A 240,847-nucleotide genomic window follows, 5' to 3' on the forward strand; every position below is an offset into this window, starting at 1 on the left:
CTGTTAACGTAACAACCGTTAACAGTTGTTAACAGTAGACATGGTTAGGTTATGTTATTGTTAATGGCCCGGGGACACGAACCCTCGCGACGCAAACTGCAACTAATCTACAACCAATTACTGGAGTTGCCCCAAAGCAATCCGTTTTAATGGTAGATTTATATCGCTGGGGTTAAAATGTTCAAAGCTTGAAACATTTTGAGGTCTGACTCAAAAAGAGTCTAAGGCCGTCGTCCCACGGGTCGGTTAAGGCGAAGCTTAATGCCAAATCACTATTTTGATTAATCTTTATGACAAATTGGTGTACATTATGAATACCAAAAAACATGATTTAGATAAATTGAAGATTTGAAGAAAATAAAAAATATAAATGCGCACTACTAAAAAAAAATTTTTTCAGTAGAAATGTATGAACGCAAAAAGGAAACAACTTTTTAAAAATACAGTATTATAGCTAAGATTATCTGTGACAGTTTCACTTGATTAACTTTTTTGCTTTCTTATAAAATTATTTACAAAATAAACAAAAACCAGTTTTTTGCTTGAAATCGAATGTTTTTAGACTCAGTTTGTCAAGCAATTTTAATGCCTATTACCTACGATATAAGGTATACCAAGAATGTACACATTTTTGGCTTGTAGCTTCCTCTTAAGGCTCCGTAATAAGTTATATGTAAATACGAAGATTAGGGGGTGCGAGCTAATATTAAAAAAACGATAATAATAAAATTATTAAAAAGACGTTTTGTTCTGTTATTTAAAATGCTACAGGCATGAAAAATTCGTAGCGTATCTTTAAATGCAACTAAAGCATTGTAGAGAGATTTTTACTCTATTAAAAACGCGTAGTGTTATATATTATATTTTCACCATTTTCTCCTAATTATTGTCGTTTTTTTTTATATTAGCACGCTCCCTCTAATATATACCTCTCTTTCAAACCATCTTTGAACTCTTACTTACAGGCCTTTAGAAACGAGATAAACAGAGTGCTGTAAGGATGCGGGAAAAGTTGCGCAACAAATGCTGCACGGTCTCTGCACACGGCAGATATCAAATTATAATTTTGTAGCGGGTAGCCCAGTAAACTGTCGGTATAGCAGATTTCTGTTCACCACATTTACGATGAATGTCATTATCTTATCATCGTCAAATTGATCTGACACACGGGTACTATTATAAGGGTACTATTGTAAGACGTAAGTTAATATATTAATATAGAATGTAATTAGACAACAGACTGAGAAGACGACCAAATGGCGCGTAAACATGTAAATAATAACTCTTAAGGCGATGCACTACGTCGTGTGATATTTTGAATCGATCCGCAATCAATAACACCCCTTACGTAGATGGCGATAAGGCTTAAATTCCCGCTTAACACCATCCAGCTGTTTTGATTTAGGCAAGAAAAAAACATGGCCAAAAAGTGCCTTTTATTTTATTTTGTGGATGTTCAGGCATAAATATTTCAATGTTTTCCGACCATTTTATACATAACTTAATTTTCCACATCATACAATAAAACCATATCCGAAAATGGGTTCGTAAATAGGAAATTTAGAAATTTAAAGGAGTTATCATAGGCCTTATAAATAATTTTTTTCTGGGCTTATAAAAAGACTTTAGCGCAGTATTTATTTAAAGCATCTGAAACATTTCTAGGCGACCAAATTTTCAAACCAAAAACACATAATTTTGCATTACTACGTAGTGCATCGCCTTTATCAAGTCAGTCACCAAGTGACGAAGAGATTGTGGGGTTCATTAGAAGTTCGTTATGTTCATTATTAACCACTGGGTACCGCTAGCTGTATTAGTATTACATCTCTTCCACAGACATAATGATCTCTTCGCTCTCTGTAGCGTCCCGTCCCGTTTGCACTATTAGCAGGCCCCAATACAAATATTTGAAACAGTGGGCTCTCGGCATACCGATTTCGATTTTTGTCGATTATTTACTGACCGTGGGAAGACAGCCTAAACGTCAATGAGTGTTTTTTTTTGTTTTCCCAGAATCCTAACTGCTCCCAACCGTCTGAATAATAATAATAATAATAACATGGCATTTATATAGCGCAGTTTAGTGTCATTTCACTTCAAGTGCGCTTTACTATAGTGATACTACGACATACCAAATTAGGTTTTGTTGTGATGTTGAAGGTAGTGCGGAGGGGAAGGAGATGTCTAAGATGAAGATGAAGGAACCAAAGCGCACACCAGATACTAAGTTCGGTGAGCGTGCTTTCGCCGTGTCAGGACCTAAAGCCTGGAATGGACTGTCACATGATTTGAGAATGATCGCAGACTCGACAAAATTTAGGTCTAAACTTAAAACGCACCTTTTCAGACAGTCGTATCCATAATTTCAGAAACCTCCACTTTCACGGTCGACGGCAATTTAAATTAACAAAATGTAAAAAATACTAAAAATAAAATAAAAATAATTATTATAAATAAAAATGATAGCAACTAACAATTTGTAGGCTTTTTAAGACAGTTAAAATACAGTTAAATTAAAATAAAAACTATAGCAGACTTAAGGTCATGCGATGACCAGTGTTTTTTGATACAGTGTCCTCTGCGTGCAGTTTTATCTTTTATAAGCATAAACATTTTAATATAAGTGTGTTTGTCGGAAGTGACTTGCCAGGTAAGTATGTTTTGGTATCTTTTCTAAATAACAAATGTAGATCCTAGGAAATAACTTGTACAGCGCCCTTGAGGTGATTTTTCACAAAAACGGCGCTCTACAAATTATCCAATTATTATTATTATGAAGAAGTACCTGACTGTTCAGATCTGGTCACCAAACATGGCTAAATCCATTTCAAGCCGCGTTTCAATTCTCAATGTTGGTCTTTCATCAGGGCCACACTGATAATCGTTCCACTCTGGACTCCAGGTCTGCATCTTTGAAAATTGAGAATTACAAAGCTGACATAAGTTTAGACTTATAGTATTTGGGACTCTGTTTGTTATGTTTGGTGACTATATCTGAATAGCCAATCCCCTACACTTTCACACTTCCTTTAACCTCATAACATACATCAATAATTAAGAATGACATAGTTCCACTGGCTTTGTGCAGTTGGAACTCAAATGCAACTTACACATAAAAAAGAAAATTGCCATCAAAAATACTAATTTCAGTGCGTGCGTGCGTTATTATTATTTTTGTATTATCGCGAATTTGCTTTGAATATTTTTTTTTTATAGTTAATACCTCACAAGAGTCCCAACTGCTCCCGTCTGGAGCCAGTGAGACTATGGCATCCCCAATTGGGGGATGTTGTGAGGCTGAAGGTAAGTGGGGAAGTACCTGGCTATTCAGATCTAGTCACTAAACACGGCTAAAGCCATTTGGAGCAACGTTTCAATTCTGAATGGTGGTCTTACACCAGGGCGATACTGGTAGTATCTTCCACTCTGTAATATAAGTGTCATTTCCAAAATTTGAACTGAAGAAAAATTCAAACAAGCCATATACATGGTACCTACCTATAAAAAGAAAATTATTTGAAATGTGTATTTATTTTGTTTAAATTTTTGTCAGATTCGTGATTCGAAATGTAAATTTTTGAACGTCTCTCTAATTTGTCTACAAGAATATTAGTTATAATTTATTTTTGAAAAACAAAAATTTTCTAAAAAGTCATATTATAAACATTGTAATATCTCGTGATTTTTCACGGGTACTGAATAAAAAAACATAACAACAAACTAATAATCATTTATCGTTTAAAAATTTGATAAAAATGTAAGACAAAAAAAGCCTAATAAATCACTGCTCCATCACAGCAATAATATTAATAAAGAAAATTAACTATCAGTCTGTCTGTTGGTTGGGGCGTGTCCCATCTCCTTCCCCTCCCCACGCACCCCAAGCCACGTGACTTACCTGAGGGCGTGGCCACGTGGTCCCCTCCTAGTGGGAGGGGTTTCACCTCACCTGCTGTCATTCCCATTGCTCATGACACAGGATGGACGCAGGTAACCGATAAGTCAATGCATCTTGCAAAGAAGGTGTGCTAAAACAGAGTTTTGTGGAAGTTCAATCTTTCTGTCTACACCTGAGTTGGCAATGCAATCGTGCGTAAACGCCTTTGTTTCTGTCTACACAACAAACGTATAATTTTCATTGTGAATAGCGTAGCAGATTTGATAAACCTTGCAACCAAATACGTACATTTTTAATTTTATTTTTAAAATAAACAACTGGATAGACATAAAGTTCAACTAAAAAATAGACTATACTTATCCAAAAATAAAACATTGGATCTATGTAAACTGAATGCTGTAGAAATGAAATCCCTGAGGCGAATGCGTGACGAAAAAACATGTATGATTATTTTAGAAATGTGGAGATTGGCAAAGAATGCAGGGCTGATGTAGGTATTAATATTGAGATACAAAATGGGACACTTAGATGGTTTGTGCAAGTAGAGGGTACGAGAACGGTAGAAGAATTCGAGGACACACGAGGAAAACATGGCACGATTAAGTGAACCAGATAACAAGAGTCAAAATAACATAAGGGTATGTATAAGACGATATATGAATCTGAATGAGGCAAGGAGAGTGTGACAAGAGTGTTTGGCGGTTCGTATTCCTTTCCTACCCCTGCGGAAACGGCGTGATGGTTAGTTAGTTTTATAAAACAACATCAAAAACTTAGAGACAATAAATTTTTGGTCAAGTGAAGTCGAGCAAAGATTCAAGAAATTTTATAAACATCTGGGGGCAATCATTAAATATGTCCGGAAGCTTGCCACTACAGTGGATGTTATATAGATATACAAGACAAATTCACAACTAAATATGTCCGGAAACTTTCCACTACAGTGGATAATATATAGATAGACATACAAGACAAATTCACAACTTAATATGTCCGGAATCTTGCCACTACATTGAAAAATATATATAGATATACAAGACAAATTCACAACTAAATATGTCCGGAAACTTGCCACTACAGTGAATAATATATAGATATACAAGACAAATTCACAACTAAATATGTCCGGAAAATTGCCACGGACGGCCGGCATAGTCCAGTGGTAACGCATTGGACTGCCATTCCGAAGGTCGCGGGTTCGAACCCGGCGTGCGCAAATAAATTTTATTTGATTGATTTGTGTTATTTCACTATTAATTAATTAAAATAATATATAGTATATTTGCGGCACGTTCCAGAGTGGAAGATACTACCAGTATCGCCCTGGTGTAAGACCACCATTCAGAATTGAAACGTTGCTCCAAATAGCTTTAGCCGTGTTTAGTGACTAGATCTGAATAGCCAGGTACTTCCCCACCTTCCTCTTTCCCTTCCCCACTTACCTTCAGCCTCACAACATCCCCCAATTGGGGATGCCATAGTCTCACTGGCTCCAGACGGGAGCAGTTGGGACTCTTGTGAGGTAATCACTATAAAAAAAAATTTAAAAAAAACTACAGTGGATAATATATAGATAGACATACAAGACAAATTCACAACTTAATATGCCCGGAATCTTGCCACTACAGTGAATAATATATAGATATACAAGACAAATTCGCAACTAAATATGTCCAGAAGCTTGCCACTACAGTGGATATTATAACATAGATATACAAGACAAATTCGCAACTAAATATGTCCGGAAACTTGCCACTAGAGTGGATATTATAATAAAGATATACAAGACAAATTCGCAATTAAATATTTCCAGAAGCTTGCCACTACAGTGGATATTGTATATATGTGCATGACAAATTCGCACAAGACGTTAGGAGAAGGGTAACTTGGTCTTTGTAAAGGAATATGGAAAGTTTAGTGGCTCCTTAGAAGACAGTGGTTGATATTGATTTTGATTGTGGCCAAGAGGGAAGATTCTACAAGGTTATTTATTATTATTATTATTTCGAAAATGAAAAATGTTTCTTCTGTTTCAACTAGCACCCCGCGTTGCTGTGGTTTATGCTTGGGAGACAAACATATTGGCCTTCATAAGATATATAATTCAGAAGTACATCATTTGTATGTATGTCATAAGGTTTAGCCAGCGTTAGCAATGTAAGCGCGCAAAAATATTTTCAACGACTGATTACAAAACATCGACTTTTCTCTATTTTCTATAATTACAATATGCATGTATTTTATATATAAACCTTCCGGAAGAAATTCTCTAAAAGATAGTGAAAACGCTATAAAAATCCGTTGCGTAGTTTAGAAGAACTAAGCGCACAAACAGACAGACGCGGATCAAAGATAATCTATGCATACAATGTACTGTATTATTACACTACGATTAGAGATTATGGATGTACACAACGGGGGTTGACGCTAGAACTGTCTGTCAGTTTTTGGTAATTTGATCCAAGTGCGTACTCTAAAACTTCCCTTATTTGAATGCCATGAATACCTACGTCAGTGGGCCTAGCACAATGAAATCGATAACTTAACAATATATCAATAGGCGTAACTACTTCCCGAGAATGGTCGCGCTGTTTACAGCCAGATAAATCATAAATTGACATACTCTTGCAACACTGGAGGTATTATTATCTATGAATTTACATTCCGAAACGTACTAACCTAAAAATTCATTAGCAAACTGCATTTACTGTTTGACACTGAAAGGGGACTTGATTAGTTGAGGTCATTATTTTAAGTTTTACGCCCAGCTGGGTTTTCGCATGGATTATGAGAACAGAACGTAACTAGTGAGCTATCGAAAATTAAACTGGTAAAATATCTAACAGTAACATAACATAAAATAGAAACGATAACAATACTACATATAAGACAAATAAGTAAAACTACATTACCAACTCTTCCATAATTTGTAGGATTCAACAATAGATTTCACAATTCTATAAATGGTGTCAGTAAATACATCAATAGTACCCCCAAACTTGTTGCCTTGATTATGCATCCTATTAGTTAGTGAGTGTGTCTGATAGTTGATTGTGTATGTATTGCAGAAGAATGTTGCTAGTCGGATACATAATTTGCACAACTTGCTAGTGAATATTTTTAACAATCGTTGATAATCACTAACTTACATACACGACGAATGTAGTCAATATCATATTGATATCGTATCGTATCATATTGATAGCTTTATCGATCTTAGATCCTCGACTACCAGGTGTTCTAGATTGATGATATATTGCCTTATAATAATAATAATTGGATGACTTGTATAGCGCCGTTTTTGTGCAAAATCGACTCAAGGGCGCTGTACAAATTTATAATACATTTCTACAGTGATCTATGTTATAACTAACTATTTATGAAGATAATATACAGTACAATACTTACCTGGTAGGTCACTTGAGATTAACACTTAATTAACATTATCTAATTGTTTATTAGCGAAATTTAGATACAGGATTTAGGACATAATTGGAAAATTGAATACCTATAACTGGACTTTCTCTTAGGAAAGGTATATTTAATTTAAGGGTACGACAGCTTAAAAAGGAAAGTTTTTAGTTTAGACCTGACTTCTGTTGGACTTGTTATGGATCTTAGTTCCGGAGGGAGTTTATTCCAAGCCTTCGGCCCAGATACTCCCAAAGCGCGATCACCAAACTTAGTATTTGGCTTGCACTTAGGTTCCATCAGTCTGCATACAGCTGATCTAAGAGTTGACTGCCTCAGACCAGAGTTTTCCGGGACGCATAGTTCAGAGATGTAGGGTGGGGCCATTTCACTGATGGATGTAAACACCATCCAGCACAGTTTGTACTGGATTCTTTCAGGGCACTTGAGCCAGTGAAGGTTACGAAGGTGTTCTGAAAGGTGCAAATATTTTGAAACCCCGGTTATGAGCCGTGCCGCTGCATTAAACACTGATTGAAGTTTGTCAATTTGACATTTTGGAAGGGTGGCATAAATGCCATTGCAGTAATCGAGACGTGAGAGTATCTAATGTAGAAGTCAAAATATTGTTTCAGCTTTTTTACGCTGAGAAATCGATATACAATCTTAATTCTTGAGTAATTTATTCAAATTTGACGTAGGCTTCGAAGACTTATCCAACAGAAACAGAAATAGCTCGAGCTCTTCTCGTCTGACGGAGGTGAAGGTATACTGTCTTGTTATAATATCGCTGATGGCTCCGTCGTAAGCTCTCCCTCTTCGTCATGGTAGTCGCTTGTAATAGAGAGAGATGGTTGCAAACGGGCTTTGAGCGGCAGGACCATGCTTGCTGAAAAGTTGGCTGGACCATACTTATGCCGACAATGTTACGCGGATGGTAAATGTTGGGATTTATGTGGAAAGGGGCAAAGTTGAAGAATTTATATTTTTGATGTTTTTATTGGATAATTTTTACATTTAGTGGTTTTAGTAAAAAAGCGCGTAGTGAGTATAAATAAGTATCCTCAATAAATTTGGGGTAGGTATTTTATTTATTATTTTAAATATAAATACATATACCCCATTTGCGAATGAGCGAATGAGCGAAGAAAGGAGTGTAAGGAGAATATACGATGCAAATGTGAATGGTAGCAGAAGTCGGGGGCGCCCGAGGAAGACATGGCACGACCAAGTGAATCAGATACTTGAGTCGGGCCATGTCAAGAGTCAGAACAATAGAAGAGTATGTATGAGACGATGTATGAATGTGAATGAGGCAAGGAGTGTGTGCCAAGACAGAGTTGTTTGGCGGTCCGTCCTCTCTGCCTACCCCTGCGGGGAAACGGCGTGATGGTTAGTTAGTTAGTTAGTTAGTTTATACCCCAATTTGAGATGCGGTTATGGGTAGCGCTTTATTAGCAGCAGACACATACCTGGACGGATGACGAACCTCGTGTTGGCACTGTTGGTGGACGCAGTAGTCTCTCTCACTGCAGCAGCTGGTTCAGTTTCTTCACCACCTAGGATTCTTGCTGCAGGACTCTGCATGATCGAGACTTCCATCTTCTATCTTTGTTAATAATGATTGGATTATTTATAAAGCGCCGTTTTCGTGAGAAAATCACCTCAAGGGCGCTACTTTGTTGAACGTCATAGCGGTGCTGCCAAGGTCTGGACGAACCTCGAGTTGGTACTGTTGGTGGACTCTCTCGCTGGATATTTGCTACAGAGTCTCCATTTTCTATCTTCATGTCACCTGTTCCTGTTCTTCATTTTACTTAACTTAACTTCACTTTATGTTTGTAATATTTATATTTTTGTAATACCTGCAACGACTGTAAAGCGCCCCTGAGGTGATATCTCACAAAAGCGGCGCTATACAAATTGTCCAATATTATTATTATAACGCCGCCCCAGGAACCATTAATTGAATAACCAACACCTCTGCCATGGGTGATCCCAAGTGGCTTACTACTTTTGGTGACTTAGAAGGGGTTTCACAGGGTTAAAGTTGTATAAGTCTTGGCAGCGGATGCGTCTACCCACCTGATTTGGAGAGACTGGTTGAGGGATATCTTTTTACCTCTGAATGAGATTAATTAACTCCTGGACACAGTGACCCAGAATCCTCCCCATCTCTCGTACATTTGTCCTTCCCAGATCTTCCTCTCCTACCTTTTCTTAAAAAAAAACCGCAACACAGCATCCGGAAAGATGTCTTTATGGAAAATATTTTCTTTGGGGCCTCCTGTATACATATTTTAGATGTTATGGTTGCATATTTAAGTACACCTCATTTATATCCCGTTCTTTTCACTAAATTGTACTTTGACTGCTACTCACCTAATTTGTATACAATACTGCCGCCCCAGTAATACTCCTAATATCATCATAGCGCTTTGGCCTCGGCCACCGTCCCTGGCCAGCGCTACACCGGATCATAGCGCCCTGGTTCCAGCGCTTCATCCGTGCACTTAGACCACGCAACATTCCTCCCTGGTCTACGCACCTTCCGTACAACCGCCTACAAGGTCCACCGCACCTTCGGCTTTCCTGTCAGCACTGGAGTACCTGAAGACCCACGTTCTTCGGCAGTTCCTGACCGTCAACGAGTCCGGTCACCAGCAGCGGCGTCGACTCACTGACCCGCGCTTCACCAGCACATCACCGCCTGCATCCGGAGTGTCCAACATCGGTCCTAAGTCATCTCTCATCACGTCCAACTGACTCAATAAAACACTGCGACCTTCACGACCTCTTTTATTTCGTGCCATCTCACTAGATCCCCAAAAACATATTTTGTTATATGAAAATGTTAGAAAAGTCACGTCACTTCATATAAAAATATTTATTCTAAAATCGGACATTTAAAAAAAAAATACAAAATGTTGCTTCATAGAATAATTTGAATTTTTTCTTGATTATTTTTTTATGGTAATTTTTTTAATGCAAACTTAAATCCCGGTATTATCTCTATCTAGCACTGTTTAAATCAAATTTCTCACAGTTATACAAAATGAGATAGCATAAATTTTATTAGACCGTGTCAGGCTGTGAGATAATCATCCAAAATACGACGGTTTTTTGTGAAGAACTAACCAACTAACTAACTATCACACCGTATCGCCGCAGGGGTAGGCAGAGAGGACGGACTGCCAAACAATGGACGGACTGTCAGACAAACCTCGGTCTTGGCACACACTTCTTGCCTCATTCATACCTCGTCTAATAAATACTCTTCTATTATTCTGACTCTTGAAATGGCTCGACTCGAGTATCTGATTCACTTGATCGTGCCATGTCTTTCTTGGGCGTCCCCGACTTTGTCTTTGCTACCATTCGCATTTGCACCATATATCCTCCTTACACTCCTTTCTTCGTTCATTTGCTCTACACGCCCAAATCATCTAAGCGTCCCTTTCATAATCTTACTCATTACGCTTACGTCAGCCTTGCACTCTCCACATTTCTCACACGATCATACATGGTTTTACCACACTTACGCCTCAGGGATCTCATTTCAACAGCATTCAATCTACTTTCATCCTTTCTCTGCTAGTTCCATGGCTCACTTCCATACTTCATTGTAGGTACCAGCACTCCATTGTGGACTGCTAACTTCGCTTCTTTGGACAATTTTTTGTTGAAGAATATCTCCCAAAATTTCCCAACCTGTTAACTTAATGTAATTATCATCCTTTTTATAAAGATTCGTCTAATATGTATACGGCAACGAATATATTTGTTATTTTATATTGACCATAACACTTATTCAATTCGGAATAGAAACTGACAATTTATAACTTTTAAGCCATTTATAATACATAATACAAATATGAAATTAACACTATTCCAGCAATTAAATTTAAATACTCGGTTCATATTTATTTCCATGGACATCTTTAATTTATTGCAACTAAATAAAAATAATTAATTAGAGTTGATTATTATTTTTCTGGCAACTCCCCTTTTATATAGTGCCTCCTTCCCCCCACCTTTTCTTTCTTCTTTTCTTCTTCAAACAGTTCCATGGCGGCGCGCGCGCAGTACGGTCGTTCGAAGTTTGAAATCTAAAGTTCTAATAACAGTGTTGTCCTGTGTTGAAATTAGCCGTCGCTTTACGAAGTTTTGTAGACTATAAAAATTGTGTAAAGTATAAAAAAATCAAAGTGGGTAAATTATATCGTAATAGTACTTAAAAAACCGTGAATTCTTAAAAAAAAATGATGAAAAACAGTGTTTTTTGTATGTTTCAAAGTGTTTTTAACTAAAATCTTTATGATAGGTACTTACCTAGATATTAAAAAGTTTGTGGTTTTTTTTGTAACTAAAGGAACTGATATTTTTCAGTATTTAAAAATGGCGTGGGATCCAAAATGCTCCTAATTTTGAGACAAAGAAGCAATAGTACAAAAAGTTATTCATTATAGATAGAGTTTAGGTATTACGCTAGCAGTCCACAATGGAATTCTTATACCATTTCTGATGAATGGCAGATAAGCTTTGATCGTAATGTGCACTTGGGTAATTAATTAGCAGCCTGATATAAATTCCCTTAAGTCGGGAATTATTATTTTTTTATTAGGGAAGTTATTTTGAATTATGTTATCTATTTTGTGCATGTAAATAGTTGTTTATTGAGTAATTGTTTAAATAAAGTTTAATTACCATAATTTGTGTCTAATGATGCGGCGGTTAGGGGAATAATTACCCACAATTCAGGGTAATTAAAATATCAACATTTTGACGTTTTCGATAATTTCCAAAAAATTTTAAAGTCTCATCAAAATACTCTTATTAATATGATATATTTGTAAAAAACATGAAATTTATGTCGGAAACAATCTCGTGGAGATTTAGATCTGCTATTCAGATGAAAATTCATGCAATATTCCCCATTTCGGGAATATTCCCATCACTTAGAACTAGAAATGGGATTCCTTAGGCGTAATGAACAGTTTTGGATGTTAGAGCAAATGGTCACATAAAGGAGTGTATCTACAACCGTATATTATGTATGCTTATGAATGAAGCTAGGATATTTCTCCAAAACAATGTATGTCGTTCCAACGTCTCTGCTTCTCCCTTTGGAGAAATTACTTCATGTTAAGATAGTTAGGTTAGGTTAGGTACCTACCTTCTACCTCTAGGTTTAAATAAAGATCTTAATTTCATTAATTACCTTCGTTAACTCTCTGAAATCTCAACCAGTGCAGAAAAATCAGGAAACCTGACTTTACTTGTCAAGATTAACCCTAAGAAATTTAAACAAAAGAATTATACGTTTCGAATATAGAATTAAAATAATTTTCTGTCAAAATGTTATATTATAAGCAATAGGTACTTAATCGCTTGTCGGAATTCTTGTTAATCAGTTCCAATTTTGAAATGAACAATTCAAATAATTTTCTGTTAAAATATTATATTATAGGTAGGTATTTTTCGCTTGTCTGAATTCTTGACTTATCAGTTAGTTCCAATTTTGTAAATGGCAATTAAATTTAAACTAAATCCGAGTTCATTGAACCAGAGTTACAATTTACAATCACAGACACACAACCGAAATTAGTATTTTTGTTTACATATAACAATAATACCTAATAACATACAACAGTTATATTAAAATTAATTAAATATTATTATTTATGATTGTGCTTAGACTTCAAGCGGTTTAGCGACAAGATCTGAATAGTTAGGTACTTCCAAACCTTCGTCCTCCAACTTCCTACCCCCTCCTTACTTCCTTCAATTTTACAAAATGAAAAAACACCTCACCGATGTTTTATAATTATTATTTACATGCACTAAAAATGCACACAACTAAGAACTCTGGGAATAGTTTGATTTTTGGTAGGTATTTTCATAAAAATATCCAAGAATTGCCAATCATTACAGAATTTTATTATTATCATTAGCATTTTGGTGTTTGCAGTATCACCCCGGGCTGCACATAGATTTTGGCAGCGGGGGTAGGGAGTCATAAACGTTCACAAATGAGTCTACCATTAGAAATTGCACTCGGAACGCGAGAATTGTTTCCCTCGAATTGCGTTTATAGATGAGTCTGCAAATGGGATATTAAGTTGCGTTCAAAACACAAGACTGGTTTAAACATAGAAGCAATTCTGCATAAGGTCCACTCGGAACATGCGAACGGTTTCCTTCTAAATGCGTCTGCAAATAAATCCACAACTGTAATTTTATCTGTAAGCCAGTCCCCAGTTTAATTAGCATTACACTCATAATTTATTATTACACATTTAATTCCTTATTAGCAAAATAATAAGAAATTAAAAAGGTTGTTGGATCGCTTACATATTTCATTCTAGTAACGTAGGTGCATACGTAAATACCTTTCAGTTATGTTAGACTTTTCTCTGGGTTTTTTAATAATGTCTTAAAAATGAATCTGAAAAACCGTGAAAGAAAACCGTTCTCGCGTTCTGAAAGTAATTTTTTAATACTGTTTTTGATAGTGCTCGCGGGTTGCATCAAAAAGCATCGCGGGTTGCAGGTTCCTACATTAATAATAATAATAATTGGATAATTTGTATTGCGCCATTTTTGTGGAAAATCACCTCAAGGGCGCTGTACAATTTATTACCTATTCGTAGTGTCTATCTAATTTTATTATTTACGTACAGATTCAGAAAAACATACTTACCTGGCTTGTCGTTATCCTATGAAACACCAATATCGCCGACAAACCGATCGTCCACTGGTGCCATTGAAATTTCGCCCTAGTTTGAATTTTTGAGATGCGATTTAAACGTGTATGCCATGAAAAAGTGCATAAAAAATATACAAGAATCGCTTGCTCTTGAAACACTTAAGAGGAAGCTACAAGCCAAAAATGTTTATATTCTTGGTATACCTTATATCGAAGGTAATAGGCATTAAAATCGCTTGACAAACGGAGTCTAGAAACGTTCGATTTCAAGCAAGAAACTGGTTTTTATTTATTTTGTAAATAATTTCATAAGAAAGCAAAAAAGTTAATCAAGTGAAACAGTCACAGATAATCTTAGCTATAATACAGTATTTTTTTAAGTTGTTTCCTTTACGCGTTCATACATTTCTATTGAAAAAAATATTTTTTGTAGTAGTTTGCATTTATATTTTTTATTTAGTAATTTATTTTTTTATTTGTATTTTACTCAAGCGAAGCGATAGGAAAACCTTCAATTTATCTAAAGCATATTTTTTGGTATTCATAATGTACACCAATTCGTTATAAAGATTAATCAAAATAGTGATTTGGCATTAAGCTTCGCCTTGGTTTGTATGATAAGGCACACTTCATTGAATTCGTTCAAGTAATTCAGGGCAATTTATCACAGATGTGGCTATTTTTTGTAAAAATAGTACGTCTGCAGAATGTGTTTGACTCCTTGACGTAATTTGATTATGACTTATGTTCGTAAGCACTTTGACAATTTACATTTATCGTATACAGGGCCCTTTACTCTTGGCGACTAGAATGCAGCAATCTGTTCGCAGTTATAATATGAGTTGTTATTGTAAGTTAATGGCAGTTTATTTTAAAACAGCGGACGTTTGTGTTAGTTTAGGATCTTGTTCTTGTGAAGCGGTCACTGAGTTATTTTCTTTAAAACTTTATAAACATTCACAAGGCTTAACATAACAACGAGAATGCTTTGCATTTCGTTGCAATGACTTCATACCACGACAGAACCTATAGATATTAGACGTTAGTTTTATAGTGCTGGTTAGTTAGAAGTTAACTAACTAAATAATAATAATTGGATGACTTGTATAGCGCCGTTTTTGTGCAAAATCACCTCAAGGGCGCTGTACAAATTTATAATACATTTCTACAGTGATCTATGTTATTACTAACTATTTATGGAGATAATATACAGTACAATACTTACCTGGTAGGTCATTTGAGATTAATACTTAATTAACATTATCTAATTGTTTATTTGCGAAATTTAGAAACAGGATCTAGGACATAATTAAAAAATTGGATATAACTGGACTTTCTCGCAGGAATGGTATATTTTATTTAAGGGTATGACAGCTTTTAAAAGCGTAAGTTTTTAGTTTAGACCTGAATTCTGTTGGACTTGTTATGGATCTTGTTCTTCGTTGCGGACGTGTTTTAACCGCTCCGGTTTGTTTGATCCTTTCAGAAGGTTTCCCTTGCTAAGAGATCGCTGAAAATTGTTCAGCATCCGTGTTTTATATAGTGCTTACCTTCTTATTTCACGAAATGTGCGTAACTTCTACCGTTTAGCCGGAATTTGCAATTATTATAGCATTTTAAACCGATTAATTTTTAAAAGTGAAGCTAGAACGAAGATTTCTCAATGCAGTCGAAGATTTTATACCTGACTCAAGTGTCAAGTGGTGTTGGGATTTACGGGACCGTTTCAACCGAGGATGTCTGCATGGAGGACAGATAAGCCATATTTTGTTTAAAGTTTTTGTCTTTGTTTTTATTTTCTGTTTTTGTTTATGTATTTTGTTACAGATGACACTCATAAACTTCACTTTGACTTTGGTTTAAGATTTTGCTTATGATAGCCTGCGATAAGCGAGCCCTAAGGGTCTGAGACAGAGGTGTGAAATCGTCGGATCACGACAATAGAAAGAATGTATTGGAGCCAGAAAGGAGTCTGAAAGGGTCGAGAAGATGCACTAGGTGGCATGAAAGGCTGGGAGGTGACTGGAGAGACTAAGGTAAACTAGGATGAGGTGATTTTGCACAGCGGTGCTGCCAAGGTCTGTTATCTATGTGAGGATATTGTGTCGGCGCTCTTTATTGGCAGCAGACACATGTCAGCGCTATATTAGCGGCGGACACATGCCTGAACGGATGACGAGCCTCGTGCTGGCACAGTTGGTGGACGGGGTAGTCTCTCTCCCTGCAGCAGCTGGTACAGTTCCTTCGCTACCTAGGACTCTTGCAGCAGAGTCTCCATCTTCTGTCTTCGTCGAGCGTCACAGCGGTGCTGCCAAGGTTTGTTGTCTATGTGAGGATGTTGTGTCAGCGCTCTTTATTGGCAGCAGATACATGTCAGCGCTATATTGGCGGCAGACACATGCCTGAACGGATGACGAACCTCGTGCTGGCACAGTTGGTCTAAATAACAAATGTAGATCCTAGGAAATAAATTGTACAGCGCCCTTGAGGTGATTTTTCACAAAAACGGCGCTATACAAATTATCCAATTATTATTATTATTATTATTATTATTATTAGTTCCGGAGGGAGTTTATTCCAAGCCTTCGGCCCAGATACTCCGAAAGCGCGATCACCAAACTTAGTATTCGGCTTGCGCTTAGGTTCTATCAGTCTGCCTACAGCTGATGATGTTGCTGATCTAAGAGTTGACTGCCTCAGACCAGTGTTTTCCGGGACGCGCAGTTCAGAGATGTAGGGTGGGGCCATTTCATTGATGGTTAACACCATCCAGCACAGTTTGTACTGGATTCTTTAAGGGCACTTGAGCCAGTGAAGGTTACGAAGGTGTTCTAAAATGTGTGAATATTTAGAAACCCCGTTTATGAGCCGTGCTGCTGCATTAAACACTGATTGAAGTTTGTCAATTTGATATTTTGGAAGGCTGGCATAAATGCCGTTGCAGTAATCGAGACGTGAGACTACATAAGAGTTGATATGTAGATTTGTTGCTTCTGTAGGAAGGTTAAAAACTAACTCAATCACCATCACGCCGTTTTCCCGGAGTAGGCAGAGAGCACTTGGCACATGCTGTTTCCTTAATGAGTTTTCATTTTGAGTTGGAGGGAACTATTCATTGGATTCTACAGTCGGTGACTTATCAGGGATGCACAGATTCACGGGGTGAGGTTTGTCCAGGTCTTGGATGCGTCTGCACATCAGCTGCGTGGCGGGCCGGATCTGGAGAGGCAGGTTGAAGGAGACGCTTTGATCTCTCCTCCCGGACTCTCGACTTAACGCCTTACACCGCAGTGGGATCAATTCATATGTTACTCCTGGACATTCTAGATTCCTACCAACCCCTCAAACATTTTGCTCTCCTTCTATCCGTTAAAAGACCCTCCACACAGCATCACCAAAGATGACAAAGGCCCTGAGAGAAATTATTTTCCTCGTGGCCTCCAGTGTGGAATGTAAAAAAAATCGTACAGGACGTCATAGATACACCCTATTCTGTTATTCTGACTCTTGACATGACGCGATTCAAATATTTGATTCGCTTGATCGTGCCATGTCTCCTGACTTCATCCACCATTCACCTGCGCGTATTCATATTTCATGACGCATCGCTAGTCATATTATTATCCCCACTCTCCTTTATTTGTTCTTTGGCTCCACATGCCCAACCCATCTAATCGTTCCTTTCTTAATCTTACTCATTATTCATTCTCATCAGTCTTGCAATCTTTCCGGATCTCCACGTTTGTAACACGTATCATTCATGGTTTTAACACACATACGCCTCAGGAATCTCATTTCTACTTTCAATCCTTCCTCTGCCAGATCCAGGCCTCATATATCAGGTAATTCAGGGTTGGTATCAGAACTCAGCTGTGGACTGCTAGTCTAGCTTCTTCGAACAACTTTTTTTATTAGCTGTCCACTACTAGTTATTAGTTACTAACTAACATTATTTTGGAAATATAAGATCACACGCGGTTCCAACAAGCACTCCAAAATAGCTGAAGTTTACCCGCGCGTTGTTAGACTTTTCTCTACTTTATAATATCCATGTAGGTATTATATATGTACACCTTCCAGAAGAAATTCTCTAAATGATAGTGAAAACCCTATCAAACTCCGTTGCATAGTTTAAAAGAACATACAGACGCGTATAGTTACTTTGTTTTATACTATTTAGAGATTTCAATGTATTGTCACGATTACGAATTTACTAAATGTTTATCAGGAAACGGCCTGTAATCCCGTTTTTAGTTAATTATGATCTGGGATGTTCCCGAACGTTCCAGACTATACACGAATATTCCAAGATGTTCTAAAATGTTGTGGAATGCTCTCGAATACTCTCGAATGTTCAAGTAATTTCTAGAGGGCGAATCTTCCAGCCCTTATATCTTCAAAACCACGCCTTTCCGGTAAAAACGGGAACCTTCTTCATGGATGAGGGATAGAGGGCTTCCACACCATATAACTCCCTTGATAATACCAGGACTCGTTTCTTACTTTTAGCGGCATGATTGTACACTTACTTTTATAATATATATTGATTAACGGCACAAGTGCCATTTTCGTACGTATTGTTATTGACAGTCATAGTAGAAAATATAAATAAAAATAATACTATTTAAGTAAACAAGACAAAATGAAAGAAAAAGGTAAACATTAGTACAAAGTTAATGACAGAAATGAAGAAGAAACAAAAACAAAAAATGCAGGGTCCTCGTTAAAATATGCACTGCAAAAAGGCTTCCTTAGTAGAGCTTTATACTACAGGGTTTTCCAATAAGAGGTGTTATTTTGAATAGCCCCCTATTTCGGTAGATGTTAATTTTGAAGCTGTCATTTTTTGACATTTGACAAGTAGAAGTTACGCCATTAATAAAAACAGAACGATACACGCTTCAACAACGCATTGAAATTATTAAAATTCACTTGAGTGAATCATATGCAAATCATCTTGAGTGATGAGGCCCATTTCCACCTCGGTGACTTCGTCAACAAGCAAAATTGCCGCATCTGGGGCTCGGAAAACCCAACAGTTATTGTTGAAAAGCCTCTCTATCCTCAATGTGTGACTGTTTGGTGCGGTTTATGGTCCAGCGGAGTCATTGGACCTTACTTTTTCGAAAATGAGGCTGGAGCAACAGTTACGGTGAATGGATTGCGCTATCGAGAGATGATTATTGAATTTTTATTGCCGGAATTGGATGGTATTGATCTCGACAACGTTTACTTTCAACAAGACGGCGCTACGTGCCACACAAGCAACGAATCCATTGATCTTTTACGATTGAATATCAATATAAATCATCTTATTGGAAAACCCTGTACAATAGAGGAGTGTTAAAAACATCAGCTAATATAGCATAAAAGTTACCAATGGTGTGTAATCTTTTTATAACAGAATTTTAGCCTGAAACCGTAGTATGATTATCACAATAATACACACTGGGGAACCTTGAATTAATGTTGAAACATGATAGTGAATTAAAATTAATAAATCAGGGTTATGTGACAGTGTATCCATGTAAATATATAACTCAACCATTTGGCATTTCATCTATCTGTATATATATTTTATTACGTTCTGGTTCCGGTTCAAGATGGTGGCCGTTAACGGTTCAGTGTAGACTGTTTTTGAAGTGTGAATTCGCATTTTTTCAATATTATTGTACCCACCCATCCGTATGAAGAAATTTTGAAAAAAGAATTGTTATTGAGATAGTGACGTTTCTTTGAATAAATTGCCTATTTTAAACATAAACAAAATAATGTTAATAATTAACTAGGTAGGTATTTAAGTACCTACATACAAATCTGCTGATTTCAGAGGAAATTTTGTTTTTGATTTATTAAATAAAAGAAAATGAAGAAAATTCCTTTTTGGATGGAATAATTTTAAACACAAAAAAATTCTGATTTATCCATAAATTCTTTGTAATTGCGATATTTTTTTTGCTTTGAAACTGGTTAATTAATCTTATATGTTTACTACTGCAGAAAAAAAAACATGAATGTTATTCATTATTTTCAAAAGAAAACTAATTTTACTTGACCCAAAAAAATGGCAGAGTGCAATATTTCGGAGTTATCGAGTTGAACCCGTGCAGAACGTTTTGCTATAATCGTAATATTGGAATTGTCATGTCATCACAAACATTGTTCAGAAACAATGAACTTAGTTCATTCGCTATTCTGCGTATCGTTATTCATTTAATACTGTTACCGTTACAAAATTGTGACGTATAATTCCCTCGAATACTTTAATTTTTTAAACCATTCGTATGCTTGGTTTAACTCTAATTGACTAACTAGCTCAGGCACGGTGTAATGACTAAGCCAGTCAAGTTTGCACATCAGAAGCTGGGTGTACTGTACAGGGACCGCAGATACTGCATATAGTGACCCTGTACAAATCTTAATTGCGCCCCACTGTTAAATCTGACAGCCACCTTTGTTCTGGAGCCCTAAAATACCTGAAAATAACCCTTGACCCTTGTTTGATAGATGCAATCAGAGCACAGGTGTAAGGTAGGTATACTGTCGTTTTACTACCGGTATTAGACTGGCGTAATTGATCCCTTCGGCATCGCTGTTTAGACGGGAAACATTTAAAACGCGCGCCCAACATATGCACACGGTTGACATGTGTCACATGAGAACGAGTCCTTCTACGACTCGTTCTTGAGTTCAACATCTTGGCTGTTGAAAGATTTTCCGGCCTCTGTGTTTCCTCCCTCCTACAACATAGGTATCTTCAAGACCCATGTTCACTCCTTCCTCTCCTAATAAAGACCATCCACACAGCACCCCCCAAGATTACAAGGCCTCCTGTGTGGAGTTAGTGTAAAAAAATGTTATTTCTTTTTGGTACTTACTAATTTTAAGCAATCATTTAACTGGATGGATTTTTTAACTGATTAATTTTTTGGGATGTTATGCCGTGCTGTGCTAACTTCTTCTTTAGCCAACGTTCCTGATAGCCTTACAGTGTTCATTAGACTTAAAAATAGTCGGTAATCTTTTGTTTATTATTTTTTTGTCAAAATCTCCAGTTTGATAATGCATTCAGAAGGCGAAATAGCTGTCAGGCCTTATAATAATTACGCGGTAGAACTTGTTTATAAATAAACTGGTTTTGTTGTAAATTGAATATTATTAATATTATTGGATATATAAAAAAAATATATCTTCTATAAAATAGAATGTTTGTTTGTTTGTCCCTAATAGACTCAAAAAGTATTGGGCGGATTACGCTGAAAATTTCAAATTTAAAATTTTGTTCTTTTTTTTTGCATTTAGGCATTTCACCCTGAAAAGAGTGCTTTGTAAATTTTGTTCTTATTGGTGGCATTAGTGTTTAGAGAGTGGTTTAAATGGTGGACAAAGTCGGGGACGCCCGAGGAAAAATTAACGCATAATCTGTGCTCTGGAATGATTTTAACTAACTTAACCATCACGCCGTTTTCCCTAGGGGTAGGCAGAGAGGTCGGTCCGCCAAACAACTCGGTCTTGGCACACACTCCTTGTCTCATTCACATTCATACATCATCTCATACATACTCTTATATTGTTCTGACTCTTGACATTGCCCGACTCAAGTATCTGATTCACTTGGTCGTGCCATGTCTTCCTCGGGCGTCCCCGACTTGTGCTACCATTCGCATTTGCATCATATATCCTCCTTACACTCCTATATTCGCTCATTCGCTCTACATGCCCAAACCATCTAAGCGTCCCTTTCTTGATCTTACTCATTAGGTACGCTTACATCAGCCTTGCATTCTTTGCGGATCTCCACATTCCTCACACGATCATACATGGTTTTACCACACATACGCCTCGGGAATTTAATTTCAACAGCATTCAATCTACTTTCCTCCTCTCTTTGCCAGTTCCATGCCTCACTTCCATACATCAGGGTAGGTACCAGCACTCCGTTATGGACTGCTAACTTCGCTTCTTTGGACAATTTTTTGTTAGCGCCAACTGCGTTCAGTCCTCCATTAATGGAGTTACCTGCATTTCTCCTTCTTTCAATATCTCTGTCAGCCTTCCCATCTCTCTAGAACAAGGCTGCCCAACCCCAGGCCCGCGGGCCACAATATGGCCCGCGAACGAATTATAAGTGGCCCGCGTGAACCATTTTCAAAAAACCCGCCAATTCGAAAAAGTGTCGCGGGCCCGCGGTAAAACAAACAATGCAGCTTGCCCATCTTGTAGCCACCCCCCCCCCCCATGGAATTCGAAAAATTGTTGTGGGGAATCACATATGATGTTTTTGCGTGCGCGGAATTTTTTCTCAGCGAAGTTCCGTAACAACCCCCCCCCATGGATTTCAAATGTTTTGTGGATTTTGAATTTTTTTTGTGGGGAATTATGTTTTATAGAAATTCTCTAACAACCCCCCCCCCCCCCATGGAAATAGGAACCGTCAGGTATGCAGTGGCCCGCCAGTGATTCAAAATCGTCAATTTCGCCCAACTGTTAAAAAGGTTGGGCAGCCTTGCTCTAGAACAGGGGTCTCCAAACTTTTCAGCCGGAGGGCCACATTGACTACTCCAGTGAGTTCGGAGGGCCAAAACCGTTTTAATTTCTAGACACCCATATTTTCTGTCCTAGGGAGGGGGGGGGGGTAGACAATAGAATTTTCAGGGATGAATATATAGCTTTAGATAACGTAGCTTTGAAGATATTTTTTGATTCTCGTTTCTCAGACCTTGATATCATTGCGAATCAAATAAAGATTTTTCAAAAAAAACCTCTTGATATATTCGCGCGATACTTGTGGACGCAATGTATTGGTGCCAAGTACCTCGCCAACGAGCATATTTATTTATTCGCACGAAGAAATTCGCCATTAGCTGTCGCGGGTCCTTGATGACACTGGTCATAAGATGTCGCGGGCCGGATGGAAGACACTGGCGGGCCGGATACGGCCCGCGGGCCGTACTTTGGAGACCCCTGCTCTAGAACATACTTCCTAAATACACAAACTCATCCACCTGCTCCAAGTATTCCTCATTCACAGCTATATTGCACACTGTTTTCGTACTCTCTCTTTCAAACACCATTAATTAAGACTTACTTACATTCATCATTAACCGGTCAGCAACGTAAGCAGATATACACGATAAAATAACGATAGCAGTCAAGTACAATAAGCGTGTTTACACGTCAACGCGTGTGTTTCCACAAAAATCGTCATAACTCCGTTATTCTTCTAGTGACATCCCTAAAACAAGAAGTAGAATATTCGTATTGAATGAAGCTTCACATCTCTATTCAAAGTTATCCATAGAAACCCGTAAAAAGACCTACTCAGTGGAAGCAAATTTTACCCGCCAAATCGTAAAACGACGCCAAGAAAGCCGTTTGACGTGCCGACCCGCCTCGCAAGTTTAATTATTTTTTTAAAAATATATTTTGTATGAAATGGTCAAAAAGTGAAGTGACAGAATTGTTTATTGTACATTTGTACGATGAAATAAGTGTTTTTTTTTACATTATCCGTGATTTTAGTATCGTTTTTACATAAAACATTACAGGTGAGTCATTTTTACAATTTTTTCATGTTTCCATTCTAAATTTAAATATTTACAAATGTTAATATTTATTTATGATACAACAATTTGAAAGCCTATTTTGTAACCTTTCTAAAACAGTTTTTACTATTCGGCTCCGTTCAGTAATGTTTCATTTATAGAGCTTTGATTGTGAGGCGGTAATAACACAACGTTTTCGTGAAATTGACATTTCAATAAAGACATCTTAGCTTCAAGTTCGCGAAAAGTCGGAGGGGTTAACTCATTCTGCATGCATACTTCGTTCATCCTAGACACGAGAGACTGCAGATCATCTATACTATTAGCATATACACTATACATTAGAGGCGACAAGTGTGTGCCAAGATCGAGTTGTTTGGCGGTCCGTCCTCTCTGCCTACCCCTGCGGGGAAACGGCGTGATGGTTAGTTAGTTATATAAAGTAAACCATTTCAATTGTTACGATAAGATTATTTGTCACCTTAAAAATGCACCCAGTTTTCAAGTGACTGGAATTTAACCTCAAAACATCCATGACACCTAGTAACGCCAGGTACACGTCAACTAGTTCAATATATTAATTTCTAATTAAAATGGAGTTCTAAAAATTAATCTTGAAAACAAACAAATACTCGGTAATCAATAATGATTTGTCTAGACTCAAGTCAGCATTTATTGATATAATAGTATTAAACCAATTGGCAGATAATGACTTTATATGTAGTACTTAGAATACAAAATTAATTCATTTTTTTATTCCGCCAATTAGACAAAAATTCTATAAAAATGACAAATTCCTGGTATGTTTTTCGTGTCGATGCGCCCCGCTGAGTTGGACGTTGTAAACTATTTGAGTTATTGTTTGTAATTTATTATTAATAATAATAGGGAATTTAATTGATATTCTGTATGCTGATTACATAATAAAAATGCCAATAGAATTTCTTGGAAACGAGGCAGATAGTTAAATCCTCAGATAAGTGTTGAGTGATAAATTGATTATGGACTATTCGTTGCTCGGAGACTTTTCTCTACTTTCTATATATACAATATGCATGTATTATATATGTTAACCTTCCGGAAGAAATTATCTAAATGATACTGAAAATCCTTTCAAAATCCGTTGCGTAGTTTAGAAGAACTAAGCGCACAAACAAACAAACGCGGATAGCGACTTTATTTTATACTATTTAGAGATAATAGAGAAGAGATAGTAAATTGTTGGTTATCTAGAAGGAATTGGTAAATAATATATCGACTCTCAGTTGCTCCCTGGTGATATACAATAATAATTCGCAAGCGAAAGAGTTATTCTAATTCATAGGAAAAAAATCAATGTTATTTAATTCTGAACAATTTACGAATCAGATTTTTTAAATGTGAATCACAATTACTCCCAGCAATCTGGAGCCAGTGAGACTATGGTATCCCCAATTGGAATATGTTGTGATGCTGAAGGTAGTGGAGAGGGGAAGAAGATGGGGAAAGGGTAGTTGGGGAAGTGCCTGGCAATTCAGATCTGGTCACCAAACACGGCCAAAGCTATTTCAAGCGACGTTTCATTTGTGAATGTTGGTCTTACACCAGGGCGATACTGAGAGTATTTTCCACTCTAGGACGTGCCGTAAATATACTATATATTATTTTAAATGAGTAAATTGTGAATAACACAAAATTGATCAATAAAATTTACTTATGCTCGTCGGGATTGAACCCGCGACTTTCGGTTTACTCGGACGTCGTGAGTTCAAATCAAGTCCATTTTATTACTATTAATTTGTCTTATTTATTATGTGGTAGGTACCTCTATTCGCGGCACGTTCTAAAGTGGAAGATAATTTCAGTATCGCCCTGCTTAAATACCACAATTGAGGATCGTAACGTTGCTTGAAATGGCATTTAATTGAATAGCCAGGTACTTCCCCACCTTCCTCTTTCTCATCGTCTTCCCCTGCCTCTACCATCAGCCTCACAATACATCCCAATAGGGCAGGGGTTCCCAACCCCGCGCCCGCGGAACGATTCGTATGTGCCCGCCACTATTCGAAAGTGATTTTTTTTTTGAGTGCCTAGGTTTATTAAATATGTTTGCGATATTGTATGTATGGGTGGTTCCTTTGCTGACAGTACTTGTCGCAACCTGTCTAGCGGTGAGCCAGACTGCACTCTTCACGCTAGCCTGGAACGGAGAGTTCTATTTGCACATCACTCCTTGTACACGCAGAAAATCCGAAGTGAACGAATGCCACGAACTGAGCCGATGAACGCCGAAGGCGCCAAAACACATGGCACGTGACTCTGACAGCTCTGTCTGTCAGTTAAAGCAATAAGCCTGGCCCCGACAGCCAAACTGACAGTAGTCACGTGCTCGTACCGTCCCGATCGGTTCGGCGATCATCGGCTCACTTCGGGTTTTCGGCGTGTACAAGGAGTGATGTGCAAATAGCATTCTCCACCTGGAACCGTGTTGTTGTCATTTTGATTGCGATTTCTGCCCGAGTTTGTCGATTAAAAATAGGTGGTGCCCGCCACCCTACCGATATTTTAGAATGTGCTCTAGAGTACAAAAAGGTTGGGAACCCCTGCAATAGGGGATGCTATAGTCTCACTGGCTCCAGATGGTTGTGAGCAGTTGGGACTCTTGAATGGTACTAACATAGAAAATAAATCGTTTTTCTGATGATCAACTTATTTCTATTACGTCTAGTTCCAATGTTAAAGTGTTAAACTTGTTTTGAACGATAAATATTATAATTTTCAGAGAAATGATGAAAACCTAGCACCGTTATAAATACAAGCATGCTAGTAAAACACTGCTAAATATCATGTTACTCGAAATAACTTACGTTGAAGTGCAATTATTCAACAAAACTGTTAAATAAAAAGTTGATAATAAAGTACTTTGATAGTGATTAAAGTTCTCAAGTTACAAGTTTGACTATTGTGGAACACAAAGGATCTAAAATTGTGCTAAACCTAAAAGCTAATGCTAGTGAAAAGCATGCATCATTAAACAGTGTATAATAGGCTACTTCTGTATTGATTTTATTAAGTATTGTAAAATATCCAAAATAACAAACCGTCTCAGAGGTCACCAAACAATATAGTATGTGCGTCATTTAGCATGCAAGTGAAAATCTAATTTACGCAGCGCTCCAGTCAAATCATTTGATAAAAGGCGTGCGCTAATAGCATACAAGTGAAATCCATCAAATCAAGTGACACAAGACATCGTCTTCGCGTGATTGTGAAATCTATCTAGTGAAGAAAAAACTGTTTTGCGCAGTGTTCCTTTTAAACCAAGTTACATAAGGCACGCTATACTAGCATGCCCGTGAAAATCTAATTGAGTTGCGCAGATTCCCATTAAATCGGGTGACACAAAGCAGTGTCTTCGCATGCGTTACTAGCATGTCCGCGTAGCATGCGCGTGCTGTGACGCGCCCAGGCGGCAGCATGCTCCAACACCAGCCGCTGGGCGAGTACGGGGCCATGTCGGGCCCGCAGGGGGGCAATGTTGGAGGGGCAGGGCAGGCTGCAAGAGACGCAGCCTTATTGCCCTCGTTCGGGTTCACGCAGGAGCAAGTGGCATGCGTTTGTGAGGTGAGTCTTAATTTTATTAATAAACTAACTAATTAAACATCACGCCGTTTCCAGAGACCGTCAAACAACCCGGTCTCGGCGTACACTCCCTGCTTTATTTATTATTTATGATTCTGTTATTCTGACTCTTGATACACAAGTATAGGTTCATTTCGTGCCTTTCCTTCTATATGCCCAAGGCCCAACTCAATCTTCCCTTGTTTAAGGCGAAGCTTAATGCCAAATCACTATTTTGTTTCATCTTTATAACGAATTGGTGTACATTATGAATACCAAAAAATATGATTTAAATAAATTGAATGTTTACCTATCATTTCGCTTGAGTAGAATACAAATAGAAAAATAAATTACTCAATAAAAAATATAAATGTAAACTACTAAAAAAATATTGTTTTCAATAGAAATGTGAACGCGTAAAGGAAACAACTTTTAAAAAAATACAGTATTGTAGCTAAGATTATCTGTGACAGTTTCACTTGATTAACTTTTTTGCTTTCTTATAAAATTATTTACAAAATAAATAAAAACCAGTTTTTTGCTTGAAATCGAACGTTTCTAGACTCCTTTTATCATACCCACCATACCAGAACCACCCTCCACCTTCCCACCCTTTCTTTCTTTAAAAAGACCCCCAAAGTTGATATACTCAGGTATATTAACTATAATTTACATATTCCTGTACAAAATATTGATTACAATATCTCTATTGAAATAATAATAATAATTGGATGATTTGTATAGTGCCGTTTTTGTGCAAAATCACCTCAAGGGCGCTGTACAAATATACAGGGTTTTCCAATAAGAGTTGTTATTTTACTATTCAATCGTAGAAGATCAATGGTTTCGTTGCTTGTGTGGCACGTAGCGCCGTCTTGTTGAAAGTAAACGTTGTCCAGATCAATACCATCCTATTCCGGTCATAAAAAATCATTTATCATCTCTCGATAGCGCAATCCATTCACCGTAACTGTTGCTCCAGCCTCATTTTCGAAAAAGTAAGGTCCAATGACTCCGCGCAACCATAAACCGCACCAAATAGTCACACGTTGAGAATAGAGAGGCTTTTCAACAATAACTCTTGGGTTTTCCGAGCCCCAGATGCGACAATTTTGCTTGTTGACGAAGCCACCGAGGTGGAAATGGGCCTCATCACTCAAGATGATTTGCAATTGATTCACTCAAGTGAATTTTAATAATTTCAATGCGTTGTCGAAGCGTGGATCGTTCCATTTTTATTAATGGCGTAGTTTCTACTTGTCAAATGTCAAAAAATGACAGTTTCAAAAGTATCATCCACCGAAATAGCGGGCTATTCAAAATAACACCTCTTATTGAAAAACCCTGTATAATACATTTCTACAGTGATCTATGTTATTACTTAACTATTTATGGAGATAATATACAGTACAATACTTACCTGGTAGGTCACTTGAGATTAACACTTAATTAACATTAACTAATTGTTTATTAGCGAAATATAGATACAGGATTTAGGACATAATTGGAAAATTAGATATAATTGGACTTTCTCTCAGGAATGGTATATTTAATTTAAGGGTATGACAGCTTTAAAAGGTAAGTTAGAGTGCAAGTAGAAACTAAGGCGGGAAGTCGCTGTCGCGGTGCAATACTAATAATGATTCATCCCCCATCTCCCTTGCTTGTATTATCTATGGTTAACTTTACCATTATCTCAAGAGAGCCCTTACCGTAAAATACTCTTCAAGAATCAAGCCTTTTAGGTCGCCAAGTCCTGTCCTCAGTTCCTCGAGGGTGCTTCAGGTTTCGCGATGGGTCCTTTATTATTTATCTAGGGGTACCCGAATTGAATATTATTCTTTTAGAATCAATTCCTTTTCAGTCTTCAAAAGCCAGATACTTCAAAGATATTGACTCAACAATCTCACTTAGATCTGTGGTTTACTTCTAAATGGGCCAATGTCAGCTTTTCAATATATTAACAAAACTTGAATAGAACATTCGCAAAACTTTGAATTGTTGAAAATTTTTTAAACAACTTGCCTGTATTGTTTGTTTGCTATGCAAATAAAATAAACATTTCTTATTTTTTATTCAGGGAGGAAGACACTCTTTGTATCGCTATGGCTTTAGCCATGTTTGGTGAAGAGATCTGAACAGCCAGGTACTTCAGCACCTTTCTTTTCCAGCCTCACAAAATACTCCAAATTGGGTATGACATAATCTCACTTTCTCCAGACGGTTAATATTACACTCCTTTTATTCTAAATTCACTCCTCATGGCTATAGATCAGCAACATCATCAGCTGTAGACAGACTGATGGAAGCTAAGCGCAAGCCAAATACTAAGTTTGGTGATCGCGCTTTCGGAGTATCTGGGCCGAAGGCTTGGAATAAACTCCCTCCGGAACTAAGATCCATAACAAGTCCAACAGAATTCAGGTCTAAACTAAAAACTTACCTTTTTAAGCTGTCATACCCTTAAATTAAATATATCATTCCTGAGAGAAAGTCCAGTTATATCCAACTTTCTAATTATGTCATAAATCCTGTACTTATCTAAATTTCGCTAATAAACAATTGGTTAATGTCAATTAAGTGTTAATCTCAAGTGACCTACCAGGTAAGTATTGTACTGTATATTATCTCCATATATAGTTAGTAATAACATAGATCATTGTAGAAAATGTATTATATATTTCTACAGCGCCCTTGAGGTTATTTTGCACAAAAACGGCGCTATTCAAATCATCCAAATATTATTAAATTTTATTATATGGCCCGATTCAAGTTGACTTGATATTTGATCGTGCCATGCCTTCCCCGAGCGTCCCCGACTTCTCCTACCATTCCCATTCGCGTCGTAATATAGATAACTATTATTTGGAAAACTCTTCTTTGTCCGGAAAAACAAGAAATGAATATAATACATTTTGACGCATTTACGTAACAGAAGCACAAAATTCTAGAACTCTTCTCAAACTTGGCAACATTTGCCTTGTTCCAAATTTAAACGTGACAGAAATAAACCCGCGAAACTTTATCGTCATTCGAAACGGGTACAGTTACATACACCCGTCTCTCTTACACATATCCCCTGCAATGCGTTTAAATTTAGCTTTATCTCGTTCACTCTCACAGCAAAACCAATACCTTCAATTTAAAGACGAACTCGATACGTTGTATTCGGTTACTATGGACGTCTCAACTTTCTGATCTGTGTTCTGCGTCATTTTATAGCTCTGTCTCTTTTTCTCTCATTTAAAATGAATACTTTGTTGTTTTATGGAATATATATGGCATCTCTTTTCCTCGTATCGTGTTACATTTCTATTCTGGAAAATGTACCTACATCTTGACACGGTTAACTTTGTAGGCGGCTAAATAAGGAACTAACGAACGAGCTAACTAAATAAATTATCTCGCCGTTTCCCCGCAGCGGTAGACACCTTCGTCATGGACACACGTTCCTTGCTTCTTTCACATTTATACACTTCTGTTATTCCGACTCTCGATATATTTGTTTCACTGTCTATCCATCAAATCTAAATCAACCCCCAGTGTATGATAACCCCAAGAAATCCACCGTGAATTTGGTAGTGGTTTACAGTATTACAGCGCTTGCCTTGATTTTATGGTATTTTGAACCATGATAAATGCTCATATCGTACTAAAATATATTTTATTCGCTTGGCAAGGAAATAATGTATCTTAATATTACTCTAGCTTGTCGTTACGTCACTTGCAAATATGTTTATTTTATCTGTGAAAAAGCGCGTAGCAAAATTCCATCTCAAATGTACCTATACTGTATTTATTTTTATTGTGAATAGCGCTTATTTAGCTGGAAAACATGATAAAACTCAAAAATATTTTTGTATCTTTGCATTATAGTATAATATTTTTTTTAAAACATTAGAGAGGACACATTTTTTGTCTCTAAATATAAGTAGCTATCCTGTGGAAACTATATACCTTATAGAGTATTTAGTATTTAGTTCATTTGATCTTTCCATGTCTTCCTCGGGCGTTCCAGACTGTTTCTACCATTAACATTCGCGTCATATATATTTATTTATTGATTTACTAACAGACCATGTCCAATTACAACACATTACATATTATAACACAAGGAGAAATGTTACAATACAGGCTAATTAAGAAATTAGAGCTGTGACAAAATTAAGGCACAAAAACAATAAGGTTTTGATTGAGTCACGACTTCTGCCACAAAGATTAATTGCGTAATGACTGACAAAAATCAAAGACTTGCGCCAAAAAATTCAAGGTCCTGACTTGAGTTGACAAGTCTTGCCATTCTGGACATTGGTGAATAGTATCCATCATTTGTGGAGTGTTGATTAAGGCGACACAATACCCTGATAACGGGGATTTGCCCCGACGCTCACATTTTAATTATTTCTGATGAGCTTATTACTAAATTCTTAAATGTTTCTAGAGGGATTCGAAGGGATGCAAGTTATTTATATTTAAGATTAATAAAAACAGGACCTTACAATTAAATATATTATGTAAAACGATAAGTACATTTTATTAAATGTAAAATGTTGTAAGATAAGCGGCAAGTACCAGATTTTATTTTTCTAGACGATGAATTAGTAACTTCCCGACGACTCCCTCACAAAAGATTAGAGATTTTATTAATGTATTCATAAGAATTAATTAAAATAAAAACACTCGCGAAAATCCAATTTCTGGCCAGATACACGAAAAACGACCGCCAGTACTTCAAAACTCTCTATTGTGCGTAGTATATTTGTGTGCGGGTTGACAAGGAGTTACTACGTATTGATTCAGACGCCGCGAAAGTTCCGGCCTGTAAGGTCGTGTCACCCGGCCGGTCGCTCCGGTCATTTCTTTTACGTATTTTTTTATTTAATCAAACAATTACTTTGCAATCTATTAGTGAAATTTTCTGTTTTTTATAATTTAACTTCTTCCTCAAGTGAGTAAAGGTTTTTTATATAAATAATAAATATAAATATAAATAATAACCAATACAAAAGAATACATTGTTAAATGCGTAAATGTGTAGGCACTTGAGAAAAAAGATGACACTAAAGTATTGACGTTATGTTATTATGTATCATTTCTAGCCCAAGTAGACTTTTTTACTATTAATCTTTTTTTTCACGCGACGCGGCTGTCTGTCCGGTTGTCACAACCAGCGGCACAGAATGTTATAGAGTGCCCCTTCACTAGAATCGTTTTCCTAGTTTTATTTATTTACGCCCTACTGGGCTTTTACATTAATTTCTAATTATACAGTCATGTTAGTTGTAACAATGGAATATCTAATAAATTATGGTAAAATAAAAGGAGTTTTTTTACTAAGGAGTGGTATTCTCTTATATTTCAATAAAGTGTTTGTGAATAGTTCGTTTCATTACTAATACTCCAGGGCAATTACCGAATCGCGATCGTAATTATTCCGGTAGTCCCAATTTTTTTATATGTTTTATAAACTGGTCCCCTGATGTAAAATCTGAGTTTCCGACCTTGGCACACCTGTGCTCGCGCCGCCATTTTGAAAAAAACCGGCCGAAATCGCTCCAAAATCTAGTTTTTCCAAAATATCTCATTCCCAATGCAAATTTCGGCTAAATTAGCTAAACAATTAAAGTAGAACATAAAATTACTTACTACTTTTGTGTAAACAATTTTCTTCAATCTCTAATAGGTACCGAGGTAGAAAGTCGTAAAGGTGCGTATATTTTTGAAAAAAACAAGTTTTTTGCGCGACTAGCTTTTGTTTTTTGTAAATATCTCGTTTCCAGTACAATTTTGTGAAAAAATTATTGATACTAATTTTGTAGAAAATAAAATTTCATAAAATAAATAGGTATTTAATTTATGTGTTTTAACTCTAATATGTATCCAAGCTCTTATCCACCAAAACCAGTTAAATTACACAACAACAAATTTTTGAAATTCGAAAGTTTTTTTTCCATAAAACAAAAACTCTACATCGAAAGTTTTTCTCCATACAGACAATTAGACATATGTCACCTATAAAGTACCTAAAGTCATTCGAATATTAAAAAGAGTCATTAATCTTTTAAGTTTAGATTGTTAGATCATTTTTTGTAGATAGAATTGTGCAATTATCTCCCCAAGTTACTGCACTTTGTAACTGCACTGTGTTACTGCACGTTGAAATGATTTTCAAAGTTAAGGTAAAATTGAACCAATTTATAATAAATCTCTTGGCTAATATATACTTACGTTTCAGTTAAATATGGGAAAACAGAAGACAAAAGAAGTTTTATCCCGAACAAAATTACGGCACCAAGGAAAATGTTTAACGGAATGGAGAAGGTACTACTTAAATACACACATAAAAATAGATCTTTGGGATACGTTTTTTACAGAACATAATTGTACAATGTCAGCTTAAATAATTTTATATATGTAGATATATACATATATACGCAGTCGATAAACTTCTGAGCATATTGAATTTGGAATATAAGAAGTAAATTAATTTTGATTTCCGGTGACATATTTTTATTTTTACCGAAATGCATTTTTTACACCAAATAAGCTCAGGAATTGTTAGTGAAAGTTTGTCGGGCATGTCTTAATACATCTCTAAATAATTAGGGAATAGAGACAGTATAAATAATTAACAATATTTCTCATTTTAGGAAAAATTCCGCAAGACTTCATCCAGATAATATTGCAAATAATAAAGAAAATACGAGTATTGTGTTAAACACTATACCGACACTCAACATGGTAATTTTTTCACAATTTCTGTAAATATAAAGTAAATAATATTAATTTTATATGATTAAATAAGCGCTCTAAAAAAATTAACAAAAACTGACATTATTTTTCAGTACGGACCAGATATGAATGAACCTGAAAAGTTTTCACTATTTGCTGGCTCTAGTTCTTATGACACTAACGTGCATGCCGTTTCCAGCCCCTTATAGCTAGGTCTGACGCAGGCATGACGATTGTTGTCAACTGATATGTTCTCACAACAATAATTGTTGAAGAAAAATAAAATTAAGGAATGAAATTTAAAACACTTTACCTCTGTTTCAATTTTTGGCCTGGTTTTGGTGGATTAGAGCTTGGATACGTATTAGAATTAAAACACATAAATTATATACCTATTTATTTTATAAAATTTTATTTTCTACAAAATTAGTATCAATAATTTTTACACAAAATTGTACTGGAAACGAGATATTTACAAAAAATCAAAGCTAGTCGCGCAAAAAACTTGTTTTTTTCAAAAATATACGCACCTTTACGACTTTCTACCTCGGTACCTATTAGAGATTGAAGAAAATTGTTTTCACAAAAGTTGTAGGTAATTTTATGTTTTACTTTAATTATGTAGCTAATTTAGCCAAAATTTGCATTGAGAATGAGATATTTTGGAAAAACTAGATTTTGGCGCGATTACAGCCGGTTTTTTTTAAATGGTGGCGCGAGCACAGGTGCGCCATGGTCGGAAATTCAGATTATACATCATGGGATCAGTTTATAAAACATATAAAAAAATTGGGACTACCGGAATAATTACGATCGCAACCCCCTTTTTGGCGCTATGTGTACTGGCCTATAATGGCCTATACTTAATATATCAATAATCCGATGCCGAAAGGACCGATTTCACCGGAGAAAAATTCTGAGCAAGTAATAACTGATTTAAACATATAATTTTATTATGAACGTATTGAAGTCGTAAAAAATTTTCAAATACATATTTCCCATACATATTGTTTTCAATTATATATCCGTAATAGAAATTTTAAACCGTTAAATATTTATGTTATAAACAGAAAGCCTACCTCAAACATTAACGAATTCTTAATGTATCATGAATCTATTTTAAATAACTGTACAGATGATACCCTTATCTTTGGTGATTTCAACATTGACATTCTTCAAAAAAATAATACATCTCTTAAATACATCAACACGCTAGACTCATACAACTGTTTCATATGTAACACATCCTATCCTACACGAGTAACAGATACCTCTACTTCTCTAATAGACCATATCATCTCAAACAGACAAAATATTTCCTCAACTACTGCAAATATAGATGCCTACCTAAGTGATCATAACATTTTGATATTAGATTACCAAAACAGCTTGAAACATCACACTAATAATAGAATACATTCTTTTTCAAACAACACCAAAACCGATAAAAACATGTTAAAAACATATGTAGAATCCCACAACTTTCCACACGAAACCACCAGTAATGCCAATGAAATCTGTAATAATTTTAATGAATACATCAAAACAGCAATAAAATCATCCCAACATAAATCTGAGTTACGCATAGGAGACCAACGGAGGGGTAATACTCCATGGTTTGATGCAAAATTAAATGCACTTATCAAACAGCGCAACAATGCGTTTAAAATCTGGAAAAAAAATCAGTAAAGTGATATATTCACAGCACTGAGAAATAAAACAAGAAATCAAGTTACCAACTATAGAAGATATGCTAAAACCAAATACTACACGACTATATTTAAAGAAAACCTGCGTAATCCGCGACAGACATGGAAAATAATAAATGCAATTCTAACAAATAGCTCGACACCCCAGAAAGATGAAATTGAATGTCTTCTCATTAAGAATGAAGAAATAACATGCCCAACACAGATAGCTTCAACTTTTAACAACTTCTTTATATCAGTTGGGGAAAACTTAGCAGCTACAATTGCATCATATCCAGATGATTCTATCACTATAAACACGGATCAAAAAGCAATCCAGTCCTTATACATGGCCAAAACAAATAAAACAGAAGTTCTCAGTATCATCTCTCAACTAAAGTCTAATGCATCTCCAGGTTTAGATGGAATTACACCAGTGTACCTGAACTTTTGCAAAGATATATTAGCTGACCACCTTGTTTTTCTTATTAATCAATCCCTGAATAGTGGAATCTTCCCAGATCAACTAAAGATAGCAAAAATAATTCCGATTTACAAAGATGATTGCAAAAAAATCCTTCTAATTACCGTCCTATATCCATCCTCTTTGTCGTCTCTAAAGTTTTTGAAAAGGTTATTAAGCTTAGGCTCACTAAATATCTCCTATCAAACAATTTACTCGCATCCCAACAGTATGGATTCAGAAACCAATCTAACACAAAATGTGCTGCCTTCGATTTTGTATACGCCCTCCAAAAGCATATAGACCAGGGTAAGCATGCTGCAGGCTTATTTATAGATTTAAAAAAGGCTTTCGATACGGTTGACCATGGGATACTACTAAAGAAGCTAGAACACCTAGGCATAGTAGGCACTCCCCTGAAATTACTGTGTAGCTACCTCTCTAACCGACACTGTCAGACCTTTGTTGGAAAGGGGACAAGCAGCATGGGAACGATAAAATGTGGCGTGCCTCAGGGCTCCGTACTTGGACCATTACTATTTTTAATATATATATAAATGATATTGCTAAATGGGGACTTAAGGGTACAATACAACTCTATGCAGATGATACAGTGATTCTTTATCACAATAATGATTTAAACGAACTTGAAAAGGAAATGGAAAGTGATGTAGCTTGCCTGGCAAACTGGCTGCGATTAAACAAACTTAGCCTAAAGATAAAAAAAACACATTACATACTGTTTGCAAATAAAAAAATGTATGTCTTAATATAAGTCTTGATAATAACCGCCTTGAAAGGGCTGATGTTACAAAATATCTTGGCCTTTTCATTGATTCACAACTCACATGGAATCACCAATTTAAACATGTTCTATCCAAAATTACTCATATAACTGGTGTTTTATATAGACTTCGCGGGTTACTTCCTCCCTCTCTATTAAAATCGATTTACCATGCTATGATTCACTCACATCTAATATATCTCGCCGGAATCTGGGGATTTGCTACAAAAAAAAATGATTTCAGAAGTCCAAGTCGTCCAAAATAGAGCCCTGCGAAATATTTTCAGTTTACCTTGGGACACACATGTCAAAGACATCTACAGAAACACCCAAATACTTCATTTTAATACCATTCCCACTTTTGAAATAACGAAAACTATATTAAAAGTAATTCAACACTCGGCACATTCCAACACTACACTCTATTACAATTACGACGTACACCAACACAACACAAGAAATCACAACAAACTACATATACCAAAAATCAAATCAACAAAATATGGACTAAGATCCCTGGAATACATAGCTCACACAAAATATAATCAACTACCCAACGAGATCAAATGTGCAAGTCAATGTAAAAAGACCCAAACTAACATGCTCAAACTTCATCTTATTAATGACTATCTGAAATAATAATGTTGTGTATGTCCCATCATATGTCCATTTAATACATACAGCTATATGTTTCATGTAATGCGTATCATTCCCGCAATGAGTTTATTAACTCCTGGGAGTACAATGCTTTATATAATATACTATATTCTGTATTGTATACTTTTAATAAAAAAAATTTAAAAAAAAAAAAAAAATTGACGTAAATAAAGTAAAAGTTTTGTTTACACAGGAAGAGAAGAAACCCGTTATTCTGGAAGGAAGGAAAATAGAAGACATATTTTTTCTTTAACTGTATTAAATAGAATTTCGCAGCACGACTCTTTTTATGATTGTAATTATCTAACTTAGAGATAGTTGAGCGTATACTTCGAGATGACAAGTTCTGGGAAGAAAAAATGCTTATTAAATTAACTAATTTTTAAATGGATTGCATTCTTGTCGAGCTTATCGATCCTGGAGTCACAAGGTCTATGAATGTTCGTGATCCTCCACATATCTTAGATATTGTATGTAAAGAACTTCAATTTGGAAATCGTCGTTTAGATTTCGACGAAATGCTATTTATTGAATAATTATTTTAGTTTTTTATATAAAATTATTTTTACTATTTCTAACTTATATTATAATAAATGATGGCCTTTATACAAAAAAAGTTGCATCTTATGCTTTTTACATTACATAATTATTTGTTTTATGTAACTTTTTGTAAACGATAATAATAAATATTGAAAATGACTGATATTTTATTTATCTTGTCAATATATTCAGATATAATTATGATCAGATATTATGAAAATGATTCGTGATTGAATACCGTATTGCTTTGACATCTGTCAATGAAGAACACGTCGGTTACGAGTCATAAGTTACTGCCTACCGTCTAGCAGTATGGTTACAGAAATCTGATAAGAATCATAAAATCATGAGCTCCTTCTGCAATAGGTAACGTTTCTATCGAAATTTGCCTAAAACATGCACATTCAACTTAATATTACTATTCACATAGTTTGAAAGACGCCCATTATTAAGCATTTCATGTTCAAACCTTACTCATGGGTACCATCTAGTGGATTTCATCGCTGCTCTGACTTCGAACAGTTCGTGGTGTCGGGTCTTCCCCATTGCAACGTACTTCATTCCTCTGAACCCCGAAATATTATAATATTTAATTCGAGCGGAGCGCGTGTGAAACTAATTTGCTCCGCCCACTTAAATCGCGTTCACGCCCATAACTGATATTTTTTTAGGATCTTATTTCGTCTTAAGGAAAAGCAATCTACGGGAAGATATATTGAAATATATTCTCTTTTCACTCCTTTCTTCCTTCATTCGCTCTATGTGGCAAAACCATCCAAGCGTTTCTTTCATAAATGTACTTAATACGCGTTCACACACCACTATGCCACTGGTCTACAACCTGGACGAGAGTTTTCTCGAATTTCCGGTATATCTTATATGTAAATATCGACTGTTTTTTAGTAAAACCTTTCATCACATTTTTGGGAATGTTACTTTTAAATGGTTTCATATATAATGTATAGATATTTTTGCTGATTAATCAATCTTAAGATTAGTATTTAAAAAAAGAATTTGAGTTTTAGTGCTTTATTTTTGGGGTATTATGCCGTGTTACGCTACCTCCTTCTTTGGCCAACGTTTCGGACCACATTACAGTGTCCATAATCATGTAGACGTGTTTACACATCTTACAAATGCTGTCCGTTGGCTGAAACGTTGGCTAAAGAGTGAAAATCGGCAAGTCGGCACGATCGGCTAGGTCCGGAATTGATCGGAACCATTCGGATTCTCATGTGCGCGCGCATCTCTTGTGTTGCCAGAGGTAGATAACTAATAAAGTACTTTCTTAACTATATATATTTTTTTTAATTTCCAGGTTCTCCAGCAAGCGGGAAACGTAGAACGCCTTGGCAGGTTTCTATGGTCGCTGCCCGCCTGCGAAAAGCTGCACGGTAACGAGTCCGTCCTCAAGGCCAAAGCGACCGTGGCCTTCCACCGAGGTAACTACAAGGAGCTCTACCGGTTGCTAGAGACTCACTCCTTCAGTCCGCACAACCACGCCAAGCTGCAGGCGCTCTGGCTCAAAGGTAGGTTATGATAAAACCATCATTTTTCATAACCATTACTTTTTAGTATACCGTTACCTCAAGTCATAACCACCACTTTTTTGTTTACCGTTACCTCAAGCCATAACCACCACTTTTTAGTACCATAAGTAATAACCACCACTTTTTAGTACCATAAGTAATAACCACCACTTTTAAGTACATTGTTACCATAAGTCATAATCACCACTTGTTAGCGCATTGATACCATAAGTTATAACCACCACTTTTTAGTACATTGTTACCATAAGTCATAATCACCACATTTTAGTACATTGTTACCATAAGTCGTTACCACTGAAACAGAATACATCCTAGAAATGGAATTTATTACTATTTTAGACAGTACTTACCGCTGTGAAGCACCGACTAAATATTAGTCACAAACCGCCTTCCTGGCGACTAGAATTGAACATGTTCTAATCTAGTCGCCGCTACTTTTAGTAGCTGCTAGAAGCAGCGACTTTCTTATCACACGAGGCTAATATTCACGTAGCAGCGAAAAAATCGCTCCCTGTGACATAGGATTTATTATTTCTTGTTCACTCTAATTGCATCCTTCGTTACAAATTAATCTCCATTAAAAAAATTACTTTTGAATTCCATTATTTCTTACCACATTTCTTTTTCCACAATAATTACTTACGCACGTAATAAAAACATTTATAATTCCTATTAAAAATGATTTCTTAATTTCTCTCAAATCTTTTTTATTTACTGAGCACGAAATGGCCGCATATTTCTTTTTGTTAACATTATTACAAAAGAACTGGGAAAAGCACAATCCTGGGCGGTGGGGAAGGGTAACCCAGTGGCGTAACCACATTTAGTATAATTCAGCAAAAATATTAAATATTTTTTAAGTTTCTTGTATGGCTGTCGGGCTAATAGGTGGTACGTATAACGTCCTTGAGGTGATTTTTCACGAAAATGATTTTTTTATTACCTTTTTTATTATTATTAATGTATAAATTTTTTCTTTTTTTTTAAAGAATGTCGGTTAATGTACAGAAAAGTGGGACACAGTCAATGGGCACATTTCATTTTAAAAACACTCTATCAGTTAGATAAAAAATATAAAGATACAGTTGTTTCAAAACCAAATTAAGAACCCACTTTAGGTTCTTAGGTTCATATTTTAGTTTAAATAAGAGAATAAAAAAACAAACCTTGAAGCTTACGCTACAATGATAATGGTCGCAAAATCGATTAATTTAAACGAAATAACTTTTAAAATGCGTTATTTTATTTTCTATATATTCCGGAAACTGAAATGATCTCAAGCGCAACCTCCCCCTTTAGTGGGGGTGGTAATACATTGATACCCCGTCCTTGCATTTTCAGTTGACTTGTATTCTAAATATGCTTTTTTCTCTCTTTTTCCTGCTTTTATAAAATTATCACGGACTATGCTAGTGTATGTTATAATAATTGAATTTTTATTTTCTTTTTACCTTTGTGGTTTTAATATTAAATAATTAGTTTTTTATGTATTTTACATCACGATCTTCTATAAAATATTTAAAAAACCATTATTCTACAAGTATTATTGTTGAATTACAACACTATTTTAAGTGAAATTAAAATGCTTAAATTGTTTGATAGAAGGATTTTCACTGACTTGGTATTTCTATATAAACTTATAATTGATACATTTAAAAGTCCAGATTTGCTTGCATTGATAAGCTTTCGGATTCCACTACGTAATACTAGAAGTCGGGATTTATTTCAGTGCAGAAATTCTGGTACTAACTACCATATGTATTCCTCATTGCCTAGAATACTTATAGAGGGAAATAATTATAATGAGTCAGTAGACATCTTTCATTTATCAAATAACAAAAACAAAAGATAGTCACTGAGACAGTTTAGTTATGTATAATAAATATGATCTGTGTGAAAATACAATTTTTACTATTCATATGTGATAGCCCCTAAAAAGTGCATTAATAAAGTTAATAATAAGTTGTTCATAACTCTGTTGTGCAGAGGGACACTAAGGACGGGTTTTTTTTGGAGAATTTGAACAATCCTTTGAATTTCAAAGTTAATTTTCAAGTTCTGTGAAAGATTTTTTCAAGTTCTGATATTATTTCAGTTCTGTAAAGCAACTAGCCTATAATGATACAATAACAAAACTTGAATAGGACTTTCACAGAACCAGAAAATGCACGTTGAAATTTGATGAATTGTTCAAATTCTCCGAAATAACCCGTCAAAAAGATTCCTTCAGCATCAATGTAGCTTCGTTTGTTAAAAAAAAAGTGGGTGTGTCAAGCCTACGCAAGACAGAAGTGAAACTTCTAGTATTCCTCTCTCTCTATTTTCAAATTTAATTTATTCCTCTCTCTCTATTTTCAAATTAACCGTATGAACCACAATCAATTACGTATTTCACTCGTATTACACTCACGACGCAGTATACTAACCAAGCAGCTGATGCTTGGCGTGGCGCAGTTCGCTGGTGTCTGAGAGAGAGGAAAGAAGAGAAGAGAGAGAACGTTCGTGAGCGGCTCCCCCACCTCAACAAGCGCATATGGTGAGAGAGGGACAGTGAACGGTGAGCGGTGGTGGGGGTACCCGCATTTTCGTGTCGATTCTGACTCGGTTTTACTCCGTCCCCGAAAATCCATTACGCGCCTAAAGAAGTTTCACTTCAAAAACCCTCAAACCGATTTTCTTGTATATACATACTTTAAAATATTATAGGTATATCAAAAAGCATATCTATAAATTAATGGTTCAGCCTCGGGTCCCGGGATTTTCTCGCGACGCCACTGCGTCCTTTCATATTTTGTTTTATCCCAGAATAATAATATTATAATGGGTAACTAGATCCTACGGGAGGGAGTACCGTCCCTCCTCCCCGCGCCCTTCCCCTCCCCATCTCTCTCGCCTGCAACTTGTGGGGCTATATTTACTACCGGGAATCAGGGGGAAAAGAACTGTAGAAGATGCGTTACATTCCGTGAAAAACTCTTTAGACAAGTAATTTATTTTTTAAATTGTAATAGTTAGAAAAAGAGTTTTACAAACAAACCACGCAATCGGGCCGCTAACAATAACACTCCTTATGTAGATGGCTATAAGGTTTAAATTCCAGCTTAAGACGAAGCTACAAGCCAAAAATGTGTATATTCTTGGTATACCTTATATTGAAGTCGGGGACGCCCGAGGAAGACATGGCACGACCAAGTGAATCAGATACTTGAGTCGGGCCATGTCAAGAGTCAGAATAATAGAAGAGTATGTATGAGACGATGTATGAATGTGAATGAGGCAAGGAGTGTGTGCCAAGACCGAGTTGTTTGGCGTTCCGTCCTCTCTGCCTACCCCTGCGGAAAAACGGCGTGATGGTTAGTCAGTTAGTTTACCTTATATTGTAGGTAATAGGCATTAAAATCGCTTGACAAACGGAGTCTAGAAACGTTCGATTTCAAGCACAAAACTGTTTTTTATTAATTTTGTAAATAATTTTATAAGAAAGCTAAAAAGTTGATCAAGTGAAATTGTCACAGATAATCTTAGCTATAATAGTGTATTTTTTAAAAGTTGTTTCCTTTACGCGTTCATACATTTCTATTGTAAAATATTTTTTTTAGTAGTTTACATTTATATTTTTTATTGAGTAATTTATTATTTTATTTGTATTCTACTCAAGCGAAACGATAGAAAAACCTTCTATTTATCTAACGCATTTTTTTTGGTGTTCATAATATACACCAATTCGTCATAAAGATTAATCAAAATAGTGATTTAGCACTAGCCGCCTGTTACGATTTGTGCGAGAAAAGCATAGCCAAAAAATGGTTTAATTTTATTTTGCCAAGTTTAGACACAAATATATAAATGTTTTACGATCGTGTTCCAAAGAACTTAATTTGCCTCATTATATAACTTTAAAGCATTTTTAAAGACTTGATACTTAATTTTTTCGAAAAGATTTTGCATGTGAGTGGTTAGCGTGCCAGCTACTAGCCAAAAGCATGCTTTTCAACTGGCAAGTGTATCCGCAGCTTTATTCTATGGTAAGGTAGGATGGATCATCTACTGTGTATTAGCAAAACCTCCTAGATCACAAGGCCGGGATACTCGTTCCAAACAACCTCCTAAATTGTATGGGATTTTACAAAAACATTCCTTTTAATTTTTTTTTCAATTTTTTTTATTATTTATCAAAACATCTTAAAATGTTTTAGTTAATTAACCCTAGATAACTAAACCGTTTTCATTGTTTCATTGTAACTACACTTTCGTGGAGTGGACTACGCAATAAAACACTAGAAATAAATCAAAAATATTTAATTAAGATAGGAACTTGTTACATGGTACAAAAGTAAGGTTTATAATGAACAAATAAATACCAGTCTACACAGTGACCACATATGTCAACATTATGTGGAGCACAAATAGCCTTTCTACATCTGGTGCAACGGTGTTTGGTCATCCTACGGGCCTTGGATGGACACAGGTAGCAAATTTTAGGCACGTTTGACGTAGATGGAACCGAAGCTTCTATTGTAGAAGATTCGCCAAAATCAACAATAAATATAAGAATATATGAATGTACGTACCTTCAAAATAAAAATTGTTGTTATAACTAAACATTCGTCCAGCGGACGACGAGATGGTCATAGGGCACGTCCTAGTATGCGTGTGGCCGCAATCGCGTCACGTGCTGCACTGTTTACTCAAATTGGGAAGGTAATGAAAGAGTCAAGGTCGGGGAGCGGGGGGAAGTAGGTGATTTCGAATTTCGCCGAGTAGCGCGTCGTCGCCTCGACGAGCTAGGATTAAAATTTTTTTTTTTTTTTTTAGGTTCCCATACAAGTTAGGAGGCTGATTTGATTCAGTGTCCCGACCTTGTTATCTAGGAGGTTTTGGTATTAGTCACTGAGAAATTATAAATATTAAAGCGTGATTGCGCTGTTGTTTTTTGAAAAGTTGTAACTGCGTCCTGCCACCGATTAGAACTAAAAACGATGTCGATTGTAAGAGAGAGGAGTAAAAGGGTAAGGAATATATATATTAACATTAACCTCACACCGCCTATGTCATCTTTTGGGATGTGTACTGGACACCTACGCCAGTGACATTGACAGTAAAATGCCGTTTTCCTCTCGGGGGTACCTTGAGTAAGGATTTGCAATGAAACACAACTTGCGAATGTCGTCGGACAACTGACTGGTTGGGCCAGTTGTTTGCGTATTTATTGGGTTCGAATTCAACAATTTCTACAAGTGTTAATGTGGAGCAATTATTCTTATATCTAAACAGAAATATTACAAGGCGTCATAGCGCCGAGAATTAATTACTAAGGTCCCACAGTTTTGTCGTGCGAGTAATTCATCCTTGAACTGGCGATATGACACGTGTGCGGTGATTAAAAAATCTTATCATCGTCTGAGATAAGCCTCAAAGATCACATTACATCCATCTGATGTCCGATACAGGATGCTTGGGGATCTTTTTTAAGGAAAGGAAGGAGAGGATGTTCTGGGAAGGTAAAGGGTATGAGGGTTGGGTAAGAATCTAGGGATCCAGGAGTGACAAACATATGAATATATCCCTCCCACTGCGACACAAAGTGAATTGTCGAGAGACCATTCAAGTACAAATAATTACCAATTTTTAAAACCAAAAACACCAAACCTTTATTTGGCGCATTTTTTCTCATTTCTGCATCTTCTACAACTCTACAACCCAACTCTGATCTAAATCTATCTATATCTCCCATCTAAAACACACTGTAAAGAGGGTGCCATCTACCGAACAACGACCGTAGTGTTGAAAAGACAGCGTAAATTCATTATTATCCATACCATAAGGGACTATTACATATTTGACGAATAAAGAGCAAAATGAAGGGATTTCCGGAAGGTGAATGTTACATTGTTGTAGAGTTATCAATGTTATCATCCTCATTACTGTTTTTGATCTATAATATTAACGGATAAGGGCCGTTCGAGATTGTAATCTCTTCTTTAGAATTTTGGCTATAATTCGATGGTTGCGTTTTAGTAATTTGACAATTCGTAATTTTATTTTTATTTTTAGGGTTAGAATTTTGTTTGTGTGATTAAGCTCTAATATCTCTCAAACGGTGAGCTCTGGCGTCATGAAATTTACACAAATGGTTCTGTTTGGAATTTCTATATTAATGCAACTATTTTCAGCTCGCTAATTAATTTATGTCACGAGTTGTGGAGCTTTCAAATATGTATTTTAAAACCGGGTTGAGCGATTATAGAAAATAATTAGGTAGGGTAAATTCATGTGTACAGGGTAAATGCACGAAATTGGAAACTACAGGAATGAACACGACTGTTTCTAATAAAAAATTGTCCAATGAAGCGAGGCTAGCAGTTCACAATAGTTTTCTGATACCAACCCTGATGTAAGGCAGCGAGGCATGAAACTGACCAAGGAAGATTGAAAGTACACTGTGAGGTTCCTGAGTGTAAAACCATGTTTAAAATTGGGGTATTATTTAGTAATGGTATTTATAAGATTATTGAAAACAATATTAACAACTCTGAAACAGAAAATGTGGAACCGAAAAACAGAAAACTTAGAATTAAATTTTTCATTAGATGTAACTTTGGCAATTATTTGTGGGTTAGTGATAATTGTTTTAAAAAACAATTTTGATCTATTTACTATGCAAATATGACGAAATAAAATAAAAATTTAAATTTACGCACATTTTGACTGGCGTAAATTCGAATTACAAACGATCGACTTACGTTAGAACTTAAATAATTTATCGCATATTAAATTAATCAGTTTACTCATTAAATTAATCAGTTTACTCTGTCCTGATGATGGAGACTGCAATGCTGCCCGAAACGTTGGTTAAAGAAGGAGGTAGCGCAACACGGCATAATACCCCCAAAACAAATCACTATAATTAAATGAATGTGTTTTTTTTTAATATATACATTATCTCGTAAAAGAATTTCAGAGTTGCCCCTAAAATCAATTTGTTGAACAAATTTTAATGCCCTATATATTATCATTTAATACACAAATAAATAAATTAGCACATACACGTACTAGATATTTGCTGTATCATTTGATTAAAAAATATATTTTGTTATTTGGATACGTATTTTGGCTTCAAATCTAAATTTAAGTCTTGTATGAAAAGATAATAATTAATTACATTAATTGTGCTGTGAAGTTGATACACAATATAGCTTGCATTCAAGTTGTAGTTATGGTTAGTTTGGTTGCTTTGAGATAAATAAAAAAAGCAAAACAAAATTATGCACGAGTTATTTGCTTTACAGAGCTAATCACGAATCGAACGATTATAATAATTAATATTGACTAATTGTCGGGCTGCACGACACGTGTTATACAGGGTTTTCCAATAAGAGGTGTTATTTTGAATAGCCCGCTATTTCGGTAGATGTTACTTTTAAAGCTGTCATTTTTTGACATTTGACAAGTAAAAACTACGCCATTAGTAAAAATGGAACGATACACGCTTCAACAACGCATTGAAATTATTAAAATTCACCTGAGTGAATCAAATGCAAATCATCTTGAGTGATGAGGCCCATTACCACCTCGGTGGCTTCGTCAACAAGCAAAATTGTCTCATCTGGGGCTCGGAAAACCCGAGAGTTACTGTTGAAAAGCCTCTCTATCCTCAACGTGTGACTGTTTGGTGCGGTTCATGGTCCGGCGGAGTCATTGGACCTTACTTTTTCGAAAATGAGGCTGGAGCAACAGTTACGGTGAATGAATTGCGCTATCGAGAGATGATTAATGATTTTTATGGCTGGAATTGGATGGTATTGATTTGGACAACGTTTACTTTCAACAAGACGGCGCTACGTGCCACACAAGCAATGAAACCATTGATCTTTTACGATTGAATATCAAAATAACAGCTCTTATTGGAAAACCCTGTGGTAGATAAAATTTCTGTTCGTGTGTTAACAATCGAAGATGGTAATAATACTCGGCTTCACAAGAGTTTCAACGTTATTTTTTTTATTAGATCCACAGGCCTATGTTATCTTTTGGGATGCTGTGTGGAGGGTCTTTACCGACCCACCCGCAACGAATTGTAGGTGGGCAGACGTATCCGCAGCCAATACCCCGACAAACATCATCCCACGAACCCGGCACCCCTGCTAAGTCATTAAACGTAGAGAACCACTTGAGTTGACATATATGGCAGAGGTGTTGGTTATCCAATAAATGGTTCCCGGTGCGTTCTTCTTTATGATGACTTTAATCCATGTTGCAAGTGTCACGTTCCGTCCTACAAAAACAGATTAAATTAATATGCAACAATATTAATTCATATTTCTTATCTACTGTGCCCCCTGCCGATTCATTGTTCTCCGTGTGGTGTGTTGGTCGTTGGTAGTTGTCGATAAGGTTTATGTTGAATGTTTAGAATACCAGACTCCTTCTGTTATAATAATAAGATACATTCTGAAAGATACCACAGAAGTTTTGGTACTGACAGTCTTCCACAAGGCTCGGAGATGGGTCCTATATTAATATTAAAAATGATATTTTTAATTTATTTATCTCAGTTTTATGTTATTTAACCGCAAGTACGGTTTTTTATGAATATCGCACAGGAATCACAACTGCTGCCAACTTTACGGAGACAGGGGGACTATGGCATCCCAATTGGGATATGTTGTGAGACTGAAGGAAACGGGGAAGGGAAGGGGGAAGATTGGGGAAGAGCCTGAGTATTCAGATCTGAAGCTATTTAAAGCAAAGTTTCGATTGCGAATGATGGTCCTTTCACTAGAACGACAGTGAGAGTATCCACCACTCTTTGTAATAATAATAATAATAATAATAATAATTTTGAACTGGAGATCAGTTCCAATATGACGGTTAACGGTTAATAGCTGAGAGGACAAATGCTTGGGGTTCCCGCCTAGGCGTCGTGGATTCAATCTTCTGCACGGAGAAAACTTCCTGGTAAAAAATACCAATTTTTTGTCACGATGTCCAAACACGTGCTCATAAAAATCCTCACAATTTTGCATTTTGCCATGATATATGACACATTACAAACCCAGGTGCATGAATATTTCGATATTATTATTATCTTTAACACTTTATCGGGAAGCGGCTTGAAGTTCCGTTTTTAACAGTTTTATCATTAATTTGAAGAGATTTTTAATAAATCAGCATTACACTTTTTTTTTCGTGTGCTAGCTTAGTCGTCCTTAATTGCACAAGCAGCATTTTAACATTACATTGTGTTAGCTTAGTCATCCTTCATTGCACAAGCAGCAATTTAACATTACATTGTGCTAGCTTAGTCGTCCTTCATTGCACAAGTAGCAATTTAACATTACATTGTGCTAGCTTAGTCGTCCTTCATTGCACAAGTAGCATTTTAACATTACATTGTGTTAGCTTAGTCATCCTTCATTGCACAAGCAGCAATTTAACATTACATTGTGCTAGCTTAGTCGTCTTTCATTGCACAAGCAGCATTTTAACATTACATTGTGCTAGCTTAGTCGTCTTTCATTGCACAAGCAGCATTATAACATTACAAGTGCTAGCTTAGTCGTCTTTCATTGCACAAGCAGCATTATAACATTACAAGTGCTAGCTTAGTCGTACTTCATTGCACAAGCAGCATTTTAACATAACATTGTGCTAGCTTAGTCGTCTTTCATTGCGCAAGCAGCATTTTTACATTCCATTGTGCATTACACAAGCAGCATTTTAACATTACATTGTACTAGCTTAGTCGTACTTCATTGCACAAGCAGCATTTTAACATTACATTAATGGAAGTACTAGGAAATTCGTAACACGGGAATGTTTGCCTATCTTAAAAATATATTGGTGTTATGTATGCAGTATGTAATCAACTCTCGTCCTGGCTATTTATAGGTTATGACTGAATTCCAACAACCTGATTAGTTTCAGTAAACAATCATTACTCACGTAGCAGATTAGCAAGTTTTAAATACCAATTGTCAGAGCAAGTTATTAAGGCTACATCTTAGTACCTATTGTTCTTGGTAACGCATTTCTTGTTTTGTTTACACATTACTTATTATATAACCAATTTGTTTTTGGTCACTGAAGTACGTTTTTAATTTACATCGAAACCAAAATTACACAATCAAAATTATATATTTATTTATTTGTAAGAAACAAACAGCTTTTACATAATATACAATGATAAATATACAAGTGAACTGAAGTCAAGCCACAAAAGTTTCTTATGCTAAAGTTCATTGGAATAAAGTTTTAATATTTTAAAATTAATTTTGAGTTAAAGGAAGGGGAGAGGAAGAGGAAAATAGGAAGAGGATAGGATATTGTTGGTGCATGATGATCTCTTTATTTCTTAATTTTCAAAAGTGTCAAATCATTCGTTTTCGTAAAAGGCAAAGTCATGTAATTTATGAATACTTTCTAAATAAAGAAAAATTAAAAAAATTAAAAAACACTCATGATTTTACAGGTGATTTGCAGTTAATGATTGATACAAAAATTACCCTATTTATAATATAAATGTGATGAAATATAAAATAAAACAATAAAAATGACAAAAAAGTGTTTTGATGGGCGGCAATTTATGTTACAAATGACCGATTTACGTTGGAACACAAATTTTGGCGTACCTACCTACATAAATTAAAATTTCAATTTAACACGTTTTTGTCATGATGTTTTATTTTATTTTTCTCGACTTTTCTCTACTTTCAATAAATATAATATCCATGTATTATATATATAAACTTTCCGGAAGAAATTCCCTAAATGATAGTGAAAACCCTATCAAACTCCGTTGCATAGTTTAAAGGAACTAAGCGCACAAACAGACAAACGCGGATAGTTACTTTGTTTTATACTATTTAGAGTTTTCAATGTATTGTCACGATTACGAATTTACTAAAAGTTTATCATGAAACGGTCTGTAATCCCGTTTTTAGTTCATTATGAACTGGGATGTTCCCGAACATTCCACAACATTTCAGAATGATCTGGAATGTTGTGAAATTTTCTTGAATGTTCTAAACTGTTCTAGAAATTTATTCAGGTAAAAACGGGAACCTTCTTCATGGATGGGTGATAGAGGGCTACCACACCATGTTTTATACTATTTAGAGATTTGGAGATACCAATGTATTGTCACGATTACTAATTTACTAAAATTTTATCAGGATATGTCTTGTTATCCCGTTTTTAGTTCATTATGATCTGGCATGTTCCCGAACGTTCCAGACTATACACGAATATTCCAAGATGTTCTAGAATGTTGTACAATGCTCTGGAGTACTGATGTAGAAATTTCTAGAGGGCGAAACTTCCAGTCCTTATATCTTCAAAAGCACGACCTTCAGGTAAAAACGGGAAACTTCTTCAAGGATGAGGGATAGAGGGCTACCACATCACATAACTCCCTTGATCGTACATGGAATCGTTTCTGACTTTTAGCGGGACGCACATTGTTTATATTATCACAGTGGATGGGTCAAGATTATTTTTTTAATAATTACAATCAACTCATAAATATGCCAAAGTTTCTTCTAAAACCTGCAAAATTAACGGATTAATCAAAATATAAATTTTTAAAAATAGTTGATTTCTCGTGGTTAAGAATTTTGGTCTATGTATTACCTATGTATATATTTTATAATAAATAAAAGTTTGTGTTTTTGTTTGTCCACAGCTCATTACGTGGAAGCGGAGAAGCTAAGAGGAAGGCCACTGGGCGCTGTAGGCAAATACCGAGTCCGGCGCAAGTTCCCTTTGCCCAGGACTATCTGGGATGGAGAGGAAACGTCCTACTGCTTTAAGGTTAGTCGAATTATTACCAATAATTGATGGCTTCACCAAAACTAAACGCCGAAAACCATATTAATTTTCACAAATTATACTATAATACCGCTTCTAGGAGGATTAGCACACTTCACTTATCTGCCCTGATGATGAACACTTTAACGCTATTCGAAACGTTGATTAAAGAAGGAGGAAACGTAACACGGCATAATACCCCAAAAATAAATCACAAAGACAAAGCAATTTCATCATCTCTGTTTGTTTGTTCCAGGAGAAGTCTAGGTCCGTGCTTAGGGATTGGTACACGCAGAATCCATACCCATCTCCCAGAGAGAAGAGAGAGCTGGCTGAGTCCACTGGCCTTACCACTGTGCAGGTAGGAACTATATATTACTATCGTTTTTATTAGGTCTTGAATTGTTTGATATACTATCGCGCCCTACACGAAGAACTGTACAGAACTCAAGAATATTAATATTTGAATGATTTCTATAGCGCCGTTTTTGTGCAAAATCACCTCAAGGGCGCTGTACAAATATATAATACATTTCTACAATGATCTATGTTATTACTAACTATACAGGGTGTATCGGCACGTGCCCGACAAACTTTATACAGCTATTCCTTAGCACATTTGGAGTAAAAAATGTTACGGGCACTTTACTGTGGGGTAACATTTTTTTTCAATTAAAAACAAAAAATATATTAAAAATCCACACTCCATAACTGACATTGGCATTGTTTCTCGTGTTCAACAGCTGTTATTAGCAAGTGTGTCAAAAAGCGTCCTCGCTCTTTCATACACACTAAATAATGATAGTTAAAAATGAGACGAATTGTGCCATCCCATTTCGTTGTGATTGTAAAAGCGCGCCAATGTAGGTACGTTCGTACATTATTCAACGAAACTCGAATAAAATATGGCCAGATGGGTTTTCAAACTGTGACAAAGGATAAAACATTGGTAACGTGTGGTGAAAATATGAATAAGATTTTTTTATTTAAAAAAATGTTACCGGACAGCAAAGTGCCCATAACATTTTTTAGTCCAAATGTGCTAAGGAATAGCTGGTTAAAGTTTGTCGGGTACGTGCCGATACACCCTGTATATGGAGATAATATACAGTACCATACTCACCTGGTAGGTCACTTAAGATTAACACTTAACTAACATTAACTAATTGTTTATTAGCGAAATTTAGATACATGGTTTAGGATGTTATTGGAAAATTGGATATAATTGGACTTTCTCTCAGGAATGGTATATTTAATTTAAGGGTATGACAGCTTAAAAAAGGTAAGTTTTGACCTGAATTCTGTTGGACTTGTTATGGATCTTAGTTCCGGAGGGAGTTTATTCCAAGCCTTCGGCCCAGATACTCCGAAAGCGCGATCACCAAACTTAGTATTTGGCTTGCGCTTAGGTTCCATCAGTCTGCCTACAGCTGATGATGTTCTAAGAGATCTAAGAGTTGACTGCCTCAGACCAGAGTTTTCCGGGACGCATAGTTCAGAGGTGTGAATGTTCACCAATAATCTACTTTAAAGAATTCACTAGGTTGAAGATCGACCAACGCGACGGCTGCCTATCATACGGATGGGGGAATTCGACTAAGAGTAAGATTAGAGATCAACCGAGGGCGACAGACTTTGTCTAGATTCTATGACACAATATCATTTAGTTATTCTCATTTCTACAGCATTCAGTGTACTTACATCCTTCCAGTTCAGTTCAATACCCCTCTGCTGTAGGTACAGCAGGGCTGGTATCAGCACTGCATTGTGAACTGCTAACTTCGATATTATAAATTATCAAAAACTACCGATAATCACATTTTGTAACAGCTTTTATACACGAGGTTAAGCGAGGTTGGTCAATGCCATCGCAAATGTCATTTGAAGAAACATGGAAGTTAGCAACTAAACGCGAAATGCAAAAATTACCGTATTTTTGAGGATTGGAACAAATTGGTTCCAGTCTAAAAAAATCTTGCTTGAATGTTATTATTAGTAAATATTTTAACCCTTAACGGACCTTCTCACCGTATTGCTACACCAGCGCTGCAGTGGCGTATTACGGAATCTTTATAAGTAAGACTGACAAAGTTTTAGCCATAGACATAAGCAGACAGGGGAACAAAACCAAGTTGCGAGGAACGGGGAGGTGGCGTGATAAATTAAACTGGCAATATACAGGTAACTCGGCATTGCAATTTTACTATTAAAATCTGCTAAGAATTGCTAGTTCTTTTAACAATGCTTCGTGAAAACCATATCTGCGAATCCCAAATCACGTAAACAAAAGTTTGGACTTGTTTCCAATGTTTTATAGTTTATCCACCTCACTCATTTTTGCGTTAATACAATACTCAATTTGTAAACGGTGCGGTTAAAAACGAACATTCAGACCCTGCGCAGATAACTCCCAGAATGGACTTAACGATCTTTACTTTTCTGCGCAGCTTCTGGTTAGTTCAATGTGCGCTCTTGGCCGGTCGACTTACGACTGATGTCGTCGTTAATTCAAAGCATTTTTGAACCCTCCTGGTGCCAAAATATATTCACACGTGGTTTGTCACCAGTTCGTCGAAATGATCCCCAAATTTAACGTTAGGACAAGTCTGTATTTTTTGACTTAAGGCGATGCACTACGTCGTGTAATATTTTAAATTGAGCCGCTATCAATAACAACCCTTACGTAGATAGCGATAAGGTTTAAATTCCCGCTTAACACCATCCGCCTGTTTTGATTTATGCAAGAAAAAAACATGGCCAAAAAGCGCCTTTTATTTTATTTTGTGGATGTTCAGGCATAAATATTAAATTTTTCTCCGATCATTTTATAAATAACTTATTTTGCCACATTATACAATAAAATTATAACCGAAAATGGGTTCGTAAGTAGGAGATTTTGAACTTTAAAGCAGTTTTCATAGGCCTTATACATTATTTTTTTCTGGGCTTATAAAAAGACTTATCTAAAAAATACTCGATTATTTTAAAGGTCAAGACGTATTCTACTCGCAGTATTTAATTAAAGCATCTGAAACATTTCTAGGCGACCAAATCTTCAAACCAAAAACACATGATTTTGCATTACTATGTATGGCATCGCGTTAAGTGGTTTTAGCACATGTTGTGTGTAGCATTCGTTCTAATCCCTTATTTCCTTTACCTCATGCCTCAGTTGCACACATCAGGGTTGGTTTCAACACTCCTTTGTGCACTCTTACCTCGCTTCTTTATGAATATTAACAAAGTACAAACGGACAAATGTTGGTATAGTGAACTACAAACTAACATGGCTTCTGGCGGAGTGTACAGTGCGAGGCCATCATCGAGCAGTGTGTAGGTATAGTGGCGAAGTAACCTGACACCCACCGCATGGGGGGCGGAGGTCTCTGGGTCTACCTACTGTACTGTGTTGTGTATTATAGCTGATAGCACGCTGTAACGCATAGATGAGTTATTCATTTGACAGATTTAAAAAATCTATTAATTTAAGTAAGAGCCTTCCAAAATATCAAATTGACAAACTTCAATCAGTGTTTAATGCAGCAGCACGGCTCATAACCGGGGTTTCAAAATATTCACACATTTCAGAACACCTTCGTAACCTTCACTGGCTCAAGTGCCCTGAAAGAATCCAGTACAAACTGTGCTGGATGGTGTTTAAATCCATCAATGAAATGGCCCCACCCTACATCTCTGAACTATGCGTACCAGAAAACACTGGTCTGAGGCAGTCAACTCTTAGATCAGCAACATCATCAGCTGTAGGCAGACTGATGGAACCTAAACACAAGCCTAATACTAAGTTTGGTGATCGCGATTTCGGAGTATCTGGGCCGAAGGCTTGGAATAAACTCCCTCCGGAACTAAGATCCATAACAAGTCCAACAGAATTCAGGTCGAAACTAAAAACTTACCTTTTTAAGCTGTCATACCCTTAAATTAAATATACCATTCCTAAGAGAAAGTCCAGTTATATTCAATTTTCTAATTAAGTCCTAAATCCTGTATCTAAATTTCGCTAATAAACAATTAGATAATGTTAATTAAAGGCATATATGTAATAGGCAAGGCAGATTTCCGAAACTGCCAAAATATGTTTATTATTAAATCGCTAGGTGGCAGTAAGGGTTCCTTCACCAATGTAAAATATTCAACATTATACGTGAGTTATGAAGAGACATATAGATATTCAAGTAAAAAAAACAAACCAATAACAAAATGTGGCTTGTTTATGGAACTTACTATTTTGGTAGAGTATTTAGTATGATCTTTTTTACAAATGTTTCATCATTTGCTTGTTATTGTAAATCATGTTAGGTTTGAAAAGCTGACAATAGGTTTTTAAGTTCGCGATATTATGTGAAAGGAGAAAAGCAACCGTAAGCGGCGTTTTGCACCGTTAGCGGTTGCTTGGTTCCTTTCGTGGTCGCGTTTCGTTAGGGACCGAAGTGTAGGTAGTTAGGTATGTAGGTGTTAGCGCTATTCCATTATAAACGGTGTTTGGTATCTCATGGTTCAAGTAATCCATAAAATTATTATCAATATATTTTACATGTTATTTAATGTTATCATGTTATACATTTTATTGTTACTGTATTTGTAATGTTAAAGTGTTGCTTTGCTTGATTCTCCGTAATGGCAGAGAGTTAAAAAATATTTAAAATTAAAAAATCTTGTATTATTCTTCTTATATATTGACCTCGAGAAATAAAATAAAGTTTTTTTCATTTTTTATTTTTTTTTATTTGTTAATTTTTTCTGTGTTATTTAGTACAACTAAACAACAATATTTTTTAACCATGGCAGTAGCTGTCGTAGCGGCCGCAGAAAACCATGTCAAAACTGCAGCGACACTCACTCTTTATTTTAATAAAACAAATATAATAATGATAGTTTATTCCAGAATGTACAAAAGTAGTACAAATATTGAGAAAATAACAATGCATTCATACATAGAATGGAACAGAAAAGAAACAAAAAATATAGTATATGATAATAAATGTTCATGGGGGATATTTGACAGGCTCCCGTTTCGTTTGAAGGCCATCGGGGGGGACTCCATCCAGGCAACCATGGCAGTGATGATGGTATTCTTCGACTGGCGTAGTCTGCGCCATAAGCTTCCCCTGCGGTGGAACAAAGGTTTATTTTAATATACACAGGATGTTAAGGGACGTACTTGACTTACTTTAACCAGTGATTCCTGACATTATTTAGAGAAAAATGTTAATAAAATGTTGTTCTCTGTGACTTTTTCAAAATGTCGCCGGAAATGTCACATCGAACATCTAAAATGTCACCGGTGTCCGAAAATTCATTTACAGTTTTTACTGCAAATAATATCAGGATTTACTGGTTAAAGTAACTCAAGTACGTCCCTCAACAGCCTGTGTATATGTTTAATACATTAAATAAAAGGAACTTCAAGGAAGGGTTAAGTTAGAAATAATTCCACTGTGCCCGCTGATAGATGAGCTCTTCAGGAAGTTATCTAAAATCGTATCAGAATCTAAAATTTGAACAATATTTACATTAGTTTCAATAACACGTAACAGATTTTTCTTGCATTTTTTAAGTTTTTCTGTTCGAATTTGTGTCGCTGCTTTTCGTTTTTTCTCCAACGCGGATATAATATACTGTGGGTCACGAATGGGCATTGATCTTTTAAATCTAGGATCTATGATTTCTGGTAATAAACAATACATAAAGAAAGGACGTTTTAAGTTTAAAATGTTTACCACATAACACACATTTTAAATTAGAAGTAGAGTTCAAACCATTTCTATTTTCTGAGGTAAATCGTAAATGCTTTAAATTGCAGTTAAAAAGGGAATCATGTCGACTAATACATTGGAGTTGTTCAAAAAAATAATCAAATTGTATTACTCTCCGCCCTTCTATGCAAATATCATCGCTTTCTTCTATCGCCTTTTCAATAACAAGCTCTTGCTCTGATTCTTCACAGCTCCATCCTTGGTCATTGGTCACAGGTAATTTCCCCAAAAAATTGCTGTCTTTTTGGTCCTGAAAATGAAATAAAATTTTAGTAAAATACAAACCTATTATCACGATGTTGGGAACACGCGTCACAGAAATCATAAAAATTCTCGCCTTTCGACAATATACTTCATGAGGGCTAAAGCAGGTGCATGTAACAAGTGTTCCGATATATCAGGAATATAGGTAAATAGGCTATAAGAAATCGTCTTTTCAAACTTTGACACCTCATATCTCAGAACAAGTTAAGCGAAGTTAGAACCCTATCCAAATGTGGTGACGAATAGTAAATGCGAGATAATTGAAGTCAATAAGTATAAAAGTACCTTTTCGACAGTAGTGGCTGATGAACCAATAAGAATATCCTCGTGGTCTAAATCTTCCAAGTTTGGTCCTTTGTGTGCAATATTTACAGTAGACTCATTTGGTTCTATCGTATATTGGTGTTTTTGCTGTATTTTTTCCTAAATAAAAAAAGCAAAAAAAAAATAATATTATGATGAAAAAGTCCAGAACCCCCCCCACCCCCGTGACTCCAACGCAGTCAAATTCATTTGTTGCTCGAAGCATACCTTGTTTGGAGTATTTTTTCCGGCTGCTATGGATAAATCATGTATTGATCTACAAAGAGAAAAATAATATAATTATTTGAAACTTTACAACACACACATAGATAGAATATCTTTGATTTGACAATGTGTGAATGGTTACGTGTTTATACGCGGAAAGGCGATATTATTGTTAATTTCCTTAAAAAGTTTATTTTGCCTGTTTAATCTAAAGATAAAAATAAAAAACGGTAATAAACTTGTTTACTCCTTATATTAATACTCCTTACCATGTAAGGTCGGAACAGTGAAAAACTTGAAAAACTGTCACTTAAAAAGGCTGATTTTACCAAACTAAAAATGATCCGGCGTGAGATGGTAATTTTTGGTTTAATTACCAAACGTGGCCATATGACAAAACGTTACTCTCACAATTTAGTCAGAGTGTAAAGACAACGAATTCTCACACACACCTGCATAGGTCAGCGCGCCAGAACATCATGAAGTTCGTGCTAACGGTTAGGAATAGAAACGCATATTGAATGTCGGATTTTACACGTTTCAAAGAATTTGACACTTGAAAATATAAAATGCGACAAATTTATATGAAAAAAGAGAATTTGTGAGTACTTACTGTTTTTGTAGCTTCCTTAGATTATTGCAATGCTTCAAGTGAGTCGGTATTCTACTTTTAGACCCATTAATGAAACATTTTGATGGCATTTTCGAAATATATACGCCGTAAAACAGGGAGCATATAGTTTCACCGCCATCACCGGGGGCTTCCATCCCGGAATAAGTAAAAAACTGTGAAATGTGTTGAAAATTTGGTGCAAGATGAAGTATTTATTTAATTTTTAATATCCACAGATAGCATAACGATAATAAGAAGCCGTACTTCTACAGATGTGTGTATTATATACATATTTTAAATTAAAAATATTGTGTAAAACCGTTATTAATGCGATTATCATGGATCGAAGTTTTAAAAGTGGGTTGTATGGTGTATCAATGTTTTTATTTTTTATAGTCGAATGCCTACAACAACTACAAAAAAATATGCAGACTGAAAAATAATAGTCCATTAATTGGTATCAAAAAATATGAAGTCTGAGAATGACATACGAAAGGTAGTATTAAGCCGTTTTAGAGAGCCGTTTTCCAGCAAATCACCATTCTGCCCTATAACCCACTCTTAAGTGTTAATCTCAAGTGACCTACCAGGTAAGTATTGTACTGTATATTTTCTCCATAAATAGTTAAGTAATAACATAGATCACTGTAGAAATGTATTATAAGTTTGTACAGCGCCCTTGAGGTGATTTTGCACAAAAACGGCGCTATACAAGTCATCCAATTATTATTATTATTAAGAGTGTCTGTGGCTGGCGGACGGGCGGGCAGCGTGGATTTGATCTTTGTACAAATCTTTATTTTCATTCCGAGATTGATGAAATTTTGCACACTTGACTTTCAAAACAAGAAGAAGGGCACTGTCTGCATATGATCGAAAAACTCACTGTATCAAAAATGGTAATACGTGTCATTAACAAGCGACCTACAAGATACCCCTCCACTTGACTCCTCATAGAGTATAAGGTCTTAAACATACGACAACTCCACCTAAAATTTTCGCTAATACATTTCCTGTTCAAATATAAAAACAAAACTCTCTTACAACACAACTACACCACCTGAACAATAACCAACTGTCACTACAAAGTATCTTCCTAGCTCCTAAAATCTTTAAACTTATCCCTGAAAACCTAAAAACCGTGAGTCAACCCCATTCCTTTAAAAACAAATTACGAAATGGATCCTTACACACGGAATACATTACAACTACAATACCCATTCATTCTACACTCTATCAATTTAATCACCTTTCAGACAAAACATAATATATCCTTATTTCCTAACTTAGCGGTATAGTATGTACATAATTAATTAGTGCGATCTATTTACTAATAATTTCATCTTCTTATAATTCTCTAACTTCTCCATCCTCTTCTTGCAATCCAAACTAGCTATACATCATTTGTTATTTTTTATATTATAGTAATGTATAGATTCTATGTCCGCAAACTGTAAAACTCACCCGCCATAACACAGGGTCATCCCTAGCATGGAGGGTGAAATATCACAAAAAACCACATGTACTCTCTAAATCATGCATCAATAAAATAAATAAATAAAAGCCCGGGAAACGCCGGGGACTTCGGCAAGTAAGTAACTAACTAACCATCATACCGTTTCCCCGCATATACATTCCCCCGGTATACAGAGAGGACGGACCGTCAAACAACCCCGTCTTGGCAAACACTGTTAGTCTCATTCTCTTATGTTATTCTGACTCTAGACATGGTCCGATTCAAATATGTGGTTCACTTGATCGTGCCACGTCTTCCTCGGGCTTCCCCGACTTCTTCTGCTATTCACATTGGCGTCATATATTAATAAGCGTCCCTTTGATGAGGCCCATTTCCACCTCGGTGGCTTCGTCAAAATTGTCGCATCTGGGGCTCGGAAAACCCAAGAGTTATTGTTGAAAAGCCTCTCTATCCTCAACGTGTGACTGTTTGGTGCGGTTTATGGTCCGGCGGAGTCATTGGACCTTACTTTTTCGAAAATGAGGCTGGAGCAACAGTTACGGTGAATGGATTGCGCTATCGAGAGATGATTAATGATTTTTTATGGCCGCAATTGGATGGTATTGATCTGGACACCGTTTACTTTCAACAAGACGGCGCTACGTGCCACACAAGCAACGAAACCATTGATCTTTTATGATTGAATATCAAAATAACACCTCTTATTGGAAAACCCTGTATATTCTCAGTATCATCACGTTCATTGATCAATATGTTAACATAGTTTTGTATTAGTGAACGACAAGCTGCGATAAGTCGATAATAGTAGTGACTAATCTATAGTTAGTAATAATATGTATAGATCATTGAAGAATTTTATTATATTTTTGTACAGCGCCCTTGAGGTGGTTTTTCACAAAAATGACGCTATACAAGTTATCCAATTATTATTATTAGGTTAGGTTAAGTTGCATCACGTGTCGCTAGTCCCGACACCACCCAGGCACTGTGCAGGATGGCAGGAAGTGAAGGAGTCAGGTTACATTGACCATCTGACCACATGTCACGGTCGCCATCCCTTTACCACTACGCACTTGACAATACCTATACACAAATATAGTATAAAAACGTGTAGTCGACAGTGTTGCCAACTCAACTACTTCAAAATATGCTAGAGTGATGTGAAAAATATGCCAGAAATATGCTAAATTACTTTAAAAAATGCCAAAAAAAAGGCAACATAAATTTATCTTAGTATTTATTGAGAAATAGAGTGATGGGAAAAATATGCCAGAAAAATGCTAAATTACTTTAAAAAATGCCAAAAAAAAGCTAACATAAATTTAACTTAGAAATAAAATCAGTGAAATAAAATATCAATATCTTCATCTTCTTCTTCTTCTTCTTCATTAACAGCAGCTGATGTGGAAGGCGGAGAGACGGAGTCGTAACTTTCTTTGGTCCCAATGCAGCGTAGTACTTCGTCAGGAACAGTGTAAGAATAACAGCACTTTCCTGCTCTCTTTAGGCCAAATCTCACGTACAAAATGGCATTCAGGGTTCTCACCGCCAAACGATTTCGGAGTTTTGTTTTGACCAGACTCATTTGGCTAAATACACGTTCAATGTCCGCATTTGAATGCGGCAATGTTAAAATAGACATTGCAAACTGACATAAATCACCGAAGGGGTTATTATTAGCTGCAACTTTATATTTCATGACTTCATTCCAAAACTCTACAGTGGAAGTCAAGGATTCCCATTTAATGTGAACTTTTTTCTCCATTGAGACACCAGTTTTTCAATCGATGTCATTTTTGTTAGTTAAAAAAATAGTTTTTATTATTTTCATGTTTCTGTAAAAATAAGCCAAATAAATATGCTATATGCTAAAAGCATAATAGTTATGCTAAACATGGAGTAATTATGCCAAATTTAGCATATAATATGCTAACTTGGCAACACTGGTAGTCGATATTTCAATATTATAGTTTGTTGAAACATCAATGGACATCGCTTCTACGGTCCTACCTCTAAGACCTTACTAAAGCCGCGTTTACACCAAAGTTGACAACTAAAAGATGACAAAACATTGTTTTCAACTTTTAGTTGAAAACTAAAAGTTGCTCTTCATCTCTGCTCTGCATCTTTATAACGAATTAGTGTACATTATAAATACCAAAAAATATGCTTTAGATAAATTGAAGGTTTGCCTATCGTTTCGCTTGAGTAGAATACAAATAAAAAAAAGAATACTCAATAAAAAATATAAATGTAAACTACTGAAAAAAAATTATTTTCAATATAAATGTATGAACGCGTAAAGGAAACAACTTTTTAAAAATACAGTATTATAGCTAAGATTATCTGTGACAGTTTCACTTGATTAACTTTTTTGCTTTCTTTTAAAATTATTTACAAAATAAATAAAAACCAGTTTTGTGCTTGAAATCGAACGTTTCTAGACTCCGTTTTTCAAGCGATTTTAATGCATATTACCTACAATATAAGGTATACCAAGAATATACACATTTTTGGCTTGTAGCTTCCTCGGGCGTCTCTACTTCGTCTAACGTTCACTATTGTGTACCACATTGTTACCATTTAAAAAAGTACATTACTCGTATATGGACTTTTTATTCGATTCAATCCAGTGCAAAGATAATGCGGATCTTCCTAGGGCGTCCCCGATTTATACCATTCAAACCATTCTATAAGCACTCCTGACACTAATAAGAACAAACTATGAAGTTTTCGGCGAAATCGGTCCATTATCGGACAAACAAAGACACATTAATTTTTATATATAGATTTATTTGTCCATAATCTGTGTTGCCAATTCGTGGGGAATTCAATTTAAAAGATTTTTCAAGTATTGGGTATTTTGCGGGGAGAATTTTTTTGTGGGAAAAATGCGGGGATTCTGGGAATTGCTTGATTCCAACCATATTAAAAAATAACAACGGGTTTTACAATAAGAGGTGTTATTTTGATATTTCGTTGCTTGTGTGGCTTGTCTTGTTGAAAGTAAACGTTGTCCAGATCAATACCATCCAATTCCGGCCATAAAAAATCATTAAACATCTCTCGGTAGCGATCCATTCACCGTAACTGTTGCTCCAGCCTCATTTTCGAAAAAGTAAGGTCCAATGACTCCGCCAGACCATAAACCGCAACAAACAGTAAAACGTTGAGGATAGAGAGACTTTTCAACAATAACTCTTGGGTTTTCCGAGCCCCAGATGCGACAATTTTGCTTGTTGACGAAGCCACCGAGGTGGAAATGAGCCTCATCACTCAAGATGATTTGCATTTGATTCACTCAAGTGAATTTTAATAATTTCAATGCGTTGTTGAAGCGTGTATCGTTCCATTTTTATTAATAGCGCAGTTTCTATTTGTCAAATGTCAAAAAAATGACAGCTTCAAAAGTAACATCTACCGAAATAGCGGGCTATTCAAAATAACACTTCTTATTGGACAACCTGTATATACAATATTTGTGAGAATGTAGGTAATATAATTTCGTTTTCTTCGTAGTAAATTTTCAAAAATAAATCTATTTTTAAATCCTGAACGAAAGAGAAAACCCGAAAATAACCAGATGTTACAAAATAAATGCTAATTTCAATGGAATTTGGGTCATTTTGTAGATAAAGGAACTTGTGGGCACCCATTGACAACCCTGTTTATGAGTTGAGGGAATCTATATCCCATCTGGGCCGAAACCGTTTACTATCAAAATTCAATACTAACACAGCTGCATCACATGACGTATTAGTCCTAAAGGATGACCCAAAATTCATTTTCTCTCCCATATGAAAATAATATTTTTTTGGATAATTTGCATAGCGCCGTTTTTGTGAGAAATAATCTTGTTGAATACACTAGAATTTCAAGATAGACGCCGATATTTAGCATTTTGACTTCATGTTCGAATTTATCTCACATGTGACATTTAATGTGTAACCTGAAAAATTATCGCTTTTTCTTGGAAAGTTTGCGTTTTATTTTGGGAAATTCGCGTTATTTTTTTGTCGAAATTCGCGAATTTTCGCGAAATTTGCGAAAAGCGCTGTTCCTGTGGAACAAAAGTTTTGCTATATTTAATGTTTAATTTATATAACTTTTCGGTATATAGCTCCGATTTTTTTTTAAATCATCTTTTGTTTTGTTATTTAATATGTTATAGACATGAAAAAATAACAATATTCTCAAATGGGTCATGTTTTATTAAATATTTATACATATAGGTATGCCTTATATTGTAGGTAATAGGTATCAAATCGCTTGACAAACGGAGTCTAGAAACGTTCGATTTCTAGCACAAAACTGGTTTTTATTTATTTTGTAAATAATTTTATAAGAAAGCAAAAAAGTTTATGAAGTGAAACTGTCACAGACAATTTTAGCTATAATACTGTATTTTTTAAAAGTTGTTTCCTTTACGCGTTCATACATTTAGTAGTTTACATTTATATTTTTTATTGAGTAATTTATTATTTTATTTGTATTCTACTCAAGCTAAACTATAGGAAAACCTTCAATTAATCTAAAGCATATTTTTTGGTATTCATAATGTACACCAATTCGCTATAAAGATGAATCAAAATAGTGATTTAGCGTTAAGCTTCGCCTTAAGCCAGTAGTTAATAATTAAGTCTTAGATTTAATTATATTAATTTTATTTGTACATTTTTCACACAAAAACGGCGCTATATAAATCAGCCAAATATTATTATTATTTGAGAATCTCTAAATATCTCATACGATCATAGTTTTACCACACAAACGCCTCAGTAATCTCGTTTATATTGAATTCAGTCTTTTCAGTCAATTATTTAAAAATGCGCATGAAAATTCGCGTCATTCTATGATCTGCGTAATTATTTGAGTTTTTTGGGACAGTCGTCACTCGTCATATACACGTGGTTCCAGGCACTACAGGCATATTGGAATATAGGCTGCTACAGGGACAGGCAGTGTGTGTTTGGGTAGAGAAAACGAGGTATCGGGTTACCATCGGGGTCTCTTGGCAACCGCGATAACTCGCTCAGAACAGACGGTCATGTCGGGTCTAAATACACCACCATATATTTATAATATACACTCTACCGAACGTAAGTAGAATTTTATTTTATACTGTAGAGCAATGTAGTTGGTAGAACTAGTACTAGTAGTACTCTAAGTGTAGCAATGACGATACAATATAATGTACTAGCACTGTTATTGTTATTCTTTGTTTTGTCTTCGCTTTGTATAAACTGTAAGTACATTAGCATATTTATATGAAAATGATGATATTTAAATAATGAATAACCAAAAATACTTTTCAAACAAAATTATATATTATTATTTTTTTTAAACATTGTACTTCATAATGTTTTCCCCACTGCGATTTCCCGTGCTGGGAAGACATTTAACATATTTAGTAATTTTATTTTATTAAATTTGAATATAATGTAAAACTAACTAACCATCACGCCGTTTCCCCGCAGGGGTAGGCAGAGAGGACGGACCGCCAAACAACTCGGTCTTGGCACACACTCCTTGCCTCATTCACATTCATACATCGTCTCATACATACTCTTCTATTATTCTGACTCTTGACATGGCCCGACTCAAGTATCTGATTCACTTGATCGTGCCATGTCTTCCTCGGGCGTCCCCGACTTCTGCTACCATTCGCATTTGCATCATATATCCTCCTTACACTCCTATCTTTGCTCATTCGTTCTACATGCCCAAACCATCTAAGCGTCCCCTTCTTAATCTTACTCATTACGCTTACATCAGTCTTGCACTCTTTGCGGATCTCCACATTCCTCACACGATCAAAAATGGTTTTACCACACATACGCCTCAGGGATCTCATTTCAACAGCATTTAATCTACTTTCATCCTTTCTTTGCCAGTTCCATGCCTCACTTCCATACATCAGGGTAGGTACCAGCACTCCGTTGTGGACTGCTAACTTCGCTTCTTTGGACAATTTTTTGTTAGCGCCAACTGCGTTCAGTCCTCCATTAACGGAATTACCTGCATTTACCCTTCTTTCAATATCTCTGTCAGCCTTCCCATCTCTCTAGAACATACTTCCTAAATAGACAATCTCATCCACCTGCTCCAAGTATTCCTCATGCACAACTATATTGCACACTGTTTTCGTACTCTCTCTTTCAAACACCATTACTTTAGACTTACTTACATTCATCATTAACTCATTCTTCATGCATACTTTGTTCATCAATAGATCAAATGTAATCTATTTATTTATCTCCCTTCAATCAGTCAGTGTTTGGTTGCAATGTTCTATCATTTAAATGTCTCCCTTGTCCCAGATCCATTTTACAAGGACATTCAAAAAGGACATTTACGAACATAGGCACAAGAATTTGCAATGGTATTAGGTTACCAAAAAAAAGAACAAAGACAATAGACAAGATGTCTGAGTCACTGAACTAATTAAACTTAGAGTGTGATCTACACCGAAAGAAAACAGAAGTTGTAACTTTATTTATTTTATTTTTTTAAGTGTGTATAACGCACAAGAGTCCCAACTACTCCCAACCATCTGGAGTCAATGAGATTATGGCAGGAAAACTGTCACAGCTGATAATCTTAGCCTATGCGTTCACACATTTTTAATAATAAAAAAACATTTTTTAGCACTTTACGCTTATATTTTTTGTTAAGTAATTAAAAATATTTATATTTTAATTCTATTCGAGCGAAAGCATGTTTTTGTTTTCATAATGTAAATCAATTCGTAGTAAAGATTAATGAACTACCTTTAGTTCGTAGACCCATGAAAAATTGAGAAATCTGTCTTTACTTGTCCAAGATTAACACAAAGAAATTGAAATAAAGAAATAATAACGCATTTTAAATATAGAATGAAAATAATTTTCTTGTAAAAAAATATTATATTATAGACAGGTGCTTGATGGCTTCCCTGAATTCTTAACACATCAGTTCCAATTTTCTCGTAAATATTATACTATAGGTTGGTACTTTATCGCTAGACTGAATTCCGAACACAATCAGTTCCAATTTTGAAAAATTACACTCCTCACTTCAAAATAAATATGAATTCATTGAACTAGAGATCACTCACTGAAAGACCCATAACCGAAATCAGTGTGTTTTATTTTTTATGTAAAACCGAGCAAGAGTCCCAACGGCTCACGACCGTCTGGCATCCCCAATTGAGTATGTTATGAGTCTGAAGGTACAGGGGAGGGACCTGACCATTCAGAACTGGTCACTAAACACAGCCAAAGCCATTTCAAGCAACCTTTCAATTCTGAATGGTGGTCTTACATCAGCGCGATACCGCAAATATACTATATTGTATATTATTTTAAATGTGTAAATGTGAAGTAACACAAATTAATCTTTTGCGCACGCTGGTATATCCCGCGACCCCCGGTTTGCTAGTAGAGCCGACCGAGGATTTTGATTATAATAATTACGTACTAGGCTATATTATACCCTAGTACGCATTTTTATATATAAATTCTTTGACAGATCTAATACGCCTAAATTTTGAATGAGAGAGCTAGGTATAATGCCAGTAGCCGAAATAACAAATGGTAATATTTTTATACTCTGAGAATGCCAAATTCTTTTAATCTCATTTCCTAAATCTGTGTATTTTCTTATTTTTTCAGAAACAGATTTTTGAATATTTCAGGAATTTGGAATAGCGACATCAATGAAATAAGTTATTTACAAACATTATTATTATTATACTTATCTATTTTTAATTATACTGACAAAGAAGCCACAGGATTTGAAACATGTAGATTATTATGAATTAAAAGTGGTTTAAACAAAGGGTTTGAGAGCCTCTGCCTCGGGTCGGCCGATATGTTCATCCCGTCCTGTTAATAAATAAATTGTCAGCGAAGTTGTAACCCGATGCGGCCTTCCCAACTTCCAGGAATTCCGGGCGATGGACCATCCACGATGTAAATACACTGTTACAAGCATATAATATTCACATCACTCACTGTTCCTTACACATCTGTTACGGTCATGGCCTCTTACGTCTGACACTTGACTGTCTATCCTCTGTTTCCTTAATTATAATAATTTTGTGCGATATTCGCGTAGACTATCGACACATGGGTTAGATTATAATGATTATAATCTAGGCAGGTATGTGCCTATGTAAATTAACGCTCTGTTCGCCTAACCAAAAAGATAGGTATGAATGTGACTTACGGAAGAGTTGGTTGTGATGTTCGATGATATGGTTCTTTTGGTAGCGCTCGTATGGTGGAGGAATTCACAGGCACTCGTATAAGATTGAGCTAATACTCCGGCTAAAATTCGAATTGACACATCGGTTGTTTTATCGGTACGGTGTTTTTGTCAACTGTCATTAGATGACATTTTCGCTACGGCGCCGGCGCGGGTGGCTAGATTCAACTCAAAGCAACACTGCGCAGATTTAAACCAGTAAAATTTGAATCCTAGCCTCCTTATTGGTTGGAGCGGAAAAAGCGTTAAAATAATTCAGCATCACGAAACAACTTGCGAATTCTTTGTGAAAAATCACCACAAGGACGCTGTACAACGCTGTAGTAAGCATTAAAAAAGAAGAAGAAGAGGGTTTGAAAGGGAAATATGTAAATACGAATGTTATAGGGAGCGCGCTAATATTAAAAATCGATTATAATTAAAAGAAAATTTTATTATATGTTTTCAAAAAATCAGCTTGTCTATGTTTGCGCTCGTAAAGTAATGGACTGATATCGCTGAAAATTTCAATGTTTGTTCTTATTAGTACCATAAGTGTTTAGAAAAAGGTTTGAATGTTAGAAGAAGTCGGGGATGCTTGAGGAAAATTACTAAGGAAAAGCTTAGTGCCGAATCACTATTTTGATTAATAATAATAATAATAATAATAATAATAATATTTTTTATTCCAGGATGTGGGGAGGTTTGTGCAATCCCACACGTCCCATATAGATATACATTTTTTTTGTACAATAGATATAATAAATTATCAAATAAGGAAAACTATGCAGGGTGTGGTCTTGAGTGCGCTTGGGCCCAGCGCTCACTCAGGAGTGGCGCTTGGTGCTGGTAGGCTGCGGTCACCAACGTGTTGGCAGAGGCCATTAGCCGCATCCTGGCTCCAGTGACCCGGTGTCTCATCAGGCCGGCAAATCCATTCAGTCCTAGTTCCGTGAACATTGTCGATGCGCTGCTGTATCTTCGGTATCCAAATATTATTCTACAGGCGTCATTATATTGAATTCGGAGTCGTTCCATCGAGCAAGTTCGGTAGTGACACCATGTCTCACAAGTATACAGGCCAGTACAGAATGCGTTGAACAGTATTTTTTTAACGGTATTGCTGCATTTGCAAAATCTGCGGGCAATCATGTTAGAAACTATGCTAAGGCTTCTCCTTTGTCGTTCGATATCGCCATCGTCCGATAGGTTTTCATTAATAATGTGCCCCAAGTATTTCACGTTCGAACATGTATTTATTTTTGCCTCGTTAAGGTATACGGGGAGCATATTACTTGTATCTTGACTTTTTCCGTGGTGGAACGCAATCAATTCCGTCTTCTTCGGGTTGTATATCATATTATGCTGTTTTCCATATTCTTCACAAATGTTTAGGAGTAATCTTAATCCCTTGATCGACGGAGCTAGGAGGATCATGTCGTCCGCGTAGCTTATATGATTCATACATATACTGTTAACACGACAGCCCGTTCTGATGTCCAGGCGACTTGACAACTCGTCCATGTATACATTAAATAGAATGGGGGACATACACCCTCCTTGCCTTACTCCTGACCGCAAATATATCGGCTGGGAGTATGTACTTGCCCACCGTACAACATTTTCTTGCTGGGAGTGCCATCGGGATAGTATGTTTATAAATGAGGTAGGTATATTCCTAGCTTTCAATTTATCCCATAATGTTTTATGACAGACCCTGTCGAAGGCTTTACTTAGATCTAAGAAGCACCCGTATACGGTAGTTTTTCGTTTCTTGTAGAATTCTATTATTTGCTTTGCAGTATATATTGCCATATTAGTGGATAGTCTACATTTAAATCCCATCTGGTTATCTTTAGACATTAGTTTATCATTTATCTCATTTAATATTACCCTTTCAAATAATCTTGCAGTTATAGTTGCTAAAGATATTGGCCGGTAATTGCTGGAGTTAGTCATGTCAGGCTGTCCCGATTTCAGGATTGGAGTTATAATCGTTTTCGTCATTGCACCCGGTATATGGTTGTGTTTAAGTATTGCGTTGAACAGTATGTGTAGTAGTTTGGGTATGTATCTACCTCCGTATTTTATGTGTTCAATACTTAAGTTATCATGTCCCGGAGACTTACCAGCCTTAGTGCCTGTTATGGCCTTCATTATACTGCTTTCAGAGAGGTAAACGTTTTGTCCATCAAATTCCATAATATCAGGGACAGACGGTATTTCATTTCCAGAAATATCTGCAAAGGTTCTTCTAAAAGTATTAGCAATTTCCTCCGTGTTTGTAGATCCATCAATTTGGCTGGCGATTCGATTTTTTGGTTTGATCAGGTTATTGCTTTTCTTCCAGAACTGGGCAAACTGCTTCGTGTCAAGTGATTTTACGATATCATCCATTTTTGTTTGTTCAGAGGAGCTTTGGCAGTGTTTAAGAGCTATTTTGAACTCCTTTCTTTTTCGTTTTCTTTCATCCGCAATGGGACCATGTAATGGTCTCCCATTTTTAATCCACTCCATCAACGCCGATCTGGAATTTTTGTAGTGTTCCTTAACTTGTTGATTCCACCCAGCAATGTCACGATGTGTTTTTGGTTTGTTTTGATCGTTCTTCCGATGAAATACGGTATTGGCAGCCTTACTTAGAGCTTCAACGATGTCTGTGTATATATTTTCCATGCTTTTTATATGGTCACATCTGTCACATATAGAATCCGAATTACAAATGGATTTGGAGTGTCTTTGATAGATTACACTAAGTAATGCTTCTGCTACAGACGTATATTCACTGATTTTCTTATTATTATTCCTTCTCCATATTATGTTATTAGGCTGTTGTGGAATATTAAAAATAGTTGCAGGTAATTTTTCAGCGGCGATTACGCAAGATGTCGGCCTGTGATCGGACCAGTCGGTATCATAATGTATTTTTAGACTATCTATTTTGTTCTTAAGATTATTGGTGCATATACAGTGATCGAGCCAGGAAGTGGTATTGTGTGCATCGCTTATATATGTATATGTGTCATTCGGTAGTCTTTCAATATCGATACAATTGTAGTTATTTTCGGTGTAGAAATGAGAGAGTTCTTTCCCGAATATGGAGGATGGGTGAGCGTTGAAATCTCCCATAACAATGGTTTCAGAGTGTTCGTTGTCTTGAATGATCGTATGTATTTTGGAAAGGTAGTTGGTGAAGTCGGTAAGGTTGTCCGCGTGACATACCGGCATGTAGACAGTCAGTATGCTTATCGTCCCCCCGTTGGTGGTTATCTGAATACCAGCGATGCGGTCATCTCCACACGGTATTATTGAAGCTTGCAGCTCGTTCCTCCAAAGTACTGCGACTCCTCCGTAGGGTCGGCCTCGTAGCGGTCCGTTTGATAAATCTACAGCAGAGGTACCCCATCCCTGGAAGTTCGGATGAATTTTGGATAGATTCGATGTTTCGTTTTGTAATAACCACGTTTCTTGCAAAAGTATTACATCGTAGATATCGCACATATCTATAACGAAGTTGACGTTTCGTTTAAAACTTTTGCAGTTTATTGAGATTATCTTAATTTTGTTCTTTTCCATTGTATTTTTTTTCAATAAATTTTCGGAAAACAGTACCAGTCGGCCAAAATTCTTTGTTCATGTAGGTTTTGAAATCCGTATTCGGTATAGTCAACTTGAAAGATCCAAACTGCGTGGGATTTCGTTGTATTATTTTTTCTATTTGGATATTACTTCCTTTTATTTTACAATTGATAAAGTTTCGAATATTGTCTTCAGTTACACTATTGTCGAACCTCGACACATAGAGCGTTGTTTTTAACTCGGCTATTTTTAGGGAGTTCTCCATCGCTATTCCAGTTGCAATAATATTTCTCGACCTCCTTAGTTTTCTTGTAACGGTTTTATAACCATCCGTATTAAAATTAGTTGTCTCTGGTATAAATGTATTTTTGTGAGATAGTGTGCGTGCAACTTTGGCTGATTCATCCATACCCGGTTGATGTACCTGTGATGTCTGAATTATGACTTGTTGCTGTTGTGTGAGAGAGCTAGACGCCGCTACTTTATTCCATGATTGAGGAGAGTGCATGACAGGTGGGGCAGCTAATGTGAGGGGCGCGGGCGGGGTTATCACATTACTGCAGTGCGCATTGTTGTCCAAACGTATTTCATTAGTTGGCGACCGTGAGTTTGAGCGGTTCTTATCTATGGCTACCGGTATGGTGACCTTCAATGTGTTCAAGGACGGCGATGTGTTTTCGTTTTGATTTGGAATACGGTTATGTTTATTTATTTTCAGTTCATTCCTTAGGAGAGCCATTTCAGAGCGTAATACTTCCAGATCGCTTCGTTTGGACATTTGTGACTGAATTGTGGTTAATTCACCCTTTAATGCCGTGATATCTTTTAGGAGACAAGTGACATCTACGTGATCGAAATTGACAGGCGGTAGTTTGTGTAGATTCTGAGCGACAAATGTCGGTAGAGCTTCATTCTCTGTTTCCTTCAGTATTTTAATGATATCATATAAATTCTTAGACTTCCTACCTTCGCCTTTCCTCATAATCCTGCGTTCAACTGTTTCACTGCACAGAATGTCTTTCGCAGCCTCCACTTCGTCTTCTGAGAAATGATTGGAGCATATTTGAACCGCGGTTAGTTCGTCTAAGACATCGATTTTGTTTTGAAGAAACGTTAGAAGTTCATTAATAATTAATTTATCACTTTTTTTCGTAATATTCATATTGTTTTCGTAAGCGGCGGCAGCGTATGCAATTCGATCCTGCGCACGAGCAGTTCCGATCCTGCGCACGAGCAGACTCATCAGACTCATCGATTAATCTTGATAACGAATTGGTGTACATTATGAATACCAAAAAATATGCTTTAGATAAATTTAAGGTTTTCCCATCGCTTCGCTTGAGTAGAATACAAATAAAATAATAAATTACTCAATAAAAAATATAAATGTAAACTACTAAAAAAAAATTTTTTCAATAGAAATGTATGAACGGAGTAGTTTCCATTTATATTTTTTATTGAGTGATTTATTTTTTTATTGGTATTCTACTCAAGTGAAACGATAGGAAAACCTTCAATTTAACTAAAGCATATTATAAGCATATCTCACAAATTATCCTACTCTATTTATCCTCCATAATATATATTTTTCTTCCTTCCAAATACAATAATTTGTATGGATTTTAATTTTGTAATTTTTTTTACTTTGTAACCTAGTTATTTTATTTTTCGCAAATGTACACTCCTCTTCCATCCACAAGCAAATGCTTTTAATGGAATTGTAGTATAAATTAAAACAGTATGACTTGTATATTTATTGTAAAAACCACAAATAATAAACAAATAAACAATAAACCAAAATGAACAATATTTTTTGGTTTTCATAATGTACACCAATTCGTTATAAAGATTAATCAAAATAGTGATTGGGCATTACGCTTCGCCTTAAACTCGTTTCTTCGCTCATTCGCTCTACATGCCCAAACCATCTAAGCGTCCCTTTCTTAATCTTACTCATTACGCTTACATCAGCCTTGCACTCCTTGCGGATCCCCACATATCTCACACGATCTTGCCAATACGCCTTACCCAATGCAGATCTAATACTATATTAGACCCAAGAAGAATAGACATATTTTTGGCTTGTGATCACGTGATTTTTCTGCGCTGGCTTAGTACAAATTTTATAAAAATTCTCACTCACACGTACCTACAGATTTTAATCAAAGCTATGTAAAACAACCAAAATGTTTGTAAGACAAGTTTATGCATAGAACAAATAATAGGAATTACTTGTACATATTGAATTGTCAATTAAAGTACTTGCACATATTGAATTGTCAATTAAAGTACTTGCACATATTGAATTATTTTCCATTTGAAGTACTTGTACTATTGAATTATTTGGCGGGTTGGGAATAAGCCGACGTAGCTCAGTGGTTCAGAGCACCTGACCGGACATCAGGAGGTGCGGGTTCAATTCCCGCCGGCGGCATTTATTTTTACTCGGGAGATATTTTCAATTTGTATGGATATTTCAGGCGAGTAATTAATGCTTATAATAATTTGTTAACCAAAAGTTTGTACAAATTTACATATATTTTTAATTTTTCATGCTGTGAAAATGTGAAGATTTCTAAGATAACCGTGTATCTATTATAGGTAGCTAAATTAAAAAATTTAATTTATTATTTTTTAATAAATTAAATTAGTGAATTAAACAGTTAGTTGTTATTCACCATTCTGCCTTTCTGGGTGGCAGTGACCATTTAGCCACGCATACCTCCTTGTCTCTACAACTTTACACCGTACGATAATTATCAGATTCAACTGGTGTCACTGATAGGATCTCACCATATCTTATACTGTCAGGGCCGTATTGGTAAGTGAAAAGTGGGCTGGGCACACGGGCGGCCGATTTTAGTGGTAGTATTTTTTTTCAATTTAATTATTACTTTTAAAAATCAATTATTTATTTTTGTTATATAGACCTCACTAGGTATCATACAAAGGTCATACAATTATCATGGTATTACAATATCACCTGATCACATTTTTATATGTTTATTTGAACCTATAATGATAATATGATAATAATAATGATTGTATTACTTGTATAGTGCCGTTTTTTTTGTGAAAAATCATCTCAATGGCGCTCTAATATACAAATACACAACACTAACTAACACAACCACCAGGATCAAGATTACATGGAGATGAATGATGGACTCTCCGAACGTCACAGCGGTGCTGCCAAGGTCTGTTGCCTATGTGAGGATATTGTGTCAGCGCTTTATTAGCATCAGACACATACCTGGACGGATGACGAACCTCGTGATGGCACTGTTGGTGGACGCGGTGGACTCTCTCGGTGCAGCAGCTGGTCCAGTTTCTTCACCACCTATATTTCTTGTTCCATCTTCTATCTTCGTTTCACCTGTTCCTATACTTCATTTTATTTAACTTTATTTTTGTAATATTCATATTTTTGTAATATCTGCGTCAACTGTAAATCGCCCCTGAGGTGATATCTCACAAAAGCGGCGCTATAAAAATTTTCTAATAAATAAATAAGTACAGAGTAGTATGGTTAGTGTATATGTTATTTTAATTATATTCCAGTTTTTTTTTATTTAAAAAAAAAAACTCTTTGCTGACTTGATCCTTATTGTTCAATTACTTTACATATATATTTTTTTATAAGCGTTGTAAATTGTTTTAAATAAATTCATATTTGACAGTGTTAGGTAGGTTATATCATTGACCATTAAGTTAACTATATTAAAAATAAAATATCAAAATTTAAAAAAGTACACTTACAATATAATGTAAAACAGTTCTAATAAAATAACTACAATTTACCGCACAAGAATCAATGGGATTATGGTTACTAGGATTGAAAATAATGTTTACATATTTTTATTAAAATATGTAAACACATATTTTTTTAGTTTGACTGAGGATCCAGGAATTGGAGCCAACACCTAAGCAAGATCCTAAATGGATATTCCCGACACTTATTTCGTAAATTAACTGCTGTTAATTTATAAATATATTGTCATCAGTAGGAGAACTCAGCAATATTGTCAGGTTATTTGTAACCCGAGAATGTTTATCTTTCTTTAAAAAATATTTATATATTTTCCTCAGTGCGGCCCTGTCTTTATGCCTGGTGTCACTTTTATTGTCAGTGCCGGTGATAAAAATGCTCGATCTACGATTATTTTCTGTGTCTTGACAAATCTGTGTTGTTTATTAAACGGCCACAAATTCCTCGATAGTTTCCCTAGAACAACCCAACAAATTAACAACCTCATGTTATGGTCATTTTTATTATTGTACCAAAAACCAACACCTATTATAGCCCTGCCACTGGAAGCTTATCTGTAACCGTTATTTCTGACACAATAACAATCAATTTGGGAGGCAGAGATGGTTACCGCCGCCCCGGGAACCATTTATTGAAACCAGCATCCCTGCCATAGGTCACCCCAACTGGCTCGCTACATTTGGTTACTTAGCAGGGATGCCCGTGTTAGTGCGGTGAGGTTTGTCTAGGACTTTTTTTACATTAGCTCCACACAGGAAGCCCTGAGGAAAAAAAATCCATCAGGGCGTATGTCATCTTTGGGGATGCTGTGTGGAGGTTCTTTTTATGGAAAGGAAGGAGGTAGTTTTGGGAATGAAAATAATATGCGAGTGACGGACTCGCACTGCCGTGCAAGGCGATGGGTCGAGAAAGAGTCCGGCTGGAGAGGTCAATAGGTCTCCCTTAACCAGTCTTTCCCGATCCGACCCGCCACGCAATAGGTGGAAAAACGCATCCGCCGCCAAGACTTTGACAAACCTCACCTCATGAACCCGGGCACCCCTGCTAAGTCAGCAGACGTAGCGAACCGCTTTGGATGACCTATGGCAGGGGTGTTGATTTCAATAAATCGTTATCAGGGTGGCGGTACCAATACCCGCCTCCCAAATTGAAGAAGAAACAACACACCCCAAAAATGAATAGTCGTAAAATATTCAATTATATCTGAGAAGGTTAATTCACAATAAATTGTTCATAAATATTTATGATTTTTTTGTTTGTTTCAGGTCTCCAATTGGTTTAAGAACAGAAGACAAAGAGACAGAGCTGCTGAACACAAAGACAGGTCAGTCTATCCTCTGCACTTACTTGTTACTATTTAAATCTTTGCATTTTCTTCAGTTGGTTCCAATGTGATGCGCATTTATAATGTAATAGTATCCTCTAATAATAAATAGTAAAAAACAAAGTCGCTATCCGCTTCTGTCTGTTTGTGCGCTTAGTCCTTCTAAACTATGTAACGGATTTTGATAGGGTTTTCACTATAATTTAGAGAATTTCTACCAGTAGGTTTATATCTATAATACATGCTTATTATATTTAAAGATAGTAGAGAAAAGTTGATGTTTTGTAATCAAGTCGTAAAAAGAATATTTTCGGGTGCTTACATTGCTAACGCTGGCTAAACCTTATGAGATACATCAAAATAATGTATAACATAATTGTGCATCTTGAAAAGGCCTACATAAAAGTCTAAAGTGGTATACGTCTATCTCTTAAGGATAACCCCTAGTAACGCCGGTTACACGTCAGCTAATTTATTTAAAAGTCCAAGTTGACGTATTCGAACCTATGAATAATGGCTGCGCTATCGGAAAAGTTGCACACTTGACCTTCCAAACAAAAGGAAGCTAAGGTTTAGACAGGGTTAGCAATGTAGCGCCTGTAAACATATTTTTACGACTTTATCATAAAACATCGACTTTTCTCTGCTTTCTATTAATATAATAAAGTTTGAAAAACTTATCCTCGATAAAATCTCCATACATATTAACAACATCATTGTAACTAATCAACATGGATTTATGCCAGGCAGATCCACACTAACAAATCTCTCCTTATGTGAAAATTTTATAGCATGTTCACTCGAAAACAAAACCCAAGTCGACTCAATATATACAGACTTTGTAAAAGCGTTTGACAAAGTTAACCATAAAATTCTTCTCAATAAACTTAGTCAAATCGGAATTGAGGGTAAACTATTGGAATGGATAAAAAGCTACTTAACAAATAGAAATCTACAAGTAAAAAATAATTCTAACCTTTCACACAAATTCATAGCTACTAGCGGTGTACCCCAAGGGTCACATTTAGGCCCAATACTGTTTCTCCTTTTCATAAACGATATTGTTACTGTATTTGATAAAAATGTTGAAGTGCTACTTTTTGCCGATGACCTTAAACTATTTAAAATTATAAAAACAATAAATGACTGTATTCAAATTCAATTAAATTTAAATAAACTTCAAGATTGGTGCAAAACTAACAAACTTTATCTCAATATTAGTAAATGCCACATTATAAGATTTTTTAGAACAACACAACCCCTTAACTATCAATACAAAATTAATAATGTTTCTCTCGCCTCTGTAAGTGAAATTAACGATCTCGGCATTATTTTCGATTCAAAATTTAACTTTCTTTCACATGTAGAAACAGTCACCAACAAAGGATTAAAAATGCTCGGCTTCATTCTCCGAAATGGCAGAGACTTTAAAAATATTTCAACACTAAAAATCTTATATTCCTCACTTGTTCGAAGTCAAATCGAATATAATTCTCCTATTTGGTGTCCTTACTTTAAAATCCACTCCGACTCTATTGAAAAAATTCAGCATAAATTCCTAAGATACATTAACTATAAACTCGGTCTACCTATAGAATCAATAAATTACAATCACTTGATGAAAGAATTAAACTTACTTAAACTCTCAGATAGAAGACTTATTTCCGATTTGACTTTTATTTTTAAAATTGTCAATGGTATTATAGACAGCCCTGATATATTAAGCCTAATTACCTTCCATATACCCACTAGAACCACTCGATCCAAAATTCTTTTTAATTTCAATAACAATATCAGGACTGAGTCATTTAGAAACTCGCTTATACCTAGATTGCATGCAGTTGGCAATGCTTTCTCAGAAGTAGTAGATGTGTTCAACTGCACGGAATATAGTTATAAGAATAATAATAATAATAATTGGATAATTTGTATAGCGCCGTTTTTGTGAAAAATCACCTCAAGGGCGCTGTACAATTTATTTCCTAGGATCTACATTTGTTATTTAGACCAACTGTGCCAGCACGAGGTTCGTCATCCGTTCAGGCATGTGTCTGCCGCCAATATAGCGCTGACATGTATCTGCTGCCAATAAAGAGCGCTGACACAACATCCTCACATAGACAACAAACCTTGGCAGCACCGCTGTGACGCTCGACGAAGACAGAAGATGGAGACTCTGCTGCAAGAGTCCTAGGTAGCGAAGGAACTGTACCAGCTGCTGCAGGGAGAGAGACTACCCCGTCCACCAACTGTGCCAGCACGAGGCTCGTCATCCGTTCAGGCATGTGTCCGCCGCTAATATAGCGCTGACATGTGTCTGCTGCCAATAAAGAGCGCCGACACAATATCCTCACATAGATAACAGACCTTGGCAGCACCGCTGTGCAAAATCACCTCATCCTAGTTTACCTTAGTCTCTCCAGTCACCTCCCAGCCTTTCATGCCACCTAGTGCATCCTCTCGACCCTTTCAGACTCCTTCCTGGCTCCAATACATTCTTTCTATTGTCGTGATCCGACGATTTCACACCTCTGTCTCAGACCCTTAGGGCTCGCTTATCGCAGGCTATCATAAGCAAAATCTTGAACCAAAGTCAAAGTGAAGTTTATGAGTGTCATCTGTAACAAAATACATAAACAAAAACAGAAAATAAAAACAAAGACAAAAACTTTAAACAAAATATGGCTTATCTGTCCTCCATGCAGACATCCTCGGTTGAAAAGGTCCCGTAATTCCCAACACCACTTGACACTTGAGTCAGGTATAAAATCTTCGACTGCATTGAGAAATCTTCGTTCTAGCTTCACTTTTAAAAATTAATCGGTTTAAAATGCTATAATAATTGCAAATTCCGGCTAAACGGTAGAAGTTACGCACATTTCGTGAAATAAGAAGGTAAGCACTATATAAAACACGGATGCTGAACAATTTTCAGCGATCTCTTAGCAAGGGAAACCTTCTGAAAGGATCAAACAAACCGGAGCGGTTAAAACACGTCCGCAACGAAGAACGGAAAAGAAGGCTATAATAACATACCTCTGTCGTAATTATCAATGTTATTAGGCATAATACCATTCTATTCATAAGTTATCACAGAACCTAAACTATGCACTCACATCAGATATCAGACAGAAGAGTGTTATCTAATAATTTTATATACTTAATCAAAACTATAATTTTTCCCAAAATTGTTATGAGATGTCTTACTGACAGCCCTGTTTCAATAGAGCTAACTCTTAGTTCTCAGCAAATTCAACCAAATTCAATATTGAAGGTAACAATAACCTCAATACTAAACTACTGTACGGATTGAAAATAAAAATGCTATTGTACCTATGTATACCAGATGTTATTCTTGTTTAATTTTCAACATAATTTCTCAGTAATTATTCTGTTTAACATAATACTGTTTCGCTCCTGTGAACCACTGTAAACATAAATCATGTATATTGTAAAAGCCTTTTACGGCGTCTAAACAAATAAATAAATAATATGCACGTATTATACATGTAAATCTTCCGGAAGAAATTCTCTAAATGAAAGTGAAAACCCTATCAAAATTCTTTGCACAGTTTAAAAGAACTAAGCGCACAAACAGACAGATGCGTATAGCTACTATATTTTATACTATTTAGAGATAAATCTTAAATCGAAAATATACGTTATCCTTTAGATAAGTGATGAAGAGGGTGATAAAATAACCTCTAAATCTAGATAACTACAAGGATGAAGCTAGAAAGAGACGTACATACTATCCGCGCCGCCCTAGCAGAGAGTAGATTCACTAGATAGGTCCCGCCCTTCAATTAGCATTCTGCCATTCTGCGCATGTCCATTGTGCCCACTCTACCTTTAACATCCCTTTCCTTTGTAACCCCCTCTCTTTCCCAACTCTTATCTCTCTCCAACACTTCGTTATTGTACCAAAACATAAATAAGGATACTGCGCTAATTTGTACAGCGCTCTTCGTGAATTATCACCTCTAGTAAGCTAGAAACTAGATATCGGAAAACTATAGCTAAAATTTCCCATATTATGTATTTTAAGTTTGAGCAATATGTGCTTAAAATAGGTCGTATTTCGCTCGTTGAATTCAAAATTCAAAAATTTCGTACAATTATTATGGCCCCACCATACATCTCTGAACTATGCGTCGCGGACAGTCAGTCAACTCTTAGATCAGCAACATCATCAGCTGTAGGCAGACTGATAGAACCTAAGCGCAAGCCAAATACTAAGCTTGGTGATCGCGCTTCCGGAGTATCTGGACCGAAGGCTTGGAATAAACTACCTCCGGAACTAAGATCCATAACAAGTCCAACAGAATTCATATCTAAACTAAAAACTTACATTTTTAAGCTGATGATGTTGCCTCAGAGCAGTGTTTTCCGGGACGCATAGTTCAGAGATGTAGGGTGTGGTCATTTCATTGATGGATTTAAACACCACCCAGCACAATTTGTACTAGATTTTTTCAGGTCACTTGAGCCAGTAAAGGTTATGTTAAAGTTTAAGGTGTTCTGAAATGTGTGAATATTTAGAAATCCCGGTTATGAGCCGTGCTGCTGCATTAAACACTGATTGAAGTTTGTCAAATTGATATTTTGAGAGGGTAGCATAAATGCCGTTGCAGTAATCGAGACGTGAGACTACGTAAGAGTGTTGGAGTTTTGTCGCTTCTGTAGGAAGGTTTCTTCGAACAGACTTGAGTTGTCTTAGGTGAAAAAACCAGTGCTAACAGTCCTATTTATTTGACTTTTAAAAGAAAAGTCCGGATCTAAATTGACATCGAGAAGTTTATATGTGGTTTTTGGGATGATATCGCTGCCGGGAATAGAAATATGTGAATCGTCTATGAAATGTTGACGTTTGTTTGTGGCCGCCCAGAGAAACTCAGTCTTAGATGGATTCAGCTTCAACTTGTTTGAAGACATCCAACGAGTTATTGCTTATAGGTATTCAGCTGTACGGATCTTGAGACTATTGATTTCGTTTAGAGCGCAGTAAAAATATGTGCATAAAACAGTTAATATTATGTCCGTTGAATTCAAAATTCAAAAATTTAGTACAATTCGGTTCAGTTTATTATTTTATATTTATTTATCTACGCCTATTAAGGCTTTTACATACATATATACCAATATTTAAGAAATTATACTCATAAATAGTGCAGGAAATGACTGTTAAAACACATATATAAAAAAAATATTATTGAATTTTTTCCACACAGTATGTAGGTACAAAATACAAATATAAAAAATCCAAAATAATTATTTTCTTTCAGCCGACAAAATACTGTTAACCTGCAAAATACTGTACTACTGTCAATTTAAATAGCTTTATTAAAATATTCCCCTACTTGATGCAAAAAACTTCAATAAGGTATCCTTATATAATGAAATTGATGTACTAAATATATCAACAACATCGGAGTATTTGTTTCCTATGTAGCTGTTGAATCCGTCGCATAGGAGTGTGATATTGGGACGTTGATATAGAATTGCTACAATAATATGGTAGGTACTGTCTTGTAACCGACCTGCTTGGAGTATGAAAAGAGAAAACAAGAAAATTGTTCATTTTTTAATTATTGAAGACAATATTTGAATATTCAAATATAAAATATTCTCAAACGAAAATTTGAAACAGAAAAATTAGAAAAAAATACGGGCGCATCTGGGACTTGAACTTGAACCCAGGCCTGCGATTCTGGAGTTAAACGATCAATCGTTTTCGTATGCGCCGTCTTCGAGTGAAAAACTACTAGTCGTCGCGACTAACTTTTTCGAATGTTTCAATTTTACGTATTCTTGAGCGTCGAACGGTCGAAGTTGGTAGAAGAGATGATTATATTGGCACCCCTGTGAATATTGTCTATGTTCCTGATGTTTTTGGGATTTCTATGGTGTGACTGTCAAACAGACAACAGTTATTCGCTATTCAAAACAGAAATGGCTGCGGGACATATTACAAATTGCCAAAAGCAACTCTTAATTAAGCTTGTAAGCTCCTATAAAGACTTAGTAAGTGGGAAATTTTCACCCACTTTTACATTTGCGGAATCCGCGCGGTAAAACAAAAATTGACAGCTAGACTAGATTTTGACAGCCAATTCCATAGAAACGCCAACAACCTACCACTCGCTGCCCTGTTTCTACTGGTTGCACCCAGTAGATGTTGTGTGGAATGACTTTTGACGTTTGGCGTCAAAGTATGTACCTTCGACCAATTTCGGGAATAGCAACGACGACCAACGTACGTACTTTCGACGGCGATTACGAGCGCCCTCGATTCAGGAATAGAGCCCCAGTACCCTCGCTTTGCCGGGGAACTGCTCTCACCAAAGCACCAATGCGTCCCTATTTCCTTCGGTCATATTCGAATGAGAACTACCGATATAATCTTCATTTTCTTAACGCACATTTTTATTGGCTGCTACCTTTATTGTATAATATACTTCTATGTCTGAAGTTCGTGTAGCAAAATACTGTCAAAAAATTACATTTATGAATAGGATGAAATTGTGTATTTAGGGAATATGTTTATGTGAGATGGGAAGGCTGACAGAGATATTGAATGAAGTGTAATTGATGGAGGACTGAACGCAGTTGGCGCTAACTAAAAATTGTCCAAAGAAGCGAAACTAGCAGTCCACAATGGAGTGCTGGTACCTACCCTGATGTATGGAAGTGAGGCATGGAATTGTCAGAGAAAGGATGAGAGTAGACTGAATGCTGCAGAAATGAGAGCCCTCAGGCGTATGTGTGCTAAAACCATCTATGATCGTGTGAGAAATGTTGAGATCCGCAAAGAGTGCAAGGTTGACGTAAGCGTAATGAGTAAGATCAAGAAAGGGATGCTTAGATGGTTTGGTCATGTAGAGAAAATGTGAATGGTAGAAGTTGGTCGCCCGAGGAAGCATGGCACGACCAAGTGAATCAGATACTTGAGTCGGGCCATGTCAAGAGTCAGAATAATAGAAGAGATGTATGAAACGACGTATGAATGTAAATGAGGCAAGGAGTGTGTGCCAAGACCGAGTTGTTTGGCTGTCCGTCCTCTCTGCTTACCTCTGCGGGGAAACGGTGAAATGGTTAGTAAGTTAGTTAGTTTGAACATTATTACTATGTAGAAATTAAATATCTCTATAAAACTGTTTTTCGCAAATAACTACGTATCAAAAAGACAAAAAAGTTTTAAGTCGAAAAAAATAGAATTGGTCACTCCTTCGAGCCTTGCGGGACACCGCGTCCCAAAGCTAAATCATATACCCGAGTCATTAATATTCTTAACAAGGTATAAACAGGGTCTGACAGATATGTCCGCATGGTAGGATAATCCCAAAATCCTTGAGATGAGGGTCCTTTCATCTTCTGTGCTCCCGATCGATACCAGAGGCGTGCCGTGGTAGATGCAGTATCACCCTGGTGAAGGACCATCGTTCACAATCGAAATATTTCTTGAAGATTATAATAGCCCGATAATAACCCACCGTCTTTTCCATTCCCCCCCCCCCCCCCCCCCACTGCCTTCAGACTCATAACATACACCGATAGGGTGTTTTCACTTTTATTTTACTCTCGCAAATATTTAATGAATAATTCATTAGTTATAATTCATTTATAATAGTTGTTACACTGTAGCTAGCAACTTAAATCATTCTTATCGAAAACTTGCACGAACGATGTAATTTTTTAATATCGATTAATTCGCTGTTTTTCCTACTATCTACCCCTTCCAAAAACTCTTTGCACGCCACTGCCCGATACATTCAAGACGTAATCCATTGTGCGGGATCTTTCATCTCTCTACTTGACTAAACACCAACTATTCTATAGTTGTTGGTCCATTGTTCTCTTTGTCCAAAGACTACCGAACCATTGTGTAAAGGAATTGGGCCAAATGAATTCAAAATCCCTTATTATTACTTTGTATGCGTTTTTAAATGTTGTATACATAGATTTTGTTTTGTAGTTAAATGAAATTACAGCATTAAGATGTTGTTTTTTTCTGATAATTGTTGGACCTTTATGTAATTTAATATCTTTATAAGAAATGTACGAATCTACGATGTACTTGCTTAGCTATTTTTTGTTTTCGGCGGTCAGTTTCTTTTAGGGACGTTAGCGATACGAATTCAAGCAAGAACATAAATTGATTGACAGTGATCACAGCTTTGTTTATATGCTTGGTGGACATAGGCTCAACGTACAGAATGGCATATTTACTTCGCTCTCTTGCAACAATAATCAAGTTTACATCTCACTACTATCGACAAAAATATTTTTGTGAAAATTATCACCAGGTTAAGGTTTTTAAATACGTCTATTTTAATTTTAATTGTGTTTTCGGTAATGAATGAATGCAAATCTTGGAAGCGGAAATTAACCTAGTTCTCGATATCCGAACGAGCTGAAACTCAGCATATAGACTCGTTATCGATGACAATGCATCCTATCAATTTTGGTGGCAATCACGTAAACACACGCTGACATTTTGCACATTTCTCTAAAATCGGATGACTTACAGCAGTTCATATACGATATCAATGTCGGTCTAACCCGATCGATATTTGGCGAAGTTGGTAGCGTCGTTGACTCCAGTCCCTGGGTAGGAAGGTGCAAACCTCAATCAAACCATTTTTTTAAATGTTTTAAATGCACTTTAAAAATAGATATTATATTAAAAAAACTTTGTTTTTTTACGGTTTATTTATGTCTAAGGACGGATTTTTTTCAGAATTTGAACAAGTCATCAAATCATTCATTCAAGTTATGTTAAGTTTATATTCAAGTTCTGTTATTATATCAAAGGTGTTTTCACAAAACTGAAAAAAATTACAGAACTTGAATAGAACCTTCACAGAAATTGAAAATCAACGTTGAAATTTAATGAATTGTTCAAATTCTATGAAAACACCCCTAACAGATTGCATCCACATGTTCGTCAATCATTAATACAAAGCTATATGTACAATGCATTTGGTTGATGAACGTGATGCCAGAATATACATATGTTACAATTCTATTTATCTATATTTTGTACAGGAAGATAATATACAGTACCATACTTATCTGGTAGGCCATATGAGATTAATACTGTTTATTGTTTTTAGAGAAATTTACATAATAGGAAAATTTGACATAATTGGACTTTCCGCTATTTATTTTAATAATATATGTTTTGGAAAGGAAAGGCAAAATTGAATGCTGCGCGGTACTACAGTACAAGGTTTTGATCAGAATTCACTTTCCTAAATTCGATTGTCTGTAGTTCACATTGCGACATTTTATGGTAAGGATACTGATTCAGCATGTTTGCAATTGGTAAAAATGTAATGTGGTTGCTATTCTTCCCCACAGTCTTCCAAAGGGTTAACTAGTTAAATTTTTATTTAATTTTAAATTATAGAAACGAACAGTAAATGATTTACAGTGATGAAACAATATACAGGAATAAGATAATTCATGTTGGGTACCTATGAAATATTACCTTGTAATGTCTGCTAAGTGGTATGTTTATTCCTTAATTACCATGTGACTTGTGTAGTATATAAGTGTGTGTGTGTAATGTATGTGTGAGTGTGTGTATTTATGCGCATTGAACAGTTTATATTATTGACATGATGCCACGTTTGAATTTGGGCAGTGAATCCTAAAAAAAAATGAATGTTTGAGTTTAGACAAATATCATTTAGAGTATGAAGAGCTCCGTTAATTACTTCACAATTGAGACATCTTCCTCGAGTATCTACAACTTGCAAAAGTGCCACAACCTCAAACCCCCCAGTAAAGTAAAATAATTCAATAATCACACCACAAGTAGCACCGTAATACTGTCATAAATTTGAAAATTATTACAAGTGGCAACGTGGGGTTACCTGTAGTACCCAGTACCTATTACCATCCCTTGGGTACTATAATGGCACCATGGGATATGTGATATGGGGGTGGAAGGGATAAAGTCCTCCTTGGATAATGGGATGTACACGAGGGTTGGGAGCAGTGGCAGTTCTCTTTGAAGTGCTTTTGTGCATTGAAAATATTAACAAAATACGGAAAAAAGACAAACAAATTTTACCATACTATAAACTCTTTAAATTTTTAAGTTACAAAAAATATATATGTTATTTTTTAAGATAATATCTATACATTTCTTATGCCGAAACGTTAATTATATGAAATACCCTCGATAGAAAAAATCAGCAAGATAAGCTCCGAAAATTATTTAAAACACCATTTGTTCTATTATTTAATATGTTATGAGTTATAGGCATGAAAAAATTCACATTTGTCTTTAAATTCAACTAAAGCATTTGTCGAGAGATTTTTGCTCTAATTAAAATGAGTCGTATTTTATTAAATATTTTCACCTCGCTTAATTATTATCGTTTTTTTTTAATTAGCGCGCTCCCTCTAACATTCGTATTTACATATCTCCCTTTCAAACCATCTTTGAACGCTTACTACGCGGCCTTAAGAGCGAGTACGAAATGAATTTCAAATCCCATAGGTGCGTTATGAATATCGCACATTGAAACTTTCCGTCATATTTCTTAGGTTCATACAAAATATACTAGTGGCGCCAGAGCGGTAGACCTGCAAACCTTGGGAATCTATTAGCTGCCCGAGTGCACTGCACCCACGAGAAATTTGTACGGAAGAGTATGTTGCAAGAATCAACACACTTTTTGCTGTGATTCTCGTGTTTTACGTTTTTATTAAAATACTAGTTACCCGGCATTGCTCGGAGATTTATGAATGGTTAGGAGTTAAGTTTTGCACTATGTCGTTTTTGAATTGAGCCGCCATCAATAACAATCCTTACGTAGATGGCGATAAGGCTTAAATTCCCGCTTAACACCATCCAGCTGTTTTGATTTATGCAAGAAAAAAAACAGGGCCAAAAAGTGCCTTTTATTTTATTTTATGGATGTTCTGGCATAAATATTTAAATGTTTTCCGATCATTTTATAAATAAGTTAATTTGCCACATTATATGATAAAACCATAAAAATGGGTTTGTAAGTAGGAAATTTTGAACTTTATAGTTGTTTTTATAGGCCTTATAAATTATTGTTTTCTGGGCTTATAAAAAGACTTATGTAAAAAATACTCGATTATTTCAAAGGCCATGTATTATACTCGCGGTATTTATTTAAAGTATCTGAAACATTTCTAGGCGACCAAATTTACAAACCTAAAACACATGATTTTGCATTACTACGTAGTGCATCGCCTTAATTAACAGTATTTTATATCAGTAAGTTTTCTCCGTGTAGGACAATCAGAATACTAATATCCGTTCTCTTATACTCTCAAAATCTCTCTGTTAGTAGTTACCTAACTGCTACATACCTCGTTTCTGAACTGGAGGGGCGAACCTATAATAATAATAATAATACTTGGATGACTTGTATAGCGCCGTTTTTGTGCAAAAACACCTCAAGGGCGCTGTACAAACTTATAATACATTTCTACAGTGATCTATGTTATTACTTATTACTATTTATGGAGAAAATATACAGTACAATACTTACCTGGTAGGTCACTTGAGATTAACACTTAATTAACATTATCTAATTGTTTATTGGTGAAATTTAGATACAGGATTTGGGACTTAATTGAAAAATTGAATATAACTGGACTTTCTCTTAGGATTGGTATATTTAATTTAAGGGTACGACAGCTTAAAAAGGTAAGTTTTTAGTTTAGACCTATTATAGAGACATCTCTTGGGTAACTTTATAATCTACCAGCACTAGTGCCATCTATGCTACGTAGCTTAAACTATCGCATATAATATGGAAAATAACAACAAAGATTTTTTTCATATATTTGAATCTGGATTTTTTTCCTTACTTTTAAATCTCCGATTGAACTCAAAATGAGATCGGCCACGAAACGCTACTGATTGGGAGGGATAAAGTCCTCTGTCTCCACCCACAGTAATCTGCATTGACACCCCCCGTGGTTAGAGCCACGTGTGATGTCGATGCAGGGGAGGATTGTTGAACCAATTAGCTAAATAATTTAAGAGTATGTTTGAATCAATTGAATTAGGAAGGAGTGTCAGATGGAATACTGTGGAAATGAGATCTTTGAGGTAAAACCATGTATGAACGTGTGAGAAATGATGTAAGCATACACGGAGAATAGTATTTCTAATTTATTGTGAATCTTTTCAAATTATTCGTAAATCGGTTAAAAACGGGATTGCAGGCCCTTAACGAATGAATTGACAGGTTGCCGGAGAAACGTTTTAGTAAAACACGAATGTATTAGAATATCGGCAACATATATTAGCAAGGCAAAGACAACACGTGTTCCGATTTATTAGGAATTTATTCAAAGATTATCAGGGAACGGCCTGCAATCCCGTTTTTAACCGACTATCAATAATTTTAAGAGTTTTTTTTATAAATTAGTAATACTCATTTTTCTCCGTACAAATGAGTAAGATTAAGAGGAAGCTACAAGTCAAAAATGTGTATTATTCTTGGTATACCTTATATTGTATACCAAGTTGGAGTCTAGAAACGTTAGATTTTAAGCACAAAACTGGTTTTTATTTATTTTGTAAATAATTTTATAAGAAAGCACAATAGTTAATCAAGTGAAACTGTCACAGATAATCTTAGCTATAAAACTGTATTTTTTTTAAGTTGTTTGCTTTACGCGTTCATACATTTCTATTGAAAAAAATTTTTTTTTTGTAGTTTTGATTTATATGTTTTATTGAGTAATTTATTTTTTTAATTGTATTCTACTCAAGTGAAACGATAGGAAAACCTTCAATTTATCTAAAGCATATTTTTTGGTATTCATAATGTACACCAATTCGTTATAAAGATTAATCAAAATAGTGATTTAGCATTAAGCTTCGCCTTAAGATGAGATGCTTAGATAATAATAATATTTGGATTATTTGTATAGCGCAATTTTTATGCAAAATCACCATAAGTGCGCTGTAGTGGTAGATGTTTTGTGCATGTAAAGCGATAAAAGGAAGCCCAAGGAATACATGAAACGATCAAGTGAACCAAATATGCACTTGAGTTGGGCCACGTCTTGGGTCAAGTGTCAGAGTGTAGGACACACGGAGAAAAAAGAATAGAGGTTATTTTAATCAATATACTGTTAAAAATAGAATGCATGACCATTTCCTAATAAATTCAGAATATAATGAACACGTGTTCACTCGGGTGGCCTTGTCAGAATAAATATAATGGTCGAGATGCAACAATATTATTATTTTTAAGAATACGTGTTCCGAATTACTTCCTCATAACATATTCGTGCTTTACTGATAGTTTGTTATGAACTTTGTCGAATCATTCGTTATAGGCCTCCAGTCCCATTTTTAACAGGAAAACGAATAATTTGAACAGATTTTTAATATTTTTTTTCATATCAGTGAGTTTGCTCCGTGCATGAGAGTACTACATTTTTTACATCAGCAACGGTAAATGCTTTCTTTGGTGAAACTGTTATCAAGAAGGTAGGTTCTAACTGAAGGTAACTCCTTCCGGTACCTTTCTCAAAAAGGGACAACTCTTTCTTCAATATCGATTCTAGGTTTTTGACGTTTTCTGAGCTTGAAATGTTGCTCTATCCCCTCTTCCTAACCTCATCTTTCGTTGTCAAAGATTACCGCTTAATACATAAACGGCATGTTTTTGTAATATTTTTTTTCAATTATGCACCGAAAATCCCGTAAACCCGTGATATCCCGCGGGATGTGGATTGCAGGCCTTTAACGATTTTTTTGCATAAATATTGTCTCTTTTTCAATCCCACGAATCCCACAACGAAAATCCTCCAAATCCGCGGGATATAATATTTCTGATATAGATTGCAGGCCCTAAATGATTTTTTGATTAAATTTTATCTCTTTTTGAATCCCGCGAATCCCACATCGAAAATCCCGCAAATCCGCGGTACAAAATGCGGGATAGCAAACTCTAATCCTAACTCAAAGTTAAGACCCCACATTCCAAATTTCTACTGATTTATAACGCGTTTTCTTATAACACTTTCATTCTGATATTCATTAATCGGAATATTTTAAATGGAAATATCGATTTACCAAAGCAAATACGCAACGTATAATCGAATTGGACATTTTTAGAAGCAATTCAAAACAGACCGGGTCAATGATATCGCAAATGTCATCTGAGGAAACGTGAAGTTAGCAACTAAACGCGAAATGTGAAAATTACAGTGTTTTTGAGGTTTGGAACAAAATGGTGCTAGCCTAAATAAATCTTGCATGAATATTACTATACAGACTCAGTACCGCCATTATCGACAGCTATGTCCATCTATGGGTAACCCTTTTAACTACTATCTTGTGCCATCTATGAGTATCATCTCAAACCTCCATCTACAGGATGTCCCAATAACTATAACGAATTTAGTTACCTTTCTAAAAATAAGGGAGTGAAAAAGACCCCCATTATCCATTACATAACATCATAGCTTGGGGCGAGTTTATCCACTGTTATAATATTGTATTGGGGTAAGTTTATACATTGTTATATTGTGTTATTGAGGGGTAGGATTGCATTATAGGAAACGTGGCGATAATTGAAAGTATCCTCAGTTTCTACCCTTAAACTAACCTAACCTAACCAGTGATTAGTGGGGCATGAATCCCTCGGAAAACTAACCCCAAAATTACTTTTTTTTATACGTAAACATATTGGCTCGCGCCTCTTAAAATTTTGAACTAACTAACCATTACGGCGATTCATTTCACTGTAGAGAGGATGTACCACGAAACTATTCTATACTGACTATACACTCATTAATAATAATAATTGGACATTTTTTATAGCTCCGCTTTTGTGAGATATCACCTCAGGGGCGCTTTACAGTTGATGCAGGTATTACAAAAAATATAAATATTACCAAAATAAAGTGAAGTTAAGTAAAGTAAAATGAAGAGCAGGAACAGGTGAAACGAAGATAGAAGTTGGAGACTCTGCAGCAAGAATCCTAGGTGGTGAATAAACTGGACCAGCTGCTGCAGCGAGAGAGTCCACCGCGTCCACCAACAGTGCCAGTACGAGGTTCTTCATCCGTCCAGGTATGTGTCTGCTGCTGATAAAGCGCTGACAGAATATCCTCTCACAGATACCAGACCTTGGCAGCACCGCTGTGACGTTCGACGAAGATAGAAGATGGAGACTCTGCAGCAAGAATCCTAGGTGGTGAAGAAACTGGACCAGCTGCTGCAGCGAGAGAGACTACTGCGTCCACCAACAGTGCCAACACGAGGTTCGTCATCCGTCCAGGTATTTGTCTGCTGCTGATAAAGCGCTGACACAATATCCTCACATAGATAACAGACCTTGGCAGCACCGCGACGTTCGACGAAGATAGAAGATGGAGACTGCAGTAAGAATCCTAGGTGGTGAAGAAACTGGACCAGCTGCTGCAGCGAGAGAGACTACTGCGTCCACCAACAGTGCCAACACGAGGTTCGTCATCCGTCCAGGTATTTGTCTGCTGCTGATAAAGCGCTTACAGAATATCCTCTCACAGATACCAGACCTTGGCAGCACCGCTGTGACGTTCGACGAAGATAGAAGATGGAGACCCTGCAGCAAGAATCCTAGGTGGTGAAGAAACTGGACCAGCTGCTGCAGCGAGAGAGACTACTGCGTCCACCAACAGTAACATAATCGTACTGCGTATACCGGCCGTAATAACGCATTATTAGTGGCTGACAGATTTTTAAACTGCCCGGCCCCCAGGATTAGGGACGTATATTCAAATCACGGAAATCACGGACATGAAAATGTAAAAAAAGCAGTAATACCCGTTGGCAGCACTATCAGATGAATATTTTAAATCCAAATTTCGAACAAATTCAAAGCATACAGGGTCAATGACATCGCAAATGTCATCTGAAGAAATGTGAAGGTAGCAACTAAACGCGAAATGCAAAAATGACCGTGTTTTTGAGGATTGGAACAAAGTGGTGGCAGTCTAAAAAAATCTTGCATGAATATTATTATGAGTAAATATTTTAACCCGAGCAGTATACAGCCCTCTTCACCGTATTGCTATACCAGCGCTGTAGCGGCGAAATAGGGAATCTTCATAATTAAGACTGAACATTTTTTGCATATATAACATGTAACAGTAACATAAAATAATGTAGACTAATACTACATATAAGACCCGTCAGTGGCTAAGTTGGCATCGCGTTTGGGTCCCACCCAGACATTGTACGTTCAATTCCTCGACTGGCTAAGTCTTCCATCACGACACAAGCAACATTTTCCGCTTACTGTAGTGGTTGTAGGAGATTTTGAAATACCCATTTCAAAAATTGAATTAAAGTAATTTTCTGGTAAAAAATATTATATTATTGGTAGATACTTTGACGCTAGTGATTTTTTTAACACAGTCAGTTACAATTTTTAAAATCACACTTAATTCCAAAGCAAATTCGAGTTCATTGAATTAGAGTTACGCATTTCGCACAGACAACCAAAATTAGTATTTTGTAACACATTTTCTTTCTTTTTGCCACATCACTCTCAGACGTCCCCGACTTTTTTTTACCATTGTCTTTCACGTTATATATTCTCATCATCGTTATGCTCCTTTCTTCGTTTATCCCCTCTACACTTAAAAAAATCCTTCAATTATAATATCCCGTGATATTCCACGTGTCCTCGTTAGTACCTACATAAATAATAACGTGTGAACTCTTAAATTCCGAAACACATTTGAATGCATAATAAATTACTATTATTAATTCTTTGTTACACAAAAACATTAAAAAACTCACAAGTGTCTGACAATGTTTATCGCTTCGATAGGGCATCTCGTGTCAACTAGGCTCATAAACAAGTCCTGGCGTTGTGCCGGGCCACTGGGCACAAAATTCCTAGAAAACTTCAAACAATGGTTGATAAATTTCACCATTTTTAAAAATTACTTGCACACGCCTACAAAATACATACTTATATTGTGTAAATGCTTTAACTTTGCTTAACTCTTGACAGGCCAAGATGCAAAACAAAACTTCTGTAACCAAGTGGGTCTTCTGACGACCCCATGCATTTTTCTATAGGCTTTAAAACTATAGAAATCTCAATTATTCAGTCAATTATTTTTTTGTTTTTTTGTTTTTTTGTTTTAGGCAATTCACCCTAAAGAGAGTGCTATGTGCAGTCAATTATTAATGGTAACTTCTGTATTTGCGCAGGAATACGTTAAATACTAAAATGGTATGTCAAGTATTTAAGCTAATACAGGATTTTCCAATAAGAGGTGTTATTTTGATATTCAAAGAAACTTTTCCCGTAAAATATCAATGGTTTCGTTGCTTGTGTGGCACGTAGAGCCGTCTTGTTGAAATTAAACGTTGTCCAGTTCAATACCATCCAATTCCGGCCATAAAAAATCATTAATCATCTCTCGATAGTGCAATCCATTCACCGTAACTGTTGCTCCAGCCTCATTTTCAAAAAAATAAGGTCCAATGACTCCGCCGGACCATAAACTGCACCAAACAGTCACACGTTGAGGATAGAGAGGCTTTTTAACAATAAATCTTGGGTTTTCCGAGCCCCAGGTGCAACAATTTTGCTTGTTGACGAAGCCACCGAGGTGGAAATGGGCCTCATCACTCAAGATGATTTGCATTTGATTCACTAAAGTGAATTTTAATCATTTCAATGCGTTGTTGAAGCGTGTATCGTTCCATTTTTATTATTGGCGTAGTTACTACTTGTCAAATGTCAAAAAATAACAGCTTCAAAAGTAACATCTACCGAAATAGCGGGCTATTCAAAATAACACCTCTTATTGGAAAACCCTATATAAGAAGGATAATAATTTTGGGTACTACCTACTCCCCCACTTGGATGCGGGATAGTTAAGAAAATTACCACCCTCAAATTCCAGATCGTAATTAAAATGACTGACCGATTGAGAAGAAATAATAATTATAAAAAATATTCAATACTCCTCACACACTAACACTAAACCAGCATTTAATTCCGACATACACCAGCACTAATATAAATAAATAATAATTCTTTCCAGTTTGCCTCTAATATTCATACTGGAAATCCGTTAATAAAATATTTAAAATAATCACAATTAATAATTCATATTTTGCGCCGCTATGGTAACAATCGGTTAAAGTATAAAAATTATATGAATGAGATAAAAGTGAAGGTACAGTTTTTTTACAAATTCCCCAAACAAAGCGAATGTGTTTTTCGAAATATCGAATTCTCACAAATTTTCTGTGTTGGAATAAAAAATTAAGTAAAAATGTGTTTAGGGTTTTTGAAAACATTTTTCATGTTTGATATTATTTTTTAATTATTTAGAAACAGTAATGTTTATTTTAAATGTATACACCGGGAAGATAATTTTATCTAGTTTCTAAAACAGTATTTGTTTTTACGGAAAATTAAAAAATAAGATGTATATAGAGCATTTAAAATACACAGAAAACATTGCAAACAAAAGTGATGAAAGTACTAAAGGGTTGAGAAATTATTTATTAGCTTCCTTTACCGTATTCAAACTCAATTCTGCAATATTGGATTGATACAAAAAAAAACTATTTATTCGTATTACATTTACGGGCGAAAAAAAAAAATCTTAAGGCGATGCACTACGTCGTGTAATATTTTAAATTGAGCCGCTATCAATAACAACCCTTACGTAGATGGCGATAAGGCTTAAATTCCCGCTTAACACCATCCGCCTGTTTTGATTTATGCAAGAAAAAAACATGGCCAAAAAGTTCTTTTTATTTTATTCTGTGGATGTTCAGGCATAAATATTTAATTTTTTTCCGATCATTTTATAAATAACTTAATTTGCCACATTATGCAATAAAATCATAACCGAAAATGGGTTCGTAAGTAGGAGATTTTGAACTTTAAAGCAGTTTTCATAGGCCTTTACATCATTTTTTTCTGGGCTTATAAAAAGACTTATCTAAAAAATACTCGATTATTTCAAAGGCCAAGATGTATTCTACTCGCAGTATTTAATTAAAGCATCTGAAACATTTCTAGGCGACCAAATTTTCAAACCAAAAACACATGATTTTGCATTACTACGTATGGCATCGCCTTTGTCTATTACCTACAATATAAGGTATACCAAGAATATACACATTTTTGGCGTGTGGGAAGCTACACGCCAAAAATGTGTTTATTCTTGGTATACCTTATATTGTAGGTAATAGACATTAAAATCGCTTGACAAAGAGTCTAGAAACGTTCGATTTCAAGCAAAAAACTAGTTTTTATTTATTTTGTAAATAATTTTATAAGAAAGCAAAAAAGTTAATCGAGTGAAACTGTCACAGATAATCTTGGCTATAAAACTGTATTTTTTTAAGTTGTTTTCTTTATGCGTTCATACATTTCTATTGTAAAAAAATTTTTTTTGTAGTTTACATTTATATTTTTTATTGAGTAATTCATTTTTTTATTTGTATTCTACTCAAGCGAAACGATAGAAAAACCTTCAATTTATCTAAAGCATATTTTTTGATATTCATAATGTACACCAATTCGTTATAAAGATTAATCAAAATAGTGATTTGGCATTAAGCTTCGCCTTAATATTGTAAAGCATAACTTGCAAAAAGTGTATTTTAGTTTAATTATTTTACTAAGCTAAAGGAGAAGGTAGCGCAACACGGCATAATACCCCAAAAATAAATCACTATAATGCTAACATGAATTTTCTTTCTTAGGTCAAACGTCTTGGTATAATCTGTCCAGTGGGTACAGACAATATGATACACTTCTGCAGGTTTATTTGTTCAGTGTGTCGGAGCTAGGTCTGGCCAGGTAGGTGCCCTCGCCCGACCGTTTTGTCCCAGCTGACGTTAACTGCATGCCCCGTCGGGAAGTGACCGCTTTATGTGTGTCCTGGATTGTATTAATAACACAACGAGGCGTTATGTTCGAACTTTTGTTCAAAGTAATATAATACACTAATCCTTAATGCCATGCGCCGGCTGTCACTATTTTCTCAATAACTTACTTATTTTTTACAAAATTATATTTTTGTATATTGTACCGTCTTACCAGAAAATGTGTTTATATATTTATTAAAAAAAATGTTTATATTTATCATATGTAGTTTCCAAAGGATCGTTGCATAGTTTCAGAAAGATTCTTTTTTTTTCTTTTGAGTCACACTTTTTTCAAAGATAAAAAATCAATGTCTGCAAGTGACAAAGCGACAAACTAGAATAATAGTACGATAAATTATTATCTTGCCAAGCGACCAAAATGTATTTTACTATACGAGGAGCATTTTTTAAGGTTCAAAATACCATAAAATGGAGTCAAGTTCGGCGATCTACTAGTAAATTCACGATGGATTTCTTGGCACACTATAGGTTTTGTCTCAATAAAATTATATTTGTCAATTATTCAATAATAACTTTTTAAAATTAAAATTATTGTGCGGTAGATTAATCATCAATTTACAATACAAATTTTCGTATTTTTACAATCTAAACATTTGGGAAGATAGGTATTAATTTTTTTAAAGGTTATTTAATGTGTAATTAAATGTAACTTTATTTTAGAAATTTCTTTTAGTAGCACTATTCCTCTTGTTATGCTATGCTGTACTAGAACATATGCGCTGCCATGTGGTATCTTGAACAATCGTGGCGACAACTACTCCAGATGTTTTTGAAGCATATTGCAAGCAGAGGCGGTTCCTTGGTACGTGCATTTGTGCATTGCACTGCTTGTCTTCAATCTCCACATAGCAAATAACTTCGACATCTGTGCCCCAGTGATCGATGTAAGAAATTCGTAATTCCCGTCAGGTCATTATTTGAGCTATCTTCTAGTAAAAAAATCCCGCACAAGAGCAAGCGGTCGTGCATACCCCGATATGCACAGAACCAACTTTTACCATACTACTAAAACAGCGTCGGGCGGTATCGAGACAGCCCGAAGTAGTCGAAACGGTGACATGAGCGAGACAGATTACACTCTTGACGTCAAATTACGTGTTAGAGCAGTGCAGATACATAACCCATCCGTGCATTATCGAAGTGCTTTGACGGCGAGTGAATTTTGCATCACTTTGATCATGCGTAATCCAATGCGTTTGGAATGGATTCGCTTAGAAATACTAATGTTCAATGTTAACGCAACAACATTAACACATTGGAACTCGTTCGCGGTGAAATCAAACGGTTTCGCTATATTTTCAACGATGAATTGAGTGTCCTTTACTTTCGAGATAATTTTGTATTTTTGTATTATTTAATCAGTTATTTTACAAATATAACTTAGCACATAGAATGAATTGCAGTAGGTGTTCCCATTCATTAATTTGCTCCACCTAAATTACAGACTAGGTACATTTTAAAAGTGAAATGCACTGCTGGTAATTACAGTCACGGGCCGCCTCTGATTGCAAGATTAGCTAAATCTTGTAATATGCTTTGGTTTATCGAATTTTATCAATACGTTTTAAGTCAATACGGTCTATCGTCGGTAGGACTATAATCACAGGGAACCAAGTAATTAATGTTCACGTCAGTATTGGCGCTATTGTCACTAACTCTTCGCGGTGGCGAACAAGGCTGAGGATACTAAGGGAACAAGTCATATATTTTTATTATTTCACACTCTTCTTTAAGCTAGGTGGAAGGTTTTTTTGAGAAAATGAAGGAGTGAGCCTGAACACATGTTGTAGAGCATTCAAATCATTCCACATACGAGCTGTTAAACATAAGAACGAGTCGTAGAAGCGACCCGTTCTCATGTGATAATAATGTCGGTATTGTCTCGCGTAACTCGGGTTCAAGGAACTCTAGAACTAGGATTTGCTTTGATTTAAAAAATTGGGATTGATTGTGGGAACGATTCAGAGAAACGATAAAGTATGTACCAACATAATTTTTTAATAATAGTTATGTCATTTTTGGGGATGTTGTGTGGAGGGTTTTTTTAAGGAAAGGAAGGAAAAGGAAAGGAAGATATAGAAGATAACGTATCAAACCGCTTGGGGTAATATAACGGAATTGGGGTAATATAAGAGGTTTTGGTTATCCAATGAATGGTTCCCAGGGCGGCGGTACCCACACACGCATCCCAAATTGGAAATGCTCATCTCTTTAGTTAATTTTTTACAGATGTCGCTAATTTGATAGCGCGTTTAAAATTTCGCATACTGAGGTAACCATATACCGATAGTTTAAATGTTTGTAAAATATTTATTGAAAAATAAATGTTTAACTTAATCCATTATAATCATCAGCCACAACTTAAAAAAGCGTTGTATTACGATTGTGTAGATACGGTCATAACAATAAAGACTGTAATTTTATCACACCGTTCCCCAGACACCGTGGAACGATGAGTTGTTGCCAGTCACTCCCAGACACCTTGGGTGGCAACAAACCGGCCACTTGTCATAATAGGGAAATTGTTTTTTGTTATTATTTATTGTATTCATTATTAATAAATACTAAAGTAATGACCCCGGCTTTGCCCGGGTTGTACTACGAATTATATATACGTGTAATTGTATGTATTACGAATTGTATACACGTGTAATTGTATGTACTACGAATTGTATATATGTGTAATTGTATGTACTACGGATTGTATATATGTGTAATTGTATGTATTACGAATTGTATATACGTGTAATTGTATGTACTACGAATTGTATACATGTGTAATTGTATGTACTACGTATTTTATATATGTGTAATTGTATGTACTACGAATTGTATATACGTGTAATTGTATGTACTACGGATTGTATATACGTGTAATTGTATGTACTACTAATTGTATATATGTGTAATTGTATGTACTACGAATTGTATATACGTGTAATTTTATGTATTACGAATTGTATACATGTGTAATTGTATGTACTACTAATTGTATATACGTGTAATTGTATGTACTACGATTTGTATATATGTGTAATTGTATGTACTACGATTTGTATATATGTGTAGTTGTATGTACTACGAATTGTAAATAATAATATTGTGGGATTGGAAAGACGCTAAGTTGATTTGCACCTAAATTATATTGGCGCAGCCGGTATATATACTATATTTTTTATGTGAACACTGTACAAGAGTCCCAACTGCACGGATACAGTGGATCTATGGCATCCTCAATTTGGGTATTTTTTGGAGAAAAATAAAAGGTTACGAAGTGTATTAGAAGACGGTCATTAAGGACCGAAATTTTGCTTGAAATGGCTTTAGCCGTGTTTAGTGACCAGATCTGAATGGCCAGGTAGTTACCACCTTCCAATTTTTCTATTTATTTACTTGTAGACCCCGCTATACTTCGCTATTGATAATTTCTCGGGCGCCTCTGAATTCTTTCACCATTCACTACTATATTATGTTAATTCGACTCCGTGTCTCATTCCGTTGCAGAGATATTGCGTTAAGTATTCATCGGGCGTCCCCGACTTATTCTACCATTCAAACCACTATTTAAATACTCCTGGCGTTAATAAGAATACGCGTTGAAATTTTCATTGATATCAGTCGACTACTTTTCGAGTTTTGCGAGCGCAAACATACGCACTGCCTCAGTAACAATCATTTGTATCTGTTTAGTCATAAGTTCTAGTTTCTGCACTGGAATAAATCCCGACTTCTAGTATTGCGTAGTGGAAATACGAAAATAGAATTATTTCATATAGTCAGTGAATGTAGATCAGCAACATCATCAGCTGTAGGCAGACTGATGGAACCTAAGCGCAAGCCAAATACTAAGTTTGGTGATCGCGCTTTCGGAGCATCTGGGACGAAGGCTTGGAATAAACTTCCTCAGGAACTAAGTTCCATAACAAGTCCAACAGAATTCAGGTCTAAACTAAAAACTTACCTTTTTAAGCTGTCATACCCTTAAATTAAATATACCATTCCCAAAAGAAAGTCCAATTACATCCTAAATCCTGTATCTAAATTTAGCTAATAAACAATTAGTTAATGTTAATCTCAAGTGACCTACCAGGTAAGTATGGTACTGTATATTATCTCCATATATAGTTAGTAATAACATAGATCATTGTAGAAATGTTTTATATATTTGTAAAGCGCCCTTGAGGTGATTTTGCACTAAAACGGCGCTGTACAATCATCCAAATATGATTATTAATGCTGCCAACAATATTTCTGTTTCCTCATAAATTATAACATTATTTTACTGAGGCCTCCCTGTTAACTTACAACAAAACAACTCGCTTTGAGAGTTGTTAGTTACTCTGGGCTTGAGCGGTGCGGTTGGAGGTAAGGGAGAGGGGGGTTATACTCCCTTCTTCTTCCCCTCCCCACCGCCCCGCTGTAGATATCGGGTTACTCGTTTCCCCCCTCACTCCTCCCCCCAACCTCGTCCCGCCAGTACAAACAACCGCTGCTAAAGAGCAGCCTTTACCAACAAACAACAAGTGCTTCTCAAACTTTTGCCATTATTACGCTTTAATAATTATTTGATTTTATTTACACGTCAATAGAAATAGTGCACGAAGTTTTGAAATGTTTTATGAATAACGTTGCGGGGCGAATATTATTGCACCGACCTAAATATTATTACAATTTAATAGTTTATTGACATTTATTATCTACAAAGCTTGAAATGTTTTATGAATGACGTTGCGGGGAATATAGTTGCACTGACCTAAATATTATTACAATTTAATAGTTTATTGACATTTATAATCTACAAAGCTTGAAATGTTTTATGAATGACGTTGCGGGGAATATAGTTGCACCGACCTAAATATTATTACAATTTAATAGTTTATTGGCATTTATAATCTACAAAGCTTGAAATTTTTATGAATGACGTTGCGGGCGAATATAGTTGCACCTACCTAAATATTATTACATAATATTACAATTTAATAGTTTATTGACATCTTAATGTTACAAACCTCATGATGAAAACTATAATGCCAGCTGGAAATACTTGATCTGATCTAAGAATACCTGTAAATAGTTTCGTTGGCTTAAAAATATTTGCATTGACCTAAAAATATCTTAAAAAATAGTTACGTCGACCTAGAAATTTCTGAAAATAGTTGCGTTGGCTTAAAAATACGAGAAAACATTCGCGTTGACTTAAATTTACCCTAAAAATAGTTGCATAGGCCTAAAAATATTTAAAAAAAATAGTTGCGTTGACATAGAAATTTCTGAAAATAGTTGCGTTGGCTTAAAAATACGAGAAAACATTCGCGTTGACTTAAATTTACCCTAAAAATAGTTGCATAGGCCTAAAAATATTTAAAAAAAATAGTTGCGTTGACATAGAAATTTCTGAAAATAGTTGCGTTGGCTTAAAAATACGAGATAACATTCGCGTTGACTTAAATTTACCCTAAAAATAGTTGCATAGACCTAAAAATATTTAAAAAAAATAGTTGCGTTGACATAGAAATTTCTGAAAATAGTTGCATTGACATAATTACCTAAAAATCGTTGCGTTGATCTACAAATACCGAAAATAAATTACATTGACCTAAAATATTCTCACTTTGTGTGTAACTGAACATTCGTCCATTACTCCATACCAGGTGCAAGACAACAATTTAGAATCGAATGACCAGATCTTAATAGTCAGATTCTTCTTCACCTTCCCTTTTCTCTTATTCTTCCTCTCCCCACTACCTTGATCCTCACACCAAACTCCAGTTGGTGATGTTAATTGTCCCATTGTCTCATTGTCCCACTGTCTCCAGACGGTTTTAAACAGTCGGGGTTCGAGACCTAGACCATCTGACTCTGTACAATATATTTTTTAGGAGAGTGGCTTTGTTTTTTATACAAATCTGCAGTTTTATTCCGAGACTGATGAAATTTTGCACACTTGACCTTCAAACCAAGAGGAAGATGACTGTTAATGTGAAAAATTTAAAAACCAACCCATCCCCTTTTCCCGCCCCTTAAAGCAGATTTTGATATTTTGACACTCTTTGATGAAATTTTTCACACTAGACGTTCAAAATAAGAAAAAAATTACTACGGTCTACATCTAATTTCGAAAAACATTGCGCAAAGCCCGGGCAACGCCGGAGATTTCAGCTAGTTGACGATTAAAAGAATAACACGAAATAGAAAATATTTTTAAAATAACAATAATTCGTATTAATGAAGGGTGTGGGATGCGTTTCTCTTCTGTTTACCTTCAGTTGGGGGTTGGGGATGATATTCGATACCTGTTGGGGGGATGTTGATGGGGGCAGGGGGGGTGTTAATGAGGGGGACTGTGCGGGCACTCGGGAAGAAAGGAATATATCTCATAAACAGGATGGAATTGATGGGAATCTATTGTGTTTTGAATTAAGGCGATGCACTACGTTGTGTAATATTTTAAATTGAGCCGCTATCTATAAAAACCCTTACGTAGATGGCGATAAGGTTTAAATTCTCGCTTAACACCATCCGCCTGTTTTGAGTTATGCAAGAAAAAAACATGGCCAAAAAGTGCTTTTTATTTTATTTTGTGGATGTTCAGGCATAAATATTTAATTTTTTATAAATAATTTAATTTGCCACATTATACAATAAAATCATAACCGAAAATGGGTTCGTAAGTATGATATTTTGAACTTTAAAGCAGTTTTCATAGGCCTTTACATTATTTTTTTCTGGGCTTATAAAAAGACTTATCTCAAAAAATACTCTATTATTTCAAAGGCCAAGATGTATTCTACTCGCAGTATTTAATTAAAGCATCTGAAACATTTCTAGGCGACCAAATTTTCAAACCCAAAACACATGATTTTGCATCACTACGTATGGCATCGTCTAATGGTAGCCATACACGTTAGGGTTTGCATGATGGTTATGCATGTACATGCATAACCATCATGCAAACCCTAGTGTGTATGTAAAAAACTGTACAGTTATCGATGCATGTACATTGTACATGCAACCTAACAAATACCAAAATAGATATTTTTTGCCGCTCGGTTATGTTTGCGCGCATGCATAACCGAGCGTGTGTGGCGGCCGCTCATGCTTGCATGCACAGTTCTCAGTCATTCTCAGTTCTTAGTGTCCAATATTCTGTGGTAGTGGATGTAAATCTCAGTTCATTCATCAAATTTATATGAGAGAACTGTTTTCTTTTCAAAAGCCAGTGTTTACACCACTCAGTGCGATCTCTTTTTCTTGTCCTTTTCTTTGTTACAAGTACTAAGCCAAGTACAGCTATCACATCGTCGTCGTCCATTGTTGGCGATACAGTGCACATCAGATTAGGAAAATGTCCTACAAAACACCGTCACTTAGCTGCAACTACCTTTAACTGAGAGTTTATAGGAAATTGTACATGCAAACCCTAACGTGTATGTGTTTTATTAAACTCGGTTGTGCATGATGGTTATGCATGTACATGCATAACCATCATGCAAACCCTAACGTGTATGGCTACCATTAACGTGGACTTTAGGAATAACGTGTGTGCTCCGATATTTTTTCTATGTGAATAACTCATCAGAGTTCCAATTTCTAGGTGCCATTGGGACTATAGCATCCTTGACTAGGGCATCTCATGAGGTTGAAGGTAGCTTTTAGTATCATCATATTTATAAATGGTAGAAATGCAATTGAACACCCAAATTGCATAGCTGGCGTGACGTACTAGATAGATATACGCCAATTATACGTTATAACACTACTAAACTACATTTTTGACCCCAAAAACAAATTTCAACATACACAAAATATCACTAATAGACCAGTTAGACAAGCGTACAAAGAAAACGTAAAAACTCCGACGGTAAATACAAGCTTTGGACAAAGACACTATCAATACCATGCAATAAAAGCATTCAATAGTCTAACACTTGAAAATAAAATTAAGGAAAACAAAAATAAATTCAAACACAAAATTACAAAATGGATTAAAGAACAAAAGAGACAATATTACCAAAATTTCATAACATAAAATAATAAAACCTACACGTAACACACAAAACAAATATAAAACAACCATCACTCACAAACACACTACATATGATGTAAATATACCGATTTTAACTTTCTTTCATTTTATTTTAAATCTATATTTTTAGTTTAAATTTATCTTAATCTTAGTTTTTTTTTCTTCATCAACATTATACATATTTTCGTTCAATATATTATGTTGCCTAGGCCTCAGCACGAGTAAGCCACCCAGTGAGGCCACCATTACTGGATTGTACTACAAAATTTAAAAGATTGTATCAAATAAATAAATAGAACACCGTAAAGTTATATATTTTTAACGTTAGAATTTATATTTACTTTATTAGGGACGGGTTGTTTCATAGATTTTGAACAATTCATCAAATTTCAATGTTGTTTTTCAAGTTCTGTGAAGGTTCTATTCAAATTCTGTTATTATATCACTATTAGCCATTTGTTTCACAAAACTGAAATAATAGCAGAACTTGAATAGACCCTATTGAAATTTGATGTCGATCTAAATAATTAATTTTCTAGTGCTAATTATACATACAGTGTTTGTAATAAGCGATATTGCAATGAATAAATGCGTAATTGTGTGCGAGACAATACCCTATAATAAAGCCAGAATCTGAACGACGTAAGTGATGAAGTCGTGTAAAACAATATTCGACGCGCGGCCCGGAGTAATGAACGGACCTACGGTCGATTTTCCCCTAGCAGGTCTAGAAAGTCGATCTTTCCGTGGGGTTTATTTTTATTATTTCTGATAAACGTATTACTAAAATCTCAAAAGTTTCTAGAAGGATCCCTCGAGAAGTTACTAATTCATCGTCTAAAAAAATAAAATATGCTAATTTTATATTGTGTTTTATAAAACTTTCAAACCGTTTACATTGTTTTAACGGCAAGGTCAAATTTTTATTAATCTTAAATATAAATAACTTACATCCGTTGGGATCCCTCTAGAAACGTTTGAGATTTTAGTAATACGTTCATCAAAAATAATTAAAATGTGAGCGTCGAGCAAACCCCCTTTATTATGTCGTTTTAATACAGGGTTTTCCAATAAGAGGTGTTATTTTGAATAGCCCGCTATTTCGGTAGCTGTTACTTTCGAAGCTGTCATTTTTTGACATTTGACAAGTAGAAACTACGCCATTAATAAAAATGGAACGATACACGCTTCAACAACGGATTGAAATTATTAAAAATCACTTGAATGAATCAAATGCAAATCATCTTGAGTGATGAGGCCCATTTCCACCTCGGTGGCTTCGTCAACAAGCAAAATTGTCGCATCTGGGGCTCGGAAAACCCAAGAGTTATTGTTGAAAAGCTTCTTTATCCTCAACGTGTGACTGTTTGGTGCGGTTAATGGTCCGGCGGAGTCATTGGACCTTACTTTTTCGAAAATGAGGCTGGAGCAACAGTTACGGTGAATGGATTGCGCTATCGAGAGATGATTAATGATTTTTTATGGCCGGAATTGGATGGTATTGATCTGGACAACGTTTACTTTCAACAAGACGGCGCTACGTGCCACACAAGCAACGAAACCATTGATCTTTTACGAATGAATATCAAAATAACACCTCTTATTGGAAAACCCTGTATAATAAAAAATATAATCTATAATTTTCAACAGATTTCATGATGTTTCGTTTTCTACCACTGTTACAACTTACAAATCCGTGAAAATATGTACCTAAAAGGGTTCCTTGTTGAAATTATCGCGTAATTATCTTGTACATATTATCGCGTAGGGGTTGCTTGAAGACCACCAAGGGAATTGAGGGTTCCCTTACGCCGCAAGCTGCCGACTTTAGGGGTCGGTATAATCAAACCTAATGAAATACACCGCAGTTTAATGCACGTTTAATTATTATGTTGATTAACAGCGATACAGTTTAAATATGAATTGGTTTTTAGCAGGCACGATGAGGTACGAAAATTGATGTAATTTCACGCTCTGTTAGATAAGCTTATATTTTTGTTTGTTTGTGTTTAAAAGGAAGCCATAAAAGACTCATGCGTTCATATGATCTAAATAAATATTAACAAAAAAACAACCCGTAAAAACTGACGGAGGATTAAAACTTTCTCTCCAGGGATTGGTTCTTAACTGCTGTGAACTTTTGAAATGTAGGTATACTTTAAGATTTCACACCAAAAGTATTATAGTGATTTGTTTTTGGGATATTATGCCGTGTTACGCTACCTCCTTCTTTAGCCAACGTTTCGGACAGCATTGCAGTGTCCATCATCAGGGCAGAAATGTAATCTAAGGTTGACATCTAAGGTCGTAAGGTTGTAATCTAAGGTTGTCACCAAATACAGACTGAAACTAAAACTACTTAACTGAACAAAAAACACCATCTACTATATTTATAATTCCTTTATACTATTCATAAAACTACATTTTAATAACATGTAAATGAAATCCTTAGCACGGGAGATCCCAGTGAGGATATCATTATATCATTTACAGATGTGATAAAGTAGTTTTGAAATTCTATTTCTAAACTTATCGATTAATTTTAATAATAATAATAATAGTTAATATATATAGCGCAGTTTTGTGAAATCTCAAATTACCTTCAACCATACGCCAGGACTTTTTACACCCATTGAGAAAAGGACATCTGGTAATTTGTCACTTGTACAATAGTGTTATAACCAGTAACTGGTGATGTAAATTATGACGCTAAATAGCAGATGGGCGGATGACCCAATTATGAATCATGACCCAAACAATTAACTCACACCAACATATTACAAACAAACACGTTGTATTATACTCAAGTATGATGTAATCTATGTCAATCGATCGCAAAAAAATCGCTAAGTTTTCTCCTAAATTTATAAAAAAAACACATTTGGTTCGGTTATTTAACATGTTATACGTATAAAAAAATTCAGCGTTTCTTTAAATGCTACTTTAGACATTTAGCTCTATTTTAAATGAGTTAAGCTTCTCTAAATAGTATAAAACAAAGTCTCTATGAGCGTCTGTCTGTTTGTGCGCTTGGTTCTTCTAAACTATGCAAGCTAAGCTTCCCTTTCTTAATCTTACTCATTACGCCTACATCAGCCTTGCACTCTTTGCGGATCTCCACATTTCTCACACGATCATGCATGGTTTTACACAAATACGACTCAGGGATTTCATTTCTACAGCATTCAGTCTATTTTCATCCTTTCTCTACCAGTTCCATGCCTCACTACCATACATCAGGGTAGGTACCAGCACTTCATTGTGGACTGCTAGCTTCGCTTCTTTGGACATTTTTTTGCTAGCGCCAACTGCGTTCAGTCCTTCATTAATGGAGTTACCTGCATTTACCCTTCTTTCAATATCTCTGTCAGCCTTCCCATCTCTCTAGAACATACTTCCTAAATACACAAACTCATCCACCTGCTCCAAGTATTCCTCATTCACAACTATATTGCACACTGTTTTTCGTACTCTCTTTCAAACACCATTACTTTAAGGCGATGCACTACGTCATGTAATAATTTAAATCGAGCCGATATCAATAACACCCCTACGTAGATGGCGATAAGGTTTAAATTCCCGCTTAACACCATCCGCCTGTTTTGATTTATGCTAGAAAAAAACATGGCCAAAAAGTGCCTCTTATTTTATTTTGTGGATATTCAGGCATAAATATTAATTTTTTTCCGATCATTTTATAAATAACTTAATTTGCCACATTATACAATAAAATAAAAACCGAAAATAAGTTCGTAAGTAGGAGATTTTGAACTTTAAAACAGTTTTCATAGGCCTTATACATTATTTTTTTCTGGCCTTATAAAAAGACTTATCTAAAAATACTCGATTATTTCAAAGGTCAGGATGTATTCTACTCGCAGTATTTAATTAAAGAATCTGAAACATTTCTAGGCGACCAAATTTTCAAACCAAAAACACATGATTTTGCATTACTACGTATGGCATCGCCTTAAACTTACTTATTAAGAGCATTAAAATAAAAAATTAAAATTATATATAAATTCAATCGAGTCAAAATGAAAATAATATATTCAATGTGGCAGTGTTGCCATCGTATTGTGTTTTTTATCCCGGCAACGATTGATGATTGCTAATTTATTAATATGAACGTACTAGTCACACACGTTCAGTTTTTCTTACAAAGCTTTCCTCAAGCAAGAACCCAAATGCTACTTATTTATAGTTTATATAATGCAAGCCGGCATGTACAATTGTACAAATACACATTGAATATATTATTATGATTGAACTGAACATAAAATTGTGTTATTTACATACAAATACGTATAGTGTGCAGTGTTGTACATATCATGTTACTTCGACAGCTATTACTGTTGTATGTGTTTTGTTATTGACACTAAAACACGCGTTACTTTACACTACCTACTATGTATTATACTATATATATATTGACAGGTCAATGGCTAAGTTGGCATTGCGCTTGGGTCCCACCCAGGCGTCGCTCAGTGGACTGAAAATCGCCTTTCATAGACATAGAGACTTGAATTTTCAAGGGTATTTTTTTTTAGCTAGAAATAGATTCTGCTGATCATTACTATGCTATAAAATTATATCCTTACACACAGATATACTACTATTTATTTGTATTTTTTTGACATACTTCGTATTGTGGCGCAACTTATGTAAAGCATTTGAGCTTTGTCTAGAAATTGTATGCTTTGTCTAGTTTACAATATTTTATTTACACTGCAAGCCAACCTTATGTCAGTGCCATACAAATTTTTCTTAAAAAATTGATAACTCCTTCATTTGTACACGCAATTGCTTCGTACGAAATTTTATAGCATAGTAGAAATTGTATGCTTTGTCTAGTTTACAATATTTTTTTATAGTTTACATTATAACAATCAAATGATGGTCTTAAATATATCGCACTGATTAATTTAAGAAATGAATTACTGTTTGCAAATAAATTTACAGACAGTCGAACTAATGCAAATCGGCTGAGGTACAAATTGCTTTTATTTAATTTATAATGAGGAAAGAAAGGAAAATAGACATTATTGACGCAACAGAATAAATGTGTGTTATTTATAAGTGTAATTGATACTGTACAGAAATGGATACATTTTATAATCAATGTTTTTTCATGGTTATTTTGACCTCCCAAAGTAGTCACTAATTTGACAGTTAGCGGAGGCTACGCTTTGACGTAATAGCAAGTAATTATCGCATTGTATATATTCTATAAATTTAACAATAGCAGTAGAATAATATCAGAATCAAATAAAAGGAAGCTACTAGCCAAAAATATGTATTATTCTTGGTATACCTTATATTGTAGGTAATAGGCATTAAAATCGCTTGACAAACGGAGTCTAGAAACGTTCGATTTCAAGCACAAACAGTTTTTTATTTATTTTGTAAATAATTTTAAAAGAAAGAAAAAAAGTTAATAATGTGAAACTGTCACAGATAATCATAGCTATAATACTGTATTTTTTAAAAGTTGTTTCCTTTACGCGTTCATACATTTCTATTGAAAAAAAAATTGTAGTTTACATTTACATTTTTTATTGTGTATTTTTTTTTTGTATTCTACAAAACGATAGGAAAACCTTCAATTTATCTATAGCATATTATTTGGTATTAATAATGTACACCAATTCGTTATTAATGTTATTATAAAGGTCAATCAAAAAAGTGATTTAGCATTAAGCTTTGCCCCCCGCATACCCAATTTATACCGATTTATAACAAGTTTCTCGTAAACTCTTTAAGTTTTTATGTTCCAAAAAATATATGTTATTTTTTTTAAGAAAGTATCTGTACATTTGTAATGCTAAACCTTAATTATATGAAATTCACTCGATAGAAAAAAATCGTAAAGTAAGCTTAGAAAATTATTTAAAACACGTTTTGTTCTGTTATTTAATATGTTATAGGCATGAAAAAATTCACAGTGTATCTTTAAATGCAACTAAAGCATTTTTTGAGAGATTTTTGCTATTTACCAGATGAGTCGTGTTTTATTAAATATATTCACAATTGTTTAATTCACTTAAAACAGTCGTTAAACAACTTAAACAAGTCTCTGCTTGCAATAACTTGCAGCCGATTTCACTTTTTAGTTAGCAATATTGCTACAGCACTAAATTCACGTTTACACAAATACAACGAAGGGAATGCTATCAGAAATCGTCGAACAACCGACCCGAACCCAGGAGAATCAAAGATTGGGAGAGTAAAACAAACCATGTTTTATTATTTGATTCTGTCAGATTTTTATAGATAGAATTTGTCTGCCGTCGCACCTGTAGATTTCCTTAACGCCCCCTAAATTTTTTTGTACCTTTTACTGCCCCCCCTGAAAGCCTCCAGCGCCCACATCGGGCGTTATCGCCCACTTTGAGAAAGACTGGAATATAGCATTAAACAACTTCTAGATCATTGCCATGATGCTCTTTTTAAATATGGTCGATTAACACGAAAAATGTTGCTGTTAGAGCAAATATTATTCAAGGTATGAAGAACACGGTTGATTGGCGAATTTTCTGCTGCCTTGTGTTGTAATTAGGTGTGTAGAATAGCGCTGTATATCGTGTACGTCTCAAATGTGTGTTACAACTAGTTAGGGATAGACTATGTAGAAATGTCAGATACTCTTAGCTTTTGTTGAAAAGATTGAAATGTACAATGAAAGGTATTTAATTGGAACCTGATTGAAGGGGCTAGCTTCACAAATAGCTTCCGACATCTTCACAGAGACATATTACTGATTTGAAGTATTGTTAATTTATTAAAAATCTGATCAAATTATTCGTATTCCCGTTAAAAACGAAACTATAAAAAATGATTTGACAAATTTCAGATCAAAGTATCAGTAAAGCACGAATATGCTATCAGGAAAGCGGAACACGTCTTCTTCAAAATAATAATATTTTCGCATCTCGTCCATTATATTTATTCGGACAAGAGCACCAACATGAACACGCGTTCAGATATGTTTAGAATGACTTTATATTTTATTAGGAAAATCCTCGTTGTTCCCCGTCTGTCTTTTCTCTTTCATTTATAAATCTTTTCCTACAACGCCTCCAAAAAATTTCTCTTTTTTCTAAAAAATCTATTTTTGTTTTCTTTCCAGTGTTCCCGGCAGCGACAAGACACCTCTCGACACCTCCAGCGATTCTGAGGGTGACTCGCTGGGCGGCCCGCCCCCGCCCTTGGGAGCCCCGCCGGCTTACGCAGCCGCCCCGCAGCCCTACCAACTGCACCACGCCCTGCCGCCCCTCTACGATCAGGGCTACCACCACTTATGATGCTGGGCAGGGCAGGACTCCTAGATGTAGTCTGACTGGATGAAGATGAACAAATGGAAGTTTTTATACAAGAATCTGTTGGGAGAGGCAGGAATGTAGATAACCTTATGTGAAATTCGGAATAAATCTCTTGGAAGGGAAGAAATTTCTCGAATAATCTATCAAAAACATCAATGAATAGGACTCCTAGATTTTGGCTGATTGGGAAATAGAGGATCATACTACAAGAAAAGTAAAATTCGTCCACTAGCTTCTTGAATTTGGTGTCATCGTAAAGGTATTAGTGCGTTATTAGCTACAGCGCTTTTACCCCGTGTATCACATTTAGTGTTGATAGAAGAATCTATTTGGAGAGGCAGAAAAGTGGTTAAACTATTGTAAAAACTGAAAGAAATCTCTTGGAAGGACAGAGTTCTAATGGAACCTTAAAAATACCAGAGGAATCTCTTCGGAGGTCAAAAATGCAGCTACGCTAATTACGTAGTACGGTAAAATCTATACCTTGATAGTCCAAAGGAAGACAGTGAAAGTCGCAAGACCAGTAATTTCACAACTGAACTTTTTAAAATGGAATCTAACCCCTGTGGCGTGATCATCTCATCGAAAGGATCCAGAAACCCTAGTAAAAGTCCTTGCATGAACCCAATCTAAACTGGAATTTAACGAAGAAAATATCTATGGATATCCCTTATGTCTTTGGAAAGACTAACTTCACAGTGATGGATATTAAGTCTCAGTCTTTCAATACCTTGAAGAGAAAAGAAGAACAATTTTTTTTTAGCTTTGAAATTAATTAAAACTTAAATCCCCACCCAATCTTATCTCTCGATGATTCTCGAGAAATCCATAAATGGAAGATAATATTAATAAACAATAATTAAACATACAATGCACAAATAAAAATACGAACAACGAAAATGACAGACAAAAACTTTAAATATGAAGAAAGACATTTTGCGAATACGTCAAGTGCTATAAAATAATTGTAAATTGAAGTGATAACTCAAAAAATGTGACAAAAATGGTTTTAAATCAAATGTGAATAGTTGTTAAACATTGAACTGTGAATGTTTACGAAAATGAACAGCAAAAACCCTTTTTTTCATTTTTTGGCTTTCCCCAAGGCATCTTGTTGGGTCCTGATTTAAATCAATTGTAACAATCAAACAATGGTCTTAAATATTTCGTTATTGTGAATTAATAGGTTAATTCAAGAAATGCAAAATCAGTGTAGATACGTAATATTGTTAATACCATTATTAAATAGAATACTTTATTAGAATTAAGTTTATTGCAATTTAGGTATTACGAACGGGCGCAGTATACTTACTAATATAAATAATAATAATATTGTAGACTTGAAAATCATTATCGCATCGTAATATTGTAGTAATTTATAAATACTATATTTAAGTGATTGGTGCACTTTTGCTAACATAAGCCATTTTTTGCTGAGGTTACTCAAATTTTGAAATTGGCTCTCTATTTTTTTCCTAAATTAACAATATTTTTCTTTTGTCATGAACGTTCTAGCGTCCAGCTTTAAATATCTGTCTATCTAATTTGGCAAAACTCTCAATGGGTGAGCTCTGGCGTCACGTAATTTATAAATTAAAGCAACTTCCTACAGCTCCTACCCGCCTTACAACGCTTGGCTGGTGGCGCTATTACTCCCCTACCTTTACACTGTACAGACATGGGCGCTCTTGTGAGGTGTCGCATTAAAAAAAAACATTTTCGGCTCGCAAAGACATTTCCGTCATGTGCTATGGATCTTTGATAAATATTATTTAACAGTTAAAAATATGTACAGATAAGCTACATAATATTTTTTATTTTATGTTTTTCAATTATTGTTCCATAACAAGATGATATCGTAAGAAGAGAGCGAAACCGGGTAGGAACCACAAGTAAAACAAAAATTACTGTATTATAATCTTCTAACCGTGTTAATTGTGATCTATGCTAAGGTATTCGATGGTTGGAATGGAGGATAGACCGCATGCTGCTGTTTCAATACTCCTAGCTGGTAGAATTTTCGTATATTCTTATTAGCGTTAAACTAATGTATACAATCTGTAGGCAAAGAAATTTGAAAATAAAAATTATGTTGGAAAATGTATTTATTGTTTTATTTGTTTTTTTTTATTCAGCTGACTGGGATTTAATGTGAGTATGTAGCAAATATACAGACAGATGAAATGCCAAATGTTCGAGTTAAAACAGGACTTCGCTAAGCTCAATCATAAGACGATCTAACAATATTGGCTAACTAACTTAACCATCACGCCGTTTTCCCGCAGGGATAGGCAGAAAGGATAAGCGCCAAACAACTCGGTCTTGGCACACACTCCTTGTCTCATTCACATTCATACATACTCTTCTATTATTCTGTCTCTCAAAGTTTCAGTACTCATGTATCTGATTCACTTGATCGTGCCATGTCTTCTTCGTGCGTCCCCGACATCTGCTAGCATTCACATTTGCATCGTGTATTCTCCTTACACTCCTTTCTTCGCTCATTCGCTCTACATGCCCAAACCACCTAAGCGTCCTTTCTTAATCTTACCCATTACACATTCTCATCAGTCTTGCACTCTTTGCGGTTCTCCACATTTGTCACACGATCATACATGGTTTTACCACACATTCGCCCCAGGGATCTCATTTCTGCAGCATTCAGTCTATTTTCATCCTTCCCTGCCAGTTCCATGCCTCTCTGCCATACATCAGGATAGGTACCAGAACTTCATTATGGACTGCTAGCTTCGTCTTCGATAGCCGTGTCTTCGATAAATATATCCATTTTTATTTTTCAAATGCGACATCTATTGACTTTGTTACGAGTTACGAGTAATATTCTTTTTTTTCTGTTTCACATTCGTCTGAGAGTTGTTAACACCTTAAGCCTCTGACATGTTGCAATGAATTTCTCTTAGAACAGTCCTTCATCAAATTCCGCAGATAAATTCGCCGTTTTTGAAAGTATTTCAAAATATAAAATACTGTTCTTGATAGCAGATGAAGGACTGTCAGACTTCAGTATTACAAATCGATGAAAAATATACTTTTATCGCAAACAAAGATGATGTTTTTTTTTATCATGTAAACTATACAACTTTACTCGAAACTAAAACACACTGTTCTAACACTGTTTAAATCAGAGGTTCCCAAACTTTTTTGCCCCGTAGATCACTTGCCGAATATTGAATTTTCCTAAAACTTTTAACGTCCCATGTGATAATCGTTTATTTTTTCGTAAAAAGATTCCCTTCCCTTGTCTGGCCAACAAACAGGTGGCGGTATAGTTCCTCTGTATTTGCATTGTGCACACCAAATGAAAATGAAGCAGGATAAGCAACGGGAATTTCTTTCTGTAGCTGGCCCTACAGAACTGCCCCTTAAGTTCTTTGTCAGTGTTTATTCCGGTCAGTTGTTCTTGTCACATGATTTCCGATTCTTCGACTTCCCATTTCTACAGTCAAAATTACCTCAAACTTAGTTTTGAAGTCTGTGTGAAGGACATCTAAATGTTGAACGTCATTCTTACCCTGGACGTTTTTCAAAAACAAGTTGGGGAACTAGGAAAAATCGCGGCTCCAATGTGCAATGTTTTGGTTCAATATATTAATTCTGACGAGAAAAGGAAAGTAAACTCTATTTATATACCTCAATTAACAACTTTACGATATATAAACATACAAATATCAAATAAGTAATTTTTCAGTCTATTATTAGTATTACGTAAACTGTGTTAGGTGTATTGCGTCATTTACGGAACTCCTAAATGTTGACTTGAGGTAAATGGGGGTCCGCTCGTATGTACCCCCATTTGAATCTCGTGGACCCCCAATTTTTTTTCTCGCTAACATAGACCCCTAGCAAGCCGATATCGACCCCTGGGGGTTCATATATACCACTTTGGGAACCTCTGATTTAAATCATAGCTCTCACCGTGAAGCTGCTGCCACACGCAAAGCTCACATCAAAAGTTAATGTACAGCGCATCATCTTTTCTACCGACACACGACGCTATCAAATATTTCTTCCTATGGTAGGAGAGGGGGTCAGTTGAATTCGAGAGCGGCCGAGGAACATAATTTCATCTGTCAAAGTGACAACTTTACTTACTGACAGCTTGAGCACGTTTTCGAAATGGATGATACTTGTCGCCTATTGCTGGATCTGTTGGACAGCTCATCCTCAGATGATGATGCCGCCAACTATATAATTATAAATGCTATTTATAAACTTTTTAGATTTTAAACAATCTGCGCGTAAATAGCGCATTTTCACATAACCTGACATAACCTCTCCGTCGAATCAGGAAATTCGCAGTTCGCACGCCGATCGACGAAAGCGACATATAATAAATTATTGTAAAATAAGCTCAAGTCGATTTCCAAAAATGTCGAAGGCAAAGGCGGCAAGGACCAACACCAGGGCAGGGAACGAGAAGAGAGCACGAGAGCTGACGAGAGCAAACCAGATTACCCAGGAAAACAATCAACAAACGAACAAACTAGAAGCTTCTCTATGTAGGTATCAGGCCGTCCAACTTTATCAAAAAACCGAATGATATTACCATATAAACATACTGAGTTAAAAATATGATTAATTTTGAAACGGCGAAAATTTGTTTACTTCAAATTCAAATATTGATTATATTTATATTTTAAATATATGTTAAGTATGTTTGCCAAATAAAGTTTTTTTTATGTTTCTAAATTTACTAGCACACATGACGATATGAGCTAACATAATAAATAAGAAATGCATTATTAGGCTGCTTATGTCATGGCTGTCAAATGGAACACGGAACTTAGTTGGTAGCTCCGTAATTAAAATGACCCCCTCTCCTTTTTACGGCGGAGAGGGGGACGCATAACTTTTCAAATATCGCGTCGGGAGCGGTTACGTAAAATAAATTCGGTTAGCGAAGTTCAGAACCACACTTATAGCGCGTTATCTTTTTACGTATGTCGGGTCTGTATGGGATTGTATGGCGAGCGCTATTGTGCTTTATATTATCTGTTGATGTGAGCTTTGCGTGTGGCAGCAGCTTAATGCAAAATGAGATGGCATAACTTTTATGAGACCGTGTCAGGCTGGGAAATATGTATCTCCCAATCAGACTCTATTATTATTTGGTGTCAAAGAAGAATATCTTCGATAATGTAAAAAAAGGGATTTAATATTATCTCCAATTATTAAATATTACAATTTGAGGTTTACTTTTCAGTTTAATCTTCCCAATATGCCTTCCATTGATATGCTTGGTGTAACTCTAAGTGTCCAGTTCAGGCATGGGGACTCCATCGAAGTCAGTGTCAAGTTAGCACATCAGAAGCTGGGCGTACTGTACATTCTGGAGGAGGCGGAGGCCCACCACTTCCCCGCCCTGTTTTAGGTACTGATGGTATCCCTTCAGAGCTCTCAAAGTATCTGCGTATTGTACAGTGTACAGTTATACAGGGCCCGAAGATACTTTAGTAGTACACAACTGTTGACCCTGTACAAATCGCAAGTGCGCCTCAAAATAATAATAATAATGATTTATTGTCTTCTTTTCTTAGTAACATATAGAGATAGTGATATCCTCACTGGGATCTCCCGTGCTGAGGATTTCGTTTACATATAAGAAATTAATATTACAACAAAGTAACATATGAATTTAATTATAAAAATAAATCATGTAGTATATGTATGTATACACGGTGTCCGGAAACTCGTAGTACAAGCGGGGAACTGGAGAATCTACACCACATGGGGAACCCAAAAAAACATAAAGTTTTTTGATTTGAGCATTTTCAAAAAAAAAAAAAAACCAAAAGAATATATTTTTCGGCTATTTTAGGGTTAAAGTTTTTTCTGGTGTTTAGGGTTGAATAACAGATGTTTTAACCCTGCAGAGCAGAAATATTTTATGATTACACCGGGTTAAATGAAGGGTGATTTCAAAATAATGTTTCAAATCCCAGTTTCTTCATTTGTTTTACTTTCAAATAGTTTTAATTAGTTGGGTACTTTGATCTTCAGTAATAATTTATAAGAATTTGATTAAAAAAAAATAAAAAAAAATAAAATAAAAAAATCAACTTCAAACTCGATTTACTCGATAACGAAAGCTCAAATAAAAAAAATATATACTACAAAATCGACTCCAAATGTGATGTAGATTCACCAGTTTCCCGCTTGTACTACGAGTTTCCGGACACCCTGTATATATTTTTTAAATAAGTAAGATAGTGTTTTTTGTATAGTTCAGTTTAGTAGATTCGGTTTTAGTCTGTGTTTGATATCAGTATATTTTCTATTTCAGATCTCCCTATATTAAGTATCCTGCTTTTTATTTGAGATTTAAATGTTATAATGTTGAGGTTTTTGAGTGTGAGTGGTATTTTATTGTAGAGTTTAATACTATGATATAAGAAGCTTTTATGCCCAAAAGTTGTATTAGTAGTAAATACCTGAAATAAACCCTTGACTCTGTGCAGAAACTAGAGGTCCGTTTGATCGATATCTTAACAAGTGGATTGCAATCTTTGGAGCACAGGCGTCAGGTAGGTAAGCTGTCCTTGTTCTACCGGTATTACAATGGAAAATGCTCCGAGGAACTGGCGTCATTGATCCTTTCGGCACTGGTGCATAATCGGGAAACACAACATATTTACACGGTTGACATTTGTCACATGAGAACGGGTCGCTTCCACAACTCGTTCTTGAGTTCAACAGCTCGGCTGTAGTACGATTTTCCGGCCTCTGTGTTTCCTCCCTCTTACATGTTCACCCCACAAAACATTACCAGAGATGATATATGCTCTGAATGAAATCATTTTCCTCAGGGACTCCTGTGTGGAGCTATTAAAAAAAAACTCAATTAAGTTACACTCAGTATAAAAAATATTATAAGTATAGAAGTTGAAGTATAACAGGAACTGCGCTGTATTCCACGGCAAACAAACTCACATCGCGTAGTACCTACCTATTACACAGCCTACATAGTCCCTACAAGGTCCCTACATACCCTGTTGTGGGTATTCTCTAGACCAGTGATAAGCAACCGCGGCCCGCGAGCTCACTTCGTGCGACCAACGAGCCTTTTGGTACGACCGATATAAATTTAAAAAAAATTATTTTTTGTTTAAAATATTCAACGTTTTATGTTCTGATTTGCAAAAGGGTTTAGTGTTTCTCGAATTTTTTTGGTAAATAAACAAAAAAAGGTACACGGTTAGTACTCGCTTTAATAGAAAAACCAACGTGTATCAGTTATTTTAATTTTTTTATATGAAACCGCACAATTCCCAACTGTGTGGAGCCAGTGAGTCTATAGCAACCCTAATTGGGGTATGTTTTGAGGCTAAAGGTAGTGGTAAGGAAATAGGGAAGTACCTGGCAATTCATATCTGGTCACCAAACACGGCCAAAGCCATTTCAAGCATCGTTTCACTTCTGAATGGTTGTCTTCCACTCTGAAAAGTGCCGCAAATATACTATATATTATTTTAAAATTAGTATGTTAATAATAATAATTGGATGACTTGTATAGCGCCGTTTTTGTGCAAAATCACCTCAAGGGCGCTGTACAAACTTATAATACATTTCTACAGTGATCTATGTTATTACTTAACTATTTATGGAGATAATAATATACAGTACAGTACTTACCTGGTAGGTTACTTGAGATTAACACTTAATTAACATTATCTAATTGTTTATTAGCGAAATTTAGATACAGGATTTAGGACATAATTGGAAAATTGAATATAACTGGGCTTTCTCTTAGGAATGGTATATTTAATATAAAGTTAATGTGAAATAACACAAATGAATTAAATAAGATAACAATGAGAAGTATTTAAGCTTCTAAAAATGGAAAATAATGCATTTTAGTAGCTATTTCGTAAAAAAACGGATATTTTGACATCTTTCTGAAAAGTTGTAACATAATAATTTTCAATAGTTTTATTATGCTATTTTTTTTTATTTATTTACGTTTTAATTAAACCCAAACTGACAACCTTAGAACCTATTTTACTATCATGAGGTCATATTTTTGTTTATATAAGGGAAGAAAAAAAATTATCTTATACCAATGGCCGCAAAGATAAATTCGGTTTTAATTTTTTTTTTTTAATTATTAAATTACATTATTTTCAATTGACGGAAACTGAATAATTTAGTTTTTGGTCTAAACGAGACATGAAACAAAAAAAGACAAATAAAATAAAAAAGATAACGGTCACAATTAGGAATCAAACCCAGTCTTACGGGGACAGCGTCTTAACCACTCGACTGTTGAGATCTAGATATTAAAATTCATATTTGTCGATCTTTGTTTTAAAAATGAAATACTAAGATCGAAAAAAACGAGTTCTCTAGTTTTCAGCTTAGTAATTGTTATATTTGTTCTTACTTTGCAGATTTAAGGGTTGGGAACTCTTTGTTAAAAAGTAAAAGGTTCTACTTATAATTGCGTTAATTTACTTTGCAAATAATAGGTCTGGATTTAGCTACACTGTTCATTACCCGAGGGTTGTTAATTCTCTGGTTCGAGAAGCTTGTTCCCTGTCAATCTCATCTCACAAGTAATTGTTACACTCTAGCGATATCTGTCGGACTCTGGAGTAAGCTTTATGACTAGCGCCATCTATCGCTTAAATACTCAATTTACTACCATACATCACAGTAACTGAAGAGAGTTTTGATTTTTCTTATTTAATAGTAATCGTTCGGATTTCTGGGTGGTATGATCAAATAGATTTACTATAAAAAAAACCCAAAAATAACAAAGTTTTTTAACAATAATAATTTAATATAGATATTTTCAAATTTCAGTCCTAGTTACCCCATCTCTCGAGCTGGCTAGTTACCAATTTCAAGGATTTTTTGTTTGTTTTTAAGACTTGACTTTAAGGATTGAACCCACCTCCCCAGGCTGGCTTTTAACGGCTGTGAACGTTTAGAATGTCTTCTGTAACGTAAAAAAATAAAATAATTTGACTGAGGACTAACCCTTCCTCCCCAAGGACTGGATTCAACCGCGCTAACCCAAATCCAGATTGGGTAGTACTGACTTTTATTCGTATTTTAACTGCTGTAATGTCATTCAATTTGAGAGAAATGTCCGCGTGTGTATGCTTGATAGGATGTTAGTCAATTTCCACTTCCAAGATTTGCATTCATTAATTCATGAACACAAATTCGAAATTCCAATAGGTGTCATTGATAAGAGGAACAAATAAAAAATGATAAATTGGCCCTCTGGTTAAATATGTTGATAATCACTGCACTGTATACTTACACTATAGTCCAGTGTTTATATCTGTACACTTGTGCTTCTGTCTGTAGTCTGTCTCTATGTGTACCCTCTGTCTTTGTATGTACCTACCCTTTAATTTGTGTCTCTGTCTGTTCAGTGCCACTGTCTTTAAACTACAGCTTGTGTCTCTCTCTGGAGTCTGTGTCTTTGTGTGTAAACTGTAGCCCGTATCTGTGTTGTTGTCTGTGTAGTATCTTGCCTCGCCCTGTGTGTGTGTGGTGTACACTTTACAGGACGGATACCCTCTGCCTACCCCTGCGGTCCCCGCACGAGGTGTCAGGTTACACGTTACATTACCGCCACGGCTAAAAGGAATTATACATCGTGGCATCGTACTGCTATCGTACTGTATACACTGAACACAGGGAAATAATAATAATAATAATAATTTAAAAAATCGGTTATTGTGGATCTGTCTGTGATGTATGTAACTCTCGATCAATAAACTCGGATTTTTTTTGATTTTAAGTGTCATTTTAATAATTGGAACTGACTATGTCAAGAATTCAGACAAGCGATATTGGAATTTGTGTCAAAAATTTACACATACTTCGTTGATTTCCATAACTAATAAATATACTCGAAAAATCTTGTTATTCTTCTTCTCCTCATCAATTCCGCCGGGGAATGAATGCAGCGGGCATACTTTAACCGCATGTTCGGTGGTCTGCACTAGCGATGTGTAGGTTCAGCCGGATTGAGTCCTTGAGCCCGAGTCCTTTGCGGGAAGCGGGTCCTACTCCCACTCCTTTTCGTAATCAACCACTCCCAGAGAACTCGGTCTGGGACTCGGACCCGAATGCCTCCAATCAACGACTCCCAGAGAACCCGGACCCGAGAATGCCTCTAAGGACTTGGACTCGGACCCGAATGCCTCTAATCAACAACTCCCAGAAAACTCGGACTCGGGGTCTCGAACCCGAATGCCTCCCTCCACCACCGGCCTCGCGAGTCCTGCAGTGAGTGGTAAGTTCTGGTGGTGAAGACATCTTCTGTTTACCTGCTTTACAGTAAGTGGATGTTTTGTTTATTGTTTAATATCTAGTACTTATTGGAGTTATTTGGGGTTATGAGTTGCTTTTCTAAACCGATGAGCTAATTAGTTAAATAATAATATCGACTGACATGTACTAATAAATCAATAATAGCAATAAATTATTTGAGTGATGTAAAAAAAAATAAGTTAAGTAATATTTAATTTAATTAGGTGTATAAAAATTAGGCTGTGACTGGGGTTTTCACTTTAAAAAAAATTGATTCTTACCCTAGTATTGTCGATAGTTTTATCAATCAATTCTGTTTCAGCAATCAATTCTGCCATTCGATACAATTAACAGCATTCCTCAAAATATTAGTTTTGAAACAATAAGAAATGATTATTGCGGCTTATAGCCAATGAATTCACCTAGATTTTACCATTTTTCCAATATTTTTAGACTCACTAAGTACTCTAGGATGTACCTAGAGGTGCTACTAAGATATTGCAATACTTGCAAAAATTTGACGAAAAGCGCTCCAGTGGATGTTTTTATTTATCTTCTAAAAAACACAAGCCACTAAAAAGCATCTTGCCTATTATTTATAATATCCATAACACTTCATTGTAAATATTGTATTTTTTGCTGTCACTGTTAATAACTACAACGACTACAGAAAACAGATAAAACAAGTTCATTGGATTTTGAAGGAACAACCTTGGAAGGCTCAGCCATCCGAAAGTTATTACCTTAAATCAAGCCCATTGTTCGTCCCTTTTTACATATTTTTAAAAAAATTGTTGGCTAAATCAGATAATTCGGGAGTTGCAGCCAAGCCGATTGTTTGTTACAGCGTTTCCCAAATGGTGGGTCTGGAGTCTGGATAAAATAAAAACTCTAATTAATTTATTATTTTACATTTAACTTCATCTCATAACAAAATATTATTGTCTTCTGTTATGAATTACGACTCTCATTTTGTGATACCTATGACATATTACAGCGCCCATAAGGTGATTTTTTCACAAAACGGCGCTATGCCAAATATCCAACATTATGTGTATCCTGTACTAAATAAATAAATAAAGATAATCTTAGGAATTTGATTCAGGTGGTTGTGAAATGGCCTCTGTCTTCCCTGACTTATACCGCAAATCAATCTTCCATATTACACACACACTAATCTAATAATCTCCTGAAACACCTTTCTCCGCTCTTCATGTCCAAACTATCTAAGCGGTCCTTCGACCAAGTATCTCTAGACAAGCCCTGTGATCTTAAAAATGCCACCCGAACCAAAAACATTGGTTTACGTAAACATTTATCAAAAACAAAGTGCATTTTCTCGCAGTCCAAAGATCACAATAAGCATTGGTTTTTTACCTTTTATTGGTCTGTGTGGAGCAAATTTGTCCTCCAGTAAGTTCGCGGCAACAGAATCGCTAGTTTTGTGAAAATCTTTTTTTTTCAAACACAAACATGAGGCAGTCCGTAGTATTTTAGGTACGGGCTATCGCAAACTTTATTATTAACAAATTGATCAGTTATATGAATACTTCAAAAATAGATGTACCTAACAGATATATCCGAGGCAGCGTACAAAGAAAAGTAACAAAAGATCAAAATGTTTAAATTCTTCCTAAGAAAAAAAACACGTTACGCAACAGATGCGACGGAACTCGATCGGTAGGTAGGTACCTAGTAGTATTATGAAATGACGCGTTAGGTGGTATTACTTTTGGATTGAAATTAGGTATGGGAGGGCTAATCTATACTTATTATATCGATGAAGCGGTAACTTCTTAATCTTGTGCATTACGCCGTGCACTTTTTCTCCATATTTATACTGTCTTACATTCCTTTAAAAAATATTAATTAAGGTTAGTTTTTTTAATGTAAATAGGTAGGTTCTAAAATGTGTAGGTACTGAATTAGATTTTATTTAAACAATACGTCAATATTGAGTGAAATAAAATTTTGTGGATCTGTGAAAAAAATAAAACCAAAAGGACTGCGGAAACAAGTTTGGGAAACGCTGAGAGGAATATAATATTCATTTTGTCACAAAATCATATCGACTACACGTGCTCCACGGCGCGGTGGGAGGTCTGCTGTGCACGCGTTTGTCTCGTGTGTTTTGCTGTGTGCCGGTTTTTAGCATGCGTTTTCTCGTGTGTTTCACGTGATAATTTCGGAATAAATAGATATTAAAATCGATGAATCGATGGACTGGAATAAATAGATATTAAAACATGTTGTTAATTGTTAAAATTTTAATAGTTCAATGCTGTACCTAACTACTTCCTGACTTTGTTTTTAAAACATCTCGCCTTTACTGAGTTTCATTTGATAGAGGCTTCGACCAAGTACCTTTATCTATATCGATGGACAGAGATTATGAAAACGACAAATTCTCAACGACAACCGAAATTTATGTTACTACATTTGATTTATTACTGCTTACGCGTGTGCTAAAATTATCATCTGGAACTTGGAACCTAATACTACATCCGTTACGGCCTCGCATTAGCCGTAGCCCAATCAGCTGGAACACGACAAGACACGAATGGATTTCGTTGAACTTCGCCAAAATGTAAACTGCACAACTCGCGACTCGGGTGCGATGGGTGACGGGATTGACTCCGTGTTCTCGTGTGGGTCCGAGTTCTTGTGCGGGTCCTTGTCCTGCTACGGGTCCGAGTTCTTTCGCGGGTTCTATCCGAGTCCGAGTGCCGAGTCCTTGGCCGGACCCGTGCGTCCCGGTAGTCGCCCAGTACCCAGTCCGCACCCAAGAACTCGGACCCGGGACCCACTCCAAGAACTCGAGTTCTTTTAAAAGGAAGCAGTCCTCGGATGCCTCCGGAAAAATGCAGAACTCACCCACCTCTAGTCTGCACCTCACCGTGTTCACACATCGCCGACTCTTTAAGGCCCCACCTGTGCATCATGTGTTTGAGTAGCGATTCTGTAAATATTTTTTTTGATTGATCATTCTGCTGTAATTGTTCTGTTGTGATAAGTTCTTTATTAAATTAATACTTTACTTATAATCTATAAAAATGTATAAAATAAAGTCGCTATCCGCATCTGTTTGTGCCCTTGGTCTTCTAAACTACTCAACGGATTTTGCTAGGGTTTTCACTATCATTTAGAGAATTTTTGACATTTTTTTTACGTATATATGTATATTATAGATAGAAATTCCCCGTCGTTTTTCTAAATCAAACGTAGAAAGTAATTTTCCTCGTATAAATAGTTTTGTCCGTATAAAAACTCAATTCTTTCAAGAAAGGCATAAAAATACCAATATTGTATCGGTGATTCAATCCAACATTGTATTTGTATTCCCTTCATATATATTTATCTGTGAAAAAACGCTTTGCAAAATTCCACGTTAGGACAATACAAAACACTATACATTGTGCTGTAAAATATAATTATTGTTTCACCAATACACTAAAATAAAATAAAATAAATTATTGAAGCTTTTCCTATCGTTTCGCTTGAGTACAATTAAAATAAATTGTTAATTACTTTATAAAAAATATAAGCGTTAACTACAAAAATATTTATATTTTTCATTATTAATCCATAGACGCTTATAAGAAATAACTTTTAGAAATACAATGTTACGGCTAAGATTATCTGTGACAGCTTTCCTTGATTAACTTTTTTTCTTTCTTGTGGAATTATTCACAAAATTATTAAAAACCACTATATTCGTAGCGATATATTATAAGGCGCACTAAGAACGTACACACCTTTGGCTTGTGGCTTCCTCTTAAATTTCAAATAATGTTTTATTGCGTTCTATCATAGTTATGAATTTTTCATTGTGTTTCAACATAATTACTAAATTTTCATTGTGTTTCTGATCAAAACGAAATTATCTTTGTGTTATGATCATTACGAAATTATCCTGGTGTTTCATGATCATTATGAAATTTTCTGTGTGTTTCATGACCATTACGAAATTATCTGTGTGTTTCATGATCATTGGGAAATTATCTGTGTGTTTCACGATCATTAGGAAATTATCTTTGTGTTTTTTTTTATCATTTCGAAATTATCTGTGTGTTTCATGATCATTAGGAAATTATTTGTGTTTCATGATCATTAGGAAATTATCTGTGTGTTTCATGAGCATTACGAAATTATTTGTGTGTTTCATGATCATTAGGAAATTATCTGTGTGTTTCACGATCATTAGGAAATTATCTTTGTGTTTTTTTTATTATTACGAAATTATCTGTGTGTTTCATGATCATTAGTAAATTATCTGTGTGTTTCATGATCATTAGGAAATTATCTGTGTTTCATGATCATTAGGAAATTATCTGTGTGTTTCATGAGCGTTACGAAATTATTTGTGTGTTTCATGATCATTGCGAAATTTTCTTCGTGTTTCATGATCATTACGAAGTTATCTTTGTGTTTCATAATCTTTACGAAATTAACTTTGTGTTTCATGATCATTACAAAATTTTCATTGTATTTCATCATCATTACGAAATTTTCATTGTATTTCATCATCATTACGAAATGTTCATTGTGTTTCATCACTATTACGGAATATTCATTGTGTTTTTTATCAGAATTATGAAATTTTCACTATGCTTCATCATCTTTACGACTTTTTCATTATATTTCATCATCATCACAAAATTTTCTTTGTGTTTCATCATAATTACGAAATTTTCATTATGTTTCATCATCATTACGAAAGTTTCATTGTGTTTTATCATCAGTACGAAATTTTCATTGTGTTTCATCATCATTACGAAATTTTTATTTCGATCGAATGGCATGGTGATTTACCAAACTTACTTAGTAGATTACGACGTTAGTTTCCATTAATATCTACATGTAAGGCATTTCTAGTGTGTAGTTAATATTATCTATTCAGTGTTCTGGCAATACGTGTCACCAATGACTTTAAATTTATAAGAAGTAATTATAAAACGTATTAAAATATTTTCAATGCTTGCAAGCTTATGAACATAGTCTTTATTTAACATGGAAACATTATGCAAATATTTAACACGCTGTTAATTTGAAGTGTTTTTCGGATCACTGATGATATACACCGAAAGGAGTTTGTTGCAAGAGTGTCCGTGTGCCCCGAGTAAGCTTAATTTGCTCTTACTTCGTAGAAATCGATCAAATATAACAATGTATGATAAAATACATTGATATGAAAAAAGTCAAAATATAATAAAATAAAACGAAATATATCAAAATATAATATAACACATAATAAAATATAACAGAATATGTCAACATATAACAAAATACAACAATATATAAAAATTTAATAAAATATACCTAACAATGTATAAAAATATAACAGAACACAACAAACAAAGCATATATTAAATATAACAAAATAAAACAATGAATAAGCAAATATAACAAAATGTTGTAAAATATATCAATATAACAAAATAAAACAGGACATAGGACAAATAAAAATGTATAAAAATATTATAAAATTCAACAATATATGAAAAAATATAGTAAAATAAAAACATATAATATTTAGAAGTACAATAAAGTACTCGTATATTAAATTTTAACAGAATATATAAAAGTTCAACCAAATATATCAACATATAAAATGTCAAAAATATAAGAAAACAAAAAAAATTGGAACAAATTGTAATAAAATATAACATAATATATCATAACACATAATGAAATATAACAGAATATGTCAACATATAACAAAATACAACAATATAATTTTTTTTTATAAAATATACCTAACAATGTATAAAAATATAACAGAACACAACAAACAAAGCATATATTAAATATAACAATATATAATAATAAAATAAAACAATAAATGAGCAAATATATCGAAATATAACAAAATGTTGTAAAATATATTAATATAACAAAACATAGGACAAATAAAAAAAATAAAACAATGTATAAAAATATTATGAAATTCAACAATATAATAAAACACAGCAAAATTTAAAAAAATAAAATGTAAAATATAACAATATATAATAAAATAAAACATATAATATTTAGAAGTACAATAAAGTACTCGTATAATAAATTTTAACAGAATATATAATAGTTTAACAAAATATTTCAACATATCAAATGTCAAAAATATAAGAAAACCAAAAAAAAGTGGAACAAATTGTAATAAAATATAACAAACTGTTTACAACAGAATATGTCAGGATATAACAAAATATATCAAAATTATACAACAGAAACTATAGACCTGAGACTTAAGCAGTTGAAAGGACTTGTGTAACGATATACATAGATATATTAAAGTTGGACTATTGCACCTCAGTGGGGACTGAGGTTATTGTGATTCTGAAGGGACTAATGATGAGAAGAGGACTGGGAAGATAAACGTTGGGCAGTCCCTGACTATTCGGATCTGGTCAGTTAACACCATTTCAAGCAAATTTTTATATTCTAAATTTGCGTTACTGAGAGTATCTACCATTCTGGAACGTGCCACAAATATACCTACTACCATACATTATTATTATTATTTATTATTTATTGGATAATTTGTAGCGCCGCTTTTGTGAGATATCACCTCAGGGGCGCTTTACAGTTGATGCAGGTATTACAAAATATATAAATATTACAAAAATAGAGTGACAGGAACAGATAGGAACAGGTGACACGAGGATAGAAGGTGGCGACTCTGCAGCAAGAATCATAGGTGGTGAAGAAACTGGGCCAGCTGCTGCAGCGAGAGAGTCCACCAACAGTGCCAACTCGAGGTTCGTCTAGACCTTGGCAGCACCGCTATGTCGTTCAACAAAGATAGAAGATGGAAGTCTCCATCATGCAGAGTCCTGCAGCAAGAATCCTAGTTGGTGAAGAAACTGGACCAGCTGCTGCAGCGAGAGAGTCCACCGCGTCCACCAACAGTGCCAACACGAGGTTCGTCATACGTCCAGGTATGCGTCTGCTGCTAATAAAGCACTGAAACACTATTCTATCACAGATACCAGACCTTGGCAGCACCGCTGTGACGTTCTACGAAGATAGAAGATGGAGACTCTGCAGCAAGAATCCTAGATGGTGAAGAAACTGGACCAGCTGGATTATGTCGGGAAACTAGCGGTAAAAGGGAAGACTGGCGAATCTACATCACAAAATTTAAAGTCGATAAAAGTGGGATAACTTTTCGTCTTATTTTGATCAACAAGTGTGCAAAATTTCATCAATCTAGGAAGAAAACTATACATTTTACAAGCTACCAGATATTTCGGGAAAGCCGGCGCGTTCTCATCGCAAACCCAACAGTTTCTAGACTGCTCTATACGCGCGCGGCCCGTTCTAGAAGTAGTATAAAAAAACACTATTTTCTACATATAGAGAAATAGATTGATTTCCACTCGATCGCGCAGGTCATCAGCGGTTCCTACGCCCTAGGCAGGTAAATGAAATTGATTATCTGTTTTTTTTTTAAAGAGTGGTGACGGTTTACACGTAGTTCCCGTGAGCACTTAGTCCATAGGCCCTTTGTGCTATCTCCCATTTTACCTCATTCCTTCAACAACAACCCAGTCCCTTTAATAAAGTTCACCAGGGTTGTTATTGGGTATGTGGCTATGTCTTCTAGTTCTACTGCATGTCTCCTCAGGTATCTGAGCCTAGTTCCCACCAGGGCAGGACATTGGCACCATAGGTGAATTGGAGTATCTTCATTCTTTTCAAATTTCTTGCATCTATTGGTGTTTTCCACTCCCAACATCTGCCTGTGTCTCCTGAGATGGCAGAATGACGTTAGTAGTCCTACCAGTTCTCTCAGCGAGTTTCTGTCCATATCGTGGAGTATCTTGGTTCGTCTAGGGCAGGGGTTCCCAACCTTTTTGTACTCTAGAGCAGTGCTCCGAAACCGGTGTGCCGTGGCACACTGGTGTGCCGTGAGCCGGACACAGGTGTGCCGCGGTCAAATTCAATGTATTTGACATTTTACAATATTTCATTATGTATTTAATACACAATGACAATATATTTTAACAACCGATATTAAAAATAAAGCACAGTTGATAGCTATTGTACTTTTCGTTGACGAGGACTTTATTTAAGAACATTATTTATTTTGTAAGGAGGTTTCAGAGCGAACTACCGGTGAAGAATTTTTTCAAGTAACCGATGATTTCTTCAAAATATATAATATTAAATGGAGCAATTGCATTGCTGTTTGCACGGATGGCGCTGCGGCAATGACAGGTAGTAAAAAGGGTTTTGTATCTTGTGTAAAACAAAAAAATCCAACGTTACAATTTACACACTGCTGCATACATTGAGAAGCATCGATGGTCAAAAATTTACCTCAGGAACTTTTGAACACGATGAATGAATGCATTAAAATCTTAAACATAATTAAATCAAAAGCCCCAAACTCGCGAATCTTTGGAATACTCTGTTCAGAAATGGGAGCCGAATATGAATCCTTATTGTTTTATACTGAAATGCGTTGGATATCCCGAGGCAAAGTTTTGGCTAGATTGTTTGAGCTTCGTCACGAGGTGTGTGAGTTTATTTTAAATCATAATATGCCCGAACTATATCAGCACCTCGATGATAATTACTGGATAGCCAAACTTGCATACATGGCTGATATATTCGAGCATTTGAATGAACTTAATGACGAACTTTGGCAGAAAGAGTTGCAAAAAGGATGTTTGGAAATGTACCAAAGGATCAACCATAGTACAATTGAAAACAAACAATTAACTGTGGATCTGACCCAACAACATTTAAGTATACTTCAGCAGAAATTTGGTCCGTATTTTTATTCCATTAATACGGAACAATACGATTGGATTCGAAATCCTTTTGCAACCAATGCAATAAATTCTACGGAAGCACTGCCTCTGCAAATTCGAGTGAAATTTACAGATTTAAATAATGACATGACATCACATGACATGACTTCACTTCTCCGAAGATCAATTAGATGTTTTCTGGATTTACATTAAAAAAAATATCCTCACATTTCCGTCAAAGCATTCTTAACACTACTTCCATTTTCAACGACATATTATGTGAGCAAAGTTTTTCAACGCTTATTTTAATTAAAAATGATAAGCGGTCATGCTTAAAAGGTCTTTTTTTTTTTTTTTTTTTATTTATTCAAAAAAACAGTTTTCAACATAAAAAAACGTACTCTGCACATCTCACTAGGGCATTCCTGTATCAAGATGTGCAGCTTTACAATTATATCATTTAAAACAATACATATATGTAAACTTAATATAGTAATAACATTAACATTAGTCTTGACCAACAACTTCGGGTTGCGCTGTCAAAAATCGAGCCGAATATAAAACTTTTGTGTTCATTGAAACAAGCGCAGGTTAATTTAACAATTAATCGCTCATTAATTTATTATTATTTTGTAATAATTATTAAGATTGCGTGAAAATAAATATGTTATATTTGGTTCCATGATAACTCAACACAGTGACAATTCAACAAACCTTTAAAAAGTGATATAAAGTCATTAGAAACGATGAAAAAAATAATTTAAACCTAACCTAACCTACTTAACCCAGTTATTAAAGTTTTTGTTTCATCACTTTCGATGACTTTATATTTCTTTTTAAAGATGTAATGAATTATCATTGTGATGATTAATCCGGTCACCGTTATATTTATATCTATGTATGTATACTTTTCAAATAAAAAAACAAGAAGTTATTGTAAAATTTGTGCATCAATTTAATATCTATGTATTTTAGCTTTTGGTGTGCCGCGGAATTCTAGGAAGAAATTTGGTGTGTCGTAGGCGAGAAAAGGTTGCGGAGCACTGCTCTAGAGCACAGTCTAAAATATCGGTTGGGTGGCGGGCACCACCTATTTTTAATCAACAAAGTGGGGCAGCAATCGCAATCAAAATGACAACAGCGCGGTTCCAGGCGGGGAATGCTATTTGCACATCACTCCTTGTACACGCCGAAAACCCGAAGTGATCCGATGATCGCCGAACCGATCAGGACGGTAGGAGCATGTGACTACTGTCAGTTTGGCCGTCGGGGCCATGCTTATTGCTTTCACTGACAGACAGAGCTGGCATGTGTTTTGGCGCCTTCGGCGTTCATCGGCTCAGTTCGTGGCGTTCATTCACTTCTGGTTTTCTGCGTGTACAAGGAGTGATGTGCAAATAGAACTCTCTGTTCCAGGCTAGCGTGAAGAGTGCAGTCTGGCTCGCCGCTAGACAGGTTGCGACAAGTACTGTCAGCAAAAGAACCACTCATACATACAATATCGCAAACATACTAACGTATTTAATTAACATAGGCACTCAAAAAAATTAAAACTCTAACAAGTAAATAAAAATAATTCTCATTGTTTATGAAAAAATTATTTCACGATGCCATGGTGCCCGCGGGCACGGGGTTTAGAACCCCTGTTCTAGGGTTTTATCCTTTTACGAGTACTTTGGATTGTCTCATTCCAGGTGCCCTCTCCCATTTATATGATTATCTGTTAGAAAACACTTCTATATATTTTCTCTTCAGTGTTTTGGATGAATGCTATTTGATTTTTTGGTGTGCATATTCATAGAGCATAAAGTGTGTTGGAGCTTGACGCTAATGTGCTGAGAGAAGTGTGGGAACACGAACATTAGAATTAATATACAAACGCATTAAATTAGCTGCTATTTATTGGCAAATCAAAAACGTACAAATTGTGGAACATTTGAATTTACAAGTTGTGGCTCCTGTCTAAATTAATAATTTGAGATAAGTTAATGTTACATTTTTTTTAAATACAAACATTCCTGAAATACAATTTGCATATGTGTTCTGAATAACCTAGAAATAATTTATACGCTTTTGAATTCTTACGGCGAAGCTTAATGCTAAATCACTATTTTGATTAATCTTTATAACGAATTGGTGTACATTATGAATAGCAAAAAATATGCTTTAGATAAATTGAAGGTTTTCCTATCGCTTCGCTTGAGTAGAATACAAATTACTCAACAAAAAATTTAAATGTAAACTACTAAAAAAAACATTTTTTTTAATAGAAATGTGTGAAATCATAAAGGAAACAACTTTTAAAAAATACAGTATTATAGCTAAGATAATCTGTGACAGTTGTACTTGATTAACTTTTTTGCTTTCTTATAAAATTATTTACAAAATAAATAAAAACCAGTTTTTTGTTTGAAATCGAACTTTTCCAGACTCCGTTTGTCAAGCGATTTTAATGCCTATTACCTGCAATATACGGTATACCAAGAATATACACATTTTTGGCTTGTAGAAAAGGGTGTTTTTATATGAATACCATACAAGAGTACCTACTCAGTATTTCAGTATCACCCTGGTGAAAGACGACGGAATTATAATCAAAACTTTGCTTCAAATATGCTTTAACTGTGATTGGTTAATAGCCAAGAACTTTGTGGGTCAGTCTGTAATTATAACTCTGCTTCAATTAATTCGCATTTAAATGAATTTAACTGTCTTCTTCAAAATTGGAACTGATTACGTTAAGTATTCAGTCAAGCGATAAAGTACCTACCTGTAATATTATATTTTTAACAGAAAATTATTTTAATAGTCATTTTCAAAATTGGAAATTATTTGTCAAAAATTCAGATTATCCCGTAAATTTTCAAGAGTGTGCGCTAGTAAAAATAATTATTTCGGTTGTGGGTCTGTCTGTGATTGTAACGCTGGTTTAATGAACTCATAATTATGAATTTTTAAAATTGGAACTGATTGCGTCAAGAATAGGTAATAAAGTAGGTACCTTCATGTAATATAATATTTTACCAGAAAATTGGAACTGATGTGTCAAGAATTCAGACAAGCGATAATGAACTTACCTAGAATATAATATTTTACCAGAAAATTGTAACTGATGTGTCATGAATCCACTCTCCGGCTTTCGACTATTATTTAGACTATTTCTATCCGGAGATTTCGGATTCAAATCCCGTATTGCGCAAGTAAATTAAATTGTAAAAATTTGTGTAGTTTCACAGTAAAAAATCAAAAAAATATTTAGCATATTTGCGGCTCGTTCCGGAATGGAAGAAAAGTGTTGTGTTTGGTGACCAGATCTGAATAGCCAGGGGCTTCCCCTTCCCCTTTCTCTCTCCGATCTCCTTCCCCACCCCATTACCTACCTTCACCCTCCAATTGGGGATGCCATAGTCCCACTGGTTCCAGACGGTTGGCACTATCAAAATCCGTTACATAGTTTAGAAGAACTAAGCGCACAAAATGAGGCTCTAGAGCGGACATAACTAACTATCGTCCAATTACATTACTAAATTCACTATCTAAAGTCTTTGAAAAAACTATTAATAATCAACTAATTGAATACCTTGAACAAAATAACATACTATCACTCAACCAGTTTGGATTCAGGAAAAATAAAGGCACCTCCGAAGCCCTGGCAACAGTTACCGATTTTCTAAATGAAAACTTAGACAAGGGATCAAAATGCATATAAATATTCTTAGACTTGTGCAAAGAATTTGATACTTTCTCTCACCCTAAACTTTTACAAAAACTATCTTATATTTCTATAAATGGTGACGAACTTACTATTATTAGCGATTACCTGTCAAACCGAAAGCAAAGTGTGAAAATCAACAACTGCAATAGCAATCAATTACCAATTAGCTACGGCGTGCCTCAAGGAAGCGTTTTAGGTCCTACCTTGTTCTTAATATACATAAATGAATTATGTAATCTTCAAATAGATGCCAAAATTGTATCTAAGTTTCGCTGATGATACGATTCTTCTCTTCAAATCAAGCAATTGGAATAATGTATACATAAAAGCTAACAGGGGCATAACTGTTGTTAAAAGATGGTTAAACAATAATACACTAACAATGAATGTGACCAAAACTAAATATATTGAATTGAGTATTAATCCTTCCTTAAGAACCCCAGAAAATCATATTAAAATATGTGCTTGCAACCTGACAAATATGATAACATGTGATTGCCCTTATTTAAAACAGATTACTAAAATTAAATATTTAGGTATATTTTTGACAACGATTTAAAGTGGAAACAACATATAACCACTAGAGCAAACAAATTTAGAAAATTCATTTACTTTTTTAGACACTCTCAACTTTCTCAACCTAAGCAGGTCAAAAAAATCTATTATGCACTTTGCCAATCGTTAATAGAGTATGGTATCATAGCATGGGGAGGAGCAAACGCTGCCTCCATTGATCCAATATCTAAAGCTCAGGAACTTATAATAATAAAGATTATCCTCACACTACCAATCACAAGCAGCTCGGATGAAATCTTTAGGAAAATCTGTGTTATGGACATTAGGCAACTTTATGCCAAAAACATACTGGCCTACCTCTTCAAACACAAAACTACTTTTGACAATGTCCAAACTGCTCTTGATACTAGAACCAAAGGACATAATCTCTTACAAATCCCTTTCGCTAAAACAACTTTTCTCCAGAGAAATTTTAGATATTTTGCAAACAAGGCTATATAATGCTCTCCTACTAGCCATTAGACTGAACGATTTTTTTTAGAAATATAAAACAGACATCAAGTCTTGGATCATCAGCCAAGACAGATCCAAGATCAAAAGTTTTATAAAAATCCCCTCATAAGTATGTACTAGATGCTGATTAACCAATTTATCATTTATTATTATTATTTATTATTTTTTATCATTTTCACATTGTCATTTTTGTTATGTAATATTATATGTATCAAATAATATGTAAACGTTAATTAATGTACTCAATATGTCTGTCTCGACACAGGTTTATCCTAGTGAGACAGACATAAAAAAAACCTGTAAAAAAACTTTATATTGTTAATAAAAAAAAAACAGACAAACGCAGATGGTGACATAGTTTTATACTATTTAGAGATTACTCTTGAACACTTCAAGTTCCTAAAAAATACATCTTATTTTTTAAGATAATATTAAGGTAATTATTTAATTAAGATAATTTAAGGTAATTAAGGTTGCTGGGGGTTATCCTTAAGAGATAGACATATCCCATCGTCGACGTTTTTGTAGGCTTTTTTAAGATATAAAATTCCGTAGTACATTATGTTGACGTATCTCATGAGGTTTAGCCAGCGTTACCAATGTATGCGCACGAAAATATTTTTTTACGATTTCATTACAAAACTTTGTCTTTTCTCTACTTTCAATATAGTTTACATGTATTGTATATATAAATATTCTGGAAAAAATTCTCTAAATTATAGTAAAAACCCTGTCAAAATCTGTTGCATAGTTTAGAAGAACTAAGCGCATAAACAGACAGACGCGGATAGCGACATTATTTTATACTATTTAGAGATTTGTGCCGGTTATGTTATAGGTATGAAATCAATCACCGTGTAACTTTAAATAAGTCTTTTTATAAGCCCAGAAAAAAATAATTTATAAGGCCTATGAAAACTGCTTTAAAGTTCAAAATCTCCTACTTAAGAACCCATTTTCGGTTATGATTTTATTGTATAATGTGGCAAATTAAGTTATTTATAAAATGATCGGAAAACATTCAAATATTTATGCCTGAACATCCACAAAATAAAATAAAAGGCACTTATTGGCCATGTTTTTTTCTTGCCTAAATCAAAACAGCTGGATGGTGTTAAGCGGGAATTTAAGCCTTATCGCCATCTACATAAAGAGTTTTATTGATGGCGGCTCGATTCAAAATATTACACGACCAACAAGTTGTGTTTTATTGAATATTTTCAAAATTTTCCGTTAATTATTATCGTTTTTTTTTAATATTAACGCGCTCTCTCTAACATTCGCTTTTACATGTCTACCTTTCTAAACATCTTCTTTTTAAACGCTTACTACGGAGGTTTGGGAATGTCACAAAAGAAATTGTACAATAACAATAACAACATAATCCACTTTTTTTAAAGATATCTTTGAAGATAAATTTAATGAAGAAAGATTGTACTTGAGTCTCTTGTAAAATGATTTTGAATTAGGGATGCGATTGTATCATGTACAATGGGCACAATGAGAGGCTGTAATGGCTTAGTAACGTGTTATTATCGCGTCATGTCCGCCAGTGTGTCGGGATTTTTATGTTTATTCTCATTGTTACACGGTTAGGGTGCACTTGAATGGAGATGTGATTTGGGATGAAAACAGTGGCTCTCAAATTATATAATACTAGCGGACGTGTACCCGTTGCTGGGGATTAACCTTAGGAGATAGACATATACCGTCAAAGAATTTTCTGTAGACCTTTTTAAGATGTACAATTCCGTAGTACATTATTTTGATGTATCTCATAAGGTTTAGCCAGCGTTAACAATGTAAGCGCCCGAAAAATAATATTTTTACGACTTGATTAAAAAACATAGACTTTTATCTACTTTCTACAAATATAATATGTATGTATTATTTACATAAACCTTCCAGAATAAATTCTCTAAATGATTCCTCAAACACACACTACAAAATATGGGTTAAAATCACTGAACTATATTGCCTATACACTATATAATTCGCTTCCAGATATGTACAAACACATCCACCATAATAAAAAATTGCAAAGCAATGCTTTAAAAGAATATTTTTTAACTACATTTAAAAATGAAAATATGTAACTGTGTTGTCCTTTCTTGTTGTATCTTATCCATGTTTTTTTTTTCTTTCTGTACTTGTTTTCTATTGTTGTTTGTTCTACTTAACGTGTCATTATTTTAATTTTTAATTGTTATGCTGTATTGAATGTGAAACTTATATTTGATATCAAAATACCGTTGTAAAATTGTTCCTACTACCTCCTACATATGAATTGTAAGTTCCTCCTGTCCTAAAATGAGTTCTGTTACTCATCGGGATTGCTCTAGCAAGAAATAAACACAATAAAATAATAAAAACCGTATTAAAATCCGTTGCGTAGTAAAACGTAGTATTAACACCCTAATAATAGTTTTTTGAACTTCCTCCTCCTTCTGGCGCTTGTAAAATAGATTGTTAATGTAAATTTTAGTTAAAAGTTTCTACATATGTAAATATATATTTTATTAAGATAGTAGTTATAGGCCTCAGTCGTAAGTCTCTAGATATAAGTCTCAGACGTAAGTCACTAGTTTTAAGTCAGTAGTTCTAGTGTTAACTGTTTAAGAAATATATTTGTAGCGCGCTTGAGGTGATTTCTCACGAAAACGGCGCTATATAAATTAGCCAAATATTATTATTATTATAAGAATTAAGCGCACGAACAGACAGACGCGTATAGCGACTTTATTTATACAATTTATAGATTAGACGATTAGACAAATGTATTATAAAAGTTATTGTCACGTTCCACTGTGATTAAATACTGTTGTGTTCTTACAAACAGGTCTCTAACTCGTCGTGGAAGGAGTTTATAAATAAATGGTTCTTTTAGATTAATCAGGGATTCATTAATACTCCGCATATTATAATGGCGACTAAATAGAAGCTGGCTAATTGTAATCTGAAACAGTAAGTTTCTCGGGGATCCTTCCCACTGGCCCTGGCGACTACTGGCCACTGTCTCCATCTTGCGGACTTCCACGCAAGCTTTATGCACTGCCATCTGTGTGTGCATCTACGAAGCTTTTACTTCCCAACAAATACAAATGAAATAATTGATTAAAATTTATTTGATTCGTAGTCGAGAGCTGTACCCCACGGACAGGGAAGCCGTCAATGTTTAAATAATGTAAAGTTTGAGAAGATCTGGAACTAGTTATTTGTCATTCAGAGCAAATATAGGACAAAAAGGTCATCAATTCTCATAGCGACCCCCCGTCAGTGTCGGTACCCACTGGCAGAACAAGATGTTTGCAATAACTATTAACTATAACTGTTGAGTATTAACTATTGGGGCGCGATACAAGCGAGGGTTCTGGGGTAGTTAGCGGGCTATGAAAAACTGATGGGCTGTACTATCCCCTTGACAGGGGTACGAAACCTTGTTAATTTTATAAGCTACTCTCTGAAGTCCCACTTTGAACAGTTTTTTTTTTAAATCAGGTGCAGACTCAGATACAATATCAATTTGGGAGGAGGGTATGGAACTATGGGTACCGCCGCCCAGGAAATCTCCTGTTTGATTCCTCTTGTTTTAAAGGTTAATTGTGCAAAATTTCATCAATCTCGGAATAAAACTGTAGATTTGTATTTAAAACAAAACAAAGCTATGCCGCCAGAGACATTATTCTCCTTACCTACAGGGTTTTCCAATAAGAGGTGTTATTTTGAATAGCCCGCTATTTTGGTAGATGTTACTTTTGAAGCTGTCATTTTTTGACATTTGACAAGTAAACGCCAACTAAAACTACGCCATTAATAAAAATGGAACGATACATGCTTCAATAACGCATTGAAATTATTAAAATTCACTTGAGTGAATCAAATGCAAATCATCTTGAGTGATGAGGCCCATTTCCACCTCGGTGGCTTCGTCAACAAGCAAAATTGGCGCATCTGGGGCTCGGAAAACCCAAGAGTTATTGTTGAAAAGCCTCTCTATCCTCAACGTGTGACTGTTTGGTGCGGTCCGGCAGAGTCATTGGACCTTACTTTTTCGAAAATGAGGCTGGAGCAACAGTTACGGTGAATGGATTGCGCTATCGAGAGATGATTAATGATTTTTTATGACCGGAATTGGATGGTATTGATCCAACGTTTACTTTCAACAAGACGGCGCTACGTGCCACACGAGCAACGAAACCATTGATCTTTTACGATTGAATATCAAAATAACACCTCTTATTGGAAAACCCTGTATTTGTGTAAAACCACAAAGTACCCATGGAATATAAAATGGTTGAGTACCAATGCCACATTGCACTTCAAAAAGGGCGCGTTCGATTTACAATAATTTATGATTACATGAACCATAATGATTTTGCAATTATTACTGTCAAAAAATAAATAGGCCATCATTCGGTGACAAATTTCGGTTGCAATTAAACAATGCTTTCATCTCTATTCAATATATGGCATTCTACTGCCGCTTTGTATGGGAAATCTTCAGGGATAGTAATATTTATTACAGTGCAGATGCGGTGGGAATTATTGGGAACAGATAGGTTTTATAAGTGTGCATTTCAGGTTAGGTTAATAGTCAATTCTTTGGGGACTGAAGAAAATAGAATTAATAAGAATGTAACGTATTTCAAAGAGAATCAGTTCACGATAGAGTGCTGGTACCCACCCTGATATTTTTTTCCAGAGTCCCAACCGTGTGAGCCAGTGAGACTATGGCATCTCCAATTGGGTATCTTGTGAGGCTGAAGGTCATGGGGAGGGGAATGAGATGGGGAAGAGTAAGGTGGGGTAGTACCTGGCTAATCAGATCTGGTCACAAAACACGGCCAAAGCCATTTTAATTCGGAATGGTGGTCTTACAACAGGGCGATACTAAGAGTTTACTATATATTATTTTAATTGAGTAATTTGTTAAATAACATATATATTAATCAAATAAAATTTACTTGCGCACGCCGGGATATGAACCCGCGACCTCCAGCTTGCTAGTCGAGAGGGCGTCATGTACGGCAGTGAGGCATAAAACTCGACTGAATGCTGCACAAATAAGATCCCTGAGGCGTACGTGTGTAAAACTATATGTATAAGTATGTTCGTGTGAGAAATAATAATATAGAGATTCGTGAAGAATGCGTGAGGAATGAAATTAAGATTAAGAAAGGGACGCTTATATGGTTTGTGCATGCACAGCGAATGAACGAAGAAAGGAGTGTAATGAGAATACATCACGCAAATATGAAAGCCAAATAATACATGGCACGATCAAGTGAACCGAGTACTTGAGTCGAGCCGTGCTAAGAGTCAGAATAACAGAATGGAATGTGTGAATGTGATTGAAAGAAGACGTGTATGTCAAGATTGAGTTGTTTGGCTTTCCATCCTCTCTGCCTACCCCAGTGGGAAACGGCATGATGGTTAGTTAGTTAGTTACATTATGGATATATTTTACAATATTCCTATCATTTTTAACTATACATTACTGAGTTGTTGACAATTTTGTATTGTCTATATCTATGTAGTGTACCAATTTTTTTAAGTAGTAGGTACCTACTTGGTTCAAATAATATAATTTATATTAGAAAACATTTTAATACTGCCTCACATAAAAGGAATTCACGTATTTATTTTTTCGTGTTTATTCTATACGCATAAATACATTATATTTGAATAGAATCCTTACTCACTCAATAATATAACCACTGAGACGACGTATGATTGTGAATGAAGCAAGAGTAAGGCTCATAACCGGGGTTTCTAAATATTCGCACATTTCAGAACACCTTCGTAACCTTCACTGGCTCAAGTGCCCTGAAAGAATCCAGTACAAATTGTGCTGGATGGTGTTTAAATCCATCAATGAAATGGCCTCACCCTACATCTCTGAACTATGCGTCCCGGAAAACACTGGTCTGAGGCAGTCAACTCTTAGATCAGCAACATCATCAGCTGTAGGCAGACTGATGGAACCTAAGCACAAGCCAAATACTAAGTTTGGTGATCGCGCTTTCGGAGTATCTGGGCCGAAGGCTTGGAATAAACTCCCTCCGGAACTAAGATCCATAACAAGTCCAACAGAATTCAGGTGTAAACTAAAAACTTACATTTTTAAGCTGTCATACATACCCTTAAATTAAATCTACCAACCCTTAGAGAAAGTCAAATTATATCCAATTTTCCAATTATGTCCTAAATCCTGTATCTAAATTTCGCTAATAAACAAATAGTTAATGTTAATTGAGTGTTTCTCAAGTGACCTACCAGATAAGTATGGTACTGTATATTATCTCTATATATAGTTAGTAATAACTAGAGACCGGATTATATGCATTTGCATATTTGCATATGCAAATGCATATTTAGACCCTTTTCAGCGGTAGTTGCATATTTTAGCAAATAATTTGAGATCTTGCATATTTACGCTTGATATCGTTCAGATGCCTCACATAGCGACACTACAGACGTCAGATAGCAAGGCGCGCGGCCAGCGAAGAACTGATAACTGATCTTACTGATCGCTACGGCCGGCGGCCGGAGCGGGGGGGGGACCTCTCTCATCTTCGCCTGCGCTCGCGCCTACTCGGCTTAATTCGGCTAATTGCCGAAAACAATTCATTCATTCGTATGAGGGGTGATTTGGTATATTTTTATGGTAATTCAGTGAATTGCGAATTTTGTTTTTGACTGGTCGCACGCGCTATTCTTTAGAGTTTCGTCTAGTGTTTTGTTTGTTTGCACGAAGTTGTACATTGTGAAAGTGAACCATGCCCGCTGATAAAAAAAGTGCCCATACGTGGATAGCTGAATATCATGGAATATTTACATACGACGGAAAAGTTTTATACTGCCGAGTTTCCGAGAAAAACATTTCTAGCACAAAAAAGTTCCAAATAGACCAGCATGTCAAAACCAGTGTTCATATCGCAGGAGTGCAGAAGAAGGACCCACGACAACAAGTTTTTACAGTGGCAAGTAGCAGTAACAGTGAAGTAACCTCCAAAGGTATAACAACGAAATCACTTGAGCATGGATCTATGTGAAGCATTTCTTGCAAGCAATATCCCTCTATACAAACTGACAAATCCTGACTTGAAGGATTTTCTCAGAAAATATTGCATAAATCAAAATATACCGGATGAATCTACTTTACGTAAAAATTACATACCATCAATTTATCTACATGTGTTGGAAGAAATACGCAATGAACTCAAGGATAACATCATATGGATTTCAGCTGACGAAACCACCGACACTTGCGGCCGTTACATTGCAAATTTGATTGTTGGTGCATTAAAACTTGAACCTTCACCTTCCTATTTGATGGCCTGCAGAGAACTTGAAAAGGCAAATCATTCTACGATCGCCAGATTTGTGAATGAAGGTATAAAATAAATATTTCCTGAATCTTCTGCCGATGAAAATTTGTATGTGTTGCTCTCAGATGCTGCCCCCTATATGATCAAAGCAGGCAAAGCCCTCCAAGTATTTTATCCCAATTTGATTCATGTGACGTGTTTCGCTCATGGAATTCACAGACTCGCCGAAGAAGTGAGATCCACGTTTGCGAATGTAAATAACCTGATTTCTTCAGCAAAGAAAGTGTTTCTTAAGGCGCCTGCTCGTATAAAGGCATACAAAGAAAAACTGCCAAATATCCCTTTACCTCCTGAGCCAGTAATAACACGTTGGGGTACATGGATCAAAGCTGCGATGTTTTACCATGAACATTTTGAAGCCATCAAGGGTGTTATCAATGACTTCGATAGTGCAGAGGCTTTGGCAGTTTTCCAGTGCAAAGAATCGTTTGACGACGCCAGTTTTAAAAAAACCTAGCTATGATTACCACTCATTTCACCTACATACCTGCAAGTATAAAAACGCTTGAAACTCGTGGATTGGCGTTGAATGCATCTATTCAGGTTATGAAGGAAATTCGCCTTATGAATTCCTCGTTGCCAAAGCTATTCCCGAGTAAACTCAAAGAAAAATTTGAAAACATACTGAATAATAACCCAGGGTTTGAACCTTGTGCCAAATTGATAACTTCATCAACGGGGCAGGTGAAATTTTGCCCGGAACAATAAGTTCAAAAATCGCACCCAAATTTAAATTCTGTCCAGCCACATCAGTAGACGTAGAACGTTCCTTTTCCGCTTACAAAAATATATTAAGCGATCGTAGACACAATTTGTCTACAGAAAATTTAGAAAAGTACTTAGTCATATACGTTTTTAAAGGTAAATTCTAAATTTTACTGTTAAATACATTTTATAATTGATATTTTCGAAAATATAATTGTTATCCTTGAGAACTAATAGCTTACTAAAATAAAAAAAATATGTAAAAATACGACCTCCTGTATTATTTCATGTTGCATATTTTGACCCTTTTTATGGATTTTCGTGCATATTTTAGCTATTTTTATTGCATATTTGCATGCATATTTTGGGCTATTTTTGTTGCATATAATCCGGGCTCTAGTAATAACATAGATCATTGTAGAAATGTATTATATATTTGTACAGCGCCCTAATACAAATAATTACAAATAATTCAAATATTTTGTTTGTAGATCTTCCAAACTATATACGGAACACTCTATCAATTTGCGCGCCTAGATATTTAGAGATGGGCAATAGCAAGTACTTTGGTGTTATACATTTTGCCTATACTTAAAATCTAGGCGCAACGGAGCACCTACTTCTACTACGACCTTCGATTGTCTATTTATAACTAAGTAACTAACTAACCATCACGCCGTTTCCTCGCAAGGGTAGGCAGAAGGGACGGACCGCCAAACAACTCAGTCTTGGCATACAGTCCTTACTTCATTCACATTCATACATAATCTTCTATTATTCGACTCTTGACATGGCCATGTCTTCCTCGGGAGTCCCCGACTTCTGCTACCATTCACATTTGCGGCATATATTCTCGTTAGATTCCTTTCTTCATTCATTTGCTCTACATGCTCAAACCATCTATTTATACCTATTTTAAAAAAATGCTCAATAATTTCTTTTGAAAGCAGCAAACACGGTGAACATTGTTGTGACGAAAGTTGCACAGCGTGTTTTGTCGTGGATTTCGATGGCCAAAGAGTTTTGCACCATGAGTAATGAATCTTTTCAACATCCATTTATTTATTTATCGCATCTTACTGTACATATATTATGTCCATTCATGTGCATTCATATCCTCCAAAACTTAAGCAATAGACAGCTTACTCTAAGGTCAGCAGATCTAGATGTTAGTAACCGTCTAATCGAACTTTCTAGGTCTAATCGAACCGTTTACTATGATCGTTCTTTTCGTGTAACAGGCCCTCTCATCTGGAATAGACTTCCCTCAGCTCTTACTAATCTATAGAATTTGGCTGAATTTAAACGGGCTTTAAAAACAAAATTATTTAAAAAATCTTACCATTCATAAATCTTAACTTCTTTTCAATATTTTATAATAAGCCATATTCTAAAACTTCCGATAATTGTTTGGTTTCTGTTGCCTCCTTATTGTACCTTTTTAAATTGTCTGCTCAGAAGACTCTCATCCCTGAGCACAAACTGCCTAGTGTTTTATATCATGTTTTAGTTTTAATGTTCTTGTTTTGTCCTGTCCTGCTGTTATTGTTATTCTAAGTTTTGTCACTTTGTATAAACAGTATTTTTAGTGTTATAATATTAGATCTGTATTGGGTAAGGCAAACTGTAGGAATAATTTTAAGAACATGACCACTAATAATAAATTACAGTTTTTTAAATTTGCTATAGTAAAGCGCACTTGAAGTAAAATGACACTAAACTGCGCTGTATAAATTCCATGTTATTATTAAAAATCATGTTTACTCATAAAAATCAATCTCACTAGGACTAAGCCTTTATGGAGGTTAACAATTTACATTTGAGTGAAGCAAACATAGAGTTATCACAAACATGAAGTAATTCTACATACTCTCTCTCTCTCTGGTTTCAATCCTGGGATTGGTTTGCAGCAATTTCATCTACTCTCCTCTTCCATTCTTCCCTGTCTTGTGCGGCTCTTTTGACTTGTGCATATGATGAGCAGCGCACATCCACCAGCAGGTCCTCCAGGTACTCTCGTCCCCTAGAGTTGGTCCCCTCGGTCATACCCTCCATTATGACATGCAAGAGGCCTTCTTGTCGTATAACATGGCCGATCCATCTTGCACGCCTTTCGGACAAGGTCCCAGTACATATCGCTGTCCTAGTTCTTGTATGTTCAATAGACCTTTTTTTGCAAAACTGAGTTATGAATGCCAATATGTTCATTAGCCTATTGCGCATTAATGAAGCTCAAAAAAACATATTTTTTTGGTTTTTAAGTGACATTTTAAGCATTTTTCGAGTGCCAATATCCACTCACGGAATAATGTTTCAGTTCTTATTTGTTAAATCTCCTGGATATTGAACATTCAAACACTCAAAGTTATGAATATAATATTTTTTAAAAGTTCATAGATATTTGTTCAACATCCCACCGAACGTTGAGGTCTTGAATGTTCAATCTCCACTGTCAACCAATCAGGAGCCGGCTAGTTAAAATGTGCGGCCATGTTGATTTTTAGTTGTTTTCTAACAACTAAATTGTTCCACTAAAAATACGTTTACTTGCGAATATATACTGTTATTGAACTAAAAAATTACTTCACCGACTCCAAAATCAATAAACCTTAGAACCGTAGCTCAAATAGAAAGGTAAGTCTTAAAATTATGTCATTTATAGACTTTTTCACCATATTTTACATGTACTTCTTGAATTTGCTAGGCAAATATACAGGATGCTTCATTTATTATTTATTTATTCAATTATTTATTTACAAACTTAGGACTTTTGCCTAAAATGAGTATTAATAAATTATATTAGTGCATTAAAACTTATTTTTATTCAAGAAATGCAACAAAAGAGCCAGGACATGGAAATGTGCAAAAAGTCGACTGTCCTCATAGTCTGATTGAAAGACATCTACGACATATATTTAGTCCGTTATCACTGCTGAGATCGCTGATGAAAACGAAGTCCAAATATTTCAATTTTGAATTCATTCAATTAAAAGTTTCTGATTTTTTGTTTTTTTTAGTCACATAAAAAACAATAAACATATTCTTATGTAGGAACTACAATAAAACCAACTAGGCAAACGACTAACAATAATAAATGTAATGTTAAATAGCGCACACCCATAACCCAAATCACGGGATATTATAATTTTAGGATTTTAAGAGCTGAAAGTATTTAAAAAAATAATATTTTACCCACGATAATCAACATGAATAATAAGCTCACGGCAAATAAGACCTTCCGAAAGAAAAAAAAAATCTTTCTAAAGTAAGTAAACTTTAAAAATTACATTTACCAAATGTAGGTAACGAAACAATAAAAATAAAACAAATTTTCAACTGAAAATTGAACTTTAATAATTTTACTCATCACTCGGGATTTTTTTATGGAATACCGCACACAATCTCAACTGCTCCCAACCATCTGGAGCCAGTGAGACTATGGAATCCCGAATTGGGGTATATTAGTATATTGTGAGGCTGAAGGTAGTGTGGAGGGGAAGGAGATGGAGAGGAGAAAGAGAGGAAGGAGGATAAAGGAGAAGAGAGATGGTATGTGAGTATCTATTCAGATCTGATCACCAAACATGGCTAAAGCCATTTCAATTCTTATGGTGGTCTTTACACCATATCTTCCTCTCTGGAACATGCCGCAAATAGACTATATGTTATTTTAAATGAATAATTTGTGAAAATAACATAAATGAGTCAAATAAAATTTACTTGCGCACGCCGGGATTTGAATCCGCGACCTCCGGATTTCTAGTCAAGAGTAACCCTAGACCACGGAGGCTGTAATACGTACGATGTAAGAATATTTCACATCACGCATGCACCGACAACCGATAGTAGTATATTAGCGGTAGGTACCTTTGTACTTGTGCATTGTTTTCAAACTTCCAAAATATTGGATGATTTATATAGAGCTGTTTTTGTGAAAAATCAACTCAAAGACTCTGTTTGTATATTTTAAAGTAATACTTTAAGTCAACTACTAACTAAGATAAAAGTAAAGTATTTGAAATCTGAAAATCACCCTGTATGTACAATTTACCACTAATTGAACAAAAAATATCTCAAACTTATGGGAGCCGAATTGTTCAATCTCCAGACGATATGTTCAATATCCAAAATAATCATTCATCATTTTCAAGCCATGTTCAACGTCCACCTTTAAAGTCATAATATGGGCATATTATAGCTTCAATCTTCGAAAAATGATCTTTAATAATTTCCTTGTACACATATGTATTAAACGAAATGACCAAAATCGAGAATTTTTTAGAATTTGCCTGTAAAAACAAAAAAAAAACGTCTCCTGTAAAATTTGCTAAATGGTCTATTGAACATACAAGAACTAAGACAGCGATATATACAGTACATTTCCTCACAACAGTCTACATACAACACACAAAATATTTCAAAAAGAAAGAAAAGATTACATTGAGTTACCAGATGGGTAATTTAACAGTATATTGTAACTATACTTTAACCATAACTAATTATTAATCATTATTCCCAAGAAGAAACAAAGTACATAATAAAAACAGCTAGGGTGACATTCAGTTTTTAGCAAATGGGACAGTGGGATAGAAAATTTTATTATATAAGAAAGGACAAGGATGAAACTATTATTGACAGACTTTCGTCTAACAATAACAACATCTTAAATAGCTTTTTTAATTTAACTAGGCAATTGGTAGACTTACTATGATTTGGAAGAATATTAAACATAAGTGATGCCTTATATAAATAGTTTCTTTGACAAAAAGAAGTTTTAATATATACGGCCACAAAATTCAATGTAGAGCCAATAATTATAATTTAACCACAACATAACCAAGTAGCAATAAAACCAAGTGCGCATGTCTCCCTTTCCGTTATTTGTCAATAAATATATCTGACAGTATACAAGCAACTCGCATTGTAATATCACTATTCATCCATCGAAAATAAAAACTGCTTACGAATTACTAGTCCTTTTTGCAATAGCGCGCAAATTGCTGGCAGCGTAAAAAACTTAACAACAAATCCAGGCATGTTTCCAAAATTGAATATTTAGTTACACTATTCTACACTTTTAGAAATGTGTTATAATTTACCCACCTCACTCATTGTTAGCGTCGCTAAATCAAAAGGTTTGTTTAAAAACGAAAATTCAGATAATATCATTACTTAGTTAGACGCTTTTACAAATTTGTTGTAATTTACCCACCTCACTCATCTATATCGCTACACCTAGTGGTTCGTTTAAAAACGAACATTCAGATAAGAGCACTATTTAGTTAGACACTTTTATAAATATGTTATAATTTACTCACCTCACTCATCTACATCGCTACACCTAGTGGTTCGTTTAAAAACGAACATTCAGATAAGATCACTATTTAGTTAGACACTTTTATAAATGTGTTATAATTTACTCACCTCACTCATCTACATCGCTACACCTAGTGGTTCGTTTAAAAACGAACATTCAGATAAGATCACTATTTAGTTAGACACTTTTATAAATGTGTTATAATTTACTCACCTCACTCATCTATATCGCTACACCAAGTGGTTCGTTAAAAAACGAACATTCAGATAAGATCACTATTTAGTTAGACACTTTTATAAATGTGTTATAATTTACTTACCTCACTCATCTACATCGCTACACCTAGTGGTTCGTTTAAAAACGAACATTCAGATAAGATCACTATTTAGTTAGACACTTTTATAAATGTGTTATAATTTACCCACCTCACTCATCTATATCGCTACACCTAGTGGTTCGTTTAAAAACGAACATTCAGATAAGAGCACTATTTAGTTAGACACTTTTATAAATATGTTATAATTTACTCACCTCACTCATCTACATCGCTACACCTAGTGGTTCGTTTAGAAACGAACATTCAGATAAGATCACTATTTAGTTAGACACTTTTATAAATGTGTTATAATTTACTCACCTCACTCATCTACATCGCTACACCTAGTGGTTCGTTTAAAAACGAACATTCAGATAAAATCACTATTTAGTTAGACACTTTTATAAATGTATTTATTGTAATTTATCCACCTTACTCATCTACATCGCTACACAAAGCGGTTTGTTTAAAAACGAACATTCAGATCATGTGTAGAAAAATCCCACAGTGTACTGCAATGCAAACCTTTGCCTTACTTTGCTTTTCTGCGTAGGGTCTAGTTATTTTAATGTGCACTCTTCTGCAGTCAATGTACGACTGATATCGTCGAAGTATTCTCAAACCTTCCTGGTGCCAAAAACATGATCACATAGTTTGCCTCCAGCTCGTCGAAACGTTACCCAGATTTCACGTTAGGGAAAATCTATCAAATTGGATGTCTATGCATTTAACTATTACAAAAATGGTAAGGCACAATATTATGAGGTTTAGTGACAACATCTCAATAGTCAGGTAATTTTTTTTATTTTTTTTTTTTTTTTTTTATTTAGTAGCTATATTATACATTTTTTTTTACATTTTTATAAGAATATATATATATAAAATAGATGTTGATTATATTCATAGTCCTCCTCACTAGGAGATCCTGTGCTGAGGGGGACTAGGTTTTGGATAAGTTATTCAGCGACTTCTATGGTATGACTCCATGTTTTGGGTAAGGGTTTCCAGAAACTTCTACGACGATGTTTTAAATATGCTAGTAAGTTCTTTTTCCGGTAATTCCTTAAGCCAAGATTTAATGTTCTTAATGCAGTTGTTTTTTGTTTTGATTTGTTTGATACTAAGTGGGAGTTTGTTATATACCTTTACTGCTAAAAATTCAGAGCTTCTTTGTCCAAAGGTAGAGTTACACTTTGGTATAGTTAGTATCTCTGTTTGTTTGGCTCTGGTATTATGAGTATGTGAGGTGTTTTCCTGAGAATTATTTTTGAGGTGTTGTACCAAAATGTTTTTGGCATAGATTTTCTGTATGCTTGGAACGTCAAATTGTTTAAAAATTTCTGTTGTTGATGTCCTTATGGGAACCTTTAGTATGGTCTTTATGATGCAATTCTGAGTTACCTTCAGCTGTTTTATATGTTTTGATACTGCTGAGCCCCATCCTATTATTCCATATTCCAATTTGGAGTGGCATAAAGCATAGTAAACTTTCTTTAAATCCCTAGCTGACAAAATGTTCCGTAATTTTTTGAAGAAGTAGATGAGTTTAGTTAACTTTTTTGAAGTTCGATCAATGTGTGAATCCCAGTGTAGTTTATCGTCAATTTCAATACCAAGATATTTTATGCTTTTGGTTTGAGTTATAATCGAGCAGGAACATTGAGGAAATTTTTTTTGACATTCATGTAGTTTGAGTATATGCTCATTCATTGGTTGTCCTCTTTTGTTTTTGGAGAAAATTAAATATTTGGTTTTATTCACATTTAATGTAAGGGAGTTTGCTTTAAGCCAGTTTTGAAGAACAGTTAGGCCATGTTCAGCCTCCTTATATGTGCTTGTCCAATCTTGTTCATGGAATAAAATTACAGTGTCATCTGCAAAGCTCATTATGTTTCCTTTGATGGGAAGATTCATAAGGTCATTTATGTAAATTAGAAATAGTATAGGTCCTAATACGCTTCCCTGGGGGACACCGTACTTAATTGGTAGAGTTTTGCTCCTTCTTTTACCAATTTGTACAAATTGTTCTCTTCCCGTTAAGTAACTTCTAAGTAGGTTTAGGGTTGTTTCGGTTATTCCATTTTTTTTTAGTTTTAAATACAGTATTTCGTGGTCAATGGTATCGAAAGCTTTTTGAAGATCAATGAAAACTGCTAGGCATTTTTTGCCTTCATCCAATTTTCTAATAATTGTATTTGTTACATTAGCTATAGCGTCACCAGTACCCAGGTTTTCCCTAAAACCATACTGCGTAGATGATAATATTTTATTAGAATCCAAAAATGTAAGCATTTGTTTTTTTATAACTTTTTCTAATATTTTTGATAGTGTAGTTAAAATACTAATTGGTCGATAGTTTGATACATCATTTTTGGGACCGTTTTTATATATTGGAATGATCGTAGCAATTTTAAGACAAGCAGGAAAAATACCATTTGATATTGACAGATTTATAAGATACGTCAGTGGGTGGATTAACTCATTTTGTAGATATTTAATTGATTTGCTTGATATCAGTTCATTTCCCGATGAAGTATTTATATTTAGGGAGGCTATAATATTTCTTATTTCATCACTTGTTATCTTGACAATATTGAGGCTGTTTTCTTGATTTACATCGTCAATCCTCACTGTATTTTCGATAGTACTAATTGAATTTTGTTTAATTTTATTTGCTAAGTTTGAGCCTATATTGCAAAAATAGTTGTTTATAAAGTCAAGAAGTTTGTCCGGGTGTTCTGTAAAAGATGTGGGAATCTCATCAATGTTTAATTCCTTAATGCTATTGTCATTATGTGAGGCTTTAGCATTAGTTATTTCATTTATGATCTGCCAGAGTTTACGTGAATCATTATTACATTCATCAATCTTGTTTTTATAGAATGTTTTTTTAGCATAACGTATTACATTTTTACATGTATTACGATATCTTTTGTAGAATCGAAGTGTTAGGATATCATAAGGGTTGTTTTTGACTTTTTTGTGCAGTTCATCTCTTTTTCTGATTGAGTTTATAATATTCTGACTAATCCAAGGTTTAATGTGTAAATTTTTATGAGATAACTTTTTTTCTATGGTTTTGGTGTTTGATAGGATAATGTTCTGTAAAACTTCTATAAAATAACTCCAAGCAGTATCAGTATCATCTTTTTCCAGAAGGCTTGTCCAGTCATTCACTGTTAACTCGCATTTGACGTTTTCCCAATTTGTTTCAGATTTCGTTAGGAGTGATTTCTTTTTTTGGTTTACATATGTATTTTTTTTTGTAATAGATAGAATTATTGTATAATGGTCTGTCAGTGTGGTAGTACAAATAATGGCTTGAGTTTTTCTATTAGTTTTACAAAAGATATGATCAATGCAAGTTTTGCTTTCATTATATACACGTGTTGGTTCATCAATTAGGCTTTTATATCCATGGTATGCTAGTGTTTGCATATAATCAAATTTTTTTGGATGGCCATTTTCAAGAATATCAATATTTATATCACCGATGATAAATACATCTTTAGTTCTTTTTAGTAGACTTAGTTGATTAGATAAGGAGTTGAGGAATGGTTCTAGATTTTGTGTAGAAGGAGATCTATAAATTGCGAGTATTGTTGTGTCATTACCGATTGATATACTTAGACAGTTTGCATTATTGATACAGATCTCTCTGACATCAGCTTCTATATCTTCTTTAATATATACGATGACACCATCATTTTTTGTGTTGTTCATTATTGTAGAGTAAGGGACATAATTCCCAATTTGTAGGGGGTAGTATTTATCAGTTAGCCAACATTCAGTAAGAATAATAATATCCCATTTTAAATTTAAGCTTTTCATCAATATTTGTAGTTCATCAAAGTTTTTATTGATACTTCTAATATTCTGGTGCATTATGTTAAAATTATTGTTTATGGATGATATGTTTGGTATGTTTGTTGTTAGTGCGTTATTCATTTTCTCAATTTAAATTATTAAGTGGATTAAGTAATGTTGTTCATATTATTCACTAAATTATTTTCACCATATCATCAAGGTGCTTAATGTAGATAATTTTATCATCTTGTTTTTTGCGTATCATAACTTTACCCTGTTTGTACCATACATATTGGTAATTTTTTTCTTTTGATAATTGTTTTGTTTTCCATAGGATTTCTTTATGATACGGGCTTAATTCTTCCCCGATGAAGATTCGAGATGTCGCCAGATCCTTGATTTCATTATAATTTATTTCCTTTTTCTTATCAAGGAGGGAATCTCTTTTTCTTTTATCGGAAAAGGTCACAAGAAGTTTAGGAGGGGCTTCATTTCGTCTGTCTGAGACTCTCGTGACGTCAGTTATATCAGTGTGTAAGAGGTGGATTCCTGCTGCGGCAGCAACTTTTTTAACAATTTCCACAGGTTGTTCGCGGTTTTTTTGTGGAATTCCTGCTATTTCCAAACTATTAGATTTTGATAACGTTTCCAAATCAGAAAGTCGGATTTCAAGTTTTTTAATAATCATATTTTTTTCCATTTGGTCTTTTTTTATATTTTCAAAATCTGTTTGCATCGCTCGATTTAAATTATTTGAGACCTCAATTTTTTTTAACATCTCATCGTATTGAGCACTGATAAAATCAATACTTTTTGTAGTTTCTGTAGTTTGTAAATCAATTTTTGTAAATATATCTTTTTTCAGGGTTTCAAATTTTTTATCAATGTATTCAATAATCTTATCCATGTTCAATTTATCTTCCGAAATTATTGGGGTTTTGCTACGTGTGCTAGACATCACTATTTTAGTAAGTTCACAAATGCCCCTCTTTAATTATGCTTGATGAAAAATTGATGGTGGCAATCACTATTTAATATTTGTTTTATTGCATAGACAAAGTCACTCAACTTGACATTTAATATTTTTTTACTTTAATTAGTTTTTGCGCAAAAATCACTCACACTTTGAAATCTTAACTAAAACTTTTGATCCCACAAAACGTAGAAGGTTTAAACTTTAATTTAAATCTATTTATTGTGGCTTTAAACAACTCCTATTAATTTTTTGGCTAGTTTATAAGGGACGCGGAAATTTCAGATCTTAGCACTACAGTTAACCATAGACAGAATTGAATTATGTTAATGTGTATGATGAATTACGTTTGTGGTTATTTAACAAGACGTTGAATATTGTTTACACATCGCCTTTTAAGCATTATTTTGTTTTTGTAAATACTTACTCCTCCCATAAACACAAGCTCCTGGAACTCACCTTATGAAGTAGTAGAATAATTAGGATAAATCTTTTTTGATAAGGCAGTAAATAAAATGATATAGTTATGTTAAGATATATATATTCATTATCATATAAAATTGTTAATAAAAGAAATTTTTTAGAAAGCAGTCGCTCAAATGCATACGTGGCACAGACATAGGAATTAATAGACGAGAAGATAATGGCGAGGGGTAAAATCAACTGTTGAAGAACGAAGGGAGTAAGGCTGACTGTGATTCGTCAATAAATCAATCTGACAGTAAATAGGCATCTCGCATTATAATATCACCATTTAGTTCTTAAAAGTAAAATCTGCTTTTGAATGAATAGACATTTCTACATGGGAGCGCAAATTACTCGCCACGTTATGAACTAATTTGCGAAGTCCAAATTCGGCAAAGTAAGGCAGCTTCTATTTTCAGAGTCGTAGTTAGTTTCGGAGTATTTAGTTAAGACACTTTTACAAATGTCTCATAATTTACTTACCCCAGTAAACAACGATGAGCACACTTGAGAATCGCTACATTGTGATGTGATAGTATATGTTTCTAAAACTGATCCATATAATACGGTGTGAATAAGCTTAAAATAAAGTAAAATAATGCTTACTTATGGAATGTAATACGACAATTGGGTTTATTCTCTTTTTCACATCTATTTTTACAAGTTTTCATATCACAAGTCAACATTTTGCCGTGTCATTTCGTAAAATGAACCGATGATGCCTCGACCATAGTTCGCACAAGAATGATGACGTCACGTTTTCAAATTTCACTTGAGGCCATACGCGAGCCCAGCCGGCTCCAATGGAACCGGTATGGGGAGTGGGGATAATACGCTTTTAATCACTTAGGGCAGGTCTACTAATATTCATATGTCTATGATACGTGGCTTGATAAGACACGTGGTTTCGCGTCTGCCACCTTTTACTGCCCTTTTCGAGCAGAGCACACAGTTCCGCTTGGGACCTTTTCTTAAAATATGGAGTTTTCCGTTAAGCCTGGTCTCTGATGGAGTGAGAATATTTATTGCCAGTAAAAAATATTCAAATAAAATGAATGCGTAGTTATTGTTATGTATGCAAAACAAAGCAAAAAGCACAACCAATCGTAAGTGGGTACTGTATACAACTGAATAGAATCATGTGTATATCTGTAAAGGGAGCCTTTTATTTTTTAAACAATAAAATGTATACCCATTGTTCATGTCGCCGCTGCGGCGCTATCGGAGTTGTTAGAATGTTTCCTATGCCGCCACCATAGGAGTATGGGGATCTGGTAGTGAGACAATGAATGATGATGTTGTGTGTGTCACAGCGTGAAGAAGCAGTCGATTTAAAATTTAATTTAAAATTAGAGTGAATTAATTTTTAATATATATAATGGACAAAAGAGACATCTCTGGTAATTTTTGGATGGATTTTACTCTGCAGGTGAATGGTAACGGATTACCGACACCTTTTGCATTGATCAGTTGGATTCATCCGGTTTGTAACATTTGTCAAAAGAGGTCTATTTAAGACAAAAATGAAATTTTTTTTGTCACAATAATGTGCAGTGCTTATTATTACAATATGCTGATTCACCATCATTAATAATTCTACTCTCTTGAGAGCTGCTGACATATTATAATCTCCTAGTGCGAACTCAAATATATTTTGTGCTGATCTGCCGTCTGCCACCGAATCTGAAGACCAAGGAGAAGAACTCAATTGCAAGTGCTATTTTCTGGTAAGTCTTTCTGTTCATATGTATTTTGGTGGCTGGTTTATGAGTTGTCTTCTCCTGCAGAGTGAATTTATTGATCAATCCATTTTTTTCTCATAGGGAATTAAAATATTCCCTGATGATCTGTGCTTTTTACAAGCCAGATTATCACCACAGCGTTTATTGTGAGTCAGTATAATTGTGCATTTGTGAGATGACTGGGACCGATGATGATGACGACACCAGGCGTAGAAGGCTGATCGAGGCGCGGGTCAGTGTTGGGTCAGTTTTGCATCACCCTGCATTCCTTCACATTCGCATTATCATCAGTTTATGTATCGCGGTATCAAAGGTCGATATTTTAATTGATGTTTCGTAAGTCTGATTGTTGATTCAGCTTTTTTATTCGCCATCGTACGGAATGCCGTAATATTGTGGCTGCCATCTGTCAAAGTGACAGATCCCATACAAAGAAATGATATTCCGCGGCAGTCCCCCAATTGATCAGACCCTCTCTCCTGAGTAAGATTATAGCGTAGTGCGTCAACCCAACATACAATACGTATAATATTATGATATGATGATCCTAGCAGCGGTGATGCGGCTGCTACAGGAGTACAAAGAGTTAAGCATCACAACATACTCCAATAGTTGGAACGCTTGCGTAGTATTCACATTAATAATTACTACACAATTCGGGAAGCGGGTATGAGAACCGCTGCTCTGCTATAGGTCACCAGAAGTAGCAAGCTACAGCAGGTGACTTAGCAGGGGATGGCCGGGTTCCTGGGGTTATTTATGTCCAGGTCTTGGTTTGCGAATGCGTCTGCCCACCAACTGCGTGGCAAGCCGGATCAGGAGAGCCAGTTAAGTGAGATCCTTTGATCTCTTCAGCTGGACTTTCTTGTCCTGTCGCCTTGCACCGCAGTGGGAGGAATGGATTCATATGTCCGTCACTCCTGGTCACACAGATCACCAGATTCCTAACCACCCCTCATACTTTTATCCTTCCCGGAACTTCCTCTTCTTAAAAAGACATTCTGTGTAGTATTAATGTAAAAAAGAAGTAAACCTATCTTCTATATAAATAAAAATGTGAATATTCATTTGTTCAAAATCTTAAATCTCCAAAAGTTCTTCACCAATTACTTTGAAATTTTTACACAACGTTGTATATTGTATAGAGGTCGTCTTTGACAGGTAAAAACATGTTTTTTTAAAACAGCGCCATCTGTTGGACGTAAAAGCAACAAGCGCTATTGTTTCTCCATCTGCACAGACGAATGACTAAATAAAATATCATAACACAAACAGACAGCGTGGCAGGGTACAAGCTAGTACATAATAAAAAAAAATGGTTTTACTAAATATTTATTATAAATTTTACAAAAAGTATTTAAGCCAGAAAAAAAGTAATAAAATTAGTCAACAATGATATATGTATAGTTAACAAAATATAGATATAGATTACATTATAATATAGATACAATGAGATATCTATTGATTGCTGAGAAACGTGTTTCAAATGTGATGTCCTTATAATTATGTACTACTAGCAAATTTCAAATTTTCCCTTGTGGGACCTTTAGGGAATCAAAGAGGAGTGGAGAGGAGAGAAGGAGAGTCGGAAACTTTGGTTTTATCATAGATGTGTACATTGTAATTCTTCTATGGTTAATTTATAGATTTGAATGTAAGGGATACGTAACGATTTGTATGAGACCAAATGAACTGATCCCAAAAGCAAACAAATTAGTCTGAGAGACAATGGAGGAAGACAGAAGATGGAAGAAGTAGCTCCGAGACCAGCTGATATCCAGTTATCCGATCATGCTTGCCACGGTGCCAGCGTTGAAGATCTCTATCCAGTAGCCGTCGGGATCCTTGACGAAGGCCAGGCCCTTCATCTTTCCATCCTGCGGCTTCTTCACAAACTCCACACCCAACTTTTCAAACCTAAAAAATAAAAACATTAAAACGAAACACTAAACATACAAATTAGTAAATTGGGTAACCTGACATAATATCTGTAAATCAGAAGTAAAAAATCAAAAACTGTCCAGTTTTTTGTGAAAATGAGTTCAAAGGAAAACTTTTACTATTTCCCCTCTCCTGAACAATTTCAAAAATGTACCCACCTTTGACTTCTGAGGTACAGATATAATTTTCAAACTTTGAACTGTCAATAAGTACATAATCATTTCAGAAAAGCGATAAAGTAGGTACTGAAATAATATTAATTCACTAGCTGTACCTTTTTTCAGAGATTTACCTACGGCAGGAGAAGGGGTCAGAACAATTCACGGAGTGCCGTAATATTGTGGCTGTCATCTGTCAAAGTGACAGATCCCATACAAAGAAATGATATTCCGCGGCAGTCCCCCAATTGATCAGACCCTCTCTCCTGAGTAAGATTATAGCGTAGTGTGTCAACCCAACATATAATACGTACATGCCACGGCCAATTTATGCGCGCATAATGTGTCTAAGGCCTAAATGTTTGTTTAACTTTAAAGATGCTTGAATTAATAGAGCGAAGATATGTTACTGAGAGAATGCTCGTGGTTTCACTGAACTAGGTCCAGTGGACACACTTTAGTTGCCCGTTCATATTATTTGAATAGCTATCCTTTTCATAAGTGGTACCACAGACATAGGAATTAATAGACGAGAAGATAATGGCGAGGGGTAAAATCAACTGTTGAAGAACGAAGGGAGTGAAGCTGACTGTGATTCGTCAATAAATCAATGACAGTAAATAGGCATCTCGCATTATAATATCACCATTTACTTCTTAAAAGTAAAATCTGCTTTTGAATGAATAGACATTTTTACATGGGAGCGCAAATTACTCGCCACGTTATGAACAAATTTGCGAAGTCCAAATTCGGCAAAAAAATTCGGTTCTATTTTCAGAGTCGAATATTTCGTTTAAGTATTTAGTTAAGACACTTTTATAAATGTTCATAATTTACTTCCCAGCAACCAACCAGCTTTGTGTTTCGCGTCCAGACGTTTCTCGATGTGATAGTAACAACTGATTCATATTATACGATGTGAATATGCTTAAAATAAAGTAAAATAATGCTTATATATGGAATGTAATACGACAATTGGGTTTATTCTCTTTTTCACATCTATTTTTACAAGTTTTCATAGTACAATTCAACATTTTGCTGTGTTATTTCGTAAAATGAACCGATGATGCCTCGACCATAGTTCGCACAAGAATGATGACGTCACGTTTTCAAATTTCACTTGAGGCCATACGCGAGCACAGCCGGCTCCAATGGAACCGGTATGGGGAGTGGGGATAATACGCTTTTAATCACTTAGGGCAGGTCTACTAATATTCATATGTCTATGGGTGCTACATTTTTTGTTCGATTAGTGTAAATATAATGTGTCTTGTCTTATGACAAATTTACTAACTTTCAAAAGGTTAAATTTTTATTTTGAAAGGCTGAGAATGAAAAAAAATGAGCTGTGAAAAATCACGGGATATTATAATTGTAGGATTAGTAAAGTTGAAAGTATCTATAAAAAATAGAAATTTACCTTTCAAAAATGGTAAATTTGAAAAATTACAAGATCTATCCAATGACGTAATATATATATATATAATAATATATATATATATATATACATGACACGCTACATTCGCACGGATCGAACAAAAAATATAGCACCATTTATGATAAGGATAGTCATTCAAAGAAAATGTATATGAACGGGTCGCTAAAGTATGTTCACTGGACCTACTTCAGTGAAACCATGCACATTGTCTCAGTAACCTATCTTCACTCTATTTTTTCATCTAAGCATCTGTAAAGCAATTTAACAAAAGAAATAAGCATTTCGAATAAAGAATTATTATTAATTCATAAAATTATTTTGGTACGTACTTTATCGCTTGTCTGATACGATAAGTAGTTTCAATTCTCTTGTTAAATTATTAGCTCATAAAAGTTTATATGAACAAAGGCATAATGTTCCATACCTTTATCAAAATCTGAAAATCCTCTCGGTAAGAGCAATTATGTGGTATAAAATAATTTTTCAGCACATAAATAGCCCTATGTACATAAATAGACTGGAACACACTTACAATACTCGTTTTACATTAAATGAAGGACTAATCGTACCAAAGCATGTAAACAAATATGGACAAAGAACGCTAGACTACATGATACCAAATTGTTTAAATATGTTACCTGCAGAAATCAAAAAATGTACAAATATAAAAAGAAATTTTTTGTTGAAAAATTGGCTAGCTGAAAGAAATAGTTTGTACTAGACTCTAATACAAACTATTTCTAACTGCATACGCTTTAATTGTTTTTTGTTTTTATTTTTATTGTATTACACCTCTCATGATATGAATGTATACATTTGATATAATCTGTTTAAGTTAAAAGCACCCAATGACAAACTACTTTAAAGTAGTTTATTGGGACTTTTTGATTTTTGTATATTATTTTGATATTTAATAAAAAAAATAAAAAAATTAAAAAAATTAAAAAAAATTTAAAATTAAAAAGTGTTCCTTGCAGGGGAATTGCTCTGACTACTAAGCTATATCAAATTACAGCTATATGAACCATATAGATTTTTTTTATGGAAAATTATCTTCATTTTCTTAATGCATATTTTTTTGGCTGCTATCTTTATGTATGATTGCAAGATTTTACCCGAACTAAATGTAATCTAGATAGTGTCTTAGATAAATATGTCCATTTTTATTTTAATGTGCGACATCTATTGACTTTTCTACAAGTCTAGGATTAAATTTTTTTTCTGTTTCACTTCTTTCGTTCGAGAGTCTTACAATTTAAGGTTTTACTCATTGAATTATTCCACTATTGAAAAAAAAAAATACCGCATTTTACCTGTCGCAAGCTGCCTGAACATCTGGTACCATTAGTCCAATGTGACCAAACCCTCGGGGTTCAGAGTTTCCATTGTGGTAGGTGCTATCATCTGCTTCCGTTCCCCAGTTGCTGGAAAAAAGGTATGTATTATAGAAACATAACAAGTATGGAGATTGAAGAATCAAAAACAATGAAATAAACTATTTAGAATTTGGAAGTGTTGTGAGGCACGCCTCAAACTAAAAACCATGTGACCATGTCAGCTGCCTTTCATTTCGATTGCATGGGACTTCTCCACCCCCCTCCGTCTACATGAAATCAGCAGCTCTCGGAGTCGGGCCCTACGTCTGCCTCACTTCGTACTGCGTACGTTGTACTGTATTGTGCATCTCGGCGAGCTGAAATCCACATGTGGCCGGCCGGTATGAGTTATATATATATATATTAAAGACGATTGGACGAGTGAAATAAATGGGTAATATTTAGGGTGGCGACACATTACGCTATAAGCATAAAAGCATTTTGTATAATACCGTATCGCTCGCTATACAGTCCCGTACAGACCAGTCACACCTGACAAATGATGTGTTATAAGTGTGGGCGTGGCGACGATAATACTCCATAATCTGCTAGCCAGGCAATATTTTAAAATGATGCGACCCCCTCTCCTGCCTTAGTCAGATCAATTTACGGAACGCTGAGATCCCGCGGCAGTCAGCTGTCAAGATGACAAATCCCGTACAAAGAGATGATATTCCGCGGCAATTCCCCAATTGATCTGACCTACTCTCCCGAGGAAGACTATTCTTCTTTCGTATGGTGGGGGGGTCAGAGGGGGACATCTAGGTCTGCGAGCCATTCTAGGGCCTCAGGCGTCGCCATGTGAACCTCATCAATCCCGCCGGGGAATGAATGGAGCGGGCAATCATTGACCACATGTTCGGTGGTCTACACCGCAACACATTCACACATCGCCGACTCTTTAAGGCCCCATCTGTGCATCATGTGGGCACAGCGGCTATGGGAGCATCTTAACCTATTGATGGAGGACCAGGTTTTGCGAGGCAATGAAAACCCAGGCTGTCTCTCGGTGGGGTCCTGTATAAGATGGGCATTTCCCACGTTGGCCGTTTGCCACTCAAGTTTCCACCTATCTTCTGGGGTGAGAGGTAATCGGAGGAGCCTCTCTCGAGGGAGACTATAGCGTAGTGTGATACCTCAACATATATTCTGCATATGCCACTCCCAAATAAGCGTTGATCCCTGTAGAGTAATATGTCTGAGGCTTATACTATGTTTTCAATATACCCTGCCTCATTGCGTAAACTGCCACCGCAACACTCTGTATATTTAACTTACTGCGTAAGTTCCAATGTGGCCTTCCTGCTCATCGCCCAGCACCTGCGGGCCTTCGGGTCCTGAGGCACGTCTGCCGGATCCTCGTACCCCATGAAATAGAGGGAAAACTTCATGTCGGGGAAGTCCAGCTTCTGCAGCAGGGTCATGCCCAGTACGCGCGAGTAGAACGGCAGGCTCCGCCGCGGGTCCTTGATGCGGTACATGGTCTGCTGGAAGAGGAAGTCCTGGAAGACAACAAAAACTAGTTATTATTATTATTTGATGAGCAGGCAGCATCAGCGTGCGCTCATATCTGATTTCACAATAAATTTAACAATAATTGAAATGTTTTAAATTTTAAAATAAGTTAATTCTTTCTTCTCTCCAAATGAGAATCCAATGGAGTTGCCCTGATGATGGACACTGCAATGCTGTCCGAAACGTTGGCTAAAGAAGGAGTTAGAGCAACACGGCATAACACCCCAAAAACAAATAACAAAAATCCAATGCAGCTGTATATATTAATAGCATCGATGACATGTTGTGGAAGTTTGTTCCGTGCTTCCACTACTATATTTGCTAGGAAGTGTTTGTTATAGGTGATGTTATTCAATTCAAACTCCTGAAAGCAAAAAAGGAAAAAAATTAACCCGTAAAAGTGTGTTTTTATTATAATACAGTGGTACCTCGACATACGAGTTTAATTTGTTCCGCAACCTTGCTCGTATCTTGAATTACTCGTATATCGATGCAGATGTCCCCATACAAAACAATTAGACTACCATTAATCCGTTCCAACCCCCAAAATGTCACCCCAGTTATTTTTGTTACGTGGTTTTGAATAATAAAAACGTATTTATAAATGACAAATATTTATTGTACAAAAACAGAAAATGTAAATAAATAAATTAGATATCCTTACTGGTCTTTGCCTTTTTCGCTACATTTTTCTCGCTTTCACCTGAAGGCCGTTTAGAAAAAAAACATGTCCAAGGAGGTTTGTTTCTTCCTCCCTCTCAGAATGTTCCGGAAATGAGTTAGGCAAGTGTCATTAAAAAGATCAGATGCACGACCTGTTGCAACTTTTTCTGGGTGTTTCTTTTCCACAAACTGTGAAACTCTCTCCCACATTTCTAAGATCTCCTTTATCTCACTTGTAGAAATAACCTCCTCCTCCTCTGACTCCTCGAAGCCAATTTCTTGCATAACATCCGTATGCTGCTGTGACTGTAACTCTTGTATCTCCTCAGTCGTCAGTTCCTGGGTGTGCTCTTCGACGAGTTCGTTCAAGTCTCTCTCTTCCACCTCTAGGCCCATGGATTTCCATGTCAGTACATATCATGGACGTACTACGCCCATACTGCCTCGACAAGTCATCAACTCGAACACCTTGCTCATGTTTTTCTATAATTTCACGTTTTAATTCAATACTCATCATCTTTTTCTTAGCACTTGACTTTTCACAAACTTTCTTCCGATCCATGGTTATAAAAATAAATGAACTACAACTATAAATGTAAATGTAAACACAACACAAAACGCGAACACAACTTAACCTGACCTGCTAAACCGAACTCGTATCTCGAATTTCGCTCGTAAGTCAAAGCAAAAAATCACTTGCTCGCCGGCTCGTATCTCGAAAAACTCGTATGTTGGGGCACTCGTATGTCGAGGTACCACTGTACATCTATTTTTAAGCTGATGTGTTTAAAAATACATTATTTTTATTTGACTGAGGATTGAACGTTCCTCCCCAGGGAGTGTAGTCAATCGCACTAACAACTGAGCCAAATGCTGATTATTAACTACTGTAATGTCATCCAATTTCAGAGCATATGTCCGCGTGTGTGCGTGACTGCCACCAAAAGTTGATAGAATGCATCGGTAACGAGTCTATCTCAAGAATTTCAGCTCAATTGGGTCAGGAAATGGGTTAATTTGGTGCTTTCAAGATAGGAATTCGTTCATTCACGTAAACTAAATCAAAATTTAAATAGATCTATCTTTGAAGAAGAAGATAATACTAATACATCTAAACCAGAGGTTCCCAAACTTTTTTGCCCCGTAGACCATTTGCCAAATATTTTTTTTTCCGTATACACCGTGCCTGCCGAATATTGAATTTTCCTGAAACTATTAACGTCACAAAATGAAGCAGGATAAGCAACGGGAATTTCTTTCTGTAGCTAGCCCTACAGAACTGCCCCTTAAGTTCTTTGTCAGTGTTTATTCCGGTCATTTCTTCTTGTCACATGTTTTCCGATTCTTAAACGTTCCATTTCGATAGTCAAAATGTCCTCAAACTTAGTTTTAAAGTCTATGTAAAGTACATTTAAATGTTGAACCTCATTGTTACCCTGGACGTTTTTCAAAAACAAATTGGGGAACTAGGAAAATTCGCGGCTTCCAATGTGCAATGTTTTGCTCTATTTATATACCTCAATTAACAACTTTACGAAATATAAAAATGCAAATATCAAATAAGTAATTTCTCAGTCTATTATAATTGTGTTTGTTATTGTGTCATCTACGGAACTCCTATATGTTGACTTGAGGTAAATGAGGGTCCGCTCGTATGTACCCCCATTTGAATATCGTGGACCCCCAAATTTTTTTCTCGCTGACATAGAGCCAATATCGACCCCTGGGGGTCCATATAAACCACTTTGGGAACCTCTGATCTAAACGAAACATGAAACGAAACATGAAACAAAACAAGACACATGTCTTCCAATAATCCTTTGTCTCTTTTGAAGAGTCTCTTTGGTGGTAGGTTTTCTTCATTTGTGGTTGTTATGTGTCCTGACCAAAGGAGGCTGTCCCAGTTTTATAAACCTTCCGTCTTACATAACAAATGCTTATATCGAAATAAAAAATGCAATACCTGGGTATCCGCATCTTTGACATTGCAAAGGTTATTCGCCTCTTCGTCTGTTAGACCTGCCATGTTTCTGAAACCAAATATTTCATAAATTATAACATTACATTGGCTGCCATTATGGAACTCAAATGAAAAATATTATGGCTTACATCTATTCATGTAGATCAACAAATGCTGATTCTAAATATGTAAGTTTTACTGTTTATTTATTTATATTATACACCCGTACAACATATGATATCTATATAAATAAAAATTTAAATGTTCGTTTGTTCGAAATCTTAAATCTCCGAAACTTCTTCACCGATTGCTTTGAAATTTTGACACAACGTTGCAGTCGAATACGCGTGTGTTTTTATGTACCTATATTATATGGTTGTCACCTCTGGCAGGTATAAACACGTTTTTTATTGAAAAGTAGCGCCATTTGTTTCTCTATCTGCAAAGACAGACTGAGCCACAACAAAGAGTGGCGGGGTACAACTAGTACATAATAGGTATGATTTGATATTTTCACAGCCAAAAGTATTACAGTGATTTGTTTTTAGGGTATTATGCCGTGTTGCACTACCTCCTTCTTTAGCCAACGTTTCGGACAGCATTGCAGTGTCCATCATCAGGGCAGATGTGCAATCTAAGCAGAGATGTGCTTTATTTCAAATAAATCCATTTCAAATGGAAATGCAAAATGCAAAATGGGTATTTTCCATTTTGCATTTTAAATGCTTTTATAAAAACCATTTTGCATTTTAAATGCTTTTCGCAATGCATTTTCCATTTTAAATGCTTTTTTGCAACATTCTTCCTACTATCTCCACCTCATCTTTTTTTTATAAGCCCCAAATATCAGTCGGTCCTCAACCTCGCTATGAGAGATAATTTACATTTGTCAAGTTGCTCCCTGGTAGGAGCCCTGGCAATTGAGTGATACCATTACAAAAAATACTGATTCAAATACTGAACATGGGGCCCCGGCCATGACGCTGTAATATAAAATGTTAGATAGCAGTTTCTATGTTTTTACGTTGGCAACATTAGTCCCGCGCAATTTTTTTGTGGTTTCATAATCTGTAGTCGTGGGGTTTTTGGATTTACTATCATGTAATATGTTTGTTCTACATTGATGTCCATTATTAAATGACAAAATTGTTTAAAAATTCTATAATTATTTTAATTGTTTGACCTTAGAAACCATTTTGCATTTTCAATGCATTTTGAAAATAGGTATTTTGCATTTTGCATTTGAAATGCTTTTCTAAAACCCATTTTGCATTTTCAAATGGAAAAGTTTTGACCCATTTCCATTTTGCATTTCAAATGGTTTTGGGTACCCATTTTGCACATCTCTGAATCTAAGGTTGTGGTGAAGTGGGTGCTTATGTATGAAGATGCGATACCGTGTTGCCAGCTCCGACCCTCTAAGCGCTGACATTAACATATAATTTTAAAATGGTGTTCTGCGTTTAGTTTTGGTGTAGCCGTCAATTACCGGATACCAAGAACAACTGAGCTCAGCTCCATCGTCTCTATTAATATTTACGGGATTTTTATGAATTTTAATTTCCTCCGTAATCAGTCCTGCTCTATATATTTTGGGTCTCCCCAGGATTTCAGGAACAAATCCAAAGTAATGTCCGGTTTCAATATTAAATGCTCGGCAGTTGCCGATTTGTCAAGGTGGCCGAGTTTACATGCTCTGAAGTGTTCAGATATCCTTTTGGAGTTTGTCCATTCTGTAGTGCATAATAATTTAGTGAAACAGTAAGCATGAAGCAAAATTTGGTATTTAAATTATTTAGAACCCACGCAGAAGATAGACCAATGATAACCTTTATTATTATTGAGGTATGTTATTATAGCCTTCTTGTTACTATATTCACATATACTATTTCCAACTGCATGCAATCTATCAACCTATAATAATTGTATATTATTGTACATACAATTGAAGCATTGGGCGGAAAGTAGATAGGGGGATAAGCGCATTCAAAGTTTTTAGCGTTTTAACTTTTCATTATATTTCGATGAATCTTTGTGTTTGGTGATTAAAAATGATTACAAAACACGGGCAAACTATCTGTTATGCGATATAAATAGTAAGAAAATTAAATAGCTGCCCTAAATATTCACAAATTGTGTTTTTTGTACATGGGTACTACACCCTTTTTCCAACCATCGAACAAATTTAATGATGTTGCAAGTAAAAACCCACCGAAAGATGTTTCACTGTGGACGGATAAACGGCGTGCTTCATTACTGTAGTTTTATACGCATAGAGACATTTATGTATGTCAGTTTGAAATGAGTTTTTGTCATGTGGTAAAACAGGAACTAGACTACTGTTTGGGATAATAATAGAAAAACGAGTGTTAGGTAGGTAACACCTCTTGTCCTTTCAATGCTTCAATTAATAAATCGTCGATTAAAACCGTAAGAGACTTAAACTCCCTGTGATTGGTTGGCTAGTTCTGACAGAACTTACACCGATGCCTCACAGATCCGTCAGTCGCGTGCCACAGAATGCAAACAATTTTGTGCAAAGTTGCACTGATTAGACTCACACATGGGTCACTACCGCAGTTTACAAATTTTTTCTTTTTAAATAATGTTTTTCGGAAATCTTGTAAAATATTTAAATCACGATTTGTTGATTTCATACCGACGAGAGTGGGATTGACCTTACTGTTAACTGACAAAACCGAGGTACATATGTTATTTATGATGTTTATTGACCAGATCTGAATAGCAAGACACTTCCCAACCATCCCCTTTCCAGTCTCCTTCCCTCCCCCCTAAACCCTTCAGCCTCACACATGCCACAGTCCCACTGGCTTCGGACGGTAGAATATGAAAAGTTTAATAATTTATTATAACTGATAAATTCATATCTTCTCTTGAAATGTGTCAAACCGTATCTCAAAAATTAACAATAATAATTTATTATACAATGCGATAACGAGCAAAAAAACAAACAGCAGGTTAAAGTAATTATTAATCAGAGATGGTTTCGATGCATGATAAAATCATTATTTTTAGTAACAACAGTGTTCAGTAGTACTGTAGTAGGTACCATAAATAAACCACTCACGTATGTACCTACTTTGTTAAGATAAGACTATAAATTGAAAAAATTATTATTATTGTAAGCGGCGATAATCCCAGTCAACCGGGTTAAAACAATAAATAAAGCCGAGCGGATATAAGTACGTACTTTGATGCAGTTGTAGATATTGCACAAATAATTGACCGGTCTTTCAGTTTGTAGTACAATAATGACTACAAGTAGTTGGTTGGTTGCAGTTTGTTGCACAAGTAGTGGAAGTAGAAAGTCAAAGTAGAAATAATATTATTATGGTAAAGTACTTTTGCAGGTAACAGGTGTTCATGAATTGCACGAAATATAGACGTCAGATTTTTATATGGAAGATATCGGGGTTCATTGTTATAATGCAACATTATTTTTTTTTTTTTTTTTATTTATTTATTTAACGCCCAGAGGGCTTTTACATGGTTGGTAGTATAATTTTAATTTGACAAATACTTTCAAACATAAAAAATAAGAATAAAATTACATTTGATAAAAGCTATGCAACAAGTCATACAAACACAAGAAACAAAAACAGAAAATTACAGCTATTTGTTGGTTTACATGATTTGTTTAGGAGTATTGTTGAAATAAATGTTTTAAATGATCCACAAAACTTGCCAAGTTGGTATTGAATATGTCAACATCACCCAAGTAATGATTTCCCATGGTGTGAAGTCGTTGTATCGGAGAGTGGGCAATGTAGTTACGCTTATGTGTGCTGCTGTAGAATATTGTATTTTGTCGTGTTGTTACTGTGGGTGTATGTATGTTTATAAGTTGCAGGAGTTCACAACAGTCGAATTTAGAGTTAAGTATTTTGAATAAGAACGTTTAATCGTTTATTTTACGTCTATCTTCTAATGTATGTATTTTTAGAGTATTTAGTAAGAAATTGTATTTTAAGTCTTCGACAGGGATATTTAATTTAAAATTTATAAAACGTAGAAATTTTTTTTGTATTCGCTCAATGTTGTTAATGTGAATTTTATAAGATGGAGACCAAACTACTGAGTTATATTCAATTAGACTTCTTACTAGAGATACGTATAATAGTTTAATGGCTTGCAAAGAATTAAAGTTTTTAGTTGTTCTTAATACAAAGCCTAGTGTTTTCATACCTTTGTTCACAATTTGATGGATATGATTGGTGAAACTTAGTTTTTCATCCAAAATAATTCCAAGATCTCTCATTTCCGTGACTCTTTCTAAAGCTATGTTATTGATGGAATATTCGAATAAAACAGGATTTTTGTTTCTGAAGAAAGTCAAGGTTTTGCACTTTACTACATTTAAAAATAAATTATTTTGAACGCACCAATCTCTAAAGTTACTAATATTTGACTGTAGTATATGGCAATGATTTATATCAGTTATTTTCTTGTATAGTTTGACGTCATCTGCAAAGAGCAATACCTCGACATCGTTGAAGCAATTGGTTATATCATTGATGAAAATGAGGAACAAAACCGGGCCAAGGTGACTACCTTGCGGTAGGCCACTGGTAGCCCGGAAAGCTTTCGACATCCAAGATTTTATTTTAACGAACAGTTTACGATTTGACAAATAGCTACTAAACCATTTTAGCATGTTATCCCTTATTCCTAGAGCAAATAGTTTTTGGATTAGTAGTTTATGGGATACTTTGTCGAATGCCTTCGAAAAGTCTGTATATATACAGTCGACTTGTTTATTTTCTGCAAATGATTGTATAATGAAGTTTTGAAATACCGTTAAGTTAGTTGCGGTGGATCTTCCTTTGATAAAACCGTGCTGTTTTTGATTAATTAATTTTATTAATTTGGGATAGATTTCATCAAGGACCAATGATTCAAAAAGCTTTGGCAGTACTGACTGTATACAAATGGGGCGATAATTAGCTATGTCAGTATCGTCTCCTTTTTTGTAGATCGGTGTAATGAAGCTAGATTTCCAGCGGTCTGGAAAATGTCCAAGGGACAAGAGACGGTTAAATAGTAATGTAAGTGGTTTAGATAATGTATTAGAGCATGTTTTGAGGAATATTGGTGGAATGTTGTCTGGGCCAGCGGATTTGTCAGTGTCTAAGGAAAGTAATTTTTGTTCGCAACACTTTTGTGTGATTTGGCAGTTTGTTAAGTTTGTGGTCATATTAAATTTGTATTCGGGTATTTTATCATCTGGAGTGTCTTCATCATATACATTTTTGAAGAAGTCCGAAAAAAGGTTTACAATATCCTGTGTATTGTTTGCACTGATTCCATTCATATGCATTATTGGCGGGTAGTCTGTGTTTTCATTGTTCATTTTTTTAAGAAATTTCCAAAGGTTTTTGGATTTAAAGACAGTGTCCTCGACAGAGGTTATGTACATTTTGTAACATTGTTTGGAAAGATCTTTACATTTTTTCCTAGTTTCGCTAAAGATTATATAATCATTTATGGATTTACTTTGTTTGAATTTTTTGTGTTGACTCTTTTTTTGCTGAAGAGAGGCTGTAAGCTCTGATGAAAACCAAACCGGGTAGGTATAGCTTCTCGGTGTGTAAAAAGGTACATAGGATTCAATAGTATTAGAAAAATATAAATAAAGTTTATCTAACGATTCATCAACGCTTTCATCGGATAAAAAAGACCAGTCTGTATTTGAGAAATAGGAGTTAATTGAGTCGAAGTCGGCTCGTTTAAAGTTTAGGACGCTTTGTGAAGGTTTCCTTTCATTATCACATATCATATTTAATTTAATGTATAGGGGAGGATGATGATTATCTATAGGTAGAAGTGGATCATTTGAGAGTTCAACAGACATTTTAGGATAGTTTGATAAAGCTAAGTCTAATAAGCGATTGTTACTGTTATATATAAAATTATGTTGATGAAAGTTTAGAAAGTTTACCATGTCCAAAATTTCACGTGCACGATCGTTTTCACTTTCGTTTATGATGAGACCACAGTTATTTGCTTTCCATATTAAGTTTGGTAAGTTATAATCCCCAAGAATAACAATTTTCGAGTCAGGATATTTTGATGAAATTGTTTCGATGTCTTGACAGTGGTTTCTATATGACTGAGGGTCAGAAAGTGGTGGTAGATAGGCCGTTCCAAATATAATTTTCTCGAGAGGAGTCGTTATTTGCACAAAAATATGTTCGATGTTATTGTGTTTCGTGGTTAATTTTCTTGCTGACAACTTCTGTTTTATTGCAATTAAAACTCCTCCACCTCTTGACTTGGAACTTGATCTGACGTTTCTGTCGCAACGAAATACTTTGTAGTTAGTAAGACCGAGTTCAGTCGATTTGATTTCCGAGTTTAGCCAGGTTTCCGTAAGTATAATGATGTCATGATGATGAGAAGGTAGAGCTGCTTGTAGGTCATCGAGTTTTGATCGCAGTCCGCGGATGGTTTGATAATAGATTTTTATGGTTCTGGTTCGGTTAGGTGGGATTTCTTGAATATTTTTGTAACTTCCTAGTTTTTTGGTCGATTCGGCACGATTCGGGGGGTGGAGTTAATGTATTTTATGGTGACATCTTCACCATTTTCTTTCCTTTTTTCCAGCTGAACCCTCAGATCGCTCAGAAATTTTTGTTGCGCCGGTGTTGAGTCGGGGTAAATTCTGACATTGTTCTTGAGAAGACTTCGTTTGCTTAGAATATTTCTGGATTGTGTTGAATTTTGTAGTTCTATTTTTATTGGTCTAGGCTTGTCATTTAATAATTTTCCAACTCTATAAAATTTAGAAATATTTTCATTTGCTGAATTGTCGATTACACCGATTATACTGGTGACAGCTGCCTGGTCATCCAAGATCCTGCCAGCTTCTGTCGCTTTAATGCTTTCGGGCACATTGCAAATAATAATATTTTTAGATCGCACTTGTTGTTCATTCATTTCCGAAATTGCCTCGCAAATATTAAAGTTGTTTTGCGAAGGATTTGCTCTAATATCCTTGTATGCACGCAGTTCTCCTTCTAAATTAGCAGTTTTGGATGCTACAGCTGAAGACATGGTACTTATGGCACTTAAAATTTCACATGCAATTGGGGAAATCTTAGAGATTTGATCCTTGTTAAATTTGTTGGCTTTTGATTATGCTTTGACTTTGAAAAATTGGATATTTTTTCGATGAGGAATTACATAAGAGTGTAAAAATGACTGCTTTCAAATCAACGAAATGTTTTTATTTATGTTTTGGGAATATTTTATGAAGGCAAGAGTTATTAACACTAAGAGAAACTTTTTTTCACGTTAAAAAATCAAAATAATCGACCTGTCGGTGGCCGAGTTGACATCGCGTTTGGGTCCCATCCAGGCGTAGTGTGTTCAATTCCTCCATCACAACACGAGCAACACTTTTCTCTACTGTGGTGGTAGTAGGAGATTTTCAAATATTGTCAGGTTATTTGTAACCCGGAAATGTTTGTCTTTATTTAAAACAAATCTATTTAGCAAGCTATCGTTGTCAAAACAGGTTAAGAAATTGGTTCTGATTATAAAAAAAAATCTTTTCAAAAGAACTTACGCTTGACACGGTTAAATTTAAACAAGATGGTGACCATAAATGAACCACTCACTGACGACGATGGCGACTTGCCTCACCAATCGCTTTTAAATTGTGTGGATACAAAAGAAATCTGTGGATTTAAAATAAAGTTGATAAGTCGCACGGCTGTAGGTTCCTACTTTGATCGACCACAAAGCTAACAGTTTCAAGTTGTACATAGCGTTTGCTTACTATTTAATAAATAAATAATATAATAAAGATCATAAATCATTTATGTACCAGCATAATTTTCATCGATTATTGTTTTACATGGTCACTACCTACCGCACGAGCAAGAAAAATCACCTCTACACAGTTTCTGCACTATAAAAAATTAGTATTTTATTTTAAATGGTATTGTTAATATTTAAATAAAATAATTAATACTGTTAGCCAACCATAGCAATATTTAATTCCCTTCTTTGATTATTTAGGGATATCTTCATCCTAAAAGCTGCAGTCCGGAATAACACAGGAGAAGTAAAATTTTAGTGACAGTTTAATATTATACAGTATAGTAATCGTTTTTTATTTATAATATTTTTTGTTAATTTAAACAAAGCATTCATTATTACGTCATATTTAAAAATTATCTCAAGATTATAAAAATTATAATAATAGTGTTCAAATCTGCCCTCCCTCAAATCTGATCTATTATCATTGCAGCCTGTCCGCAAAAGCAAATTGAAATTGGAACGGAACATAAAGGAGCAGAACAAACATTGCCGCTCGTACGTTGGCTCCTAGTTCGCCGTCAATCTTGGCGCGAGGGAATATTTTGCTATAAAGATCTCTACAATACTTCAAAAATAACTTGATACATATTCCAATAAATAGCCCAAACAACAGGTAACAACCTTCCTCAATCAATTAATCTTATTATCTCGCCATTGCGGGTTTTTAGTGGCCGTGAAATCTGCCGCCGAGGAGGCCATCACAGCCAATAGCATTTTGTCATTTTTTAACAACATAACCTCACACGAAATGTTTGTCATTGAAAACGAAAAGATGCACATCGCGCCGTTGCAAAACCATACAAGTAATGCAACATGGAATGTTTCTAATCCTTCAATAGCGATAATAATTAGATTAGCCGTTCGCGGCGCGACATTATACTTTCCCGCCTAGTCTACATTGACGATTTGCGAATAGGCGGGATTCTAAGTAGCATATTTTTACCGCTATTAATTGCTCTTTTTAACATCCCATCATGTCGGTTCTCCGCAGTTATGAATAGAGGCGTTCGAGCGCCACAATTCTCTCTGAATTTACCCGTATGTCTCGATTTAAACGCATACCTTTTGCACGTACGCCGATTGTCACGGGTTAATGACAAGGCCGACATTATTAAGTTAGCTTGGTCATGGCAGGAAATCTTACGCCGGTGTAATCGTGTACATTTGTGTATTTTTTTTACAATTTTATAACTGTATTTATGACTTAAAAACCAAAACAAATACATTTACAGTGAAACTTGTTGCTTGAAAACACTAATGTGAGTAAACATTATGTTTGAAAGTGTTAAAATTTAATATAATTTACCAATGTTTCGTGAATTATACTATTAAGTTTTATTTTTACTACTTCGATTCCTTAACTTCTCAACTGCTCAGAGCCTGAGGGACTTTGACATCCCTAATAGGGGAAGGTATTAGGAGAGGAAGGTTGAAAATTACCCGCCAAGAGTCCCAATTGCAGCCAGTGAGACAAACATGACAATAACTATCCTGAATTGTGGTATGTTGGAGAGGAAAGTAAGCAAGGAGAAGTGGAAGCTTGGGAAGTACCTGGCTATTTAGATCTGGTCACAATACATAAATATTAATTAGACCTTAAACCTGCGACCTTTTAATTCGTAGATGAGGTTCATAGCCACGGATGACATTGTGTGCGATGCTTACATGAAAAATAAAATTGTTAAGTGACTAAGCGGCGTTGCGGATTCATTCTCCTGCTAGCCAAGTCCTCCATCACTGCACAATCTGCATTTTCCCACTATAATTATGGTAGTAGGAAGAATCCAAATGTTAGGTTATTCGTTTTCCTTTTAAATAATTTTTTTTTTTACTTATGAACTTTGTTGTATTTTACAGAAAAAAATGCCAGCGGCTCGAGGATTAAAGCGTACGGCTTCTAAAGCGGAAGTTAAACCCGTAGCAGGATCATCCAAAATTAAGAAGAAACCAGGTTTGCTATGCATAGTCATTATTATCCACTCTAGGGATAGTGTATTTACGAAAATATCCTTGATAGAGACTTAATGTTTCAGATACGACTGCACTCATTCTAAAATTATACTTCCGTATATTAATAAGGAAACACAATCTAAAATGCTTACTGTGGTTTTAAAGCCAATGAATCCACTTGTATTTTATCATTTATCACATAATTTTGTTTTATAAAAAAAATTATAAATCAGTCAAGACCATGAACGGGGCTACCTGAATTTACATAGCTATCGCCTAAGGGCTTGAGCAGTGCTACTCAAATCTGGGTAGCTGTCGGTCAAGAGCATGACCGGTGTTACCCAAATTTGGGTAGCTATCGCTAAAAAACACAAGCTGTGCTACCTATTTTTGGGTAGCTATCACTAAAAGACACAAGCGGTGCTACCTATATTTGCATAGCTACCACTCAAAGGCATGAACGGCGCTACCCAAATTTAAGTAACTATCGCTCAAGTGGTTACAAATGTGCGACTGAATCTATCGCTAAAAGACACAAGCTGTGCTACCTATTTTTGGGTAGCTATCGCTAAAAGACACAAGCGGTATTACCCAAATTTGGGTAGTTATTGCTAAAAAAACACAAGCTGTGCTACCTATATTTGGGTAGCTATCGCTAAAAGACACGAGCGGTATTACCCAAATTTGGGTAGCTATCGCTAAAAGACACGAGCGGTTCTACCTATATTCGGGTAGCCATCGCTCAAGGGCATGAGCGGTGCTACCCAAATTTACATAGCTATCGCTCAACGGCACTACCCAAATTGCGACTGAAGCCATGTATGAGAAAAACAGCATGAAAGCGAGACAATGGTAGGTATGTGAAGAGTATGCATGGTTGTCCGGTATCTCTTCCCATCACCTGTCATCTGATTTACAGTCCTTTTACTAACATTACAATATTTCAATATCACAGTGAAACCTTTATGTAAATGGCAAAAAGTTTACATAATTTCACCCGCCTTCAGCGAGGAAATCTCTCCTAGAGTTCACAAAAGTTTAGCAAAAGAAACATCTTAAGTTTCTCTTTTGGATGCCCGCTAAGTTAACTATATCAGTCTTTAACCTTGTAACCCATATTTCGCCACTATCAGTTCCCGTGGTCAGAATTTGATGAAAATCAGATATGCTATTCAAAATTACACCACAAAGAATGATCTTTTTGAGGTTAGGTTTAAAAAAATACTAATTTCAGTTGTCCGTGTAATTCTAATTCAATGAACTCAAATTTAGATGTTTGATTGATTGATTGTATGATTTTCAAAATTGCAACTGCTTGTATGAAGAATTCAGACAAGCAATCCACATAGTAACACAATATTTTAATAGAGAATTGTTTTAATTGTTTGTCATTTTGAAAATTGAAACTGATTTGTGAAGAATTTAGACTATCCCAAGATGCCAGTTTATACTCGAGTCATTTCTGTATCAGAAATTACTTACAAGTTATTATAATTTCTGTAACGATTTTTGTTAAGGCGATGCCATACGTAGTAATGCAAAATCATGTGTTTTTGGTTTGAAAATTTGGTCGCCTAGAAATGTTTCAGATGCTTTAATTATATACTGCGAGTAGAATACATCTTGGCCTTTGAAATAATCGAGTATTTTTTAGATAAGTCTTTTTATAAGCCCAGAAAAAAATAATGTATAAGGCCAATGAAAACTGCTTTAAAGTTCAAAATCTCCTACTTACGAACTCATTTTCGGTTATGATTTTATTGTATAATGTGGCAAATTAAGTTATTTATAAAATGATTGGAAAAAAATTAAATATTTATGCCTGAACATCCACAAAATAAAATAAAAGGCACTTTTTGGCCATGTTTTTTTCTTGCATAAATCATAACAGGCGGATGGTGTTAAGCGGGAATTTAAACCTTATCGCCATCTACGTAAGGGTTGTTATTGATAGCGGCTCAATTTAAAATATTACACGACGTAATGCATCGTCTTAACGATAATATTAATTATTCAAAATCAGCTTACCCGAGTTTTATTATTACGTATTTTATCCAATTTTGAAGGAGTCTTGTTTTGCTCTCTCTCTTCTAATGGTAAGTACGATCTTTTAAACGAGTTCTTGTAGAAATAACGAAGATTTCTTATCAAATTCTCGGAATATGACCCGGATAGGTGACCATTGCATTTTCGCAACGTCAGCTTAATATAGGTTAAATGGATTTGACTAAGTAAGGAGATAAGCTAACTGATTAAATATTCACTTATCAAATCAAATGATATAGGTCTATTAACATCCATTAAAGCAGTTACCTACTAATCTGTACGTGAATCATATTCTATATTTCTAGTTTCATAAATAACACATCTGCATATTAAATTTTATTGCTGGTGTTATAATTTTCTTTTATAAAATGGTCGTAAAATGTTAAAATTTGTGCGTTTCTAATTGGCTGAGTAATTAACAATGTACGAAATAATAATCAATGATGCCATCTGACGTCGGATCAATAGTTTGTAAGTTAATTAGAATGAACACCGTCTGTCAAACATTTTAACAAAAGAAATACACATTTCAAATATAGAATTTTAATTGATTAATAAAATAATTTCATGATTATAGGACAGGTTTATCGCGTGTTCGAATTCTTCAAACAATCTGTTCCAATTTTGTAAATGACAGTATTAAATGCAATTTTTTTTTACATAGAAATTAGTCTTTCTTGATTTCAGTCTTTTGTGATAAATTTTTTGTAATTTCGTCCTTTACATAATTTAGTCTTTCGTGATTCCAGTATTTCATGGTTCCAGTCTTTTGTGATTTACGCTTGGCGGATTTTAGTCTTTCGGGATATAGTCTTCCTCTTATGTCTCCTTAAATAAACTTTAATCTGTTAATCTTTCTCTGAGAGGTACTCCTATTCATGTATTTTTTTAAACCTATAACATTGTGTGTTTTCACATTTTAGAGGCAAAAGTGCCCCTGATCAATGGAGACCTTGTTGGCCCCACCAAGAAGGGGCAAGTCTTCACCACGGGGCAGGGGGATGTGGGGCAACTTGGACTGGGAGAGGATCACCTCGAACGCAGCAGGTATGAAGCACATTATCAATTAACGATATAATTAATATATTAACACTCTTATTTCTTGATTCATTTATATTTTGGTCTGGAGCCCCAAAAACCCTTGACCCCGTGCAGAAACGTGCGATCTGTTCGGTAGATTCCCCTATCTTAACAAACAGATTGCAATTTTTAAAGCACAGGCGTCAGGTGAGAATGCTGTCCTTGTTCTACCAGTATATCAATGAAAGTTGCTCTGAGGAACTATCATCATTGATCCATACAACACCCGTGCATAGTTGGAAACACGCAAATCACGCACCCAACATTTGCAAAGGGTCTCGATTCTCGGCAAATACATTACACTCGAACAACGAGTGGAATAACATTTGACATATGTACTTTTGACGAGACTCAAGAATAAGAATGTCAACCAATGCATGTACTTTCGACGGTGATTGTTAGCGGACTGGATTGGAGAATCGATACCCTGGGTTGATATTTTTCATGTGAGAACAAATCTTTTCTAAGATATGTTCTCGAGTTCAACACCTCAGCTGTGGAACCATTTGCCGAACTCTGTGTATCTTGTCTATCCTATGTATATCTTGTATCTTGTCTATCCTATGTATCCTTCCTTTTACAACGAGGGTCTCTTCAAAAGCCATGCTCATTCCTTCATCTCCATCCCCAAAGATGGAGATATTACTCTGATGTTACCATTCATTTTCTTCTTTCATTCCTTTCTCCGTTCACCAAACCATCTGGTTTGGACATACATATAGAGCGGGTTGGACTTAGATAAGCGTTCCTTTACTGCCGTAACAGAGTTTGTATCAACCCTCCATTGTGGACTGCTAGCTAGGACCACAAATGCATACTTCAGTTATTTCAGACCATCAGTCCTGCCGAGTTGTACAGTTCACACGGACTTTTATATTTGTTCACCGCCATTATAGTGTGGTTATCTTGGTGTACTAAAATAAAATATTCAGTTCAAGCGTTTATTTAAGAATGCACAAATAGCAATTACTACACACAACAACGCATTAATTTTACGGGATAAATACGAGGAGGCACTATAATATTTAGCGCGGAATGCGAGCGATTATCTGGGTCAAGGTTACGAGCGCACGAGTAAGTTGACTGACTACTGAATACTCGCTGCGTTGGGCCTATTTATGCAGCCCATCCGGTGGCGGTAGTAAGCAGGCGAGACAGCTGGTAAACTGCGGGTCACTCGCTTCAGCGAGATTCTTCTGGATAGTTCGATAGTGCTGGGAGTACGCCTATACAGTTGACTAGAACCTTCTAGTGAATGCGCGTAATGTGCTAGTCCAATTCGTAAAGGTAGCTCGTAGACAGGTAGTTTGTATTGTTTACCTTGCGCAGTTAATTGTGCCTATCAAAATGTCTCGAAATTTCGTAGCCCATGCATTCTAAACCGGTCGGCTTTCTGGAACACTCTAGCAGTATCGATCGCTACAATAGTAATTTGAAACTAACACCTCTGCCAGATATCCATTCAGATGTTCGGCTGACTTTGTAATAGCATATTAGAAAAACGTGATTATTTATTATGTTTGAATTGGTTGCAGGTTTACCCATGTGAAGGACCTGCCGAGTAACATAGTGGACATCTGCGCTGGAGGCATGCACACCGTCGCCATAGACAAGGATGGAAATGTAACTAAATCTCTAAATAGTATTAAACAAAGTCGCTATCCGCGTCTGTCTGTTTGTGTGCTTAGTTCTTATAAACTGTGCAACGGATTTTGATAGGATCTTCACGATCTTAGAGAAATTCTTCCGGAAGGTTTATACAGGGTTTTCCAATAAGAGGTGTTATTTTGATATTCCATCGTAAATGATCAATGGTTTCGTTGCTTGTGTAGCACGTAGCGCCGTCTTGTTGAAAGTAAACGTTGTCCAGATCAATACCAACCAATTCCGGCCATAAAATATCATTAATCATCTCTCGATAGCGCAATCCATTCACCGTAACTGTTGCTCCAGCCTCATTTTAGAAAAAGTAAGGTCCAATGACTCCGCCGGACCATAAACCGCACCAAACAGTTGAGGATAAAGAATTTTTTTTTAACAATAACTCTTGGGTTTTCCGAGCCCCAGATGCGACAATTTTGCTTGTTGACGAATCCACCGAGGTGGAAATTTATTTATTTATTTATTTATTATTTTATTTACGCCCTAATGGGCTTTTACATGAAAATATACATTTACATTGATTACAATAATTGAACATAAGAAGATAAATGGAGTTAATTGTAAGAAAGCAACACATATAATAAAATTTTGTGCAAATTAGCAAAACACTAATAAGATGGATTCAATATAAAATATACCCAAGCATGAAATAGTAAGTAAAAGAAAGTTCAACATAAAAAGTAAGTAAGTGGGTGTGTTTAAACCCAGTATTAATTGTGAGTTTAACAAATCGATAAACCAATATAAATTAGAGTGTAACTTACTCGTGAGGTAAAGAACATTATAACAGAGATTTAAAAAAAAAAAAAAAAAAAAAAAAAAAAAAAAAAAAAAAAATAACAAAATAAGAGTTGCACCTGTAAAAAGCAAAAACTAATAGAATTTAGCAATATCGACATGAATAAGAAATAATAAGATCTGAGATGGAACATAGTGTTATGTATAAAAAGTAGTTAGTAGGTATATGCATACAATTATAAGTGTATAGTAGAGCAAATAAAAAACAAACAAATATGGATATAATTTACTTGAAAGGTTTCGAATGGGAGAAGATGTAATAAAATTATTAAAGCTATAAAAGTTAATTATTAGCCGATAGAATCGAAATAAGTTGCCTTTTAAAGCTCACAAAATTGTCAAAACCAAACATATCTATAAGTTCACAGTATTTATTCGCAAGGTTGTGAATTCTAGGAATTGGTGAAAAAATAGAATAATTAGTGTTGAGGTTCTTGTTAAATTTAAAAGTATCTTTACTGCGAGTTTGCCTAGCAGGAACATTAATGCAAATAAGTTCCAACAAATTAGGGCTGTCAATTAAAGATTTAATAATTTTGAATAAAAATAGCAAATCAATTAACACTCTTCTATCAGATAATTTAAGAAGTTTAGTTTCAGCAAGCAAGTTATTGTAATTTATAAATTCGATTGGAATTTTCATTTTAAAATTAATGTACCGAAGGAATTTATTTTGTACCTTTTCTAATGATTGAGAATGGACCTTGTAGTACGGTGACCATACGGTGGAATTGTATTCTAATTTGCTTCGTACTAACGAGCAATACAGATGTTTTAATGTTGACATACTTTTAAAATTTGCTCCCATTCTCAAAATAAAACCTAGTATTCTCATCGCATCGCTTGTTATTTCATCGATGTGTTCGTTAAACTGTAGACTCTCGTGGAATATAACACCAAGATCACGAATCTGTGATACACGAAGAAGATTAGCACCATTCATAAAATAGGAAAAATTAAGTGGATTTTTGCCTTTGTAAAAACTGATAATCTGGCATTTACCTAAATTTAGTTGCAAATCATTGACAGAACACCACGCACATAGTTTATTAAGGTTCAACTGCAAAATTGCGCGATCGTCATCGTCTTTGATTATTCTGTATATCTTCAGATCGTCGGCAAATAACAGGACTTTAACATTAGTAAAAATATTAACAATATCATTGATAAACAAACAAAATAATATTGGGCCCAAGTGAGATCCCTGTGGTACTCCGCTCGAGGCAGCAAATGTATAAGAAGTAAACGAATCTATCTTGACTGCTAAGTACCTTCCTAATAGATAACTCTTAAACCATTCCAACATGCTCCCTCTTATTCCCAACAATTTTAGTTTACGTAATAATATTTTGTGGTTTACTTTATCAAATGCCTTACTGAAGTCAGTATATATGGAATCAGTTTGATGTGATGCATTAAGGGCATTAACAATATCATTCGTGTACAATATCAAATTGGTAAGAGTAGATCTACCTTTAATGAATCCATGTTGAAGGGGAGAGATGGTTCGATTGATTCGGGATATCAACTTATCTAGTACTAGGCTTTCAAAAAGTTTGGGTAAAGTAGACATTATACATATTGGCCTATAATTTGTTACTTCGCTCTTATTACCTTTTTTGAAAATGGGCGTTAAAAGACTAAACTTCCAAAGGTCCGGGAATACACCTGATGAGAGTGACTTTGTAAATAACTTATGAATAGGATATGACAATGTATGCATACAATTTACTAAAAACCTGGGCGGAACATTATCAGGTCCTGCGGATTTTCGGGAATCAAGACTCTTCAGCTTAGATATAATATCGTCTATGGTTACATTACAGTCAGATATATCAAGAGTTTCAACCAAATCAAAGCACGAAATATTGCTGTCTTCACTTGCATTAATGTAAACGCCGCTAAAAAAATCAGCAAAAAGATTAACAGTTTCCTGAAGATTTTGGGATAATTTAGAATCGAATGACACACTACTAGGTATGTAAGTACCATTTTCTTTTTGGGATTTAACATATTTCCAAAAGAAATTTGAGTCGTCCATGATAGAGCCTTCGACATCACTAATGTAATTTTTGTAACATTTTGCGGAGAGCTTATTGCACTCTGCCCTCAATTTTTGAAACGCAGTATAATCGATGGCCAGGCGACTTTGTTTGAATCTCTTATGAGATAATTTTTTGAGGTAAATTAAGTCTATCAGGTCTTTTGAGAACCATTTTGGGTATAGAGTTTCTCTGTAAGTCGTTAAAGGAACAAATTGTTCAATTGCAGAATTAACGATGAAGTAAAATTTTTTAAGGTGTACATTAATATCATCGTCGCTATCAAAGAATGACCAGTCAGTCTGTTTAAGGAAATTTGAAATTTTAACATAGTCAGCTTTTTTGAAATTTCGAGTTTCTACTACCTTTTTTACGATAGGAATTGGTTTAAGATTGGACATGCATATTTCTAGTGGTGGATGGTAAACATCGACAGGTAATAGAATTTCGGTACTTCTCACAACACAGATGTCAGACACATTTGACAGTGCCAAATCCAACGTACGACCTCCTATATTAAGAACATTATTACACTGTGTTAGACCTAAGAACAGTGCCATATCTCTAATAACACGAATATTAACATTAGAACAAGAATTGACAGAATTCATATTACACCAATCATAATGTGGCAGATTGTAATCACCAACTAGAAGTAGTTTAGTATTAGGATATTTAGCACAAATTGATTCAACCTCGTCGCAGTGATTGCTGTAGCTTTGGACATCAGAATTCGGAGGTAAGTATGCACATCCCACTATTATTTTACCTCTAGAAGTGTTCACATTGACAAATAGTTGCTCGATGGATGTGTTTTTTGTGGATATTTTTGAAGAACTGAGATTTTTTGAGATAGCAATGGCTACACCACCTCCTCTCGTTTTGGCACTTGTTTTAGAATTCCTATCCATACGGTAGATGTTGAAATTAGGGAAGCCTAATTCGGCGGAATTGATTCCTGAGTCGAGCCATGTTTCGGTTAAAATGAAGATATCACTGCTGATAGTTGCCGCCGAAGTCAGCAACATGGGAAGTTTAGTGCGGATCCCTCTCACATTTTGGTAGTAGCATTTTATTTTTTGTTGTTTCAGTTTTTTGGCGCACATTCAATAATTTTAGGTACAGAGTTCACATATTTGATAGTTATATTGGTTTCACCGTTGTTCTTCCTCGTCTCGAGTTGTTGGCGTAAATCTAGAAGTTGAGTCCTCTGCAATGGTGTTTGGTCGTTACTGGCCTTTATACCGTTTTTCAGTTTTGCGTTCCTGGTCAAAACCTCACGAGCCGAGACAGAGTCATTGAATTCGACCTTAATCGGTCTAATTTTGTTGGACTTTTTTACACCAAGTCTGTACGACTTAACCACACTCGGTAATAATTCATTATTTATATCACTAATCGCTGAAACTACTTTATCGCTGTCCATTTTAATAATTGTTGTTGTTGATTCTGAAATACTTTCGGGAACATTAAATAAAATAATGTTCTTTGACCGGGTTTTTCTTTCCTCGGCCTCTGCGAGCAAATCATTTATTGAAGATGAAGTATTTGTCGGGTTAGTAACAATAGACTGAGTATCCGTTACACTTTTTAATGTTGACAATTCTCCTTCCAACATTCCCATACGAACAGCCATCAATCCTGTGGTTCCTAACAGATCCGTTGTTATCGGGGTAATTTTACCCATTTGCTCCTTCGTAAATTTGTTGCCGGGGTCATTAATAATTTTTATCAGCGAACAGAGTAGATCCTTGGCCTTGGTCATATAGTTAAGAGAGTTCTCGTTTAAATCCATATTAAAATTTATTTAAAAAGAGTTAAAAATATGTTAACTTTATTCGTAATTAGTTTATACACAAACGCCTGTTTCCCGCAAACTGTTTAGCACTATTCAAAAGTGACGGGCCTCATCAAATGGGCCTCATCACTCAAGATGATTTGCATTTGATTCACTCAAGTGAATTTTAATAATTTCAATGCGTTGTTGAAACGTGTATCGTTCCATTTTTATTAATGGCGTAGTTTCTACTTGTCAAATGTCAAAAAATGACAGCTTCAAAAGTAACATTTACCGAAATAGCGGGCTATTCAAAATAACACCTCTTATTGGAAAACCCTGTATCAAATAATACATGCGCATTATATTTATAGAAAGTAGAGAAAAGTCGATGTTTTGTAATCAAGTCGTAAAAATAATATTTTCGGGTGCTTACATTGCTAACGCTGGCTAAACCTTATGAGATACATCAAAATAATGTACTACGGAATTGTACATCTTCAAAAGGCCAGTAGAAAAGTCCGCGATGGTATATATTGTCTTATCTCCTAAGGATAACCACCAGAAACGCCGGGTACACGTCAGCTAGTATTTTATAACGATAACAATCTCAGTCGGTATTCAAAATACACACCCGAAGTCTTTATTATTAATGAGAAGGAAGCTTTCTGCTGATGCACTCATGTCTATAAACTGATTTTACTATAAGTTTATTGGTAATTGAGTTGTTTAATTTAAACATCTCTGAACTATGCGTCCCGGAAAACACTGGTCTGAGTCAGTCAACTCTTAGATCAGCAACATCAGCAGCTGTAGGCAGACTGATGGAACCTAAGCGCAAGCCAAATACTAAGTTTGGTGATCGCGCTTTCGGAGCATCTGGGCCGAAGGCTTGGAATAAACTCCCTCCAGAACTGAGATCCATAACAAGTCCAACAGAATTCAGGTCTAAACTAAAAACTTACCTTTTTAAGTTGTCATACCCTTAAATTAAATATTAACAGATCATTGTCTTGCTTGCTAGAAGACTCCATTTTGTAAACTTATTTTAACATGAAACGTGGCAGAACTAAATGAACAGAAACGCATGTGACAGACTAACAGAAATGTCTTAAAACGACTGAAACTTAATTAACTTTATTTTTTAAAAAGAAAGCTAAACATTCCCGGGTTACAAATAACCTTACAATATTTGCAAATCTCCTACTACCACCACAGTAAGCGGAGAATGTTGCTTGTGTTGTGATGGAAGACTTAGCCAGCCGAGGAATTGAACACACTAAGCCTGGGTGGGACCCAAACACGATACAAAGCTTGGCTCTCAATCTAGACACTCAACGGAATTTGACGAGTTATTGAGCTTGATTTTGGTGCTTTCAATTAGTAAAATAACGTCTGATTTTAGTAGTTGTCGGTTAATCGAGTGGAGAGATTAATTTGCTTCGAGGAGTGAATAAATTATTCTACTTGGTTGAGACAATAGATTTTTTTAATAATAATCTCTTTTCCCCGTTCCAGGTGTGGACATTCGGTTGCAATGACGAGGGAGCACTAGGACGCGACACGGAGGAGCCTGGGAGCGAGTTCACGCCGCGCAAGGTGGTACTGCCGGGCCGCGCAGTGGCCGTCAGCGCAGGGGACAGCCATAGTGCCGCTCTCCTGCACACTTTCCAGGTGTTCGCCTGGGGTTCCTTCAGGGTGAGTTAGCCATTGATCATCGTTGGGATTTGGCCTCTACCACAATTGGCCGAGTTCCCTCGCAATTCGCTTCTAGTCCTCTGTCCGTTCCGTCCTCTTTTACCCAGCCTATCCACCCTTTCCTCGGTGTGCCTTTGGGTTATTTCAACTTTACACCCACTTGGTCATGATTATTAGTGTCCTGCATTGTGTGTCAAAAAGTCAATGATCCGTTAAATATATAAGACAAAAAAATAGCATAATATGATATATAATACAAATTAAAACAACCGGTCTTATTTCTTTACTTGAAAACTAGCTAAAGTCCCGGCATTGCCCGAGCTTTATAGAGCTGTTTGCGGGTATTTTGCAATAAATTGAAATAATCTAAATTTGGGGGACCATCGCTGTAGGTCTAGAGCGATGAGACCTAAATATGGGTAGCCATCATTCGACTGGTTATTTTGTACATCAAGTCGAGATTTCGAAAAACCACATCCCCTCTTCTCACCCCTTGAAACAATTTGGATACTTGATGAAATTTTGCACACTTGATGTTCAAAATAAAAGGAAAATTACATTCGAAAAACTCTGAGTAAATCCCGGACAACGACTAGTATCGAAAAAAGATTAATCGTACATAATGTTTTTTTTCACCTCTGTCGCTTTCAATTCTAATACTGATTCAACATCTTTGTCCAGGATTCTCACGGGAACATGGGACTGACCTTGAAGGGTAACGAGCGCACCCCAATCGAGATGTTGCCGGGACAACGCGTCGTCCAGATCGCATCGGGGGGCGACCATCTGGTGATGCTCACAGACCAGGGACAGGTAAGACAACCCATCTTAAAACATTTCCTCATTGCTGAAGATCATGACCTTACTCCAATAGTCCTGATGAAACAGGATCCTCCACTCCTTGCTGTCCTGCGGTGCAAGGAGAGCCAAGGACATCGACTTTCCGGATAAATGTGATACTTGATCACTCCAACGCATCAGTAATCATCCTCTTGCTTCTGTTTTGTTCTTGTATCGGGATTACATTAACTAAATACAGGAGAATAAAATTATTTTCCACAAAGCCTATGTCGTCTTTCGGTATGGTTTGAAGCTTCTTTTTGAGGAGTGCAAGAAGTGAGCATGGATCCCATATTGTAGAGAGAAGGAAACATGGAGGCCACATTCTGCAGCCAAGCTATTGAACTTAAACAAAGCTAATGAATCATAAAAATGACCCATTCTCATGTGACAAATTTCGACCGTATCCAAATGTTTGGCATGTGTTCTGACTATGCACCGATGAAGAAAATATGAATAAAGCTGGGTCCACTGAGCATCTTCCATTAAGTACCGGTAGAACGAGGACAACATTCCCGCCTGACACTTGCGCTCTAAAAATTCGTATCCGTTTGTTGAGATAAGAGAATCTATCTCCCGCCTGAGAACATCCATGTTTAACTATTTTTATTTATTTTATTTTTTGCAATAACTTAGTGAGCAAAACCTCGTTAAGTTATTCCAAAAAATTAAATATTCATCCTGGACTTGCATAAAAAGTCAATAGATGTCGCACATTAAAATTAAAATTTGATTTATTTATCTAAGACACTGTCTAGAATGCATTTAGTTCGGGTTGAATCTTGCGAGCATACATAAAGATAGCTGCCCATAAAAATGTGCAGTGAGAAAATGAAGACAATGTTGGTAGTTCTTATTCGAAGTATGATACAGTTAAATATGACCGAAGGAGATAGGGTCCCATTAGCTCAGTTGGTAGAGCGGTGCACTGGCAAGACAACAGTCCTGGGTTCAAGTCCTAGATGTGACCATATCTTTTTCTGTTTCAAATTTTCGTTTAGGAATCGCTATGTTGTCTTCAATAATTTAAAATTTACTCTTTTATTTAACTCATGGCTATTTTCTGTTGATTTTAATTTTAAATATGTACAAAAAGAAAGAAAGATTGCCTCCATGGTCGAGGGATAAGGCTTTGGACTATGAATCTGGACTTGCGAGTTCAAATCCCTTGTTCTGAGAAGGGAGTTAGTCAGTACCTGCTGTGTTCACAGAACTCTTGCCAGCCAGAGTATTGACTGTCTTCTTGACCATTTTATATCGTATCAAACATTGATAGTTTAAAATAAAAAAAGCTTTGAATTAAAAATAGTTTGTCTGTGTTGTAGGTATTCACTTGCGGATGTGGCGAGCAGGGTCAACTCGGGAGGGTGACGGCCCGCTCGTGCGACCGACACAGTCGTCTAGGGCTCAGTAAGTACTTATTATATTATTATCTGTGGAATTGTGAATTCTATGAAATGCATGTAATCACTCTGGCATATTCTGTTAGAAGTTCAGAGTATTTCCGCTTTGGGGCCGTTCAAGTATTATGTAAGCACTATAGGGGGGCAGGGGGGTCTTTGCTTTGCTTATTTTTGATGACATGGGGGGGTCGAGATGGTGATTACTTCAGCACTGCTCAGCAGTAATTTTTTTTTTTACACATTGGTATCCCACACCTTGTCTATGTTTGAAAACCGAATACATATTCGGGGATTCCCACAAATAATTAATACGTTTAGGTACTCGCTTAGAAGCGAATGGGGGAATTACTTGTCAAAATTTCTTCCATCAATCTATTGTTTCGTTTCAGTACGATTGACGATTTGACGTGTTGTAAGCAAATCAAAGCAAGTTAATATTTGTGTTACCGTTGATCCTCTTTCGCCAAAGTTGAATTGTTTATAAAACAAAATACATTAACAGAAAAATGCATATAGGTACCAATTTTTACGTAAGCATGGGAGGGGGGGGGGGGGGGTAAGAGCTTTGCTTACTTTTGGTGACAAGGGGGAAGAGGGGGTAAATAATTGTAATAAATCTGCTTACGTAATACTTGAACGGCCCCTTTGCAATAAAATCCAAATAAATGGAATATTCATGAACATATCCGAAAACTGTTTTTGAATGATGATAAAATTCGCTGTCTAATTTTATTATTACAAACTAGCTGTACTCTGCCACGTGTTGCTGTGGCTTTTACATCCAACAGATGGCGCTGTTTTTTAAAAAGGCATGTTTTTACCTGTCGCAGATATTATCTATATAATATGGGTACATAAAAACACACGCGTATTCGACTGCAACGTTGTGTCAAAATTACAAAGCAATCGGTGAAGAATTTTCAGAGATTTAAGATTTTGAACAAACGAACATTTACATTTTTATTTATATAGATAGATAAATGAAGATATAATTTTTGAAATATCAAATTTTTTAATGCAAACATAAAAAGTTTTGAAAATGGCTCATCTTGCATTATTTTTGTTCAAACAATTAACTAAATTTACCGATAATGAAAAAAAAAACATTGTGAACATTACTGCCACCTCACTTTTTAGTCGTTTCATATAAAAATAATTAATAAACAAGTCACGAAATTTCATAAAATTTTCTCAAATCGCGGTAGGATCCTTTGGTTTCGTAGAGGTGTACATTTGAATTGTTCTGCGGTTAACTTCTAGATTTGAATATAAAGCTTGGTATTTTTTCTTTCTAAAACTGTTTAGTTCATATTTATAACTATGACGGTAAGGGAGATAATATAACGATTTCTATGAGACCATATAGGGTGTTCCAAAAAGCAAACATAAAAGGTGTTTGTTCAATAAACCGAATAAATTAGCCAGAGATGTTAAATCATTTTCCTAACTACCCGTCTCGAATTTACAGATAAATCGTTTGGACTATTTCTTGTATTACGTTTATAGGGCCTCACAAATAAAATAAATTTAAACAGCTGATAAACAACCATCAATTGCATATCAGTTGTGTAAAATTTAAAACACGTTTATTTGTGAGGAGGTTAGTATGTGGCATTTAGTGACAATTTGACTCTTTACCTTGCAATGTATTATTGTTTATTTCTGTCTTTAATAATTCCAGATGGTCTGCTGGTCCCCGCGCCGCTCGTCTTCTGCCGCGACAAGGCCGACTTTGACCACATCTGGGCCGGCACGCACTGCACGTTCGCCCGCAAGGCGCTGCGCCACGACGTTTACGTGTGGGGCCTGAACAACTACCAGCAGATTGGCGTGCGCAAGGGCAACCCGCAGACCGTGTTTGCGCCCGTGGTGGCGGAGGCGTTCAAGGGGGCGGCTTGGGGTAAAATAGCCGGGGGACCGCATCACTCTCTAGCGCTGGACGAGGAGGGGGTTTGCCACGCTCTGGGGAGGCGGGAGTATGGAAGGTAAGATAAGATTCACGTGTAGACAGTTAATCATCCTGCCACCAATACATGTACATTACAAAAATGGCTTGATGAAGCATTAGTCAAATGTATTTAAAACAAACTTTTTAAATGTGTGCCTCAACACAGGCTAGTGAGGCAGGTTTTGAGAAACCTCAACTTTATCTATTTTTTTTAACATATGAGTCGTGTAATTTCTATACCCGCTATATCAACTTTCATTGATTTGGAGAAAACCGCAAAAAACTGTCACATCTCTAGCGTACATAAGTAATTGCATTGCAATTTTTTATATAATGAATTGGAGTAATAACATTTCGAAAAGCATTTATTTTTCTATATATGTCTAGCAATAATTAAGTAATTTCGATAAATAAAATGGATAAAGCGGATTTTGATACTCACTTCGTGATATAGAGGCTTTTGAAAGTCAACTGAGCCGACATGGCGGGTTTAGAAACACACGCGTAGATCATTTTGACACACGAGCGTGGCGTCAGAGCGGCGGCTATATTGTATTTTGGCAAAATAACTGGTTGTGATTGGTTGAATCTGATATAGCGCGTTTTGATAGTAACTTTCTGTATGATATAGCGGATTTGGTTTCTCACTCGCAGTTTTAACATGGTTTTTGGTCGTGATAAGGAGGGTTTTGAAACTCAATTTTAGGCTCCTCTTGTTGCTCGCTAAAATGTGAACAAGATGTCATACTCAGATCATTTTGTCAAAAAATTGGATAAAGCGGGTATAGAAATTATAGGATTCAAATATTCTTAGTTATAGTTGCAAATTTCTTAAATAAAGATATTTATTTATTTTACGCCTATTAAGGCTTTTACATACATATATAACAATATTTAAGAAATTATACTCGTAAATAATAGTGCAGGAAATGGCTGTTTAAAACACATATACACGGTGTCCGGAAACTTGTAGTACAAGCGGGAAACTGGTGAATCTACATCACATTTAGAGTCGATTTTGTAGTATAATTTTTTTTGATTTGAGCTTTCGTTTTCGAGTAAATCGAGTCAGAAGTTGATTTTTTCTTTTATCAAATTCTTATGAATTATTACTGTAGATCAAAATACCCAACTAATTAAAACTATTTAAAAGTAAAACAAATAAAGAAACCCTGATTTAAAGCATTATTTTGAAATCACCCTTCATTTAATCCAGTGTAATCATAAAATATTTCTGCTCTGCAGGGTTAAAACATCTGTTCTTCTAATATTCATACCTATCTCTGACATATTCGCAAAATATAGCTTTCTCTAGTATGTTGGGTTCTACTAACATATGAAGGAATATGGTACGTGTATGTAATTGTAACAGTGCCAATTACTTCCATTCCAGACTGGGGCTGGGAGAGTCCTGTGAAGACGCAAAGGAGCTGACTCCAGTTCCAGCTTTGAAAGAGAAGAAGTGCATATCCATATCTTGCGGGTCTGCAGCATCCTTCGCAGTCACAGATTCAGGTAATCATTATGTATCCTGAGATGCTTATGACACGTTGCTCGACACACTTCAACTTGGAGAACCCCATTGTTACTATTGGCAAACAGTCTTACCGATAAACGTGTTTTAAATTTTACACAACTGTTTATTTAAAAAACTTATCGAATGAACATTTTAAATTTTTAAATACAGCCCAAGAGTCCCAATGCCAGTGAGACGGGGTATGTTCTGAGGCCAAAAATACTGAAGAGAGAGGAAGGTGGGGGAGTACCTGGCTATTCAGATCTGGTCACCAAACACGGCCAAAGCCATTTCAAGCAACATTTGAATTCTGAATGGTGGTATTACACCAGGGCAATACTGAGAGTATCTTCCAGCCGCTAATACATACACCTTATTCTATTTAAAATTATTAATTTGTGAAATAACACAAATCAATCAAATAAAATTTACTTGCGCACGCTGTTTTTGAAACTGCGATCTCCGGCTCTTTCGTCGAGAGCCTTAACCCTCAATCACAGAGGCCATCGTTACATAACTATTTAACAGCCATATTGTGTTTGTTGAAAGTTGCGTATTGCTTACACAGTGGAAGAGGCTTCTGTGTTTTAACGTTGACTGCACTGGTGTACGTGCGTGAAGCACGACGGACACGAGCGCAACATCCGTTCACAGTTGATGTTGTCTTCATGAGAACGGATCGTTTCTTTGAATAGTTTTTTTGAAAGTCATTTTATATGTAGAACAAGTTACCGCCATCGGTTTTTCTCCTTCATATAATCCGGACCTCTTCAAGACCCGCATTAATATATCCCTTCCTACAGCCCCTACTCATATCGCTGCCCAACCGGATGGCGATATAGTTCCCCCGTCTTTACACTGTGCAGACAAGGGGGGCTCTTGTGAAGTATAACATAAATTTTTCTTTTTAGAACCCTAATTCCTCTAGAGTCTAGACCAGGGGTCTCCAAACTTTTCAGCCGGAGGGCCACATTGACTACTCAAGTGAGTGCGGAGGGCCGAAACCGTTTTAATTTCTAGACACCCATATTTTCTGTCCTAAGGAGGGGGGGGGGGGGGGGTAGACAATAGAATTTTCAGGGATGAAAATAAAGCTTTAGATAACGTAGCTTTGAAGATAATTTTTGATACTCGTTTCTCAGACCTTGATATCATTACGAATCAAATAAAGATTTTTCAAAAAAATCCTCTTGATATATTCGCGCGATACTTGTGGACGCAATGTATTGGTGCCAAGTACCTCGCCAACGAGCATATTTATTTATTCGCACGTAAAAATTTGCGTAATTTCGCCCCTTCTGAGCAAGGTCTTAGCCATTAGCTGTCGCGGGTCCTTGATGACACTGGTCATAAGATGTCGCGGGCCGGATGGAAGACACTGGCGGGCCGGATACGGCCCGCGGGCCGTAGTTTGGAGACCCCTGGTCTAGACTATCAGTTGTGTCATATTCTACAGAGTCTAACGGTCTTATGGTTTGGTTCCAGGAGAGATCCATGTGTGGGGCATGGGAAGTTCCGGACAACTGGGCACTGGGGGCGAAGATGATGAAGCAGAGCCACGACTCCTGGCCACGGGCAAGCTGGAGGGGCGCCACTGCATAAGGGTCAGCGCTGGCGGTCAGCACACTGTCCTCCTGGTGGTAAGTTACATAATTTCGTTATTTGTCATATTTCGGTCGAATCGAAATTTTTCGGCCGATTTTCGTCGCGCCGTATTTTTTAACTCGGATATTCGAAGTAAAGTTAGTAAAAATACGATATATTTCCGAGTAAATTGAAATTGCGTCCGATTTCCGTTGCGGCGGGCCCCTATAAAATTCTGATTTATGAAATAAATTCTTAAAAATACGATATATTTACGCGTAAATCGAGATTTCGCGGCAGATTTCCGTCGCGGCGGGCCATTTGAAATTCAGATATTCGAAATAAATTCGTAAATATACGATACATTTACGCGTAAATCAAAATTTCGCGGCCGAGTTTCGTCGCGGCCGACCCTTTAACCCCTCAGCAACGTAAGCAGATATATGCGTTAAAAATACGACAGCAGTCAAGTACAATAAGCGTGTTTACACGTCAACGCGTGTCTCTCCATAGAAATCGTTCTTACTCCGTTATTATTTTAGTTACATCCCTCAAACAAAAACTAAAAGGTCGATTATAGATCAAGCTACACATCACTACCAAGTTGTCTATGGAAATACAAAACAGGAATCTGCTGACAGTCGCATAATTGACACAAAATTTTTATCCGCGCAAAATGTCTGCCGGTAGCGCCGCGCGCTTCACATATTAAATTTTTATAAAATATTTTTATATGAAATGATAAAAAAATGAGGTGATAAAAGTGTTTATTACACATATATACAATAGAATAAATATTTTTGTTTACATAATCTGTGATTTTAGTACCATTTTCACCTAAAAACATGACGTGAGTCATTTTTAACCTATTTTTCATGTTTCCATTCTAAATTTAAATATTTACAAATGTTAATATTTATTTATGATACAACAATTTGAAAGCCTATTTTGTAACCTTTCTAAAACAGTTTTTACTATTCGGCTCCGTTCAGTAATGTTTCATTTATAGAGCTTTGATTGTGAGGCGGTAATAAGACAACGTTTTCGTGAAATTGACATTTCGGTTAAGACATCTTAGCTTCAAGTTCGCGAAATGTCGGAGGGGTTAAATTCAGATATTTGGTGTAAACTACCACATATATCCGCGTAAATCGTATTTTCTCGGCCCTTCAAACTCGGATATTCGAAATAAATTTTGAAAAAATACGACATTCCAGTGTAAATCGATTCAGATTTACAAAATAACAATACTAATTAGGACGATGTATAACCACGTAAAAATACATTTTTCGGCATTTTACCGCCACGGCTGACTTTTAGATTCAGATTTACGAAATATTATGATTTATTTTCGCAAAAATCAAATTATTTCGATTTACACAAACAAATTTTCGTGCGCGGACAAAAATAAATTTCGAATTACAAATTAAGGAATTTCGAATTAAAAACCATTTTGTATGAAAAAAATTTTCTGGGGAAATTTTTTTGGCAATAATTTCGAATTACGCGTTTTTTCGAATTATCGGGGTTCGAATTAACGGGGTTCTACTGTAATATGTAGTCTGTAAACAAATGTAATGAATAAATTGCGTAGCTCATGATGTAGTGATTATTTCAGGCCACGGAGGATGAAGGGGAAGATGAGGTTCCAGAACCAGAAAAAGCAGTTACGGCTCCGAAGACCAAGGTTGAGGACGCACTCATGGAGACTGAAGAAGCTGAGGTTCGCCAATCAACCTATTCTCTTAACCAGCGTACTTTTTTTTGCGCACATGTCCGCTCCACTTTGTGTGAGCTCTAGTACTGTACACGAATCGCTTGTCAATTTGTTCACAGTGCTAGAAAGAGAAAACACCACGCTTTATATTCAAATAAAGAAGTTAATCACAAATGAATTAAAATGTATGCTCTACGAAAGCAAAGGTTCGACTGCAATTGAAAAAAATTATCCGGGATTATCGCCATCAGCGGTAATGTGACGTCCCTCTTAGAACTAAGGCCGCAAATTCTCAGTATGAATGATATTGGAAACAGCTATGGGTACAAACTAAACTCTCTCATGTAGAGGTATCGTAAAAATTGCTTTTGAATTATCTCGATCATTGGTACATAGACCCCCATACCTGAGATCCACTCCCGAGAATGTTACGCACTAGGCTAAATTAAAGCAGCCTCATGACCGCAAGGTTTGTTGACAACTCCTTCGCTCAGCATCAAGTTCCTATCGATATTGAACAGTTTCTTGAATCATTTGAAGTTAATTCATTAATAATAATTGCTTTGATTCCAGGAAGAGGTAGAGAAAGAAGAGCCGACGAAGGAAGATAAGAAGGCCGAGAAGAAAGCCAAGGCGGAGGCCAAAGCTGAAGCCAAAGCTGAAGCCAAAGCGGCCGAAGCCAAAGCCAAGGAGGAGAAAAAAGAGCCCCGCAAGGCCCCTGCCAAGAGGGGGCGCAAGGCCTCCTCGGCTTCCGTGGAAGCTAAACCTGCCGCCGTACCCGTAAGTAATCTTTAACGATTTTGTAATGGAATAACTCATTGAGTAAAACCTCAAATATAATCATTGATAATAGTATTAACTTCTCTAATCAAAGATGTGAAACAGAAAAATCAGGGAATTGAACCCAGGTCTTGAAAAATAATTCCCAAAGGTCACAGCCCCGAGACCTGTCCCCAATTTCATCAGATGACGGAACTGATTAATATTCCCTTAATGTAATATTTTCAATAGCTTTGGATATTGCATTAAATGAAATCTTGTCTTCATATTACAAAATGTCATATGGTCGAATTAGCTTAGTAGTCAATGCCCCAAGGCAAAGCCTGTTTTTCTCTCTTTTCTGTTCACATCTTTGGTTTGACTCGTTATTATTGTCTTCAATGGTTGAGGGTGTCTATACATTGCGCTACACACATCAAACCTTTTTTTATAACACCATATCACTCGCCATACAATCCCATGCAAATACATACAAAGCCATGAGTGTGGGCTCGGTGACGATGATACGCCGTCAATTTATATCAATTTACGGAGCGCCACAATCACACAGCTGTCAACTACCAAGGTGACAGATCCCTTACAAAGAAATGATATTCCGCGGCAGTTCCCAAATAGATCTGACCCCTACTGAGGAAGATTATAGCATATACACCTCAACATATAATCTGCATAACTCACGCCCAAATACTCGTTGATGCGTGTAGCGTAATTTGTCTTAGGCTAAGTTTTTATACTCTTCGGCAGTCAGGAGCTCCCAGTCTTGATTGATAGATCCCCGTCTCCGAGGACGAATTGCAATAATCAAGCGTTGTTTTGCAAAATTTGCGATACAACATAAAAAAACTTGATTACATTTATGGAACCCTTTATTATGTTCTATAAGAGATAAAATTCTTGCAATTTTCTCTGATTGCATCGTGCAATCAAAATTTTAAAATGTCTAATTTTATTTTAACAATAATGTTTCACAAATAGATTTATTTTGATGACAAAGGCTTAGGAATGATTGTTTCACAGAATTTGAATAATACATTGAATTTAAATGTTAATATTAATATTTATTTTTTAAATTGTTAATCGAATTATAGACGGCCCTGATTTATGCTACCTTTATTATTAAAAGTCATTTATATATTCACTTGTAACTAGATGGTGTGCCGTTGGTAATACTTTCGCAGAAATAGTAGTATACAGGGTGTATCGGCACGTACCCGACAAACTTTAACCAGCTATTCCTTAGCACATTTGGAGTAAAAAATGTTATGGGCACTTTGCTGTCCGGTAACATTTTTTTTTAATAAAAAATTTATCATTCATATTTTCACCACATGTCACCACTGTTTTATCCTTTGTCACAGTTTGAAAACCCATCTGGCAATATTTTATTCGAATTTCGTTGAATAATATACGTACGTACCTACGTTGGCGCGCTTTTACAATCACAACGAAATGGCACGGCACCATTCGTCTCATTTTTAACTATTATTATTTAGTGTGTATGAAAGAGCGAACATGCTTTTTGACACACTTGCTAATAACAGCTGTTGAACACGAGAAACAATGCCAATGACAGTGACGGAGTGTAGATTTTTTTATAATTTTTTGTTTTTAATTGAAAAAAAATGCTACCGAACAGTAAAGTGCCCATAACATTTTTTACTCCAAATGTGCTAAGGAAAAGCTGGTTAAAGTTTGTCGGGTACGTGCCGATACACCCTGTATGTTCAACTGCACGGTATATAGTTACAAGAAGGCTATAATAACATAACAAGGGTTCTATATAATTTAAATAGAAAATTTAACACATTAAAGTTCTATTCAAGTTCTGTGGAACGACCGGCTCATGATGAAATAATAACAACTCTTCGTAAATTTGTTTGTTACGTTCCGCTCCTGATTCAAGATGGCGGCCTTGTTAAATAATATGTTTTCATTCCACCAGAGTTCGCGTGGTCGTGGTTCCTACTACGAGCTCTCAAATAGGAACAATCAATATTATGGTACCTACCGGCCCAAAGAAAGTTTGAAAACAGATTTGTCATTGAGATGGTGACATTTCTTTGGGAAAATTGTATACAGTAGAATCTCGTTAATTCGAAATCCACGGGACATCAAAAATCAAATTTCGAATTAACGAATTCCCACGTAATTCGAAATTTTATGAAAAAAAAAAAAAAAAAATCCGCCGAAAATCGATTTTCTCGGCCGCCTCTTCAAATCCGGATGGTATTTTAGATGTAAATTCGTATTAATACCAATTATTTCTTTATTTTCGCGGCCGATTACCGTAGCGGCGGGCCCTTTATATTCAGAAATTCGCAATAAATTCGTAAAAATGCTATATATTTACGCGTAAATCGAGATTTCGCTGCCGATTTCGGTCGCGGCCTACCCTTTAAATTGAGATATTCGTAAAAATATGATATATTTCCGCGTAAATCGAGATTTCGCGGTAATTTTCCGTCGCGGCCGGCCTTTTATTTCAAATATCTGAATTTAAATTCGTAAAAATACGATATATTTCCGCGTAAAACAAGAATTCGCGGCCGTATTCCGTCGCGGCCGACTCTTTAAATTCAGATATTCGAAATAAATTCGCAAAAATACGATATATTTCCGCGTAAAACAAGAATTCGCGGCCGTATTCCGTCGCGGCCGGCTCTTTAAATTCAGATATACGAAATAAATTCGCAAAAATACGATATATTTCCGTTTAAATCGAGAATGCGCGGCCGATTTCCGTCGCGGCCGACCCTTAAATTCAGATATTTGATGTAAATTCGTAAAAATATGATATATTTTCGCGTAAATCGAATTTTATCGGCAGTTTTTCGTCGCGGCCGGCCTTTTAAGTTCAGATATTTGAAGTAAATTCGTAAAAATATGTCATATTTCGGCGTGAATCGAAATTTTTCGGCCGATTTCCGTCGCGCCGTATTTTTTAACTCGGATATTCGAAGTAAAGTTAATAAAAATACGATATATTTCCGCGTAAATTGAAATTTCGCATCCGATTTCCGTCGCGGCAGGCTCTTTAAAATTCAGATATTCGAAATAAATTCGTAAAAATACGATATATTTACGCGTAAATCGAGATTTCGCGGCCGATTTCCGTCGCAGCGGGCCATTTAAATTGAAATATTCGAAATAAATTCGTAAATATATGATACATTTACGCGTAAATCGAAATTTCGCGGCCGAGTTTCGTCGCGGCCGACCCTTTCAATTCAGATATTTGGTGTAATCTCGTAAAACTACGACATATATCCGCGTAAAACGTATTTTCTCGGCCCTTCAAACTCGGATATTCGAAATAAATTTGAAAAAGTACGACATTCCAGTGTAAATCGATTCAGATTTACAAAATAATAATACTAATTAGGACGAGAAAAAAACATTTTTCGGCGTTTTACCGCCACGGCTGACTTTTAGATTAAGATTTACGAAATATTATGATTTATTTTCGCAAAAATCAAATTTTTTCGAATTACATGAACAAATTTTCGTGCGCGGACAAAAATAAATTTCGAATTACGAATTAACGAATTTCGAATTACAAAAAATTTTGTATGAAAAAATTTTTCAGCGGAAATTTTTTTGGCGAAAATTTCGAATTACGCGTTTTTTCGAATTATCGGGGTTCGAATTAACGGGGTTCTACTGTAATTCCTTATCTTAAATCTCCGAAAGTTCTTCAACCGATTGTTTGAAATTTTTACACAAGGTTGCATTCGAATACGTCTGTTTTTATATACCTATATTGTATAGGTGTCACCTGTGACAGATAAAAACATGCTTTTTTAAAAACAGCGCCATCTGTCAGAGGTAAAAGTAAAACGTGCTATTGTTTCTCTATCTGCACAGACAGATCGAGCCAGAGCAACAAAGTAGATGGGTATTTATGTACCTACTTACAAATCTTATGATTTCAAAGGAATTTTTGGTTTTATCATAAGAGAAAAAATTTAGAAACAGACTTTTTTGCGATATCCCTTCCTAAACAGGAGTTATTCTAATTAGGGAGGTATTATTTAACATCGAGAAACGTATATTATTTTAGTTTTAAAATAAATTACGTAAATATGTATTATTAACAATCTCTAAATAGTATAAAACAAAGTAACTATCCGTGTCTGTCTGTTTGTGCGCTTGGTTCTTCTAAACTATGCAACGGAGTTTGATAGGGTTTACACTATCATATAGAGAATTTCTTCCGGAAGGTTTACATATATAATACATGCGTATTATATTTATAGAAAGTAGAGAAAAATCGATGTTTTGTAATCAGGTTGTAAAAATAAATTATTTTCGAGAGCTTACATTGCTAACGCTGGCTAAACCTTATGAGATACATCAAAATAATGTACTACTGAATTGTATGTCTTAAAAAGGACTACAGGAAAGGATGGTATATGTATGTCTGCCTCCTAAGGATAACCCCCAGCAGCGTCGAGTACACGTCGGCTAGTTAAAAATAAAAGATTATCGCCATTGTACCATTGGAAATACATACTTATAAATAGGTTTTTAAAATCTGTTGTTCCGAGACTTGTCCAATTTACAGTTAGAATAATTTTTGTTCTAATATATTTATTATTCAATATGTATATGTTTTTTATGCCATTTGTAAAATCAAAGATGGAAGAAGACGCTGCCGTCGAGACTGCCGTGGCCCCTTCCAAAGTGCCGGCTGCAGAAGCGGCAACTTCAGCGTCTCTGCCGGCCGTGCCGGAGGTGCCGTCGGAGTCGATGGACGTGCCTACAGTTCCGGAGAAGATCAGCTCGCCCTCCAGTATGGATATTGGAATACTTGCCTGCTTTCGTCAACACTTAACGTCGCACATTTTGGCCTTTTTTGATTTAACAAATTTCCGCTTGTCGATTTTTCTTTTTGCAAAAATATTGGCTGTATTGTAGGATGGAGTGAAATGATATAGTTTTGTGTTAGGACAATCGGTAAATGGAGTCAAAAACTGTCAGTTTAGAAATTTTGCTGAGTTAAAAAAAAATTAAAACCATAATTTTTTTTTTTTTGAGAACATTCCACAAGAATCCCAACTGCCCAGAGCCAGTGGGACTATGGAAACCCTTTATTGGGGTTCGTTAAAATATTAATCGGAGTAAGGGAGAGAAGAATATACTATCATATATACTAATTTCGATTGTCTGTGCTTTAGTTAGTCATGCGTGAAATCTGTTTCAATGACCTCAAATTTGCTTTGAATTTAAGTGAATTCAAATTTAAAAAAACATAATAAATTATTTTAATTGTAATTCAAAATTGGAACCGATTTGTTCAATTTAATTCAGAGTACCCCGTGATTTTTCACAGGTCTGCGCTAGTTAATATTATTTTCACACTAATAATTCAAGTTTTTTCACTTCATCCTACTTAAAGCTACTGTATTGGTCAATTATTAATACCTATATTAAAATCTTTAAAAAATTCTCTGCATCCTCCTATTGAACATGCTTGCAACCTAACCTAACCTTACTATGTAAATTCTGTTTCTTTCTTGCATGCCTTTTATGTGTAGAGGTACAGCAACGTTCATACACTACATTCTACTTGCGTGTACTTTCTTTTTGCTAAGTTTGCTATAGTGCTTTGGTTTGGGTCTTTCAAATTATTATATACATATCATTGTGTGTAGTACAATATATTATGTTATATTTCACCGAGTTCTCAGGTTATCATTGTCAGAACTATAATCCTGGCGGCCACTAGAAAACTCCTGCCGTCTCCCTCCAGTTCCTTTTGCCCAAAGATGCAGCGTTAAGATTCTAACTAACTAATTAACCATCACGCTGTTACACCTCAGTGATAGGCTGAGAGGACATACATACTCTTCTATTATTCTGATTCTTGACATGGCACGACTCGAGTATCTGGTCGATCTGCTTGTCTTCCTCGGGTGTCCCCGAATTCTTCTGCCATTCACATTTGCTCTTTTTTTTATCAAGAAACTCATTCTAAAGGTTGGGTGTTCTTATGATTCCTATGGCAACCCTGTTTCACTTCCTTACTACGTGTGAGGGAGATGTAGAGTAAGATGTCGGAAGTAGCAGACGTACGTACATCATTTGTCTCATTTTCAACATCACTTTCTGTTATATCTCTGCTTACTAGCAGATTTCTGTGTTGGGAACTCTTGTGAAGAAGTAAAAGGTTCTTTGCTATAATTGCGTGTATTTACATTACAATAAATAAGTCTGGATTTAGCTACACTGTTCATTACCCGAGGGTTGGTAATTCTCCGTTTACTTGAAGCTTGTTCCCTGTCGATAATATCCCACAGGCAATTGCTACACTCTAGCGACATCTGTCGGACTCTGGAGTAAGCTTTATGACTGGTGTCATCTATTGCTTGAATACCCAACTTTTTTCCATACATCACACTTTCTTACACACTATTATTGTGATAAAGACGGTACATTATTTATGTTTTATTTGTACCGTTGCCGTGTTGTAACCGTGTGAATTATAAAAGTTTCCACTGTCTTCCTAATTATATTTATGAAAATGTATAACAAATCGATAATGACAGTAAAATTAGTTTTTCGATATCTCTAAAAATGACGAAGTTATGAGCTTTCAAAGTAAACTCGGGTAAAACGCTAGCGTAAAATGTAAATGTACAAACGTGTGACATCACGAGGCATAATTCGTAATACAAATGGCAGTGCTGCTGTAATGCCGCGCCAGTCATTGTGTGTACCGTGATATTATACGCTTATCGGCCGGCCGCAAATATCAACATTTTGACGACTTATATCTTCAGTACTATTCGGTATTTTCCAATAATCCAAAATTTGTGAATAAAATGAAATTTCACTGTAGGAGACAACCTCATTAGTTAATCTGGGAATTTCAACATTTGGATTCCCCGTTTCGAGAATATTCCCCAAAAATACATTCCGGGGAATTTACCCATCACTACTCCCATCTCTCCTTAATTCTGCAGACCTATTATACACTAGCCTCAACGGTGGTAGGCTATCGCCTTAGAATATAGAAGAATACAAGAAATGCCATGTGGGCGTGATTCTTGACCCAAAAGTATACCTTTTAAAAGCGATGGAAAAAAACTAACAAATTGAACTTTCCTATGTAACCTATTTTTTGTTTTCATGACTTATCACTTTTTAAAAGTGTGTTGAACTGTCATTTTTATGAGTTATCCGGTCACCGTCAGGCAAGTGTACGAGTGCTAAGTGCTAACCGAAAAGTACTAAGTCAGTGGCGACATCGGTTTCTGTTAAAATCTATATGAAAGGCATTTCTAGTTTCTTCTTTATTGTACGCTTATCTCCCATCCTTGCTGCATGTCCTACCCAGTGGAGTCGTCATAGTTTTATATCTCTAATTCTCTCCTCACAGCATCCCCAAAGATGATATTTATAGACCCTGAGGGAAATTATTTCCAATTTCCCTAAACTAATTATAATTTAATAACTTGGCTTTATCTTCTATGTACGTACAAATAAATAGACATGTGTCTCGTATAGTGACCCTTTACACTAAGGTTTTAGTGTGATTATTGGTATACCGTAATAATAGTCGATAGACTGTTGTAATTAACAAAATGAATTATTATCTTGGATGACAAGTGATAAGGAAGAGAAACAGGATAACCAAGCGTACTCTTTATACATGGTGTCCAGAAACTAATGGTACAAGCGGAAAACTGGTGAATCTATTTCACATAGAGAACCCAAAAAAACTTCTTTTCGGCATTTTGATTTATATAATATTTTTTTCACTCTTTTTCTTTTTATTTTGACTGATAAAATATTAAAAAAATATCATTCAACTGATAAAAATCCACTAGTGAAATTTCAACTTCAGTTCGATTTACTCACAAAAGCTCAAATAATAAAAAAAGTTTTAGTGCGAAATCAATTCCATATGTGTGCTGCAGATTTACCAGTTTTCCGCTTGTTCCACTACTTTCCGGACACCATGTATACCTCGCTGTCATGCCATCTCTCTCATTCAAGGCTTCAGTCGCACATTCTTAATTTACTTGTTAAATAATTCCTCAATTTATTATTGTTGAATGCCGCATGTAATATAAAAAATAATATTAATTCCTGTTAATACAAGAGGCTTGTGTTATCTTTGGGGATGCTGGATGAAGAGTGAACCTGGGTCTTGAAGTAGGATAAGAAAACACAGAAACCGGCAAGTTGTTTCACAGCCGAGCTTTTGAGCACAATAGTAGTACAAATTCTTTTGTGCGCCTACAATTGAAATATTGGTAGTGCAAACACAGCACTCCCACTAGTCTGTATGCCTAAGATTGCAATTCGTCCATTTGGATGGGGAATCTATCAAACAGACTGCCCGTTTTTTCAAAAATAATAATACACATTATTATTGCAAGGAACTTTTGAAATCTAATTGCTTGTTTTAAAATGCAATGTATTACATTACAAAACTGACAAATAAAATAGCCCTCCATTGTTGAAGTCTATTTTCATTTGAATTTATTGCAAGAAATACATTTGATTCCTTCATAAATTATATAAGTCAATACAAATTCTTTATTATTAATACTTGAGGCCACTAAGTAAATATATATTGGAAAATGGGGATAGACTAATGACCGAATATCAAATTACTTTATTTTTTGCATGGGTAATTATGTAATAATTTGAAAAATACATTTTGTTGACAAACCTAAAATTTAAAAAAAGTTTGTTACTGTTTAAGTTGATTGTTTTATTTATTTTCAGCTGAAGGCGAAGCCAAAGAAGCCCAAGGCCAAATAACTGAAAGTGAAACCGCCCTCCCAACCCCCGAAACAATAGAGACACCCGTCGCCACAGACACAACCATCGCTAAAGAGACACCCATCGCTAAAGAGACACCCATCGCTTCAGAGACAACTGACACTAAAGAGACAACCATCGCTTCAGAGACAAAAGAGACACCTATCGCTTCAGAGTCAACCACCGTGAAAGAGACACCCATCACTTCAGAGACAACCAACGCTAAAGAGACACCAGTTACGACAACAGAAACACCCATGGAAATCAACAACGGCAGCGAAGAGAAGATCCCGGAGAAAGAGACTGCGATTACGAACGAGCCAACCGTTACAGAGTCGACGACTACGACGGAGAAAAGGGAGCGGGCGGGAGAGGACGATAATACGGAGGAACCCGCCTGCAAGAGGGCCCGCACGGAACTGGCTAATGGCAGCGCACGGCCCATGGAAGGCCTCTCCTCATGAGAGAGAGAGGGAGATTGTCATTACACACTTAGCCGTAATATGTGGAACACTTAACTTAACACCCGTAATCAACGTCTCTTAGATAATACACATGAGAATTTATAAGAATAACAAACCGAATTAACTAATCTATTTTAATGCGTGACATTTTTTTTTCACCACATTCTATCGAAACTTTTGTAACTCCGTTACAAAACGGAAAACACAAGATGTTTATAAAAACAGTGAAAGTTTTTCAAGGGACCGGAAAAAACACATTTATGTGAGAACTTCATAACAGGGCTTTACTATATTTATGTTGTGGAATTTAGAAATTATTTTAACTACTTATTACTACTTTTAACATATATGCAGATTTAACATTCAATTTGGTTATAATTATATCTTACAAATTCAATTAAATAATGTATGTATTTAAGATGTTTCTTTGTCCTTTTTAAATAATCTCTCGCATCTAATACGAGATTCAAGTATTGACAAGAAATTATTTAATTTTGCATTCGTTATTGTTTGAGATGCAAAGCTTACGTAACGATTAACCCACAATATAAAAAAAAATCATCAGAATTTATTGAAAGCACTTGGGTCATAATAGTTCATTGTGTTCTCCCATGTGCAACCTTATTCCCTTAACAGAAGTCTTTTAGTAAAGTTAAACAGGGTTATCATTGGGCGTTTGTCCGTGTCTCCTGATTTCACAACATGCTATTCAACTCCCCATGTATCTGAGCCTGCTTCCCGTCAAGGTGGGACATTGCCACCTATTCAACTCCCCAAGTATCTGAGCCTGCTTCCCGTCAAGGTGTGATATTGCCACCTATTCAACTCCCCAAGTATCTGAGCCTGCTTCCCGTCAAGGTGTGACATTGCCACCTATTCAACTCCCCAAGTATCTGAGCCTGCTTCCCGTCAAGGTGTGATATTGCCACCTATTCAACTCCCCAAGTATCTGAGCCTGCTTCCCGTCAAGGTGTGACATTGCCACCTATTCAACTCCCCAAGTATCTGAGCCTGCTTCCCGTCAAGGTGTGACATTGCCACCTATTCAACTCCCCAAGTATCTGAGCCTGCTTCCCGTCAAGGTGTGATATTGCCACCTATTCAACTCCCCAAGTATCTGAGCCTGCTTCCCGTCAAGGTGTGATATTGCCACCTATTCAACTCCCCAAGTATCTGAGCCTGCTTCCCGTCAAGGTGTGATATTGCCACCTATTCAACTCCCCAAGTATCTGAGCCTGCTTCCCGTCAAGGTGTGACATTGCCACCTATTCAACTCCCCAAGTATCTGAGCCTGCTTCCCGTCAAGGTGTGACATTGCCACCTATTCAACTCCCCAAGTATCTGAGCCTGCTTCCCGTCAAGGTGTGATATTGCCACCTATTCAACTCCCCAAGTATCTGAGCCTGCTTCCCGTCAAGGTGTGATATTGCCACCTATTCAACTCCCCAAGTATCTGAGCCTGCTTTCCGTCAAGGTGCGATATTGCAACTTATTCAACTCCACCAGTATCTGAGCCTGCTTCCCGTCAAGGTGGGATATTGCCACCTATTCAACTCCCCGAGTATCTGAGCCTGCTTCCTGTTAAGGTGGGACATTGCCACCATAGATTAATGGGAATTTCTTCATCATGCTAACATTACCTTCAGCTATAAACCCATTCGTACACAGAGATAATTACAAGCTATGTGACTGTGACCCAAACACAACTAGCCTACGGATATGCTACTCTTTAAAGCTGCTGGTAGTGCAACCCCAATTATAATGAACTTGGAACATTCTTTCAAGATCAACCGTGGAATTAATAGGATGTCTAGCGACGAAGACAATAATATTGTTCTTCTTTATATCCATACAACGAAATAAACGTTAATTGTTGCCGCCAAGGAACTACAAGAGAATGATGTCAAATGGTCTTTTCTTTCCAACCTCAATGCACGCCTTCTCTGCTAAATCCTTTCCTACGTATTCCGGTACATTATAGTTACATGAATGTGGATTTTTTCCCAACTCGCGTAGCGTGCTACCAGCACTGTCGATAGCGTGCAATTGACGTCAAACTCGTGTACGAACACTAGCTAAATAGTATAGCGAATACACAAGCATGCTTGCTTATGCACAAAACTCGAGTCGTTTGTAAGTATCTTCGTTTTACGAATGGGCATAGTGTTTGCTTCCAACATCTGCGTGCGTCAGATTTGATTGTCCTGTTAATAATCAATGGTTCCCACAGTTAGTTTCTATTGAAAACATCTTAAATATGTACAATGTTAATTATCTACAGACGTTGGATTACGGCTACATTTATTTTTAACTGAATAACATTTTTCATATAACTTTAACGCAAATCTACTAGGTTTAACATGCGACAAAACTTTTCCCTGAAATTTCAGCGCATACTAACCTAATGTAATGGTGAATTTTTCAAAAAAAAAAAACAAAAAACTTTTTTTTTCCCCAAAGAAGTTTCAATAGTAATTATTATTGATTGATTTTAAAGAATGCATGTTTTTTTTTCAGATTGGTTGTTTAAATAATTTTTTTTATTTTTTAAGAATTCGTCTTAATTTAAATTTGTCTTTTATTCCCAACAACTGTAAATATTTGGTAAAATTAAATAAACAAATATATATTCCGTAGAGCATTGGTTTGGGATGAACATGGTTGTATCGTGCGCTATGAAAAAAGATTCAAAATCTAATAAATTTGACGTAAAAATCAAGCAAATTAATGAAATCTTTTATTTATAGATATTTTTTATACTACTATTTAAGAAAATAACATTTATAGATATTTATGAAAAAAATTACAATCCATGTTTTTACAGAAATTTAAATGTAATATTGTCATCATCAATCGAAAAGTCGCTGATTCTAAGGACGGGTTGTTTCGGAGAATTTGAACAATTCATCAAATTTCAACGTTCATTTTCGGGTTCTGTGAAAGACTTATTCAAGTTCTGTTATTATATCATTGTAGGCTAGTTGCTTGACAAAACTGAAATAAAAACAGAACTTGAAAAAATCTTTCACAGAACTTGAAAATGAACATTGAAATTTGATGAATTGTTCAAATTCTCCGAAACAACCCGTCCTTAGTCTGTTTCTGATCAAATTGTAATCAGCTATTGAGCGTAGTGCTTATGTTATCACGCTTGCCATCTGACCACAATTTGAACAAAAGCTGAAATGGGCTTTGTTTCTAGAAAATTGCTGTGGTAAATTTTATTACAGCATAAACAGTATGTGTTAAAATTTAAATTTTATTTTGTAAATCCTTCTATGTGATTTCTGCACCAATGCCTCGGAGTATAGAATTAGGACTAGAGAATAGAGTCCCAAGAGAAATGACTATTTTTTAACATTACAATGTTGGATTGTAAAACTATATAATGTAGGATTAATGTCTGATGAAGACATATCTGCCGTTCGTACGTGCAACATTAATTAATAATTATATTTAAGCAAGTCATCACAGGAGCTGTCTTAAAATGTAAGATTGAAAACGCACATCCATGGCCTAGTACAGACATATTGATAATTTAATAGGATAAACTTAGCTTGTTTATCGATAAATTAATCAATTTCGGAAGAAAATAATTCCTATGATGGCGACACTGACACCCTCCATCTATTTTATCAAAATTATACATATTACGTAATTATTTTAGGCATTTCTTGATTGTTTTTTCGTCCAACAGTCGTTAGTTAGCGGTGATATCAAGAATATATAAGGTTGCTCTGTTTCCTTAAGTTCAAATCAGTCGGCATTGGTCAAAGTGCAGTTAATGACCGCGCCAAATTATATAATTAGATACAAGCTTATTTAGAGAAAGAATGAGCGCGGTACTCTAACGTTATTTTAGTCAATATTATAACAGGCCATTTTTCCACAGGGATGCTCAAGTATCCGATACTCGTGTTGTGTATTTGCGTCGCAAACAACTTGTTGCACACAGTCCATATATGTCGCAAATAACTTGTTGCAAACAGTCCATATATGTTGCAAACAACTTGTCGCATACAGTCCATATACGTCGCAAACAACTTGTCGCACACAGTCCATATACTATTATTGATTCGCACACAGTCCTTGGGCGTTGCTACTGATCACGAGACCCGATTCGCCACCAATAATCATTGTTGAATTCTCCAACTCTCAAAATTAAATGCTTTCATAATCTCACTAACTAAACTGTTGCTTTTAGCTGTCATTTTTATATCCTGTCATTCTTTGTTGACTGCTTCTTCTTTCGTATGGTGGGGGAACATCTAGGTCTGTGAGCCACTCTAGAGCCTCGGGCGTCGCCCTGTGGAGGATTAATGGTTTATGTCTGCACTGTAACGCATTCACACATCGCTGACTGTAGGCCCACCTATGCATCACATGAGCACAGCGGCTTCGGGACCACCTTATCCTATTGATGGCGAACCAGAGTTTACGAGGCAGTGAGAAACCGACTGCTTTGAGAACCCAACCGTTGACTGCTTTGTTCTTAGCATTGATCTAAAGCAGACGCATTGTTACAAAATGTCCTATACAAGTGACACCATGTTCAAAAGTCTCGTCAACGTGTGTGGGAACAACCTCATCCGAATGATAATGACAGACTGGCATTGCCGACTGTGTTCGAACCTCCGCGCATATGTACATCGGTAGTCTCGAAGATACTTGAATCATCGAGTATCAGATACTTATGTATCCTTATGAAAGAAGGGCTTTACGGACTAACAATAAGAAACACGGCTTTTCCAAAAGTTTTATGACAGCTTTTTGATTCGATTATAAATATTACGCATATATATAGTTTTAAAACAGCTTCACTAACCAACTAACTGGTTGGCTGAGTGGTCCAAAGCATCGGGTTCAATCCTCTGCCAGCTAAGTCCTCCATCAGTGCACAAACAACATTTTTCCATTTGTGGCAGGAGGAATTCAAATAATGTCAGGTTATTTGTAACATGGGAATGTTTACCTTTCTTTCATAAAAATAGAAAATGGTGTTATCTGTGTATTATGTATGTATATAAAGAAAAAGTCACGCTGTCTATATGAGATTTCGAAAAGCCATCACCTTTTCCGCACCTTAAAGAAAGTTTTTAATAATAGTTCTTGATGAAATTTTTCACACTTGATGTTCAAAATAAGAGGAAAATTACTGCTGTAATACACTTATAGATTCTTAAGTAAAATACTGTGTTTAAAACAGCTTGCTCTGAATTATCACTGAACTATTTTGTTATCATGATGCAAAACCCGTTCTGGAAATTTCTGCTGGTTTTTGATACATTCACTAAAAAGTTCTTAGAAGTGAATTGAAAATAAATATTAATTAATTAACACACTTCTGGCAGGAATAGTTCTACCTTTTGCACCGATTTCAATTGAATGACTACAAAGGCATTGCTGTCTGATAATTTATATAAATAAATATGTTTGTTTGTTCATAATTTTAAATCTTCAAAAGTTCTCTATCGATTGCTTTGAAATTTTGACACAACTTTGCATTCGAATACGTGTGTATTACCTATATTGTATAGATTTTAAACAGCGCCAACATCTGTTGGACGTAAAAGCAACACGCGCTATTGTTTTTCTATCTGCACAGACAGACTGAGCCATATCAACGCGTGGCGGGGTATTTATTTATTTATTTATTCCCCAGCTAGTTCTATATTAATATTATATACAAATCTTTTTGTGCAGGTACCTACTATAAATATGTATTTGTGTGAACAACGCGATGCAAGTCTATCATTTTTTTGTCTCTTGTGTGGAAGAATAACTAATCAAAAGGAAACTAATGAGTAATAACATCCTTACACTTATGGCGCTGGAGAAATCGTTCGCTTTTTGTAATGATTTGTGCCAAGTAAAACTAAATAAGTTCAGTTTTTGGACTTGTATTTCAAAGTAGACTTTAATTTCAGACAGTACTATACAATACAGTTGGGGTGCGGTGATAACTATCCAAAAAAAATCATTCAAATATATAGCGGATTGAAGCAAAATCCATTTTCTCGCATGGGACCCTGTTTTCGCCTACTTTGAAGTCTGTTAATTAATATAATATTTATCACTAAATATCAAAAGATTGGATTGTATAATTATTTTGATATTTAGCATAAAACGGATATTCAAAGTGTTACAAACAGTTCTTAGTGACCATCATGAGATTTCTTAAAAATTCCAGTAAGAATTTTGCAACTCCACGACTCGTATATTAAGTCCAGAAAAAAAAATTATGATCATGCCTGTAAAAATTCTTTCAATTCTCAGATTTGATCTTTCCAAGAGAAAAATTGTAAATGTTTTTTCTACAAATGTCTTCGTAAATTCATGTTTATTTACAAAATAAAATAAAACATGCTTTTTAGCTTAATTTAAAGGGTTCAGTGCCAATCACTACCATGGGCGGAACGATCATATGTAATTTTAATGGTAACAAAAGCTCTTGCCAGGGGAATGTGTTGAAGTTAAACATAACATTCATTATAATCTAGATGGTCAATCAATATTGAGACAAATTATTTATTTGCACCCATAGATATGTGAAATGAATATAAATTAATAGTTTTGTTTGTATAAAAACTCAATTCTTTCAAGAAAGGTGTGCAAATACAATGTTGGATTGAATCGCCGGTACAATATTGTATTTGTACGCCTTTCTTGAAAGAATTGAGTTTTAATATTTACAAAACTATTGGGCACTTGTAGCCAGCACAAGATGCAAAATATCTCTCGATTTCCAAGGTTATTGCCGAGACTGTATTACTGTCAATGAATAATTGAAACTTTTCTCCCCCAAGAGCTTTTAGTTCTCTTCAGATCGTCAACCAATCTCTTCTATGGGTGTCCTCTTGATATAGTTGTTAAATGTTGCACGTACGGTACTAACGGAGGAAATGTCCGGATTTCTCGACTGACCACACTGTGCGGTATAAACCCTGTCTTGTGTTTGTCCATCTCTAGTTGTCTCCTGCCCGCTGTGTGAACAGGACACTGAACAAATAATCCACAGAAGTGTTATCTATACCCATTTGAATAAAAACTGTTGTCGCCAATTAACGTAAGACCTCCCCGCAGGCAAATGAAAATGATTATCTGATTTCATTGACCTGTCTAGGGCCGAGGAGTCAAAACAGTCCATTGTGCTATATCTTATGTTTAACTTATTCCTCCGAGAGTAGTAGATTCTCTCATTATTGCCCTGGTGATAGACCAATCATTCAGAATGGATGCGTTGCTCAAAACGGCTGTTTGGTGACCACATCTGAATATCCAGGTTTTTCTCAACCTTCCCGTCTCCTTTCCTTCAACCTCACAATATACCCCAATCGAACATGCCATAGTTGCACAGGCTCTGAACTATGTACGGTATTAACATAAAAATTAATTATAAATTGGGTGTTTGTAACACTTCTATGGGTTTTATCCATAGACATTAAATTTAATAGACTTATCGTAACATGAAATGGGTATCATTTCGACCAACTGGAAGCAAACCATGTGACCCATATTTTTGGCACCAGAAGAGTCTGAGAATGCTTTGAAAAAACTATAACATCAGTCGTTCATTGACCGCCGAAAAGCACACATTGAAATAACCACGCCATGTGCAGAAAAGCGTTCATTGTGGGAATTTTCTGGCTGTTTCTGGTCTGTTTGTAAAAGTTAACTAAATAGTGTAACAAAATATAAAATTTTAGAAATAAACCTGAACTTTTGTTTGCCTGATTTGGGATATGTAGTTTATTTTTACACAGCCAGTAATTTGTTCGCCATTTGTAAGCAGATTTTATTTTTGAGGAGTAAATGGTGATATGTATTACAATGTGTGTGTCTATTAATTTGCTCTTGTCTATGGATTTGTGACTGTTTGGTAGTCTTTGAGAATAATGCGGTGACTATAATATAATTATATATTCCTCTGTAGGGCGAATGATTGATAACTGTCTGGAGTTTCAGTGTGGACTTGATAATGATTTATAATTAATATAATAAAATTAAACGTTTCTTCGCTGAAGGATCTTTATTTTAGGAGCAAAATGTTTGTGTTTGAGGATTATATTATTTAGAAATAAAATAAGTTTGATAAAAAACGTGCCTTTTATTTGCTGTTTACACTTTAACCTGTGAAAAATCACGGGATGTTAAAATTTTCGTAGGATTTGTGAAGCTGAAAATATTTACCCTTTGAAAACAAAAAATATTGTCAATTTTTATCAGATACGATCGGAAATATACCTTTTGAAAGAAACACTGTTAGTAAAATAAAATAATTACGAAATCTGTCAAAAATTTTAACAAAAGAAATACACATTTCAAGTATAGAATTATTAATAAAAATAAAATAATATTCTGATTATAGGTAGTAACCTACTTTATCACTAGTCTGAATTTACACAATCAGTTCCAATTTTGAAAATTCAAAGCAAATTTGAGTTCATTAAATGTGAATAATTTGGTACTGGATAACTTGTCAAAGTGAAAATTCAACACCTTTAAAAATTGAAACTAAAACAAGGTTAAATAAGTTTGTAGGTTATTTTTTTCATGTATCACGCACTGACAACCCAAATTATTATTTTTGAAAATTAAATTATCCAAAATAACTTTGTGCGTAGCGACACGCTACATACAGTACGGGCCTGCAAACCTTGAGACTTATGGCGAAAAAGTGCCAGCATTCCACAGCTTCTGGAACTATCAGGGGGAATCAAAAATCTCTGTTTAGGATGAACGAAGTGTGTATGTAGAATGAGTTAATAGTTGTCTTCAGATATAATAATTAAGCAGTCAAAAGGGCAAAATAAAGTGTATGAAATCATTTGTGACTATAATAGTTTATTCGGGTCTTTTTGAGCGTTTTGGTGAAACTCAAACTGTTGGGTTGGATATCTCCAAAGCCTTTGACAGAGTCTGGCACCGGGCGCTTATCGGGAAGTTACCATCGTATGGGATCCACCCAACCCTGCATAGTTGGATTGCAGACTTTCTGAGGGGAAGAACAATTCAAACCGTGGTTGACGGCTCTTCTTCCTCACCGCACCAAATCAATGCGGGGGTGCCACAAGGATCTGTGCTGTCTCCGACGCTGTTTTTATTGCACATCAACGATCTCGTTGAATGTGCACCAATTCACACAGCACCGTTCACGAGGGTTATCTTTTTGACAGGCCCCCTTCCACCTATGATGTCCGAACAGCTCGGGAAGTTTTGAAGCAAAAAATTGACCACCACCTCGAGATGGTTCGTGCCTGGGGTAAGGCCAACTTGGTCAGTTTCAACGTCTCAAAAACCCAAGCGTGTCTGATTTCGGCAAAGAGAGAGATCAATGACTGTCTGGTGCAATTTGATGGGAGCACTCTCCCCAATAAAGACTCCATTGAAATGCTTGGAGTTACTATATCAGACCGGCTCAAGTATCGGGGATCCATAGAAGCCCAAGTAAATCAGGCCTCCAAGAAGTTGGGCGTCTTGTACTAGGTGCACATGCGCGAAACTCGACGGACACGAGCTGAACACCCGTTCACGGTTGACGTTGGCTTCATGAGAACGGGCCATTTTTACGACTCGTTTTTGTGTAAGTCGGCTCGTATGTGGAACGAGCTACCGGCATCTGTTTTTCCTCCCTCCTATAATCCGAGCCTCTTCAAGGCCCGCATTAACAAATCCCTTTCTACAGCCCCTACCTTATTCCGCCTCACAACGCCGCCCAACCGGGTGGTGACATAGTTCCCCTGTCTGTACACTGCACAGGCAGGGACGCTCTTGTGAGGTGTCACATAAAAAAAAAGAACAAACATTCGAAAAAATTCCCCAATTCCTCGTTTATGTGCACAATATAATACAAAATTTTACAGCATTGACATTTTTGGTAATAACCTAAAGAAATATCAATATGAAGTAATGCGTACGATCGATTATTAATATGAGAGTATGGAATGTATCGGGAGCATCTCCTATCCTCTTCCTCTCCCCTTCCTTTAACACAAAATTAATTTTAAGATATTAAAACTTCATTTCCAATGGCATAAGAAACTTATGTGGCTTGACTTCAGTTAACTTGTATATTTATATCTATCATTGTATATTATGTAAAAGCTGTTTGTTTCTTACAAATAAATAAATAAATTATATAGATGTCAAAAACAGTGCCAACTGTTAGACGAAGATCCTTTTTTTTAAACCGTGCCATCTGTTGGACGCAAAAGCAACACGTGCTATTGTTTCTCTATCTGCACAGACAGACTGAGCCACAGCAAAGCGTGGTGGGGTACACAGCTAGTATAATATAAAAATGTGTTCTGGATCATTTTTAATCGACATTGTCCCCTCCGCACCACGTCTTGAAGTTTACCAAGTAACTAGAACTAGCGATTAATGATCAATCGCACTAATCAAGTCTTTGGATGCATTTCTTCACTGCGCAGAACCTTGCACAAAGGTTGGGGACAAACCGAGATGTCCCTTGGCATTTGGGTACATTCTTTGGTTTCTTTCTCGATCGTAAAGTAATCCTCGAAACCGCGCATGAGTTACAAATACCGTGGGGGACAGTCCATTAAATCCCCTAGTGCCAAATAACACTGAGCTGTTTGCTTTAGTTCAGGAAGGTTATGTAGTTAGCATGATAATCTTGTGAGATATTGCGTTATTTTTATTGTACTATGCTACAAATTGGCTTATTCCTATATAAATTTATTTTGTGTTCGGGCATGACATGACATGCATTTTATATTCTCCAGGTGGTGAGTTTTCAGTATACTTCATGTAAAAAATGTCGGTCCCCACCATCGAAGAAATGCTCGAGCCGCCACTGACCAACACCTCAACTATAGGTCACCTCAAGTGGTTTGCTACGTTTGGTAACTCTTAGCAGGGCCCCCGGATTCATGGGGACTCATATATCCAGGACTTGGTGGTGGATGTTTCTGTTCACCAGCTGCAAGGCGGGCCGGTTGAGAGAGATCCTTTGACCTCTCTAGCCAGACTCTCTCGATCCAACGCCTTGCACGGCAGCGGGACAGATGAGATTGATTCCTACCCACCCCTCATACCTTTTTCCTTCCAGAACTTCATCTCCTTGTAGCGAGTGCCTGTATATTCAGATTGGTCAATAACCAACGCCATTTTAAGCATTTTTTAATGCTGCTTTCCCACTGAAAGTATCTACCTACCACCAGAGGCGGATTTGCAGTCTTGGCCGCCCTAGGCCCCAGACCATGTAGCCGCCCCTTTCTCAGTACCCATCATAGGTGTGGCGAGGGCGGCTGCGGGGCGTGGGGGCGCGCTGTGTGCTGTGTGTGAACACGCTCTTGCATATCGCTATTTCGTACGTAGAATATTTAGGTACTTAGGAAGAAAATTATTGTTATCATCTGTGTCTTTTTTGTCACAATTGGCCGCCCCTAATATCTGGCCGCCCTAGGCCCGGGCCTACATAGGCCTAAGGGCAAATCCGCCTCTGCCTACCACTCTGAAACATTATATTTTCAAATGACACCATCAAATTAATAAAACATTTTATATATTCATAAACAGACTTTATTCGAAAAAATACTCATTCTTACATCAAAAGCAACAACAACAGAAATTCACAAACTAAATCTTTTGTCTACCTTGAACTTAAATACAAATATTATGTCACAAAATTATATTTTTTACAGTAATTGTTTCTGTAACCTCTCTGCCTACCCCTGCGGGGAAACGGCGTGATGGTTAGTTAGTTAGTTTAAATAGGGGTACTCTCTCAGCAATCTGCCGTTTGCTAATTCAAAAAACTACTATAATTCGCCATTATTTTTACTAGTTGAAAGCACAAAATCAAGCTCTATAATTTGCCGGTATTCATAGTCAAATTCCGTAGTTCGCCGCGTGCCTAGACTTGAGCGACAAGCCAAGAACACCGACAGCTTGGGTTATCTTACTACTACACTCTCAGTTATTATACTGCCGTCTAGCTTGCTAGAGCTGACCATTATGCCAGTCACTAGAGTTCATTATGGTTGTTTTAGGATATTTCTCTGTCCTGTCTGTATTCTAACTATGGCTGTGTTTCTGTTTGTTTCGTGCTGCCACGTTTTTTGTTTGTATAAGTTTACAAAATGGAGTCATCTCGCAATCGAAAACATGACACCTTATCTTTAAACCAATAAATGGAAATTTTACAAAAGACACAGAGTAACGAAGAGAGAAAGCTGCCGATAAGGGCGAGGCGAACAAACTAAGTTGGCGTGTGTGTTTGTGAGTGTGTCTCATTCAATGATTTGTCAATAAATTAATCTGACAGTATACATACAACACGCATTGTAATATCAGCATTCAGTCCTCGTAAATAAAATATAAAAATTACTACTCCTTTTTACAATGGCGAGCAAATTGCTGGCTGCGTAAAAAACAACTACTCTATTAGTTAGAACTGTTTGCAAATGTTATAATTCAGCAACCTTACTTATTCATAGTGTAAGTTCCAATCCCGTGTTTTACGTTGCCTTACATCTTACATTTCTGTCCAGGTTCTGGTTGTTTTAATGTGCGCCCTTCAGCGTTCAATGTACGACTGATGTTGTAAATTTTTTAAAGCGTTATCGAACTCTCATGGTGCCAAAAATATGGTCACGTGGTTTGCCCTCAGCTTTTCGAAATGATACCCAGATTTCGTGCTACAGCAAGTCGATGAAAGATCAATAACGGTGTTTGTTAGTTTTTACGAAATACCTGTGTTAATAATTTTCAGCGTATTTGGTTTGTATGGACTATAAACGCTTTCACTAATTGGACATTTGCCCAATTTTTGGGACGACAGATTAGTGAGAAAGTACCGTAAAATCAATTTAAATAAATTAAATGCACAAATTCTGTGTACGAACAAAGGAGGAACAGATTATAAAATTGAACTAAATATTATCAGAATGGATTGAAATAAACAATTAAGATAAAGATTTTAAAAAAAAATTTATTCTAAAGATCTTTTTTCATTTTGTTATCTTACGCATATCATTGGGGCGAAATATTTTGAGCGGCACAAACCCTTAAATGCGTCAAGATTACGTATGTTTTTAGAAACAATGAAAAATATTGTATTCTATAATGTATATTTATTTTTTAGTTGGTAAATTTTTTTTCACAAAAGCGTTGTACAATTTTATCGAAAAATATTTTAGAAAAAGTTATTGATAATTAATTAATACATATTACAACTTACCCTATGCAAAGTACTAGTCATGTTATAAATTATAGATCAGATGAAACATACATTTACTTCAACTCGGAGTATTAGTTCCCGGTTAATCCGCGAAAAACTATAGATGATTTGAAATATAAGTTTGGTGAGTCTGTTTTACATGTATTTCGATAGAGTCTGCTCATAGAATTGATTCTCCGCTGACGATTGTAAGTGCGATTACACTCAATATAAATTAGTAGGTATGCTGAGTCTGTTTTACAGGTATTTAAATGAAGTCTGCTCAGAGTATTAATTCTCCGCTGACTAGTGGGATTATACTCACCATTCATTAGTAAATATGCTTGAGTCTGTTTTACAGATATTTCAATGGAGTCTGCTCATATAATTGATTCTCCGCTGACAAGTGCGATTACACTCAATATACATTAGTTGGTATGCTGAGTCTGTTTTACAGGTATTTAAATGGAGTCTGCTCAGAGCATTAATTCTCCGCTGACCAGTGGGATTACACTCACTATACATTAGTAGGTATACTGAGTCTGTTTTACAGGTATTTCAATGGAGTCTGCTCATAGAATTGATTCTCCTCTCACCGGTGAGATCACAATCACTGTTCATTAGTAGATATGCTGAGTCTGTTTTACAGGTATTTCAATGGAGTCTGCTCGGGGCATTGATTACACGTGCACCAGAGATGGCATGCTGAGTGTGTTCTACAGGTATTCCAATGAAGCCTGCTCGGATCGATGTTACCCGGTGCACAAGTGAGAAACTATAGATGAGTTATTGGAAAATGTTGCTTGTGCAATGATGGATGACTTGGGTGCGAAACCATAGCATTTTTCAACCCAGCAACTAACCAGTCATTTGAGTACTTTACATAGCGCAAATTAGTTTTTGTAATTTTTACATATTTGAGAATGCGTCTACGATGAGATTACATGAGGAAGCAAATTATTCTATAATCTTAGGATAACTTTGGAATTACAATATTTTTTACTTATCATTATGTACTAAGTATACATTTTTCGCTAACCCTATTCGATAGATCAGATACATATATATATGACGAACAGAAATAAATTTATTCTCTTATCGAAAGTAACGTAAAAAACAACTAGTAAAAATAATACAATCGAAAATAAAAGAGAAAGATATATATATATAAAAAAAAGGTTGTTTGATATCACTGAAAAATAGACTTTTGTCTTGCTCACACCTACTTATTGTTATTGGCCAGAAAGGGTCAACAAGTGAATGCGTCGATCGAACATGAATATTCAAAAAATGGCCATTACATTGTCATGTTTGTATTAAATTAAAAATGAACATTTTTTATCACTGGAATTTTTGAAGTCGAATAAAAAATATGTACGCAAGCAATGCACCGGTGTGAGTAGGTACTGCGTTCATGTCAACTCTTGATTGCGATACAGTTAACGTATGTGGTAAAAATAGTTTAAAAAAATTACCGAGTATATTAGTTAAACAATACAATATAGTACAAACGGTTGAATAATCTGCAAAGCAAACTAGAAATATGTAAATGCCTTTCTTTGCAGTTGAAACATCTTATATTAAATTACTTTTTTAATCAAATTATAATATGTTGTTCTAAGATAACTTCAGGTTTACAAAAATAATTATTATTATTATTTGAGAGAAACTTAAATAACCAACTTGGATGAAAAATGAAAAGAAGATTGCATTCCTCAGTTGTTTTCGAGAGAAAATATTTCGTCGACATCTCAACAAGCCTCCGGGGAATAGGAATGCAAGTACGGCAGCAGAGGTGATGCAGGATGTCCACGAACCGGGGAATTTCCAATAGCTTGGGGATGTCCACGAACTAGCGATTGCCCAATAGCTTGCGGATGTCCACGAACAAGGGTTGGCCAAAAGATTGAGGATGTCCACGAACCAGAGATTGCCAAATAGCTTGGGGATGTTCATGAACTAGGAATTGGCTAAAAGCTTGAGGATGTCCACGAACCAGAGATTACCCAATAGCTTGGGGATGTTCATGAACTAGGAATTGTCCAAAAGCTTGAGGATGTCCACGAACCAGAGATTGCCCAATAGCTTGGGGATGTTCATGAACTAGGAATTGTCCAAAAGCTTGAGGATGTCCACGAACCAGAGATTGCCCAGTAGCTTGGGGATTGTTCATGAACTATGAATTGGCCAAAAGCTGGCCCAATAGCTTAGGGATATCCATGAACTAGGGATTGGCCAAAAGATAACTTCGGTCCATGACCAAGGGTATAGTCACAAGCTAGAAATTTTCCAATAATTTGAGGATATCCACAATTGGCCATAAGCTGAGAGACATCGGAGAACTAGGGAATGTCCAAAAGCTTGGAAATGTCCAAAAGCTTGGAATTGTCCAATAGCTTAGAGATTTCCAAAATATTGGGAATGTCCGCTAGCTTGGAGATGTCGGAGAGCTTGGGGAGGTCGAATAGCTCATCTTCCCCGGGAAGTTGAAGAGACGACAAGTTAAGCCGGAATGCTGAGAACACGCAGAGGGTAAACAAGAACAGGACCGTACAGAGGGTGATTGATGCAGGGATTGGCGAGGGAAAGAAATCAATCATCGGCAAACTGCGCGGGGTCATACTCTTCATTGTGACCTGAAACAAAACAATTATTGTATAGCTGATACAACAATAAAGGTTTCAATAAATTGAATGATGCATACACACTTGGTTCCTCCTACATATCACAACTCCTCTAAAACAACATACGTGAATGTGTTAATGACATATTTTCATTTGGTTAGTAAGTTAGTTGAAGATATTTACCATTTACGGAGTCCTCGTCATGTCCGTTGCCCAGATGCAGTCCCTGCATGCCCTCCTCCGTCTATATAAAACACAACAATCATTAGCTTTTCCATATTATATTATGCAAATCTCATCAACTATAATGAACAAAGTCTTAAGAGGAATGGCTGCACGGCAAATACCTGGAATGACGTGTGTTAATAAAACAAAGTTAATTACAAGATCAATACTTAAAATTATTTGCTAAAACTGTGAGAGGATCGTCCATCCAGGAAAACCCATGTGGAAGAAATGCACAGAGAATAGAATAGCCATCTTTGATTTTGATTCGGTGTTGCCACCTCTCAATGACAACTAAAGATGGCGAAGATTAACCCATACGGCGACGGCACCTGACTTCAGCAGCCAATAAAGGCTATTAAAGATTTTTCATGATTTCAGAGGAAACTTTGTCAAATTATTTGTGAGTTGATGGTAAAAAACTAACTAACCATCGCGCCGTTTCTCCGCAGGGGTAGGCAGAGAGGACGGACCGCCAAACAACTCGGTCTTGGCACACACTCCTTGCCTCATTCACATTCACACATCGTCTCATACATACTCTTCAATTATTCTGACTCTTGACATGGCCCGACTCAAGTATCAGATTCACTTGATCGTGTCATGTTTTCCTCGGGCGTCCCCGACTTCTGCTACCATTCACATTTGCATCATATATTCTCCTTTCTTCGCTCATTCGCACTACATGCCCAAACCATCTAAGCATCCCTTTCTTGCACTCTTTGCGGATCTCCACATTTCTCACATGATCATACATGGTTTCACCACACATACGCCTCAGGGATCTCATTTCAACAGCATTCAATCTACTTTCATCCTTTCTCTGCCAGTTCCATGCCTCAGGGTAGGTACCAGCACTCCATTGTGGACTGCTAGCTTCGCTTCTTTGGACAATCTATTGTTAGCGCCAACTGCGTTCAGTCCTCCATTAAAGGAGTTACCTGCATTTGCCCTTCTTTCAATATCTCTGTCAGAGTTAATGATAGTTTAAAAAAATATATATTTAGGCTCTACATATTTACAAATATGACGATACATAAAATAAAGAAATAAAAAGCATTTTCATGGGCATAAATTTAAATATTTTTGAAAGTCGGTAGATTAACTCGTTGTCGATGGCAATCAATTCAACAAATGTTTGGTGGCAATCATGTACACACACGCATTTCTCTGAAATCGGATGACATTACATTTTTTTGGTTTACAAAGTGTTTGTATAAACACAGCTTTATAATTATTATTTCTTCCCATTCAGTCAGTTGTTCTATTTAAGATTTGAAATATGAGTGTTGCCATTTTGTTATCAGAACAGGTGCATCACTCGCAAAAGTGAAGATAGGATTTTACTAGAAATTTTTTATTAGAATAAATTGCTTTGTTAGGGTTTCTTCTTAGATTATCATGAATAACCATCCCCGAAAGTCTCGCGGTTGTAGCGTGGAGAGGAAGAAGTAGATCATTTATAAAAATAATTATAAACAGCATTCTTACATCATCCATTGGCTGCACGGGTACAAAGTTGTCATCGTCCATTATTTCAGAAGCATCTTCATATATGTCAGAGTCTGAAAAGATAACGACACTATTACATTTTTTAAAAGAAAGACAAACATTCCCGTCACGAATAACCTGACAATATAAATAATTAACCAAGGAACGCCAAACACGCACCATTAAATTTTGTGAAAAAACTCTCGACAGTGAAAAAAAGTCAAATTCCACACGCCTGGTTACAGGTAGATGGGAAACTTCGTTGGCAAAGGGGTACCAGATTAACCGCCGGACGGACGAGAACAGTACAGTTCTCACAGGAACGTTTTGAGTTATCTAGTACCTCATACAGCAATTTATATTTTCGTTGGAAATGAAATATTATTAACGATCGTGTGATAAAATAAAATGTATTTTAAACACGTTTGTCAAAGAGCCGCACTTAAGTAGCACCCATGGCTGGCGAGCCGCAGTTTGGGATCATTCAGAATAGGGAAACATATCAAAATGACGCCTGTTTCTGCAAAGTCAAAGGTTTTAACTGAAAAATAGCCAAAATATTCCCACCGTGGTCATCATCTTCAGGGTCAGGGTGCAGCATCTGGCACTGGTTCATGGCGAGGAACATGCGCTGCACGGCCCCGTCCTGCGGGGGACAGAACAGCAGCTCCGAGTAGCGCTGTCCCTCCTCTTCCTCCCCATCTTCTTCTTCTTCGGAGTTCTCCTCCGAGTTCTCCTGCAGGTCCCCGGTGGCCCCCTGCTCCGACAGAGGCATCAGGCTCTCTGGACATACCACCAAAATATAATTACAACTAACATTAACATATTATCATCATTATTAGTTGATGAGCAGGCAGCATTCAATAAGAACAGTTGTTTCCAATCCTACTGATCAACCGTTGAGCCGAAATTTTGGCTCAACACTGCTCAAATGAACAACTATGCTCTTCCCAACGCAAACTCTTGTTCAAGTAATGATCAAACATCGATCAAGCTAGAGGAACCAAATAACTGGATTAACTTCGGCTCATCAAGAGACTAGTTATAAAAAGTGTTAACCGAGTGAAAAATGACAGCGAAATATCAAACTTCATTCGGTTTTCGTATCTGTATTGCCAATATCACAATAATTTTTGGTACCAAACATGGAATTATTACTTATTAACATGGTGCCTCAGTCCGAACAACAAAGGTATTGTGTCACTCAAATGCGTTCGGTAATCTTCGTAATGTTTCAGTTGCTGCGCACCGGACCTAGCAAATTTTGGCTCTGCGATTCCAACAGTGCCGGTATGTCACTGTTGGAAACCGAATTTACGTTGTATGAAATATACATAGGTTTTTTAGCTTCATATGTGCATTCCGGAATCCGCACTCAAGGGCCACCGCGCCGTATTTCTATTAGTAGATTTTGTTACTGTGGATTTGTGGCATGCAGTTCATTTGTGCAGGCGGTTTTTTTACTATGATGTAGTGGTAGATTCAATCCTCCGTTAATCAAGTCCTCCATCGTTACAGAAGCAAAATTTTCTCATTATAATGATGGTAGTAAGAGGGATCAACGCAGAAATGACTACCAAGGGGAGGTAGCGGGTTCAAATCCCAACATGCGCAAATAAATATTATTTGATTAATTTGTTTTATTTCACAAATTACTCAATTAAAATAATATATAGTATATTTGCGGCACGTTCCAGAGTGGAAGATACTCCCAATATTGCCCTGGTATAAGACCACCATTCAGAATTGAAACGTTGCTTGAAATGGCTTTGGCCGTGTTTGGTGACCAGATCTGAATAGCCAGGTACTTTCCCACCTTCCTATTCCCCATCTCGCAACATTCAGCTTCACAACATACCCCAATTAGGGGTGCCATAGTCTCAGACAGCCCTAGACGGTCAGGAGCAGTTCGGACTCTTGTGTTTAATGTTTGTTTTAGACAAAAAACGGAATCAGACTAACCTGGAAGAACGAGGGTATGGTCCACCATGATGTAGAGGGCTGGAAAGGGATCTCGGCGAGCTGCGTGAAGAGCGATGTTGGGGTATTGCAGCGAGAAGCCGAGGTGTTTACTTCCGTCACACCACGACAAGACTCTGTGCAAATAAAATAACACCATTCTGTAATATTCAACACGCTCAACAAACCGCAATGGTAATATTCAATCTTATTAAGAACCTAGATTTCTCCCACCCGCCTGCACACACTACCAAACAGTGGTTAAAATAATTGAGAGTTCAACATAGTGATTTAAAAAGGAAAGAATTATTATCTTAATTCCGACAGATGCTGTGTGGAGAGTCATTTTGAGGAGAGGCAGGAGAGAATATGTTGTAGGAGGGAGCAAACATATAGGCCGTCAAATCGTTCCACAGCCGAGCTGTTGAACTCAAGAACGAGTCGTAGAAGCGACCCGTTATCATCTGACAAATGTCAACCATGTACATGCGATGGGTGCGCGTTTGGCGTGTTTCCTGACTATATACCGGTGCCGAAGGGATCGATGTCACTAGTTCCTTGGAGCATCTTTCTAACGCCTGAAGTCTAAAGATTGCAATCTGATTCTGAGAGGCTAACTTGACGCTGGCTTCGATGAAGCCTCCGAACCTGAGCTGGTCACTTAGATTCAATGTTTCAAAGACCCAATCCTATCTGATTACGTCTAAAAGGGATCCAAATGATAATCTAGTCTCCTTCAACGGAAGCAATCTTCCGAACAGGCCTTCCATTGATATGCTTGGTGTAACTATAAGTAAACAGCTCAGGTACGGGGGCTCCATCGAAGCCAGAGTAAAGTTGGCCTCTCAGAAGCTGGGCGTACTGTACAGGGCCCGCAGATACTTTAATAGTACACAACTGCTGACCCTGTACAAATCGCAAGTGCGCCCTACTGTCGAATTTGGCAGCCATCTCTGGTCCGGAGCCCCAAAATACCTGAAAAAAACCCTTGACTCTGTGCAAAAACGGGCGGTCCGTTTGATAGATTCCCCAATCTTAACAAACGGACTGCAATCTTTAGAGCACAGGCGTCAGGTAGGTATGCTGTCCTTGTTCTATCGGTATTACAATGGAAGATGCTCTGAGGAACTAGCGTCAATGATCCCTTCGGCACCGGGATACACGCCTAACGCGCGCCCAACATTTGTACACGGTTGACATTTGTCACATGAGAACGGGTCGCTTCTACGATTCGTTCTTAAGTTCAATAGCTCGGCTGTGGAACGAACTGCCGGCCTCTGTGTTTCCTCCCTCCTACAACATGGGACTCTTCAAGACCCATGTTCACTCCTTCCTCTCCACGAAAAGACCCTCCACACAGCATCCCCAAAGATGACATAGGCCCTGAGGGAAATTATTTTCTTCAGGGCCTCCTGTGTGGAGTTAATATAAAAAAAATTAAAAAAAATTTACACCAAGCATCTCAATAGAAGGCATGTTGGGAAGATTGCTTCCGTTGAAAGAGATGTTTAGATACGTGATACAGATAGATAGCATTGTTATGGGTTAATTAAAAAATATATTATTGCAGGACAACGCTTGCAACAAATGTAATGACGTCCATAATTCCGTTCTGATTTTCAAGAATGAGTTGAACATGACGAGTTTGCTGTATTTGCGGTGCATGCATGTTTACGGCGGGCATGAGTCTTTTACATGCCATACTCTCTTGATTGACTCTCCGCAAGACCTGTCTGAAATATTTGATTCACTTGATCATGGCTTGTTTCCTCGGGGCGCCCACTACTTCTTCTACCATCAGCTACATCATCAGCTGTAGGCAGACTGATAGAACCTATGCGCAAGCCAAATACTAAGTTTGGTGATCGCGCTTTTGGAGTATCTGGGCCGAAGGCTTGGAATAAACTCCCTCCAGAACTAAGATCCATAACAAGTCCAACAGAATTCAGGTCTAAACTAAAAACTTATCTTTTTAAGCTGTCGTATCCTTAAATTAAATATACTACTCCTAAGAGAAAGTCCAGTTATATTCAATTTTCAAATTATGTCCTAAATCCTGTATCTAAATTTCGCTAATAAACAATTATATAATGTTAATTAAATGTTAATCTCAAGTGACCTACCAGGTAAGTATATAAGTGGATTTTCTCTCAGGAATGGTATATTTAATTTAAGGGTATGACAGCTTAAAAAGGTAAGTTTTTAGTTCAGACCTGAATTCTGTTGGACTTGTTATGGATCTTAGTTCTGGAGGGAGTTTGTTCCAAGCCTTCGGAACAGATACTCCGAAAGCGCGATCACCAAACTTAGTATTTGGCTTGCGCTTAGGTTCTATCAGTCTGCCTACAGCTGATGATGTTGCTGATCTAAGAGTTGACTGCCTTAGACCAGTGTTTTCCGGGACGCATAGTTCAGAGATGTAGGGTGGGGCCATTTCATTGACGGATTTAAACACTATTCAGCACAATTTGTACTGGATTCTTTCAGGGCACTTGAGCCAGTGAAGGTTACGAAGGTGTTCTGAAATGTGCGAATATTTTGAAGCACCGGTTATGAGCCGTGCTGCTGCATTAAACAATGATTGAAGTTTGTCAATTTGATATTTTGAAAGGCTGGCATAAATGCCGTTGCAGTAATCGAGACGTGAGACTACGTAAGAGTTGATAAGTAGTTTTGTTGCTTCTGTAGGAAGGTTTCTTCGGACAGGCTTGAGTTGTCTTAGGTGAAAAAAACCGGTGCTTGCAGTCCTATTTATTTGACTTTTAAACGAAAAGTCTGAATCTAAATTGACACCAAGAAGTTTAACTGTTGTTTTTGCGATGATATCGCTGCCGGAAATAGTAATAGATGAATCGTGTATGAAATGTTGATGTTTGTTTGTGGCCGCCCAGAGAAACTCAGTCTAAGATGGATTGAGCTTGAGCTTGTTTGAAGACATCCAACGAGTTATTGCTTCTAGACATTTAGTTATACGGATCTTGAGACTATTGATTTCGTTTGGAGCGCAGTAAAAATAAACTTGCTGATCGTCAGCGTAGCAGTGAGACAAGAGATCAAATGACTCGATTATTTTGGCGACCTCATTTGTAAAAAGGATGAAGAGAAGTGGACCCAAAACGGATCCCTGGGGTACCCCTGAAGAAAGTGTTGCGAAGTTGGACAATTTATTTCCAACCGTCACGGCTTGTAAGCGATTGGATAGATAGGATACCAGCCAATTAACATGAACCAAAAAAAATACAAACCAAAAAACACCCTAAAAACCTATTTTGTGCAACTTTACTTAAACCCCCCGACTTATATAGTTGTCTCCATTAGATATTTAAGTTGAAATCAAGTGTTGTTTAAAGAACCTTTGCATGCAACGGAATTCGACAAGTTTACCGAATTTCCAATCGTAGATTCTTCATCGGTAAGTATTGCATTATTCGACATTCCAACCCTAGAAAAAATACGGTTACATCTAACATGGCAATGTACGCGATAATGCACCCTAAAGCAGCTTTCTCTAGAGCCCATTGTTGCACAGCTTTGATGTGTCAGATGGAATCTTGTTATTCTAACGGGTCGATTGTGCAAAATATCAAAATTACAGACTGTCAGACGACGCAAAACGTTTTGAAATTAAACAACAATGAAATAATATCAATATTATTAACAATGACCTGTATGGTCTCCGATTTATACCTGTAACTTACACCGCTTGGAGAAAGTACAAAGAAAATTTCTTCGATACGTTCAATTCAAATTGAGACAGCCTGTAATTGATATCTGCTATAATACATTAATGTCTGGTCTAAATCTACCACTTCTTTCTACCCGGCGAACTATTAATGACATTCTTATACTTTTTAAATTACTGAACAATCTCATAGACTGCCCTCAAATGTTAAGTGTTATAAATTTTCGTGTCCCTGTTAAATCAACTCGACTCCACCATCTTTTCCACAGTGACAATCATAGCACTAACTATTTGTATCATTCACCGTTGGCGCGTTTTCACCGCACTGCCAACACGTATACAGACCTTTTTGATATTTTCAAAACCTCACCGTCTTGCATCAAGGCAAAAATACTTGGTTATGAATGTAATTGATATGTTTGTGAAATGTTAAATGTCTGTTTGTACTGCATCATACTGACTGTTGTGTTCTTCTTTATGTGTAACATATATATGGTGTTCTATACATATACATTCCACATATATACATATATGTGAAATGTATATGTATAGCATCAATAAAAACTGCTTGTGGATGTATTATTTTAATGAAAAATGCTATTTCTAATTGTCAAGTCTCTGACAGCCCTGAACTGTGTACTTATAATCCCATGTTTCACATTACTGTAAAAGCCTTTTATGGCGTTTAATAAATAAATAAAAAAAAAAAAAAAAAAAAAAAAAATGACGACTTATTTTATAGTCATTTTACTCACGATTCTGTTATGTACAGCGTCCCCTTGCCTATTTCTTTTTCATTCAAGTAGGCGCGTGTTTCGTCCTGTTCTACGACGACACCGTCAACCGGCACGGTAAATGTATTTATAACGACCATTTTGAGATAATATAAAAGATATTTTACTAAATAATTAAGTATTCCACTTCGGTTTTAGAGTATTATGGCCAATTCGGTGGAGAAAAATATCAATTTCTCTTTCAATTGAATATTTCTCTGTGTTTACGCACCTCACGGAAAACACATTCAAAACATTTTGCATTTGACCATAGAAAATAGATATCCCTGGGGTTGCCTATGGATATATTCTAAAATACCCACAATAGATGTTCAAATTCCCCACAAGAACCTTTACCTCCAAAATGAAACTAAATTCTTTTATTCAAGATTTTCTCTTTCGTTCAGGTTTTAAAAAGAGACAAATGCGACAGAAAACAAAATATGATATGTTTTCCTAATTATTGTTAACATTATTTTTAATTTAATTGGTTTGCAATCATTCAAAAGACCAGAGATGTGCAAAATGGGTACCCAAAACCATTTGAAATGCAAAATGGAAATGGGTCAAAACTTTTCCATTTGAAAATGCAAAATGCAAAATGGTTTTTAGAAAAGCATTTCAAATGCAAAATACCTGTTTTCAAAATGCATTGAAAATGCAAAATTATTTCTCAGGTCAAACAATTAAAATAATTATAGAATTTTTAAACAATTTTGTTATTTTATAATGGACATCAATGTAGAACAAACATATTACATGATGGTAAATCCAAAAACACCACGACTACAGATTATGAAACCACAAAAAATTTGCGCGGGACATTATTAGCAGTTTCAATGATTTTATGTTGCCAAAGTAAAAACATTGAAACTGCTATCTAACATTTAATATTACAGCGTCATGGCCCCATGTTCAGTATTTTTGGTAATGGTATCACTCAATTGCCAGGGCTTCTACCAGGGAGCAACTTGACAAATGTAAATTATCTCTCATAGCGAGGTTGAGGACCGACTGATATTTGGGGCTTATGAAAAAAAGATGAGTGGAGATAGTAGAAAGAATGAAGCAAAAAAGCATTTAAAATGGAAAATGCATTGAGAAAAGCATTTAAAATGCAAAATGCAAAATGGTTTTTAGAAAAGCATTTAAAATGCAAAATGGAAAATACCCATTTTGCATTTTGCATTTCCATTTGAAATGGATTTATTTGAAATAAAGCACATCTCTGGAAAAGATACCTCTAAACATTTGACATTATTATACATGAAAATTCTAAAACAAACGATAAAAATTATTGTATCACAAACTGCTCAATATTAAAAACAACAAACACAATCAAAAATTTAGGAATAATTGTAAATAAGAAATTTTTCGTCGAAAAAAAAAACCTATACTTAATATATTATGCTTTGGTTCAATCAACTTTACAATATTCCATCATTATTTGGGGATCAGTATATAAAACTAACCTCCTCCCAATAGAAGTCGTGAAGAGAATAATTATTAAAATCATTTTTAAAAAAACCTTCGGACCCAACCCTTTTTTACCCAACTGACCGCTTATAAGAAGAATTTCAAGTACCTCCCTTTAAATATCTGTACATAAAAAATTCATTAATTCAAATAATAAAAGAAAAAGAAAAGTACCAATTTCTAACTGAAAACCGTACTCTACTTAAATACATTTTTCCATGTCCAAAATACAACACTTTCTTTGCACAAAATTACTACACATACCAAGGAAGAACCTTTTTTCAATCAACTCCCTTAGGGAATTAGAATCATAAACGACAAAAGCCAAGCTTTGAGCATTTTGAAAAAATATTTTAAAGATAAATTATCAAAAAATTGAATAATAAATATTCTACTTAAGAAGCAACTTCTTCTCCAAATATTGTATACATACTATATACATATTAATACAAATAATAATAATAATAGTCTTTATTCCAGAAACTAATTACATCATGATTATATAAATACATATTATAGCTACTAGTAGTACATTTTACTTACAATATATGTTTTCTACTTCTCTTGATTCTGCGTAAAATACATAATGTAATATCTACATTAATATAATCTACACTCCACCTACAAGCTAATGCTTCTCTGGAAGAGTAGTATTAAATATTGTCATTGTAATTGTAAACCTTATTACTTAAACGTACTTTTTCGTTTAATAAATAAATAAAAAATCAAGAAATGGCCAAAATCCCCGTATTTTCTCCACGAAAAGGTTCTCCCCGCAAAATACCCAATTCTTGAAAAATCTTAGAAATTGGAAAATTCTCCACGAATTGGCAACCTTGAATAAACCACATATTTGACGTATTGGCAGTGATGCCATGCCGCGAAAATTAAAATCGGTAGATGAGAGTTGCGAATTCGGTAGATTAGTGACAAAAATCGGCAGCTGGACAAATATTTATAGATACTAGTTGTTTCGGTAACTATTTCCTAACCGCTGCATTTTTAGGTACAGATTATGGAAATCACACTTTATTTCAGCAATTACTACAAGAAACAACTATTTACACGCATAAAATAGACTATTAGGTTGTTGGTTTGTTTTAATTAAATACTTTATGTGTATTTAGATTGAAACGAAACTTTCGCAAGAGTCGCTCTGTACAAAAAATGTCAAATGGTGGCAAAGCGATCGTTTTATCAGGTAAATTTTGAACTTTGATTGAATAAAACTGAAATTATAATGCATCTTTTACCATATATCCCGACGTAAATCGTTGAATATCAGTAGTAATTAAGTTCAAACGAAGTGTAATCTCCATAATCTGTGGCCTGTGCCTATAAAAGTATGGCGGTTAAGGCAATATTTACTGCCGTTTCTATAGGGGTTCTTTTTTGCTAGAGGTGACTAGAGAATTTCGGAGAGAAAATTTTTCTTAAAAAGGTAATTTTACGTGATGGGGTTCAGTACAGAAGAGCTAAATTATCAAAGAAAATTAAGAGCTATTAAGACCAAAAATTTCTGTAGTTTTTCTGTGAATGTCGAAAGATTATAGTTGAAAACGGGTAGATTTTAGCTGAAATTGGTAGATCCAACGAAATTTCGGTAGGAATGACATCACTGCGTATTAGCCGTAGCTAGTGATGTAATAAGATATTCGACATAATATTATTACACAAATCGAATAAGGCTAGAAATCGAATTGAGTCTTTGAGCATCGACGGTAATTATAGTACTTTGTTCTTACAATTAGATAATGTCACCGTAAGTACTTTAAAAAAATTACGATTTATTTTTTACATACCCTTTTAATTGAACCTGAAAGTGGGGAGAGTAAGAAGATGGGAAAGAGGAAGGTAGATAAATATCTGGATATTCAGATCTGGTGACCAAACATTCCAATTCTAAATGGTGGTCTACACTAGGGCGATACTGACAGTATCTTCCACTTTGGAATGAGCCGAAAATATATCTCATATTATTTTAAATTATTAAACTGGCCGGGGGTGAAGTGCACTAATTTTGGGAGGTGATTCTACATGAAACTATATGCCAAAAATAAAATAAACCCCATTTCTGTAAGTTGTGCTGTTTTTTTAATAGCTCTTCAAAACTGCAGTGTCTGTTTTTGTATTGTCTGTTTTGCTGCACCCTGTACATTAAATTATATCAAATTAAATTTGATCAGATCTACTTTGTGAATAAAATATAAGGTATTGATACGATGCAAGGTAAATACTACATATACGTTGAATTCAAATTCAACACTGACTGAAGGAATTGGCAGCGGGTGGGGGAGGTGCGAAACGATAGATTTGGCCACAAAGTAAAATAATAATGCAGGTCGCCACAAGGCGGACCAATTTTTCCTGAAAAGTATGCCTAAAAGTTGGAATTTCGAAAAAACATTATTTATCTTTTTTATCTATCATGTAGAATCGCCTCCCGAAGTTAGTGCACTTTATACGGACACCCTGTATATCACATAGAATTATAATATAAGGCTATAGTCCATGGGTTTCGTGCTGTGGTTTTCATCCAGAGTTTTTAAAAAAAAAATGTTGACAGTAATTTTCCTTTAAGTGTTCAAATTTTATCAAAAGTATCAAAAAATGCTTTGAGGGGTGGGAAAAGAGGATGGGGCAGTTCAAAATCTCATGTAGACAGTAACCTCCCTCTTGTTTTGAAGTGTCAAGTGTGCAATATTTCATCCACCTCACCAACATCAAATCCACACAGCCCGGCCGCAACAAACAGACACTCTCTTTTATGTATTTGACTAGCTGGCATGTACCCGGTGTTGCTTGACTTTCTATAAATACAGGGTTTTCCAATAAGAGGTGTTATTTTGATATTCAATCGTAAAAGATTGATGGTTTCGTTGCTTGTGTGGCACGTAGCGCCGTCTTGTTGAAAGTAAACGTTGTCCAAATCAATACCATACAATTCCGGCCATAAAAAATCATTAATCATCTCTCGATAGCGCAATTCATTCACCGTAACTGTTGCTCCAGCCTCATTTTCGAAAAAGTTAGGTCCAATGACTCCGCCGGACAATAAACCGCACCAAACAGTCACACGTTGAGGATAGAGAGGCTTTTCAACAATAACTCTCGGGTTTTCCGAGCCCCAGATGCGACAATTTTGCTTGTTGACGAAGCCACCGAGGTGGAAATGGGCCTCATCACTCAAGATGATTTGCATTTGATTCACTTAAGTGAATTTTAATAATTTCAATGCGTTTTTGAAGCGTGTATCGTTCCATTTTCATTAATGGCCTAGTTTCTACTTGTCAAATATCAAAAAATGACAGCTTCAAAAGTAACATCTACCGAAATAGCGGGCTATTCAAAATAACACCTCTTATTGGAAAACCCTGTATAATATCCATGTATTATTTATATAAACCTTCCGGAAGAAATTCTCTAAATGATAATGAAAACCCTATCAAACTCCGTTTCATAGTTTAGAAGAACTAAGCGCACAAACAGACAGACGCAGATAGTGACTTTGTTTTATACTAAATAGAGATGTCTGTGCGCTTAGTTCTTCTAAACTATGCAATGGAGTTTGATAGGGTTTTCACTATCATTTAGAGAATTTCTTCCGGAAGGTTTATATATATAATACATGGATATTATAATTATTGAAAGTAGAGAAAAGATGGGCAACGCCGGGTACATGAGAGCTAGTTATTTAGTTAACAAATTTTAACGAAATAAAATTTACGTAATGATGGAGGGCTAGAACCCGTAGCGTTGGACCACGCAACCAACTAACCTGTTGATGATTTCATGTTCAAGTTGCAAATAAAATACAAACATAACAATTATTTATTTATTCATATTTTATACAAATTTATAAATCGGCCAAGCCATTACAAAATCACAAAAAATAAGTAACGTTTCGTTCTAAAAATTATTATGTACTAATCAAAATTTAACATCCATCACAGATTAATAGTAATTTTGAAAATATTCATAATACAATAAAAAAATTCAATTTTTACAAAAAAACCAAAAACTTATTGACCATTTGTGCCTTACAAAAAAAAACAACTTATTTACATAAAAGATATTATTTAAATCGAAGATTTAACAAATTTAATAAGCACTCTAATAATTAAATTAAATTAAAACACAATAATCACAGGCGTTCAAATCAATAGACGAGCAAATCGGGGAAAGAGGAACAAACCAACTTGCGCTGATAGCGGGAAGCGGCGTGACAATCACACTTTCAGTTTATTTGTCAAAAAAAGCAATTTACAGTTAAACAGGTAACTCGCACTGTAATATAACCTTTTGGTCCTCAACAATAAAATCTGTTTACGAATTATTAGTCCTGTTTACAATGGTGCGCTAGGCTGTACAAATCCCAAATCGGGCAAACAAAAGTTCGGGCTTAATTCCAATATTTAATATTTTGTTATCCACTGGAGCGACCACGCGAAATAAATAATTTTGATATCCAGACGATAATTTTTTTAATTTTTCGCCAACATTAAAAAAAACATAACTTAGAATTTTTACATGGAGTCATACAAACTTGTTATGGTGTTATATAGCCAATGAGTTAACCTGTATTTTACCGTTTGTTTCATTTTTGTAAGATTTGAGATCACAAGATAATTTGCAATTTTTTTCAATAAAGCAATCGGAGGCAATTAAATTGGCGCATTTATATTACCAAAAGCAATCCAGTGGTTTTACTATTTAGGGTGACCGGGTATCTCTTCAAAATGACAATTCAACACACCTACAAAAAGTGGTATAAAGTCATGAAACAAACACTAGGTTAAATAGGTTACATAGGTAACTATTAAACCTAGTTTTTGTTTCATCACTTTTAATGACTCTATATCACTTTTTAAAGGTGTGTTGAATCGGTCGAACTTGTGCTCGTGCTCGTCGAGCAAAATGATACCCAGATTTCATATTAAGGCAAGTCTATTGATTTGAATGTCTATGCACTGAATAGATTATACACACTAGAAATGTGTGTTGCCAAAGTTCAAAGATATTTTTTATGTGAATACCTCGCAATTGATCAGGATATGTTGTGCTGCTAAAGGGAAGGAGATGGGGGAGAGGAAGGTGGGGTGGGAAGTACTTGGCTATTTTAATCTGGTCACAAAACACGGCTAAGCCATTTCAATTAACATATCATTTCTGAATTGTTGTCTTCTTTCACAAGGGTGATACTGATAGTATTTACCACTGTATTTTCAAAATATTGACAGATATTTCTTTGTATCCACAATATCTAGAGTAGTGACATTCCAGACTTCTACAGATAAATATGTCAATCTGTAAAAAAATCGTTCCAAAGCACCGTTGCTCAGAAAACCAAAAACCATAGATAATAGAAACAAAGATATGTGGAAGAATGGAAGCGTTCCGACTGTCGCTGCCTCTCTACGACCAAACTGCCCCGAATTTAAAAGCGGCTATCCAATCAATAGGCTATCCTTGCTTCTATTATCTATGCTGAAAATACTACAAACATATGCAAACATATCTCAATACAATATTAGAGAGAGAGTCTACAAATTATATTTTCCAAAGGATTTAAATAGTTTTGACAAAGATAGATACAGTTGTCTCTCGGTAACTATAATTAGCCATTATACTTAAGGCGATACACTACGTCGTGTAGTATTTTAAATTGAGCCGCTATCAATAACAACCCTTACGTAGATGGCGATAAGGTTTAAATTCCTGCTTAATACCATCCGCCTGTTTTGATTTATGCAAGAAAAAAACATGGCCAAAAAGTGCCTTTTATTTTATTTTGTGGATGTTCAGGCATAAATATTTAATTTTTTTTCGATCATTTTATAAATAACTTAATTTGCCACATTATACAATAAAATCATAATCGAAAATGGGTTCGTAAGTAGGAGATTCTGAACTTTAAAGCAGTTTTCAGAGGCCTTATACATTATTTTTTTCTGGGCTTATAAAAAGACTTATCTAAAAAATACTCGATTATTTCAAAGGCCAAGATGTATTCTACTCGCAGTATTTAATTAAGGCATCTGAAACATTTCTAGGCGACCAAATTTTCAAACCAAAAACACATGATTTTGCATTACTACGTATGGCATTGCCTTAACTAGTTGAAAGCACAAAATCAAGCTCTGTAATTGACCGGTATTCACATATAAAATTCATTAGCCCGCCGTGTGCCTAGACTCGAGCACCTTTGCACACAGACGGGTTAGGTTAGGTTAGAGTTGGGTTATCCTAATCTTACACACTCAGTTAATTTACAGCCGTCTAGCTTGCTAGAGCTGACCATTTTACCAGTCATCAGAGTTCGTTATGGTTGTTTTAAGATATTTCGGTTAGTGCTCTATGTATTCTAGCAACTGTAGCGTATGTTTCTCTTCGTTACGTTCTGCCACGTTTTTCGTTTGAATAAGTTTACAAAATAGAATTCTCTCGCAAGCCATACACATTAACATTAAACCAAATGTATTAATTTTACGAAAGATTGACAATGGTGTTTATTAATTTTTACAATATTTTGTATAGTACAGGGTTTTCCAATAAGAGGTGTTATTTTGAATAGCTCGCTATTTCGGTAGATGTTACATTTGAAGCTGTCATTTTTTGATATTTGACAAGTAGAAACTACGCCATTAATAAAAATGGAACGATACACGCTTCAACGCATTGAAATTATTAAAATTCAGTTGAGCGAATCAAATGCAAATCATCTGGAGTGATGAGGCCCATTTCCACCTCGGTGGCTTTGTCAACAAGCAAAATTGTCGCATCTGGGGCTCGGAAAACCCAAGAGCTATTGTTGAAAAGCCTCTCTATCCTCAACGTGTGACTGTTTGGTGCGGTTTATGGTCCGGCGGAGTCATTGGACCTTACTTTTTCGAAAATGAGGCTGGAGCAACAGTTACGGTGAATGGATTGCGCTATCGAGAGATGATTAATGATTTTTTATGGCCGGAATTAGATGGTATTGATCTGCACAACGTTTACTTTCAACAAGACTGCGCTACGTGCCACACAAGCAACGAAACGATTGATCTTTTACGATTGAATATCAAAATAACAAAATAATTAAAAAATCTTACTGGAAAACCCTGTATTTCATTGGTCAGTTGGGGCCTAGAAATCCAATGACACATGAGATTCCATGATAATTCCTCAAAATGACAATTCAACACACCTATAAAAAGTGCTATATAGTTAGATATGTAACCTATTTAACCTAGTTTTTGTTTCATAACTTTATAGCACTTTTTATAGGTGTGTTGAATTGTCATTTTGAGGAATTATCATGGAATCTCATCTGTCATTGGATTTCTAGGCCCCAACTGACCAATGAAATACAGGGTTTTACCTTGTGACCTTACTTTTTCGAAAATGAGGCTGGAGCAACAGTTACGGTGAATGGATTGCGCTATCGAGAGATGATTAATGATTTTTTCTGGCCGGAATTGGATGGTATTGATCTGGACAACGTTTACTTTCAACAAGACGGCGCTACGTGCCACATAAGCAACGAAACCATTGACCTTTTACGATTGAATATCAAAATAACACCTCTTATTGGAAAACCCTGTATATGCACTATAATCTACGACTTTCACTAATTGGATATTTGCCCGGTTTTTCTAACGAGCTAAAAAGCTTTAATTTACTTATTTGAAGACATCATATTACATAAAGCCTCGTTAAAAAGGCAGACGATGTATTGTTCAGATATAGTCAGAACAACTAAGCATTAAATCGCTAACACTAGGCTGGGGTGTTTCAAACATCACATTGATTTGATGACCATCAAATCAATGAACATCGCCATTTTGTTTTTTTGACACAGTTCCCACTAAACGCTGTTCCTGGTCGTGTTTTAGCTTTTGAACAAATTTCATTCAGCAAAGAAGCATAAAAACTTGACCGTTATACTTGAGAGCTGAATACAATTTGATCAAAAGCTTAAACGTGCCGAGAATCGGCGATTAACGGGAACCATTCTCAGAGACTATCGTCAGTGTCATTTTGTATTTTTTTTCATTTGAAATCTCCACGTTAATGCCAAACCTCGTCCCGTTTTAGCTTTTGATAAAATTTTAATCAGCTGACAGGCGTGACAGTTACGCTTGGAAGCCGAATATAATTTGAACAAAAGCTGAAACAGACCGAAAATCAGTGTTTAACGGGGAAATGTGATAGAATTTGAAACAACCCAACCTCAATATATCTGTTTTAGATTTGTAAGGGAATAAAATTATTTATTTATTAATTTTATAATATAATAATTCACATCCTTTGTGTAATATTGCAGTGGGCACACTTTGATATGTTAAATATTTTATAATATTAAATATGTATTATTACTGATGGGGGTGTTTCAGAAAAATTCAAATGTAACATTGTCTTAAAAAATTGTCATCCAATCAGCGCCATTTTTTTTTATTTTTATATTTGACAGCTCACCTCTTAAATGCCGATTCTAGATTCGTTTCAACTTTTCAATAAAATTTGATCAACGGAAAAGCACAAGTATTGTGTTGTTGAACTTGTCACATGATCACAATTTGTTCAAAAGCTGAAATGAACCGAGAATCGGCGTTTAACAGGAACCTTTAAAACGTAAAAAAATAAAAAATGATTGCACTGTTGCCATGACAATGTTGCATTGGAATTTCTGTGAAGCATCACAACCCGACTTAAACTAGGCTCATAAATTAGGCATCCTTGAGGTGATTTTGCACAAAAACGGCGCTATACAAATCATCCAAATATTATTAAATGTATAATTTTGGAAAGTGCGGTTATAAAAAATTATAAAATTGTTATTCAAAAACGTTTGTTACAAATTTTGTGATGTATAAAAATATGTATTATCAAAAACCTTTGTTAACTAATTTTCAGCTGTTTTCAGATTCATGTCTACTGTCATTTTAAAATTGTTTAGAGTCAAAACTTGGAGTATGCTATGTGGTTTTTTTTTACATGAATTCCAGGTCCTGATGAAAATAATTGCCCTCGGGGCCTATGTCATCTTTGGGGATGCTGTGAGCAGGGCCTTTTTGAGGAAAGGAAGGAGTGAACCTGGGTCTTGAAGAAGGAGGAAACACAGAGGCCAGCAAATCATTCCACAGTTGAGTTGAACTCAAGAACGAGTCGTAGAAATCTCCGGTTCTCACGTGACAAATGTCAACGGTGTACAAATGTTGAGGCTCAAGAGAAAGAGGAGAGAAAGTAGATGGGGAAGAGGAAGGTAGGAAAGTACCCGGCTATTCAACAATCAGATTGGGTCACTAAAAGTGGCTATAGTCATTTCAAGGAACGTTTCGACTCCATAAATTGTGCCCTATAAAGGGTTATAAATGTGATCTTTATACTTTTAAGGGTTTGGGAAGGCCTCGTCGCCACTGCAGTATCTTTATACTTTTAAGGGTTTGGGAAGGCCTCGTCGCCACTGCAGTATCTTTATACTTTTAAGGGTTTGGGAAGGCCTCGTCGCCACTGCAGTATCTTTATACTTTTAAGGGTTTGGGAAGGCCTCGTCGCCACTGTAGTATCTTTTTACTTTTAAGGGTTTGGGAAGGCCTCGTCGCCAATGTAGTATCTTTATACTTTTAAGGGTTTGGGAAGGCCTCGTCGTCACTGTAGTATCTTTATACTTTTAAGGGTTTGGGAAGGCCTCGTCGCCACTGTAGTATCTTTATACTTTTAAGGGTTTGGGAAGGC

General features: G+C 35.7%; 4 protein-coding genes and 1 long non-coding RNA gene across 6 annotated transcripts; 3 read left to right on the plus strand and 2 right to left on the minus strand.

Moving 5' to 3' along the window:
- The first annotated feature begins 11,395 nt into the window (after positions 1–11,395).
- LOC149409641 (protein sine oculis-like) lies at positions 11,396–114,315 on the plus strand. Of its 2 annotated transcripts, none has more exons than XM_089649642.1 (7): positions 11,396–11,524; positions 26,328–27,169; positions 39,349–39,559; positions 51,264–51,391; positions 51,645–51,749; positions 76,884–76,942; positions 112,034–114,315. In XM_089649642.1, the coding sequence occupies exons 2-7, from the start codon at positions 27,023–27,025 to the stop codon at positions 112,206–112,208; spliced, it is 825 nt and encodes a 274-aa protein (XP_089505768.1). In that variant the 5' UTR covers positions 11,396–11,524; positions 26,328–27,022; the 3' UTR covers positions 112,209–114,315. The 2 variants fall into 2 exon arrangements, with proteins under 2 accessions (XP_089505768.1, XP_089505767.1); XM_089649641.1 differs by having other exon boundaries at positions 11,396–11,520.
- Positions 31,851–33,920, plus strand: LOC149409642 (uncharacterized). The gene is made up of 3 exons (XR_016305144.1): positions 31,851–32,114; positions 33,402–33,487; positions 33,817–33,920. It is a non-coding gene; the product is annotated as an uncharacterized LOC149409642 (long non-coding RNA).
- A 43,739-nt stretch (positions 114,316–158,054) lies between the features above and the next one.
- Positions 158,055–169,159, minus strand: Glo1 (Glyoxalase 1). The gene is made up of 5 exons (XM_089649418.1): positions 168,998–169,159; positions 165,790–165,856; positions 162,927–163,150; positions 161,586–161,696; positions 158,055–158,652 (listed from the first exon to the last, which is right to left on the minus strand). The coding sequence occupies exons 2-5, from the start codon at positions 165,850–165,852 to the stop codon at positions 158,517–158,519; spliced, it is 534 nt and encodes a 177-aa protein (XP_089505544.1). The 5' UTR covers positions 165,853–165,856; positions 168,998–169,159; the 3' UTR covers positions 158,055–158,516.
- Positions 169,160–174,108: 4,949 nt separating this feature from the next.
- Positions 174,109–213,249, plus strand: Rcc1 (Regulator of chromosome condensation 1). The gene is made up of 14 exons (XM_089649686.1): positions 174,109–174,244; positions 175,489–175,582; positions 178,551–178,674; positions 180,243–180,330; positions 186,505–186,684; positions 187,366–187,497; positions 188,850–188,934; positions 190,609–190,912; positions 192,269–192,390; positions 193,877–194,031; positions 195,594–195,698; positions 196,266–196,472; positions 201,111–201,264; positions 205,212–213,249. The coding sequence occupies exons 2-14, from the start codon at positions 175,495–175,497 to the stop codon at positions 205,709–205,711; spliced, it is 2,244 nt and encodes a 747-aa protein (XP_089505812.1). The 5' UTR covers positions 174,109–174,244; positions 175,489–175,494; the 3' UTR covers positions 205,712–213,249.
- Positions 213,250–217,252: 4,003 nt separating this feature from the next.
- Positions 217,253–229,907, minus strand: icln (chloride nucleotide-sensitive channel icln). Its single transcript, XM_089649525.1, has 6 exons — positions 229,634–229,907; positions 225,200–225,333; positions 223,805–224,020; positions 223,238–223,311; positions 221,705–221,765; positions 217,253–221,533 (listed from the first exon to the last, which is right to left on the minus strand). Exons 1-6 carry the CDS (start codon positions 229,750–229,752, stop codon positions 221,490–221,492), a joined length of 648 nt encoding a protein of 215 aa, XP_089505651.1. The 5' UTR covers positions 229,753–229,907; the 3' UTR covers positions 217,253–221,489.
- Positions 229,908–240,847: the final 10,940 nt, after the last annotated feature.

This window comes from Hesperophylax consimilis, chromosome 30, assembly GCF_061612785.1.
Source record: "Hesperophylax consimilis isolate HC1 chromosome 30, BYU_Hcon_1.0, whole genome shotgun sequence".
NCBI lineage: Eukaryota > Metazoa > Arthropoda > Insecta > Trichoptera > Limnephilidae > Hesperophylax > Hesperophylax consimilis.

What these genes read in the sequence shown, in the direction of transcription:
- LOC149409641 (XM_089649642.1), top strand. Translation starts at nt 27,023, where the DNA reads ATGCTCCAACACCAGCCGCTGGGCGAGTACGGGGCCATGTCGGGCCCG. An exon ending in CTGGCCTTACCACTGTGCAG is followed by an intron (nt 51,750 to 76,883) that starts GTAGGAACTATA and finishes TGTTTGTTTCAG; the next exon opens with GTCTCCAATTGGTTTAAGAA. An exon ending in GCTGCTGAACACAAAGACAG is followed by an intron (nt 76,943 to 112,033) that starts GTCAGTCTATCC and finishes TTTTCTTTCCAG; the next exon opens with TGTTCCCGGCAGCGACAAGA.
- Glo1 (XM_089649418.1), bottom strand. Translation starts at nt 165,852, where the DNA reads ATGGCAGGTCTAACAGACGAAGAGGCGAATAACCTTTGCAATGTCAAA. An exon ending in GCCACATTGGAACTTACGCA is followed by an intron (nt 161,697 to 162,926) that starts GTAAGTTAAATA and finishes CCTTTTTTCCAG; the next exon opens with CAACTGGGGAACGGAAGCAG. An exon ending in GTTCAGGCAGCTTGCGACAG is followed by an intron (nt 158,653 to 161,585) that starts GTAAAATGCGGT and finishes TTTATTTTTTAG; the next exon opens with GTTTGAAAAGTTGGGTGTGG.
- Rcc1 (XM_089649686.1), top strand. Translation starts at nt 175,495, where the DNA reads ATGCCAGCGGCTCGAGGATTAAAGCGTACGGCTTCTAAAGCGGAAGTT. An exon ending in CCATAGACAAGGATGGAAAT is followed by an intron (nt 180,331 to 186,504) that starts GTAACTAAATCT and finishes TCCCCGTTCCAG; the next exon opens with GTGTGGACATTCGGTTGCAA. An exon ending in GGGAGGCGGGAGTATGGAAG is followed by an intron (nt 190,913 to 192,268) that starts GTAAGATAAGAT and finishes CTTCCATTCCAG; the next exon opens with ACTGGGGCTGGGAGAGTCCT.
- icln (XM_089649525.1), bottom strand. Translation starts at nt 229,752, where the DNA reads ATGGTCGTTATAAATACATTTACCGTGCCGGTTGACGGTGTCGTCGTA. An exon ending in ACGCTGTACATAACAGAATC is followed by an intron (nt 225,334 to 229,633) that starts GTGAGTAAAATG and finishes TTATTTGCACAG; the next exon opens with AGTCTTGTCGTGGTGTGACG. An exon ending in CCATACCCTCGTTCTTCCAG is followed by an intron (nt 224,021 to 225,199) that starts GTTAGTCTGATT and finishes TGGTATGTCCAG; the next exon opens with AGAGCCTGATGCCTCTGTCG.